General features: G+C 48.9%; 13 protein-coding genes across 22 annotated transcripts; 6 read left to right on the top strand and 7 right to left on the bottom strand.

The window, feature by feature from the left end:
- Nucleotides 1–7,275: 7,275 nt before the first annotated feature.
- Nucleotides 7,276–23,450, top strand: CANX (calnexin). The gene is made up of 15 exons (XM_065734764.1): nt 7,276–7,348; nt 14,121–14,306; nt 14,768–14,841; nt 15,323–15,381; nt 15,744–15,885; nt 17,145–17,226; nt 18,003–18,195; nt 18,650–18,839; nt 19,162–19,275; nt 19,737–19,893; nt 20,233–20,448; nt 20,791–20,910; nt 21,002–21,131; nt 21,280–21,374; nt 21,946–23,450. Exons 2-15 carry the CDS (start codon nt 14,124–14,126, stop codon nt 21,997–21,999), a joined length of 1,809 nt encoding a protein of 602 aa, XP_065590836.1. The 5' UTR covers nt 7,276–7,348; nt 14,121–14,123; the 3' UTR covers nt 22,000–23,450.
- A 1,624-nt stretch (nt 23,451–25,074) lies between these two features.
- MAML1 (mastermind like transcriptional coactivator 1) lies at nt 25,075–43,305 on the top strand. 2 transcript variants are annotated; one of them, XM_065734782.1, is made up of 5 exons: nt 25,075–25,838; nt 34,063–35,469; nt 37,545–37,814; nt 40,095–40,209; nt 42,029–43,305. In XM_065734782.1, the coding sequence occupies exons 1-5, from the start codon at nt 25,470–25,472 to the stop codon at nt 43,009–43,011; spliced, it is 3,144 nt and encodes a 1,047-aa protein (XP_065590854.1). In that variant the 5' UTR covers nt 25,075–25,469; the 3' UTR covers nt 43,012–43,305. The 2 variants fall into 2 exon arrangements, with proteins under 2 accessions (XP_065590854.1, XP_065590853.1); XM_065734781.1 differs by having other exon boundaries at nt 34,060–35,469.
- Nucleotides 43,306–47,692: 4,387 nt separating this feature from the next.
- On the top strand, nt 47,693–51,803 carry LOC136047775 (leukotriene C4 synthase-like). Its single transcript, XM_065735070.1, has 5 exons — nt 47,693–47,855; nt 50,328–50,427; nt 51,287–51,357; nt 51,461–51,542; nt 51,662–51,803. Exons 1-5 carry the CDS (start codon nt 47,786–47,788, stop codon nt 51,801–51,803), a joined length of 465 nt encoding a protein of 154 aa, XP_065591142.1. The 5' UTR covers nt 47,693–47,785.
- A 1,309-nt stretch (nt 51,804–53,112) lies between these two features.
- On the bottom strand, nt 53,113–87,754 carry MGAT4B (alpha-1,3-mannosyl-glycoprotein 4-beta-N-acetylglucosaminyltransferase B). Its single transcript, XM_065734763.1, has 15 exons — nt 87,574–87,754; nt 64,961–65,140; nt 64,136–64,276; nt 63,067–63,200; nt 61,475–61,521; nt 59,500–59,613; nt 59,072–59,147; nt 58,427–58,541; nt 57,556–57,686; nt 55,216–55,323; nt 54,734–54,927; nt 54,279–54,357; nt 53,795–53,882; nt 53,518–53,630; nt 53,113–53,428 (listed from the first exon to the last, which is right to left on the bottom strand). Exons 1-15 carry the CDS (start codon nt 87,668–87,670, stop codon nt 53,405–53,407), a joined length of 1,641 nt encoding a protein of 546 aa, XP_065590835.1. The 5' UTR covers nt 87,671–87,754; the 3' UTR covers nt 53,113–53,404.
- A 3,406-nt stretch (nt 87,755–91,160) lies between these two features.
- On the top strand, nt 91,161–95,380 carry SQSTM1 (sequestosome 1). 3 transcript variants are annotated; one of them, XM_065734762.1, is made up of 8 exons: nt 91,161–91,376; nt 91,485–91,580; nt 92,333–92,562; nt 92,653–92,809; nt 93,246–93,335; nt 93,827–94,071; nt 94,320–94,401; nt 95,155–95,380. In XM_065734762.1, exons 1-8 carry the CDS (start codon nt 91,199–91,201, stop codon nt 95,310–95,312), a joined length of 1,236 nt encoding a protein of 411 aa, XP_065590834.1. In that variant the 5' UTR covers nt 91,161–91,198; the 3' UTR covers nt 95,313–95,380. The 3 variants fall into 3 exon arrangements, with proteins under 3 accessions (XP_065590834.1, XP_065590832.1, XP_065590833.1); XM_065734760.1 differs by having other exon boundaries at nt 94,320–94,527; XM_065734761.1 differs by lacking the exon at nt 93,246–93,335 and having other exon boundaries at nt 94,320–94,527.
- A 535-nt stretch (nt 95,381–95,915) lies between these two features.
- Nucleotides 95,916–99,144, bottom strand: MRNIP (MRN complex interacting protein). Its single transcript, XM_065734756.1, has 7 exons — nt 99,078–99,144; nt 98,890–98,949; nt 98,690–98,787; nt 97,913–97,979; nt 97,481–97,617; nt 97,117–97,204; nt 95,916–96,611 (listed from the first exon to the last, which is right to left on the bottom strand). The coding sequence occupies exons 1-7, from the start codon at nt 99,135–99,137 to the stop codon at nt 96,045–96,047; spliced, it is 1,077 nt and encodes a 358-aa protein (XP_065590828.1). The 5' UTR covers nt 99,138–99,144; the 3' UTR covers nt 95,916–96,044.
- A 258-nt stretch (nt 99,145–99,402) lies between these two features.
- Nucleotides 99,403–118,460, bottom strand: TBC1D9B (TBC1 domain family member 9B). 3 transcript variants are annotated; one of them, XM_065734752.1, is made up of 22 exons: nt 118,298–118,460; nt 116,720–116,830; nt 115,528–115,646; nt 114,251–114,479; nt 113,315–113,573; nt 112,567–112,774; nt 112,235–112,447; nt 111,565–111,726; nt 110,844–110,994; nt 110,252–110,466; nt 109,426–109,543; nt 108,746–109,031; nt 107,913–108,042; nt 106,701–106,799; nt 106,139–106,207; nt 105,122–105,362; nt 104,680–104,745; nt 104,455–104,526; nt 104,010–104,060; nt 103,171–103,218; nt 102,618–102,724; nt 99,403–101,806 (listed from the first exon to the last, which is right to left on the bottom strand). In XM_065734752.1, the coding sequence occupies exons 1-22, from the start codon at nt 118,413–118,415 to the stop codon at nt 101,114–101,116; spliced, it is 3,765 nt and encodes a 1,254-aa protein (XP_065590824.1). In that variant the 5' UTR covers nt 118,416–118,460; the 3' UTR covers nt 99,403–101,113. The 3 variants fall into 3 exon arrangements, with proteins under 3 accessions (XP_065590824.1, XP_065590826.1, XP_065590825.1); XM_065734754.1 differs by lacking the exon at nt 118,298–118,460 and adding an exon at nt 117,045–117,434; XM_065734753.1 differs by lacking the exon at nt 104,010–104,060 and having other exon boundaries at nt 118,298–118,459.
- Nucleotides 118,461–122,892: 4,432 nt separating this feature from the next.
- Nucleotides 122,893–158,137, bottom strand: RNF130 (ring finger protein 130). Of its 2 annotated transcripts, XM_065734750.1 has the most exons (9): nt 157,622–158,135; nt 151,781–151,975; nt 141,450–141,700; nt 138,262–138,333; nt 137,541–137,623; nt 132,813–132,909; nt 131,853–132,057; nt 129,824–129,917; nt 128,568–128,746 (listed from the first exon to the last, which is right to left on the bottom strand). In XM_065734750.1, exons 1-9 carry the CDS (start codon nt 157,983–157,985, stop codon nt 128,731–128,733), a joined length of 1,377 nt encoding a protein of 458 aa, XP_065590822.1. In that variant the 5' UTR covers nt 157,986–158,135; the 3' UTR covers nt 128,568–128,730. The 2 variants fall into 2 exon arrangements, with proteins under 2 accessions (XP_065590823.1, XP_065590822.1); XM_065734751.1 differs by lacking the exons at nt 128,568–128,746; nt 129,824–129,917 and adding an exon at nt 122,893–123,803 and having other exon boundaries at nt 157,622–158,137.
- A 2,074-nt stretch (nt 158,138–160,211) lies between these two features.
- On the bottom strand, nt 160,212–207,144 carry FLT4 (fms related receptor tyrosine kinase 4). Of its 3 annotated transcripts, none has more exons than XM_065734757.1 (30): nt 207,076–207,144; nt 192,273–192,369; nt 186,760–187,034; nt 183,387–183,499; nt 182,361–182,523; nt 181,960–182,099; nt 181,151–181,319; nt 180,954–181,071; nt 180,359–180,510; nt 179,487–179,649; nt 177,916–178,060; nt 176,427–176,535; nt 175,388–175,747; nt 175,027–175,173; nt 174,253–174,384; nt 173,897–174,003; nt 173,494–173,629; nt 172,827–172,931; nt 171,299–171,412; nt 170,993–171,081; nt 170,555–170,702; nt 170,033–170,127; nt 169,468–169,590; nt 169,052–169,163; nt 168,605–168,704; nt 168,072–168,177; nt 167,010–167,149; nt 166,403–166,523; nt 165,559–165,644; nt 160,212–164,194 (listed from the first exon to the last, which is right to left on the bottom strand). In XM_065734757.1, exons 1-30 carry the CDS (start codon nt 207,131–207,133, stop codon nt 163,975–163,977), a joined length of 4,143 nt encoding a protein of 1,380 aa, XP_065590829.1. In that variant the 5' UTR covers nt 207,134–207,144; the 3' UTR covers nt 160,212–163,974. The 3 variants fall into 3 exon arrangements, with proteins under 3 accessions (XP_065590829.1, XP_065590830.1, XP_065590831.1); XM_065734758.1 differs by having other exon boundaries at nt 160,212–164,191; XM_065734759.1 differs by having other exon boundaries at nt 167,010–167,086.
- Nucleotides 207,145–209,877: 2,733 nt separating this feature from the next.
- On the bottom strand, nt 209,878–215,178 carry LOC136047554 (nuclear factor 7, brain-like). The gene is given in 7 exon segments (XM_065734749.1): nt 209,878–210,543; nt 210,662–210,777; nt 211,509–211,528; nt 211,925–212,158; nt 213,696–213,791; nt 214,635–215,072; nt 215,074–215,178. Coding segments are annotated over 7 exon segments (1,554 nt in total). The 3' UTR covers nt 209,878–209,998.
- A 6,052-nt stretch (nt 215,179–221,230) lies between these two features.
- Nucleotides 221,231–226,087, top strand: LOC136047704 (neuropeptide Y receptor type 2-like). The gene is made up of 2 exons (XM_065734999.1): nt 221,231–221,485; nt 224,746–226,087. The coding sequence occupies exon 2, from the start codon at nt 224,781–224,783 to the stop codon at nt 225,942–225,944; it is 1,164 nt and encodes a 387-aa protein (XP_065591071.1). The 5' UTR covers nt 221,231–221,485; nt 224,746–224,780; the 3' UTR covers nt 225,945–226,087.
- Nucleotides 226,088–241,177: 15,090 nt separating this feature from the next.
- On the top strand, nt 241,178–257,092 carry HMGXB3 (HMG-box containing 3). Of its 2 annotated transcripts, none has more exons than XM_065734748.1 (19): nt 241,178–241,323; nt 241,712–241,886; nt 242,294–242,854; nt 243,446–243,544; nt 244,923–245,054; nt 247,373–247,785; nt 248,151–248,326; nt 248,638–248,735; nt 249,243–249,341; nt 249,587–249,736; nt 251,314–251,615; nt 252,682–252,809; nt 253,210–253,341; nt 253,621–253,805; nt 254,412–254,631; nt 254,712–254,845; nt 255,235–255,351; nt 255,744–255,953; nt 256,336–257,092. In XM_065734748.1, the coding sequence occupies exons 1-19, from the start codon at nt 241,178–241,180 to the stop codon at nt 256,810–256,812; spliced, it is 3,954 nt and encodes a 1,317-aa protein (XP_065590820.1). In that variant the 3' UTR covers nt 256,813–257,092. The 2 variants fall into 2 exon arrangements, with proteins under 2 accessions (XP_065590820.1, XP_065590819.1); XM_065734747.1 differs by having other exon boundaries at nt 242,291–242,854.
- Nucleotides 257,093–257,635: 543 nt separating this feature from the next.
- CSF1R (colony stimulating factor 1 receptor) lies at nt 257,636–276,080 on the bottom strand. Its single transcript, XM_065734746.1, has 21 exons — nt 276,011–276,080; nt 271,451–271,690; nt 270,383–270,667; nt 269,762–269,898; nt 268,858–269,017; nt 268,161–268,350; nt 267,165–267,280; nt 266,811–266,931; nt 266,405–266,586; nt 265,819–265,931; nt 264,081–264,207; nt 263,501–263,605; nt 263,112–263,222; nt 262,755–262,917; nt 262,449–262,546; nt 262,186–262,304; nt 261,598–261,720; nt 261,365–261,476; nt 260,979–261,078; nt 260,423–260,528; nt 257,636–260,137 (listed from the first exon to the last, which is right to left on the bottom strand). The coding sequence occupies exons 1-21, from the start codon at nt 276,075–276,077 to the stop codon at nt 260,006–260,008; spliced, it is 2,907 nt and encodes a 968-aa protein (XP_065590818.1). The 5' UTR covers nt 276,078–276,080; the 3' UTR covers nt 257,636–260,005.
- Between the last annotated feature and the right edge of the window lie 3,342 nt (nt 276,081–279,422).

Below are 279,422 nucleotides of genomic sequence, written 5' to 3'. Positions count from 1 at the left end.
TGCACTAGAAAATAAAAAGAAAAGTGGATTATATGAGAAAGGGATTTAAGGGAACTCAATCCCACATTCCTGCAATTGCACAAGAGGAGCAGTGGAGTTTCTCACATTGTGAGAAAGATCTTTCACAAGGCCATGTACCTCTGAAAAAGAATTAACATTAATCCATATGCTTGCTCATCATTTGCTGATACAATCCAATTCCATAAGGATGTTGCCTGGGCAGAAGCAGCCAAACAGGACTTTAATGCTCTGGCATCCTCAAACTGGTAATTGCTTGATGGGGGTGGATGCCAGGCTCTGCAGCACAGGGCTGCACGGAGAGAGACTGGATGACTTGTGGGATGGTCACAGCCCCTCTGAGTGGGGATTCTGTGAGATAAAAGAACGCTATGGGAGTCGATCAGACACTCTTACAGAGTTATCTTTAATTTGAGTGTTGTATGGAAGTGTGATTAGGAAACTACTAGTCTGTAATTGTTAACATCTATCAAAGAAGGAAGTGGCTACTCAAGAATACAGTGCTGACTGTTGTACAGCCCTTAGTGGCAGCCTCTTCATAAACTGTCACTAAAACAAGCAGAAAATTCTAATTTCTAAGAGGTTGGATGTTTACAATAGGTTAACACAGTCAGCTGTTATCTGCAGAATACTTTTTCCTCCAGTGAAAATGAATTCAAATTCCTCCCAAAGTGCTCTAAAGATCACCGTTTCATCTACCAGTGACTTTCTTAGCCCTAAATACAGGGATTATTAACTATATGCATACATGTATATTAGATATTTTTAATTATATATTATTTATATATATCGTGAAAATCAATTTCAGCTATATGTACATTATATATATATATTCAAAACCCTATGAAGACCTCTAAAGCAGGCACTGGTTCAGCAAGCAGTGATAAAATAAGTAAGCCATCAGAAAGAGGCTCCATTTATCACAGGGATTTTGCTGAGCTTGCACCACATCTGCATCTTTACATTCTTAAAGGAGGATCTGCTGGATCTATGTGAGTGGCCCAAGGTAAGAAAGGGAGCTATGGATAGCAGTGACCAATTCAAGCTCGGTGAACAGATGCTTGCCAAGCAGGGGTGCCTCATAGAGCATATATTTAGAATATATGTAAGGGATAAGCTGGAAATGCAAAAACAGTGACGTGCACTGGATTGTTACAGTGCAGTTTCTAGGAAGGCAGGCAGTGCCAGCCCACTCCTCCCAGCATGGGGACCTCTCATCTCACCTGGCCCCTCGTTGGAAAAGCAAACCTCTGTATCTTTGAATCTGTCTGAGAACAGCACCGCTCCCTGAGGCATAGATGATATTTTTAATACAGCCTTAATCAGATACCACTTTTCATTCCTCCTCATTCTTTCATTTCCAATTAGCTGAGTAGCAGCATGCCCTAACAGTTTGATCTATTTCTTTAAGTTATAACGTTCAGCCCATGATTAATTCACCTCTCGGGTGGTAAGATCTAACCCCGAGCTATCTGACTTGATAAGGAGAGCAAAGGCAGTCACGTTTCACTCGTGTAACCCTACCCATTCCTCTCCCTTCCGCTGCAAGCAGACACCTCCTGACCCCAGCCCATCATTTCCCTATCAGCAGCGCACCCGAGGGGGCCACTCCTTCCCCGAGCTCTGTTTGCTCTGACAGCAGTCAGTTCTCTGAGGTCTGTGCCTCCACACCCGCTCAGGTTTCTACATAAAAAAGCTTCTGCGTCCTCCAACCCTGCAGAGAACACCACGCTGTTTGTTTCAGTGCACGCTGCTGCAGTGCTGCTCTTCAGCCTGTGACTCACCCTATTCCCCGACGTGCCTGTAGCTGTGCCGCATTTAGGATTTTTAACACTTTCCCACTGTGCTACCTGCAAGAGCAGGGCACGCTCAGCTCTCCTCACTCGAACCAGAAGAAACTGCTCCACGCTCTCATTTCGCTCACGTGCTCTGCTTTGGAAAACCCTCTGACTTCAGAAACACCAGCGAGCATCCATTCCTCGAGCATCCCATTCATCCCAGCAGCAGCAAGATCCAACCCCCGCAGCAAACCTCGGGGAGGGGCTCCGCTGTTCCCTCGCGCAGAGCGGAGCCTTTTTGTAGGGAAAACGCCGGGAATTCCAGCGATGCTCCCGGAGGTGCGGGGCCCCACCGCAGCCGTAGGGCCGGGCACGGCTCGGGACGCGGAGGGAGAGCTGGATGCATTCCTGCCGCCAGAAGGCGGTGGGGAGCTGCGGATGTCGGCAGCCTGGAGCCTGCTCCCACCCTCGGGAGGGCTGCGGCTCACCGAGAGCACTGCTGTCATTTTCGTCACAGCAAAACACGCATCTCAGCTCCTTTCTGAGTAATAGCTGCATGGGACAGGGAGCTGACACCATGAGAGCGGAGGCTGGGACGGGCCCCTGAGCTCGAGCTGCACCAGCACAGCAGTGTGTCTTCACAGTGCTCTCCTGCCTGTGCCAGGAACCGCAGCTGGGAGAATGGGATGGAGACCATTGTTATTTTGGGGAGGTGCAAAGCCACTGTGCCTCGCTGCTCCGTGGCACGTGGCCAGTGCTGCCAGGAAAGCTTCATACAATAAGCGTGTGAGGTCCTGACTGGCTACTTGCAGCTGCCATGTCCACATGCAGCTGTGTGGTCACTGTCCCTCTGAGCATGTGCTCTGCCCTGCATTGCAGGAGGATGAGCTGCTCCTAGAGAGAGTTTTCCCTTGTTTCTCAGCACCAAGTCCCTCCTGCACGCTGCTGACTTACAGAGCTCTTGGTGTTGGTTTAAAGGGTTCCAAGCTCACCTGTCCACCCGGGCCATGCTTCAGAAGGTGTGACTCCACAGCAGGGACATCTGAACAAGGCATACATCCCACCTCAGCCACTGTGATTCAGAGAAGTACTTCAGCACAAACTCACCTTCATCAGCAATTAAATCAGGCATTAGAGATTCCACGTCACAAGTTGTCCCGAGTTTACCACCATCTGGGTGCTCCTGTAAAAGACAATCTCACCAGATCTACTGAAATCAAACCAAGTGGGCTCTGCAGGATGTTTTTGGCTGGGACAGGTGCCCGCTCCATCCACAGAGCAGGAGGAGGAACCAGCATGGAGGTGGTGTGTGGTAACAGGGAGAAACGGGCTCAGCATGAAACCACACGTGAGATTTAAGTGAAAACAAGAAGTCAAGTGTATAAACAATGCTCAGATACCAGGGGGAGCCACACCTGGGTTTCTGTCTGCTCCAAAAAGGTGGTGGTATTTTTTTGGTCAGACATGGATACAGGCCCACAGAAATGACAGATGTCCTTCTCCTGCAGCTCCAGCAGTGCTGTGAGCAGGAGAGCGGTGGCCCTGCGGAGGTCACCGAGTTAAGTGCTGCTAATTCCCTGTTTGTCAACCTCAGCAAGGCAGGATTAGGACAGGCCAGCAGTGCAAGGTGGCCGTGTGCTGCCTGCATGGCACACCAGGAATGTGCTTGTTGGAGCACTGGGTCTGCCTGGGTTTGAAGGGGCTGTGTGGAGCAGTGTAGGGCTGCATGCAGCTGTGCTGGTCCTTGGTGCCCCATTCCTCATGCAGAGCTGAAGACTAAGAGTTGCCCTGGGTGCTGTCCTGACTGTGGGGCCTGTCTGTGTGGGAGAAGAATGGCTTCCTGCCCCCCACTTACCCAACTAATAAATGCCATTTAACTGTTTTCTTATTCCTTGTGATGGAATTTTGGTTTCCTTTAACTGGGTTCAAATGCTGTCAAAACTGAAGGTGTTTGGAAACTTGAGGTTGAGAATGATAAATATTTTTGTTCTCCAATAAACAAACAGCTTTCTTGGCAAAACAACCACTCCTAAATAAAAGAAGCAAACATCATCTTTGAGCTGACAGCCCATCCTACAGCCAAACCCCAGGAGGTCCAATTCTGCTGCCTGTGCCCAGCCAAGCTCACAGAAAAAGGCCTCCAGTGTGAGGCCCTCAGGGCAAACACAGCCCTGGGGCCACCTTGAAGCAAATCATATCTACTCTCTGAGAGAAGTGGTGGAAAAGGGCACAGCCAGGACTGAACTGTGCCAAGCAGACTGGTGCAGTGCCTACAGGAGCTACCAAGCCTGACCACAACCCAAGTGAACCATCAGGAGTTTGCTACCTACATCCAGACCAAACTTGCACCTGCTGTCTTGCAGAATTCTGAGCTTCTGGGTCCCAGGAGTTTTCCATAATGTTCCCATTGCATGGGCACTTCCTAGCTCCTGCACTTATACTACCAGAGGAATTGTTTATCTTCTTCCACTTCATTCTGTGCCTCCCCATCTCCTCTCATCCATCTGCTAGAGCTCTGTTTCTTGCTCTCTGGTGCATCTTCCTTTCACCACTTCTCCTCCCCTTGTTACAATTAATTCATAACATCTCTTACACTCACATTTATTACCTCTGAAAATGGCAGTCCTTTATTTTTAGCTTCAGACACTTAGACCCTGTAGGATAAATAATCCCCAAGGATGGTTCTCAAAAATAAAATGGAAGATGGTATATTTCAGTAGGTCTATATAGATGGTACACAGATAGCAAGCAAAAGAGGGTAGCTCACCTTTAGGATGATAAAGGCTCACTGTGGACTCCACACAGAAAGGATCTCCAAGAAAAGGTCCTTCCCTGGTGGTGGTCAGCTCTTAAATGGGGTTTGGGAGAGGTGGAGCCAGGCTCCACCCCTTCCAATCACACAGGTAAATTACCTTCACCTGTAGCCCTTGTGGCTGACTCGGTGCTCACCTCAGGTGACCAATCAGTGGTTCAGGCCGTGGTTCAACAGTTCCCATACAGACCCTCTGTTTTGATAAAGTCAGTCTATCTTTCCCTGCCCCTTTCTCAGGAGCGATCTCCAGAGATGTCATTGTAAAGAAATGGTTTCCATCAAAGCATACCAGGGTGCGTGGATATTGCCCCATAGAGATGTGAGCTGGTCTTTCCTCCCGCAGTGCAAAGTTTGAAAGAGCAAAAGTCAGTGTTCTCCTGCTGGTCATCTGCCTTTACTGCCTGTTATCTGCCAGCACAGTCCCACTGATGTCCTGCTGCCCTGGCCTGCCTGATTTTCCACTCACTTCTTATCAGCCTTCCAGGGGAGAAAGAGATCTGAGATCTCCAGCTAATTCCTGAAATGCAAGGAGGGAACTATGGCAGCAGGAATTCTTCAGAGATCAAGGTTAGAGGGAATTAAGAGCAGAAAGTAAAAGCTGAAAGTGCAGCACGTTTCTCTGTGCTAACAGGGCAGAAAAGTTGCCCAAAGCCATGATTTTGCCCATAAACAGAGGATTCTCCTCTTTCCTCTGAGTTCTACCTGTTCTGGATGGGGGACTCCAGGCTTTTCCAGCCTCTCCACACTGCCCACTTTTTGCCTTTTAGAATTTACCTCTAAAATCAGACACAACACAGCATGCTCCGCATGCACTCATTGGTGGAAACTGACAGAGGTTCAAGGCCTGAACAAACATAAATGAAAACCACTGAAAGCCAATGAAAATCTCAGCAATTTCATCTTTGCAGTGTAGTATCTGCCATCCTTCTTTCTTCCACTGCCCTGCCCTGGCACATCATAGCCTGGCCTAAAAATACCACCTGCTTGTCTGCCAGAGCACTTAAACCTCTGTGCATGGTCCTTCTGTTCCCTTCAGTCCTCTTTTTCCTTTTCTCCTCTTTTTCTTCTGGACCATCTGTCTCTCTTGCATGGATTTTGTATGATTTAATCTGAGTTTAAACATCTCAAAAATATCAGAGCAGGGCACACTTTTAGCAGCTTGTTTTTGTTTTTTTTTACTGACTCTTTTTTTTCCCCAGATGACAAAGCAGCACAAGCAGCAACGGGCTTCAGGGCTGCCTGCCTGTGCCATGATTCAGCAGTTGTAAAAGGAAGGAATGCCTTCTTTTTTGGGAGAGGGTGGGGGAGAGTGGGAAGGCATGTGTGACTGGCATGTGTGTGCGCATTGACTTCCCAGAGCTCGTGTGATTGGAGCATAGCGTTCAGCTATCCTGCAAGTTATGCTGGAGGTAATAACCTGTTTCAAAAGAGGGACTTGGAAGGTATTTGGCACAAAACTGCATTTTGCCCAGAGAGAAGAGGGAGCCTGCTAAATTAAACACCTTTGTTACCATTTAGAGTATGTTTCTTATTTAAGACACTTGGTGTCTCACTCACATGCTGCCTGTTGTTTGGGGCTGTTTCCCTGCCTGTCTCTCTGCATCCTGCATTTGGGCTGGGTGTAGCTCAGTCAACAGTGAGGCATAGGAAGCAGCTTGGTGGCTTTGGGGAAAACTGTGGCCATTGGATCCCAAACTTCAGCATAAGCAGGGATTTGCTGATTTATTTCATTTACACTGAGCCTTATTTCTGAGCACTGGGCCCCTGCTTGCATTGTCCGAACACAGTGAAATTTTCTCTGTGAGGATATTTATGCTGCTGACTCACTGTGTCGACTCAAAACAGATTCATATTTGCAAAGAAAACCCCTTTTCCCCCCTCCCCTCCCAGCAATACCAAACGTGGCCAGGCCGTGTACCAGGCCACCCCAAGCACTGCTCACACAGCCCATCCTTCCACCACCACCGCAGGGACCGTTCCTCCTGCATTCCCCCACCCTCCTTTCTCATAGGGCCATATAAACACCGAGTCCTTCATCTGTACAGAAGTACATTGCTTATTTAAGAAACAGAGCGTTGCTTAAAGCTCCCGGCGTTACGCAAGGCCTTGAAGCAGGGCGCAGGTTGGGCGCACGTGCGCATCCTCTGCGCTTCATGTGCTGCGTTTTGTGGTCTTCCTAAAGCCCTCAGCCCGGGACTGAGATACCGGCTACGCTCGTTTTTCCTAACTAGGCCGAAAACCCTTTCCAAGCGGTTAAAGAAACGCGAAGGGGCAACGAAGGTGAATCGGCTGTTTAATACAACGGTGCCCAGGCCGCCGGCAGCGCACTGCCTGAGTCCGCAGCTGTACATGCAGCGCTCGATGACCGTCGGGACGGTTAAGGACGGAGCGGAGCACCCCCCGCAGGGCCGGGCCCTCAGCAACGAGGGGTCCGCTGCGTCCCCGCCCACATCTCCACGGCCTCCCCTCGGCCAGCCAATCGCCACGCACTTCCTGCAACCCCACCAGCCAATAGAAGCGCTCCACGAAGGGCAGCGCCGTTGGGGCGTGTTTAAAGGCGGGCGGGCCCTTGAGCGGCGGCGCTGTCAACCAATCGAAGCGCAGTACTGGCGGAGGGGCGGGCGGGCGGGCGCGCCGTTTGCCAATGGGAGAAGAGAAGAGAGGTGGGCCGGGGGGCGGAGCCGGCGCGCAATAGATAGGCGGGTGACGGAGGCGCTGCGCGCCTGGACACGTGACGGAGGTGAGGGCCGGGGGCGGCGAGCGGGGGCTGCGGCGCTGCTGGGGGCGCGCGGTGAGTGCCCCTTCCCCATCCCACGCACCGCGGGGTTCGGACCGCGCCCGGCGGGCACCGGGCCGTGGGGCACCGCGGGGATCGGCCGCGCGAGGCGGGCGGGGGGCACGGCGGCGAGCCGGGCCTCGGGCGTGGGCCCCGCGGGGGGCGGGGGGGGAGTCCCGGAGGCGTTGAGGAGCGGGTGGTTGTGGCCGAGGGGCGCGGCGCCGTTGGCCGTTCCTCGTAGGCCCGGCGGCTTCTGGTAGGTTCTGCGGCCTGTGCGGGGCCGGCTGGCACTGGGGCGGAGGGAGACGTCGGTGTGAGGCTGCGAGAAGGCTCTGGAACGGGACACAGCGGGGCCCAACAGGTGGGGGTGCGCCTGATGGAGCCTGGGGGGCATAGAGCCGCGGGGCTGGGCTGCTTTCAGCACGGGGCTCGAGGGCCTCAGCCGCGTGCTTTTAAATTTAAGCAGTGAAGTAAAGCGAGCCTCGCCCCGGCGTGCGTGTGTGCTCTGTTCTTAAAGGAAGGGCTTTCACGTGCCGTCCCGCGCTTCAGAACTTTCTAGGCGGTGGAAAGAGAAACGCTGCGGGTGATGTCATTGGGAAGGGAAGCTGCCATGGGGTGGTGGTGGTAGTTAGGGTAGGGCTCCGGGCTTCAGCGGTTGTGGGGTTAATTAACGCTGCAGCGTTTCTGCACGGCGCTGTGTAGTGCTGAGTTTGTTTGGGGTACGTTGGGTGCCTGTGGTCCGGCCTTTGGGAAGGAGGTGTTTGTTGAAATTCAGTGTGTTACTAATGCTTGTCGAGTAAACTTAACCCATGTGTATTACTAGGAGATAATAGAGCTGCAATAGTGTGTGAGATAAGAGTTAAAAATACTGACTAAATGGGAGTTAAAATATATTACTCCCAAAGCACTTCAAGTGCGTGAGAGTGACTATACATCCCTGCTGTTGCTTTGATCGCCTTATGTGGCTTTATCCAGAACAGTTAACTCTTCTTGTGAGTTAAACTTAGTGTTTAAGTCTCAATGTTTCCACTTACTTCAGTATATATATATAATATAGAGAATGCTTCTACGTACTACTTGACGAGCTGCTGTAAGGTGTTAACTGTTTCCTGGTGTGGGCTGCCCTCCTAGGAAGAGAAGCCTAGTGCAAAACAGCAAGAAAGCTTGCAGCTTCTGCTAGATTGCCTTTCATTTGATGTGTTGTAGCACTTCCTCCTAAGTAAATGAATAAATCCTTCACTGAGTGCACCCTGAAACTTGTACTTAGTCCTTGCTTTTATTTCCTTCTCTTGCCTTTCATTTTTCTGCCTCTTGCAGTGAACAAAATGGCAGCCTGTTCTTGCTGAAATCAATTATATAGCTAGGCAAACTTGAATGGATTTCTAGGCATGATCTCAAAGATCTTGGGGCACCTCCAGATCTCTCCCCACCTACCATCATCTCCCTTGCAGGCCATCTGTTTTATGGCCAAGAAGCCTTGCAGTTCTGCCTTTGTCCTCCAAGGACTTCCAGTTCTGCAGGGATCTCTGTGCTGACAAACAGTACATGGTGTTTTCTCCCTTGCTGTTTTTGCAATGTTGTACATTATTTTTAGAAACTGGCGTATTTGGAGTGCTTATTAAAGTTGAGCTTTGCTGTCACCTTTCACACCTAATCTCTTGGTTTGTGTTCCTTTCAGCCCAACCACAGCAGCTTTTCCTGTCGTGTGTAGGGGCTTCAGGTTTGGCTAATTCCTTCTCAAACCTGAAGTAGCAGTGTGTCCTACCCACTGCCTCCTTTTTGAGGGGAAGGAAAAAAATGAACCAACAAAACCACCCACGTACAGTGCTCTGGCCTGTTGAAAGCAAGGCAGGGGAGTATGGGAGTCTGTGTGACTTCAGAAATAAGTACTTAAGGGGAAAATAATTTTGTCTGCTTCATATGAGCTGCTGTGTATCTGAACATAATTTTATTATATCCCTCTCAGAGGAGCAGTGAGATACCGGTTGCTGAAATCACAGTGTTTGGCAGTGAAGCTTGTTGTCCACCTTTGCTGTGGAGTGTAGATCTCCCAAGTCTCCCTAATGAGAGGTCTGTCTGGCAGGTGTGGATGACTGCAGTGTACCTGATACCATGACTCTAAGCTGATTCTGCTGCTAGCAGCTTAATTTCCTTTATCCTTGGCTTCTTGTCCTGCTACAACACCTTTTGCCTTTGCGTACTGGACTGGAGAATTGATGGCTTAAAATGGTGTGCCAGAAGGGTTTTTAGCCATTTAAATTGCCTGTCCTGCTCACTGTCACAGTGTGGTGACACAGCAGTGGAGGCAGGATGTGGAAGGTGAAAGCATCTCGTGGTGTCCGTGAGATGCCTCTGCTCTTCAGTGGTTTGAACTTTAAGTATCTCAGGCTACCATGTAGAGTAGCTGATTCTTACTCAGAAATAATGAAAATGTAGTTTGGAGAGGAGTGAGGGTGAGGCTGCAGCAGATGTCTCTCTTCCTTTTGGTCTTGTGGCAATGTTTGTGTGCTGGGGTGAATGTATTTACTTGTGACTGTACAGTTTTCTTCCGTGGCCCTTGTCTTGCATGAAGGTGTTGTGCTTATTTTTGCAGGTGTGCTACTGCAAATACAGTAGCAGTGTGTGGTTCTGAACATGGCTTTGCTGGTTAATCTTGTTTATATGTGCTCAATTCTCAACTGTTGATTGAGATGCTGCTGCAATAGGAGCTGATAATGCTCTTTCAGTTACGTTTCTGAAGGGTAGTTGTGTTAACTTGTATGGTAATGACACTTCCCTTCAATGCTTAGCTCTGCTGTACCTTGCTTCAAAAGACTTCTTTCATCTGACAGGGTTTTTTTAAGAGTTTCATTAAACTGTATATCTAGTAGCAATTGAGCTGTAGTTACATTTGTGCAATATGCAGTGTTAAGGACTGGCTCGATGAACCACTCAAATAGATGTGTAACCAAGGAGATGATTAAACTGGTTTTGCAGGCTCTGCTTAAACTGTCAGGGAAATAACTCTGAAGAGTATGTTCTGGAAGTATGATAGCAGGGAACTTAGGCATCCTCTGGGGGCCCTCTCCACTGTGTCCTTCCTGCTGCATGTTGTGATCACTGATGTGCTGATCAAGTCTCTGCAGTGTCATGCCATTAATTAAGAAAATTAGTCTGTATGCCCAATAAAATAGGATAAGTCTGTGAAGCTGTATCATTTCTTGATTTCAAGGCCTTGAAATCCAAAGCTGACAGTCACTCGGTCCTGCGTTGTAAGCGTGCTGCTCCTTTGGCAGGAAGCTGATGCTGTCTCTTCACGTCCTGTTCAATTTAGTTTTCACTGCTGTAAAACTTAACTCTGCAGTGCAGCTGTTCCAGGTGTCTGTTTTGAGTGACCCTACAAATTCCAGGAGGAAATACTTCATCCCCTCCAGCAGGAGTTGGTGGGAAGTGCTCAGGTGGCAGCAGGCTTTCTCCTGGAAGCTGCCTGAGGGTGGGCACAGGGTGAGTGATTTGATGGCACTGATGGTCTTGAACTCACTTCCTGGTTAGTGCTCGTGATACTGTACTGCAGCACTTCTCCCCTCTATGCAAACAGTGTGCTGATGTCTGAGATCGTCTGAAGACCTTATTGAGTAAGTTTTAACCTCTGGCTTGGGATGGTGGTGTGCTTTAGGTGACCACATCTGTAGTTGTGAGTGACTCAAAGATGTGCTGGAAATGTCTTTTAAGACTGTCTAGTGTGAAAACCAATTCCTTTTCCATTGCCTGTAGTTCAGGAGTAGCCTGATTTACTGAAGTGTAATCATCTTCGTTGTGACCCCAAGGATTGTGTGAAGTTGAAACTTTCTCCTTTAGCAGTACGTCTATTATGGATGGAGCTTTTTAACATCAAAAATCTGTGCTTTGCTTTGGTTGTTCTCAGGACTGTCTTTATTTTGTACAGTTTAGTGTGGGTGCTGTTGCAGTTTGTGTTGTTGCAGATGAGCAGAGTGAGGAGCTTGGGCTGATGAGTGCCTGTGGTGGGGGGTGTGAATGATCTTGTGCAGAATTGGGAGTATTTTGTACATGGTAGAGAGCTGTTCAGGGCACCTCTTATAGGGGAATGAACTTGTGGGAGCTGCTTTCCAGTCATAATAAAGGAGCAAAGATAGTAAAGTGAATTAGCATCTCTTCAAGGTTTTAGCTTTTTTAATTAGAAGAAAGTTATGGGAAATTGGAGTAGATTGTAGCCTTGAAGTGAGCCTCCAACTCAGCCAGGGTTGGCTGGGAAATGGAGAGCTCTGGGGTGGGTCCCCATGGTTGCATCAGAGCACTGATGAGCAGAGCAGAAGAGCTTCTGCCTGTGCTTCCTGGTGCACTGGTGGACCTGACTGGGTTCATCCTGGATGCTGTGCTTGAACTTCTTGAGCAACCTTGCATGCAATATCAGGTTGTGTAGCCTTGTCACTTAGCCAAGCAAGAAGCGCTTTTACCAAAGTCCTTTGGCTACAGACTATTCCTTCTCAAGCGTTGGGATGGGATTATGAAGTAGGTAATAACTGCATGGAGCATGTACTGCCATGAACCTCTAGGGACTGATCTGTATCTTTAACCAAAACTTCCAGTGCAGGTGGGGAGCTGACCACGAGGACTGCTGTGTGCAGAACAGCTCTCAGCCTTTGCACAGGCTTGGGAGGAGAGGAGGCATGCCAAAAAGGACATCACTGTCTTAGCTTTAACCTCGCTGTATTTTGAAGAAGCATTTTCTCATATTCTGACCAGTGCAATGGTTGTTCCATTTTCATGATAGAATTTGAAAGCAGTTACAGGACATGGAGTTAAGTTCTACCAAGTCTAGAATGCTAAGAATGTGTTGGGTAAGGCAAGGCAGAACCCAGCCTTTCCTTGGAAGGGCATCCCTGTGCCACCGCGTCCAGAGTCGCTTCAGTTGTGCAGGGCACATCCAGAGCTTTAACAATTGCTTCTTCAGTGGATGTTTCAGGCTCTTGGTTTTTTTCCCTCTCTGTACCCATGGGCACGGCCCTGCTCAGAGCACGTTGTCTGTGCAGGAGGATTTCAACTTCTGTTGATTTTGATGTTTACTTGACAGCTTTTGATTTTTGGCTTTGTATTGTGGTTCCTACGTTTGTGGTAAGGTCTGCATCCCTCTGTGTGGTTAGAGTTACCTCGTCTCCATTCTGGCTGTACCCTGTGCATTAAAAAACAAAACAGGCTTTACTTATATGTAGGAGCACTAGAAGTTTTTGTCAGCTGTTGATGCTGTGAGTCGGTTCCTTTCGACCCTGAGCTGTTGTGGTGCAGTTGCCTGAGCTGTGAGGGGGAGGGCTGTGGGCATGGATTGAGACCGTAATCCTCGAGGCCATCACTATTGTTAGGGAGCAGGCTGTGGCTGCATGTTGCTGTAGTGACAAACTGGGTGACCTCAACACGACTCTCTAAAATGCATTTGGGTTGGAGTTGTAAAGCATCCCCTCTGCCATTAGAAGCAAGTTAAAGAATAATCAAAGAGTGGTAGATCTGGTATGCAGTGGAGCTCTGCTATACTGGATAGTGCTGATAAGCTGCTAAGACTGTAAATGCTTTCAGTTGCCTAACATGCTTTGTAAAGTAGGAAAATTGTTTTCTAGTGTGAACTTATGCCCCTACAGGCCTTATTAACTCTACTTGAGCTATATGTGTAAGTCTGTGGGACTGCAGCCTGGGGCAGGAATGTACGGGAAGGAGAGAATGTTTAGTTTCATAATCCCTTTCCAGAAGGAATTAGTCTCAGCTACAACTCTGTGGAGTAACAAAATATTCGGAATGTAATTGAGAGGAGCAGATCTCCTGCTTTCTGTGAGCATTGCACATCTGTCTTGGGAGCAGATAAAATTCTGAGCAGCATGGTAGGAGCCTTGCTTCCTACATCCACCTAAAGGTGCAGTAATTGAATCATTCTTTTTATTTATCATTTCACTTTGAGATCTTTTGAGCCTGAGTTTGTCAAGATCCATTATGTTTTAGCTAGGGTAATACGCTGGGCATCCCGTGAATTAATTGGTGTGAGGTTTTGTTTCTATGAGACTGCTGTATTAATTTTTTCTTTGATTGTCCTGTTAAATTAGAGATGAAATTAGCTGTCCCTTAAACAGTGGGAATTCTTCTGGGTCTGCTTTGGTATCCAGCTGCTCGTAGACATCTGCTGAGTAGTGTCAGTGACTGCTGGCAGTCAGTCTGTAAGGAAGCATGGGGAAGGGACTGATGCAGATGCTGGTGTCCCCATGTATGAAATCAAGAAAATTACTGAACAGGCAGTAGTTGGTTGAAGGAGTTATTTCTATTCAGTTCATAAATATTAGCTACTAGTGTCAGTGTGTTGCCTTTAGAGTTCCTCACAAGCAAGTAGTAGGTTTTTCTGTTCAGACCTTTTAGATATATAAGTTGTGTTGTAGACAAGTACGTCTGTTCACTTCCTCCACTGTGGCAGTGGAGGAACAATGCTGACACTCCAGCACCATCTGCAGAACTTGCCTGCGTGTTTCTCCACTACATTAGCATCTGTTCTTTAAGTTGCATTTCTTTCCCACCTTTTGAGCTGTTTTAACCAGCCAGAAGCAATAAATGGCAGAGCTGAGAAGGTAAGCTTGTACCTGTCTTTCAGTGGCATGACTTGGCACTTCACCTGTTGTCAGAAAAGCTTTTTCTCAACTGAGGAGCAGTGTGTTGCTCTGTGTGTGGTGCTGGCTTAACCTCTTTCCCTTTTTTATTTATTCAGATAATGGAGATGAAATGGATGCTGTGTGTGACCCTGCTAGCTCTTGGGGCTCTTGCTTCCCAGGAGCATGATGTGGGTGAAGATGATGGTGATGATGTCATTGATATTGAGGATGACTTGGATGATGGTGTTGAGGATGTAGAAGACTCAAATCCTGAAAGCAGTGCTCCTCCTCCAGCTCCAAAGGTTTGGCATAGGTGTTATTGAAAATTTAATTGCTGCTTGTTTTGGCTGTTGTCAGTCTGTTCAGAGTTGTTTCAGCAAAGTAAAAACTTAATGCGTAGTGTTGCTATTAAAGATCTCTAGCTGGGAGTAAGGTTTGGAGTTAAGCTTAGCTGCTTCCTTGTTATTCTCATGTGACCTGCATCTTCTTCCTCGAAGACTACAATAAATATTTGAAAATTGAGGTGTAATTTTTAGGAAGTAATGCTAAAGTTTCCAGCTGGGTAAAATCTTCAGTTTTTGTTGCAGAAGAGACCACAGGGGCTCAGCATAAGCAGCAATGATTGTCATTTCTGTATTTATGCTGCCAGAATGTTCTAGGTGCTGTAGTACATAGATGTGGAATGTGAACTATATATGCCTGTATTACTTTAGAGTAGAGATTGTTCTTTGAAAGGTGCATAAATGCCTCTCTTCTTCCATAGGTTACTTACAGAGCTCCGGTGCCAACTGGTGAGGTGTATTTTGTAGAGTCCTTTGATAAAGGAACTCTGGATGGGTGAGTATAATCTGAAGGGATGATTGAACAGATAAAATCAAATTTTCACATGGAAGGGAATTAAACCCTCCCTAGTGCCTATTGATTTCCAGCAACAGGCAGCATGTGGGGAGGATTACAGCAGTGACTACATGATCCTGATTGTTAAAGTGATGAGGTGAACTATTTTTTTACTTAGGTATTACTAATAACAGGGAGAGAAGTCATATTTTATGTAATGCTTTAATCTTTCTCATCTGATTTTGTGTACTTGCTTCAGGTAATGTAAGCATAATAATGAAGTATTAGAAACTTGAATATTTGAGCTTTCACAAAAGTGACTCTTGAGGCAGTGATCCTACATAAGGATGGGCTGGGAAGTGACAAACACTGGGGTAGAACTCAGGGGATCAAGACACTGGGGTTTAGTTATAGGACACCAAAAGCTCTTTTAAGAATTTGTGTGGTGAAAAAGGATGTATTTCTGATCATTGTGTTCTAGATGGATCCTTTCCAAAGCCAAAAAAGATGATACAGATGATGAAATTGCCAAATATGATGGTGAGTCCTACCTATGATCTGACTGATGTTTCTGGTGTCATTTTGTCTTGCATAAAGAAGGTGGTACAAGTCTGTTCTCTTCTTGCTTCCTGAAATTAAGTTCACTGAAGAAAATGGGAGAATGTATACACAGTTAACAATGTAAAGCATGATCCAAATTCAGATAAGATTCAGATGAAGTTTTGAGTTCTTTTGAGTTTTTAACACTTTTGAGTTTTTAAAATTATTTTTAGTGAAGATGTTAAGCCCAGTAACTGGAAGGCACCCTGTAGGAAGTCAGTGCTGACTTTCTTATTAGGACTGGGCTAAGACAAGATTGTTATCAAAGGGGTTTTGATAATGTTTGCTTACTGTCCCTCCAGGTAAATGGGAAGTCCAGGACATGAAGGACACTAAGCTTCCAGGAGACAAAGGGCTTGTATTGGTAACACGAGCTAAACATCATGCAATTTCATCCAAGCTTTCAAAGCCTTTTGTGTTTGATACCAAGCCCCTTATTATACAGTAAGTAAAAGATAATGTAGTGTTCTGTCAAGAGTGACATGATAGCAGGCTGGGGTTTATTCTGTAACTGGGCTTTTGTTGACTGGAGGGAGGGTCTAGATGACACAAGAGACTGCAACCTATTATTATACAATTTGAGTAGGAGTAAATTAGCAATCTGGATTCTTCAGGTGAGATGTTAGGAGCATAATGGGCCCCTATGAAGCCTGAGAAGAAAAGTGGTCTCTGAAAAAGAGAGTTGGTACTAAGTCTCTAGACTTCAGTTTCTTTTACTCACCAGAACAAACAACTCATTTGTATACTGTTAATTGTAGAAGTCCATGTCCACTTGGACAAGACCTTGCCTGTAAGTTTGTCAGTGTATTTACTGAGTGAGCTGTCCCATTTGGAAGGTGGAGTGGGCAGAGTGTTAAGGGTGCACTGTTGGCTCCTTCCTTTGTTTTAGTGCATCGTTTGTGGAAGATTAACAACTTGTATAGATCTGGGTGATGAGGGATGTAGAGGAGTGTGCTTGCATGCATGTTAGACTCGTAAGAAAAGAATCTTTCTGTGACAGTAATTGAATTGTGGGATGTTATCTACTTTATCAGTTTTAAATGGCAAGTGAGCTAGTTTGTGTTTGTACAAGATAATGAATTGGTCACTTTCCTTTGCATTACAGTTTAGTTTTGGCTCAAAATGCATGCTAAAAATAAGTTGAAGTGGTCACTCACTTCAGCTGCTAGCATTGAGAGGGGATCAGGCATGCTTAGCCTATTCCTGACAGACATGCTTTGCCTTTTTCAGACTCCTTGGCATCTCTAAATATACTATTGTGTGCCTACAACCCTGAAGGGAGTTCTCCTAGAATCTAACTGCTCACTTTAGTCATCTTACAAATTGAGTTGTCTGTCTGCCATAGTGGTTATATGGGAAATAATTGGTTCCCCTTAATCTCTGTTGCTTTCTCTTACATACTTGAAAAACCTTTTCTTCCCTCTGCTTCTGGATCATAATCTTCTAGACTAGTACTCAATTATTTTAATCTTTCTGCCAGGTTAAGTCTTCTAAATCCTTGATTCTCTTCTTTTCTCAGGCTCTCTTGAACATCTGCTTAGTCTCTAGAGTGCAGCATGTGTTTTTCATATTCACTCTTGATTTGAAACAAAACCAAAATAGTCTTACTCTGCAATTTTCAAGTATAAATTCAGTCATGTATGATGAAGGTAAATGTTGCTTGTGTTTAACGTGTTCTTCACTTCTGTCCAAAACCAAATAAGGTATGAAGTAAATTTCCAAAATGGAATAGAGTGTGGCGGGGCCTATGTGAAATTGCTTTCAAAAACACCTGAGTTGAACCTGGTGAGTGCTGCTAATGTTGAGTGTTATCCATGAAGCAAAGTTGTTTGTCTTTCCACTTCTTTCTAGAGAAATCATTTTGGTGAAGGCGGTGGGGCCTGATCTACGAAGTACTTAGTGTTCTTCACTTTCCTAATATTTTCAGTTGGGGACGAGAAATACTGAAATTTTCTGGCCTCTTGACTGTATGTAATGTAATTTTAGAAAGAAACCCAGAGGACCACTTGGCTATCTAGCTGGTTTCACGTGGGCACTGAATATCAAGATAGCACTAACCAGAACAAATAGACTTTCAATGATTATATTCAGTTAAGTCTGATATTGAGACAGCATATTCCAGCTTAGGTGTGTAAACTAAATACAACTAAAGTTTACTTTTAGTGGTGCTTATTATTTATGTGAAAGAAAGTCTGGCTAATAGTATCTGACAGTTCTATGTTACTGGCTTTTTAAAGTCATTTTTGTAGTGTAGATATTTGCTTAAAAACACTCACGTACGTATATATGTAGTTGTCACTGTAATGATTTACTTATCTTGCTGATAATGCTCAAACAGCAGTTGTTTTACCTCTGGCAAATAGAGACCAAAGGTGCAATGTGAGTAGGCCAGTCTTAATTCTGGTCTTCTCTCTAGAAGCTTGTAATTGTGATGTAAGTTTTCGTCTGGGAATATCAGTGCCTTTGTATCAAATTTGTGGAAAGCTTCCTAGTGAACTGGGGGTGAGCATTCGCTGAAGTTGTATTTCAAATTACTGACATTGTTTTGCATTTTTTTAAAGGATCAGTTCCATGACAAAACTCCATACACAATCATGTTTGGCCCTGACAAGTGTGGAGAGGACTATAAATTACACTTTATTTTCCGGCACAAAAACCCTAAGACTGGCAGGTACGAGGAGAAGCACGCGAAGCGTCCAGATGCGGACTTGAAGACCTACTTTACTGATAAGAAGACACACCTTTATACTCTGGGTATGTTGACTGCTACCTGCTATTCATGTTAATGACTACTACTGTGTTTTCTAAATCAAAAACTCAGAGTGAGCTGAGGAACAAACAGGTCTTTGTGTCAATATACCGTGAAGCTAAAAACCACTTGAAAGCTGTGAATGCAAAAACTAGTCCTCGTACATAAAGGCTTGCTTCTTTTTTTTGTAAGTTTTGATTCACTTAAAGTCATGAGATCTTGAACTGAACAGATAAAGGAGAACTGTATTTCAGAATAGTTCTGGGTAACTTGATGCAAGTATTTCCATCACTGATTATACTTAGACAACATGGGAAGGGTTCTTAGCAATTCTTAAACAGTAGTTGCTAGGGGGACAGTAGCTGGGGTGGATGAAGTTTGAATTGTACAGCAGGAGTCAGTGATACTTTGAAACGCTGTCTCCTCTCTGCAATGGCCGTTTTTACTTTCTCTTTCCAGTACTGAATCCTGATAATAGCTTTGAAATTCTGGTTGATCAAATGGTTGTCAACAGTGGAAATCTGCTAAATGATATGTCTCCTCCTGTGAATCCGCCCCGAGAGATTGAGGACCCGAATGACCAGAAGCCTGAGGATTGGGATGAGAGACCCAAAATCCCAGATCCAGATGCTGTTAAACCAGATGACTGGTAAGGTGGTGGAAGAGAGGGACGTCTTGGCTGGTAACTTCAGCATATCAAAATGTCCTTCTCAAATGTAATTTGGAGTCTTGAGTCTCCCACTTGTATATATAATAGAATGTACCCTTTCTATATCGGTATTAAAAAAATACTATGTATTAGCTGGAGCTATTGCCTGTGCTACAGTGTATCTGCCTGTAGCTGACTGTGGGTTAAAACCTGGTGTATGTCAGAAGTGAAGCTGGCTGATGAATCAGTGGGATTGCTGAATCTTGCTTTAGGGTTGAGAATTTATTGCTGTATTGTTAATACATTAAATTCCATCTTCAAGGGACGAAGATGCTCCTGCAAAGATAGCAGATGAAAATGCTGTGAAACCAGAGGGCTGGCTGGATGATGAGCCAGAATATGTAGCAGACCCTGATGCTGAGAAGCCTGAAGATTGGTATGTTTTCTACTTTATATGAGTGTGACAGGTGTTCCAGCACTGGTTTTGACAAATACAAGAACTGATTTATTGTTTGCTAAGATAGTTGTCAATTCAGGCATCTTGCTTCGGAAGTGTAAGATGGAATTAGTCTGGGGAATTATGTATGCTGCCACTCATCTGCGCACTGGTCAACTGTTTTGTTCAGATTCCAAGCTGAACGGGACATGGGTGGTCACTTTCCAGTTGTACCATGCTGGAAGGTGTCTGTGCTCAGGAGCTAGCTTTCTGTGAGCTTCCATGCTTTCAAGCTATTTCTGGAAATACTTCTGCAGAATTATCTTTGGACATATTCTATACTTAGTTTCAGTATCTGTATTTTAAAGTAAGAATTAAATTTTCCCAGAAATTCTATATGTTCTAAGCTTTAGTCTATATAAAGACAAGGAGCAGACTTCAAGACTGGGTTTCCCTTTCAGGGATGAGGATATGGATGGTGAATGGGAGGCACCTCAGATTGCAAATCCTAAATGTGAATCAGCTCCTGGCTGTGGTACCTGGCAGCGACCAATGATTGACAATCCGAACTACAAGGGCAAATGGAAACCTCCTATGATTGATAATGTGAACTATCAGGTTGGTTTTGTCATTTTGTGAAGTTCTGGCCCATGCAGCATTTCTTATCCAGAAGTCAGAATGGTTTAAATTCAGCAGATGTCAATAGTAAAAATACTGTCATGGTGTCACTGTTTTTTAAGAGGACAATTTCAAAGTGCTTGCTTTCTTGTCTTTGCTTTTTTGTGGCACTCGTGAAATTTGATTTCCTGAACCTATAAACATTATAATTTAATGTGATGAATTGTTCTTCTTACCTGAAATAGACTGAAAACCGAAAGTGCAAACTGTATGCCAGTAGGGAAGGCTTTGTCATGGTCTGCAAACCACTGACAGGCTTTAATATTTTATCTTTCTTAGGGGATATGGAAACCCAGGAAGATCCCCAACCCAGATTTCTTTGAAGACTTGGAGCCTTTTAAGATGACTCCCTTCAGTGCTGTGGGACTTGAGCTGTGGTCAATGACTTCTGACATCTTTTTTGACAACTTCATCATCTGTACTGAAAGAGCTGTGGCTGATGATTGGGCTAATGATGGATGGGGACTGAAAAAGGCAGCTGATGGTGCTGCAGAGGTGAGAAAGACTTAATTGTGTTTTACTGAAACAGCACAGCTGCTATTCTTATCCAGACTTGATTAATATGTATCTTTAGGTACCAAGACCAGGGATTGATAAACCTAATTAGAACCTTTATTGTAATTATGTGGTAATAGTTGCTATTAATGGTAATGACTGTTCACTATTTTTGAAGCTTCTGCTCTGACACTTGTACTAGGAGCTGTATGCTAGCATACGTGGGCTAGTTTAAGTATGAAATGTCACGTTCACAGTTGCAGAGAGCATATTTGAAAATATGTGATTCAAACTTAACTGCTGTGACTTCCTGGATTTTTAATGGTTCACTGTATCTTACAGCCTGGTGTTGTAGGCCAGATGATGGCAGCTGCTGAAGAGCGTCCTTGGCTTTGGGTAGTGTACATCCTCATCGTGGCTTTCCCGGTGTTCCTTGTTGTCCTTTTCTGCTGCTCTGGGAAGGTATGCATTTCCTCTGATAAAAATTATAGTATTTAAGGAGAGAATTCAGTGTAATGTGCCTTAGCTTCACAACTAGCACTTTTTTTTTTAGAAGCAGCCGAGTGCTGCAGAGTACAAAAAGACTGATGCTCCTCAGCCTGATGTGGTGAGTGATGAGAGAGAGGAAGAAAAAGACAAAGGAGACAAGGAAGAAGAGGAGGAAGCAAATGAGGAGAAGCTAGGTAAGCAAAATAGACAGTGGCAAAACAGATGGAGTTCTCTAACTGAAAGAACAAAAGTGTGGGATTGGCAAACATAGTATCAAGCCAAAGGTGAACTGAAGGTGCAAATCATTAGGACAAGAGAATGAATTAATTTTTTTCCCCTTAGAAGAGAAGCAGAAAAATGATGCTGATATAGGAAGTGCTAGTCAAGAGGAAGAGGAAGAAGAAGAGGAGGAGGAGGACAGGAAACATGCATCAGAGGTAAGAAAACAATTTTAGAGGAAGGTCTTTTTCTATATCAAGAAAAAATTCACAGGCTTGGCAAACCTGGTTCATGTGGTTCTCCTTTCCAGTGTCAGGACTCATAGAATTTAATTCCCCTGCAGAATAGGAATTGCTGTGGCCTACCTCAGCAGATCAGGGAACTTTGCTAAGGGCACTTGCCATAGACCCTGCATTGTGGAAAGAGTTGGATTGTGTGGAATGCATCTTCTTGATTGCAAAAAGCTCATTCAGCTTTGTGTGCAGTCAGGATGTGACCTTTTAAGTGCTCCACACTGACATAATGGCTGACTTAAAAATGGGTGGGGTTTTGCTTGAAGTTAATGGGATTTGTGCAGCTGCAGCAGTGCTCTCAGCAGATAACAAATCCGCTGTGAAAATAAGGATTTGTCTAACCTGCATGGAAAGGAAGGTGTAGTAACAGCAAGAGGTCCTTCTAAAAATCAAATTGTAATGTAGAGTTGCAAAAGTTGTTTGTAGGTTTGTTTTAAATGGCATTTAGGGATTAATTTAGATTTTCTTAATGTTTACACACTTCACTTTCTTACAGGAGGAGGAAACTGTGAATAGATCACCCAGAAACAGAAAGCCAAGGAAAGATTGAAAAAATATATATATAAGAACTTAATCTGTGTGAATTTTTTTTTCCAAAACGTGGTTCTGGGAGAGGACCTTGGACACCTTACATTGAAACTTGGACAAACCTCAAGATTTTCACCATCCACAGGTTCCAGTCACACTATCCAATGTAACGGAGTGTCTAGCAGTAAAATACTTGCAATCCATCTGTTCTAAAGAACATCATTCCTGTAGAAAGAATGCATTTAATATAATGGGCTGTGGATTTTGGAATGTAACATGACTAACCTTTTCACTTTTGGTTTTAAATATTGTTTTGTTTTTATGTAGATTGGTAGAATTTTACCAGTCTTGTACCTTGGCTTAATTTAATATGTTAATTAGTGAAGAATAACAATGAATCTTTAAATGCTAAATGATAAAAAATGCAGTTTTATAACTAGCTCTTTTTTTTAACAAATGCGCAAACTCCTCTGTGGTGTCTTTCTATCCCTTAAAATTTGATAATTATTTGAAGAAAAGTTGTCAGTGTATTTGACAATGCCTCTTCCCTCAAAGGGAAAAAAGAAAAGAAAGGGGGAGAGGGAATCATACGTAGGGGAACCCAGTAGTTAAAGTTTTTGTTCCTGGGGGGGTTGGGGGGGAAGAGGAAGGGGTTAGTTGCTCTATGGAATAGGCACTCTGTGCGCTGCTAAAGCCCAATGAAGTGTTGACAAATGATGTAGGATTTGGAGTGGGTTGTCTTAATGTGGCATTTAATCCTGCAGACCTTACAGTTAATGGATTTTTGTTAGTTCTCCAGCTCTTTGTAAAATGAGCAGGTTTTTGGGGGGCGGAGGGATAATGTTAGACTACCTTCCCTTTTCCCCTCTCTTCAGCCACTGATACTTTCCTTTCTCTGTGACTGTACAGCTTTTTCTGAGTGCAGCTTTGCCTCAATTGCTGGAAGTGCTTCATGTTCAGCTCATTGTCAAACTCCTTATTTGTATGGCTAGGCCTACTCCAGGGTCCAAGCACTGGACAGGACAGTGTCCCATATCCTCACTGTTATCACTGTATGTATCCCTATAGGAATGGGAAAAGTGGTGGGATAGACAAGTTGAACTTGAGTATTTCACAAGGAAAAAAAACCAAGATATCAGTATTTGTAGGTGGGGGAAGAAGCATGGAATATCTTAAGTGGTATGTGAAACTGTTTCAGTCTTTCATCTGCTTTTCATGTAACAAATGCATCCTAAATTATATTGTGAATGTTAGGGAGTTTCAATTCCAGCTGAATAAATTTTTTTAAAGCGTTGAGTCTACCATATTATACTGTTTCAAACACTTGTGGAGTGCTGGTGGTCACTACAAGAGCATACCTCTGAGGGTGAGATCTATGTAACTTCATTACACTGTACCAAATACATTGGGGTTCAGATGTCTATACAGATAAGCTTTTCTTTGTTTAGAGTGAAATTAAATGTCCTGAAATTACTTCTCTTGCACTGAATTTTAAACACTCCAGTGTTGTTTGGTCATAGGTATAGTATGGGGAACAATTCCCAGGGGTTGAGGGGAGGGGTGGTGTTCCAACCCTTGCAAGTCGAACCAATTAACTAAAGGCTTGGGTTTTTTGTTTGTTGGTTTTCTTTTGTACAAATACCTTTTGCTGCCTGTCCTTATGTTGTATCCCTTGTTTGTTGTGTTTGAAATATTAGTGACCACAAATGCATAGCAGGATTTCTTTAATTTTTTTCAGCAGTGTGCAAATAAACTATTGTAAGCAAGATACTGGAAGTAATTTCAGACTTCTGTTGGGAGCATTTGCATGTTTAGAATGCCTTTGCCTGTTGAACACCTGGTAAATACTGCTCCTAACTGCCAAAATAGCTTATACTCTGACATGGGAGATGTCACAGCTTAAGCGTTGCTATTAGCTTGTTCTCAGGACTGTACTTCTATCAAGGAGCAGCTGCTATTTATGACTCAGTCCGTTGAGATGAAGTATATGTAAATGGTTTTGATTCAGCTAATGTTTTGAGCACAACATAATTCTACTAATCCAATGGTTTTTATCTTAATATGCAAATTGCCTTAAACTCCTGAACGATTCATGTGCATACGTGTTCTTTCCTAGCATCACAACGGAACTTGAGATCTGCTGTCAGCTTTTAAGTAATACTAAGGCAAAATGTAAGTCTACCTTTTGTTTTGCTAAATCTCCTGAAGAGGTCTGTCTGCATGCTATGGCTTTTTTTTTTTTAATACCATAGTGTATGCTTAAATAATCACTAAAATAAATTAAGACTTTGAAACAGCTAGAAAATGCAGAAGTTACTTCTTCTCCTGCCTTCTGCCTGGGCTGGCTCTGTTCAATCTCAGCATCACTCTTAAAGCGGGGAAGGAGAAAATAGGTGTGTAAGCTGAACTGGTGTGTGGGCTGGGGCTGAGGGAGGGGTTTGAGATGTGCTTCATCACAGGGGCTGTAGTCCTATAGGAGAACTGAAACGCTAAAATGGTTTTTCTCCTTGAAAGAATGGAGTTGATAAAGATGTGAACGGTAAGTTACTGCTCTGGGTGGGCAGCTGGCAGTGTAGCATAGCAGCAAGCCAGGCTCCATTCAAGTGCAGTCGCATCGTTTGCTTTAAGGTGGGCACTGCTGACATTCCTTGAGCCTAGGTGTGCTGGGGTCCTGTGGGGCTCGAGGTGAGTCCAAGCTACCCCCGGTACCGCAGTGGGGGCCCGTGGGTGCTGATTGCGGTTCACCCCACATCACGTCAGGTGCTTCCTCTGTTAACCTGGATGAAGTTTCATCCCCGCCCGTCCCGAGCCCCCTGAGGGCCGGCGGCGCCCCGCTCCCTGTCAATCACCACATGCTCCATCCCCCGCCGCCCCCATTGGCTGCGGCGCCTTGGCCCCGCCCCTTTCCTCCCCGTGCCTTTTAAACGCGCCGCAGCCCGCCCCCTGCCAGACGCTCTCCACGCCCACGCGTCGGCAGCTTCCCTTCGCGCCTCCGCGCCTCCCCATTGGCTGAGAGCGCTGTCCGTCACGCCTCGTGACGCGCGGCACGCCGTGACGTCGCCCACCACCCAGGAAGCTCCGCCTATTTATTCTCAACTCGGCTCTTGAGGGGAAAAACAATTTCAAGATGGCGGCGGCGCGGATAACAATGGGGACTCGGGGCTTCGGGCCGGCCCGTGCCTGAGAGCGGCGGCCGCGCCGCGCCGGGGAGGGAGCGGAGCGGGCTCCGGCCGGGCCCCGGGAGCGGCGTGCAGAGCTGAGGGGAGAGCGGGGGCGAGCGCCTCGGCACCGGCCTCGGGAGAGAAGGAGGAAGTGGGGAGGGGGGGGAGCGCGGCGGGCGCCGGGCCGGGGGCAGGAGGAGGAACCGGGCCGCGGGGGCCCAGGTAAGGCCGGCGGGCGGGGGAGGAGCGGCGAGGCCTCGAGGAGAGGGCCATGGCGAGGCCCGGCGCGCGGAGCCGCTGAGCGGCGGTCCCCTCCTCGTCCCTCTGGTCCATGGTGCTGCCCCCCTGCCCCATGGCGGAGTTCGTGGTGCCGCGGCACAGCGCGGTGATGGAGCGGCTCCGCCGGCGCATCGAGCTCTGCCGGCGGCACCACAGCGCCTGCGAGTCCCGCTACCAGGCCGTGTCCCCGGAGCGCCTGGAGCTGGAGCGCCAGCAAACCTTCGCTCTGCACCAGCGCTGCCTGCAGGCCAAGGCCAAGCGGGCCGGCAAGCACCGCCAGCCGCCCCCGGCCCCGCCGCCCCCCGCGCCCCCTCCGCCCGCAGCCGCCGTCGCGGGGAGCGCCGAGAGGAGCGGAGCCAACGGCCTGGACGGCGAGGCGGCGAGCGGCGAGCAGCACGGCCGCAGCAGCACGCTGATCGCGGTAAGGTGCTGCCCGTGCCGCGGGTGGGGCTGTCAGCGTGTCACCGGGTCGCTTGATAAGGGCACGCGCATAGCTGAGGGGAACTCTAACAGCGTGGGCTTTACTGTGCTTTGGAAAGAGTTTCAGCCGAAGCGGAGAGGCAGCGCTTGTTTGCCACTCGCTGCAGTGGGTGTGAGCGCTGTGGGAGTCCCACTCCACCCATTACAGACTGGCTGAGCACAGAACGCGAGTATTCCCCTGGCTTCGCCGTCGCTGCTGGCTGTCAGGGCATGTGCGTGCGGCCACGGCTGCTCGTGTATCTGGAGGGGCTGCTGCTTGGCTTGCCCCGACCTCTTTAAACGTAGTGACCCTTTAAGTGTGTCAGCAGTGCAGGTTAGTAGGCTAACACTGCACTGGCTGCCTGTCCTCCAGAACACCCATTGCTAAACGTTGACCTTTGTGAAAATGATACGGTGCTGCTTAGAGTTTCTTTATAGTGGGTTAATCTGATTGATTTTCAAGTTACCGCATCGGTAAATCCTGTTTTTAAGATGGTCTCTAGTAAAAGAGGAGAACGTGGTTCTGTGCTGCCTTGGGCTTCACTTAGTTACAGTTTTTAAAAGAGGATCGTGACAGAGCTCGGTGATGTTTGGGTATGACTGTGCATGACGTGAGATTGTGAAACATGGCACGCAGATGTCAGCTTTCGTGTAGCACTGGGCAGCACGTACCTGGATGTGGGCTTTGCAGCATGAGCTGAAAAATGTTACTCAGCTGAATTGGTGTTCAAGTAGTATGAATCTAGGATGCTGGCTGTTCTGAAGGCTGAAATGCTCGTGTTAGTTTGAGCACTTCAGGTGGTTGTTAAAGAACCTTTGATGTTGAGAGGAAACTTTCAGCCTTCCTGGCAGTGATTCTGTAGCACTTCCCTGGTGCTGCTCTTTGCTGGGCTGATCCTGAGTGTAACCTGGTGTCAGAACACAAATGGCTCAACTTTCTATTTCGTTTTCCAATGATTTGATGGGATTTCTGTTTGTTTCCTGTCTGGGCTGTGAAGCATACTGCGTCTGGGGCTCTATCCATTAATGATGCATATTTGTGCAGCATGCTCAGCAGACCTCTTTAGCATGTCAAATCCTGTTGCTTAAAGTGCCACCATGCTCCTTCATATTGATCCTTGAAAAGAAAGACGCCTTTGATTTGTTGGTGTTGTTTCTTTTAAATTGCTTTGGATGTGGATTTGATCTAATTAGCATCCATTATAATGAGGGCTCTCAGCAGCAGTGTGGTTTTGAAATACAGTGCACATCTGGGGAAGCCCTTCTTGTTCAGGAAGCTGCTGCCAGTGGCCAATTTACACAACAGAAGAGGGTTTTAGTGTATGAATGACTCCTCCTCGTGCTGGCCTGCTGTTTCCTTCCTAGGATACATGACTGCAAGCTTAATTGCAGCTGCTGATTCATCATCTCGTTACTAGGGCATAAAGTTAGTTAACGCTTTGAAACAAAAACAGCCCCCAAAACTAGAAACCAACAAGAAACCTCTGCTGCTGGTTTGGATCTTTTGGCATAAGATGTCTCTCCCTAAGTCAGTGTTTTACCTCTGGCTGTACCTTTGTCTGAGCTGCAGCTCTTACCTGGAATGCGTTGCTCTTACCGAGACCAACTGTGTGCTCTTCCTGGGAAGCACATGGCTACAGTTTAAAGTATTCAGCAGACTTTGGATTAACACCAGAATTGTGCTTTAAAACATCCTGAGCACATTCCTTTCAAAGGAATGCAGTTAGGTCAGTGAAACATACATTACATTGGTGTAAACGGTGTTACAGTGTGGAGTTTTGTAGCTGCTATGAACCTTCTCTTGGAGACCAGTAGCTGCATTCAGAGTTAATGAGGCGTTTATTTTGATCCTTGGGAGAAAAGCGACTTGTGGAAGTGTAAAGGGCACAGGATCTGGCATCCTTGAGCTGCTGGCAGGACCTACAGCTGCTGTGCCACTCGTGTGCCCAGGTGCTGTCCTGGCAGACTCAGAGTAGCCCTGGGTAGAGGGTGAGCACCACCCTGTCACATCCTGTATGACTTGTTCACGTGGCCGAAGTCTGAAGTTATGTTTCCCTTCCATTAGTCTCTTTCTGGTTTTTATGCTTTGGCTGAGCAGAAGCCAGGGCAGTGCCGTCCTTCGTTTTCTTGCTGGGCAGTGCTGTCGTGTGAGCACACACAAACCAAGACCCGATACTGATGCAGAGATTCTTCTGGATGATGTGTGTGCTGAGTAGGCCTGTCTTTGTTTGAGGAACAAGGTGAAAATACTGGCTCTAATCTAAAGGAAAATTCAAACGTTTGAGTTTATGTTGTTTCTTTTGCTTAGGGTGACGTTAAAACTTGTTCAAAGTAGAGGATGCTTAGTGCTTGAGTAACGCTTCTTGTGTTGATCTTCTATTTTTGAGAAACAGAGAAGTTGGGAAAGGAAAGGAGCTGCCATTGAGCGTGTTTTTTCCTCTTTACCAGTTTCTGTTTTGAGATAGTTCACTTAATAGCATTTAAATTCTGCCTACTGGAAAGGTCGCCCTGCATTTCTGACAGCCCGCGATGTGGTGTATCCCTGAGCTGTACAGAGTGCTCCCTCAGCATGGACGAGGAGTGTGCTGGGGTCGGTGTGTTCGGCTCCTTGTGGAGGAGGCTGCATAGTGCTTCTCACTGTTCCCACCTGAGAGTGGGGATTGTGTAGGTGCTTTGCTTTGTCTTGGATGGCTCTGGATGGTGTTTCTGGAACGGGCAGAGATGTGCTCGGCCCTGGGAGTGCTCTGTGTGAAGGGTGAGGAGCAGAGCAGCATTTGCTGGGGAGAGATAGAGGTTTTTTATGGTGAAGACTGCAAAGTGCTGGTTGAAGCACAGCACCAAGTGAAACACTGGAAAAGAAGGCTAAGGAGAATAAGAGAATGTGATTTCTGTGATTGAAAGGAGCTAACGTAGCAAGTTAAAGGGAATAAGATTGCCTGGGTTGTAACGACAAACATGATTGCATTCTCCTGAGGGAGCTCAGGCTGGTACGCTCACAACTCAGGAGACCTCACTTCGGGGTAAGCTGTGGTGAACGGGTGTTAAATTGTGAAATTATGTTTTACCACAAAAATAGCAAATAATTTCCACATTATTTATACATAACTTCAGTGCAGTGTACTCTTGCTGCCATTGTTTGGTTTTGCTGACAAGTCTGATAGCTTGTTGCACAACAACTCCGACAGGTTTTTCTTTGTCTCCTTTTGATTCTGTGTGAGGTATTGTTGCGTGTTTGAAGCACTTCCCCTCGCAGATTGGTTAGATAAGCAGCGATGCTCCGGATCTGGGAGGGACTGATGTGCTGCTGAAGTTCAGGCGAGGTGGGCGATCCGGCCGAAGGCTCAGCAGGGCTTTTTGATTCAGCAGAACAATTCCTGCAGCAGAAGCTGCCCCTTGTGACTAATGCAGGCTGGGCTATTTATAGCATACATATCCACAGCCCTTCTCCACTCCAGCAGGCAGTCACCCAAATACAAAAGACTTCTGGAATTAAAGTAACAGTCAAAATTAAAGTTAGCGCAGCAGTTTTCGTTCTGACAACGCACTGGAAAGCAGGAACACATTCAGTTATCAAATGCTCTCCTTGCATGGAGAGTGCAACTTAGGAAGCTGTGTGTAGATGCTCAGTAAGTAGAGAGTATGTTGCAGGGACAAAATGTTATTTTTTTCTATTCAAAATTCATGTATACTGCAATTCCTGATGTTTGCATTGATCTTCTTCCTTGAGATGGTCGACCTTGTTGGTTCTGTCCTCAGCCAGGTGGGGAAGGAGAATCTGTCCGCACTGCTCCGTGGAGCTGGTGTGTGCTCCAGTGCTGCCACTTCTGCTGGAGGCAAACTGTGTTCCCCTGTAGGTGAGGGTGCTGGCATCTCGCTGGAGGGCATCTTGGAGCTGGAGTTTTATTGCATCTGTGGAGTAACACGGGATTTCTTCTTTGAAAATGGCCAGTATTTTCTCATGCTGTTATTTTATGACAAATCATTGTAGATATAACTTAAGACTGAAACTAAGCTTACTTGAAACAAGATACAAAATGTAAAGCTCTGTTGAATCCTCTAAGAAGAACTTAATATCCGAAACATGTCATTAAGAAGACTAAAAGACACAACATATGAGCTAGGATTTTAAGGTTTTATTTCTCCCATTTTTACTAGACATTCTCAGAGAAAAATAAAACAAAGCACAGTCTTGCTTTCAGTTTCTCTAACTATAAACTTATAAATATTTACCAACTATAAACATTAATTACTCTCTTGGAAGCCCCTTTCTTCCCAGTGCAACAGAAGAGTCCTGAAGCCATGAACTCTGCTGGTGAATTTGCAGGCAGAAAGCTGGAGATAAATGTTAGAGCATTCCCAGTTTCTTCTGTTGGCTTCCTTGTTAGTGTGTGGCCAGCTCCTGCAAAGTCTGCCAACACACCTTTGCTGCAGTACAGCTGAGCATCGTCGTGGTACATCGTACTCGGGTTTTGTGATCAGAGTGTTTGGGATGGACACCCCCTTGTGTGGAGGGATGGTACCTGACTTCTGTCTGTTCACCTGGGTCAGGTGGGGAAGCCATGGTTATGTCCTGACTGCATGCATACTGCTGCCAAGCAGACATACTATGTTGGTTTAAATGCCTCAGATAAATGCTTTTGGGGTAAGTCTTAGACAGAGCGTGATAGACTCGTTGCAAAGAGCTTGCAGGTTCATGTGCTGCTGGGAGGTTGGGCAGGCTGAGAAAATGGGAACACGTTTCTGTTTCTGATCTTGTGACAATGGAAAGAATTGACTCGTGTTCTAAATAAAAGTGATTGATTCTCCTAAGGAAACCTTGAACAGCATACCAGAAAGCAGCTGTGCTTTGCAAAATCATAGTAGACAAAAAAGAAATGCTAAAGGGATTTTCTTAGTGAGTTGCAAGCTACACTTTATTCTTGTCAGCTTGGATTTTTTTTTGCCTTTGGAGTTTTGGCAGAAGAGAACAGGTTTTTCTTGCCTTGAGAACTCTGTTGGGGCAGCTCGATATGCAGATAACTTGCTGTCTAACTTGTATCTCATGTGTGCTATGTGTTGGTTTTTTTCCTCCTGAAAAAAGGTCTAATTATATAGAAATAGTCGAACAAGAAGAGCCAAATTCAGCATTTCTTCTGTTGGGAAACCAAGAGCCGAGGTACTATATGAGAAATGGTATTTCACAAGAGAAGGTTATGTTCTGTGCATGTCAGTTGTGTGAATGTAGTCAGTGTGAGAATTTCAGGTTTTATTGCTTAGGAGGTCAAACATGAGTGAGTGTAAGTTGTGGGGTTATGTTAGTAATGAAGTGGAGAAGTAACTGTTGGCACCTGCATCTCCTGGTAGCACCATCCTTCCTTGGGTGAGGAATGGAGCTGGAACATGGGGGCTGGCTTATTGTGGGTTACCTGGATGATGGCTGCAGCAGCATAACCTCAGTGTAGACTTAATGCCACGATGCCCAAGTGTGTTTTGTGCTTCTTTTCCTCTTAAAAGTGAGCTAAGATTCAAGTGCAGTAGGTAAATTGCTTCTAAATTTCAGGGATTAAATAGACTTGTGAATCAGGCTGTCTTTTCTGGTACAGATAAGAGATAAGCAGATTTTCTTCTTTCCTGTGTCTGCTGGCTGCTGTGTACAGATAGGATATATTTCAATTAACAGTACATTTAAATGAGGTAAAGGCAGACACCTCCAAATTTTACCTCATAAAATCTCTATTTTTATAGTGCTTTTTTTTTTTTATACAAAGGAATATAGTATGAGGTAAAAGAGGGGCTCTGTGAAGAACGAATGCCAGGGAATTAAGACTGGGTATCTGTGTGTTTTGATGACTGTTAAAAGCCATTCCGGTGTGGAAGACCCTGGGTTTTTGTGGGGGAAGATGCCTGTGATGGACACTGAGGGTCTGTGCCTGTATCTGGACTCCATTAAGTTTAGTTTAGAAGCACAAGTGATTTAATCTTCCGTATATTACAAGCGGTGTAGTACAACAGCAAGGACCTAAGCACGAACCAACTTCTGGAGTATTCCTCCCATCAACCTGAGTGAGTTTGGAGCCCACAGAGACCTGGCCCTACCCAAGCCCTAAGCTGCCTTGGGTTGTCTGTGGCAGTTCCGGTTACAGCAGTGGTTCCAATGGGCCTTGGTTCTGTTCTAATACAGAAATCCTCTTCAATCTTGAGAAGAATATGTTTAGTGTATAAAAAAACTAAGTTATTACTTGTACGGTATTTTTCAGGGAGTGTTTTTTCCTTAATGATTTGGAATTTAGCAGGATCCATCCCAATCTGTGATTGACTCATCACATGACCTTGGGCAAGTTACTCATCCACCTTGAGCTTCAGTTTTCCCAGTTGGAGTATTAAGTAAACAACAGGAAACTTGCCGAAAGCCAAGTGTTGGGATTGAGTTGAAGCTTCCTTGCTTTCTCTTGTTTTCTGCTTTTATGAAAAATCAGATCTGCTTTATTCTCTTACGTCAGTAATTGAAAAAGTTGCTCTAGGTCTGCTACTGGAGCTGTAGATGGAATGTTGAGATTTAGAGAATTGAAGTTCCAGTTTCCACCCCAAACGTACCTCCTCTACCAGCTCTGCTGCTCCTCTCTCTGCTGCTGTTTCCATGAGACATCCAAAAGATCATGGTCTCCTGGAAACTGCAGTCCATCCCTCGTGTAAAAATGTGAAGTTGCTGTTACGTATGCAAGTGTGAAGCGGTGTTTGTTTCCAAAGATCAGCTAGCTGTGGACAATTAACAAGAAAGCAGCCACTGTGATCCAGTCCTTCTATCCTTAAATCAAAGGGCGCTGTTGCCCAGGCAAGTGCTGTGAAATTCTTGATAATTTATGCTGGCTCTACACACAACCTTTTTCTTCAGTGCCGAGATCTTGAAGTTTCCCCCGTTTGTTCTTGGGTGAGGCGGTTTTTCCCCAAGGGTGAGTGGACTGCATTATGGAGACTGTGTATTAAAATAAGTGTGCTTGTTTTGAGGTTTGTTTAATGAGTTTCTTTTCTGCCATCTGAGAGGACTATTGTTCAGTGAACCACACTTGAGACGAGCGGCTTTTTGTGGGGATTCTCCTCATGTGTCCTGCTGGGACACACAAAGGCATCTTTTCCAGGTCAGGGGAGTTTTCCCTCTTCAGATGCGCTGCTCTGAGCCGTGCTGCTGCCCTGCAGGTTTGTCTGTCTTGGTGTAGTGATGCCAGTACAGCAGAGCCTATCTGTTTGGCGAGTTTACCTGAGGGGAGGAAAAAATCACTGTCATCTTTGAGGTGTGCGTGTGTTCTGTTTTCTGCTATTTTTGAGGTCGCTGGAAAGAAGTTAAGATTTGAAAGAACGCTGTCAGAAAGAGAAGCTGAACTAAGGGTCCCGCGCTCTGCTTTGTACAACTGAGGTGCTGTTGCTGTACCCTCTACTTGCTTCTAGATGGCACTGCAAGAGAAAGAATGTGCATATTCACTGGCTGTACACTAGCCAGCTGTTGAGCTGGTTTGTGCTTTAAGGGGCCATAGAGCAGAGAGTAGCAGGGGGAAAATACTTCGGGAGAAAAGTGGAAAGGAGTAAACTTAATCTGCATGGTGGAATTGAGCTCCTAATTGCAGTTATGTATGAATGGAGCTGTGGTCATTTGATGACAGACTGGTTGTGCTTAATGCCAAAAACGTGATGGTGTACAAAAATTACATATTTATCCTCCAGTAATTAAAATCACAAGAGAAATGATCCTCTTTTTTTTTTTTTTTTTTTAATTCTTTTAATGCTTTACAAAGCAGTCTTGCTGGAAAATTACAGTGTGTACGTAGACTAAATAAATACAGGTTGTTAGTCTCAATTTGAATCTTAATGTTCTTCAGTGCTATTGCATTTTGAACAGGAAAGATCATAATATGTTCCAATTCAAAGTCATTTCTCGACTTTTTGTTGTCAAAAAGCTGACAGTTTTCATCTTTGATTTAGCACTTGCTTTGGAAGGTTTATCCTATCAAATTTTAGCAAGGAAGTCATCTTATGTGATGACTTGTAAAAAGCAAAGGCCTACCACTTTTTTTTTTCCCCTAAAATATTTTATTCCTGTTTTTATTTATTTATGTTTTTAATCATATTCAGAGCTAGACAGTGTTCTGGTAAGAAATAATCCAACACATGAAACTAAATAACTCAAATATTGCCTTTATTTTTATTTTTAGCAGCTCCATGAGACTGTGAAAAGAAAGCTCGATAGTGCTTCTTCCCCTCAGAATGGAGACCAGCAGAATGGCTTTGGTGATGTATTTTCTGTTTCCAAGAAGCTGCGTCGTGATGATGGTCTTGGTGGAGTGAGTGGTTCTTCCAATGGAATGCCCCCTGTATCTCCACTCCATCATCTTGACAAGAAATCTGGCAGTGGAGATACCTTGCAGCTTAATGGAAAACACCCAATGGGGCTCGATGGCATCAGCAAGAAGTGTCTTCCAGATTCCAGCCTGCAGCTGAATGGAGGTGGTGATGCTGATGATTCATTTCCTCTGAGTTTGAACAAAGAGCTGAAGCAGGAGCCTGTAGATGATCTTCCATGTATGATTGCTGGAGCAGGGGGTTCTATTTCTCAGAACAACTTGATGCCTGATCTTAATCTTAACGAGCAAGAATGGAAGGAGCTTATTGAGGAGCTTAATAGGTCAGTGCCTGATGAAGACATGAAGGATCTCTTTAATGAAGACTTTGAAGAGAAAAAAGATGTGGATTCTTCAAATTCAGCTGCACAGACTCCATTGCCACAAGATATTAACATAAAGACTGAGTTTTCCCCAGCACCCTTTGAACAGGAGCAGATGGGATCTCCGCAGGTTAGATCTACTTCTTCAGGTTCAGCATTTATTGGTGCTGCCTCTGTTCCTGTAAGTGCCGCTTCTTCGGTGGTCGGTAGTTCTCAGGCTATGTTCCAGCCTTCTAATCAGTCAATGACTGAAAACCCTAATCAGTCCATGATGCAGGCATCAAACCACTCTCAGAACGTCCAGAGACCTCTCCCTAATGTGCTGTTACCTGGGAAGGGGGCAGGAAGTGCCAAAGAAATGTCCTCTGCTCATCAACTCCAGCAGATTGCTGCCAAGCAGAAGAGAGACCAGATGTTGCAGAACCAGCAGCAGGCTTCCCAAGTCCACCAAACAAATCAGATGTCTACCTGGCAGTCTGGGCCTTCTCATAGCCCACTGGCTGTTCCATATACCATGGAAAATCCCACCAGCCCTTCAGTTTACCAGCCAGACTTCAACAATCAGAAGCTCATGATGCCTAATATAGGAAATAAAAGCTCCCCGAGAGCTGGAGGCAATTACCATGTGAACATATTGGGTCATCAGCAAAACAACATGAACCAGAACCCTGTGAATAGTCAGGGCTCAATGCTGGACTACGGGAACACCAAACCTCTTTCTCATTACAAAGCAGAATGTGAACAGGGCGTTGCAGTACCTGGTCAGAGTAAGACTCCCATGTTGGCTTACATACAGCAGCGCCAGCAGCAGCCACTGTCCCATGTGAGTGATGACCAGAATGGAATGATCCTGTTGAAACCCAAGTCTGGAAACATTACCTACCGACTGCCACACAGTCAGGTATGTTTTCTGATCTTTGTTACTTCCGTTTAGTAACAGATTTAAGGTTTTGCAAGAGGCTGGTGGACAGGTAAGAATGGAGTATGGCTTGCTTGGTGGTTTTTCAGATCAGTTGCTGCATGTTTTTAAAGAGGAATATGGTAGTACGCAGTGTGCTGAGGCAAGAGTCAAGCACTGTGTTTTCCACTGAGTACAGTTTTTAATATGCAGTTTTAGGTCACGTTGGTAACGTGTGGTTTCCAGCTTAATATACCACATGGGCAACAAATTATGTCACACTTCACAGAAGGTTCTCCTTATAGAGATAAATAGATGCTTTGTAAACTTTTGCCTGAAATAGCTCATAGAACTGCAGTGTTAAATAGTGTTGTAGCAGAAGCTTTGCTTTCTTTACCTTCTCCTTCATCCCTGACTTCTGTAGGAGTTGGCTCACTATAAACAGCTACGCCTTTGGTTGCTGCTTTTTCAAGAGAGATGGGGATGGGGGCTGTGTTCTTGGTTTCAGATCTAAGAATTTGTTACTTGTTATGAGTGAATGGGAATGTATCTTTAACAGGTAATATTTGTCTGCTTGAAGCAGTGTGCTTCAGGCTTTCCTATGAAGGAGAACCCGTTGTGCTGCTTTGCCTTACGAGGTATAATACATTTGTAATATACAGCTAACAATATATAGCTGTTATTACAGATGTGCAGCAGGTAGAAATGTATATAGCAGGTGGAGGAGAACAGACTTGTAGGCACACACTACTGAATCCCAGCAATGCATGCATTGGAGGACTTGCTGACAAAAAAAGGGATTTTTTATAAGGATTAAAACTCCTGCAAAAGCTGTTGGAGCTCCAGCTCTTGTAGCGTGTTCCTTCACTAAAGCAAAACACAAAATACATGGCATAAAGGCCTGATTAGTCTGTGGTGAGGACCACAGTGATGTAAAAATAAAAATGAGATCAATAATACATGCTTCATAAGGCACAAGGAAAATTAATGTCTTTAAAAGCTAGCGGAAGTAACGATCTAATGATATTTTTGGTGGAGGAAGGAGGGAAGGGTGAGGATGATTGTGTGTGTCACATCTATCTCTTGCTGAAAAACTTGAAGGTGACCTTGCATCTTGCTGCCATGCTTTCATTGAAATAACAGAAATCCCAATGAATACTTCTGGAGAATTTCTAGCAAGCTTGCTTACAGAACAACTTAGCACAGCATTACCTATATTTGGCTCATGATTTCTTACAAAACTGCAGCAAGTGAGAAACAACAGCCCAGACCATTAGCTGAATTCTGAATGTGAAAATAAATTTGTTTGCATAATTAGAAATGAGGCTGAACTGTACTTAAAGATGATAACAAATGTCAAATTTCAAATGGATTCTCAAGTACAAAGAGCTCAGTGTCAGGTCTTGATGGATAATCATTCCATATTACTTTTGCTTTTCCTGAGTTCCTATCTCCAGAACAGAAACAGAAAAACAGGCTGAGGAAAAAACGAATACAAGCAGTTAACCACAGTAGTGGTTTTTTTCTGTGTAATATGATGAAGGCCAGATTGCTGACCAAAAGTTAGGAGTCTTCGTTTTGGTCAGTGATGTTTCTTCCCCTTCACCTTTAAACTCTTGATACTGAAAAAAAGTCAGCATTAGGAAGAGAGGCATAAACTTGCAGAACTGAATGTGGACAGGAGAAGCAGAACATAACTGTATGGTGAAATTCCAAAACCAGTTGGGAAGCTGCAGCTAAAGGTAACTGAAGTTGGTGCATTTGAAGTGCTGTTTGTAATGGCACAATTCCTCTGGCTGAGCAGAAGCACGCAAAGCTTCATTCCCCTTTTTGAGCTGGAATTTGGGAAGTACTTTAAGTGAAGCTTTAAGCCTTTGTTCCGGAATGTGCTGGAGCTTCAACTCCTCATTTCTGTGTCTTTACTTATAAAAATCCTGTATCATTTACAAGAGATGATAGAACTTTTGGTCATCATTGTGAAAACACCTTTCTTCATTTCTGTGATTGCTCAAAGTTGCTAAGCTCTGCAGGGCTAAACCTCCTTCTGTAACTCACATTGTTGTTTTTCTGTTCTGCAGGATCAAACAGCATCTCCTAATGTTCCTCGTGTTCCTGTTTCTGTCCCGGGCTCTGGTGTTGGTGCCCAGGCTCCCAATGTCACCATGGCAGGGAACCACAGCAACCAGTCATATCTTAGCAATCAGCAGCAAGCAGCAGTGATGAAGCAGCACCAAATGCTGATGGACCAGCAGAAGCAGAGGGAGCAGCAACAAAAGCACTTGCTCATGGAGCAACAGAAGCAGCAATTCCTAATGGAGCAGAGACAGCAACATCTATTAGCTGAGCAGGTAAAGAGAGGCCAGCAGTCTTTTTTCTTCCTTTTTGCTTACTTGCTTTGGTTTGCTTGAAGGCGTTTGAAATGTTACAGAACTATTAGCACCTTACAAAATAGGGGATGTAAACTTCAGGATGTTTGGGTATAAATTGGTGTTCTGTTTTATATAAAAACAACAACAAAATGTAACATTGGTTGTCGAGATCTCTTTTCTGTTACAAAGCACAGTTGTGAATTAAAGGAATGAAACAGCTAGAATTTAATAGTGTGGAAATACAAGCTGATATCTACAGGAAGAGAAGATATACCAGTGATGATGTAATTATTTGTCTTCCTTCTTTCACAAAGGAAATGAGAGCAAAATAGTAAAAGATCAGGATATCCTTGATGTTTTGGAGAGCTATAAGCAAGGGACTCTGTAAGCTGGTTGTGTTCTGCCTTTCTTCTCTGTGAGTGCCACAACAGTTCATGTTTCAAATTTTAAATCATCTTTCATTTGTTTATTTGGGGAAAATAATTAGACATCTGCATCCAACTTGCATCTTATCCTGCCAAAAGAATTTAACTCTGCTGTCCATCAGACTGTGCAGAAAGCTGCTTTAGTCTCTCTCAGGGAAATGGGCTCCTTGCGTGAACCTTTCTAAGCTTTAAACCTTTTGCAAGTCTTGCAGCTGGGAATTGGTCCAAAGGGCCTCACTCCTGTCAGCTGTGCTTTTCTGCATTTTTGAGTAGTCCATGCTGGCATGTTCTACTCATTGTTACTGTACAAATGGAACAAATCTCTGCACTGGATATGGAGGAAGGGGAAGGGGAATTTTCAAAGGTTTTATATCCAGGGAGAACTTAGTATTCAGATCTTAGTTTTGTCTTTCAGGATAATGGATGAGGGGCAGGGGGGAAGAAAAATATTATCTTTGGGGATAATATGGGGAAAAGGGCTGTTAATTTATAGAAAAAAAAAAAAAAACTGAGCTGCATATGTCCCTGAATTAAAAGGCAAAACAGAAAGTCATAGAAATGCATAATTGGGTAATAGTTTTGGGTAGCCTCCCTCCTCTGACACTGTGAGCTTTCTTTACATTTGATATTCTGAGTCTTTCTTATTCTGTTTTTTTTGCTGAGCCAGCCTTCTGCAGCTCTTGGTTCATTGTACTGCTATGGCATCCTTCCCTGGCTTCTGTGGTCAGCCCCTTTCAGGTCTGACTGGTCCTGCAAGCAGCAGGTCCCTTCTGTGAAACAGCCTGCCCTCTTCATTCCTCTACATGTCTCAACAGCTTCTCAGTTGCAGACATTTCAAAACAATGGTAGTAATGTGTACCTGCCTACTTTCCACACTGCACTCATCTCTTCTTGAAGGGCTTACTGCTTGTGTCTTTGACCCAGGACTCTTGAAAGGGAATTTCTGTCCCTGTCTGTGCCCTGTGCATGTTTTTACATAAGTGAGTAGTTGTGTGTGGTTTCACTTCTTTATGCCCTTAGAATTCCAGCCTGGTTGAAAATAACTGTGGGTGTAGGGCCAGAAATGTTGTCTGAGATGTGTTTCATGGTGTAAAAGCAGCCCTTTGGCTCTTTACATTGTCAGAATCATGTGTTAGTGCATGTACTTACACACCTTCTTCCATTTCCCCATGGCTTTAAATTCCCTTTAAATTTGGATTTGTCATAAAGTACGTTCAGATTGGATACTCTTTTTAAAGAGGCAAGCTGATTTCAAACCACTAGTAGGGCTTGTTACAATAAACAAGTGAATTATTGAGAAAATGGTTTGGAACAGTGGTTGTAAAACTTGCATAGCTCCTGTTGTAACCTTAGTTTTGTAGTTTTCCATGATCTTCTAGGACATCCAATCATTTGGGTCTGTATATGTTACTGTTTTTGCAAACTAGACCTAGAAAACATTTATTTATGTGTTTTTACTTTCCTGTGCAACACTGGTATTTATGACTTGTACTTTTAATTCAGACTGTTTTAATAAATTGATCTAGGGGCAAAGAGTAAAAGTGATACATGGAGTTTTAGATATTCTTGCTTTTTCTCTTTTTATTCTTGTTAGACTATTGCACCTTTAGGATATTGCTGAAAATGTATGAATGTTTCACTGATTAAAAGACTAACACCTGTAACTTCTAGTTATTTAGATGAGAACAAAGGCCTGAAATTTAAGCTTGCAGAAGCCCCTATGATTACCATCTCCATGTAAAAGTATGCAGATAGCTTGATTTTTATCCCAGATAGTCACTCCTGGAGAAGCCTTGATTTGCTTCCTAATTGTCGTGCCTTGGACCTTTCCTAGGAGAAACAGCGACAGCAGCAAGAGCAGCAGCTGCAGCGACACCTGACCCGACCTCCCCCCCAGTACCAGGACCAGCCACAGAACCCCTACCAGCAGCAGGTTGGGCAGTTCACAGGTGAGCAGCATGGGCACTGAAGCAATGCAGAAGTCCCAGGAATAAAACAGGGTGCCTCCAGAGTTCCTGGACTGGAGAGCTTATCATTAATTTATTGCAACATCTTCCTATGTTACGGTGCTTTTAAACTTTTAGAGCTAGACTCTGGTACATTTGAAAAAATAACAGCTTCCTCTGACCTAAATATTTGAAACAGTGCATGCTTCTGATTCTGTAACATTGCTCTAGAAATGGATAAAACTTGGCCTGTAGAACAATGAAGGTATTTCATTTTTATACTCCCATTTTCTTTTACAGATGTTAAATTCTCCTTTAACTTTTGTGTGTGTGATACTGTTCTAATCTTCCTTTTGGCATCCTGAGTGGTTTAGTTTTGTTTCACAGGAGAAGCTTGGTATGTCTCAATTGTACTGACACTGATAAATAAAAGGGGTTTTTTGCCATCAAGTTGGAATGACACCGTGAATGGGGAAGAAGTAGAGAGCATTAAAAGATTGTTTCCCTTACACACAAACCTTCCCCTACCATGGCAATAAGGAGATACTTGCCTTTTTTTATAAACTTGGAATATGCAAAATGTGCTTCTTCTCTTCTTTCTGATTCCTTACTCTCTCTGTTCCCACAGAAGTAAACACCAAATGGAGAAGATGCAAATAGAAATATAATACCCTCATTCTTAGTGTCTGTGTAGAGCTAGGGCTGAGTTTTGTTACTTAACTGAAAAACTTGATCCCAGTGCAGAAAGCTGGTGTTAACAGTGGGCAGTACAGACTTCAGATACTGAAGTGTGATATTTTTCCTCCTGCCATGTTTCTCCAGAAGTAGTGCAGTACCTCTGTTAAAAGTAGAGTATGTGTTGCTATAATGAACGTCAGCATTATTTTTTTCCTTGTTTTGATAACTGCAAGTGCTTTCTGCATCTTAAGTGCTGGTATGCGCACTGCCTCTTCCTGTAAGACCTCCCACTTTGATCTCTGTCACTGGTTAATTAATTGTTAATTCAGTGGAGAACCTTTGTTACTCATCTGTCTTGAATTATCGTTTAAATAAGCGTCCATAGTTTTTTTTGTTTGAAAGTAGAGGAAGTCATGGTGTAGGCAGGTTTCCCTTGGCTGGCTAAGTGTGGGGAGCGAGTGGATGGTATATGCACTATACTTCACAGTGCTGTTCTAATTATTTTCTTGTTTTAAGTAACAGGGATGTTTCTTTGACAGGGAAATGCTTTTTCTTTCCTTTTTGCTCTTTACAGAGGTGAGAAGAAAATACCCATTGCTTATTGAGAACACTCATTTTTGCTAATCATCTTTGTTATCAGGATTGCATATTAATGTAGTGAATACTTCACCGTGGGAATCCAAAAGATGTTTAACTAAACATTTGTGAAAGATACCTAAAAGAAAAGACATTCCTGGAACTATAAAAGCACAGGAGTGTAAATCCTGCAGTTCTTGCTGTGAGGGACTCGGTTCATACACACAGAGTTACTGACAGTGTGTGAATGCAGTAGGTGGTATTTTTTAACAGACTGGAAATCGTGTGTGTGCATACTTCTGATCACAAAGGAGCATCACAGTCCTGCCCCTAAAGCCTCATTTTTTAATGTTGGTGATGCTGAACTCTTAGGAGTGTCTTTTTAGAAAATTGGCATACCAGGTTTGGTGTTGAATGCAGATATGAGTACTGCTGTCTGTGCTGGTTGCTCAGATTGCTTCATACAAATGTAGCTGCCCCTCATTTCTGGCTTGTGGGGTCAACAGGCCCAGATTGGCTCTGGTTGGATTGAGGTAGTTAATGTACAAAATACTTCTTTGTGTTTCAGGATCATCTTCAGCCATGCCTGGGGTCAGTAATTTAGGACAGTCCAGCTCTGGTAGCCCACGGATGTTTCCTCAGACCCAGAACATGATTCAGATGGGACCTGGGCACACTTCTGTCGCACCGCTGCAGTCCGGCTCCAGCCAGCAGGACCGGGGGGTGACTCAGTACCCCAACATGCAGAACATTCAGCGAGGGGGGCTGTACAGCATGCCGTCAGGCATGACACAGATGGTTCCCCAGCACGCAACTCAGAGTGCCAATGGACAGCCCCAGATGCAGAGACAAGGCAGCTTGGGCCAGGGTGCTGCTGTCCCTGCTGCGTACGGGCAGAACACCTTAGCAAACTCAAGTATTTCTCAACAGCACAATAAAGGCGCACTGAATCCGACCTTATCTAAGCCACAGATGGCAAGAGTACCAGCTGCTATGGGGGCTCAAAATCCATCTTGGCAACACCAAGGTATCCCTAACATTAATAACCAGACACAAGGAAGCAGTGGCTTAGGACCATTTTCTGCCAGCTCCTCTTTCCACATGCAGCAGACTCATCTAAAGATGGCCAACCAGCAGTTTGCTCAAGGAATGCCTCAGGTAAGCCTCAGCACCAGCAGGCCCATGGCCTCCATGAATGCTGCCGTGTCGGGGCAGATGCTGTCATCGTCTTTGGGCACGCAGCAGCGGACAAACCCACCTGCACAGCAGCAGGTTCCCTCGCAGCAAGTCTTGCCTGGCATCACCCAGACTGTTCCGGATCTGAACGCTTTCAACCAGAATCCAAATCAACAAATGCCCAACAGAGGTAATATGCACTGTAGTCAGGGGTACCCTGTGAGGACAACCAGTCAAGAGCTGCCTTTTGCCTACAGCAGCCAGTCGGGCAATAACGGACTTCAGAGTGACACAGATCTGATAGACTCTTTGCTGAAAAACAGGACTTCGGAGGAGTGGATGAATGATTTGGATGAGTTGTTGGGAACTCATTAAAACAGGGCTGGGGGTGGGGGGGTTCTACTTTTTTTAATTATTTCATGAAATATAAACAACACTTGGACCAAAAAACCTGTGGCATTGAGGAGACTTGCAGGCATTAGAGGTAAATGGTTGGGAAAGGGACTGGAGCTGCTTCTCAGTGAGTGCTGCCACGTGGTAATGGCACACCAGGCAGGTCTGCAGGAGTAGTGCACGTTGTCCCAGTGTCTCTAGGGAGTTGCACCTTTAAGCAGGTCAAACAAAACTGTGTCCCAGCCAGCCTTTCAGAAATCTCACTTGCAGTGTTCTAAAATGAAAAATTTTAATTATTTAAAAATAGAACTGTTTCACAGAAATAGTGCAGAAAGAAAGCAGAAAGTTTGGGCTTAGTTCTCTGCAGCTATTACTTGCAGTCGTTGTCCGTAGCTCGACGTGCTGTTACAGCACTGTCATCAGATGTCTGACTTCATTTGAGAAGAGGCTGTATGCACCCGAGTACACTTGCAAGATGTGAACTTTTTCCACTGCTCTAGCATGTGCCTGTACTCTGAATAAGCAAGTGATATTTCACAGTAAGTGTTTCTAGATGCTGGTTATAGATGAAAGAAAGTATTAAAACCTGGCCAGTTAGTCAAGGTAGTCTTCTTAATAGATTGTAGTCTTTTAAGCTGCAGTTTGCACTCTGCTGTAGAGAGGCACAGTTCTTGGCTTATACCTTGCTGTGTTTAAAGGGGGAATTTCTTATGGGAGAACTTTTAAACTATAGTAGGTTTAACATGAGTTGTAAAGCCATTTACTTTGCACCTGTTTCTTCATAACTTATTTCCAAAGGTAGTTGTATTTAAATGAAGGCTTTGCTTCGTGACAGCTCATTTAGTTTTCTTTGTTGTAAAAAGTAAAACTAACGTTTTGAGATCAGTTCATCCCCCAAAGCTAGCAGTGACACAATGAGCACAAGACTTTGTCACTTCAGGGTAAAATGAGGAAAAAAGAACTTGGCTGAGAGGTGAAAAGTCCTTATCAGCAGCAATAGCACAAGCAGCCTGGGAGGATGCTTGCATCAGGGTTGCTCCAATACTGAAGTCTCCCCCTTTAAATACTTCTGTTTTTAATACCGGGTTATGAGTTCGGTCATCCTTCTGTAGACAGGTGGGTTTATTCCTGTAATATCCCTTGAAGCAGATACTGGTTCTTTAGCTCAGCCCATTGAGACCTCCCATCCGTGTTGGGACTACTCAGAAAGGACAGAAAACCGCAGTGGCAACGGACAGTGTTCCAAAGTCCTTACTCTTACCAAAAAGATCCCTTACCCACCAACAAGCCACCTTGCCTTAACCTTTACTTTAAAATGAAAATAGAGTGGAAAGCTTTTGTTTTAAATGCACAAATACCTCTTCCCTTTCTAAATCCACTTCTTTTGGAAAACTCCTTTAAACTTTTTAACCAAACCCAGCGTTGTGATGTAAAAGCAGTTTCCTTCCACAGACTGTCTTCTCCAGGAGTTTTCCACGCTGCAGAACGTGTGAGAGGGATTTATTCCAGTGGGTGAGGGGAAGCGAAGGATAACATGGAATTCAAAGAAGGAAGATGTGTTCCTATCTCTGCAGCTCCTTTGTCAGACAATTTGCACTTTTAAAAACTGCTTTTTTTTTTTAACACTAATACGTTAACCCTTTCCAAATACGCATGGAACGTGGTTTGTCCGACACGCTCACCTGGTGTGGATGAATTGTGCTCTGCTGAGCAGGTCTGACGCTGTGTCGCGTTGAACCGTTGGCAAAAGATGTGCAGTGATCAGTGGATCCCACCGTGGAGCAGTGCATAGGACTTCACTGAAGCAGACCTAATCCCTCGTAGAGCTTTTGAAGAGGTAACTGAGATTGTCTTTGGATGGGAAGACGAAGGTGTTAGTTGCTTTGGTTGTTGACACTTATGATACTTGCTAGAATAAGTAGTTGAGATGCAAATAACTGATGCTGACTTTTCTTATACTGGCAGTCTAAGGAAAGAGCTAGTGGGTGGTTTAGTATTAAACCAAAAACTGGTCCAAGGTAAGCGTCGTTAGCGTATATAGATAAACTAGCAATGGCAGGGGAAGAAGTGTTTGCTGTATTTTTGTTTTTAAAAGGTTAACTTTGCACCAGTGTGCCTTCCCTTCCTGCTGGGGGTGTTTGGGACCTCAGAATTTCAGGTGACACCCTTCAGTGTCACTATTTCCACTCCCCCATTCCGCCCCTCCCCCCTTACAAACACTTGAGAGAAATAACAGGGTCGTAGGATTCAGCTTTTCTTCCTTCCCTGTTCACTGTGGTGAAATCTGCGACATTCTCCGGTAGATTTTGCACACAGCCTTTGTTCTGAATAAGTGAAAAAAACAACAAAAATCCATCCGGTTTCAATTTCTTAATCAGAGGAAAAGAGCATCTGCTGTTTGCATTACTGCTACCAAAAAGGCAATCCAGCAGTGTCCCGTGACGTGCAGATGTGCTCTCTCCTCCACTGTTTCTGGAAGCTAAGGTGGATATTGCCCTGTTTGAGCATTGGGTTTGTTCAGGAAGGTATGGAGTTGTGATGGTGGGGCCTTTTCATGGTACTGTTGAACTGAGATGAAGTGTGGCTCTTGGCAGCCTGGCTTGTGGTGCCCGTTGGCTTTCATATGTGAGCGGGATCCGAACACCACTTGTCCTGGTAGGAGGAAACAGCCCTTGCTTCTGTTCTGGGGCCCTGTCCACGTCAGACTGTTACAGCATCACTGTAACAATGCTGGAACAGCTCGGTTGAGATGTCTGTAGGTGCATGGGTAGGGCTGGGCTTCGCCTTCACGCCCTTTAACATGTAGCTGTCTGTATATGCACTTGGGCTTTCCATTTGCTGCAGCTTCAGAGCAATAAAACGTAGCTCCCCTGGACTGCACCCAGCCGGCCGCTCGTGGCTTTATTTATGAACTGCGGTTCTGGTTGGGTGGGAAAGGTGAGAGTGTCACTGTGCAACATCCACTGCCTTCCAAAAACCACGACTCGATTGAAAAGGGTGCTCAAAATTTTGTTATACACATTTCCTTTGTGTAAATAAATGTTTACAATTTTATATTAAAGATTTGAATAAGAGTTAGATCTTCTGACTGTATATTTTTTACTTTTTATAGATTTTAAAACTATAATTCTTTATATATGTGTTTGGGGGGGGTATTGTGGTAAGTTTTATGCTTGTAAATGGAGAACGGTTGAATCTGATGCTAACCTTAATGGATTTTTGTCATTGAAATGTATAAAGAGCCCATTAATCCCCTTATTCTTTTACTACGATAACTGGTGCACACCAAAAAGAAATCCCTCACTTCTGTTTTACCATTACGAAATAAATATTTTGCTAGCGTATCAACCGCGCACGGTGTGGAGTTATGAGTGTGTGTGAGCTGAGCAGCACAGGGCTCAATGTCCTGCACTGCCGTGGTTCCCCTCCCCCAGCACGCAGCTCAGACCTGATGCTCAGGGTCACATCCTTCTGCCGTGCCATACCCGACCCTCCCTGCTCCTGAAGGGCAGCTCCGGCCGGCGCTGCGCTCCCAGCAGCGCGTGCCCCCCCAGCATCCGCGCAGTGGTGTAAGTGGAGGTGTTCATGCTGACCAGCTGTTACTGATGGATGGCTCAGCCGTTCCGGAGCAGCTCTCCCACACACCAACCATGCTGCTTGCAGTCAGGCCGCAGATTCAGTTATTTGTGTATTGTTTCCTGTTTAAGTGCAGCTTTTAACTGATCGCATCTAATCTAGAGTTCCAAACTAATACCTCACGTCTCTCTCCCCGACCACAGATGATGCAGAAGTGATAAGGAAGGCTTGGTGAAGTGTGACAGCTGTGTTTCTTAAGGCCACGTTCCCAGCATCCCCCTGCGTAGTCAGAACTTTAATCAGCTCCTGAAGGACAGCTCTCCACACGTCTGGGTCTCATTATTTGGCCACAAGTGTTGTACGGCCTCGGAGTGGTGTAAGCAAAAGCAGTGCAGTGACGTCTGAGTTTTGGGGTGGGCACCCCATGCGAAGCTGTGGGTCACCAACGGGTTCTGTTAAGTGGAAATAGGACAATGAAGCTTCAGTCTGTGCTTGTGAGCAGCGTGCAGCAGCCCTGCTCCTGCTGTGCTCTGAGGGGATGGGAGCTGTGCGCTCAGTAAGGTAATGGTGAAGCTGTCAGCTCGATGAACTGCTGCAGGGGGGGGTTGAGAAGCTGAGGATTGAAAACAGAAGTGAGAACTTGCAGCTCGGGGTGAGCAGCAGCTCCGTTCACCCCTCGGTGCCGTGCACGAGCTGTGTGCATCTGCACAGGGAGAGATGCAGTAGCTCAGCCCTGTCCTGCAGCTGCTCTCTGTCAGCATTGGGTGAAAACTTTTCTCTCCCATTTTTGCTTTGGAGATCTTGGAAGTGAGAGCACGCTCTTATTTAATTCTCCCGTTGTTCCAGAGCTGGTCCATAACTTCTTGAGCCAATGCATATTTGGTTTTTGTGACGAAGGGACGATGTCACTGAGGGCTGTGGAGCACTGCTGCTCTTTCCATTTCACCCTTCCAATTCTGATGGCACTGTTGTGTTTCTGAGCCCCCTCTTTCCCCTGTGCTGCTGCCCTGTTGGAAGGGCAAGCCTTTGGCTCCTGGTGGTAGTGGCTGCGTTTGAAGGCTGAGCGGTGTGGGGAGTTAATAGAGGAAACACGTGTTAGTGCAGGGGAATAGGGCTGTGCTGTGGGGAGGGAAGGCTGGAGAGCTGCTCTGCTTGCTGTGCTTCACTGGGGCGTTGGTTCATGGAGGGGAACGTGAGGAGCGAGGTGGACCTGCTGGCTGCTGTCACTGTACTGGGAGTCCTGGAGCAAGGTAAATGGCCTTTGTGTCAGCTGCTTTGCTAATTAGCCTAATTGCATCAAACAACACGGAGCTGGCTCCTGTGTTCTGCTCGCTGTGCCTGTGGGATGGAAGTTGCTGCCCTCTGTGACGATGAGCAGCTGCACCGTGGTGGCTGCTCCAGGTTGGAGGCATTATGCTTTGAGATGTCACTGGGCACGGGGCACTGAGAGGTGTGTGAGCCTGAACCTCTGTCCTGGAGGGAAACAAGACTGAAGTTTCACTTCTAACCTTAGAACGCCATCAACGCTAGAATGTTCGAAAGAACAGTGTTTTTTTGGTAGGGTTTCAGGAGGTTGCTTGTGGCTTGGCATGGTTGGAAGCAGCTGAAAAGTGGGCTCATGTGGATGCTGCTGAAAAACCCAAATGCACAGCAGAGGTGTATGGAAGGAGCTGTGTTCAGTCCGTGCCTCGTGCTCAGCCCTCACCCCGCAGTGGGACACAGCACTCTGTCCCATTCTGCAGGACAGGATTTCCTGTGCTCATCCCCACGGAGCTGTCAGCCCCTTGCCCACAGCCCTGGATGTGGCTCTGTGTTGCTTTCAGCCATCAGGTGGTGCAGCTCAGCCCCAGGGTCACCTCAAACCCCAGAGTGCTGCTTGGAGAAGGGGATTCACAACTCCAGGGGTATCAGTCATTTTCCTCAGACAATTTACTGAGAAACTGATGGAAGGGAGTTTTCTCTTATGCGTCTTTGGTTATTAATGTAAGTGGGGATGGAAGGAGTGCTCAGTGTGCAGGGAAGGAAGGACGAACGCTTGCAATGAATCAAGGAAGCATTGCAGAGCCCTTTCCATTGGGAAACCCTCATCAGCTCATCCCCAAACAGCACCTTCACCCCAACGTGTTTGTTTGGGGCGATCCTCCAGCGTTCCATACAGGCTGTGAGCAGAACACCACTGCTGGGGTTGGTTCTTCTTTCTCCTTTTAGTGTGGCTTCACAGGAAACACTCTGTGCAATGTCACTGCCTGCCGGTCCCCACCGAGAGGTTTGCCAGGAGCGTCCAGCCCTGGTGATGCTGGGTGGTTCTGTGGGGAATGGAGGTGGTGCTGATGTTCCTCAGAGGGAATAACGCACGGAGAGGGCTCAGCCCCTATGGGGGCATCCACTCGAGTTCAACCTCGAGGCGTGGAATCAGTAAGGTTGGAAAAGGCTGCTGAGATCATCTCATCTGACCGTCCACCTGCCACCAACACTGCCCATTGAGCCTGTCCCTCAGTGCCACAGCTCCACGCTTCTGGAGCACCCCCAGGGCACGGGAAGCTGATCTGGAGCATCCTGCAGAGCAGACTGAACTCTGAGAACCTCTTTTGGAGGGTGTTCCCTCTGGCCCAGCCAGGCTGCAGGGCACTGCCCGAAACCCGTTTCTGGGGAGGTGTGTAGGATCTGGCATGGGAAGCGTTCAGCCCTCCCCAGAGGGGTAATTGTCTTCATCTCCTCTGCCTCCCCTGTGCCTGGGGCTGTGTGCAGGGCACTAGCACATGCGCATGTCATCTTCAGTTCATTTCTGTTGATGTTTAAGTGGATAACGTTGTGTAATAGGTCACGTAGCACCAGATTATTTACATTTCTAATTCCCTTTCCCTCTACGCCTGTTTTATTGCTTTTCTGCAGGCGTGCGTGGCTCTCTCTCGTCTTTAATCTTGCAACATCTGTCTCCTCTCTCCATCCCACTGCTCTGCTCTTATCCTCTGTCTTAGGACAGTCACAGCGTGGTCCTCGTGGGCTCCTCATCTCTGCCTCTCAGTGCTGTACAGCTGCATGTGGCTCAGCACCTCGCTGACCCCAACCACAGCACTGCCACAGCGACCACAGCCTGGTTCATAGTTCCATGTTCTCCGTTTTCAGCAAAAGCAAAAAAAAATCACTTAAATGTCATCAGCAGTCCCCTGTGGGAGTAATGATCACTCAACAGATGATGGAACGGTCCAAATCCTTCAGCTCTGTGGAGTGACCTATCCAGGCCTGAGCCCCTCAGCCCCTCCTCGAGCTGCTCCAGTGAGAGTGCAGTGTCAGAGATCAATGCCACCATCACAATGCTGTCAGTGTGGGCATCTCTAATTGACCTAATGGCATCGCAGTGCTTGGGTGCTGCTGTGTGGTGTGATGCCATCCTTGTGCAAAGGCCCGCCAGGTGTAGTGGGAGGCATTAACTGCTCTGGTAGGGCTGAGGGCATATAAGTACTCCAGGTGCAGAGGGAAGGCCTAAAGGAGTAGTTCAGTGATGGGGATGCGGCCTTCCCACAGTGCCAGGCTGGCCACGATCCCACACACACTTACTGTGAGTAACCAAATCCATGTTAGATCTGCTGGGAGCGCATTTATTCGTGGCTGTGACGGCCCAGGGACCGCCAACCTCAGTGCTGCTCTCCTCCAACGCTGTGCTTGACTCTGAACCGGGTAATGCTCTGCAGGGCAGTCACCCTCTGTCTGTTCTCTTTCAGCCTATTTTGCACTGCAGGTGATCCGCGCCCGGCGGAAGTACAAGATCTCTCCCCCAGAGACAATGGGTCACCCCGACTTCGAGCGGATCTTCAGGGCTCAGTAAGGTTTGGCTGTTTGCAGTGGGTTGAATGTCTCTATCAGGAAAGAGCTGCAGTCGTTTTCACCTCTTTCTGCTGATCCTGGATTTCTTCTCACACTTTGCATACAGACACAGAGGTGTGAGAGCCAAAGCAGTGAGCAGCCACGTCCCGCGCTCTGACTTCTCGTTCTGAGCACTTTGGCTGCAGCGCTCCTGTCCTTCCATCAGTCCTTCTGCCATCAGCAGACGCAGCCAAATTAATAATTAGCGGCCGCACAGGAGAGGCACTGAGCATTAATGCTTTAGAATCCTCACATTTCATATTAACGTGGCCTCCAAAATGAGAACAGCTGAAGCCGTATTGATAACCCCATGTTTTTATGTCTGTTTTCGCTGTCGAACTGAAGGGCTTTGCTGGCAGAGCCACGAGGGGTTCTTCATCTTTTTTCAAGTCGTGGTACCGTGAGAGCACTGCTGGGCCCACACTGAGTGCTGCTCCTTCTTCCTCTGCTCCCACGCAGTGAGGAGTGCTGGGGCTAAACTGGAAATGCCTCCAGGTCCCTCTGTGGCTTCCAGCGTGCACCGGTGTCCTTCTTGCATCTGGGCCACGCTGCTCCATCGGCAGCCAAAGGGAATGGCTGAGTGGTGGTGCACCGAGAGCGAGGGGGAAGGAGTGCATGTGTGGCTGTGGAAAGCTGGCGGCCTCCCTCGCTCAGACTTTCCAGCTCCCGCTCTGGCTGTGTTCCCTGAGCTTCGGAGACTTCACAGCCAAACTGAATTGCTCAGGGCTCTGTAGTCACTGTCCCGAGCAGCGCAGCCCTGGGCCGTCCCCGTGAGAACCCACCGGCTGTGGCTTTCATTCCTCTGTGCTTCTCACAGGGCGAACTGCTCCGAGTACTTCCCCATCTTCCTCTCGCTCCTCTGGGTTGCCGGGATCTTCTTCCACCAAGGTAAGGGGCAGCATGACGAAACGTGCACCGGGACGGCTGTGCCCGTCTGCATCCTGCTCCTGCAGACCCCGTCTGCTCAGTGCAGGTCCCGCTGTCCCCGCAGGTGCAGCTGCAGGCTGCGGTGTGCTGTACCTCCACGCGCGCTTCCGCTACTTCCAGGGCTACACACGGACCGCACAGGGACGGTGAGTGCCCGAAGCACGGCCCGCAGCAGGACACGGCCCACGGGTCACACGGGGAGCCAGCTCCCCTCCCCACCCACATATGGGATGCTCATCCCCACAGCTGATGGGTTTCCTCACAGGTTGGGGCCGCTGTACACCAGTGCCCGGCTGCTGTGGCTGCTGCTGGGGCTGGCGGTGGCCGGGCTGGTGGCACACTTCCTGCTGTCCCCATCCTGCCCGTGGGTGCTGGCGTGGCTCCTCCAGCTGCTCCGTGCCCCCTGAGCACCCCGCTCAGCTCAGCCCTCTGTGGGACCGGCAGCTTCCCGTCCCCACAGCGCCCACCTCATCCCTGCTGGAGCGTCACGTGGTGCAGATGCAAGAAATAAATGCCTTTTCTCAACAGGTATCATCCCTCATTGCCAGGAGGGATTGGGGACCGAGGGGTGAGCACGTCACAGGTTGATGGGTCCAGTGGGAAAGGCTGCTGTGATCAGAACTTGAATGTGGGTACGAGCTTGTCTGAAACCTCACCAAAACTTACAGGGTCAAAAGCCTTGCCGTACCCAAATGGCAACGCCTGTGCTCGTCCCTGCCTTTATCACACAATCACTGAGGATGGAACAGAGTCCAACCCCAGCCCATCCCACCGTGCCCATAACCACGTCCCTCAGTGCCACATCTCCACAGTTCTGGAACAACCCCAGGGACAGTGACCCCCCCACCTCCCTGGGCAGCCCCAGGTGCTGCTGAGCTCCCCATCCAGCAGAGAGCTCTTGCAAATCCACAACACCATCTCACAACTGCACTTTGTCCGTGTGGGTGCATTCCCTGCTCCCAGCTGAGCAACGAGCAGCTGAGTGCTTCCTTCTTCCCAGGGAGGAACACCAGCCCACCCCAAGTGCCTCTCACAGCTGCGGCAAAGGTTTAAAGTTTGCTTTTATTACAGTGCACATTATTTTATATATTTATATATAGAGATGTACTTGAAAAATCAAATGTATCCAATAATAAAAAATACAGCACGTTAAAGTAGTATAATGCATTCCAGTGTATAGCAGAAGAGACATTGGGATTTACACTAATCCCTACTATTTTTGAACTGGGCTACTTCTGAATATTTTTTTTTTCCCCAAAAAATTCACACCAACCAGTAATAGTTATTTCAAAAGCTGTTTCCTGCACTCCATCTCAAGGCATGAAGACACTGGAGACTTCACCATGAGTTACGGGGCTGCGTTCAATGCTGGCAGGCACAGTGTGGCGTTTCTTTCTTTTTCCCTGCCATACTCAGAGCTCCAACCCCAATTTGGATTTGTCCCTCCTCCACCACGGGAGGATCAGTCCTCGCCCTCACGGGATCCACAGCCGTGGTCAGGCTCAGTGCCTGTCCCACAGCGACGCATACGTTGATCCCTGGCTGTTCCCATCCCAGCCATCCCGCACCCGCACATCAGCCCGCAAAGCATGGGCGGGGTGAAACTGCCCGAACCAAACACAGCCACCATTCCCTTTCCCGGGCTGAAGGTGCTTTTAGTCCCCGTGATTGCTAAAGCTCATCCTGACACCGCAGGGCCCCGCCCGCTGCCCACGGAGCGCCTGGGTCTTGCCTAGGGGAGCAGAGCCGCCCCTCTGCAGGGCAGCTCGGCTTTTGCTTTAGCTCTTCTTCCAGAGGAAGGTCTGTCCCAGCCCCGCAGCACCAGTGCTGGCCTCGAGGCCAAAGTGCTGAGGGCCGTCCGGCGCCCGCAGGTCAGTGTCGCTCCTCCTGAGGCGCCGCCCCGCTGGCATCGCGGTCCCCGCGTCTCGGCCGGCTCAGGGACGAGGAAGAGTGGGGGGAGTGAGAAGGACCCGGGCGTACATGTGTCCATCCTTCATCCGTGCCTGCTTCACTCTGCTTTTTTGATAAAAATCTGGAAGGAGAGGAGGGAAGAAAGCAGCCACGTGTCAGTGCAGTTGTGGAGCACCGCGGGACGCCGGACAACGTAAGGTTGGGGCGCACCTCGCTCAGGATGATCCACACCGGGGAGTCCGTCTGGATGGACAGGCGGATGGCTTCCAGCGGCCCGAAGGACGGGTCCACCTCACCCTCTGCAACGCCCTTGGAGAAGGAGCCTGGTGGGAGAGCACAGGTGAGGAGGGGCTGGCAGAGCAGGGGCAGCGAGGGGACCGTGCACACGGGGCCCAGGCAGCACTCGGTGCCTTTTTTCCAAACAAAGAATGGCTCTGAGCCGTGTGAAGATGAGCACAGGGGACGGATGCAGGGTCTCCTCCCGTACCTATCTGGATGTAGCCGTCGGCCGTCCTGTGGTATCTGACAGCTGTACCCCTTCCCTCCTGCAAGGTTTCCTTGTCTGACTGCAGGCTCTGCAGGACGGAGAGGAGCTCTCAGCTCAGGACTGTCAGTGAGAGTCACCCCGAAGCCCCACGAATAGCAGCAACCCCAGAGCCACCCCCACAGCACCCCTGGGCATTTGCAGATCTCAGCACTCTGTGGCACCTCGTTCCCCTGCCCAGCACAGGGAGCAGCACATCCTGCCCTGGCCCTTCCTTTGCAGCTGCCCCATCCATTTGGGCATCCTCTGTAGGTGGCCCCGTCCCAGCTCCCAGGGTGATCCCACACCAGGGGTGACCCCTTGCTCATGCTGCCAGCACCTCCCAGAGGCACTCAGGGTTACTCCTGACAGCTTTCAGTGGTTTCCCTTTCCCCGTCCTCTTAATCTTCCCACTCCACCTGCGTCTCAGCTTTCCTAAAACACTTACATCAAACGGCAAAACCTCCACAGTGGTATTGAAGAGTTTGTCTTCTGGGTGCTCGATGTTCCCGCTGCGGAAGAAGAACCTGTGACAGAGACCAGAAGCACAGAAAACCACATTGAGCACTGAGACGTGATGACTTCTACCCAAGTGAGCCTTCCAACTTCTCAACCCGAGAGGTGCCTTCCCAGAAAGCAGCTGGTTGGTAAGGATATCTGTGCTAGATGGGCAAACTATGGGTTGTTCCTAAGTGCAGGAAAGCAAAGGGTCCCTGCACACACGGACCCACCCAGAAGGGTCAAATCACATTCCCCCTGGCAGAGCACTGCTCCCTCCTCCCCAGGAGCTATAATGGGGATGGGCAAAGAATTCTGAGAGCCATGAGAACACGAGAGAAGTATCATCTCCTCGTGCTCTGTGCCCACCCGGTATCCCCACCCGTGCAGCCCCTGGGCACTGGCCTTTCAATGCGGAGTGGTTTGAAGAATCTGAATCTGATGAAGTCTCCAGCAGTGGGTGTGAAGGCCCAGAAGAAGTCCTCTCGCAGGTAAGCCTTCTCCAGGGTGAAGTGCTGGTAGGTTTTCAGGCTGGTGCTCACCTCTGCAGGAGGGTTGACGTGCTCCTTCCGCAGGGCATGCTTGCCAAAGTCCTTGTCCTTGATGGAGGCAAAGCAAGAAGGCAGAAAAGGGTCACGAGCTGCTCTCAGCCTCGAGGAACGGGGTTTCCAGCAAGGCAGTGTGAATTAAAAGCTCTTGATTTGCACACTGGAGAATGGAGCACTGCTGCTCCCTGCGTCTCAGCCAGCAGCTTGAACACAGCTTCCAAACGCCACAGAACTCCTCACACCAGCTCTCTGTCAGGTGAGGGGCAGCTTATCAAAGGCCTCAGGCCATTGAATTCATCTGCAGCAGCAGAGGGGTGTCAGAGACCACTCAGTACTCACCTTCAGCTTCTGGATCTTCCCAGCCAAAGAGGAGTGGGTTCCCACATGCTGGAAGAGTGAGGGCTTGAAGCGGATCCTGAGGTTCGCCTTCTGCCGGTCACAGTGTTTCTGAAACAGGAAGATCCCCCACGTCACTGCCCCACGTGCCAGCTTCCAGCACCAACAGAGGAACCCCTGAGGGCACGACTGGACACCACCACCACTGGACACCACCACCCAGGTCTGGTGAGCAGCCAGGGCTCACGGCTCATGGTTACGTTTCTCATTGCTACGCTCATCCTGGATAAAGATGAGCAAATCTCTGAGTGCTGTGAGGTAGGGAAGGCAGAGAATTCAGTTTCTTTTGTCCTTGGCTTATCTGGAAAGCCCTTTCCCTATGACTCAGCTCAGGATCTCTTACTTCTGAAGTGACAGTAAGTTCTGGGATATTTAGAGCCTAAGCTCACGGGCAGCAGTCACAGCCTCTCATCACTGGGCAGTTTTCAGTCTGCTGATGGATTCTGGTGGGTGCTGCCAAAGCTGCTGGCTGCCTCATGCCCATCCCACCACCTAAATGAAGCTGGACATGCAGCTCTGCTGCAGCCAATGCCCTCCATGGGGAGAGAGATGATGGGAAGGGACTACGGGAGAAAGGATAAAAGCCCTGAGAGCACAGAGCAGAGCCATGACGAGGGGCACAGCAGCAGTGGGCCTGGGCTTTCTGTGTTTTTTTTTTCCAATTCTCTGTCTCACCTGCCTGGCACCACTGGGCACAGTGTAAAGGGGGGATGACATCAAGCACTGCCACCGTCCCCGAGCCATGAAATCCAAGGTACGACCCTGTGAGCTGCCAGCAGATAATCCCTTAATCAGCTCACATTACATTAGAAAATTAAAAGCAGCCCCGCTCATTGCCAGTGACAACAAACGCAGCCCCGCAGAGCAACCGTCAGTTCTCATCTCTGGGTGGGCAGAGAAGTGGGAAGGGGAGAGGAGGGGGCTCTGACTTCTCCTGGTTTCTCCTTCTCCCTTTTACTACTTCTGTTAAAGCAGAATTTGCTGACAGCAACACCGACCCAGCGAAGCCAGGACTGGGCTCAGCTGGTGGTAACAAGGCCATCCTTTCACACAGCTCTGCCCCAGGTAAACCTAAAATTAGTTGAAAAAGCAGGCTACATCCAGAGCAGACAAAGCACCCAGCAAAAGCTCAGGTCAAACAAACTTTCAGTCAAAAAGACAAATCCTCACTGCTACCGATTTGGTTCTGCTCAGCAGGGTTTACAAGTGGGAGTCGTGTCTGAAAAGGAGCGGTGCAGAGTTAATCATGCAAACAGTAGGGAAAAGAAGCCAGAAATCCACACGGAAAGTGGGTTAATTTTTAAAAAGGAAACACACTGAAGAGGTTTGTAGGTTCCCCTGGGAAGCCCTCGCAAAGGCTCCACCAGGCAGGAGCTGAGCAGAGCTGACGGGGCTGCGTGGGGGGATCTGTGCTGAACCAAATCTCGGGCTGAAGGCTGAAGGGAGAAGGCATGGGGAGGGGGGCACAGAGAGCAGCACCATTCCCCACTCCATCCCCGCAGCCCAAACCCTGCCCGTGGCTGAGAGCTCATGGGGGCCCAGCAGAGATGCTCTGCCACCCAGCCCTGACCCTCAGGCAGAAATGGAGTATTAGCCCCAGTGTGACTGCTTGCACTGGCACGTGCCATCAGGTCCTTTGCGGCCACCAGGTCCCTCCCAGGCTGCTGGCTCTGAGCATGCAGCTATTCTGGGCCACCGGGACTCAGCTGCTCACTGTCTGTCAGGAGAATGCAAGCAGAGCATGAGTAAATACAGTATGCTCAGGAAGGAGAGTGGGGAGATGGCGGTGAGCTCATCTCACTCGTGCTCACTCCCACTCCTTCTCTGCCCATCCCACTCAGTTTAGTCCGCTGCTGCTGTTGCTACGACTTAAAAACACAGCCCGTGGAAGCAGGGGTTTCTGCTGCTGACTCTGTGAGGCAGGGAGGGGCAGCTGAGGGCAGCCCATGCAGGCTCCTGGTGGGGATGCTACGTGAGCACCAGCTGAGGGGTATTCTGGGGTGTGGTGTGGGGACAGCTGCTGTGCTGCAGGCACGGCCTGCTGCTGCTCAGACAGATGCAGAAAGAATGCTTTTTCTGGCAGATGCAGGAAGGGCTGAACTCCCCCATCCTGCACTGTCCATAAGGAAACCCACAGGAGCAGCAAGGCTCGGTGCAAAGTCAGCTAGAGCCAGAGCCTGCAGAAATGACCCTCTGAAGCCTCTGCAGGTGCAGGTGCAGACCAACCATGTTTCTTCCTGCTCACAGAAGGAACTTTCTCTTCAGTGCAGGTTCTGTACGTACCGCATCCTTCTCAGGGTTGCAGACTTTCACCCAAAGGATGTGATCCAGCAGCCAGTCAATGGGTTTGTCCTTATAGAACATCAGGATGAACTCCACGATCAAGCTCAGATCCAGAGACTTGAACATTTTTCCTACAACACAAAGAAAGGGGAAAGAGAGCAGCTATTGCAGGACATTGTCTAGAATGAGAGCTGGGAAGAAAAAACTTGTGAGACTGAGCTGTGGAGATCAGATGTGTCCCTTTCTGCATGTAAATGGAATAACATGCAGCTCTGTTATATGTACCAGTGCTGTTGGCACCACTAATACAGCTCTGGATTTAATATTCACAGCAGAATTAGAAAGCATTAGTGTCTTACAGGTCACAGCAGTACCAAAAGGTCTAAAACTCTTCCATTCAGCAGACAGAAAGAAGGTTGAAAAACACTCAGCCAGCTGCACGACAGATCGTTTCCTGCCCTGGAAACTGGAAGCTTTAAGCCAGTCATACCAGTATCCAGAATAACAGATCTAGCTGCTACTGCAGCCATGTACTGCTGTTCCCAAAATAGTTCTGTGCTGATGTAAACTTCCTTTTGTACACTGTTAGGCAACACCAGAGCCAATCCAGCCTAAAAGCTACTGGTTGTGTCCAAGCCATCAGGCTGTCTGGTGGGCCTCCAACCAGGTTTGTTTTTATTAAAAGCCAATGTCAGCTGGGACTTGGAGGAACCCTTTTCCCTATGCAAACACAGGGGTCGTTGCAAAAAATAAGGAGGAACAGAGTCCAAGGTTTTGACCATCTCATGGAGACGTGTTGTTGGACAAGAGCTGACCTGCTTACAGGACCCTGCAGGTGTTTGTGCTTGTTGGGACAGGGGTGAGACTTTACCAATAAACCCCAGCTGAGAGAACTCCAGGATCATCCACTCCTCGGAGGGCTGCTGCAAGGCAAAGTTCTTCATTGTGCTGAGATAGTTTGGTTTGGCCACAATATCGTCCTCCAGCTGCAACAGGAAGGGACATTCAGTGCCAATGACACATGCAGGTTCCAGTAAGAGCCTCTCTGCAGAGCAATCATGCTGTTGAGCGGAGGAAAGCTTTGGCACGGACTTAGTTTACACTGGAAGATGCTCCAAGCAGATCCTCACAGGTAAATAAAGCAGGGGCTCCTGCACTGACTGGGAAAGATGCCTCCAATTCTGAAGCATCTTAAAAACCACCTGGCCACCCCCACCCACACTGAGCAGCCACAGCTGCCAAGCCGTGCTTCACACGCAGCAGAACTCTACTCCCATCAGCTGGAGGGCTGGCACTTTGCCATCACTGGAGGAGGTGATGGTTACACGATCAAGCTGTGACACCACGCGCAAGCAGGCTCTGGAAGTACTTGCCCCCTGCAGCCAAACGTGGGCCATTTGCTCCCCTATAGAGTGAGCAGTCTCTGGGGTTGGCACAGCCCAGCCATGCACTGAAGTGAAACACAAAGAAAAATGACAGATTACCATCTCCTCTCCATCCCCAGCACCAAACCTACCTGCACGTAATAAATGCCTTTGGACTGGGCATACATCATTAAAAAGCAGTAGTCGAGGTTCTGCTTGGTTCTCCACCTGCAACAGACAAAGGCAATGACAGCGCCCATCCTGCCCAGCACATTATTGCTCCTTTTGGTCCTTGAGTGATCCACTGAGAGCTGCTGCACAACTGGAGGGCTTTCAGAATGAGCAAACCTGGGTTAAAGCCAGCACCACGCTCTGCTGATGGGAATAGGGCACACAAGGCAGACCCTGCAAGGCTGGCACCAGCTCACAGCCCGACACCGCACCCCTTCAGCTCCTGGATAAAGTGAGTTTTGGGGCCTTGTGTGGGCCTGCAGGAAAGCTTTCTCTCTGCTGGAGTTGGAGGGGGAGATATCACAATTAATTAAGGGTTTGCTTGCTTCTAAGTTCAGCTGATCCTTACCTGACTCTTTCCTTGGGGTCTCCAAAGGATTCCCGCAGGTGGGAGAAATCAGGGTAGAAATGTGGAGAGGGGGAAATCACCTCCAGGAGACCTGAGTGGATTTCCTTTGGGAATCTGAGGGAGAAAGGTGGCAGTAAATAAAGGCATGCCTCCATGCCAGACATACCACTTCACAGACCACTTCAAGCCACAGAATCAAACAGAAAACACAGCCTCTAAGATGAGACCTCCCCTAGTGCATCCCTGTCCTCATCAAAGGGCTCTGGTGGGGACTGGCACCCAGAGGGCACCGTCCCATATTTATGGCACTTAGAAAACGCACAGGTCAGCTTCAGAGAGAAGGTGCTCTCCCACCAGCTGCTCTGAGGATTCAATGGCCCTGCAGACTGGCACAGCAAAGGTAGGCCTTGCTGACACCACTGGCGTTCAGAGATTTTCCAAATGTGTCTGTAATTAAGAGTCGTTTTGCAGAGATTATGTTATGCATTTCTGATGTTACTTAAAGCGCCGTGCTGTGCTGCAGTTAGGACAGCCAGCAGGAGTTCCACCTCGTTTCCTCATGCTGATAACACTGGCATGTATTTTTTCCTGTAATGTGGTTTAGAAGCCTTTAAAGAGTCAAACTCAAACAAGAAAATCTCACTCATCTGAAAAATATGTACCTACAGAAGTGCTGCAAGCAATACCCAGAGATTGCTGAAAGTGCCAGAGATAAGTGGGAAACCCAGTTGTTTTTACACCGCCCTTTTTGAGAACATTTGGTGCAAGGTTGATTTCCTTTGTTTGTGCGGAGCCTGGAGGATGGGAGATGAGGCAGAGGGAAACAGAGCAGCGACAATGCCAAAAACTTCTCACTTAGTTTTCCCTCCCCTATTCCCTCCTGGGACTGCCAAGATTTCCAACTATTTTCAGCAGTGAAACAGAGCTGATCAAACCTGCAACGAGGCAGCGACCGCCTTCACCTCCTGCAACACGAGCTCAGTGCTCCCTGTCCCCACGCCACCTCCATTCCATTTGGAAGAAAAAGAAGTGAACGGGGGTGGGGACAGAAATAAAATCATGAGGCCAATTAAAGTTGCAGGCCATCGGCACAGAGCTCGCTGCAGCAGCGGCCAGCAATCCCATCAGGATGCAGCAGACAATCGGCCCATTATCCCCGCTGCGTGCATCCTGCAGCCAGCAGGCAGGAGGAGGGAGTGCTGCCAGCTCCTGCACAGCAAGATGGAGGGCTCTGTTTCAGCTCTGCTCCCAGGGCCCGGCACACAGCCCTCTGGCTCCGGGCGCTCATCCCAGCCCGTCGTTGGCTCGGGGATACGCTGCCCTGCAGAGCCTCCTTCTTGTGGTTGCTGCCATCCTTTGGAAACGTGCAGGCGCAGGAGCCGGACCACAGGCAGAGCCTCCTTGTTCACCATCTTTTCCTCAACCTCTGAGCTCTGGCTGGCAATGATCCGCCGGCTCCTGCCCTGATAGTGCTAAGGCTCCAGGACGTAAATAGCAGTTAGGGAGAGAAAAATGTAACCATCGCCTAGGACATGGGGAAAACAAATCAAAGGGAGCAGGAGGAAAACCAAACATGGATTTTGTAGGCACGAGCATGTGGATGTGCACACTGCACTGCTCTGCACTCACAGAGCAGGCAGAGGGCCGCCCCAGGTACAGCAACAATTGCCAGGATTACTGTAAATCTAAATAATCCCTCTTCTTGCAATGCCAGAGCACAGAAAGAGCAAAAGCAGAACGGCGTGGCTATGCGTGTTGAACACTGCAAGCACAAAGCAGTCCACTGGAAGCTACAGATGGGATACATTTTGGAACAAGCAGAACTGGAAGCAGAGAAAGCAAAGACAGTGCAGAACTGAAGAACAGCAAACAGAGCAGAAAGCAGCATGAAAGGGGCACAGAACAGCACGTATTCCCCCTTGAAGCCACCCCTGCCCCGAGGCACAGCCCAGGCCCATGCAGTCAAAGTGCTTACAAGTTTTTGATATTTTCTGCCACTCCAGCTGTGTACTGCGTGTCCGTCTGAAAACACAAGTTACGCAGCGTTAGATCACTCAGCCCCAGCCTGTGCTGCCCCGTGCTTCAGAAATCTCCTTGCATACACCCTGAGCACGCTGTCAGCTCCTCCACGTCATCCTCCTTCACCACACATCGCCCCACCTCGCACCCAATGCTCTTCCCCGCTCTGGTGAAGCCCTCTGAGGTGAACCCAAGCCATGACAGCCAGCAGGGCAGACCCTGAGCCCTGTGCCTCCCACTGATGCCAGCACCTGCCCCGTGCCTCTGCACAAAGTGTTAACTGCTGGGCTATCTGCTTCTTGTTTCATACACGCCGGCTTTCATCCAAACAACACTCTCGGCACAGAAGGATCCCCACCCCTCTTGTGAAAAACACGGGCTCACTGACGTGCTTGCAGTTCCATTTCAAGTTCAATTTACACTTTTCTCCCCAGACCAACAGTTTGTTCCCAGAGCTCGCCCCACAACCTGCAGTGGTGGAGGCAAAGGTCAGCGGCACTGCAGGGCTCTATCTGCGAGCGAGATAAGTGCTAAGCAGGGACAGGCACGAGACAAAAAACATCTGACCAAGAAAACACCACCAGGAGCAAAGGGCACGAGACCCAGGAGCAGAAATGTGTTTCCTGGTGCCTGCATTGTTCTGGATGATCACATGCTCTGCAGGACCGGGATGGGGGTGCGGGTGGATGTGTGGATGCAGCACCGGGACCAATGCCTCAGTGCCAGGAGGAGGTGACAGGAGCAATGTGGGGATGTGTCACCAGCAAGGCTGTGCTGGAATGGGGACATGGGAGGGTTTTCTCGAGGGAACAAAGGTCCCATTCCCAAAAAGTGCTCCATCTCTGTTCTGGAATTACCAGCCAGGGGGCCCAAAAGCCAAGTGCTACTCAAAATGTCAAACCGTGGGGAAAGAGGCATCAAAACCAGGCGTTCATCTGTGAGCTGCTCCCGTGCCACTGAGGTTTACCATCCTCAGTGGATTTCTGAAAATTAAGACAAATGCATTTGGGGCTCACAAAAATAATCCCGAGGGGAAAGCCAGGGAGAAAAATAACCATCTAAGCCCAAAGATAAAAGCAGCTCCTGTGGATTAACGTATCAAGGCTTTTTAGCCCCTGGATTCAGCAACTGATTCTGGGCTCCAGACATGAGTACAGAGCAGCATATTAGTCTCAGATGCAAGTAAGTGGGCTCTTGGGTCTGGAGCCATTTTCAAAGAATGTCTGAGAAACAAAGCTGCTGCAGGGAGGGCTGAGAGCCCCTGAGATGCTGCCATGGGGCTGCTCCAGCTCAGTTTGGGAACAATCACTCCAGCTCTCCTCCAGAGGAAGCATGGTATAGACAACCATAAAATCACACATCACACCATCAGCTGCTGACGTGAGACAATGGTGTGCTCACACCCCAGCCTTCCTAGCACTTAATTTTGGGCAGGATGCATCTTATGATCCTGGAAAAGGCTGGGTTCATCTGCTTTGGCCAGAAGCAGACCAGGCCCGTGGTACTGTGTAGCACCACGTGGGACCAACAGGCCAAGCTCCACCTTACCTCAGCGATGAGGACAACGATGACCGAGTCCTCCTTCTCCTGCTGTGTGAGCTCAGAGATGAGGGAGCTGAGGGTGTCCGTAAGGTACGAATGCACCTCCCGCTTTACGCTGGGGATTCCCATCACGACAGACACTGCCCAGGGCCAAGAAGAGATTTTAGAGAGGGGCTACGCTGGGACAAGATGTTCCTCTCAATTCCCATGACCACCCCACCGGGCCAGCAGCAGCCCAGCGTGACTGTGGCAGGGCACCCACTGCAGTCAGTGCTTGCACACTGGCTGGGACTGCTGTCTTCATGCTGCCTGGACTCTGCAGGCAACTGTGGGGATGGTGAGCTGAGGACACAGACTGTGCTGAGCCTCAGCTTTGGAGATTTGGGGCACCAAGGTGGACACAGCCACAAGCAGCCTAGCTGTCCCTAAGGCTGGGCAGGTTCCATCAGCCAGTAAACTTGGCTTTGTGCTGTCTTATGAAAAGTAGAAAGGAATTAGAGACTCTCTTTTTTCTCCCACAAAGACTTAGGGAATACCCCCACCCCCCTCTGCCCATGTTCCTTTCTGGTACATGAATGGCAACTTCAAGAATACCCTTGTTCTCCAAAGCCCTCCCATGGCTGGAAGCACCTTGGTTTAAGAGGTACTTAACTCACTCAGCTGCTTGGCTTTGGGTTGGGATTTGGGAGCAGGGGAGGAAATGTTTAAGAACCCAAGTCCTGCTCTGGATGGGATTTGCGTCTTAACACAGTTTAGAGCCTCCACAAACTGTGCTTTCATCTGACCACCTTGTAGGCAAAGTCTAGAGCGCTCTGGAGATGGAAAGCAGCAAAAACCATCTGAGAGAAGCACTGAGAACACTTCATGAGCACGGACATCCCCATGACACCCTGGCACGCAGATGCTCTGTGGCTTACCCACCCCATGTGCTGCAGCACCAAGGAAGCTCACATGATACAAGCAGCCATTCCTCCAGTCCTGCTCATCTCCACAGCGCAGCCAGGCCCGGAGGAAAGGGCAGGGACAGGCACCAGGTGAGAGGAAGAGCACTAAAGCAGCACTAATTCCCATTTACCTCCAGTGCGCCCCTGTCCCACATGCACGGCTGGCTGCAGACTGTTCTCCTTTGACAGCAAATGTGGCAAATGATGGAAGATGGTGGGAAGGTGCAGCACATTCTTGTTGGTGATATTCCACAGTTTTAACTTGGTTTCGTCTTAAAAAGGAAAAGGGAATCAATATGCAGGGAACGGAATGTAGGAAGAGACTGCAAGGCAAAAAGCCTTTTCAGAGCAGCCTGGCCACCCGAGACTACTGCTGGGTTATAAAAAATGAGGCCAACCTTTAACATGCTACCACAAACCCAATTAAAGTTCAGCAGGAGCCAGGAGGGCCTTGAAGAACTCCCAAAATATTTGGGAAGGAAGGGGGAGAATGAAGATCAAATGAAGGCCAAATCGGATCCTTCCGGAGAGATCCAATTTTCTTCAACTGAGCAACTTAAAAAAAAAATGAACAAAAAAATTGGCAGGGGGTGCTCGGCCAGTCTAACTCCTTCCTCTTCCCTGTCTCCAGATACCCACTTTCCATATGCATTCAGTACAGCCATAGGAAATGGCACGTGTGACTTGCAAGAAAAAGAACTTAGAAGCAAGCAAGTTGGCAAATATCACTGGCAGAGGCAATCACAATGTTCAATGATGCATATGTACCTGCAGTTAAACAGGAGTTGAAGAGTCCCCAGGTCTGTTGCATTAAATAACTATAAAAACCAACAAACACTGCTGAACTCCACCGTTTGCTGGTGCCAGGAGGGAGAAGAGCACCATCCTACCTGCACACACACCTCTACCTCCTCACTAGCAACCTCCAAACCATGTGCTCTGCTCCTGCTATTCACCAGATAGGCTGCTCCAGGTGCGGTTGATGTCCCGCAGGGCCTGCTTCTCCGAGACAGCTCTCTTGATCTCCTCCAGGACCAGGTTCAGCTCCTTGGAGCGCTTCAGGCTCTCCTGCTCAGCCGCGTGCAGTCGGTCCCGGAGAGCCAGGAACTCCCGCTGGTAGATGTCCACAACGTCACCTGTGGGGACAAAGAGAGCACTGTGTTTCCTCTGGAAAACCTCTGGAGGGTTTCAAGGTACAAATGCAACAGCAGTCATCCTTTCCCTACGTCCGTAATCCTGAAACTTGGATTTATGGAGCTGTGGTCTATCACACACTGAGAAGATATGGTGGAGAGAGCTGGTTGATATACAAACCATGGTTGATCCATGCACCAGAAATGTGTTTCTGATTCATGAAACAGTGTTTTATGACATCTGCTTTGTGCTACCATGTCAGGCATGAGAGCTCTGACAGCCCGTGGGAACCTCCAGCTGCAGAACCACAATGTAAAAGCTGCCTCCCTTTCTCTCTTTAACTTGGGCTCTGGGCCATAGAGAACAATGACCAAAGCACACAGCAAAAATACGATGCATGTTAGTCCTTCTTTGCTCTACTCTCAGCTGCTTGCATTAGTTTTAAGAACAGTATCATGCATCTCTGCAGTGTCAGAAGTTGGGGTGTGCCAGCTGGCAACCACAGGAGTGAGCAGCAAGGACCCAGAATCGAGTGAAAAAGAACTGGAAGCACAGGTGTTGGTGACTGGGTAGAACAGCAACAAAACCACGAAACACAGATATTTCCAGTCTCCCTGCTCCTAGCTTGGGTTCCCTTATTGTAGAAAAATATGAGTTTAAGAGCGGAGGCCTTGGGCACGAGGTGCAAGCTGCTCTCCAAGAGAGGACACGACCAGGAACCTTCGATTGCCAGCCCTGATACTACAGCAGATGGCACCCCAGGAAAGACCCCAAAATTCCCTCACAAGAACTGCTCCAAAGGACCATCTATCAGCAGGGTGAGCAGACGCCAAATCTTGGGCTCACAGGGAGGAAACCAGCACTGCACACCCAGCTGTGCCGGGAACACGGCTGCTACAGATGGCCTGGCATGAATAACTGGGGCAAAGGCAGCGGCCCCACAGGGGACCCCTCCAGATGGCACACAGCATCTCCAGGGAGAGGGAGCTGCCAAGGCTCCATCGAGTGGATTTTATGTTGCTAGGACATAGCGGCTGTGTATAGGATGCTTGTCATGGTGGGAATGGCAGGCACAGGCATACCACAAAGTCTTGCCCTCAGCACGGAGAGAACAGATAGCTGCTCCCGTACTCACGGGGTTTCTTTCAGCCCTCCCCATCTTCGTGCCACCCGCAGCCAGCCTCGAGCTCTGGCATCCCTCCCATGGTGTGCATGAGCCACGGTGACGCTGGCAGGTGAGCAACCAGAGTTCTGCAGCTTCTCTGGACAAGGGGAACTATAGGAGGAGCACAGCCCGACACAAGAAACCCACTGCCCAGCCCCATGCTGGTGCTTGCCAAGGCTGCCTCAAGGCAGAGTCCCAAAGGGATCCTAAGGACAAAACCAATTACAGTCATCTTACTGCTCCTAAATGAGGCAGAACAAAGCCTATCACATGGCAGTGGTGGCTGGGATGCTTATATCAATGCAAGTGTTTGGATACGCACTTAAGGAACCATAATAAAAGTAATATATATAAATGAGTAACTTCTCATAGGGTAATAAAGCTTTTTATTTCAAAACAGCATCTTACCAGCATGCCCTTTTTAAACAATAGAACTACTGAGTGCCTCCATCCATAACTAACTATACAACAGCTGTCAGTGGAGTTGGTTAGCTATTAATGTACTTTTCTAGGCCATTTTTTACCCCATTATTAATGTGACTTGTGTGCTCAGTACACATATGCTTTCACATCCAGTCATTCCTATGTTGTTAGTAAGGTTAGATTTTACAGAACTACACCATAACACAGCCAGAACAGCTAACACAACCAAAAGCACTACGCTGGAGCTTCCAAGCTGGGGCTAAACATAAATGAAAACAGCTACACCAAGTGCACTGAGGATTTCTACTTTGGGGTCCACAAGCAAGTAAAAAAGGGTGTTTTGAAGATCAAATATGCCCAGCTCCAAAGCACAGGGTTTCCAAGACAACAACACTTCCAAGTCAACTTCTCTTCAATGTTTTGCCTACAGGAAGCTTCCCCCATGGGGTCTCTTCCCCACAGACAACCCTTACAGACTCACTGCCTGTCCTCAGGCAGCACACCCATACAAGGCTCTGTTGCCTCTGACCTCCAGGGCTCTCTACATTACAGCAAAGCGGATGGGCGATGGAGAGGGAGGAGAGGAAGGCACTCCCATCTGGTCGCTGCTTGGACTGACAGGGGCAACGTGCAAGGCACAAACAGCACCAGTCCTTCCTTTTTCCTGCACGGTACTGCTCCCAGAGACAAAACATTTAAGGGTTTGCAGAAACAACAGAGTAACCCATAGCACGAGGGTCTGCCAAAGGAATTCAAATTCACTCCACAACAAGGGAGACCTTAACCTGACAGTAGCTCTCCTTTGTAAGAACACACCTCTAAGCTCCCACATTGTCCAGGTTAGGGGTTTTCATGCTCGGATCTTTTAATACAAGGAACAAACCTTGCTTCCCCTCCTCACTCGATGCCGGGCTACTCTGCACTACCTGGAGCAGAGCATGGGGCTTTGTGCTTAATGGCTTTTTCCAGAGTGCTGCACATCGTTTGTGTCAGACTGCGAAGGGAAATGTCACTGATTATTCAGGCACTAATGACCTGCCCACTGATGCCAAGAGCTGTACTTTTCATTAGGCTGCGATGGTGATGTGCAGTCAACCATTTGCTGCTTTTCTGGCTAATGGTTGGAAGTGAAATTGTATTTGTTTCCAGTGCTCTTGTCCTATGATGTGTTAGCAGGCTTTCCATTCTTTAATTAAAATTTCATGAAATTTAAAAGCTGATCGATTGTGACCAGTTACAGCGACAGCTTGAGACAAAGCCTGCAGTGGGCACACAGCTTGCACAGATTCCCAGTAACACCATTTTGCACTTAGAATCATCAAATCAGTAAGGCTGGAAAGACCTCTAAGATCATCTACCCCAATTGTCCACCTACCACCAACACTGCCCGCCAACCACATCCTTCAGTGCCACATCTCCACGATTGTTGAACATCTCCAGGAATGGTGACTCCACCACCTCCCTGAGCAGCATGTTACAATGCATTACTACTCCTTTGGCGAATAATTTTTTTCCTAATATCCAACCTGAACCTCCTCTGGAGCAACTCAAAGGCATCACCTCTTGCCCTGTTGCAGGACAGACCTGGCAGACCCAGCTCTTTCAAAGCAGGACTTCCAGTGCTTACCAGTGCTTGCTTGACACTGTGCCAACCCAGTGCCCCACAAACAACACTTTTCACACTGCACCACACTCAGCATTTGCACGCAGTGATCCTCCAAAAGCAGTTTTCAGGCACAGGCTGCCAGGCCATTCACCAACTGGCTGCATGCATGGCAGCACACAGCCCTCTGCGCAGCCGCTGGCAGTGCCTTGCCAATGGCTGCACCCTGGGCTCAATTTTCTCTCTAAGGTTTGGTTTTGATCTAGGGCAGCACTCCCAGAGGTTTGGTTTTGATGCAGGGCCCCCAGCTGATATGCTGTTGCCTTCCCAAAGGCTACTGTCCATCCAAGATGGCGCCCACCTCTTTCCATCCAAGATGGCTCCCGCTGCCACAGAGGAATTCTCTGCTTTGGGGCTCTGTCCATGCTGACGTGATGAGGAGACAAAGCAGCCCCACCTGCAGAGGTGGGGGCTGATTGTCCACCCTGCTTATCCACTTTCAGTTTCACAATCAAAGCAAAAAGCCTAATCTGGGCCTGAAGCAGCAGATGGGCACAAAATGAGGCCAATGCCGTAAAGCCGCCACTTTGCAAACTCTCCGGGTCACTCATTCATGTGCACACAGATACAGTCAGGAGTTCTGTAATCCTGAATGCCGTGCTAGCCTCTGAAATCTTTGCGAGCTGGATTCGCCTCTCACTAGGAAGACCTTTGAGAGACTTTGTTTGAAAACTAGAAACAACTCCCAGCCTCTAATCTGTTTATCTCTGTGAAATCTTGGCTTCGAGAGCACAACGGCTCATTTTGACCCTTCTGCTGCAAGTGCTGCGATCAACATACACGTCAGAGTTTCCAGGCATGGAACAGCCAAAAGAAAGCACAGTCCTGGGCTCACAACACAGAGAGAGAAAGAGCAGAAAGCCAACCTTTCCATGTAAAAACCATCAGGCACAGCGAGCAGCCGGCCTCGGCGGAGTGCCCTCAGCCCTCGATGATGATGGAAGGAGATTTGATGTTTTGATGTTTAATGATTTATATAATGCTGGCACCGCTCCATGCATTACACTCTAGATTGCCCCGAATGAATCGCAATGTTCATGAGGTATTTGCTGAGGGAACGCCACCGGACTGTTAACGTGGATACAAGGAGATGCTGTGCTGTATCACTGAGTTTGCTTCAGCTCCTGGGATGCGGGCGAGGCTGCGGCAGCACACGGGGACCAGCAATAATTCCACAATAAACATTTCATACACTGGAAAGCTAAATTTTGCCATTTGGCTGTGGAAGGAAGAAACCATCAACAGAACCCCGAAGTGACCTCAAAAGCCACAGGGAAGCGACTGCTGGGCTGTGTGGAGCTGCAGGTGACAGCTGTGATAGCCCACAGAGAAGGACGGCAAAAATACTGACTTGGGCAGTGGGGAGGGAAAGAGAGAGTTCAGCATCCCAAATACTCCTGGCTCCATCCTGGAAAGAAGAACGAGCATCCCAGCATCCTCACATTGCAAACACAAGCGCATCATTCAGCAAATCTGACACCTGCAGCACCGCTGTGCACCGAATCACCGGGGCACTGAGTCACAGTGGGCATTTCCAGCAACCGCTTATAAAAATGCACTTCAACTTTCTTCATCCATTTTACATTAGCACAATTGGAATTTGTGGTTAATGCGAAGACACAATGCACCATAGAAAGTCATTAGTACCACTAGAAAGCTCGTTATTATTATTGGGAAAACAGTTGCAGGTGCAGAGGAGGAAGAACTGCTCACATTTCGGATCCTGCTCTGAAAACAAACAGCTCCTTCCACAACTAAGTTTTTTTTTTGCTTTCAAAGTCCTAAGCACTAAGACTTCAGGGATGGGCAGGTTCTCTGCTACAGGAACAGTGACCCACGATCCGGATGGTGAACCCTGAAATCCTGCTACCAAAGAGATGCACACCCCTGGAGGGATGCAGAAGTTCAGCACTAACGAACCACACAGGGATGCACCCATCACCTGTGGGCACCAGCAGCCATCAGACCGCTCTCAGGCACCTGCAGAGCCCTTCTGTCCCTGCTGCACAGCCCTGTGGGTGAGCCACACTGAAAGAGACAAAGAACTGCACAAACAGCACAGGTCCCCTGGGTTTTGTCATGAGGCAAAGCAAGGAAATCTCTGGCAGGAATAAGCCAGCAACAGTTTCTGCAGAAGAAAGCAGCCCCTTGGTTGGTCCGGGATTTTATCAACTTGTCCAAGGGATTTAATGAGACGGATGCATCAGCTGGCAATTTGTTTCGCTGCAAAACAGCTGAGGAAGAGAAGGGAAGAGGCAAATAGTGCTACTGATCAGAAGAGAAAGAACACAGTGTTTAGGTAGTGAATTTTCATCACAGCAGAAGGTTCAAGAGGAGGCCATAAGGTCTGGTATTAAATCTTCTGTCTTGTAGATTTAGTACGGATCTGGAGAAAGAGATGAATTTGCAGAGTAGGGAAATACAGAGATGACAGAGAGATAAGTTCCTCAAAGCCCCAAGCCAACCAAATAACGGGGAGAAAAGGCAACAAAATGGAAAATTAACACCAAAGCTGACAGATGCAAATTAATCAGGGAGGAGAACGGAATCGTGGTATTTTTCATGCAGTTCTTAATTAATGGTATTAACTGAGAGGGAGACCAGAGCTTGGGAGCATCTTGGTGCTGCTCTGCAGGTAGCAGCAACCCAGGGAGAGAAGGGATGGAGGAGGCAAGGAAGATGCTGGTCTGCTCAGAGAACAGGATGGGGAATAACAGCGCAAAGATTATAACATTATTAAAATGATGCTGCCTAATCCCAGAATAGCCTTTACCCTCCTTGGAAAAAGAGTATTATTACAGACTTAAAAGGGGCTTTAGACGGTGGTGATGAAAATGATCAAAGGACTGAAAAAAAAAACCCTGCTCTGCAAGGAAAGAAAAAATATATGAGATTATTCATCTTGCAATTGTCATAATAATAGGGCTCATGATGAAAAGCATATAAAATAGAGTGATATAATGAAAATATATCACACAGACTTTCATTCTCTGTGTCTCAAACTACAGGAAAAAGCAGTCATTCGATTCAAATACTGTTAATTTCGAATTGATAAAAAGGAAATGTTTTGTGGAAAAATAAAAAAAGTATATTGTATCTCCAAACTCACTGCCATGGAAAAACACCAAAGAGGGGGAATTCAAACAAAGTGCCAGACCTGGCAGTGCCCTTCATCATCCCACAGCATGGGGAGATGGCTCCAAACTGCTGCACCTCTCCTCCTATACCACAACTTAATTAGGAACACTGCAGTTTTCTTCTTCAAAGTGAAGCTAATTCATTAGCAATCTAATTATTTACCTGTGTAGCACAAATACAGCTTTCGAAGCATTTTCTCTCAAATGGAAAGCAAGGGCTTTGTTCTCGTTTTTTTTAATACTCTATTTGACTGGGGAATAAAAACATGCTGAAAGTGAACAAAATGAGGCATTACAGAAATCATGGGTCATTAAACCTCCAAATAATTGCGGCTCCGCAGGATTTTTAAGAGGACACATCACACTTGGGCACGGAAGGCAATCCAAAGGGTTCTCAGAATGCCCTTCCCTCTGCATGGCACAGCCAGCACAGAGGATGCCCTGGGACGTGCCCAATGGCAGCACAAAGGATGCTGCTCCCATGCATAGGAGTCCACTTGCAGAAACCCACACAGCCACCTCACATACAGCAGAAGCCCCAGCATGTGGAGGATGGCAAATACTGCATGCAGGAGATACCTGCTTTGCTCCCGCTGCATGCAACCTCCGGGCTGCACTTCTGCCCCTCCTGCCCTGATCTCACTGCAGTGCCAAAGCCACGGAGTGCAATCCCACGAGACAGCCCCAAAGAGTCGATGTGCAAGCACGCAGGGCTGCGTTCCCATAGCTGCTCCTGAGGCCAATCCCTGATGCCATAAGGAAACAGAAAAAACACGAAGCAGAGCAAAGCAAAGCCTCGCAGTCTAACAGGAAACCCCGATTTAATACAACCTAATTGTGTTATTAATGAAACACAGACCTCTCCCCAAACCCACGCAGCCCGCTCGGTGCCGCAGTGCTAATGGCTCCGCTTCCCATGCAAGTCCATCCGACAGGAATGCCTCCGAGAAGGCAAGCTGATCTTTGCAAAGGTCACTGTGTTAATCATCGTGCCCTTTCTCTAGCAGCAGCTGTCGCTAATTGCCTGTGAAGGAGTCGAGATGAAATTCTTGTTAATCCTCCTCCCAACATCACTACAACCCAACATCATCATTCCCTTGAAACAACTGTGTGCAGCTGATGGGCCCGAGAGACACGTCCGAAGAGGGTGGAAAAAGCAGCTCCTCTCTGCAGACTGAAGGCTAATGTGGTGATAAGCAGCAGGAAGCACAGGGACGTTTCCCCAGCTCCTGCTAAGAAGGAGCATCACAGCCATGGCTGTGCACCGCAGCCTCAGAACAGCCGAGATCCTGGAGCACGGGGAGTTTGTTTAATCAATAACATATGAAGCTTCTGGCACAGCCGAGCGTATGAAAGAATTTTACAACAGCAAAATAAAGTACTGCTGCGTTATAAATCAGAGAGCACATACGGAAAAGTTAAAGGGATGTACTAAGTCGCAGAGATATCAAGGAAATCACAGAAGTTCTGGCTGCAGTCCCTGGCTCCATTTGTGCTAAGAGCAGTGAACTTCAATGCAAGTCAGGTTTTACTGCTTTTTTCCAGAAGAGTAACTCATTTGCAATGCGTGCAACCGTATTAGAGTGAAAGGATACTGAGAGAGCTCCCTTTGCTCTGCTCTCTGCCCACGTACGTTGAACCTCTTGTCCACCTATGGACGTGCAAACGGATCAGTTTCCTTCCTGTACCAGCCTGCACACAGCACTGTGCCTGTGGGCAGGAGCGGATTTTAAAGCCTCCCATCCTGATCACGCAATGCTGATCTGCAGTGTATTTTGTTTCAGCGCCCTTCAATAATTTGTGGAATGCTTCAAATAAAACTCATAGAGAGCCTCTTAAAAATTATTCAGCACCAATATATGAAATATTTATCCCCCGGGGTGCAGGCTCATAACATGAGCACATAATGGGGTGCATTTTCCTCTCTCTAGAGGCAAAACAAGGCACTGCCATTAAATAGCATGCTTAGCACAGCTGTAAGCATCGATGCTATCTGAGGGCTCTTGTTTCATCTCATAAGCGAGGATAATTCCTGGGAAGAACAACATACCACTAAGGGAAGAGGAAGACCTGCTGCTCCCTCTCCACATTCAGCAGCCAAGAGAACACGAGGAGGGGTTATCCAGCAATTCTGGGACCCACCCCACAAAGCCACAGCAGCCAGAACAGAGTGCAAAACGCCTTTGGTAACCAACTCCCAGAGCTGCGACCTGCAGAAATTCAGTTCTCCCTTACAACCACGCCAAGACAGGTATGCTTCCTGAAGCCCCAGACTGCAAGACCACAGTATCACAACTATCCCTACAGTGCTGTTCAGCCCCGGCTTTTGTAAGCAGCCACCTCGTGGTCTCTGTGAGCAGAGATGCAGTTTAGGTATCTCATTTCTTTACAACACCTCTATTTAAATGCATCTGTTTTTTCAGCATTTCACACACGGTTACCTTAACTGGTAACTAATTGCTGTGTGGGCTGCTGTGGCTCAGCTTTCCAGACTTTACACCCAGAGGGAAGCTGTGCTGCAGAAAGACTCAGTTTGATATGTTTAGCTGGTGCAAGGATGCCCCATCTCAAGGAGGAAAGCCCCATCCCCTTGCAAGAAACTGTGCCCGAGTCCAGGGGGGTAATTTTCCACAACAAAATCATTGCACCCTATGGCTGCAGTTGGCAAACATGAGCACTGGAAGCTCAGTTCAAGCCCATTTCCTCTTCCCAAAGAGGTTCAGTGTTGCTAAGATGCCTGGAAGGCAATTCTGCACTTGTATCCTTTAGGGACCCCAGGTACATCCCGATGCTGCTGCAGCAATGGTCCCTCAGCTCCGTTTCTGGTGCTGCCAGCTGTCAGCTGAGCATACAGAAATGTTTAACAGATGCTCCATCCTCTGGAGGCATCCATCAGGAACTCACCCCAGGTTCACGACTCCCCCTCATGCCCAGCTTCCCAGATAGGCTTTGTCACCCGGCATTGCTGACTGCAGTGTGCCGCTGTGAAAAAAACAATCTGATTTTCTCAAACCTTGAGACTGGGCAGTGGAGGTCGTGCTGGCGGAGCTGCAGGACCAGCACCAGGGCAGCAGGCAGGTGAGCTCAATCCCTGCAGGGTGAGGAGCAACCTGTGGCCACCGGGAACAACTGAGGCAGGACAGCCTCCCAAAGGATTTCATTCCTTAGCCAGAGAACCTTGGAAAAGCAAAATGTAGGAACTGTAACAGCACGAGGATGTACACAGCTACGGATGGATGGCCACGTCCAAAGCCTGCTCAGAGCAGTGCCATTCTGGCAGCCTCATAAATCACTGTCCCTAAAGGAGTGCCTTGGTTTTCCACAGGGAGCAAGAGAGAGCCTGCAGCTCATTCCCTGGACCTGCCTTCTCCTGTCATGTTCGGGGGTGGCACACAGCAGCCAGCAGGGCACCAGGGTGCTGCGACAGCCTCACACACCTGCAAAGACAAATATATTCTTTAACATCAGACAGAAGGCTGAGGAATGAAGCTATACAAGTGCATCGCTGCACACGAAGGGACATTCATTCTGCTGCTGATGCCTGTAACTTCTCCACTGAGAGCAATGGGCATCGCCGCGAGGACAGGCAGCTCTCCAGTGTGTGCTGACTGATCCCTGAGCCTGTGCTGGGTGCATGGCTGGCAATACAGAGCTCTTCATCCTCCCCAGGCCTCAAATGACACAAAATGACCATGTTTAAGTGACTGATGAACTGTCAGCACAAATTACCTGGATAGCAATGAATTTCCCCCAAAAAGAGCTGCGCAGCAGCTGCTCCCAGATGTATTTCAGTGGGAACACCCCAGGCACGCTGTGCAACCCACACTCAGGCTGCATTTTTTGTTACAGACACCAAAGAGATCCATTAGCATGGGACCAACCCAGCCCAGCTGAGCTTCCTGCTTCCATGCAGCAAGGCTGGGAACTTCAGAGCAGTTTCACAGTCACATCTCCAGCACTACTGAATTTGCCTGCTCCTGGACTGCTCTGAACTTGACAATAGACATCTTTTATTCTTTTTTTTTTCTTTTGAAGGGATGAACAGGAGGCAATAAATAAATTAAAGGGTTCATAAAGCCACACCGTCCTCCCTCTCTCCCTCAATGCTTTTTTAAGCCTCCTGTCCCCTTACAGAAGGGCGTATTTGATAGAGGTATGCTCTCCTATTTAACAAGCAATTAAAAAAGAATGCAACAAGCATTCAGGCAACACAAGCATTTCCTCTGCACACTCACAAGCATTTCCTGACCGAGCAGCCTCACAACATGGAACACATCTAGCAACTGCCTTTTCCCACAATAATGTTTTTCCCACCCGTTGGCTGTTGCTGCTTTCCATTTAAGGTCATAATCCCATTGTGGGATAACCCAGAGCAGCGGATCTTCAGCGATGTAATAATATGGGCAAAGTTCTGAAACAGAAAAGCACCACAACTATCCCTGGGAAGAAATCAGGAATGACAAGAGAGAAAAGCTGAAGTTCCCAAGCACTGTCACTACGGTGTGCCAGGATGGCCAGGCTCCTTTGGTTTCCAATAGGACTGGATGGGTTCATCAGGAGTGAACCTGAGCACACACACCATGCTCTGGACGTGCACGCTGGGGAGCTGCTGGAACCCTCTGCCACGAGGCCCTGGGGGGACTTCATTTGGCTTCACCAGCAATAAAAAGGACTGACATTCAGCTCTGCAGCACTCCCATACAGAGATGCTCCCATATGGTACATGAGCCATACAGTTCGTGCTGCACTTCGGCAACGTAAATCAAAATTCAAGCCATGTTTACAGCACTCTCGTTGTCCCTTAAAGTTTATTTTTCTTTACTGCATGCATTCAGTGCCTGGGGTGAGATGTTGTATCAAGTTCTGTGCTGCCAAATGGGAAGCAGAAAGATGGAAAGATCCTCACTGGGCGTCCCAGACTCATACCTCCATTAACTGCATTAAGAGCTTCAACAAATGTGTGCATTCACGGTGTTACAGGAACGGATTTCAACTGAGATGAGTCCCTGGCAGGCCTACACAAGTGGAAAAGCACATGCACATAAAAACTGGGAGTCCTGCATGAGCTAATGGAGCAAGCAGCAGATAACTGGGCATGCTCTCTGGGCTCAGGGATGGTCTCCTTTATGAGAGACAGTAATGCCTCGTTACGGGAGAAACAAATACAATAAAGATGAATATTCCATCTTCCCCTGGCTGCAGTTTAAGTGTTAAGCCAATACAAATTCTCAGGTTATATTTCACGAAAACAGCACCGCCAAAAAACTGCTGGTGGTGCAGCAAAGCACGTCTCGTTTCGAAGATAAATCCTGCAGCCTTCACGGGCAGATGTTAAAACACATCAGGCTCTATCCAACAGCCCAAAGGAAGGCACAGAGTGAATTTATAACCAAAACGTTCCTTCTTCTGCCACATCAGTTAGCCCAGAGGTTTATGAAAAGATGCTGCACGCCTTCACGTGTGCTGTAGGGCTCCACAGGACCACTGGTTTTTCCTGTGCTTTCTCCCTGTAATCTCCCCTTGCCTTGCATCTCCATTTTGAATTATTTATCATCAGGTATCACATTCATTTGCATACTCTATGAGGTGCAAAATAAATGATTAGTCATTACATATCAGACTCTTCCAAACCATCTGTGCTGGGCTCTGCAGCAGTTTTGTTTTGCTTTCCTCTAATTCTTGGGAGGAAAAAAGTAATCCAAGGGGAGATATGGATTTGCTGGAAGCACACAGCAAAGCAGTCCACAAGCTTGCTGAGAGCAAAGGTTTACTGCTCTGTTAGAGCTGTGCTCCACACTGAACACACAGGCTATCATCTTCAGTGTAATTTAACCAGCGGTACAAATTGCAAGTAGTATTATTTCAAAGACCTTTATTTATTGATTAGAAACAAAGTCCTTATTCTCTTCCTGTTCCCTCCTTGAGTCATGCTGATTGCATACAATGGAGAGCCATCACTTAAAGAGCCAATTAAGTCAGCTTCTGAAAGGTAATTGAATAGCTGAAGTTCTTAGTGCAATATTGTACTGCATTTCTTGATTGCAGTAAAGGAAAACAAAGCAGTCAGAGCAATGAAAATTAGAGAATGAGGCATTAGGTATAGGTGGGAACAGCAACATGGACGGAGCCCATACCAATGAAAGAGACTGTTTTCCTTCCATGGTGGCTTGCTATGGGGGCGAGGAGGAGAAATCAGATGTGGTCTTGTTTGCTGTGCTGGGGGCAGCTGGTGCTCAGTGTCCAACCAAAAGCTCCAATTAACAGAGTTCTTGTATTGGAGGCTTAACGAAGAAAACATCTTCTGCATGGATTTACTGAAGCCTGGTAAGGAGCTCATTCCCTTCTCTGGCAAAGCCACCAGCAGACTCTCTCTTCTGTCCTCCTGGCTACCTCCAAAAATAAGATTTCTGGTCCAAGGATTTTCTATCTCCCATGGAGACTCCCAGACCACTGCCCCATTTGGCTAAAGTGAGACTGGGAGATTAGCAAGAAGGACATAAGCTTTACTCTCTTAGAAAAATTTGGCCAGAAAACAAAGGATAAAGGAACTGTTAGCCTGCTACTACTCCAAAGTTATATAAGGTCTTTGATTTAAATGCAGGAGAAAACACATCACAAACAGAGAGCAGAATCCTCAAGAACCCGAAGACACTGGCTGCACATGGCCAAAGCCCCAACCATTTCCTAGAAGCCACCCAGCCACAGCTCTCTGGCCATGAAGTGTTCACACAGCCACATAAAGGATCTGCAAAGGGCTTTGCTTTCCACCAGCGCTGTTCCATTTGAGGTGGCACCACTGTCACCTCTCAGCACCCACAAATCCAACCTGAATTCAGCACTACCATGTAACACCACCTGAAACACACGGGGCCGCAGCATCTGCCACCACGCATCAGGAACGTGGCACCAGCACACACTGCTGAGTCCTGCTCAAGCCTGGGTGCTGTTACTTTTGTCAACAGCTTCTGTTCAAAAGCGGGCAGCTGTGCCACTGCATCACCCAGATGGACCCGGTCAGTGGGCACGCTGGGGTGGGCTGACAGTTGGATTTGATGATCTCAGCGCTCTTTTCCAACCTTACTGATTCTGTGATTGTATGAAGACCCCTTAACAGCCACAGAATTGAAAAATCTGCGAGGACCTTATCCCAAACAGCTCTCCAAAGGGTCCGTGCTTCCACAGGAGCTCATGGCAACGTGTCGGAGAGAGGAGATGAAAGCAGAGCTGCGTGTAAATACTGCCCCGCGATACCCAGCTTCAGTACAGTCACATCCACTCATCAGTTACTGGAGCACTTCAGGAACACTGCTAATAAAAGACAAACGAGTAAAGGAGAGCTTCAACTAAGAAAGCATTTGCCGTTCTCGGGAGCTGCTTCATGGAAAGCCGTTACTCCCGAGATGTGTCAGGCTGGTTCGTATTCCAACAACACACTCCAGGAACTGCACAGGTACAAGAGGAGCGTACGAATCACAGCTCACACACAACTGCTGCAACGAGCAGGATCTGCGTGCCCATCACTCACCCCTGAGCGGTTACACACACCTTAATTCCGACCTCAAACACAACCGGGACCGTGGCAGACATCCTCTGGAAGGGAGCTAAATCAGTTTGACCGCGACAGCGACGGAGAAAGGGATTTAAGCATCTGCTTTCTGCTTACACTCAAAGCTCAGTACCGGTGAGGCAGAAAGGAGGGAGCAGCAAACAGATGAGCGGGCCCAGCACCTGAATCCCAACTGTCAGCACAACAGTCCCTGTGTCAGGCAGCTTCTAAACAGAACCACGCTGCTTTCACGAGGTTCCTCCAGACGCACACGGATGGAACTGAGAGCAGAACACAGCTCCTGTTATTACACTTCACCAAAAAGAGGGCATGCCCCACTGCCGAAATGCCCTCCGTCCCTTTTGCCACCCAGATTTCTCCTGTTGCTGAGCAGCCAGACAGGGATCGTTACTTCACCAGCTGCAATCAAAACTGCGTAACACGGGATCCAGTTGCAACCGTACACCTACGTGGTTGTCCATCCTGCAGAGCCCTGGGAGGCTTTTAATGAGCTGTCTGCACAGCTCGTCACCGCACCTCGAGTGAAATGGGTTCGGGAGTGACAGCTGTTTAAACAGCACTCACACGGTGGAGTAGCTGAAGGGAGAAAGAAATACTAAAAATAATTGAAACTGCAGCATGGAACGTAGGCAGGGCAGGGGGAGAGAGGACAGCCCAGAGGAAGCTGGCTGTAAGAGATGTGATAAGGACTGCTGGAAGCCAAAACAAACAGGAATACACACCTGCACATCACACACCAGCAAACAGCAGCTCCTGGCCTGCCTGCCAGCCCCTCTGCAGGCACCCACCAACCTGCTCCTCCTGCAGCGAGCAGCTCCAGGTGGAAGTCCAGCATCAGCACAGGGCTGAGGGAGACTCCAGTGACGCCTTTAGCGATGAGTAATGAGATACTGAGGAGCAGTGCACTGAAAGGGCCCGCGGCGGTAGTAAGAACCAGTAAAAATCCCCACTGAGACTTCAGGGCAATCCAAGGGCACGTAGAAGAGCTGGTGTTCTCGGAGATAAGATGGGAATCTCTCCTTACGCTGCCATCAGCTGACTTTTAGAGGTTATATCAGCAGACTCCTTGCAGAATGCCAGTGGGGTGGGGCACAGCCTGTGCCAGGCACAACTGCTCCAGGTCAGCCCATCTCCTACAGCCACAAGGAGCAGGAACCTCGCACCTTCTGGAGGAACAATTCAGCTCATGAACTCACGCTCAAGCAGAACGTCACCACGAGGAGACTACATTTCTTGTTCCTTCGAGCCCTTCTGCCCTTCCAAAAGCCACCAGACCCTAACAGCACTGCCATACTGATGCAAAAAGATGGGAAAGTCTGTGACTGAAGGTCTTATAGCCTGGAACGGTGCCCAGGGCACCAGTAGCTGGTCCAAATGCACCCAAATGTCCTGGCTGCTGATAACAAAGCTGTTTCCTTCTGCCATCCTCTGCTTCATCCGTGGGGCATCCATTAGGTTCAGACACAACGGGAGCAAAGAGCCAGCAACAAGAGCCTCATTAACCGACTGCAGCCGGATTTGTTTTGGAGCACAGCGCGGTCCCTGTGCTGCAAGACAGAGCTCTTGCTGGGGGAAAAAATAGATCCAATTTAAGGATGTCCTGCATACTGTAATATTGTAAGCAGCTCCACAGTTAGATTTAAAACAACAGCATTACCAGCTGAAAAAAGGAAAAGAAAAAACCAAACCGACACCAAACAACAAGAACTCTCCCCAGACCAGAACAATGAAAAAAGAAAAGGGATGAAGAAGGCTTCAAATCTGCCCTGGACAGAATGTGTCACTGCTGCAAGCTGCTGCAGGGAGAGGAAAAAAGGAGAAATGAGATTTGTTAGGATCAGCCAGGTAGATAAAAGACAGCTGAGCACCAAGCAACGATGTCTTTGTTTTGGGATGAGCTGGCTTCTGAAAATGTCTGGTCAGCTTTAGCATTTTGTACACGTGAAATGAGTGTCCACAAGAGTACTCTCCTGAAACGACAGGACTTAATGCAGCCGAGATAATTATCTAGATCCTTCTTTATCCCATTAGTGGTTTTCATTCGCGTCCTGGAACACCATAAGCGGATTGCCCGAGAATTATTTGCCATCCACTGCTTCAATCCCGATCGGAATTATCTTTATACCGCGGTACGAAGAAAAGAGATTACCTCCCTGCCAGGGCTTGCTGCAATGCCCTCTTTTCTGAGGCTCATTTTATCATTTTGCTCTGTGAGGTAATGAAAAGAATCAGAAAACAATAGTCACGGACACCGCTTTCCCTCTTCCACTGTGTGCATGGGGACAAGGCGGAGCCCAGCACGGTCATCCAGCGACACACGACGGGATCCAAACTGCTCCCTGCTTCTCTTTGCATCACGATTCACTAATAAAAGAACGAAGGCCAAGCTGTTAAAAGCAATTAGCCACATCACGGAGTGCAGCAGAACAAAGTGGGATTTGCTGCAACGAGAGGTCCCAGGGGCGGGCGCTAAATGCCACAGCTCCCTGGCAATGCAAGGCAGCAGCACTCAAACAGCCTGCACGATCCTTGCCTCCAGGCCTAACACAACAAGAACTGCCCTCCCAGCCGTGCTGGCTGCCACTAGGGTTGGTGCTGGTAGAGGAACAGCATCTGCTGCCCAGAGCAGCCAGGACGCGCTCAGAGCAGTGAGGAGATCCCTGGATGAGACAAAAGCTGTCCTTCCTCTGGTAGAAACAGAAGGAAGTACGAACGCAGATCCAACAGGAATAAGAATACATGCATTGTTTTGTTGCCTTTTTTTTTTTTAACATGTTTTACAGCTTTGTAATGAGATCTGTAGGAGAGTCACCCTTATAAACACGTTATTAAAAGAGGGAGGAGGGATGCAATAATAGCAGGTGCTGATTACTCAGCTCCCAGCAGAGACTTTCCAATTTCTCACCTTCCCCCAAAGCAAGATGCGCTTTGCAGCACATTTGCTTGCGAGTGCAACACCCCTGCAGAGCACCACAAAGGAGAGGGGCACTGCTGCTGCACCGGGCAGCTGCTCCCCCCCAACCCCATGCCAGAGAAGGGACCGACACAGCACCGTGTTATCTGGCAGCACATAGCAAACAAACCCCAACCATCTTCATATTTGACTAAGGCCTGACCACTCCTCCTGCCAACAGGAGCAGCATGTTTATAGGCTAACCGTGGCTGCCAGGTTTGCCTCTCTGCAAATATCTGCTCCGTTTCAGGAACAAAACCCCAGTAACGATTTTGTTATTTTAAGACAGCAGCTTAGTTTCAAGGCAGTAAATGTTCACACTGCAACCGGAGCCGTGGAGATCCCATCCTCCGAGGCAGAGCACCGCAGTAATGATTAATATTGCAAATGTAATCCAATCCTTTCAAATGATTATTTCCAAAACCAGCAAATAATTACCAAGGCCTTCAGCAATCAATACTTGAGATAAATAGACAATTAAATTGCAAAAAGAAACAGAAGAAAGTAGCTCATGTTTGCCAAAGATGTGCCAAATACACTTTTTCATGGTAACCAAATACTTCCACTAAACAGATATTTTAGTTCGCTGGAGACACGCTTTCAGAAAGTAATAAATTAATCTAATAAAACCGACAGACAGGGTGGAACCAGACGTTAATGAAACACAAACTGATCTATATGGAGCCAGCCCACAATCCATGTCCCAGTTACACTCAAATGCCATTCTGGTCGCTTATCCCCTCCCTCGTCACAGCCTTCCAGCCCAGGGAAGAGCCACATTTCATTCGTCTTCACCAGAACGATGGCACGACGAAGAATTAATTTCAGCCATCAAACCAAGACATTTGTGCCCAGCTTGAATTCGAGTTTCCAGCTCTTCCTTTTTTTTTTCCTAAAATATCTCCCTAACGTCAGCAAATGAACCAACTTTGAAACACGACACTCCATTCTCCTTCGTTCAGGATGGTTGGTAGGAAACTTTTCTTCTCAGAAAGAGCGGTGATGCAGTGGCACAGGGAGGTGGGGGGGTCACTGTCCCTGGAGGTGTTTGAGAACCGTGGAGATGCGGCACTGAGGGACGTGGGCATGGTGGGATGGGGCTGAGGTTGGACTTTGGGATCGCAACCACTCTCAACTAACCACCTGAAGAGGTAAAGTGCTGGGGTGCCTTGAGGCAGAAGCCATGAACCCATGGGACCAGCCAGCCCCTTGTTGTTGAGGAAGCCACAGTGGGTAGGGTAAGCATTTGGGAAAGGTACTTGAATGGTAGGTAAGTCAAATTAGACAAGATTAAGAGAAGGAGAGACACGGAAGAAGTCCATCCTGGTCATTTTCTACAAAATCAAAGTAAGAAGGAAGAGAGGAAATTGAGAGAAATGGAAGACAAAGGGGAAAAGATATCAAAAACAACTCCAAAGGAAGCACAGTGAGACACAACACCAAGAAGGCATTGTTAAAACAGGAAAGATAAGATCAAACAGAAGCGTGAGATCAGAGTCTGAGCATTGGCAGGAGGGAGAGGAGGCCACCACACCGCTTCTGCCAGCATTAACTGAGTAATAAACTCATTGGGCACTTCCACAGGGGAGCTGTCAATATCACGAGAGCCAAACCCTACCCAAGCCCATTCACCCACCAGGCACCCAATGCAGGCAAGTTCTTGCTTATATGGAGATGTGCAATGGGAATGCTGTGTGTCTCCTGCTTCCAGAAAGCTCTCAACGTCACAGGGAGAAAAGAACAAACTATCATCGTGTCCTTCAGGGCAGATCCATGCCATAAGGAACAAGTGGGTCCAAAACCTCCTGGAGGGACAGGTGAGGTGGCAGGCAGTGGCACTGCTACCAGTGCAGTGCTCTTCACTACAGCAAACCCTAAACCACCAGCACCATGGTCATGGATAAAAGCAAATGGACAATGCAGCTCAGTTAAACTCGTAAGGAAAAAAAGAACATGACTCGATGGCAGGACAGAAGCACATGGAAAAGCAGCCAATGCTGTGATGAAAGGAGATGGTTTAGAACAGAAACCTGCCCTTCTTGGGCTGCCTCACTGATGCCAGAGAAGCTTGAGTGAGCTGTTCTATTGCAAACAAAACAAAGGTCATCACTGAACAAAAAGTCTGTACACCTCAATTACAATAAGAAAGGCAGGAAAACACATTTTCCTCAGTCAAAGACAACAATCCTCTCCCCAAGCCAGGAAGCTATTAAGCAGATGCTCAATCAGCAATCCCTGAAAAGCCTCTCCTTCTAGCAGCCCCAACCTTCGAGCCCCAGCTAAAGCCCTGCCTTTATTTTAATAGTTTTCATAATCCCTTAATTTGGCAGCGACTTCTGCCTGCATGCACTGAGCCCTGCTGACCTCACGGGCTTCCACTTGGGAAAAAACAAGAGGCCACCTCAGAACCAGCGTGGGAAAGGCGGTGTCAGATCCTGCAGGTGAGCAGGGATGCTCGTCCCCATGGGCACGGTGCTGACGGCTCAGCGGACGGACTTGGTGCTCTTTTCCAACCTCGGTGACTCGGTGATCCCGAAAGCCGTGCAAAGGTTTTCCGCCATTCCGCCCCAAAACGGATTTCAGCTCTGCCCTTCACCTCAGCTCTTCCCTCCTGCTCATCAGGAGCAGCATTCAGTGGGACTTCTCCATGGCTTTAACCAAAGACAGCTGCTTCTCTGGGTTTCTGCAGGCACGGATGCGGGCACCGTGCCTACTGCAGCGATACCGGGGCTGGTCAGGCACAGTGGCTGTGCCCAATTTATCACTGAAGCAATTTCTTCATAATTTAACAGGCTTCAAAGGCTTCCGGAGATGAGTGGCAGCTTCACTTAAACTAGCAAGCTGTAGATGGGCTTTACCTTACACACTAAGTGAATAATCAATGAACATTCAGGATGTAAGCACAAATCAATTATTTCTTTCAGATGAATCAAAGGGAATCGCAAAGCAGAAATGGTTTTGTTCTGCATGAGAAGTAAACCACAGGACACACTGTATAAATGGGGGTGTGCACCAACCTGCTCTGCTCCTGTCCTTAACTCCATCCCATAAGCGCACACGCAGCGAGAACCTGGTGTGAAAACCCAGCAACCAACTGCCAAGTGATACAAGCACAAATACGGTCGGCTCCGGGCAGTGAAAGATTTATTTTGATAAAGACACATCAGCAGTGCCACTCATTCTCAGGTTGAATTTGGTCAGATCATAAGCAAGATCATCTTGCACACGCTGCCGCACTCCGTGCAGTCACAGCTGCTGGTGAGCACCGCACACACCCAGCAGGGGCTCTCAGAAACACTCCTGCACACCCTTGTTATTTGTCGTGCATTGTAATGACAGATTCCCAACCTCTGCAGCTCCTCTGTCGGGCCCCCACCTGCACCACCCCACCCTCCACACGTTGGTACACGGGTCACATACACCGCTGGAGTCACACACGCAGGGACAGCCCCAGCCCTGCAGAGCACTGCCCCACACCTCCAAAGGGAGCTGCACAACTCTGGGTGCAGGAGCAGGGAACAGGAAGGACAGCACGATGGGAAGCCCTGCAACAGCTGAACCGTCCTCGTTTCGAAGGAGGAAACCCAACAGCTCACTAGCATCTCACTGGAACTTGTTCTCGTCCCTTCTGCTGCTCACCTGAGGGCAGGAAAGCTGCAGGGTGCTGCTCCCAGGGGCTGCCAACCTGCAACACAACACGGTGCTCAGCCCTAAGGTCAAGGAGAGAGCATCGTGCCCAGCAAGGAGGGCACCATCGGCCCTGTGCTGCCTGCAGGGGGTAAGCAAACCCTGAGCAGCTGTGTAAGGGCAGCTCTGGAGCTGGTCAGACCTGTTCCAATGTCTTTCACTTAGCTGTTTTGTCCTCCCTACAAAGAGCAGGTGACAGAGGCAAGCAGGCTCTGCGATGCTTTCTGTGTTTTAGCATCCACACGTTCCTGCAGAGCCACCGGAGCTGTCCCCAGGTGCTGGCAGGGTACCCAGCCTGGGGATGGGAAGACCTGGGATATTACAGATTAATCAGCTGAACTTCAATGAAGTATTTAGACAACAATGAGGACTCGAGCAAGAGTAACCCCTCTTTATCAAACCCAAATCACAGCAAACGCATCGTGTTTCTGCAGCAGGGAATGGCATTCTGTATCAGAGCTGGGCCTGGCTGCTGCAGGGTGGGTGACCCAGAGGGCACAAAATGGTGTGAATGGGGTTTGCCCTTAGAGCAAGGGCTGGGAGGACCCGGCTGAGGGATGGCCCAGGGAAGCCAGCCCAAAAAGGGGGACTCCCATCCGTGAGCAGGATGTTGGAACAGAAAATGCACCAATGGCATACAGAGGCCACCCCGATCCGAGGGGACTGGCAGCACATGAGCAGGATTCAGAACCATCCCGACCCCCTGCACCCCTCTGTAAGAACAAGGAGGGCACAGTTCAGCCAGGACGAGTGTGATGTAATGGGATTCAGTGAGAACAATTAACCAGGTGATGAAGGGAGAGCAGGAAAAGTTCTGGAGGAGCAGGGCTGAAGGGCGGACAGACGGGCTAAAAAGCCATTAAATGCACGTCATCTGTGGCAGAAGTACAGAGAGACAAAAGTACACAGTACGAGCTGCAGTGAGCCCTGCTCTCTGAGCACAGCACTGCCTCAGCCCTGTGCTGGGTGTCAGCTCAGCATGACGGCCCCAGGGGAGCAGCAGAGCCAGCACAGACCGAAGAGCTCCTGCAGCGAGGGAAGGAACTTCCCCGCGTACCCTAAAAATGGAAAAGGAGCAACATTTCTGCTTAGACCGTGTGACGAGCCCGGCGGTAGGGCTGTTAAATGTCCAGCAGTGTCCGGGGAGCTCAGGCATCTCCGTCAGCAGACGTTATTAGGAGTCAATAGGGCAGGGTATGTACACACCAATCCCGTGTAGGGGCAGAGGTGGACTGTATGACCTCTGAGGGCTGACAACGGTCCCGGTACAGCCACGCGGGCCGGAAACCCGCTGCGCTGGCACGCAACCCATGCTACCTGTAACCTGTGAAACCACCGCTGCTCGTCAGCAACCGGTGCCAGAGGGAATCAGGGCTGCGAGCAAGGGCCCTACCAGAAGGACGCGGAGGGGGGCCCGTAGGGGTCACGCCCCATATTTCTCCTGCAGGATGAGCAGAGGCTGCAGCTCCCAGCAGCGGATGGGGCACCGTCCCGAACAGATCACCCAGCACGGGGCCGCCCCAAAGCCCCAGCACGGCAGCGGGGTGCTCGGCTCCCCCCTCCTCCTGGTCCCCCAGCGCCCTGGAGCCACGAGGCCCCCATCTCTCCGTAGGGATTAAAACCCCATAGGATTTAAAGGCTGCGCCCTCGAGCATCGCAACCCACAGCAGCTCCGGGTCAGCCCCAGCCCTCCCCCCCCCACCCCGGCAGCCGCGGGACCCCAGCGGGGCGCGTCAGGATGCTGCCAGCCGGGACACCGCGGACCCCACCGGATCGCCCCGAGATCCCACGGCGCCCTACAACCCCGGGCCCGGTCCCCGACACCGGAGCCGCCCCTTACCTTTGTGCCCGCCGAAGGCTCCGTACCACGAAAGCGAGAGCAAGGCGCAGAGGCAGCCGAGCAGCAGCGTGAGCGCCGTGCCGCTGCGGAGCCTCATCGCCTCCTCCCCGCCGGCGGCGGCCGCATGGCCCGAGCGCGGCGCGGCCTCGGCGGCCCCGGGGGCCCCGGAGAGCGCGGAGCGGAGCGCGGCGCCCGCCCGCCCGCATGCAGGGACCGCGCCGCGCCGGGCCGGGCGGGGCGGGGCGGGGCCGGGCGGGGCGGGGCCGGGATGGGTGCGAGCGGAGAGCGCCCCCGTGCGGCTGAACGCGGCGCTGCAGCGGGGACGGAGCGTGCGCGTGTGCACGTGTGTGTGTGTACATACAGGCGCGTTTGCGCGCGTGCATGTCGTGCGTGTACCTGTGCGCTCGCGGCTTGCATGCGTTAAGGGGTTTATCTCTGTGCTCGGTGGAATGCACACATCCAAGTGTGCCTGCACGGGGCTGTGTGTATGTGTGCGTACCAAAGGGAGTGCCTGGGTACATACACCTGGCTATGTCTCTCTCTGTATGTAGGCGTGTATTGGGTACACACGTGTGTACGCAGTGCTGTGGGTGCACCCTGCACGGAGTCCACCTTCAGCTGCTGGCCAGAAGAAATCAGATGTATCTGTTACTTTGCTCGTGCTGTCTTCTGCTGATGGGCCCAGCTGCATTTCCTCGTGGGCTGCACAGTGAGGCTGGGTTGGAAATGCAGAGCACCGTGGGCTCCCAGAGCTGCAGCACCGCTGTGTTACGAGCAGCTGTGAGCATGGGGTAGCACGGGGCAGCCCTGCTTCCCTTCCCCATTTCGGGCAATAAATTGCTTTTTGAAACCTTGACCTGCACAGTGGGAGCTGCAGTTTGTGGGGGAATCCCTCCAGAGAGCTGCTGTATTGCCCTTATTTTGCCATTTCTTTTCTTTTTTTTTTTTTTTTAGCAAAGTTTGAATTGTGAAACCCTGCAAACACTCAAAGACCCAAACAGAGAATGGACAGAGGCCGGTGACCTCACGACCTTCATCCTGTCAGGGCTGGCAGAGCTGAGCACGCTGCAGGGGCTCGGGCTGCTCACTGTGAGCACACAGACGGCAGCCCACAGCCAAGGCTGATACAGAAATTAGAAGGAGAAATGCCTGTTAGGCTTTGATATAGAACGAGGTGTGTATTGATAGCTGATTTTATCTGGCTCCCTGAAGAGTCCTTCACCCCCAGCTTGACTCTGGCCCAGCTGCTCTGCACCAGCACGCTGCTATTTCATCAGCAACAAAGTGACTTCATCGCCAGGTGCCCATAGGCTGCCGTGTTCAGACATCATTGCTTTAAGGCTCTAATTCGGGGCAAAAGCCACAAAGTGCACTCTGTACGCAGTGCTCACTCCAGGCAATGGATGTAGGTTGGAAAAAGTGCCATGTCACCCTTTGCAAACACGGAGTTCTGATGTACACTCATGGCACAGGTTCTGTGCCTGCCCTCCTCACCTTTTCCTGTCTTCTGCCCTTGAAAAAAAAAAGAAGTGTTGTGTTACACCAATCACAAACGGTGCTGATCCCGTGTAAACACCACGAGGTTCAGAGCTCAGCTTCAGGAAAACCAAGCCTCGAAACTGAGACAGCAAAAAGACAGCTTGGCTTCCCCTTCCACCCGCGCAGTTTTCCGAAGCAACGTTTCTCACTACTGAACCTACCACCAAAAAAAGAGACGTATTTCTGTATTCATCATGTATGCACATAAACGTGTGCACGTGTGTGTACGTGTAAGTATTTGTGACACCCCGGGAGCAGGATGGATGTGAGGCGTCATGACGGTGGACCCCCAGAGCCGCCCCAGGGCTGGGTGGGGGCCCGGCCCCACGCAGCACTCTGCCACGGAGGTGGGAGGGCAGCTCTTCTGCAGGGCTGGAGGGGGAAGCAGTCACGGGGCAGGGTGAGTCACCAGCATCTGACCTCGCACACGCGGAGGATCCCTCTCCAGAAGCCTCTGGAAAGCACCAGCACCTGCTCGCTGCGGCTCTGCACCGGGAGCCAACCCTCCCCTCCCACCCACCTGCAGCCCCTTGGGTCGTGGTGGGGTGGTGATTCGGAGAACGATTCCCTCTGGAGTAGCACCAGCAGCCTCTGCTGTGGTCTGTGAGGATGGGAGCTGCACCCCAGCAGGGCTTTGCTGTGACAACGCAGAGCTGGGGCAGGAGGAGCTCGGTTGGCGATCGGGCCCTCCGAGCAGCCATCTCCGCAAATATTTTTAGACACTTTCCAGCAGAAGGTGGGTGGAGGGAGGAAGCAGAGCTGCAGGGGGGCTGACTGCTCCTTTCTGAGCCCTTCCTCTGCAACTTGGAAATGTGAAACTGGAGCAGTATTTATTCCCATCCCCTTTGCTGTCCTTCTGCGCTGTCCATCTGGGAGCTGCTCAGAAGCTGGAGTTGCCAAGTGGTTTTTTGAGCAAGGGTTGTTCTGACTGAATGTGATGGATTCCTAAAGAACAGCAAGAAAACATTCAGTGCTGCCAAATGAATGCCAAGCCCGGGTCCTCCAGGTCAGTGCAGGCTCAAGTTAACACAAGCTCAAGCCAAATCTCAGGCTGTGGAGCTGTGTGCAGGTGGAGTTTGGTGGGGAGACATCTGCCTGTCTGTCCAACTGTGGGGTTGCAGTGAGTGCTATGGGAATACATGGGACCACAGCAGGGCCCCAGTGCTGGGCTACAGGGAAACACCTTCATCAGGGCTGGGAGAAGGAAATCCCCACCTCGAGGAGGAGGAGGAGGAGGGGATGCTGAGTCACCCCATCCCGTGACTGAGCTGAGCTCACTGCAGCCCGGTTGAGGCCTTGTTTTCTTTGTTTTGAGAAAGTGCATGATGTCACGGCCGCAGAGCCCAGCGTGACTCAGCAGGCAGCGCGGGGATGGGATGCTCTCCATGTTTTCTGGATTAAAGTTCACGTGGAGGAGAGCAAGGATTGCTGGTGTTAATGCCCAGAGCACAGCTCACATTAAGCTTTCACTTGTCACCTCGTGGCGTGGTAATGGCCGTGTCACGGAGAGGAGATTCCTGGAAACGTTTAAGGTGAGAGGGGCCAACCCTCTGCAGCATGAGTGCTGCTTTCCAGAGAAGTGCTGCTATCTCGAAGCTGCCACGTGGGCTGAAGACGGATCCACGTGGCACGCGGAAACCAGCTCTGCGTGGCAGCGGGAACGCTCGCCCCGCTCTTGGTTGCATGCAGGCTCTTGTTCATTGCAGGTGAAAACACACAGCTGGTGGTGGCGACAACGTTAAAAAATAGCGTGTTGCAGCTGAGAACCTGCGCTGTCGAGCGGTGTCACTGTGCTCTCTGTATCTGTTGTAGTTTCCGCGGACATAAATAGGAGGCATTACTTTCGGGGCTGAATAACGCATCTCTATTTACCGCCCTCGGACGGCGCGGGCCGCAGGCGCCGCCAGGCCGGGGGGCGTGGCCTGGAGAGGGGCGTGGCCTATTACAGCCCCTCCCCCGCAGCGCTGCGCTATAAAAGCTCTGTGGCGTAGCGCTTCCGTTGCATAGTGCCGCTCCTGCCCCGTCCGGCGCAGTTCCGCCTGCGCGAGCTCCGCGTCCCGCCGGCAATTCCTGCTGCGCCACAGCCATGGCGGCGCTGACGGTGAAAGCCTACCTGCTGGGCAAGGAGGATGCGACCCGCGAGATCCGCCGCTTCTCTCTGCCGCCGCCCGTCCGCTACCAGGCCGTCCACGACCGCGTCGCCGAGCTCTTCCAGGGGCTGCTGCGGGCCGGGCCGCCGCCCGTCTTCCGTATGCACTATAAGGGTGAGCGGAGCGGGGGGGGCTCTCCCCGCGGGTCGGGGCCTTCGGGACTCTCTAGGGCGGGAGGTGGGTGAGGGCCGAGCGCCTGACGGTGCCCTCCGCTCTGTCCAGATGAAGACGGGGACCTGATCGCGTTCTCCACCGACGAGGAGCTGGACATGGCCATGCCTTATGTGCGCGACGGGGTCTTCCGTGTGTACATCAAAGGTAAGGCCCCGCAGTCCCGTTGGCACCGAGAGCTCCGGCCCGCTGTGCTGCTGGCGGGGCTCCGAGGTTGGGAAAATCCCTGTCCCTCCGGCATCCTCACGCCGCAGCTCAGGGGGGAGGTTAAATGAAGGGTGAGGTGAGGACGGGGCACGAACGCACCCTGCCGGGCTCTCTCCTGGCTCCACAGCCTCGGCCGGCAGTGAGAACTGCTGCGTTCAGGTTGGTTCTGGGATCCCTGCACGGCAGGAGCCATGATGTGCTAAGGAGCCCCAAATCCAGCTTGTTCCTAAGCACATCATTCCTCAGCCCCTTCTGTTCGCTTGGATACCTGCAGAGCTTTCACTGCAGTCCAGGCAGTGACTCACGTAAGCCACCCTCTCGCTTCAGCTCTCATCTGCTGTGTCTCCTGGCACTGCTGAGCTGTCCCCCGATTGTTCCATTCTTGCAGCACTATGCAAGGTGGGACGACATGTCGAACAGGCTGGTGCAGCACTAATCTAAAACAAACAGGTGGAGTGCTAGGGGTAAGGAGTGCTGTTAGAGGAGCAGGCATCCTTGTGACACCCCTCTGCACTGGGTCTGTGTTCTTATGTGCCCCCTGCTTGTGTTTGGCAGCCAGTGTAAAAATAAAACTGACCTAGTAAGCCTATACGGCTGTGACAAGGACTGTTTGTGTTTCCTTCTCCTGTGCCCGATTTCCAGCCTTAAAATAGTACCCTCGTTCTTGATGCAAGGTTCTCTTTCCTTAATAGAGAAAAAGGAGTGCAGGCGTGAACATCGCCCTCAGTGCAGCCAGGATCCTCCCCGTGACATGGTGCACCCCAACGTGATCTGTGATGGCTGCGAGGGGCCGGTGGTGGGTGCTCGCTTCAAGTGCACCGTCTGCCCAGACTATGACCTGTGCAGCACCTGCGAGGGTAAAGGCATCCACAAGGAGCACAACCTGGTGATGTTTCAAAGCCCGCTGCCGAATCTGTTTGAGGTGAGCAAAACCGGTGCAGTGGAAGCAGTGAGTGGGATCTCACCCAGCCGTGAGCTCTGAGTTTCACTCTGTGACCGTTTCCCTTCACAGTGGTTTCCCCGAGGGCGCTGGCTCCGTAAGATGCGGCACGGTGTGCCTCCCTTCCCCTGGATGCACTGCTGGTGGTATCCTGGGCCTGCAGCTCCATGCCACAACTCGGAACAGGCCCAAGCCAGCGCTGCTGCCTCCAGTCCACCTGCTGCTGAAGGTAAGGGGAGGTGCTCTGGTAAAGGGGAGCGGTGGTGGAGGAGCTGGAGAAGTTGGAACTCTGCAGTACAGAGCGGAGTCTGGGTGGGAAAACATAGGGGAGCTAACTAATTTGCGTGAAGTAATTAGTCCCTTTGAGGACACTTTTGAGTATGTCTGGTGGCCACACAGTGTAGGAGGCTACAGAGACTACTTGGAACCAAACCAAGCAGAGCTATTAGGTCAGGCAGGTCAGTGCTCTGCTCTAGATGTGCCTTTCAGCATGGCTGATGAGCCTTAACGAAGCAATGCCGCTGGTTCCCTGTTCCAGCTGTGGTTTTGGTCTCTCTGCTGCCTTTGTGCTGTGCAGGAGTGACACAAAACAAGACCCGGCATTCCTGGGAATATGCTCTTTCCCTGTGGGCTGATATGTGTACTAACACAAATTGTTCTTCTAGAAGCTTCTACTAACAGCCAGCCCCAGGACCCCAACGTCAGCTTCCTAAAGAATGTTGGGGAGAGTGTGGCAGCTTTTCTGAGCCCCCTGGGTAAGTGACTTACCGTGTGTCATCCCCCTCCCTGAGACTGCCAGGAGCAGCAGCCAGCTGTTGTGGCTGATACTGGAACTGCTTTGTGCTGCAAGTCTCAAAGCCTTCAGTTACTGGGTACTAAAATTGCTTAGGTATAGGCCATCCACTCAGTGCCTTTTAGGAGACCTTTGTAAGGAGCTGAGGAAGGATTTAATTACTGGTGACTTGGGGCTGTATGACTTCAAGGCATATTACAGCGATATTTTGCTTAGGGCAGGCATACTTCTGCCATGACCCTCTAAACAGCCAGTCTGTCTAGTGGAAGATGACTACTTGGTGCTTCAGAGCTCACTGAAAGAAAGCTTCACTTGAATTCATACACATTATGTGGGGAAACTGTAGGGTTGCAGTAATGCTACAGCACTTAGTCCAGGGTTGGTGTGTATTTTTTCTTTGGACTGTGCTTTCAAAAATCTAATGTTTCTTCTTGGTCTCATGTGTGTTCCTAGGTATTGATGTTGATATTGATGTGGAACATGGAGGACAGAGAAGCAAAGTGACTCCTGCTTCTCCTAATCAAGAGAATAGCAATGCTGAGTCAAACAGCAGTACTCTAAACCAGAACAGTCAGACCGAACCGTACTGGAATAGCCCAGATTCTGCAACGGTAGTAAGTAATGTGGCAGAGCAGATCCAAGACATGGTGATAGACCCTGTGCCCACACAAATGGAAGATGGCAGCGTCCAGACCCAGGTACAAGAAACTGTATTGACATGTGTGTTTGCTGAGGCTTTACTGAAAAGGAAGTAATTCAGTATGTGTTGTGGGGTTGGTGACTCGGTTGTTAGCAGATAGGTAATATGTGGCACCCTTGCTTTACTGGTTTACAGCAAAAGTGGGGATTTGTGAAGGTAATTCTTCCTATTAAAAGCAGACAGTAAGAGCATGCATCCTACCTGGAAAGCACTGCAGCACCTGGACCTCCTTTCTTTCCATTTCAGGAACACAGTGAGTCAAGCAGTTCATCAGGGAGTGACGAGGACTGGACCCACTTATCTTCCAAAGAAGTGGATCCTTCCACAGGTGAACTGCAGTCTCTGCAAATGCCAGAGACAGATGATCCCAGCTCCCTAGATGTAGCTCAGGAAGCTCCCCAGGCAGGACCTACAGGGCTGAGAGAGGCTGCACTCTACCCACATCTCCCACCAGGTATGAGAATGCATGTAGGTTTCATGTGAGTGAAAGTTGCTGTCAGTTATTGCCAACTTACCCAGTATAAGCAAACCTGCTTAGGAAGTAACCTCCCCTAATGTACAATTGGACTCTTCCTTAACTTTGGCAGCTGTTCTGGCAGCACTTTGCATGCTGTTAGGAACAGGCATGTTTTGTGCATGAATGTGGGCAGTGAGTCTTAAAGACCTTGGACTTAACTAGTGCTAATACACCATTGAGCAAAGGTATCCTCCTAAACAGTGCCCTTGCTGTGTACTCTGACAGCCCTTTAATGCAGGCTGTAGACAATACATCCTGTGACTCAAGACACTTTTCTGGCAAGAGCTAGTTACGAGCGTGCCAGGTCACTTAACTGAAACCACTAGCACTGAGGTTTTCAGCAAGGACAGGCTGATCTAACTCAGCTGTTTCTGTAGCAGGCTGCGTATGCTGTATCTCAAAATGTCTGCCTGATAGGATACAGAGGAGAGTATGTCTTCCAACACTTGTCAGCTATGCTCAAGCTGCTAGGATTAGTGCCAGCCTACCCTGAGATACTGCAGCCTCTGCTGCTTTGCTAATAACATGAAGCATCTTAACTTTAAACCATCATTCTCTCAACAGAAGCAGACCCTCGCTTGATTGAATCCCTGTCCCAGATGCTCTCTATGGGCTTCTCTGATGAGGGTGGATGGCTCACTCGACTCCTGCAGACGAAGAACTGTGACATTGGGGCAGCACTCGATGCCATCCAGTATTCCAAGCAGCCTCCCAGCCTGTAGTCCATGTAACAAAAAGCAGTTTCCTTCTAACTGAAAGAAGGCAGTGTGCTACAGTTAACTAGCAAATACATCTGTTAAAGTTCGTTTCATGTTCCCAAGTGGTTGTAGTATGGAGAAAGAATAAATACTGCCACTTTCTCACTGGTAATAAGTTGGTGGGTGTTTAATTATAACTATTATAATGTTCACAGGAACTCGATTAAAAGATTGGAGAAGGTCCAGACCAAGAGCATGTGATTTCCACATCAAGTGGTGCTGACTGTAAGGGAGACAGCCCAGGACTGTAGTGGTCTGTTGATGGCACATAACTGGGGCTTTGAGCAGACCCTTAGGGCCATTCACTTCTGAAGCCTGCACAGAGTAGCTTTGGAAGAAAGAGCTGCTATGGGCAATGTAAACAAAGAGCTAGAACAAGGGAGAAGAGTTGCAAGTTGCAGTTTCTAATGGGGACTGAATCACAGGACTTAATTGTACTGATCAGATACCCTTAAAGCCTCCCTCCCAGCTGACCTACTTCTTTCTTCTAATATACTTGCTAGACACTGCTGTGCAAACCTAGCACTTGCCCCTTGGAGCAGTCTTTTCCAACAGCACACAGCTCGATAGCATTTAAACAACTTTAATAGCACTCTCAAAACCCATCTCCTTTCAAAACCTTGCTTCACTGCTCAATGTACAAACCAAATACACAACTGACAGACAGAAAAGCAATGGTGAAGAGACCCAAGTCTTTCAGAAATCATCATCAAACTCATCTCCTGTGCAGAAGAGGCGCTGACAGGAAGTGGTGTGAGGTGTGGGCCCCACAAGGGTGGGTGCAGGAGGTCTGCTACTGGTCTTGAAGGCACCAGCTCCAGCCCATAGCACCTGGCTTTGAGGTTCTTTGGCCAATGCATCTGTCTCACCTGAGCAACTGATGCTGGGCAGGATGCTGCCAGGCAGTTTTAAGGCAAGTTGCTCAGTGTTAGCCACGCACTTTTTAAATTCAAAATCTGTACCCAGAGGTAGAGTACTTTGAGCCTGTTCTGAATGCCTAATGTCCATACTTACTGCAATGGTGCTGTGTGGTCCCAACGTTCCACTGCCATCCTGTGGTGACAAGGTGGCCACGACAGCATTTTCACTACAGTTACCAGAACAGGAGAGGTACTTTTCCCACTTGGAGGGTTTGGTACAAGCAGCTGGGGGTTGGTTGTTCTGCTGTGGCACTATAGACTCAAAGATAGTGGGCACTACATTGTCTGCAGAAACAGCATCTCCATCATCTTCATCAGTCACCACTGCTGAACATTTCTTGTGCTGTAACAAGAAAGAGCTTGGTTGTAAATACAGCACATGTACCAAGAAACAGGCAAAGAAGGAGCCCTCCTGTCCTTGACATACACTTTAGTTTTCACTAGAAATCTGAAGCAGAGCTGAGGTTGATGCTGTGGTGGATCTATGAACTCCAGGCTGTGAAGACTCAATTTAACTAGCAGGGCAGATAGATAATCACAGTAACCCTAATAGCTCTATCTTATGCAAGGTGCTACTGCTCACCAACACCAAACCAGAACTGACAACAATCACACTGATGGAGGAATCTGGCTCAACCACTCTTACCTTACACCAGATGGCATTTGCTCATACCTGACTAAAACCCTTCAGAGAGAGAGAAGCTCACAACACAATTTGCATTCAAATGGAAGAGCAGAGGAAGACTGTAACTTCAAAGTTACAATGACATAAAAGCAATCAGGAAAACACTGTTTTGTTTTACTTGTAGGGAGCATCTTCTACAGCTAAAAATACTCGAGGTTCCAACCTTTTTGGCTTGGCAGGCAAGCTGGAAAACGTCATTTTCCTCTGAGCTATCCTGAACATCACTGTAGAGGAAGCTCTTCTGCTTTTTCCTGACCAAAAGAACCATACAAAAAGGCACCTGATTAGCTCCACTGTCATTTTTATCACAAACAAGTCACTATAATTGCTCATAAAAAGCAAACTTCTCGCAATAGTCCAGCCATGCTGTTCACTGCAGCCTGTACTTCGTGCAGCTATCAGAGATAAAATACCTCCCACACTCCTTTCACAAATGGTCACCACTTAAAGGCAGGAATTACAAAAAAAAAAACAACACCAAAGTTCTTTCTGTTGTCATCTGAAATGCCATTTCTGCATCACTGTACCTTCGTTCTTCCACAGCATTCTTCCTCTGGGGACAGAACTGCTGCCTTTCTGTAATTCCCTCCTCTTCTTCCTCTTCTTGATCTTCACTTCTCTTGTCCAGATACTTACTCCAGCGACTGACTTCTGCCCCTCCCCCCTACAACATCAGAGAATTACTGAAAACAGCAAAGTACAAGGTTCTCAATTCTGGCACTGTCACGTCTGTGCTGAATGCCTCCAGCAACAAGTCAGTTTAGGACACGTTCCTCTATCTTCTTCCCAGGTTCAGTATCCCAGTAGCACAGAGTTTCTGTATATACCACACTCTGCCTCTTCCCTGGAGCCTGTATATACACTATCATCTCAACTGTTAATGAAGGGATCACTGGTTTCACTTTGGTTCCCCAGGGTCGGCATGGAGAGGTATTTACTTCAGCTTTGAGGTATCTCACCTGCTGCACAGAACTGTTCTCACGGAGGACTGCTGCATTTCTGTTGTTTCCAGATTCTCCTATGTACCTACAACAGATGTATACGCTGGATTTCCCAGTCCAGTGTGCAAATAAAGTAGTCTGTTTATAATATATTGGAGGTTAGTCTGCTTTCCTCCTACACTAATAGATAAATGAGACTGATCTAAAGCCACTAATCACAAAATGACAGTTTTTATTTGATCATAGTTAGGGATAGAAGAGCATATCTTTTGGGACAACAGCTTAAAACCACTCATTATGCCCTAAGCAAGCAAAGAAACGGAAGTTATTTCATTATGTTTTGGGAACAGCAACTTTTTTTTTTTTTATAAGGTGAACAAACACCAAAGTTTTCCTCCCAAAACTTAACCCTGAAGCACTGCATTGCATAACGAAGTTATCTAACTGCCTCTGACTCATTTCTGAGGATAACCTTGAGTGCAGAGGAAGCTCCACCAGTTCACAATCAGGCAATTAATAAACAGACTCCGGGACGAAATAAACAGGAAAGTCTTACTCAGATTTTCCAGCCCAGGAGGAATCACACACCGATTTTTTTTTGCACTAATGCAGTTCTGCCGATAAAAGGGATTATCCAAACAAATGGAAACGCTGTTCCACGTATTTTAAAGAAGCCCACGTTCAAAGGAGCATGCCAGGAAACGGATACCGAGAGGTGACACGAGTCCTGCGCGTTTGGGCTTTACCACAGGGCAGAACCGCGCCCGGAGCAGCCCACCGCGGTACAGCCCCTACCGAGCCGCGCTGGCAGCGGCCTCCTCCGCCTCACCCTGCAGCAAGTTCAGCTTCTGGACGTGCAGCCTGCAGTCCCGGCCCGAGCCCTGCCCGTAAACCTGCAGAAGTAACGCAAACGCACCCATAGGGAAACGGTGCAGCCTCAGACCAACGGCAAACCGCCTCCCAGCGCGCGCTGCCCGGCCCCGCGGGCCCCTCACCTTCTGCAGGGCCTGCCGCTGCCCGCACACGCAGCAGCTCCACTTCCCGCTCCGCTTGGCCTAGGAGGGGCACAAGGGGGAGGAGGGGCTGTTCAGGCGCGGCCCGCAGCGCGCTCCCGGCCCACGGCCCACGGCCCACGGCCCACGGCCCACGGCCCACGGCCCACGGCCCACGGCCCGCGCTCCACCTGCTGCGCCTGGAAGCGGCGGCACGAGCAGCACCGTAGCACCCAGCACGGCGCCGCCATCACTCTCTCGCCATGGTAATTCGCGCCTTCCGCTCACGTGACTCCACGCCCAGCCAATCCTCGCCTCTCCCCTCCCCTCCTCCTAAGCCCCGCCCCCGCGTAATAATAACGAAATAGAAACGTTAAACGTAACCAATAGTTATTAGTAATAAATAATAATTACAAAATCAAGCATCCTGAGCCCGGCTACGCCAACCTGGCGCTTTCAGCTACCTGCCGTGCCCACAGTAGTTGTGGAACTCCGAGAAATAAAAGGCAGCCAGGGTGGCCTGGTGGTTCTGGTTCGTTTATTGAGTACAATGACAGACAGACAGTGTAAAATCACATGTAGTATTGGTACTTTAAAAAAATTACAATAAATTATTGAATAATTAGTAAAAGCAGTTTTACTAGGCTGCTCTCCAGCTACAGTGCAGAGGAGGCAGAAAAGACAAGAAATATGTACCAGCTGTGAATACATACAGGTAACATTGCAAGGGAACTCAGACGGAGCACATGGAGCAGTGTTAATGGGAACACAGAACTGCTGGGGTCCTTCCCCTCCTCTACATGCCAAATGCCGGCCTGAACCTGCAGCAATCCTTGCCTTCAGTGCGGGATCTGCTCCTGCTGAGCACCAGCACCTCCCCCTCCGCCCTGTGAGGCAGGTGCCTGTGCACTGAGATGAGTTTATCTGCTCCAACAGCATTCATTCCCCTTCCTCGGAGCGGATGCCTGCCACCAGAAGGTTGACTCTCTTCTCTCACCGAGCAGTCACTCGGTGTTCCAGTTATTTCATCTCTTTAACTGGAATGAGATCTGCTCTGCTCAGGTTTCTCATAATGGACTGATGGCAGAGCACCACTGATTCTCCCTCGTTGGGTGTAAATACCTTCTGATGTACAGTAGTTTCTAAAAGCACAACCGTGGCTGGACACTTCATACAGGAGATGTTCAGAAAGGACACACTGAGCAGCTGCAGGTGGCACAGCACTCCCACACATCTTCCTGACCCATACACAAGGGCAGACTGAGCATTCTTAGGGGTCTTACTGAAATTGGACCTATCACTGCTTAGCAAAAACAGAGAATCAGCGAGGAAATAAATGCATTCCGTACCAAGAGGGAAAGTCCAGCAGCACAGTGTGCCACTATGCTGAAATGCTGAGGCTGAGTCACTGTTCAGGAGCACACTCCCTTCTTACAACCATCACAAACCCAATGATTGGCCTAATACTACTGCTGCACTGAAGTCAAGGAGCTCGCTGCTTCTGAGAGAAACTAGAAACAGTGGCTTTCAAAGACCTGCAAAAGCTAGAAAACCAGGCCTGTCTGAAAAATGTCTCCTGAATGATGGAGAAAAAAGTGTTTGCGCTATGAAAACACCTAATCTCATCTGAAAGAAACCTGTAGATCTGAGAAATGTCTGTGTTTAGATCTTAGGGCGCTGGGAGCAGCGGCGAACATCTGCATTGTAGCTGCTGAGTCACAGAACAGCACTGAAGAACTTACAAGACTATTTATAGGTCAAGGTCCTATAGCACTTGAGAACACTGGGTAAGCTCTCAGATCGGCAGCCAGAGATGAACATGGTTTCAAGCCAGGCCGCATCTGCTGTGCAAATTACCCAGGAATCTACAGCAAATAAGGGCAGGCAAGGAGCAGTTACTGTCTGAAATAAAACTTCATTAAAATAAAAGATAGCAGAAGTCAGACATGCATAATTTATGGTGGCAATATCGTATGTCAGGGGCTATTAGGTTCTAATGGCTCTTGAGAATGTAAATCTAATTCTGTCAACCCCAGGAGGAAAAAAAGCACCTACACAGAACAGTCACTGTCTGATGCCCCTTACCAAATGGAATCTACTGCAGTTGTGTAGTTACTGGTCTCTGAATAAACAAAAAACCAACCCTGAACACAAAATACCAAACCATCCTGCCATCTGCCACATCATCTCCCTGTTTTATTCCCCAAAGACAGCAACCCCTTTGAGTTCACCCTGACACAGATGAAAGCTCATAGTCACTGGATGAACTGAACTGCCTCTCTACCTTCTTCTGCTCTTTGATCTTTTGGAGAATGTTGACTTTTTTCTCAAAGTAGTTTACAAGGGCTGTCTCAGTCAGCATGGAAGCCAAGATCTGCTCAAAGGAAATAGACCAGTCAGTATCAATGGTACTGCCATACCTGGCAGCTGAACTACCTCCTTCACAGCCAACTAGGACCGTGTCATCTGCAATGTCTTCACACTGCAGGGAGCCTGTGCTGACCATGGAGTAGGAAGACATGGACATATCATCTTTGGTTTCATCATCCGATAGCAGCTGTAAAGGAGAGCCTTGTCCTTCCCCTGAACCATCTCCTAGGGTTTGGTTCTCCTGCTCAGTTTTTTCAGGCTGAACATCTCTGCAGGTTTTGTCTTCACCGTCAGCTTGGGGATGCTGCTCCACTGCTGAGTTCTGACTCTGTTCAGATGTAGGTGACTCCTCTTCACTCACGGGATCTTGGCTACTGTTTGTTTTGCAGTCCTCAGACTTCCTCGTGGGTCTGTTGGAGAACTTCTTTCCAACCTCCCCGATTCGCAGAAGGAGGCTGGCAACAGTGGCAATAGCATGATACAGCTCTTGCTCTATGGGATCCTCACTGAACATGTTGTAAAGGGTCTTGCATAACTCTATGAATTGTTCCTTTCAAAGACAAAGATCAAAATCATATTTAAAGCTGCAAAAATTGACAGTGGTAAATGAAGCAGCAGGTTCCACCTTGACTGACTCCTACTTTATTTGCCTCCCCACGAAGTGACGACTTATTTTACTGATTCAGAACAATCCCAAATCAGGTAAACTCTGCTCTCTGCTGTAGAAGCTAAATTGAGAGACAACTAGGAACTTGACAGTGACAGTACTTTCACTAACAGGTGGATAGAATGCTAACCATGCACTCCTGAGAAAAACTGAGGTTTTACTTCTGCACTGCTACTCTTCTGTGGCCAGCTTATACGTATTTCCACAGTGGTATAAGGAGCACCCACAAGGGGAATTAAGAGAAAGAAGAGCTCACAGTAGTTGTAGGACTCTCTTTCCTGTAACCAGATTCTTTGCTCTCCACCAATAAGCCTCAGGTTGAGGCAATGCAAAAAAGTGAAACAAAAAAGCCAAGCAGGCTTACATGAGTGATGGCAGATTTCAAACACATACTGCTCTGGAGGGAAAACGAAGACTGCAAGTCTTACAGGAAGAGCTGATCTGAGAGGCATAGAATCAAACATATTTGACTAATGAGAACAAAGCAGTCTGACAACCAGCTGCAAGTCTGCTGAAGAATTTGACACAATCATGTAGAATGAGAAGCTTCTAAAGCTCTCTACACCAGAACAACAGGGCAACCTACTGCACGGGTTGCTCTTGCTCCATTTTGCTACTGCTAACAAAATGGGTGCCACAGTTCTCCAACAAGCTGCTAGTCATCTGAATGGAAACCTTCAGGTTCACTTCTTACCTGGCTCATTTTGGGGAGATCTTTAATAGTTTCTTTCTTGGATTCTTTTTCCTTGGCCCACATTCTTAGGTAGTATCTATAGTCCTGTGGGCTGGTACCTTTCTCCTCTGCAAAATGTGACCAAGCCATAGTGGTTAATGTTTCAGACTTCGTGTGAGCACCATGGCAGCAAAATTCACATTGGAAGTAGGTTTTATTGACAGTTCAGGAAAGCATCTAGCAGGGAGGCTGCATTGTTTGCTGCTGGTTTATCTGATAAAGTTCAGTAGAGCAAAAATTTTAATGCTCCCAAATGCGTTTGATTTCTAATAAATGAATTCTATCAGTCAATAACTCACCAAACATGATTTTCAAATGTTATGACCTTGGTACATTAGAGAGTCAGAGCAGTAAGGCATGAGAGAGAGCTGGTTTGCAGCTCACATCCCTCTTTACCAATGTGGACATTGCTAAAGGGACACTCTGAAAGGTCTTCTTGATACAGCAAAGGAAAATGAAGTTGGTAATTCTAAAAAGACAAGACTGGAATTTGGTCTATTTATGATGAAATTACCTTTTTCTTGACCACTGTCATTTCTCCTTCCTTTCTCTTCTTGGGTTTCTAAAAACAGTAAAATTATAAACATTAATATCTGATTTTCAAGAACACAACACGTGAAGAACATAAGACAACTCATATCCAAATTAAAATGACGGGCGAATATATTTAATGTATCTCACACCCCCACTTCACGTTTGGAGCAGTGAACAGAACAGGACAGAAGCAAGAGGTGCTGGGATAAACAGAGAAAAAAGTCACACTGAGAAAGCAGTGAAGAGCTGCAGCAGGGGGCAGAACTACAAAAGAAATGGTGAAACAAACATGAAATACATTGCTACATTAACGCCACGGCTTAAAGACAAAGAAGTTCACAGCAAGTTCAAAGCAAGATAATGGATAGAAAAAAACAACACTGAGCATATAGGATAAGTGACCATTATCTCTACTGACCATTAGTCAGTGACTGAACAGACATTTTGAGACTGATGTGCAGAGTCTAACTTCATGGATTTCACTTCTGCTTCCCTATACTGTTGCTAAACTAAATAGGAAGTCTTGTCTTAGCTTAGCGTTCAGATGACCACCTAGCACCAAGCAGTGCAATTACTACTTGTATCTTTTTTTTAATCATTATTCTATTTTTGTAAACATTAAGCAAAAATGCAAACTTTGCTTTCCTATTTGACAGTTCCTATTTTCATTAAGGTTGAAACACAATAGTGAAAACATAGTTGAACTGCCATGAGAGAGGAGAAGCAGCGATCTGAGTATTTAAAATAGCATGCTGGTGCTCATAGATAATATCAGCCTTATAACCATGCTCAGTATGTGCACATAATCCATGGACTGACCTTGAGACTCACAGTGCAGGCAGAAATCCAGCTCTGAGACAAAAGGAGATACTGGAGCAGCAGAAAGAGGGGTTGAGGAGACAATATCCCAGATAAAAGAGAAGAAAAGCCACACAGAGACAGGGAAGGAAACAAAAACAAGAAGAGACAATGAGATTTGCATGAAAAACCCAAGTTGAGGTGAGAGACAGGAACTGGTAAAAGCACACTGCTCCTCTTCAACAGCCTATGATTGTGCTTCAGAAGCATGAAATGGGTGCTGAGAAGTTTAAGCTCCAAACTTCTTTCCCATCATGCAATAATGACAGCTGACTCAAACACACTGGCAGCCTTAACATATTGCCCCCATGAGACCATGCCTTGCAAAATCACCTATCACAGCACATAGGTTTGTGTTGGGACTCGTATCTAAACTGAGAGGTAAGGACAGCAAGCGTTGCATTACCTTCTGTTGTAACATCCTCTGTGAAATAACTTGTAGCCTCCAAAGCAGACTCTGTCTCCTCTGGATTCAGAGCTGTGCTTACAGAGAAAGAAATGTTAAGATCTCTGAGGTAATTAATTAACAACAGTATTACTCATTTTACTAGCACAACGTATGAAGCATCTCTTTTCAGCTGTGTGTTAGAGCACACCACACTCATTACTGGCAGCTTATGGAAGCACTCACCAGGAGGCAGATGCAGTTTGTAAAGCACTTTAAGCTTTTCAGTGAGGTCACCATGGTACATCCCACCTGCAAGTAAAAAAAATAAACAAAAACGAACAGATAAGAAAAACAGCATTTAGGATTAAGAATCACTCTAGACACAAGCTCAAAATAAAGTTTCCAAGCAGTGAGGAGCTGCTAAACTGTACAAAGCCCTCTGCAGAAGTCATAAAGAAATTCACAGCAAAGCTTCACCTTACAGGTTTATCACCTACTGTTTCCCAAAATGAGAGACTGCCTAGCAGCAAAAACGTATCTTTAGTTCTGCTTCAAGAACCAAATCCCGTAGGGCTGCCACCCTCCCTTCATAACAGTTCAACCATCAGCATCTCCTTTTAGTTCTTTGCTAGAAAGAAGACAGAAACATTTTTTGTAATATATCATCTCCAGAAATGCCACTTACTCATCCCTGTCACAAACTCCTTGAAGTTAATGAGAGAATCCCTGTTCTCATCCAGAAGCCGGAACAAGCGCGCTGCGAGCACAGGTGTATGAGCACCACAGGACCAAGGGGTCAGTGTGATGAAGAGCTCTTTGAACTGCTCCATGTCTATGCGATACTGCTCCAGGTAGGGCAGGCTCTGATCTCGGCGGGCAGCTGCAGCACGATTATTTCCCCAGTAGCAGCTCATCAGATATTTCGCCTTTGGAGGGAAAGGATGGGTAGGTCAGGTTGTATTAAGCTACCATCCATGAGAGTGGAGTCCTTCACAAAGCTCATAAACAGCACCAAATAAGCAGAGAAGAGACATTTCAAGACACACTCATTATCTTGCCTATGTATTACTTCAGTACAAAGTAGTACAAAATGGAGGAAGAGACACAGATCGCACTAAAAATGAAGAACAAGTGAAAAATACAAAGATTGTTTTTCGTTTGAGTGAAATGAAACAGGTTTTATGCAAGGGGAGCATGCAGATTTTAGAACTAAGCCTCTCTGAGTCTATACCATCATGCAATTGAGCTTGCAAGCAAGTGAGCACAGTGCAACTGAGCTTGAGTGACTTTGGGAAATGCATCCAGGTGAATTTAACAACACTTATACTGACAAACAGAGGCAAAGCACTTAAGTAATTGTGTTACAATCAGAGCAGGTTCATGGTAAACTTGAGAATAAAAACTGAGATACAAGTCAACCTAGATTGATGTTCCAAGTACTACATGTTACTTCTTTCCCTTGACTCTGAGCTCTCTTTCTGAATGAAAATAATTCAAATATTGTGAACGAGCTCTGACCATTTTTACCAAAAACTCTGTTCAATAATAGAGCCAGTCTCATTGGCAGTACAAATAACAGAATCCCATATCTGCCTCTGATAGGTTGTATTAAGAATAAAACAAGCTGTTACTTCCCTTTTGACTTGTTTTCATGTTCATTTTTTGGTGTCAGAACACATTTCTATTCACTCTAGCTTCTTACCTTGAACACTACATACAGCTCTTCTAGTTCTTCAATAGAGAAACCAATGTCACCAGACACAGCACGGACCTAGTTAGGGGGGAAACAGAGTGAGTAATTTGTTTCAAAGCTACCCAAATTAAATACGACTCACTGAAAAATCTGTGAACATAGAAGCTAAGAAAATATTTGCAAGGAGATATGACACAGGAGAGGAGAGAAAACATAACAGCTCCAATACCTCCCATTGCTGTGAATTACAGGCCAGGAAGACAGCTTCTAGTCAAGCAGAAACTGCTGACGTTTGAGCAGTTGGTAAAAAAACCTACTGTTATAACTTCCTTTTTCTGCAGCCCACAGAACACTGTGCTGTCCTTTCCTTTTGTTTTTATCTTCAGATTCAGATGCACAAAAAAACAACAGTGAAAGAAGTGGACTAAATTCTCCACTTATGACATGGGAGATAGTTGCAATAGATGTGGACACTCCTTTTTAGTCATGAAGCTTTCTACAGAAGTCCCAAACATGCTAGCATACTTTCTACATGACATTTTGTAGCAAATTTAATCTGGGAATCACATACCACACTCTTCTTGGCTGTATCCTCCAGAGACTGGATCACCTTCAGCCTTTGTTTAAAACGCATTTGTTCAATGTCATCTGCCTTCAAATTGCTAAATTTCTAGGAGAAAAGAAGCAGACACGGTCAGCAACATCTCCTGAAGAATGAATTACTTCCTGTTCAATCATGTGGTTTTTACAAAGTGTACTGTCCCCTCAAAGAAAAATCCTAGAATACTTCCACCAGCATTGAAAAATTGGAAAAAAACCCCACCTTCTCTCTATTAAACCCTGTCCCCCAAAAGAAGTAATTTAGAATTAATGAGAAATCCAACACCAGAGGTTTCCAAAGAACAGCTGGAAAGGCCTATATCAGGACACAACTGCAGATCCTGCAGCGTGGCACAGAGAAGCAGCTTGCTGTTCTTTCCAGCCCTGTTTTATTGTAGGACCCAAATGAGTTTCTGCTGGAAACAGCAAAGTTAAAAACCTTTTCCACTGACAATGTCAGCCAAGTAAAATGAACTTGGTGACATTCTTTTAAAAAAGAAAGGAAGAACAGAGGTGGAAGATTTGAATAAATAAATAAATAAGATAGCTGTGTGACCATTAAGTGGCTGGAAGGGGACATGACAAAAGAGGAGCTGAAATGGGAAATTAATCCAACTGTATCACAGATATATGAGAATAACTGTCAAAGACAAGGTGGCTTGTCTGTACACTTCCCATCGTTCAGATACAAATTTCTAATGTCTTTGCTCTCAGTCTGAGTAATGAGATGCATGTCCACTAGGGCAAGGTATTTCAACAGCATGGGTACTGCTCTCAGGTCACCTTCCTAAGGGTATCACCTTCTGATTCTGTGATTCCTATCACCAGAGCATGAGCTACAGAACACAATTATCATGTATACAAACTGGGATGTTTTCATGTTGGGGGGTTGGACTTGATGATCTCTTGAGGTCCCTTCCAACCCCTATGATTCTATGATTCTGTCCTGCAGCAACCCCATGACTCTTACTCGTCTCTCCTGATGCTGGAAAAACAATCTGGAATTCAATATAGCTGAACGAGTTAGGCTCTACTTATACCAAACAGGAGGATGAATGGATTGAGCCTGCACTCCCTGAGCACTTCAAACTAATAATACAGTTTAAGTTCTGTCTGCGTAAGCATAAAGTGGGATTATTAGGAGAGAAAAATAAGTTGGGTAAATACTAAGCCAGAACCTGACCTCATAGGATGTTTTGATGAGGTCAAAGATGTCAATTTCAAGTGGTGGGTCATCCCCACTCGTCAATAAGGCATGCAGGTGGGGAATAGGAGGAGAGACACTCTGCCTGTTAACTACATTGTCCAAATACCTGTGGAGAAAAAACAAAACAAGCAACACACAGAGAACAGATGCAAGACTCCTGGATTAACATCAAGGAAGGAAAAGCAGTAATATCCTAAACACATAACTTGCTGCTCCTCTATATTATTAATCTAAACACGTAGAAAAAAATTCCCAGCAAACCTACAACACTGTCCTCAACATCTTCCATGCAAAGGTGATTTTCATTCTACTTTTGGGATATCTGTTCTTTTCAAAGGCAGGCTCCCAGAGGTACTCTGAAGATCTTGCAGAACATAGGTTAGATTCACATTTGAAACAAGAAAATCTTCCATTTACTATAATTGGGAAGTATCTGCTTGAAACAGTTGTACGTTACTAGAAGGCTATTCCTGCCAGGACTTGTTCTTGATCATGGATTAGAATTCTTCTGTGTATTTTGGATAAGTAACCTCATGGAGTTCAAATTCACACTGAGAAACAGGAATGCAGTAAGCCACAAAGCAAACAACTCTGGATTCCTCCATACTTGAGCCAAAAATTTGTTTCAGCTGTTGCAGAAATTAACAACAATCCTCTCTGGTGCTCAAGTTTCATCCTAGATTGGTATCTGTGACCTGCTACGTAACGGAATTCAGGGGAATGACAGAAGAGTCTCTCTCTTATCAGACAGAAAGGAATGATAACTAAAAGGGGTACTATCAGCATTCATTTATAAATAAGAATGGTACCTGCCCAGAATAGTCATTGCTTCACCTTCATCACAGCACTGCAGCAACTTCTCCATGTTGGCATCAAGAATGGCCAATGACACCTGCAAGATAAACTTGATGCCTTCATAGAAAAAGCAGTCAACAATGACGACAGCACTTTCGAAGGGCATGACACTGAGGAAGAGTGTGAGAAACCAAGAAAGGGATATGGTGGAAATCACTCCCAGCTCCTGCATCTTTTCTGACAGCTGTGGAAGATACTCTCGTGTAAGTTCTTCAAAGATGCCTTGGTCCACCAATGCACCTGGGAAAAGAAACAAGAACAATGGCAGGACTCAAATTTGTTGGTCTCATAACTGGTACCATAACTGAGTGAATTAATTACTAAGCAAAACAGCGTTAGTTCACTTTAATTTCAGCTTCTTAAACTAAACTAAAACTAACATGTTTATTACCCTATTCTCAATAAGTATTATATATAGAGATTACTCCTCACTCCATCTTCTTTGTTCAGCATGGTAGCCTACAGTATCTCCTGTGCCTCCATCATATGCATGCAGCTTAAAAGGGAAGAAGCTTGTCCTTCATTATCTTTAAAATGCACCACATTTAACTAATTCTGAAGAAACAAAGTATTCCTGAGATGCTGATGGAACTGTAGGTGAAAATCTGTGCTCCAGCATGAACTTGACACTCACCCACTACTCTTGTGTTGTAGTAATCTGGCAACATTCGCTCACATAAAGCCACCAGGAGCCAGAAGGCCTCTTCCTCATTGCAGTATAACAGCAGCACTGATGTAACAATGTTCATTGCCTATATTCCAGCAGCATTAAATATACAGAGAGAAACATGAAGATGGCCATGAAAACTCTGTCACTACAGAGAAGTTGAACTTAAAAACCGTGATTCCAGCAGAGCAGTCTCATGGGACTGAGAGTCAGATCTATTTCCAGCTTTTACTGGTATCTGAGTCACTAGGTGACCTTGAGCCAACTTATCTTCCTGTTTCAGTTCCTCTGTGAGGCAGCAGATAATATAACTACTCTTTGTCAAGCACTTTTGTTAATCAATGTGATAAATATGATTTTCAAAGTTTTCAGAAAAAGCTTTGATTACAACAGAGTGATACAATAAGAACCTCTATCTCCAGAGCAACACACAAAATGAAATTAATTTCTACCAAGTTGTTTCACAAAACAGCAACTGCCTTCATCTGTGATATACTGCAATATATGAATCACCTATCACTTTTTTCATTTAAGTGCTCATTTCAGAGAAACCAGGAGATGCTTTTCTCAAACTAGGGAAAGCTTGAGCAGGAAAACTGCTAAAAGAATCTGTCACTACACATAACAGAAATGAGCAAAGTCTATATACATAAAAGATCCTTACAACATCACTGCTTACTGGCAAATGGACAGCACGAAGGAAAAGCATGAAATTAAACAAAGAATTGCTGAAAAGCTCTAACACAGTCACAGTCACCACGGAGAGCTAACAAGTCTAAGAATTCCTTCTTACCTGACAGTATCCAATTGTTGGATTCCTGAATGCATAAGCTGTTAAGACTCTCCGGAGAGCAGCAATTCCCAGCTCATTCTGGAAGGCAGGATGTTCTGGCATAGAACGGTGCAGATCTCTCTCAATTTCTTCTGTAGCAAGATTGTATTTTCCCATTGACTTTTCCACAAGATCTGCATAGTAACCAGGATGAGTGACCATTTCATTCCAAGCCCCTGTAATGACAAACAAACACTGCTTCACTTCTTGAGCTTTAAAATACAGACTTTATGCCCACAGCTTCAGAGAAGAAGCATTACATGAACTCAGTAACCACAAACAGATATGGAAGTATAGCAACAAACTCAGTGTTGGAGCCTAGGTCCCAAAACTGAAATCCACACAAAGGCAATGAAAGAGTTACTATACTCATAAAGTCACGTCAGGAATGCAATCACTGCATTTTTGTCCAATAACATCACAAAGTATAATTCATGTGGAGTTAGCCTGTGATTTATTTCTTCCAAAACGAGCTGTGATTTATACCTTTTCCTCTGAGACATGCAAAAGCTTATTTCTGCAAGCTGCCAAAGTATCCTGCACAATTTCCTACCTGAGAAAAGGAGCCACAGTTCTCCACGAAGATTCTCTGGGATTCCTTTCTGTACCAGCTCCCTAGTCTTGGTAGTACGATACATACACATCCCTCTCCCGTATTCAAAGAAATGAATGTTCCAAGACTCTTCCTTCATCTTCTCCTTTGCCTTCACAAGAACAAATATGGCCATTTTAGGAGATCAAAGCGTTTTCATGCTTGCAGGACAGGTGATTTCTGGGTACTCAGACCTACACTTCACAAAATAAATGCACTATGATATTTAAAGGTTTTATTCTTCCTGCTGAGTAAAAAGGCTGCATGCTAATCTATGCTGTTCTGAATCTCCTTGAAGTCTTCACAATGGTAACACAGGCTGTGCAGTGGCAACACATTTACACAAATGCAAGCAGAGCCATGGTTTAAGATGACTGCCCAGGAAGCAGAGAGATCAGTTCTCTGCTGCTCTGATATGAAGGAAAACTCTTCACAGATAGCAACTCCATCCCAGAAGCACAGTAACACAAATTGCTCAGCCTCTACTCATGTATCCCTATACTGATAAGTAAGCTGATGGTCAGGTTACATCTACACAGCACTATCACAGTGACAGTGATACTGCAGTGTTGACAGAAGCCAGGGAGAATATGCACTTACAAAGCCTCAGAGCAAGACAGGAAATCTGCTACCGACTACCAATTACTTACAGTTAACCTCTTTAAGTTAAAATATCATTTACCCCTTTGGGTCCCAAAAGCTCCTCCGAATTTCTTCTGAAAAGTTTGAGCAGTCCCTGGGATGCCGTTGGCACATCATCAGCACAGAAGTTGACCGGTCGACTGTTGAGGGCAGATGTGGGGCTAACTGCAAGAGGGCTGCTGGAACGCAACTCTGGAACTTCCTGGAAAATAAATACACTTACTGTGATAACAAACAAACAAAAAAAGAAACAACACCAAAATGTATTCCTACAGTTGTAAAGTTAGTCATACATAATGTATCTGCCAGACTGGAGGCAGAGCTGGTAGAGAAGAGGGGGCAACCATTCTGGCTTTTCCATGATGTTTCTTTAGCATCCACTGAGAACCATACCAGTATTCCAACCTCTCACTGAATTTCAAGACAACTTATGCTATTAATAGTAATGACCCTATGGGAAAATGATTCAGTATTGCTCAAGACAGTAGGTAAACCTAAGCAGTGATCTCATTATGTAAATTAACCTCCAGAGCAGAACAGCAAAGCAATTGAGAAAATGAACAACAAAGCGTTTGAGCTGAGGCAGGCTCCCTCCTCTGCTCATAGCCCAACAAAGAGAAATGATCTGCTGCTAGGAGCACTGTAACACACTGTAAGAAGCATTACTTTGAAAGATGGCCAAATGCTCCTCCCAGCTACTTCCTTAGTACCTCACATCCAGCATCGCCCAAACTCCACTTCCATTCCCTGTCACTGCTGAGTGGTTTCTTGGATGGTGTTCTCTGCAAGAAGTCAGAGATTCTCTGCACCAAGAAATCTCGGTCCTTCAGATTGGCAAAGAAGAAAGTCATTTTACTTTTCGTGCTGATGGACAGAGGGCTGGGCAAGACACTGGAGCTATCTGCCTTCTCAACTATTGTCACCTAGAAGACAAGGAGAAGGGTCATTTGGATCTAACAGATTCTCCATTATCTGCAAAGTACTACAAAAAGCATCAGAAAGAGAAGAAAAGCCTGTAGTCTTAATTACAGCTAATCCCCACCTCCCTGAGAGGAATGATGAGATGACAGGCCTCCTCTGCCTTGCTGGCAAAGCAGATGTAATTGTTGGAAACAAACATCTGACCAGGAATGTGCATCTTGTTGAACGGTGTCCACAACGTGCAGTCTGTGTGTCCATCCAGGCACTCATCCTTGGGCAGCCGGAAAGTGGCACGGTAGCATTCATTTTTCGCTCGAGCATCAAGGTCTCTGGGGAAAAGTAAAGCATAGTCCTCAGGGCTTTTTTCTCACTTGAAAAAAAAAAACAGCACTCAAACAGAAACATTAGGCATCCATTCTAATCAGATTATTCCAGCCTGTGCTTTACTTCTTACTATTCGCTTCCCTAACTGAGATGCCACCTCTTATCTGACTCCTTTCAGCCTTCAGACATGCCTCACTGACACAGTATGTCCTGCAATATGAGATCAAATACGCAGGAACGGAAATCTGGGAAACTTCCATGTTACACTGGATCCTAAAACTGAAACTGTAAAAAACAGGATTTTCAAGAGTTTCTATTGAAAATTCCTTCTAAGAACTCCTTGTCTGTATCACCATGCATGAGAAAGATACGAGGGCTTGTGTAAGTTAAGTATCAACTTGGGATGGAAAAAAGCACTAGGCAGAAGGCTAATGACTGAAATAAGTGATGCAGCCCCTAGTGGGGGCACCTTGAAGCTATGTAGTAATGCAGATTTATTACTACAATTCCTGTTTCTCTGTCTTCTCCTTGCTGAAAACACACACCTTTTCAGTGCTGAGATGTTCTTCAAAGGCTTCCTGGGCTTTGGGAGAGACTTGTCCTGTAGGAAGCTCTCGTTATCCAGTAGCTGCCGCATAGCAATGTTAGCCAGCTGCTCCATCAACTTGAAGGTCTCATTGATGTTAAGAAACATGGAAAAATAAAGTTCGCTGTCCCTTGTGCTCACTTTAATGCACTCAGGGAACAGCAGTGTAGCATTTTTTTCTAGCTGGGTTACATCCACCCACTGAATCACCAGTGTCACTAGGGGAAAAAAAGTTACAAACAGCCACTATTACAATTTGAGGCAAAAAAAAAGTATCAGAAACAAAGTTCACACAACAAATGTGCTCAAAAAGTTCACACAACAAATGTTCACACAATAAATGTGTTTATGTATTGGTATTTTTCTCCCCTTACACATGGGCAACTCCTTTCTTCATGCTTTTACTGATTTGTCAAAAAATACTTGGAAATAACGTTTGGGAGTGACCAGAAATAACGCAGTTCCAAAAGGACTCTCCTCCATCCAGCAAATGCTTTCAATTACAATTACTAATGCTTTCATTCTATCTTTCGAGCAAGTTAATTTTGGACTCTGGAGTTCAAGCTCTGTAAATACTAGGTGGTGGTTCCAAGCAAAACTCACCAAAGTCAAAACATTGCTTGGCTCTCCAATTCAGTGGAAGTAAAAACCCAGGTGTGCAACCTGAGAATGTAAGGCATGTGTTGAAAAATGACTCAGGCATTCATTTCAAACTTCACTTAGTGCCTGTAAGAGAAAGGACTGATCTACTTGTTGACCTAGAGCTCAAAAGGATCTTCAAAAGAAAAAAATCCTATCAGCTTAAAACAAAACAAAACAAAACCAAGTCACATAAAAGATCAACTATATCAAACAGATCATGGAACACTGCAGAAAAAACAAATTTATAACTCACCCTCTTTACCCAGCAGGAAGGAATAGAAACAGAGGTGATTGACAGTGAGGTACAGCCAGCCCTGCCTGGGTACACGTCCCTTCCAGTAGCTGCAGGAATAGTAATTGACCAACTTCTCCACCTCTGGCATCCCAAACTGCTTCCGCATCTTCAGTTCAGCCTCCTTGAATTTACCTGGATCCTCTTCACTCTGAGGCTGCTGATTCTTGTTCTCTTCAGCTATAATTCCCTAAAGGACATGGGAGGAGAGGCACAGAGATGAGAGATGGAAGGAGATGCCTGCTGACAGATATAATGTACACTAAGAGGTGATGGCAGCCCTCCAGAAGACAGAAAGAAGAAATGTGACACAGCAGTTATCATTTTTCCCATCAAGTTGGAGCAATAGTAAAGACGTGTAGAATGAGCAGATAAGTCTGCTGGGAGCCTATAAGCTGATTTACTCCTGAACACACACAGCTAATGTTCACGTTTAACATCTGAGTTTCCCACAGCTGGTCTGTAACGCCTTGAATGCCCTGCAGGAGAACTGAAGTCTATTTTCACTTGTGTGTGTGCTTCCACAACAGGAAGATCACCTGCCAGAAAGGGCAGAACTCTGCACGTGGTCAGACCCTGACTGGCCAGAAGGAAGAACAGATCTCTCTCACACAGACACACAACCAATAAAGAGAATCTGACAGGAGTACTGGAAGAGCCTCATATTGCTGCTGTCCAATAAAAAAATGGCATGTGTGAACTTCTACTCTGGAAAATGCACAGGCTGGGAATCTGAAGTGCACTATCTGTGCAACAAACAGAGTCACTTGTCTGAATACAAAATCAGTGGAAGTTAGGGAGCTGTTCCTTTATACCCAGACCATCACGGGAGTGCAAGTTCATTGCTTGCAAACTAGAATTCTCTCCCCCACGTTTGCTGACAGGCCAGCCTCGGTTTAACACTCGTGTCAGAGGCACAACTTGCAATGACTGGAATGAGACAGCAGATTTCAGTTAGTTACTATCCTAAGCAGGCTGTACCTCGAGATCTACTGCTGCTAACCTCCCCCCCTCTACCCCTCCGATGTTTGTCTGGTGTTACGGCCGTAAAGTCATTGTGGTAACACCGTATGCATTTTGAGATCATTCCAAATGTGTTCATTTCTGAAGAGGGAGCAGAGAGAAGTGTTGTGATGAAGCTCTTGCTCCTCCCCTTCCAAGAGGAAAAGGAATTCTTAATACCACCTCCCCGTCCTTCATCAGGTTCTGAAGTCTTTCGGGGAAACAACACTCCTTACATGTATCTTGCCCTTGACAAAGGTGGTGATATCTTCTTCATTATCAAAGATGGACAGAGTCTGCAGTAAGTTATTCTCCAGCCATTCCCAGTGCTTCGTGATCTCCTTACGAGATGATCCTAATTGATGGGGTGAAAGGCACAGGGAAAAGCAAAGAAGAAAACATCAGAACGAGCTCCTGTTCTTCTCCAAGTTAACAGCAGGAAACTAACAAGTACCAAACAGAGATCAGATGTGAAACACACCAACTGCCTGCACGTCAAGAATATTTTACACACACCAACATTATCTATCTAATGAAACGTTTCCATTGCCATTGAGGATAACAGGCACACCAAGATGTCATTCCATTCACCAGTGCACAGCAAACAGCTTGTTTTCCCCCCAGAATAAAGCATTCTCATGCTCCAGACAAGAAGTACTACTTTAATTCCTTATATTCTATGAGAAAACTAACAAACTTTCAGAAGAAATTCGAAATTTCAGAACAATTAAACTTCTCACATTTAGAAAGGAGTTGCATTTTGCATGGGCAACTGTCAGCACAGAACACAAAAACAAGAAAAGCAACTCAAGCATGCCAGTTTCAGACCCTACGTTCTTTGCTTTCTTAGCAAAGAAAAACAAAACCTAGGCAGAACTTGTATCAAACATTAGTTGTCATTAACCACGCAGTCCTCAAGTTTCACAGGGGATGATTTAAGGAACTTTGCTGTGAAAATTTGCTTTCATTACATGTTTAAGTCCCTCAAATGTTTCAGAGACTTGCATTTACTAGAAGTTCTCTTCCTCTCTGACAACAGTTATTACTATGCTCTCTTACAGACAGAAAAAAAAAAGCAGAAGAAATAAAAAGCAAGTCAGCTTTTAACTGTTATGGCTCTACCTGACTTTTTAAGAAGCAGCTTAAGCAAAGAAAGTGTCTTTGTCTATTTGCAGTTGGATACCTAACCACAAAACACAACCTCAGTGAATGTGTGGTTTCATAAGCAAAAATAACTCCAGGACCTGAAATCTCAAAGGACTCGCAGGGCTATGAATTTGGCTTCTGTGTACAGGTCAATGGATTAAACAGCAAATATATACATATATATAGCTTCTGTAAGTTTACTTGATGTCTATTCGAGCCATTTGGCATTGTTCTTAAAGCACAAATGACTTTGGATGATACGAAATGGCTGTCAGTACGTACCACATGCCACTGCCCAATACACCTGAGAGTCCTGAGTCTGGTGCAGGATACGGTACGGGGCAACTCTGGCACTGGAATCCAAAACTACGTCTAAAGTTCCCACAAGGAGACCTGGAAAGCAAAGGGACAGAAATTAAAGTAATGTAATAGCAAAGCGAAGAACTGGGTTAAGCAAAAATGCAGCACTGTTACTGCAATAAAAACAAATGAAAAACTCAGTCTTATTATGCAGCCTATGCATTATAATTACATAATAAACAAGAATCAGCACTGACACTTTGTCAAGAAAACAAAGACATAAATCCTGTCACTGCATGGAAATTACCTATGAACCACCTACAGGCAATCCCACTGCTAATGGCTGACATTTAGAGGCAATTAAACTGCCACAACAGCTCACTGTGATCCTCTGCCTTCCTAGGAAAGTTTCATAACAGAAGCAAATGTATTTTTCTCCATGGCGTCCAGAGATATTGGAGAGGCACTTAAAGTGGGATGTCTTCAGATTAACACTGTCTGACATTCCATAGAACAGAGCTTTGTCCCCAGCGTGGACAACACTCCATCCATCTCTTAAGGACTTCCATCACTGTATCCAAACGACTGCAACAAGAATGTGAAGTCTCTGGGATCTCCACGCTTCTGTTGTTTACAGTGACTTTTAAGTGACCAAACTAAATACAAGAGCTCTCAGAGCTGTATCTTTCAGCATCACCTATACATGCAGTACATAAGGTAATGCAGCCAAAACGGACTCCACCAGTCCTGGAGAAGCTGGCACTCCCAGGTTTCCGTGACATTCCTGCACATGCTTCAGTTAAACAAAGAGAACAGGAAGAGAACCCAGATGTGGTTAATTTTAAACTCACATTAAATAAAGGCAGGCACTCTCAGAACAAAATGCTGAGCGCCGTTAGCATCTGTGAGCATTATTTCAACCTCCTGTTTATTAGTTAGCTCGAATATTTAAGATGACACTTGGTGATGCTAGATAATGTCCAACGAGCACCTTCGATGTAAACCATCGCGATTTAACATTTTGTGACATTCGGACCTGGAGGAGGAGCACATCCATCCCCCTGTGCCTGGGGAACATCAGAGAGCACTGCCCCACCCACATCGTTCCGCGGCCGCTTCTTCCTCCCCTCCTCCTGAGGGGATGTGGTCCAAGAGGAGCTCCCCATCCAGCAGGCTCCTGTGCGGCCGTCGGTGGAAGGGTTAAGAACTCGTCCTGCGTACTCCCCGTAGCAGTGGACGTGCCACGCACTGACACACGAAGCCACCTGGAGCGGAAAGCTCCAGCTGCTTCACAACACGCACAGCAGCACCAGGGCCGCCTCCTCCTTGCCTTAAAACCCGGGCAACCCCAGAACCCGTCTCCTGCTGCCTCTCTGGGGGGGGGAGGGGGAGAGGGAATTAAAAGCGCTCCGTGGGCCGACGCGGCTCTTCCCTCCGCAGCGCTGCCAGCGCCGGCACAGAGCCCGCCCCGCCCCGCCGGGGCCGCTCTCAGCGCCCCGTGCCGCTCCGCGCCGGGCCCCGGTCGGCCGCAGCCCCCACCCCATCCCCGCCGCGGCTTACCCGTGAGGCCGCCCCCTTTGCCGTGTCCTCGCCGGCGCTGAAGCAAGAAGAAGGGGTTGGCCCGCTCCGTCACCCACAGCGCGCCGGCCAGCAGCACCTCCTCGGGCCCCAGCCACATGGCGGCGGGACCCGGGGCCGCCACAGCGGCTCCCTTGGCCGCCACCCGGCCCGGCCCGGCCCGGCTCCACTCGGCCGCACAGCGCAGGGCGGCGCCGCGGGGTCACGGCAGCCACAGCGCCCCCTGGCGACCCGGCCCCCTCACGGCAGCGGGGCGGCGCCGCGGCTCTGCTGCGCGGAGGTCGCGAGTTCGAGTCCCTCTCTCGCGTCAAAGCCGTTACGGCTCTCTCCTGAGATGATTTCTCGCTATAATATGAAATAGGTACGGGCTCGGCCAAGCTGCAGAGACCCTGCCGTCATCTTGGTGGCTTGGCTTTGTTCTGAGCAGTGAAGGGAAATGAGGAGAGGACAGGGGCACGAGAGATGGAGAGACATCTCCTTCACTCCTGCGTGGTCCGTGTCGTCGTTTAGGTGGCCAGCACCTTGGGCACATGCACTGCAGTCTCCTATATATCAATGGGCCCCCTTGGACCACAGCTAAATAGCCTGACGCTTCCAGGCACTGATATGGCAAAATAAAACGATGTTTTCTATACAGTCAGAAAAACAGGATTTGGAAAGTGACCTTTCATCAGTGTGCCACAGCACCCTCAGAGCACAGCATTTAAAGACACCAAGCTTGCAAACCACGTACTTTTAAATTGCTTTTTATTGAAATGTAGTACATTAGCAAACCCTAATAGGTATACACTATTAACATATTGGCATATACCACGTAACTACGATACAGTGTTATACTTACATCGAAATAGGTCAGGGAGTTCCAAGTGACCCTCCCAAGGGCCGAGCATCCCCCCGCAGCGACCAGCCCAGCATGCTGCTGTTTTGCACACACACCAGCAGTGTTTGTGATTTCGTTCCCCGTTTGCTGCTGTGCCCCAGTCCCAACAGCAGCCCCGGATTTCTCTGCCCTGTTCCAGTGGATGTGGTGCATAGTCGGAGCCGTGGCCAAAAGCAGGTGCTCCTGGGGAGGGCCTTTGGGACGTGTTTTTGGGCTGCAAAATCTCCCTCCAGTTACACCTCAGCTTTGCAGTGAAAACACTCTAAACAGCTCTAACTTTTAACAAAACCCTACACACTTCTTGCTTTGCAGGAATATGAATGCTTAATTATTAATCTCTGGGGAAGGAACTATTTGAGGGCAACGCTTTATGCCATTGGGCCTCCACACCTGGAGACTGTGGGTGTTATTGTATAAAGAACCAGCAGGCAGCCCTCAGTGCACAGCCCCAGCACCCAGCTCCATGCAGGCAGTGCCAAATGTGCACCTGAGCAGCAGCCCCCACCCCACGCATTCCCTTTGCCCATTTTGGAGGCGAATCCAAGAGCAGGCATCACTTTTTTCTTGATTATTTCCAAGATCTTTCCAAGCAGTTTTCTCCTGATTTTCCCCCAGTGCAGGTAACTGGAGCATCTCTCAGCCCTCCCCTGCAGCCAGGCAGGGAAGGAAAAGGAGCAATGGGATTTTAAATTTAACAACACGTGTGCAAGCTGTCATAGCACAGCATGCACCCTTCTGCATGGCTAAGGCTGGAAAATGAGGCCACACAGATGTGCAGCAAGGGGTGATAAGGAGCTGAGCACTGCCTTGGGGAGATGAGGACCTTGCGGCTGGGAGCAGCACGGCAGTCCCACCTTAGTGCCTTAGTGTGTGTGGTGCCATGCAACTTCCCTTGTTGTGAAAACCAGATGATTATTATTGGAGCAAAAAGATGTGTTCTGAGCAGTTTAGCTAATGCTGTAAGTCAGCTCAGCCCTGCTGCCCCATCCTCCCTGTCCAAACAAAAACAGATGCGCAGAAACCCCATAGGATAGCCCTAATCACATGTACTTAACTATTTGTCTGTCTTTGGCTTATGTAGGATAGCTGGCTATTCCTAAATCACCCTCACATGCCAAGGCAAGCATCCTAGAAGCAATGGGGCAGCGCAAACAGGCACCAACACATGAGCAGGGAGTACTCGTGAGTGGCATTAAGTAAATTTTACCATGCTTCAAATGTAATATTTAATGTTAGTAGTATAGATAAAAAAGCACACTTACAGTCTTTTTTGCCAGTTTTTTTACTGGCAGTTATCCTCTAAGAACACAAGCAAACCTCAACTTTACAAATGTCTTATGGGAACATGCAGAACTTCCAAAAACAGGAGATGTGGAAAAGGGAAAGGGACAGTGCAGTTTGGGTTTAGATTGCTTAGGGAAACATAAAAGGGTTTTTTGTACGTAGAAGTCATAAAATTAATGTCTTCTGATAAAAAACAATTTTTTTTTAACCTTAGAAAACCATTTCCCAAGATACTGGCACTACAGTTCATGGTAGACTGCCATCTACCTTACATCTATGAAGTGACTCCACCATACAAAGCACCACTGCAGTAGAACAAGAACAACGATGCTCACCAAGCTTTTTTTTTTTTTTAAATGTACTGATTAATATTAAAAGGAACATCTCAAACTTACCAGCACAGCTCAGAAAAATCTCCCATGCTGCTGTGCTGCCTCTTTCCCATCCTAAATACAGCGCCAGGCACGGCGCGTCCCAGCACGCACGAAGGGATCGGTTGCTTCAACCAGACTTAACGTTTCCAGTGTTGCAAGAACTTCCAAATCCACAACGTCCATTACACAACCGTCAGCCCCAGCTGCCTCTCAGGGAATCACTCAGGTTGGAAAAGATCATCTATAGTCAACTGAAAGATGAGACCTTCACATCAGCACGTCAGAATCCCGTCAGCACCATTGGGAGGCAATCCTTATCCCCCATTCCTCTGAAAAGGTACTTTAGAAGTAGGGAGATTTCATCAAATATAGATGACGTTATTTATTAATTTGCCATTTGAGGCTCTGTAGTTGCTAACATTCATTTTAATTTCCATTGGCTTTTGAGCTGTCCTCCTCCACTCTGGTGCAAAGCTGTGTGCTTCGTTCAAAACAAACCCAACCCCATGCTGAGGGAAGCCAAGCAAAACAGGAAACAGCACGGGGAACTTCCCAACACAGCCCCAGCACCGGAGCAGTGCCCAGCAGGGCAGCACCCAGGGGTGCCCAGCACAGTGCACCCCGAGTGGCCGGCAGCGCTCCCACAGCTCGCTCCTTGTGCCTTGCTGGTCTTAATGCCAGGGCTGCGACCACCCTGCTGTGGCACAACGCACCTCTTGGGTGCTTCTGCGTAGGGAAAATGCACCATGGTGAAGTCCTCTGTGGCCTTGGGCAGAGCACAGAGTATCGCATCCCACCAAGCCCAGCTAAAGCAGGAGCCACAACACTTCACTCTGTTTAACTGCAAACCCCTGGGCACGGCTTTTTGCAAACCAGCTGCTCAACACTGACAAAAACAAGCCCTAAAACACCCTAGAGCAACGGTGCTTTTGATTCCGGATGTTTCTGTTCGGAAGCACCCTGCCTGCTGCTGCCTGGCAGATGCAATGACGGAGTCAGGGCTGCTCAACCCGCACCCCTGCTCCATGCACACAGCAACAAAGCAATGCCTGCTGCCAACCAGACTGCTCCCCCGGCAATGGGGCTCCACATCCTCGCTGCTTGGGTGGGGAAGGCGGCACTGAAGTTGTGCTCTTGAAAAGCCTGGGGTGTGAGCACCCTTCTAAAGTTGGCTGGATCACAAGGAAAGTGCACGTGGTAAATGGAAACGTGGGCATCATGAGAAAAGCCTCTCTGAACTTCATACCACCCCTCCTCGAATTACCAGGTTAAATGAAGCTGACACACAGCAACAGAAGTCAAAGCACTCTCTGTGAATAGGATGGTTTCCTCATTTTGCAGAGCCATGTTTTCCTTTTTCTCCTAAACCTCTGTGTTAAAGACACAGCTGAACCACACTTCAGGCAAGGATGCACATTAAACAGGCCATTATACAGTAAAAACAAAAAAAAAAAGAGCAGGGGAAGATCCTCTGCTTGTAGCAAAAGCTGACAACGCACGGCAGGGAATGCCTTACCTACCTTTCTTTTTGACTTACAGATTTCTCAGGTTTCCTGTATAGATGAAGCTATGTTTCATACTACAAGGACACAAACGCATTTCTACATCTACAGTAACTGAGACTGCAATGGAGAAAATGTTAACGTTCATCAAACAGCTCCGCACTGTCCAGGAGGAGCTCTATGGATGTCTAAACTCAGCTTTCCATCTCCACGTTACACACTTGGAAGCTTAAAACCAATCTTTATTTCCCCATTGCTTCCAGCACGCTCCGGTAAAAATGGATTTTTCCCGTTCAGTCCCAAAGCAGTCGCTGCTTTCCTTTATTCCTCTGCTTTCTGCATTCACATTATTGATGTCAGTGGGAAAGGGCAAAGCTGAGAGAACCTGTTTGTTGGTTAACTGCTGCAGATCTCTGTGTAAGAAGAGGATAAGAAGCTTACCTCTTTTCTTCTCTGCGTAATGCCAACATGCTGGCTCTTTTAAAAAATCCCAGTGAAAAATTTGGTCGATTATTTTTTTTAAACCCCTCCAAAGAAAAAAAAAAAGTGAGAAAGAAAGTGAATTAGATTCCTGCATATTTCAGAAAGTCTAACGGTTTTAAGGTAGATCAAGTGCTGGTTCTGTGAACGTCCTCTCTGCAGAAAGAGACTCATGTGACTGGAGCACACGGAAGGACCAAAAATGTATTCTGTGTAGGCCACTTTTCTCCTGCTTCAATAGAAATGGAGAAAAAAAAACCCTCAAAAAGCGGAAGCATCAAGTTCCTTGAAATCTGTCTGCAAACACGGGGCCTCTCTGCTGCACGACATCAGATCGGCGTGCTGTCGCCCAGGGGTGAGCAGGTCGTTGGAAACTCAGCGCACTTGGAAGGTCCCTCTTGGAAGGGGATGTCTCACAGTAAGGTTATGGGTTGACCAAGCTATGTGGAGTGCTTTTACCAGTCACTGGCCAGCTCCTTTCACAACTAGTTCCCTTTCTGACGCTGCCCAACAATTTGGACCGTTAAAACCAGCATACGCCTATGGAGGAGACGCAATTGCAGTACAAAACAAACTCTCAGGACCACCACAAAGCCTCTCTGCACCACCGAGGCTGGGTCCACGCAGCTCCCATGCTGTTACTCAGCAACTTCCATCAGACAACCTTGCTTGTGCTCAGAGGTGCCACCCGCAGAAACCGCCACAGCTGTCTTCATCTCCGTGACCTAGAAGGCAGGCTCGTGTTCTGGAAAAAGCAGCTCTTCTTCAGACAAAGGAGATCCATGGAAAGAGTACACAACAATAGGAATGAGAAATGAAAACAACAGAAAGAGGGCCAGGAAGGAATGCGGATTCCTTTCAGGTTTTGTTCTCATCATACATGTCCAAAGCGGGCTCGATGGTGGAAAATTCGCTCTCGTAGACCAGACTTCGAGGGGACAGAGAATTGCGATGAAAGAAGTGGCTGCCTACAAGAGGGAGAACAAAACCTGGTTAGGGACAGGCATAAGAACCAAGCAAAGCATCCTTGTGTGTGCGTTCTGACCACAAACACTGAATGTGTGGACAACACCGACCCCTCCTAACACAAAGCAACAACAGTTGTGGGGGGCAGATGGTAAAGGAGAAAGCATAGCCTGCAAGCTGTGAAAATGCAGGAAAATCACCATCTACTTCAGTACCACCAGGCACTGAGGTGCACCAGGCTCTGATGGCAGGGCCAGGCCTACTGCTGCCTCCTGTCACATCCCTGCTCAGTGACAAAAATTGGCTGCCGAAGGCCTGGATGAGGCCACACGTTGTCTTCTTCCACAGATTAAATATGCTCCATCCACTGTGCCACGCTGAAGGCCTGGCCATGGGGCTGCAAGGTCCCACAAGCCCACCAGGCCTGGCACTGCAGTACACCTCATCTCTGTCCCAATGTCTTCGCAACACATAGCTGATGTTTCAGACCCCTCCCACCCATCTGGAGGTGCTGCAGGGCTTTGCCTCCATCGTGCTTCTTCCAAGCACTGCTTTTCATATGCATGAGCAACCCCTCCATCAGCAGTGCTCCAAGATAACACAGATCAAGTCAGAGCAAGGCTGGGGCAAGCCCGAGGTTCACACTGCGCCTTGCTGTTGCTTTACAGCCTCACAGAGCCAGAAACTTTGCTGGGTGCCCTGTGTCCTGCACTATGCACGGCAGCAATCATCTGGAAAGAGGCACCAATGCATTTGCTTACTAAGAACCATAAAGACCTCTTCTCTTGGCAACAGCAGTGACACTCAAAGCGAGCACACATTGCTGCTGACAGAAGCTTGCTCTTCAAGTCCACGTGTGTTTTGTGAGGAAACAGCCCTGCTGGCGTACACAAGGTTCCCTCTGGAAACATCTATCAGATCAGGCCCTCAGCCAAGGTATGTCATTAGCTGGTTTCTCGATCCCAGCAGGGATCAGCTGGGAGCAAAGCTGTTTAGATTACAATACACCCAGCACCCACATGAGCCAAACTCAAGGCAACTGAAGAGCTTCCAAGTTCATCGAGGAGGCACTCAGCAAACTGGGTACCTCCACCTCCAGGCATCCGTGGAGGAAGGAGCTTAGGGGCTTTCAGTTGGGAGAATTAAGGTGCTTAACTCCTCCCTTCTCTGACAAATTCTGGGTGCAGCCCACGCCATTCTAGAACAAAGAGCTTACAAAAGGTACAAGGGAAGAATCCAGATACCACGGTCCTCAACACAGCTCTTCCTTCTTTCCCACTCACCGCAAAGAGGCTCAGAAAAGACAAAGTCATTCCTCCGCCATTCTCACTGAGAACTGAAAGTTCTCAGAAGTAAATGAATTCATTTTTGATCACACAGTTGACAGAAAAGAAATGAGCAGTTACACTGTGCAAGAGCACACGTGCAGGTGTTTGGAAGAGGAGTACTACGTTGGCACACACTTTGTAGAAACGCTCACTGGGGTATCACCAAAACCCACCTTTTAGATCTGAAACTTGTCCCAAAGCTAAAGGTTTCAATTGGGCTGTGCTTAAATGGAAAAAATAAAGCGTTGTTTGTTTTTGCTTTTTGTTTTTTAAATATTGACTTGGAACGATGACCTCCAGGTGGATCATCCTCTTCAAACAAACAATATCAAACAAACAATAAGCAACCCTACTGCAGAACTACAGCAGATAAAACTGATTTTGATTTGGCTCTGTGTTGCAGGTGAAGACCATCTAATTGGTGATGGCCGAGTTGAAATAAGCTCTGGGTACTGCTTGTTTCAAACCCTTCTCCACCCACTGAAACCTTTCACACTGAACAGCCAATGCTGAAACAAAAGGGGTTCTGAAAGCTCGGCGCTGCTTTTGTTTTCAGTACGCAGAAATCAAACAACGGATAAGGAAGCAGATAGCAGCACTCATTTCCTCTGCACGGGGACACTTCCACTCCAACTGCTCCAAGGGAGAGGTTTCACCAACAGGCAGGCAGGTCATCTGACAACAACTTAAAATTATTCTGAAAAAGAGTCCTCTATGTCCAACACCTCTGAAATTCCTTATTGCAATGGTTTTTTTGCTTCTTGGCAGCAGAACTGTAGCCCACCCACCTCCAGGAGGCTGCACACAGACTCAGGCTGCTTTGCTTTCGTACCACACGCGGGACACATCATTCAGCCTTTCTCTAAATGCATCTCTCCCCATTATTTTTTGTTCCATGTAATCTTTTTGACGTTACTCCTTTCACCAGGATTATGGGCGTGCTAGACCACACCTCTCAACCCTTTAAAGAAAAAGGGAAGTATGTAATCTACCTACCTACCTGTAGATGAAAGACATTCACGAAACAGAACATGTCTCTTTGCTCAGTTTGCTGAATCAGATATACTTTTCTTAATGCTTAAGTCAGATCATGATCAGTTTCCATCATGACCAGCACCATATGGCCAACCAGCAACGAGCAGGGCTGTTCCCATACAATGCTTCCTGACCTCCACAAGGAGGGCAGCATGGGCAAGACACCAGAGCACGCCACAGCTCCCATCAGCCTGCCAAGGCTCAAATTCCAGCTGCGGTTCGGTGCTTTTTTTTGATCAGTATCATCACCCACATTTTTCAGAGGGGGAAGTGGAGTCAGCAGGGCAAAGTGACCCAGCTATGCTCTTCTTGTAACCGAAGACAGAAGGCTCAGTGTGCACTGCCCACAGCCACCACTGCCATCCCTCTTTGCTGCCTGCCTGGAAGAGCCCAGCAGCACAGGCTAGCTCATTTGCTGGCTGGGACATGCCCAGTGTTCAAAAACATGGCATTAGTCTAGTTAGATTTACTGAATAAATGTTCTTTAAGGTCAAGCAGAAACATCCACAGCTCCAAATTCAGCTTCTGAATCTGTTCTCCCATTGTACACTTACAAAGGCAGATTAAGATTTATCCCTTGAGCACGGAGAAAACAAACAGGAGGTCTGCGATCAACTCTGATGAACTGAAAATGAACTCCCTGATGTCCTTCACCACTATCCCTCATTATATAGTTGGATGAACTTTCCAGATAACTGAAGTTTGAAAACAAGCCCACTAGCCTGGAATTCATCCCTGTCCTAAGAGGCTACAGAAGCAGGCATAGCTGAAAGGCCAAGAATTGCAGACAGCACTGCAGATGCATGGGTAGGAAGCATCAGCTGATATTACCTTTCTATCCTGAAATGCTCAGACACTCTCAGGATGGAGAATAAGGGCCACCCAGCCATAAGCTGTGGTGGCTCTGCAGCCCTGGCACAACTTCTCATGCAGAAATACAACCAGAACACTCCATCCCAAACAGTTCAACACGCTCTCGGTTAAGGCCAAACTCACCAATCATACTGCTGGTGTGAAAGAGCTGAAAATACACAGCTCTTATTTCACGGCCTGTACCCTAAACCACGCTCTCCCCTTTTCCCTCCATGCTTTGGCAACAAGCTCAGGTGACAGAACACTGCATTTTCAAGGAGACAGTCTTCAGACACCATATGGCTGAGGCTTCTCCATTCATCTGTGACTACAACAGGGTTTTCCAGGCTTTCAGTACACACTTATTGCACTGCTGTCTTCACGTTTCTTTCCAACTTTCACAAGGACACAATGAGAAATAATTGTATTAAATGTACTGAAGCTATCACATACTTCATTTCCAATTATAAAAGCTGCCTTCTCAGCCGCAACCTGCTGGACAAATAAGAATTAAGCAACTAGTTTAATGTATACTTTGGCTGCATTCCTAAATCCTAAAAGTGCCTATACATAAAAAATAAAATTAAATTCTGTATTTCCCAGTGCATAAAAAAAATTAAATTTTACAGCAAAATTGGTTCTCTGTGTTCATTTAATTAAATTAGAAAGTATTACAAATACTTACACCAGAAAAACAAACAAAACCCACTTTCAGGCTTTAACTGTATCAGCGCTGTTGTCCTCACCCATCTCTTACCTTCCCCCCACCTCATTAACCCCAGCATCTGGCTGAGCAGCAGATGTGCATGCTTTGACTGTTGGGAAATTACTCATACACCGATTGCTTAAGTGAACTTGTGTGAAACAGCCTGAGTGAGGACAGCAGATGAGGGATGCTTTCCTCACCAGTTAAAAGAAGTGGCAAGAAGAGACAAGTCTGCATAGAGTTTCTGTCTTATGGTAAAGACCACTATCAGTGCTTCACACCCTAAACTGATCAGCAGTTAACACCACAGTGGTATGTGAGGGCTTCAAAGACAACAGGGGAGGAAGCATTACTTTTTCACTAAGTATTAGGAAGGAAGAAGTGGTTCAGATTAGCTTCACTTTTAGCAGAAAAAGGGTGGGGCGTAAGTAGCAGACAGAGAAGGTTTATGATTTGGTTGTCAGGAAAATCTATTGCCAACCTTCAGCAGTGACTGAAGACAGAAATGGTACTGCAGTCCTCCAGTGTGGCACGGGAGAGTTTCAGGATAAAAATGTTATTTCATATCAAATTCCAGCTGTAGTGAAGGTAGGTCCATCACACACCTTTTCCCCCTCCTAAGCTGGCATCGAGCGATCGCCGGTTATACCAGTTGGTCAATCCAGTGCTGGGTAAGAATGACACTGTGTGAGATTTCCACTTGTTAACATTTCCCAAAAGGAAAGATGATTACAGATCTGCAGAGATGAAATCATGTAGAAGACAAAACAGAATTTGCAAGAGTCTGTCAAACAGGACTGACGCAATGGCCGTGAAAAATAAAACTCTCAGAATTAAGATTTCATTATTAAAGTTCATTTATTTCTTCACTTTTTTCCTTAATACAAAGCTTTGGCATCAGCAAATTTTATGAAAAATAGGTACTAAATAAACGCTTGTGCTGCACGATCGATAAATGAAGCATAAAAATAGGTGTCTCTCCCCAGGGCAACGATCCGGAAAGCCTCTTCAATACCATTCTGCTCTGCGGGGCACAAAAAAAGGTACAGAATATTTATGTTACAGTTAGCACTGCCAATACTCAAAAAATAAAATCCTGCAAGAGGAAGTTAGTGAGAAATGGCTAATTACACAGGGCTGGAGCACTTAAAGAGACCTACTCCATTTTGCAAAGCTTGCCCTTCCCATAAAGAGCCCATCAAGCAACAGGCAACAAAAGGATTTGTGACAGAAAGTAGAAATGCACCTCCCACAGGTACCACATTTAGTGGATACTACAGACTATAATCCCTATATCAGCAGAACAGATTTATGCTTGCCCACACAGCACTATGGAAGACAACTGAAAAATCACACGACAGTCATTTCTGGTCCAGCTTGTCTGAAGGGAAGCACCAATGAGAAAACTAAGAAACTAAGAAAGAATGAGTGTCCTCAAGCAGTCTGTTGAGTGCAATTCTCAAGCATTTAAAATGAGAAGTCAGAAGACTGGTCAGCTCTATCCACACAAGAAGCAGTTGCAAATCATTGCCTACATCTCTCTTTCTCTCTCCCCCTCTCCTAACAGAAAAAGTAATAAAACCATCTAGATATCTTCTTTTCTCACTTTTGGAAGAGTGCTCACAAAAAATCATTTATTTATTCTCTAAATAAGAAATGACTCAGAAATAGAGGCAGGAACTGTCAGAGGTGATGGATGGCAGCAATTCCTGCTTCTGCTGGGTGAATTCTGAACATGGGGATTTAATGACAGACCCAACGCTTACTCAGACCAGTGATTAGAAAAACAAATCTACACATTCTCATTCCACCCTCCCGCACCTGTACCTTGTGAGATTTCCTTACACCATTCAGCTAACTACACGTTAAGGAGTTCAGATGTTACCTTGGAACCTACTGCTGAAGGCTCACATTTGAGAAAGGCAGAAAAGGCATTTGTCATTTTGAAAGCTGCATATATATATTAATTATATATATAAACTATATCATTATATGTATAATATATATTAATTCCTTGTCCTGTTCTCATGCTATTTCTCCCCAACATCACCCATGACACACACCCACCAGAAACGTATAGAAACAGCCAATGTTTACTTACTCATTAGCATTCAAGCTAGCTGTGGCTTTGATGATCATGTAGCAGAGTGTAAGGGCACTGAGGAGGCCAAAACTGGCAATAATAAACCATTCTTCTGTTGACAAAGGAAAGGGAGGAAATCACTCGTGGGAGAAGGCTTATGTCAAAGCGATGCCAACATTCCCCTCAAACACCAGTGGTGGAAGGCAAGGGGCTTCTAAGCCACGAGTGGCACTCGGAAGCGAAGCAGAAGGAGGTTAGCCACAGAGCTACTGACGGGAGAAGGCTAGCAAAGAAGAAGTGGAGAAAGGTGTGGAAAACAAGCACGGCACAACATCATCTCCTGGCTGAGCCCCAGGATTAGTGATAAAGAACCATTACTTTACAGCGTGAAATACAGGAACGAGGGAAACGTAATGAAATCTCAGTTCACCCCCAGGTCAGGAAGAAGACTGTCATGGTTGGCTGGGGTTTGCTGAGATGTGTCTCTTCACAAAGGTATACCCCATATACTTTCACACTTTACTTGTGTCTTCACCCCCCTCCTTCCTCAACAAATGTCATATTACTTTTAAAATAAGATAAGATCACTTATTCCACAGTAAATCAACTAAAATTTTCCGTGTGATAGACAGAAAGGCAACAGGAAAAATAATTTCAATGTTAGTATGTAAGCACAGACATTAAAAATATAAAGATGACTATTAAAGAATGTTCACTATTCAAAGTTCTCTCTCCTGGAGATCAATTTAGCACACAGTAATACGGTGGAATACAAACACCTTTGCTGAATATGGCTTTTGGTTTCACTCATACGCATCGAAGAATGCATGTGTCATCCACAGAGTCTAAACATCTCAACAGCCTTTCCTAAAGCTTTATTTGATAAACATTCTCAGCATGAGCTCTTGCTGGTATTTCTTATTTTAGCCTGGCACCCCATCTGTCAAGGTAAGCGCTATGGTTGGGAACAGAGAGCAAAAGCACCTTCTGTAAAACCAAGCAGTTGAAATTGCAGTTGAACTACAGAGCTTCCCATCCGTGACAACGAAAAGAGCATACACACAGCCCTGGTGTCTGTTCAGTACAACTGAAAACACACTGAATGAGAAGCTGCACACTGCAGGCCAATGTGATACACTGGTTTGGCAAAGAGTCTAGATTTCATGTTTGGATTATTCCTTCTCCCATCTAGACATTTCTGGTCATGGGCTCTGTGCTTTGTGAGAAGTTATTTTAGCAACATTTACTTTGCTCAAGTGTCTGAAGAGACACTCTGTAATGGACTGCATCAGTTACACTGCTTTCACTAGCAGCAAACAGTGACACTAGCTTCAAATCTAGATTTTAGATGCACATAAGGGAAATACAAGGAGAAAATAAGACTGAATGAATTCTATTTTTGCAGTTCAGACAGAACAACAACTACTCGTGCATCAAATCAGGATTCCACTGCATGCAGAAAAATGACGTAATTCCACAACGTACTTGTTACAGAGCCATTATACAATAAAAACTGCAGGTAAAATCCAGTCAGTGTGTATTTCCCACGCTGTAAACTCTTATCCATAAAAACAAGAACCACAGGAACAGTGTCCCGAGGTCCTAAGACATTTGGGCAATACTCAAATGTTGGAATATCCAATACACGGTTTTTCTTTAATGCAAAAATGTTGTGAGGACTGCAGAAGTAGTAACTGGTGAAAATGTTTACGTGTGTATAAATTACTGGGTGTAAAGTACTTTGGAAATGGTTTTGGCCATCCAGCTTACAGCAGTCACTGAATTCAGGAGGGCTGCTCTGCTGCTGTTTTAGTTCACCCACTGTTCTCTGTGTGCGTTTCTAAATGGATTCTCGATTAATAATGGAAGTGCTGGCACTGCTGCAGGCAGTTTTTCGTTTCGATACGCAGTGCCCAAAAGACACTGAGGTCGCCTCTGTTTCTGCAGGAAGACCTTTTATCACAGCCCTGCAGCACAGGGGAGTGCAAAGCAAGAGCCTCATCCCAGGAAAGCCATAGAACTGAAACGGAAGCCAAAGAAAACTTACTTGTCACAGCAATGTTGATCTCTCCTGACCTCGGAGTGAGCTCCCCATCCTGGGGAAGCTGTGACATCCCGGAGGAGCGCAGGGGCTCCAGGCTCAGGGAGCTGTCGTTGGTGAAGTCGCCGAGTGCCGAGCGCCTGCTGGCAGGCTGGCTTCTGCTGAGCCTCTCCATGTCAAAGGCCACATTATCTGTGCATGGCATGTTTGGCTGAAAGAAAAAAAAACAGCAATCCCACGTTACAGAGTGGAATACTCTGCACGGAATGAACCCGTATACTGAGGAATACACTTTGTTCTGCTGCAGCAGCTCAGCTACCTTTGGATCACATTGTAGAAATGGGAATGAGTGTGCTCCTCTCTTTTGCCTTTACTTCTTTCCTCAAAAAAAAAAAAAAAAAAAAAAACCCACTGCTCCTACCTGACTGTTTTTACTTATATAGGAAAGACAGGAAAAATCCTCTTTAAGTCTATCCCCTTGTGAATCAGTCAACAAAAGCAGTCCTCTGAATTTCTATAAGCCAAGGGCTGGGTAAGGCACAGCCAAGGAAAGGCTGCCAGCCTCAGCCATGGCATTCTGCAGCTCTGGGCATGGCTTCAACATGCCAGCAGATCTACAGGAAACCACAGTAAGAACAAGAGCTTAGAGAGAAAACAAAGGAAGGCTGAAAGAGCTGAGAAAAGGGAAGATTATAGAGAAACGCAGCAGACTTGCAATAGATTAAGAAAAATGTTATAAATAGGAACACAATAGAATATTTTTAATGGTCATCCAGGGAAAGAAACAACCACCCAAAAACTAACTGTATTAGTAGCACAAAAAGCCTGGTAACAAATGACAACACAGCCCCACACCCTTTTGACTAGGAGCAGTGGAACACCCTTCATCCTTTCACCCCTACAATTATTCCTTCTGCTCCAAATCTCAGAGATGGAAGGGAAAAGAGCTTGTCCAGTCCAACTTACCACAATTCCCAGGGCCTTCAAAATGTTCAGTTTACACATTGGACACGTACAGTGCTCACTCAGCCACGGGTCCACACAGGCTTTGTGGAAAACATGCCTAGGAGAACAGACGAGGCACATATATAACTTGCAAACCAGCATACTGTGTCACAAGGACTACTTCAGTGCACTTCTAGATTGTTTCTGTAAGTCAGCAGGACACACTCTAGGATTACCAGCACATTGTAAACTGCAGTAAGAAAAAGAAATAAAAATCTGAAGCTCTTGCCACCAGTTACAATCTCAGTTTCAAGGCAGAACCTGGTCCTGAATCAGGGAGGAGGATCACGGATCCACCAGAAGTCATTTCCATTTAAAAGTCACCACAGACATACTTAGGTTTGATTTTGTAAGTGCTTTATAATTAGCACGTCTAAGTGAAAAGAACAAGGTTTTGAAAGGCTTTTGCCTACCATTAGCATTGCTTGATATCTGTAAGGAAAGCATGTCCATCATATGCTGGTCTCAGGAAGCCAAAACCTTTCAGAAATAGAAATGGCAAAAGGAGCTTCTGTTTGCACAGCAGGAAGCTCCACACTACACAGCACTCTGAATTGGTTCACACCACCTCAGTCACATACATGAATACAGATGTAACTGCACTGGGATGGATATAACCCAACGGAACACAGAAGGACTATGCAGACTGCACCATACCTACACTAAAGAAGTTATATCTTTCATCCTTCTGGCTTTTCAAGGTGCACAGAACGCTTCAGCACTTACTCAAGAATAGAGTATACACTGGTAGACTTTCAGTGTGATTCAGACTTAGAAAATGCTCATGGCCATCCAGGGTAAACAGCTGCCTATGATAAGAACAGGCACTGCAGAACACGTTGGACTGCTCTGCCAAGCAAATTTAGCAATGTATCCTATGGCAGTGCAGCAATCACAAAGAACAGGAGAGGTGCACTGCTTACAGTTCAAAAACTTGCATAAAATTATATTTTATTTTTCCCATTATTAGCTCTTAGCACATTCCTTTTATTACTCACAAAACTTCAACCTGTGTTTAGAAGCCCTGGGTGACAGAAAATGGTTTTAAATCTTCTGAAACACACAATGATGTCATTTCTCCATGTTGGGCACATTGTGGCTTTCAGTTGTTTATGTTTCCTTTTAAAATTCGCAAAGGCTGTTTCTGAGAGCAGGACAAAACTGAGAACAGCAGACATCAGGACTCCACCGAGCACGAGAACAGCTTTAATATACTGTTATCAGCTCATCAGTGCTGCAGAAGCACTCAGATCAAGGGAAGCAGGACGCTGATATGGATGCCAACATGCATCCACTAAATGTTACAAGTTCTCTTCAAGTCATTAGCAGTTTGACAGAGTTCAGTGCACCAGGACAGTTCAACTCTTTTGGCAATGTCTTTGTTCTTTGCTTTTAGCTCCTAAACCTTCAAGGACGTTTATTAATGCGTCTCCAAAAAGAGCAGTGCCCCCAAGGTTATTTATTGATTTAGATCAGCGTGGCTCTGCCTACTGCTTATGCTGTATATCTATTGCTTAAGCAGCTTGCTGATACCATCATCGTGGCTCAGGCTTTGTCTGGCTTTCTCTTACAAGAGTTAAAGCAGTTATGCAGCAACTAAGAAAATAAACACACAAATTATTGTTAAAATTAGTCTGACAAAGCAAGCCCTTGCATTTTCTGCCATTGTAAACCTCCATCTTCATCCCTCTGTCACTTGGTCAATAGCAAGTGACCCAAGACCATAAATATACCCAGCTCCCAGCGAGCTGCCCTCGGTCACAGTGGTGGATGATGCTCCTGTGGGAGCCATGAGTCTGGGAGCAGAGTGTGACACAGCTGCAGCCCCAGAGCTGTACTACCTGGCCAGCAGCAGGGCTGGCAGCACTGCAGAAGCCTCCCATGCGGGCAGGGCACCCACCAAGTGAGCTGCAGGTATTTTTCCACTCTGTCAGCATGCCCAGGAAACACCATAACCCTCTGAGTTCTGCTGTGAAGCCTCACAAATGCTTGGGATCACAAGGGGCACAGGGACAGCCATTGTCACTGGCAGCAGAAACACTGCTGGAAGGACAGCAGTGAGTGTCTCTTTGCTCTGTTTAAGGAACAGATTTTGCAGCAGCACAGAATCAGACACATGTGAATCTGGCTGAGTCACTTCTACCACTCACTGCCCCCTTTTTGCCCAGTGCAGGAAATACTAAGAATCTAGCTTAACACTCATTTATTTTAACATAGTCAACATTCAGCCTTGTCCAACCAGCTTGCTGCTTTTTGCCAGATGTTCTCTACCTTGTTAATTCTTTCTGCACTGCAGTCTTCCTTCCCAAACCATCTCTTGCCCTTTCCAATGCCCTTCTCTGTGCTTTTCTCCAGCTCATCACTTTGTTGTCCCCCTCCCTTATCTCTCATCGCTATCTTTCCTTCACACTGCCTCTTTCCTGATCGCTCTCTACCCGGTGCTCCATCTCCCAGATGCAGTGTGATGCTGAAGTGGAACAATCTGATTAAAGAACACTAGCCAGGAGGATTGACTTCTGCTAGATTCCTTCCAGTGCTTGCATAGACTCACATTATTTTAACTAACATAATGACATCCACAGAAGACAGAGCTGCTTTTCAGGACTGCAAGTCCAGGGAAGAAGGCTGCCTCATCCCCATGCACTAAAAGCTGTAGGCAAGGATGTGATGATCCTTTCAGGTCCCTTCCAATTCAGGATGTTCTGCACCTATAAGCTGCTTGTACTGAGCATATTTCTTTCTGAAGAACAACATGAATGATTGCAAATTCTGCAGCTGAGTTTCTGTCATTCTCATCAGCTGTACATTTGCCCAAACCAGACATCTCTCTGTAGAGATAGCATGACAGACTGTACTTAACTGGAGAGAACAATTCTTGTATCAAAGGGAAACACTGCTTTTCAGCCAACATGTCCGTGATTCCTACTGTCTGATGATAATAGTGTCCTCAAAACACACAGTAAGAAGGACTGCTAACCGCCCATTTGCTTCCTCTTGGTTGAGCCCTTCTCTTCATGAGAAATTTATTTTCTTATCCATCTTTGAGATTCTCCTGTACTGTTTTTTTTTCTAGTTATTATTTTTACACTACCTTTGCGTGTTGTACCAAAAAGGAGAGGTTGAAATGTCAGGAAGTAGAAAGGCCTTAAATCTCTGAAACATGACTTAAGGAGAGGCACCTCAGCACACTGAAAAGCTCTGTACGCAATCTGAAATTCATCTAGCTCATATCTGCAGGCACTGGTTGCCCCTTCACTCATTCTACAAGTATAAAAACACCTTTTAGAAAGTATCCATCTCAATGTTCCATCTAACCAAGACAGGTTTGCGCTTAACTCAAAGCTGAAGTGAAACAGATGAAAAGTGAGATTTCAAAAAGAGAACTAGAAAGTGAACATGAAAGTCACCGTACAGCCTTCAGCAGGAATGCAGTCAGAGCCTTCCCTGACCTTAGATTCCTTTGAAAAACAGAATGGAAAAGGATCTGTGGAAAAGGCTTGATGGGGCACTGCAGAGAGGGAAGCTGTGCATGGGCAGCAGCCAGGCACAACCCCCAGCTGTGAGCAGGGGGCTCTGCCTGCAGCACCATGGCTTGCAGCAGGCGTCTGAAGGAAACGGACTTGTAAAATAAATACAGAAACATCCTGGTCAGAAGGTCTGTGTCATATCTGCTGATGCTAGCAAGAAATCTGCTGCTTGGGTAGTGCTGGGCACTCATCTAGTGAAGCAGCCTTCAGCCCCCATTTTGCCCTGTGCTCAGTGGTAGCAGATGGTTCCCCATCAGCTGGGGGCTCTCCATGGGCAAGGACCCCTCGCTGACTTCTCATCAGCACCAGAGAAGACAGAGGAGTGAGATTTGTGTGCTCTCACTGCAAACCCTTAAGCCTGACAGTACTACCCCCAGTTCCAGAAGAAATGCAGCTTTTTTCAAGAGGCAATTCATCCATTAGCCTCATGGTTCAGAGCTGGTAAACAGTTCCCAGAAGATTCTCCTCTAATTTCCAAATCTTCCTCATAAATGAAGGACTAGGGCGTAACTCACACACACTTTACTTGAGATCACAATATATGACATAACTGTCTGAAAACTCAACAATTAGGGTATATTTTAACGGGCAGAAGGATAAGCACTTACAGCATCTCTCGAAGAGCAAATATCCTATAATTCAAGAACAGAAATGAACTGAAAACCTGTAGACATCAAAAGAAGGGCATAAAAGAAATCGCTAGGTTTTAAGCACCAGTACAGAGTATGCAGCAAGTAGCAGTAGTCTTCAGGCCAAGAATCCATTTCACTGGAGAGACCAAAGACAGATTACACAGTAGCTGATCGATGTCAAATGAGGTATGAAGGTTGGAAAGACTGCATTTGCCCCTTGCACCATTTCAGAAAGCCACAGCAGCACTGCACAGACACTGTACATAATGCTGCTGCACCTTGCTGGTCACACTTGAGTTTGTCTGCCTGCTGTTCAACCCTTAAACCTGACCCAACCCCCAGATACAAACAGTTTCACTGCCAACACCTGAACCACTCATCTTCAGACCCGGTTTCATACAGTCTAAAATAAAATGGCTGTTATTAAGACAGGAAATATCTAACATATACAGTGCATGTTTAACATGAAATGAAGCAAAGGAGCAAGAAGAAAAGAACAGTTTGCAAACAAAGCAACTCTACTAGCTTACTTGCATGGTAAAATGCGAACAACATCATTCTGCTTGTAACTCTCAATGCAGACAGCACAATGATCAAAGTCTGGGTCTGTCTCCTAAAATGAACAGAATGAAAATCCAAGTCAAGAGCTTAGTCTGAGACAAAGGTGAAAGTAATTGTAATCAGTACAAGAACCACGTTGTGTCAGAGAGGATATTACCAAGAAGGTACAGAAATGATGACAGGGTGGTTACATCCCAACACGGCTCAGAGATGAGAAGCATCTCACACGTACAAAACCATTCCCCTTCATTTGGAGCAGGAAACTGATCATTTGAAGCATCAGCTAAGGCCTAAGATATTTACAATATCCAGTTGTATTCTAAATTGCAGGGATTTTCCTAAAGGAATCACCACCTCAGCTCTGAGGTAGAAAGAAAACGGCTTTTTTGTTTTTGTGGATTAGCTTTTTGGGAATGCCGTGTGCCAGCAAGCACACAAAACCACTCAGTCACAGTTGCCAGATGGAGCACAAGAAGTAGTTAAGTGAGAACCCCCCTGAAATGTACAGACTTGCAGCACACAGCAATACTACCAGTTACACAAAACACCGTGCCGTGCGATAAGCAGCCTCCAACAAGGAAGGCAAGGTCGTAATACCAGAGGAGAAGGAAAAAACTGAGAAGTAAACTGCTTCCTCTGACTAAAACAAAACACGATGCCCACATTTATCACGTTGAAATATCATTATACCTTATCACCCTTCTTTACTGTCCTGGTTGTCAATTTACCGACAGCTTTCTTGGCAGCATCTCCAAGGCGACGCTAATGAAGTGACAAAGAAGAGAACACAAATTAGCTCTGATAATCAAGCTTCATTACTGCCCTTTATAATGACTTATTTGGGCTCGATACTGCCTCAGCAATACACACTGACAGTGGGCCAACACTGCAGACAACAGCGTAAACAGCAAAGCCCACAGTTAGTGATTTGTCAGGAAACAAAAAAATCCAACAGCAGAGCACAGGAACGCACTCAGGGTGTGGGCATACAGCTCCACAACACTCACCCAGCACGTGTGATGAAGCTAACCAAACCCAGCCTGCAGTACAGGAGATGAAGCAACGTGCCCCCCAGGGATTTCTGTCATCTTCTTTTCCTAGTGCTTTTTATTCAATGTGCTGGAACATATTCTGTTCTCTTAGGCTTGAATTTTTCCCCTCCCCGAGCACAAGCTGATCTCGTTCTGAGACCAAACACATCCTCAGTGTAACCTAGTTCCTGTGCCCTTACCCGAAACCAGAGCTACCAGACAAAGCAAAAATCTGTGGGTCACGAAATCCGAAAGATTTGATTCAGACTTGAATAAAGCTGAAATGAACGCTGCTTTCAATATTAACCTCACTCTGACTGCAAAGGCCAAGCCATTTTTTGCTGTTTACACAATGACCACTGCTGGGTGCACGTTGCCCCTCTGTGTGCCCACTGCCCAGGCACTGAGCAGCACAATGCTCACACCTCCTCATGTCAGGATCTCAACATCGGGTTTACATTTACTGGAAGAAAGGAAGTTCCCCTATTTCAGCACAGGAGGGGTGAAGGATGAATAGTCTGCTTTTGAGAGAGCTTGATTCTAAGAACACAAAACACGCATAGCAGAACCCCCCGTGCAGCTCAGAACAAGCACACACTTCTTGTGCCCACATACCTCCCATACACTTGAAAAACCAAGTTCTTCAACCACCCTGCTCCAAATCACACGCCTCCTTTCTTTCCATATAAGCTAAGAAGGCTGTTATTATTTGAGAAACACAGAGGCCTCTGAGGGTCACTAGAATTGGGTGTATTGAATTGAGGTCACCAACTGTACTAACATTATCCTGGAATTACATAAGAATTCAATTTTTGTTGTTATCTCCACAGAAAAAAAACAGCTCCTTTATTTTATGCTTTCCTTTTAGGACACCAGTTTGAAAAACACACACATTGTGTGTCAACCACCACACTGTACCATCCAGAACGGAGGTGGGGTGGGGAAACTCTATGCCTCCTCAAAGGAGCATCCTAACTTCCACACGTGAGAAAGCAGTCAATATAAGCAAATCTAAGCTGTGCATCCCAGAACAAGCACGTGAGCTTGAGTACTTAATGACACAACATGACACACCAGAACACCACTGAAGCAATTCTCACTGCACAGCCAAAACGTGACTGCCAAGAAGGCGTGGTGGGGGCTTTACCCACCTAAGTCACTAAGGGTGGCACGTATAATGAGCCATACTGCTTATGTTTGTACTAGGTGAAGTCTTAGAAAATATGCTCCTCCTGAGAAAGGATTCATCTCAGCAAAGCTCTTCCAAAACACATATTCTCATATGGAAGGAAATCTGCTAAACAGCAACTTTCATCTCCATTTAAGAGATCCACCTTTTCCACCTTCTAATTTTAACAAGTGTTTTGAAATGCTAACCTTGGGGATGCCAAGGATTTGCTATTTTGTTAAGTTAGGGCACAGGCACGCAGCCCACGCTTGCTTTAAAACCCACATCCACCTCAGTGGAAAAAGTGCACCAGTATATTCAAAAGGGTTTCATACCTCTGGTGGAAATGCACAAGAGTAACCATGTGAAATACCCATCTCTACAAAACACAGCATGTTTTGGATGTTTTTTAATCATTTCTTTTTTAAACAGGTGCCTCTAGCCATAAGCTATGATCTTGTTTTTCAGTTAAAACAAGTTATTTCCCCACTAACGGCACAGCCTTCTTTCTGAGGGAGCTTTCAAAGCTCTTCAAAAAACAAACCAGGGCTGTCGCCACCTCCTCATTCAAGTTTAATAAGCTCAGCTTTTTAAACCGCATCAAATTTTCATCGAGTTTCTCCTGACCTTTTGTAAAAATCTAAAGAAAGAAGGAAGGTCTCAAAAAAACCCCTCCCCACAGAGCAGCTGCTTTGAAATGTTTGGAAGAAGCCCTGGACCACGCAGGGGACCCAGCAGGCACAGCTCAGCACTGCACAGATGCCCGTTGAGTAACAGTTATACTTCAGTGTTTACCACCCCATGGGACTGCACTAAGTACCAGCCATAGGTTGGTCACTTCAGAATGACATCCTTAGGAAAGTCTAACAGGACCGACAGCATCAGATGCTATTTCTAGAAACTAGAAAGGAAATCCTTTGTTGCAGTTGAGGGTTTGTAAGTCTGCGTTTGTCTTAGGTTTGACAAAGCACTGTCAAGGGCCAATAGTGCTGCCCCACAGTCTGCCCTTAAGGGTCGGTCCTAAATCGGAGGAAGGGGGATGCTGGCTGGAGGTCAGCAGCTTTGTAAAGCTCCCTTAACAGAGATGCACAGAGGCAAAGAGAACACAACAATTTTCGTGCTCCTTAGCAATAAAAGCCAGGGCACACTACTGAGACTGCAGGTCACTGAGTCCACGTTAGAAGTAAATGTTTTACGAAAGCTTAAGCCGTATTTAAATCGATGACTTTGTTTATTCAAGACCTTTGAGTACGGGTGCAATTAACTCAGATCTAAGTTCGTACAATAAAGGTGAAAAAGAAAGAAGATCAGAAAGTCATGCTGGACAGAATATTACTCCATATGTATGACCAGGAGAATCAGACAGTCCTTATCAAGTATCATCTTAAAGTTAAACTTAGTGCAGATCTGTATCTTAGTCTTCTTACTCTAACATTCATTAATTTACAGCTTGGGAACATCATCTGAATTGCCTTGCTTATTACTAAAGCTATCCTTACTAACATAGATGGAATTAATAACATTAGCTCCTTGCTTTGCCACACCACATAATCTCATGCACAATTTAACCTCATCCCCCATTCCCAATGTCTTTTCCAAGAAAGGAAATCTCCACAGAATACTTTATACAGCAATATCACGTCCTGAATTTGGAGAGGAAAAGAAAAACATGCTCTTACCTGATTCCTATCACGTGCACTCGTGTACCTGATCTTCTGGATGAAGTAAAATATTAACCACGCTGAAGAAATTATCATCAAAACAATGAAAGATATTGACACAAAGACTAGGGAGCCCCGACTGAAGTTTTTTAGAGGAACGCGGGAACCCACTGCTATGGCCATCAGGACAGAGATGTTCTTTTCCAAATAATTCAGGATCTCCTTCACTTTTGATTCTGTAATCATCACAGCAACGATGTCTCCAGTTCCTATAAAAAAAAAAAGAGAATAAAAATTAACATCTAAAATAATTAAGATTTTCCATATGCAAAACCATTTGAAAATAATTTCATGTCATGTATGGCATTCTGGGCACTCAGCTCAAGGCTCATCCTTCCACCCAAGTTTTCCACGCAGGGCACTGACATGCCAACTGTTTGCAGCTGCACACATCCTAACAGGTAACGGTGCTCTCCACGTGGTAACCACTGTGTGCAGTCTGAACAGATCTTAAACAGTACCTTTGCTCCAGACTGGGAGCTGTGATTACTTGAATAGGGAACTTAGAGTAAAAACACATTTGGAAGTGGAGTGGTGTCAGTGTACACAGAGCAAAGCTGAGGGAGCTCAGTAAGTTCCCCAATGTGGTTATGAGGATTTCACGCGCACAAAGACTGCCAAGGACCTACAAATCACAATTCCAAAGAAGTAACAAAGCCACAGCTTCTACCCCCACCACTTCCCATAGAGGTGGAAGTAAAGCAAGCAAACCTAGCTAGAAAGTGGAACAGAAATTAAAAACTGAGGCAGAAATGTGAGTGCTGGTTCTATCATCCATCCAAAGACACGCTTAATAAAGTAGCAAAAAGCTCCTAACAACAACAAAAAAAATAATGGCATGCCATTCTTCATCCAGATCTGTACTGAAACCCCTTCTCAAGATCTATTTTCAAGATGCTGGTGAAGCCTGCTCATCTGCTCCCACCATCTGTTTGCTCCAATTCACATTCTCTTAAAGAGGAACAGTCAAACGTGGGTGACTTCAGCACTGTGGTTCTGGCTTTGAAGCAGATCTGAGTCGGAGAACTTGGTTTGACAGCGAACAGAAAACATGAGACCCTATGTTAACAGAGGGGATTTCTTCTAAGCCCTTTAATCAGAATCCTATTTCTAAGAAGTTACTGTACCCAGAATATGAAGTAGAAGACTAAAAAGAACAGAATCTTTGAAACTGAGGGCACAGTAAGGCAGGGTGACAAGTCCAAAGGTGCACATTTCCCAAGAGGGGGCTTTGCTAGAGCTGCATAAGTCATTTAGGTGTTACTTCATTGCTCCTCAGTCCCTGCCCCCAGTTCTCAGAGAGCACTTCCCAACATTTGCCTTAGAGCTGCCAGAACACTCCTGACTTGTCCAGCTGGAAAGGCTCTGCACTTAATGACAGACAGGACAATATCTTTCTTTTTTGCTGTTTTGAGGTGCTGTATGTAGATGCAGCAAGTGCTCCTGCAGCTCAGATGATTCAAGATCAACCCAGAGCCCATAATTCAACCCTGCCCGATGCTCTCCCCAGGCGTCACTTCATTTCCTCTCATCTCCTGATAGCGAAGACTGGTGGAGAGATTGTTTTCCCCAGAGCATATGTTGCACTATGCTCCCCCAGGAGGTATTATTTGGCCCACGGCACGACGTTCCCATCCAAGTATCAGTCAGGAGCTCTCAGTGCAGCATCCTGACGCGACTCACACAGCCACCCGAGGAGCAAAGCTGACTAAGATTTTCTGATACCCGTCCAGTTCTGTCTGAATTAAAAGCTGAAGCCTCCACCTATTCTCTGCTGCCCAGGGAACGTGACAAAGCTGACAACCTGCCACACGTTTTATATAAGGCCTGGTGGACAGGGAACCTCTGGCATCACTGCAAAGCCACTTGCATTCCAAATGACTCAACAGCCAGCAGCCCAAGTGCTACTGCTGCTCCTGACCCTGTGAGAGCCAAGGAGAATGGCACAGAAGGAAAATAAATTGCACCTGCTTAACATCCTGACGCTCAGTGGAAACTGGGACTTGGTTCATCCATATTTCTGTCAGGGGCATCACCCTAAATAATTATAGCAGGAGTTCCCTGCTTGAGAAGAATTGGGGGCAGGAGGAGGCACTGACTTATTTTCAGCACCCTGAAACCTTGCATTTCTGAAACCTAAACAGAAAAGAAAAATATCCTCAGGTGAATACAGAAAGACTAACAGCACTTACAGAAGTTAGAGTACGGTCTTTATATAAATATTCTGAAAAGCAACGCTCTCCTGAGCAAAGAACAGCATCCAGCAAAACAGAGCTGCAACGCTACAGTCAGTGAACTACACACCCAACCAGGGAGAAGCTCAGTCAGTACACCCAAGATAAATGTTGACACCTGTACATATAAATCATCACCCAAGCCCAAACAGCCCTGACTTGGAATTTTACTATGTGCATACTTACTGGGATACCTGCACAACTGTACGTATGGAAAGGAAGCTGCAATAAGTCGTGAAGCCTGTGGAGTATGACATCTGGGCAGGAGATGAGAGAAGGATGTAGGTGAGGAGACACTAGGTACAGTGCAATGGGAACAAAGCAACAGCCAGAAGTCTCCTGTGGAGCTCTACAGAAGTTGCTTTGGTGGCTCACCGTAGCTTCTAGCACATTTAGAAAGTCAGCTGAAAGTTGTCCCAAAGGAAGATCCCCAGTCTCACCACCAGCAAACAGCTGGTCCTGCCAATTTTTCTTTATGTTGATTCTTGACTGCCAGACACTTTTCTGAAGCTCCAAATACAGACAGCTGTGGGAAGGACACCAAGCTGAAGACAGACATGGCTCAAAGAGCAGACCTCAGGCACCTTACACCCAGCTACCACCCCGGGAGCAGACAAAACACAACTGCTGAGCAGCAGATATTTGCTTTTCTCCTGGTTCCCAAGCAGCTGCTTGGTCAGTGCTGTGGGAAAAGGGATGGTGACAACTGCTGAGCTGCTGCCAGCACTGCAGTGCTGCAAAGAACCTCCTTGCAGACAGGGAGAGCAAACTTAAAACCCCAGCTCGAGAGTAGTGTGTACAGGACCGTCTCTAAGAGGCACAAAATGGTTTTGATGGGCTAAAAAAAAAAAAAAAAGTTTGCTGAAAGCTGAGAATTAATCCTCTAGCACCAAAGGTGAGCACTTTTCTGAGGGCTAATGTTTTCAACTGGAGTCCTTGCAACTTCCTTAGCCTTTGACTGCACTTGCTGATGCATGTTGCAGGCAGGGCACAAAGCACAGACCACACTCAGCTCACACTTGCAAAAGAATATTGTTCTCTCTTTAAATAGCAAGCATTTAATTGTAACTGAAGTGTTTCATCACTTTATTCTGAAAAAACACAAACTTAACACACATTTATCTGATGCATTTTGCAGATGGCAGTTATAAAGGCATGCAAAATCCCCAACTTTCTAATAAAAATAAAGAACAGTGCAGACAGTTGCTTGCTGGCTGGATTCAGGGCATGACTCAGACACTAGAAGACAAATCACAATGATGGAGACATCATAATGATCATGTAATCGGGAACTGCCTGTCTCCACAAACCATTAACATTCAGTACCTTTTAAAGCATTTCTGAACATGTGTCAGAAATGAGCACATGCACACCGTTCAGCGTGCAGGGAAGTGATCCATCAGTGCCACATTTCTTGGATGAACTAAGAGAGACCACCACAGCCAGCAGTTACCCATCGGGTCTGGTGGAACACACCTGACCACGTGCCTTCAGGCCTCCAGGAGCCCTTCCAAGCCGTGTTCAGTGATGTTTTACTAAAGACATACTTGCACTAGAATTAAGACTGAGCGTACTTGTGAAGTCCACTGATCTGCATGGAAAACACTTCCACCGTGGTCAAGCTTTTGGCTATTACAAGCAGTGAGTTAATGAACAGTTACAAGATTCCTGTGCAACGACCTTGCAGAGGCAAGCACAAAAACAGGAACTTATAAACAAAGGAAGAATATAACTGCTTCCACCCCCCACCCCCCCCGTAGGAGAGAAGCTCAAGGTAGTTTTTGGTTTGAAGAAGGCTCATTCCTCCTCTGTCCCCAAGGAACAGAATATGACCATCAGAGAATGTTATCTAAAAAGACCCATCTGCAAGGAGGATGACAACTGTGGAAATTAATGCAACTCTGACAACTCGTTGGCCAACAATAATAGAATCTGGGGGCCCAAAAAACATCAAAGAAGAAAACAGGAAACACAGAGAAAGTGCTGTTGTTATTAATGAAGTTTTGAGAGACTGAGTGGGAGTTTTGTGAACACCCCAGAAGACATCTGCACTGAGATGGAAAAAGGAAAGGAGAGAACATTGCTCTGAAGACAGCAAAGGGCACATGGAAAGGGTGGTCAGAAATAAATGAAAAGCAGGAACAAGAAATCCAACTACAAGTCAGAGGAAAAGCAATTAAAGAAAACTAGAAAGTAATGACAAAGGTGACACAGGGTGATTTGCTGATAGCCACAGAAAGGTCTCACCGCTCATTTAAGGATGATACTTCCAAGCTCGGGTTTATATCTGTGTTAGAAAGTCAACCTTACCATAATGAAGGTAACTCTACGTCTGCACTGCTAGAAAAGATGGGCTCTGAGAATGCACATCAGTTCCACTGCACTTCCCAACAATGGGGAACACAAATTCTGCAGATTTTTGATTATTATTATTTTTTTTTTTACATTTTAGCCCGATACAAACCAGAAATTCATTGTAAGAATGAAGTCTCCTACTCCTAAAACAGTCCCTGTAAAAACAGACAGTAAAAAAGAAGAGTCTTGGCACATGGTCAGAGTGATTAAAGCAGGTCTAGCCACACAGGTTTTTATTTTGATCTAATCAAAAAGGAAGCAAGAGCACACCCACACTGGCAGCACCACTGCGATCTCAACGGTAATATGTTGTTTGAGATGCCCCAAATCAAATACTTCTGAAAGCAGAAGCATAGTATTTGTCAGTTCTTAGTTCTGCTCCTCTCAGAGCAGCGTACAACTGAGGCACGTAACCAGAAAACCAGGAAAGGCAAGAGCAGCTTCCCAAGGGTGTCTGTGACAGAGTTAACTTCCAAACATACAGAGCCCAATCAGGTTCTTGTTCTGCTAACATGTAACGCGTTAAATAATGAATCCATAGGTGATAAACAGCAATCTCAGAAGTAGGAAGGAGCCTCCCTATGCTCATCCTCCCGCACTGAATAACAAACCATGCTTCGGTACAACGTTGTTGCCATACTTGGAGATCAGCCCTACAATCTGACACCTCCTGGAGTTTGTCAAGGAGAGCTATGCAGCAGGACCCACTGAGGAAGCTGTTGGGCAGCTGCTGACGCATGATTCCATAACCCAGCTGCCCTGTTCAGACACTCAGTGAGAGGCTTCCTAAGGATAAATCTGCAGAAAAAGCCAAGTGACAGCCACCACCTCTCCAAGAATCAAAACAGCATCAGTGGGTGAAGAAAGGCACTGCACTTGGGCCTCACCACGGATCCTTTTTCAGGAAAAGGGCAGATGTGGCACTGAGGGACACAGCTGGTGGGCACGGTGGGGATGGGCTGACAGTTGGACTGGATGATCTTAGTGGTCTTTTCCAACCTTAAAGGTTCCATGATTCTATCATTCCTCCCTGTCGGTCTCACCCAGAACCTGTTTACATACCTTAAGTCATGTAACACAATTAAAAGAATTATGTCCTACTAAGACCCAAGATGCACCCAGAAGAGACTTTCTGAAGATACTCAATGCTTAATTGAAAACGGACTGTCTTCACATATGCTTCTGGAACAACTGCTGCATTATACCTGGAATTAATACCCAAATGCTGACTGCAGTGTCATATTTTTGACTAATGAAAAAAATATTACTGTAATGTAGACCTTACAGGTCTGCATCAATTTAAGATGCACTTGGGTATTGATATCTAAAAGTCTCTATACTCTTGCAGCCAGCCTCCATTTCTTGGAGAGCATTTTCTATTCCCACTAACGTATGCTGGAACTCAAAAAACCAGAGATACCTAATGAGAGCACACTGTCAGGGGCTGGTGTTCTGTCTACACACAGCCTCAGTTCAGATCCATCAATCTGGACAGCGTTTCCAGACAAGACCAGCAATCCCCTAGGACACGTGGTGACAGAACCATACCCAAGGACACTACGAAGAGTTTTTAGAACTCACAAAGAGCACATTCATAGATTTACGTAACGAATTTGATTTCACAGAATCCACGGACTTCAAGAATTACTCTGCTGCTTGAACACAGTCTTCGGCTAAGAAAAAAAAATGTAATTACTTACAGCCACTAACGGTCCCACGGGCCTTTTTGCAGTCACAGAACTAATTACCCTTTCAGCTGGATAAGGAGAAATGAGCCCAACTCGCATCATTCCAGCTGTGGATGAGCACACAGCACGCAGGAACACAGCAAAGAGGAAGTTCTGCACAGCCCTGAGCGTTGTGCAGGGGTTTCCCTGCCTCGCCTTGAGGAGACATTCGTTTTCCTGTGGTGCAGAGTGCACGTTTCCAACACCTCTCCCCACATCCTGCAAAGTGTCAGACAACTCCATCTACTGCATGACACATTTTCCTGAGACACCTCCAGGAAATGCAGCAGGAAACAGATCAACCGTACCATTGTTGACGTATGCTCCAAAGTTTTCAATTAGCAAATATGAACAATGAACAACATAAAATGATCAAAGATACACAACCACGGAGAGACTATGGAAGATTATTTATCCTTTCTTAGGATCTCCAAATACAATGAGTCATTTTTCCTTGGTTTTTTTTTTTTTTTTTGGCACTAATATTCCAGGGAAAAATTGATAGTAAGAACAAACCTGTAACACAATGAAATTAATTTTGAGCTGTGGATTACGAGTCCAGAAGTGCAATAAAGATTTATCTGATGAGATGTCTGCAACTTTGCACTACAGGCTGTAAAAGATATAGCAATGACAACAAGGCATTCTAGTAGGACTTGTTTAAATAGTGCCAAGAAGTTCCTCCAGCTCTACTTTTGGAACCCAGCAGCTTTAACGTGACGCTTTCTTTTGTGTTTGTTGATCTTTTTCTGTTTAAATCTCATACATAAATTCTGAGTACCACATTTTAATTTTAGAGGGTTCTGCAGCTTGCACTTTTTTTCTACAAATCCAAATAAAAACCTGGATTTTAAACAGAGCTCATGATAAATTTAAAGTATTCTGTTCTTAACAGGGTTGTCTCCATCACATAGAGAAATCAAGAGGAATTAAAAAGCTGTTTTACATGCATTTCCTTCCTATCCCCATCATTGATTATCCAGAAGTCTGCTACTAAATATTTTCTCCACCGCATCAGCTCTTTCTACATTAGACAATATTTGTTCTAACTTCTAATAGAAGTAGCAGGCAAAACCACTCATAAAAACTGCCTTCCTGCCACTGATATCACAGCCCAACACAATCTGTGCTGGGAAAAGGTGTCCTCTATCAGCCAAAGTGAAGGACATCTGCAAGAATAACTCAAGTTGGTTTATTTTACACGAACAGTAACACATACAAAGATACACAGAGAGAAAATGTTGCTATTAGATCAGCAGAAATATATACTGGAAGTTTTACCAATTCCTTTAGGTCAATACCTCCTCTGAACCTCAACTTGAAGGGACAGAGATGTAGCAGACTGCCACATGGGAAAACCAGACTTTGATGCTAGCAATAGAAACAGTTCAATTAATATGGTGATGAAAGACTGATTTAAGAGTGACAGCTGCTATCTGGCCACCAGCAGGAATTCATGCTCTGTTAAGCCATATGTTGAGTATGAACAAGTTTCCACAAGATTAAAATTTTTAAGTGTGTGTTCAAGCATAAAATAACTTGGATAAAATATTAATCCCATCGCTGAGAACTGCTTACTGAGCTGTTTTCATAGGGAATCACCTCCCAGCAGGTTCAAGATGGGCAGCATATGTAAATCTATATAATATTTTCATTATTTTTAGCACAGACTTGGCCAAAGCTGACAATTGGAAATTATGCAAAGATCAAAGCAGGGAAGCAAGCAGCTCACTGGGTGTGCTATCAGCACCTGCTGTTCTCCTCCCTGCTCGACCACGAAGACAGAGTACTCCTAAGGCTCTGCACCTAACAGTATAAGAACTACAGTGCAGAGATACAAAGTGATGTAAGGCCTATTTTTATCTGTTTGTGGGAAGAAAATAGACAGCCATGAACATCATAAGACAGTTGCACAACTACACAGTGAAGAATGCATTTTTTAAGGAGGCCTTGACTGTGTGTCAGTACCCTACACACACCATTAGCCCAAACGTAGAATCATAGAACTGTTAAGGATGCAAAAGCCCTCTAAGATCTCAAAATGCAACCCCAGCCCACTGACTACATCCCTCAGTGCCACATCTCCACGGTTCTCAAACACCTCCAGGGATGGTGACCTCTGCACCTCCCTGGGCATCCTGCACCAGTACAGCAGCACTCTTTCTGAGAAGGAATTGTTCCTAATATCCAACTCGAGACTCATTTAACACACTCATCCTTCAAGCATAGGTTCATGAATCGATATCACTCTTGAACAATGATTAGAGAGTTAATGGAACACTGGATTCCAAACCTCCACTGTGCTGAAGCTAACAACAAAGGAGCAGTCTGCATTTCACAATGGCACGTGCCTGCAGTTCACTGGGTGAACAGGAAGGTCCTGATGGAAGCCCAGCAAGGCACAGATTGCTACACAACCCCCAGACACGATCAGCACACTGCCAAACTAAGAACTGTGGAGCAGCACTCCTCCATCACAGCCTGACAGTGGTGACACTGCCTCACAACTCAATGACAGCTCAGTTCTAGACAGCTGCTTGCAGTCTGTCACATCGTTCGAACGCTTCCAATCCAATATTAATTTTGAGATAATGTCTACAGGCCCAAATCCATGACAGACTCCAGTCCACCATGGACCGAGTACATGCAGATAAAACCAAACATCTGAAAGATGCAAAAATAAAGAAAGCATCATGTCCAGATACTATTTTCTTTTTTTAAAGCTTGTCACGAGTAAATACTTGGAATTAACTCTGCCACGATACAACATTCCAAGCCAGAGAAGTCACAAATTGTTAACAAGAGATTGCAGACCTTCATACAGATACTTCAAAGAGAAAGTAGAGCTGAAGGCTTTGGAAGTAGGGCTTTTACTTGCCAAGTAGCTGTGGAAGGGTCTAGGGAGGATAGATAAGTTAGAAATGGTATGTCAACAGCCTTAGGATCTCCCTAGAAAACTCCTGTGGTGGACAAAATAGGGATGGACAAACCCCACTGAATCAGAAGTCATGAGGCATTTCCCATGGATGAGGTCTGGATGGAGAGATGCAACCACAGCACCTCTTTAAAACAAAGAGCTCTACATATTGTCACACAACTAGAACATCACTCAATTCTAGCTTCCAAGCAATTCCCTGCATTATAGGGAGAAGACTGAAAGCCTCTAGAACACCACAATAAACCACAACATCAGCAATACAGCAGCAAGCACAGAAATACTTGTTCTGAATAAGCTAAGTAGTTCTGAAGTGAGAAAACCTAGGAAAACAAAAAAAAGTCATTATTAGAGCTGTGAAAAATCATTCCCAATCATGGATTTATTGCAAGTATGAAAGACTCACCTGCTACACTAACTCACTGGTAGTGGCACCATTTTTCACACGAATAGACCTTAGAAAAGAAGTAGAAGCTAACAGAAAACCACACAGTGTTCTAGACCAGCAACAGTCTGATTCCAGAGCACTTAACACCGGACAACTGCTCTCTGCTGTACGGTGCTCAAAGCTTAATGATTCAATCAACAAAAATGCATCATAGGAAAGAACAGTCTGAAGTGTTGTACATGAGCACGTAAGCTCAGATTTGGATCTAATGTTTGAAAGCCCACAGCCAGATAGAGCCATGCTACCACAAAAGCTCCCCACTTGTAGGTGCACGGTGGGAATGCCAGGCCTGATGTTATATCATGCCCGCTCTCCATCTCAGCAAGGTTAGAAAAGCTGACTGCTAAGGTCCTGCAGGTATCTCCTTATGCCCTGACACCCATCAGAAGCACACCTCATTGGATAAAGCATGCAGCAAAGCACAATAATCTCTTCCACAATTACTGGCTTACTTCTCCGCACTGCACACATGAAAACAGCCATCATTAGAGGGCAGGCTGCTTCCCACAGCATCCCTGCGCTGCCAGGAGCACTTCAGCAACAGTTCACGTGGCAGAGCAGGCAGTGAAAGAGCCTGTACTTGTGTTTACCTTGATGAGTCATGGTGACGGGTTCCTCGCTGGATATATTGTTGTAGATGACCACGGCGGTGGCATTGTGCGAAGCTGCCCGCAGGATCTTCTCTCGGAAGGTACAGTTTCCTCTCTGCAGCAAAGCAATCCACTGCTTGGTGTTGGGAGGGACTTGGAAACGTGTCCGAGGGTCACAGCCCAGGCGATCTGCAACTGGAGTTGGACACACGTTCAGACCAACAGCAATTTGCTCAAACAGGAAAGAGAGAGGAAAACAGCGCTCAATTAATGGTTATGCACTAGGAAGCTGCTGCCCTCAGGTTAATACAGCCCAGCACTAACTGCACCCTTCAAGTTTAAAAACAGTCTCCTCTATAAAGCTCAGTCTCCCCACTGGAGCTATAACTGTACGCCCAAGAATTAGGCTCGCCAACAGACTCTATTTTTAAGCCCGGTGCAGCGAGAACAATGAATTTCCATTTGAATCAATACCTGCCTGCAGGCTGAGAAACACAGGGATACGGTTCATGAGCTGCGGGCACTTACCCAGCAGCCATTTATCACTCATTCTGGGCAGCATAACTCCTTTTTTCCTTTCTAATGCAGTCACATATCTCTGCAGTGGGAAGGATAACTAAACAAGAAGATTTTGGAGCAGTTATCTGCTGCGTGCGTGCTGCTGCAAGGATGAGAGCAGCAGCCAACGTGAGCTTTTACACTGCATGCTTTGCTGGCAAAGCAGTGCATTCCAACTCATGAAGAAACACGCTCTTGCAAACATGACATGCTCCTGTTGCTAAACAGATATTGGTGCTATGAAGGAGAAGTAACCCACATGGCAAAGGCTGTATCTGAGCCCAATAGCATATAGAGACTTTTTTTTTGGTCTTTTTTTGATGCTGTAATACATCCTGGAGCAGCTGAAGCTCACACAGAGCTACATACAGAAGGCACAAGAGTGCAACTGGTTTTCTAGTAAGTCAGAGCCAACAGCAACTTGTAGTGCACAAGTATTTACCCTTTCAAATGCCACAGGTAAAAGCACCTTCGGATACTGAATGTGGATGGGACAAACAGAGAGGCAAAAAATCAGGCAAACAATTCATGTGGGTCGTAGATCTGAAAACTGCCACAGTTCCCAAGAGCCATTCAGACAAAGTGCCCCATACAATTTTCCTTTCTACAAAGAGAGCTCTTCTGCACCAACTCAGAGCAGATGCTGTAGGCAGGAGACCCCGTACGGGAGGATGAAGAGCAGTGGATGGCAAACAGTTTGCTTCAGTCGTGCTCAAGGCACACCAAGTAACCTAGATAACAGGTTACTCACTAGAATGGAAGAGCATCTTGAAATGGAGGAAGCTGCTGAAAAGCCCTCCATGCAGCTCAGCTCCACGAAGCCCTGCAAAGGCACTTATCAACTCCCAAGTTTGAGCCGTACAAATTTAAACACTGACAGAGAAAGTGGCATGAGACAGCAAACAGCCTCTGTGGGAAAAGTAGCACAGATTTTCCACTACAGTAGAGATGAAAGCCTCTCGTGGCAGCGGGGAGAGCTACAGAATGCTGTTGGACCAACAGGATTAGGAGCTGATTTGTGCTGATACGTGAGCTTCCAGCTGCACAGCAGCGAGCGCAGCATCACTTCTGATGGGGAGAGTCAGTGTGTCCCAACTACACTACTTCAGCCTTATTTAAATAAGGCAACAACACGAAGGAAAACCTGGTTGGGTCCTACCAGCCTGCAGACTGCCAGAGATTTAATGCAAAGTCTCGCTTCTCTTCAGGTCAGCACCCTATTTACCCCACACAAACGTTAAGTAATCCTTCTGCTTTTAACTAAACGAAACACAGGAACAACAGCAGAAAGTTTTTCCTGCTCTGGCCTCTGCTCAGCAGCACCTCCACCCCACAGCCCACACCGCCAGCCCCATAAGGGACAGGTGATCAAAAGCTGTCAGTGAGAACCACGGCAATAGCTCCCCACCACGGCATCGCCTACGCTCCACTGTCCAAAGTGCTGTCAGGCTGTCAAGGACTCAGACTTGCAAATCCGGGATGGTGGCTGTGCCAGAATGAGACTTCAGATTATATCAGCGCTGTTCTGAAAGAAACCACTTGTGTGTAAAAAGGTACGACCAGAAAAATCAGTCAGTTTCACAACAGCAGAAAATATAGGTGTACAGAAAGCTGCCTCCCTATAGGTGTGCTACTGTCCTACCAACCTGAAAAATATGGGACCACCTCTGTCCCTCCTTTCTTCATGTCTATGCACCATGCATACGGTGGCAAAAAAACTGACTTTATGCTGAGGTGTCGACCTGCTGGTCCTCACCTCTTCCAATCACTCACCAGGCCCCTTAGCTTTCCCCAGTAAGAGGGAGGACCATTTTGTGGTGGCAAAAAGTGAAATGAGTAGCTCAGCTTCAGAGCAACAAAGGCTCCATCAGCACCCTGCACGCACCGGGCTAGCTGCAGGCTGCTCCCTGTGCCCCACGCTTCCATTGCACACCCTCTAATCCGAGCAGGGCACTGAGGCTGTGCCTGCGAGCGAGGATTTTGCCTCCTTCCCCCACAAAAAGAGCAGCGCCAGCATCCCACAGCCCACTCACAGTATTGCATTATGCTTTGCTGCCCCCCTCCCTTTTTCAGGTCAGATACCCCGATCGATCGCCTCTCAGCTAACACTCCATTCTCTCAGACCAGCAGAGCCACAGAAATCCTTTCCCTCTCTGACCTTCAGGGCTGCACCACACCCGGTGGAGGGAGCAGCACAAAGGACGGAGCAGCACCGAGCTGCAGCCCTGCTTGCATGGCACACCTGAGCACACCCCCCCATCCCTTTTTGTTCTGCAGAACTGGAGCCCCCAGGGCAGGAATTCAGCTGGGAAACCTACAAAAGCAGCACATCCATCCCTGTTTCAAGGACGGCTTTCTAACCAAGTGTGTATATGACATACGTGATATTAAACAGTATTTTCCTCTGACATATTGGCACTTACACTGTTACCAGTTGGGTGCTCACCCACACTGCACCAAGGAGTGACGTGGGGCAACACCTCACCTCCGAGAGCCTCGCTCCAGAATTGCTCCAGATGCACTTGGCTTTAGTGCCAGGGGGGACACTTTGAATGAGAGCCATCTCGTTTTGGTTAAACAAAAGGAAATCAGGCAAGCATTCAGTGCTGTAATAGTTAAGATTTAATCTCATTAGCTCAATAGTGTACCGCAATTACAGCTATAAACTCAGATAACCACCAGTTTTGTTATCACTCAAGGACCGCAATTAAGCTGGATGCTGAGATGAGTGGCAGAGGATGGATGCACAGTACAACACTGTCCCTCCACAAAGCTGCACCTTTTGATGCATTTCCCTGCTGCACTTTCCATTTTTGAATCCCAGAAAGGAACACCAAATTCTGCCCAAATATCACCCGAAGTTCTGCAGCTCCCTAAGAACTGCCATTTCAATCCTCCTGCAGCTAATCCCCCTTTGCATCACACTTAACAAAACCCCGGAGTGCTGTGCACGAGCTGCACCTCCACTTGTCACCTCGAGCATCTGTTCCCCACCTCCACCTTCCCCCCAGACAGCTTCTTCCTTTCCATTTCATACATGGCTCTAAAAGCACAGGGAAAGCTTTGGTACGTCTTTTAGCCTAACCACGGTGAATTCAATCTAAGAGATTCTGCTAAAGGAACAGGGGACCGAATTTATTGGGCGCTGACATTTAAAGGGTGGGTAATCAAAGGGAGTGATGACTTCAAAAATTGAACATAAAGCAATAGGAACATTCACAAACACGACCTGACCATCACCACCACCCAGCACAGCACCCCGCACCCCAGGCTGTGCATCACACACACAGCTGCTGGCCACGGCCCTAAGCTGGTAAATTCATACCTCTGCTTGCACGCAAAGGACGGGAACCCAGCACACGGAATGGGACACTTCTAACATTCCAGCTGTAACAGCTGGGGGGCAAACACACAAACCCCAAGCAAACCCCAAGCAACGGCCCACAGTGCTGGACACCAGCACCAAGTGACAGCACCTCCAGGCAGCGGCAGCCACTGGGACGCATGAGAGCTGGGCACTGGGCAGAGCACTACTGCCCCAGCAGCAGAGGCTGGCACTAGCTGCTCGTGTTAAGAGCTATTACAACAAATCCATCGCAAACAAGTGCTACAGCAATACAGGGCAGCTGATAAAGAGGCATTACAGCAGTCACAGACAGCAGCGCCGTGCTGTTATCGGAGCCAGATAAAATAAAGCAGAATATCATCACAAGGCCCTTAGGTGTTCGGGAGCATCTTAACTAAAAGCATAACATACTCCCATCTCTTTCCTACTAAGCACAGGGTTTTTAAGCCACGTGAAGAGTCTCAACAGAATTAAAATAAAATGCCTACTGAAAGGCTATCTGTGCAGAACAATTCAGAGCAGCTCTGCAGGAAGACCATCACTGCAGTGTTTGCTCTAAGTGCCTTCTGTTGACACGCGGAAGGAGGACACCTCCCAGCAACCCGGAGCAAAGTTTGGATGACTGCAGCATGCTGAACCCACAGAATTCAGGCCTGCAGCTCCACGATCCCTGCTCTGCTTTCCCTCTCAAATCCTTCACCACGTTACATTCAGCAGCAAGGCAGGAAATGCTCCTTAGGGCACACAGAGCGTTGTGCTCAGCTCTCCTCTCACTGCTTCTGGTGACAATGCTGTCGGGCTCCCTCATTGCTTTCATCACACTTTAGTGAAGATCACGCTGGAAGAGACCAGGAAAAGCTATGGAGGAAAATTAAGAAGTAATTAACACCAGAAGTTTGGTTTTCGACCAGCAAAGCAGCTGCTAAAGGAACCAAAGACAGCCTGCATGAGAAAAGGCAGCAGGGTTAACCCTACCCCCAAACATCCCTTAGGACAACAGTGCCCAGTGCTTCCAGGACAGCTGCCAGCTCACAAAGCACTGCACGTTTAAACAAGCAACACCAGGGAGCAGTGGAAACGAAAGGCTGAGCACATCTGGGAACAGATGGCAAAACCTGGTGAAAGGCAGGATTTAAGATCAAAAGGAAAGCCCTTCAGCAGTCAGCTCGCTCCGAGGGCTGTCTCTCCAGCCTTCCTCACGAGCACGCTATGTTAATACACTCTAATTAACACTTTGTAAAGCGAACGAAGCTCGGTGCAACCAGCAAGCGTGCACTGCCGGATGCTGAACGAGCATCAACATATCGTCCTGACCTTGGTTTGTTAAATCCTCGAGGGGTTTTAATAACACAGCAGGCCCCTTCAGGAAAACACAACAAAACAAAACCTAGCAAAATAACAAAACGTCTTAACATTCACCGCTCGCGCTCCGGGTTTCATTGATTGCGTTGCCTCACGGAACGCATTATTCAGAGGCTGCTGCCCAGAGAGGCTGAGGGCACCGAGATCCATCCGGGCCCCATTTCTGGAGGAGAGCAGTTCGGGTACAGCACCGTCACGGACGGATCTCAAAACAAGGAGCGATTAAAACCGCACCGCTGTGACCGAAGCGCCCGCTCTCATTTCGGACCGAAATCAAGACGACACCCCGAGCCTCGTTTTTTAGGGGAACAATCCGCCACAAAGCAAGCATCAGCCGCGCCTATCGGCGACGCAGCCCGTCCGGAAGCACTGCAGCGCTCAGCACCACGGACCGGGGCACGGCTCCGAGGGGCGGCCGCGGCAATAGCGGCCCCGACGGCGCTCCCGAAGGCACGCGTGCAGCACGGCCTCCAGCGCAGCCCCGTCCCGGAGCACGGGGCTTTTCGCTCCCCCTCGCACACACGTTCCGTCTCCTCCTGTCCCAGCTCCCCCGGATGCCCGCACGCCGCGTTTACCTCCGTTGATGGGCACCGGGGTCACCAGCAGGCCCTTCACCTCCACCTTGGGCGAATCCTGCCCGTAGCGGCCGCGGTCGATCCGGAGCAGCGTGGGGCCGCCCCGCTCGGGGCTCAGCACCGTCACGTTGATGAGGGCCGTGTAGTACGACAGCTGGCTGCCGTTGTCGTCGGCGCCGGCCGCCCACAGCCAGCAGTGCCCCAGCAGCAGCAGCAGCGCGGAGCCTCCGCCGCTCCGCCGCCGCCGAGCCCAGCGCGGGCCCATCTTCGCGTCCCGGCGGCCGCGCGTTATCCCATCTGACAGCCCAGGAAAGGACAGAGACCGCGAACGGGCGGCGAGGGGAGGAGGAGAGCCCGGGCTCATGCCATGGGAGGAGCCAGGGAAGCGGCGGCACGTCCCAGCCGAGCGCGGCCCGCCGGCGGCTGCAGGAGCTCGGGGCGCTCGGAGCCGCTCAGGGCCCCGCGTTCATAGCGCTCGCAGCCCGCACCGGCCGAGGGAGGAGGAGGAGGAGGAGGAGGAGGAGAACGCAGAGGCGGCCCCTTCGCTCCGCACGGCTCCGAGGAGGCGCCGCCGCTCAGCACTCCGGCTCCGCCGCCCCGGCCGAGGGCCGCTGCTCCATGCCCCGCTCGGTACCGAAGCGGCCGCACCGCGCTCCGCTGCCGGCGCCTCGACTGCAGCCCGGCGCGGCCCGCACTGCGCAGGCGCGCTACGCCCCGCCCGGCGCCACGAGGGCGAGAGGCGGGGCTGTGAAATGTCACGCCCACAAGGAGGCGGGGCTAGATGGGGGCGGGGCCTCAGTAGGTGACGTCACTCCGGGCGTGGCTGGGCGCGGGAGGGCATAGGGGTGTGGGGTGGGGTGGGTCCCCGTGTCCCTGGGTCGGGGCCGCCCCACATTGCGTCCGGAGCTGTGTTGGGCTGCTCGATGGGGCCGTAGGGGATGCATGCGGTGCTAGGGACAGGCAGCGCATCCCGCAGCTCCCTAGCGCAGATGCCAGGTCTACAGCGTTGGCCATCTGGAAACACGCAACGTGGTTTAAAAGCACGTGCGAATGGTGCCGAGTGCGTGGGGCTGGGTTCGGGCTGCCCGCCCGGTGCTAAAGGGACAGCTCAGCAGCAGCACGGCTCCTGCGTCAGGATGTGGCTGCCACCGCCTCGTTCGGAGTTACTCATTTTCGGTGTGCTAAAATGGGAGATGTTACTGAGATGTTAATAAATACAAATCCTCTGAGATGCTGTGCAACAGGATGTGAGGCGTGACACTTCAACATCACTCTTACAAAAGGTTTGAGCTTCTTTGTGACCAGGAAAGCAACAACAGAACGCAACAGCCTTCGCAGGTTTTGAAAGGCAAATCATCTGAAAATTATTTATGGCAAAGAAAAAGCAGGCTGCGGGGCTGTGCGTTAGGACACGCTCCGAATTCCTGAACAAATAACCGTGCTGCTGTTCTTCTGAGATACAGTCTCCCTGGTGACTTCCCAGCTGCTCTGAGAAGCGCTGTGCTGTTCCCTTTGGAGGTTCTGTGGCACATCCCCTTGTGCAGCACTTAGCAGCATACGTGTGTAAGATAACACTCTAAAAGCACATTCTGTTTACTTCATTTAGCTGCGAGCAGCAGGTCTGAGCCTGTCCTTGGAGAGCCCTGTGTGGGTGCCAAGGCAGGCAGGACGGCCCGCCAGGCTGCGGCGGAGCTGTGGGATACACTACAGCCTGTGGTGCTGCAGAATCCTCCCAGATCTGCTCAAGAAAAGCTCTGTAGAAATGTCAGTACAATCCAGGAAGTGTTTCTGAAGCAGCAGCCGAACGTTCTGCTTCCACTTCTTTTTAATGTTGATGTTGGCAAATGTTGGGTGAGGAGCCACACATCACAACGGCCCCGCAGCATTGCACCAAACCTTTCCCCCCAGCTAGAGGAGCAACCGGAGTGCTGCCGGCATAGGGGCAGAGGCATGGCATGGGGACACCTCCCTTTCCCCACAGCATTCCTGTGCCAGCCCATGAACACTGGGACCATAGAATCATAGAACCATGGGTTGAAAAGGACCTCAAAGATGATCTACTTTCAGAGTGCAGGGCTGCCAACCACTAGGCCAGGCTGCCCAGAGCCACATCCAACCTTGCCTCGAATGCCTCCAGGGATGGGGCATCCACAACCTCTCTGGGCAATCTGTTCCAGTGCATCACCGCCCTCTGGGTGAAAAATTTCTTCCTAACATCTAAACTAAATCTCCCCTGTCTTAGTTTAAAGCCACACGTCCACCTGCATGGCATCCAGCACTCCCACGGGACTGTGCAGAGCACTTCCCCAGTCCCCGTGTTCCCATGGCTGCTCCAGGAGCTCTCAGCCATGCTGCCATCTTCCCGCCCCACGAGAGGGTCCACAGGGCGAGGTGTGTCCCCAGGGTGCTGAGCAGGACTGGGAGAGATGGTAACCAACGTGTGTCCGGCTTCGTCACGAGGAAAGGCTGAGTTTCATCCTGGATGGAAATGCCACAAAGCCCAGCTGTTTCCTTGAGGATGTGGCACACGCAAGGGGATGCAAAAGTAAAAATAATAAAGCCAAAATGAAGTTAATAGCGTGGGGCTGGCTGGCTGGAGTCAGGCCCAGCAGCACCCGCGGGCAGCGGCCTCCACAAAGCACAGCACGGCGCCAGTTATGACTTTATTCATGTTCACATTTAGATATTACAACAGAACTCTTAATGACAAAGGATAACGAGTACGATAGGAGGAGAGGAAAGAAAGCAGTGTTCTAACTGGTTTGATATATAACCGCCAGCTTCCAGACACGGGACTCAACAGGAGCTATGAGAACTCACATACACTCACCAGTAAGAGAAATTCGCACATGCAACACCCAAACACTCACCCACAACACACACAAACCACACTGCTGTACTCACACACAGCCCATGCTGTAAGCTACTTGCTCGGAGGCCAGCCCACTGAAACATCCAATGCTGCTGCAGTGACGACAGGTACCAGGATAAAATATCGTGCTATAGATGAAGCAGTACTTGATACACAGGTTTTTCTTCAGAGACACATGTGCATTTGCAAGTAGGGGCGAGATGCTTTGTTTTCACGAAGGAGGAATGTCCTCTCAACACCAACACTTTGTAGCGCAGACCCAGAACGGTCATTTTAAACTCAAAGGATGGTAAATAGCTTCAGCTGTGAGTTCCAGTAAAAGGCCCAAACCAAAGCAGTGTGCACCGTGCACTGAGCAGGCACAAACACTGAACCTGGCTTTTAGAAGGTGAAATATTTTCTCGTTGCTGTGGAAGGACAGACAACACCACGGCCTCACCTCAAACCAGAACAAACCCACTTCGTTTTGTGCTCACATTTATCCGAAGGCTGTACAAAGATGCCAGGAATAATGCAAGAGCGTGGGGAAGAGTTTCAGATTTGTACACTCCCATTTCAGTGTTGTTTTAAGAGATCAGAAGTACAATTGTCTCAACAGCTCTTCAGTATCCCACACTGCAGTTGTTGTTCATCACTGGAGTGTCTGAAGAGGATCCAGCGTGTGCTTGTGTTAAGCTGCGTTGTTCATGCAAGGCTGCTGGCACCAATACAACAGGATTTGATTCTTCCCCCCCCATACACACCTCAAGATGGTGTAAAATAGAGAAAATAAACTCCTATGGGGCTGAATGATTTGAATATTTAGAATCAGATGTCACTTCAGCTCTTTCCCCAGCATGAAGCAGGGGATCTTTAACAGCAGCTCTAATGAAGTAGCACTTCTCCACAGTGATGCTCGTGTGCAATTTGCACAGAACCTAAAGCCCTGGTGCAGCTGTCCCAGGGGGCTGGGGGTGCTGACAGGTCCGGAGAGCTGAGCCAGGATGCACGGGAACCTCCATCTCATTTCTGCTGCAGAACCCTGCCAGTGCCTTGCAAGCACTAGTACGTTTTTAACCCTCATCTGCAGCTTCTTTGGAATACTACTTTTCAGATTAATTCACAGACATTTCTTGAGCCTCCTCTCAGCTGGGGCAGTGTTTCTGGGCAGAGAACTATTTATGAAGCACTGGAAACAAGAGAATGGGGGTTTTGTGGTGGCACATCACCCAGAGAGCAGCCTGAATTTAGCTCTGCGGTCTGTCACCTTCCACCCGTGTAAGTCCCCAGCACAGGGCACAGCCTTCCTTCTGCCAAGGGAACCACCGATGAGAAAATACAGGGCAAGATGAGGTCAGGAGAATTTGGCCTGGCCTGCACCCTGCTGGCTGTCCTGCTTCCCTGGCCTGGCTCTCCCGCATCTCCTGCCAGAAGCATTCTTACTGAGTCATAACAATTACTTAAAGATGCTTAAATTCCTGGCAACTTTGGGGGCACCAGTAGAAGTCGGGGAATCAACTGTCACACACAGTTTCAAATTCCATATCCTGAGCCAGCTTGGCTCCAGCTAGTCCAGTTTTGTGCCTCTAATTGCCATGGAAATCACAGCCACGTCCTCCTGCTGACACGGGATGGGAGGGGAACATCAGATGCTCTGCAGACGTTAGGGAATCTGAATGACAGCCATGCGTTTCCCATGAGCTAAATAAATCTCCCCCATTACACTTGTGCAGACAACTATAATTACGATTTGAGAAAGTCATCTGTAACGACTCGTCCTGACACGTCAGGAAACACATAATACCTTCTGTAAGAGAAATACGGTTTTGGAAAGCAGTACATCTGATAGAAAACACGATTTTAAAAGTCCAAACTCTCGCCTCTGTGCAGAGGTGTGGCCTGCGTGCAGAAACTTCCCAGTGCTGAAATGTCCCCATGCAAGGAGCTCTGCCAGCCACTGGCGTGTGGGGGAAGACGACAAGCTGTTCAGACAGCCTCTGCACCCAGACTCCTCTGGTGGTGATGTAACAGCTCTGTGGCTGAGCTCTTGGATTACAAACAGGATGGAAAGAAGCAGGTGGAAAGCAGTGAGGCAGCAGCACAGAAATGATGAGAGGGGCTGTGGAGGTTCCCCAGAGCCTGTGGTATCTTTTAGAAACAAAGGGCCCAAGTGATGAGATGGCTCCTTAGCAAATAAATGTTATTCAGTTGTCCAGAGACAGCTGCACCGTGCCAGCAGCTCTGCAATATAAACTGGAGAAGACTCTATGGGGCAGAGAGTGCCTCCTCTGAGCCAGGGTGGCAGGAAAGGTCATGGTGCAGAGTGGTCCATCCAGGAGAATGAGGGCTTGGGCCCCAGCCAGGTGCTGCCCTGAGTGTGCTCAGTGATGGCAGCACACCAGGGGATGCAGCCCAGGGCACCTCATTGCTGGAGCTTTGTTCCTTCCATTGTTTCCAAAACTCTCACAGCAACTTGAAAATAAACATTTCACTCCCTACCACTTAGATCCTTTTCCTTTCAGCAAACAACACATTTTCACTCTATGTTCAGAGGCCAGCTGAAATTAACACAGCTTTGCTTTAATTCCTTATTTGAACAACAGATGATTTCAGTGCTGCTCTGGGAGAAGGGGAAGGCAAGAGCAGCAGACCTGTGAGCACAAAGCTCCCAGCACAATGAATATAAAGCCCTGCTTCACACAGGGCCTGTAAAGAGAGTTGCTGCTCATCTCACTGGGAAGACTCCAACCATCAGCTGACGCCTTGATGGCTGTGTTGACATGGCTAAAAAATCCCTGTGATAAGGCAGAGTGACAGGTCCCCCTCCAGCAGAGATGAAAGGGGCATGGGTGTTGCTTGCAGAGGAGATGGAGAGGCAGGTGTACGCTGCCACCTACCCACTATGAAGTGTGCACAAACCTTTACAAAGATCCCTTGGGATCTCTCCATACACCTCTTCAGAATGTCCTGCTCTTGCTGCTAATACCACCAGGGATTTCTTGTCTTTGATTCTGCTCTGCAATTCAGCAGCTGACATCATGAGGAGAGGAGGAGGAAGTGATCCAAGGAAAAACAGTCAGGCTGCACACCAGGAAGAAACTTGAGACTAAGACAGATCTATTTATATCTGACCTGAAATGGGCTTTCTGAATGGGAAGCTGATCTGAGCGGAGGCTGGATGCTAGGCAGAAGGTGCTGTAGTGCTGAACACAGGCACACAGTTGCCAGCACAATGAATCTGTTTGAGCCACAGAAATAAAAGAAACCCGAGGGATCAGCAAGGCACTCTGTCCAGTCCCAGCACACAGAAGTTGCAGCTGGAGGTGCTGTGTGGGCCATCGCGCTGCGGTTCCGAGGACATTGGTGTTCCCCATCTGTTCGGGGTGGGTTCGCTGCTGGGGTTGGGTGTAGGTTGGTGGAGAAGCTCTGAGTGACCCTGATGATGTGCCTGCAGGGTGAGAGAGGGGCTGCCTCGGCAGGGTGCCTCCAGGGCCTGGTGCCATTAGTACTGCTCGGAGAAGAAGGAAGTGTGGAGAGTGGGGGGACTGGCCCCCTCTCCAGGTGGGGTGCAGCTGCCGTCCTCAGAGTGTTCTGACAGCTCCCCGTATTCACTGTTGTAAAAAGTCTGGCCTCCAACCTGGGATCCATACGACGGCCGACATCTGCCCCGCAGCTCTGACTGTTCCGCCGACAGCTCTGCAGTTCGGCCGGGCCCTTTACTGCTGTGAGGGAGAGACACAGAAGGTCAGTCTGAGCCCTCCTGGAAACCTCCATCCTGCTCAGAGAAAACCCGTCTGCAGGAAACATCATCTGCTAATGCACGGGACAGTGGTGGGGTCAGGAGTGGATCTACATCTCTGGTTCAAGGCACAATAAATGATCTTGCTCTAAACCTAAGCACAGCCCATATATGCATTGTGACAACTCTGTACGTAACCCAGCCGCAGTTATTTCACCTCTTCTAGATAGCTCTGGAAAGCCCAGGAAAGGGTTGGTACCCCAGTGAGCAGGTAGAGATGAGAGACATCACCTCAATTTCTCCTAGACCTGGCAGGAGTAACAGGAGCTGATACAAACCAACAGCCAGGATGAGGGAAAAAGAAATCAAGGAAGGTGACATGGAAGGGAAGCAGCAATCCCATCTCTGTGCCTGCCAATACCAAGTGACTGGCAAGAAGTCACAAGAGCAAGGGCAGGGACATATTCAGGGAGAGGCTTAAGGGCATTGTTTCCTAGAGGATGGGACATTAGGTAGCCCACAGTGTAGGAGACAACAGGGAAATGCCTCAGGGAAAAGAGGACAAGGACAAGAAGCAGGAGATGGTCTGATGCAACAGAGAGGCCACAGGGATACAGGTAAGGGCAAGGAAAATGACTGGCCCGATCTGATGTTGGAAGGGAGAGAGAGAGAGGAAGAGGTCTGGGACTGCATTAGCCTGCACATGTGCTGACACAGCCCACACAACACACTGTCAAAGATCCCAGACTGCTCTGGCACCAAGCAAAGATGAGCAGGATGTGTTCTCACTCAGAATCTAAGCTTGGTCAAGCACATAACCACCCATAACATCCTCAGCCCTGAGAGTTCCAGGCTTAGCATCAGTATGCAGGATGTCCTAAGGCCTGCACCATGCCTGCCATGCCACATCTGTAGCACGTGGATCAGAGATGAAGGAACCTTGGCAGGGCTGGGGAGAACCCCATGGAGGTGGCAGCCACAAGGCTTCAGTGTGCCCCATGTGCCACTGCACCAGAAAATTTCAATAAGCAATGAAAGCCCTTTTAATACCATAATTCCACTAAACCTTGTTATCTTAGTGGACACCTTTTCCAGCCTTATGTAATAAGTGTTTGTCTGTTGAACGGGCATAGTTTGTATTTTTAAAACCTAAGCAGGCTGCAGGTCTGTTCTTTATGCATTTTGCCTCTCAATAATGAGTGTGCAGGGATTTCTCTGGCTCTGAGCCCACAGTCCTGCTGCCGCTGAGAGCCCCAAGAGGCATACCCTACAGGGAGACAAGAGCTTTCTCCTTGCCTTGCTGTGTTTGGCAGCAGAGAGATCTGAGTGGCTAGACTTAAGGAGTACCTGAATCCACCTTCTTTTCTGTGTCGGTTTTCTATCCTCTCAAATTCCTCAGATGCCAGAACCATCCCACTGTCTGTCTGATTGTCCTGCAAGGAAGAAACAGGAGTTATCAGTAACATCCCTGTCAACTGATCAGACAGGGAAGGGAGGAGGAATCGTTCAGGAGATGAGATCATATCTATCTGTGATGGGAAAAAAAGGGAGTATGGGCATTTTACTTCCAGCAAGAAGCTGGAGCATGCTGGTGATATTTTTAGGTGCCTTTTAAAAACAGCACATTCAAAGGTAGGATTTGTGTGTGCAGTTCAGCATTACTTTGGGGAAAAACAGAGCGCTCTCTGTCCGGAAGGTGCAGTACCACGAAATCTGAGAGGTGAGATTTTCCTCTGAGACTACTAGTAATGATTTAAGTTCTGCCACCATAGGAGATGTAAGGACCAGACCAGTTCACAGAGGCTCCTGCTGCATACTGCGGTGTAGGTCAGCACAGAGGAGCTCCAGGACAAGCACTTTGGACTTATCTAGTCATGGCTGGATTTCAGTATGCTTAACCCAGCTATGTTTACAGATTTGAGAAGGGTGAAAAGCAGACTCAGATTCTCTGAGATCCTTTACAGACCTCACTTGCAGGTCTATCTCACAGTCAGACAAGCTGTGCTATAGAGAAACTTCCATCTGCCAGGTGGGGAAATGCATGTATGTAGGACTGGATGGACTGAACAGAACAGCACAGAGAGGCTGACATTAGAAGAGGTCTTCCTTCCATGACCTTAACAGCAAAGGTGTCAGGAAACAGCTGAACGTTTCTTTGCCCCCTGCCCAGCCCCACTCAGGTGCCACTCACCGGGTGTGCCTTGTACATTGTATGTGTCATGGGAAACTCTTCAAATGTCTTTATCCTGGATGAACACCTGATCTGATTTCCTCCCGTCAAACAACCAGGGAACGAGACGCAGTTGTAATATCTACTGACAGAAGCACATGGTATTCAGTAAAGCCAACAGAGCCAACGTCCTGAATAAACAGGAGCTGAACTCAGCTTCCTGCCCCTGCAACCTCAGTGTGCAGGGAGGTAGGTGAACCAAATGGTGGGTGTGGGGAGGAGGGTGGTGACACCTTAGGCCTCTTCTCCCCTTACTCCTGCAGTGGGGAGCACCCAGACTGGGCGATGGCCATGATGACTTTGGTGGGATGTGATGCTGTGACAGTTTAGCTGGAAGCAGGAGGAATGCCATAGGCTAAGACATCAGGGGCTGCTATTCACCAGTACAGGAAAGTAATTTTGCTTTTATAAGCATGATGCTACAGCCTAAGTGCTTGGATCACACCTGATCATCTGGGACTTTTCCAGCTTCTCGCTACTGGGTTCTCCCCATATCCCTCAGGCTCCCTTATAGCTCATGCCAATAGCTGCTACTGGGCTCCTTCAGCCCTTTTCAGAGGGGATTCACCTTGCTGCTAGGTTGTGGCAACGTATCCTCATGTCAAAGTCCTCTTCATCTGAATTTTGCTGGGCAGAGGAAGGCACCTGGGAGAAACCATCATCTTCTGAGCTGTGAGAGTCATTCAGAGGGATGTAATCCTTCCCTTCCTGGTAGGAAGAACAGTGAGTGGCTTTACAAGGAGGGGAGGTCTTTCCTGCAAAAAAGGGCTCTACACAAACAGAAGCTGTCAGAGCTGGGCAGGAACATTCCTATTAGGTCTCTTGTTTCTCTCAAGCAAAATATTTGACTAGAGATTTCTGTGCCCTCTGAGTTATGAGGCTGCAAGTGCTGCAGTTGCACGGAGGTGTGGGTGAGTAGGAAAACAACTCAGACTGACAATACCTACAGTTCTCTAGCCAACATGGACAGAGCACCGTGCTCTGTGGGAACAAACAACTGGCTTAGTTTTGCCTGTGCTGGGATACGGTGCTGAAAGGTTAACATCAGAGGAATAGGATGGGACAGTACTCATTTTTAAGCATTTGGTAATCTTCTGAAATGGAACATCCAGAAAAAAAATTAAAAGCAGAGCTGCACACTTGTCACAGGTAAAAGAGCTGGCAAGTTGCCACACGGTGGTAATTAGTGAGAGTTTCTGAGAATTATGTATATCTGATTTCTGTAATGGAACAGTTATTTGGTTCGTATGGCCCTGACATTTAGATCAGAAGATAGAGTTTCAGAAGCCCTGGTGAAGCCCTGGTTTTCATTATGCAGCCATGTGGGAGGCAGGAGTGCCAGGGCCTTGAGTCAGCTGAAACATTTCAAATAATCATCTGGAGATTAGGATGGAAATACCAGAATGATGACTGAGAGGACACTTGCTCTGCAAGGATTGGAACTATATTAGGATGCAGTGAGAAGGCTACTGCAGAATTGTTATCTCCAGCACCCCTGAGTGACAGACCTGGAAACACTGTGTTAAGCCTTGGCCTTCACAAAGACTTTACACTGGCTAGAGAGTCAGGGAAGGGCACAGTATGGGAGCTAGCTGTCCAGAACTGAGCAGAGACACAGAGAGGTTTTCACCTGTTGGACATTCTCCTGAAGAAGGTTCCCCAGTATCTCCACCAGGTCCGAGAAAGTTGGTCTCTCCTTGGGATCACCATGCCAGCAGCTCAGCATTATACGGTAACTGACAAGAAGAGGTGATGGTTTTATGTTACAGAAATCCCCTTTTACCTCACTCTGCAGCTTCCACCCACGTGGTTCCTGCTGGAACAGTGTGTATCTGCACTGTGAAGAAAAGCTTGGTATGCAGCACATTGGGCATGGGCCCTGTAGACCTACTAGAAGGGGATTCATGTGTGTTGAATACAACTGCAAGCTCAGACAGAGCCAATTTAGACACCTCAGATACACTCAAGAGTGGGAAAGCACACTACCCATTTACAAAGTGATCCCATTGTGGTTATGCAAGGAGTTTGGTGTTCCTAGATAGCTCTGTCCTGCATATGCACCCATCTGGATTACCCTCCAGGCAGCCACCAGGTCTCTTCACTGGGTGAAAGATCTCTGCAGTTGCCTGCCCTGCCCTGAGATCCACGAGGTTTCTGACTCACATTTCTGCAGTAGCATACTCTGGAGCCCTCATCCTGGTACCGTCTTTGAGCCTCTGGCAGAACTCCTCATTGATCTGGACTCCAGGGTATGGAGATGCCCCTAAAAGAGGTTTGAAGAAGGGTGAGAAAGTGGGAACATGAAGTGTGCCATCAGGAAACAGTCCTTGTCCCGAGACAAGGACTTCCTCCTAAAATGCACAGCCCACATCTTGGATGCTGTCCAAGACAGGTTCTTCTGCCTCAGTAATAAGGAAGCTGCCTCCCACCACCCTGTTCCTTGGTGGATATGGCTTCTGTATTTCTTTTGCCCACACTGAAGTCCTTCCCATCACACCGGAGACATGCTTCAGAGACAAGGGCCTCATGCACAGACTCATCCACCACGATGCTAGGTGGCACAAAAGCCCCTGTCTGCTTCACCACCACATGGTCCTCATTAGCACTCACCCAGTGAGAAGATTTCCCAGAGGAGGACCCCAAAGGACCAGACGTCGCTCTGGGTAGTGTAGACCTTGTCAAAAATGCTCTCTGGAGCCATCCACTTCAGTGGGAGACGGGCCTGCAGGAGGGAGAGGCAAGGCACAACTGTTCATTCACCAACCAGAGACAACAGCCCTGATCCTCTCTCCATGGAAGAGTGGAGGTTTGGTGAGACCAGAGGAGGGATAAAGACAGTGGAAGCATACAAAGACAGAGGAATGCTGATGGGCTGAGAAGCAGAAGGAAGGAGACAAATCTGGAGGTGGTGAAGGACTGCACCTCCACCATTGGACCAATGGTCCCTGTTCCCAGACACACATATGGTTCCACTCCTGCCTTTTTCTATTTTCTTTAGTTTAGTCCATCCCCAAGATGGTACTCACACTGCCTTTCCTGACATAGTCAGGGTCCTTGTAGATGTCTCGGGCCAAGCCAAAGTCACAGATCTTTACCACATTGTTCTCTGACAGCAGGATGTTGCGAGCTGCTAGATCTCTGTGGATGCACTGAAGGCACACGAAGAGGAAGAGGCAAAATCAGAAGGACAGGAACCACCATCATAAAGTGAAGCATATTCCCTTCCCCTATTCTTCCCTTGCCAACCTGAGTTGTAATGGGGAAACTAGGGAGGTGAGGAGGAACTAAAAATGCAAATTTTAAAAGGAGATAAATAAGGAGAAGATGGAATGCAAGACAGCCAAGTTCCCATCTTTGTATGTCTGTGGGCAGCCCAACTGGGTCCAGGGTTTCATAGTAAATCACAAAATGAGCTCACAAAGAGGTATGTGAAACTGGAAACAGCAAGTTGAAGAGACTGGTTATCCATGGGAGCCTGTATATATACATACACACATGCTCTATGGCTCTGTGATTACACCAACAGATCACACCAGGCCTTCTCCTGTCAGGCACAAAAGAAGAATAGAGAATGGGAAAGGGTGTGCTCACCTTTCGGGATGCCAGAAACTCCATGCCACGTGCTACCTGGAAGCTGTAGCAGATCAGATCTTCCATTGTCAAGGGACTTTGCCACAAATCATCCACTGTCCAGGAGTACAAGAACACAGTTAGATATTGAGTTGTCTTGTGTCATCCTTTCCTCTCTCTAGGATTGCAGGATACAAACAGCCCCTGGGTGAGATACAGCTAGATAGTTCTGTAGGGATGGAAGGGACTCTGAAGGCCAGATCAACATTCCTGCCCTAGGTAGGACCCACTGAGAAACCCCTTCAGTTCATCTTTCTTTAAGTAAAAAAAAAAATCTGAAGTAACTTAGTCATTCCTTTAGAGTTTCTAAAGGCCATTAGAAGAGACAACAGATGAATATAATAGCCCTGTTGAGGGAATTGCCACACAACAGTGGAGTGATTAGCTCTGAGGATGAGTCCCAGCTGCCTAATGCTGTACCCTAACCCATCACCCAGTTTAAGCAAGTCTAACATCTTCTTGTCAAGCTAGGTGAGGTATTACCTTCCTGGATTGGCTGTGCTGTCTGGCCCTTGTGCATCAGAAAGCGGTTGAAGATAGCACTGTCACTGGTCCCAGATCGACTCCTTCTGTCTGCTCTCACTGCCTCCACAATGGACTGGACCTGAATACGCAGCCTGGGAGACTTCTCCTGGCAAGAAGATCACAACAAAGACCTCAGCAGACAACACACACTGCAGCCCCTGTACCCACGAGCTGCACACTCTTATCCTGCTCTTAGACTGTAATTCTGGCCTGGAAGCATCTATCTTCCTCTGCAGAAAGAAATTTCTTCCCTGATGTTGCATGTGAACCAGCATCACTGAGTAACATACTGCTACACAGAGGGTGCCTTTTCCTCGCTGCTAGATTATGCTCCTGAATGCATGTCTTCCTCCCCTAGCCATGGGGCTGTTCCTAGGGATAAAGGAGGTTACTTACCCTGTAAGGACTGAATCCTTCTCGCTTGGTCCGCAGGTAATTGGAGAGGTTGCCATACTTGCAGAACTCAACAATAACCATGAGTGGACCTAATGAGAAGAAGCCAAAGGTCAGGGGAAGAGATAAGGATTTGGAACAGTCAGAATTTGCCCTGATTCATGTTATATCAGTCTTGCTGTGGCACCAGGGCTAGGCACACACATCCCCACGTTTCCCCACAGTCACAGATATGTCCAGAAAAAATGGCACAGGGGATGAGCAGTGATCTCTGGGAGGAGGCTCAGCCTGTTTCCCTGTGATATTTACCATTGGGTTTGGTACAGGCACCCAGCAAATTCACCACATTGAGGTGGTTCCCGATGTGAATGAGGATTTTCAGCTCTGACATCAGTGCCTTGTGCTCACTTGCAGTAGCTCCTTCTGGAAACACACAAATCACATCATGATGATGGCTCCTCACAGATTTTTCTCTTCCCCTTGTCACCCCCTCTTAGCACAGTGATAATGTGTGTCTTGCTGGAGACTGCAATCCCCAAGCCTCAGTACATTTTGTTATTGAATATTTACAAATTAAATGGCAGAGCCTTGTCTGGAGCTCCCAAGATCCCTGCTGTAATGCAGGAGCAGGGGTACAAAACAAAAACACAACCTGCATCCAGCACATTTTTCCTTCTGATAGCTGTGCAGGTAAAAAGATCACTTGAGGGTTACATACAGATGCACATGTTTGAATCTCTGCCCTTTTGGCCTCCAAGCAGGGATAACGAGCTGTAAAACTGTTTGAAGGAAAATTAGAAACAAAAAGACATTTAAGTCTTTTGATTGTGACCGAAGAGAGGCCTATCTCAGCTCAAGCACAGGAGGTCTTATAATTCCTTTCCAATAGCAAGTACAGGGTTGTGCTCCTGCCAGCTCTCTACTGCATTTTCTCTCTGAGCATCTAATTCACACCAATTCTTGCTCCTCTGTTTCACCCTCAAGATGCATTCTCTGGTTTTATGTGCATTTTTCATATTTTCCTCGTATACATTTTACTTTATTTGGAGTTTGCAAATCTAGTCGGACAAAGAGAGAAGCATCTTCCTGAGCAGCAGCTGATGTAAGAGTCATGCCTCAAAGGACTGTAAAACAACCTAGTATGACCAGGCTTCCCTCTGCTACTGCTGTGCTGATCACCTGTACACTTGCAGTGTAAGTGCTGCTGAGCCATGCCTCATTCAATTTCTACATACAGGTCACCACAAACTGCCTTGACATTTTCTTGGTTGCTAAATTACAGGATAATGTTCTGGATGCCTGTTCAAAAGCATGGCTATGTTTAAAATCTCACTCTGGACTGACCAGAGCTCAGCGTGCTTCCCTACTCAGCTGAACCTTGCCCATAAACACAGGAATGTTTAGAAGGCAATAAGGAGCAACACTTCCTTTAGTGGCTTAGCAGAATGGGTCTCTGGATTCTTTTTCATCCACTGAGACAGATCTCATTCTTTGCCTTTTCAGGCAGCTAAATTCCCTTGAAAGCTGAATTTCCTAAGTTCCTGCTCTACCACTTGCCTCCCAGTGCAGCTGAGTGAGGCTAAAGCATCCCCGAGGGAAGGCCATGAGGATCATCTGTGTTGAGGCCAAGAAGCCATATATTAAAAGACTGGCACCAGCTCCTCTCCCTTTGCTCAGTGCTGGCTCAGGCAGAAGCACCAGTGCTTGTGGGAGAGAAGGCATTTGCTGAGGCTCTGGAAAATATTTTATGCCAAAGGGCAATCGTTTACAAGGTAGACTTTCCTTGGCATCCCTTGCATTCACATGGACTGCGTATTCTACTTGGCTCTCCACATACCTTTCAGCATTTTGACTGCTACGGTCTCACAGCTGTTACTTTTATTGATCCCAAATGCTGAAGCTTCCACCACCTTCCCAAAGGCACCATGACCCAGGACTTTACCTATGAGCAAAGAGAAAGGCACTGTGAAGGAAGGCAGGTGCAGCATGGAGAATGGGGCAAAAAAGCCTTACAGGAAACCAGAGGAAGAAGAAAGAAAAAGAATCATAGAGGAAAAGGAAGGAGTGCAGTATGTGCCCTTCCCAGGTGGCTGCTTGCTTTGGTGGTGAGAATAACAGAAAGGATGAAGGGAGGAACTGAGACAGAGCTGGCATGGACAAAGTGGAGGAAGGAAATGGCCCTGCTGCAAGGAGGGGCTGTTTGTTGCCCTCAAACAGAACAAATGGGAAAGGTAAATACAACACCTTGCAGAAGAACAGACAGGGGTCAGGTCACTGCTCTGTGCCTCAGAGGCAGCTTGCAGCCCCTATAATCTTCCCAGACAGAGGGAAGAGATTGCAGGTGGGTGTCACAGCATGGGGGTATCCTGGTCCTAAACTCAGGGTATTTCCTGTGAATTGGGCTGTTTTGCCCTCATTGTGTAAGAAATCTGGAGGGTGAGTTCCAAGGGCCAGTGGGAAGCCCTGCATGCATGACACGGTGGCAGGGATGGGGCTCAGCTCACCCAGGCGCAGGCGGTCTCGTGGGAATTCCCACTTGCTGGAATCATAGGGCAGGTACTCGCACTGCTCCTCCAAGGGCACCTCACCAGGGTCCATGATGATGGAGAGGTAGCCGGTCTTGATGTCTGCATGGGCAGGCTGCAGGAATCACCAAACACAGTGGGTGAGAAGATATCTCCTTTGCCTGCCTCGACCTGCTTTCCCCTCGCAAAGGCTTTCCCATGTCCCCATCTTTACTGCAGCCCTTACGTACCCTGTCTTTGGTTGACTGTCAGAGTACTTGGAGCACTACTCAATGACTTACTCTCAGCAGGCTCTGTCACACAGCCCCATACAACAGCAATGGGGCTGCCCCAAGCCCCACCGAGCCCTCTCCCCTACCCCAGAACAGAGACAACCACATACCCTTTTGATGTTACAGAAGATGAGGATAAGGAGGATCCAGAAGAAAACAGCGATGACCCCAGTCCCAATCAGGATGACAATCTCCACATTGGTCTTGTCATCAGAGCCTGTAAGATGGGAGGGAAATTGCAGACTGAGAAAAGGATTGGCTATTTCTTGGGACCTGCTTCGTGATGTGGGGAGACAAAGGAGCTGCGGGTTGACACTCTCCAAACAAAACGTGCTCTGGATTACAGATGCTCTCAGGGCTTTCCCTGACACCCTGCAGCCTGGCATCACAGGGAAGAGGCATGGGACTTCAGACACACTCCTACTCGGATGCTTCCATCCCTAAAGTGTGTTGTGGCTGCTGGTACCTTCTACAGAGACACTAGCCGAGGAGTTCACACAGCCCTTGGCATTGCAGACACTGCACAGGTAGAGTCCAGCATCCTCCTCCCTCACTCTCTGAATGCTCAACCTCTGGTTGAAGTCTGCCAGATCGATTCCTGTAAGGAAAGAAGGGTTATGGTGGTCACTCACAAGGAAAGGGGATTGAACTCATTCAGGAAAAAAAATAAGGCTCCTATTTTTTAGCCTGTTCATTTTAGATGGCAGAATTAAACTGCACCAGTGAGTGGAGGCTCTGCCCTTTGGCTTAAGCCTCCAGAACTACTGTGGAAGGGCCTTCCTCAGGTAGTGCATGGAGGGAACAAAACCCCACAGACAAGGAAACAGTTCCTGGGCAGTCCAGCTGGTGTACCAAGCTCTGCTTGCCTCGAGGACCTGTTCCTTTTCCCTCTGCCATGTGCCTAGATCCTTCCCATATTCCCATATAATGGGATCTGGGTCAGTCCCCACATTAGCAGAGATGCCTGGCACTGAGCTGAATACAAGAAGAAAAAGGATACAGCTCTCCTTGCTGTTCACATGAATGTATATATGCACACAATGTTGGTCCAGTCCCTAGGGCACAGGCTTGTCCAGTGAGAGCACATCAAACCAGGGCAGAACATGATTAAAACCAGAATTGAGGCAATTCAGAGAACGGGCTCCTTTGCCTGGACACAGCAACTCCCAGCACCCAGCAGCACTCAGCTCACTATTCGCCAGACATGATCCATCTTTGATCCATCCCCAGCCCATTGTACCTGACACTTCTTCCACCAGTTTCTCATCTTTGTACCAGCTGATGTCAGGGACGTGGTTGCCATCCACCTTACAGCGCATCTCTATGGAATCGCTGACGTTCACCCAAATGTCTGTCAGGTTCTGCTTGAGGCGGGGGATCTCCAGGGCTGGAGGAGCAGCACAAAACGGATTGATCAAAAGAATATCTGCATTCGTGGGGGACTTTGGGTCTCTAACCCTTGCTGGAGGGTGTCTTGGGACCCAGCTGCCTTTGCCACCTTGAGTTTAGCTTGCATGGCTTCCCCCAGGGATGGACTGGAAAGCTGACTGCAGCAAGAGTACCAGCAGCAAGTCACTCCCACCTGCCCTGCTGACCCTCACCCTGCACAGAGATGTATTTCTTGTGGCAGTGCTTCTCCCGGGTCTTCCTGTTCTGCACCTCACACACGTAGTCTCCCTCCTCGCCCAGGGAGATGCTGGGGATGGTGAGCAGCAAGGTGGCGTCATTGGAGTCAGGCTGAAAGCGGAGCTCGCCCTGCATCTTGGTTGCATAGTGGTGGACATTCTTGCAGTCCAGCACCAGGGGGTTGCCCTCCTCATCGTGGAGCTTGGAGAGGTTCAGACGATACCACTGCAGATTCTCATAAGTGTAGTTGTCCGCATTGCAGCTCAGCTGTAGGTCCTGCCCCTCTATGGGCTCTTCTGAGGGCTGGGATTCGATCTCAAATCCATCTGGAATGGCTTTTGGGAAGGAAATGAACATGTGAATGACTTTTCTTGGCTCAGCTGCCAGATACAATGAAGTTGCCTCCCTGGGCTCAGCTCTCTGTCCACTGTCCTCTGCCAGGGTAAATGAAATCCACACTAGAGCCTGTAACGTGCAAGCTGCAAGCAACTGACAGCTGCAGCTGAGCAGGCACTAATGGCTGTGTTGAAGCCTCAGGGTCAAATTAAGATGGGTCACAAGTGAAACAAGTCTAGGAGGTCTGAATGTGGCTGTTCTCAGTCCACTTTGCTGGGCTCTGGCTTCTCAAAATCTGGCTTTCTCCCGACATCAAAATCCAGCAGGGGCCATGCCCAGGGCTGGGGCCAGAAGGACCCTGCCTGGGAGCAGGGCTGGCAGTGCCACTAGAGGATGCTCTTGGACCAGGCTCGTCCCCAGCCCAGCATGCTGCCTGGGCCAGCAGGACCTGTCACAGCCACACCAGCTTATCTCCACATCTGTCTGCACTATTTGCCGCCAGAACTCCAAGCTCTTGTCACTCAGCAGAAATCTAGGGCAGCCCTGATTTCCTGATGGCTTCCTGGTCACTGTTCAAGGTGCTGTGTGTGAATGATGACACCTGGCAGATCTAGGAGCTGCTTGTTTCAGGCAAAGGGCCCAGGTGGCACTGGTAGAGGGGATGTCCTCAGTACTCACTTGTCACATAGAAGTAGATCAGCCTCTCATCTCGACCCACTTTGTTAGAGGCAATACACTTGTACATGGCTGAGACGTTGGCCTCCTGGATGGCCAGCTTGCTGACTGTCTGGTGGGAGAAAAGAGAAGTAGAAGAAGTTAGGAAGGGTGAGAGAGAAAAGTAGGCTTGGTGCTGCTCTCTGGCAGACAGCCCTGTGCAGTGAGATGCCTGCTCCGTGGGCTCAGATGACCTGCTAGCACTCCTTTTATCCATAAGTGGAAATCAGACTCAAGAAAGCATCCCAGCTTTCACTACTTCATCCTATTATCTTCTCCCTTTAAATTCCAAGTGTATATAGACATGATCCTAAAAGCTTTCTCATCTTTCCTTCCAGCAAGACTTGTCTAAGACTGGGCACGCAGCCTGGCTGCTGCCCTGGGAGCACAGCTCCAGGAGATGCTGCCTCCAAAGGAGCCAGGAAAGGCAGCTGGGGAGCATGGCTGCTCTCCTCCCAGCTCACACTGCACACACATGAGCTGCCAAGGGTGTTCCAAGCACTCCCCTTAGAGGAGATCTGCAGCTTGAAGCATGAGTTTCTTCTCCCTCCCTGTTAAATGGCAAGGTAATTACATGCAAAGATCCATCTAATGAGGCAATGCTTAAAAATGCAAAAAAATTGAGCCCCTACAGGGAAACAACTTTGTCTTTACTGTTCATCCCATACACACTGGGATGCATTTCAGTTCTAAGTGGCAATATATTAGCTCGTGTTAATCAGAAGGAACAGTCCTTCATTCAGTGCATATTCATTACAGCTGAAGTGACCTAATTACCAGTACTTTTGAATGCTGCCTTTCCTGTTTCTTGTGGATATTCAATAGAGCTGAAGTGACCCTACTGGTGGCACTTCAGTGCGCTGCCTTCCTGCTCTCTTGGGGATTTTCCCTCCAATCTGTGTGGATTTCTGTGTTTGACATCATCCTGCACTACACATGCGGTGGCTCATTCCAGCCCTCATGGACAGAATAAAAACCAGACAGAGATGATAAGAAAAGACAGTCAGAAAGGAGGAAAGGGAAAGAAAGCAGATCCCTGCCTTTCCCTTCGGCTGCTTGGGGAGGAGCAGCATCTGCCTCTGCCACCCCCTTGGCAGAGTGACGAACTGCTGGCGGTGCTGGGGAACGGGAAGTGCCTTTGGAGGTGTGTAGGAAAACAGGAAGTGACTTTCGGAAGCGGGGGCCCATTTGTTTGTTCTGCATCCCTCTGCAAACAGCCGGTGCCCAGCACCAGCGGGAACAGGAACCGCAGCGCAGCGCAGACCTTGCAGCTACCAGAAAGAAACAGGCAGTGAGCACTGCCCAGCTGCCTGCAGGTCACACACCAACAAGGGAGAGATGTTCCCTGCAGTGGTACCGGCTCTCCAGTATGACCAGCCCCAGGCCGGTTTTTGCTGGCTGATCCCTGTTTCCCACTCCCTGCTTTAAGAATGGTTTGGGGCTACGGCCTCACCTTGTTCCGTCCCTCCACGAACTCCACCCAGGTGTCAATGCTCTCAATGGGGTTCACTGCGTCCTGCTGTGACACGTCCTTCCAGTCCTTGCACTCGGGCATGCGATCTCGCTGATGGCGCCTTGCTGCCCGGTGCCTGCTATTGCTAAGCCAGCAAGAGCAGAGAGAGATGGAGAGAGGGTCAGTTGGGAAGGAGGCAACAAAACTGGCTTTATGTCTGAGAACTGATGCTCCTAGCTCTGACTGCAAAAATTCCTGGGGCTCTGGATTACATAGTACTCAGGTACTCCAGAAGGGTGGTCTGCAACCACTAGTGAGGCAAACATGATCTACAGATGTGAAAACTGAAGCAGGAAACAAAATGGTGTCCCAGGCAGTATCTTCACCCCCAGGCCTGTGTTTTCATAATTCACTACTAAGGATGGAGAAGAAAGGAGTGAAAACTTTTGGTGTGTGTCTGGGGCAGTTCTTGATATAGCTCTGCTCAACAATGACTGTCCCCTCAGGACTGTGAGTTGGAGATGTCACAGCCTGGCTGGGTGATGACTTGGAGAGCAGAGGGTGCAGCACCAAAGGATGCAACTGCTGTCCCTGATCCCACAAAAGCCAGGAGGGAAACATCCCAAGTAAAGATGCTGCTGGCAATCCCCCAGAGTCACGGTGGCACTTTTCTGGGGCTCATGATGGCAACTGGGGTGAAAAGCCTAAAAACCTGAGATGTTGCAGCTTGCAGGATGCTACTGAAATACAGGTAGAGAAGGGAGGGGGAGAGTCTGCCCAAGATCCAGGGTGGCAGAGGCAGGGGGAAGCTGAACAGCTAGCTCAGGGGTGAGGACACACGCTGGCAGTGCCGGCAGAGCACTTGGCAGGACGAGCACACTGGTGAGCTATGTAAACAACAGGAAGCCAGAAAGAAGCCTCCTGCATCCTCTGGAGCTCTGCTAGGCAGAAACACAGCGGCCTTGGGAGACAGTGCCCATAATTCATGGGCCCCTCTGCTTCCTGACAGGGCCACGGTGCACTTGCATGCAATGGAGAGCATTTTGGTGTCTCAGGCTTGGCAACAGCCTATCCAGGGCTGCAGGACCTGGCTTCCTCCAGGGACCCTGATGTCCTTCACCCTGACTACTCTGCCTATGACTCCCCAGCATCCCTTTTCCTTCTTCCTGCAAATCCACGGCTAAAAAATGCCACTGCAGCCCTGCCTGCTGCTGCCCCCACTTCCTCAGGCACAGGCAGCGGGCACGCACCCTTCCTGCCCATCCATCCTGCCTGCACAAACACCCTCCAGGCAACCTCCCCAGCAGCTGGAGCTTTCCTTGCATTCAGCAGCTCCTCCTCATGTGCCGCAGCTCCGCTCCCCTCCCCGCCAGCACACACTTCCACCATCACCTACCAGATGGGTGGACTTCTGAGCAGGAGTGGAGTGAGCCCCAGCTGCTGTCTCAGGGTCTCACCAAGGGGCACTCAAAACAGAGACAGGATCTGGGACACAGCCATAGTCATAAGGAGCCCTCAGCACCACACTGGTGGAGTGGCAGGATGTGGGCACTGGGAGGGATGGCACTTACAGGCTGCGTCGAGAGAACATCCGACAGGGCATCCATGGCCTCCACTGCCACTGGATCACCTCCGGTGCTGGGATACCATAGACTGTGCAGGTGAGGGCCTGGGGGCTCCTCCGTGAGTAGATGCTCGGGGAAGAGGTTTCCTTCTCATGGATGCGTGGAGGAACTGCAAGTACCAGAATGACACTGTGAGCGGCCCTGGGCTCAGCTGCTGCATCCCTAGGCCTGGCACAGCCCTCCCCAGGTTGTCTATAGAGACTGGGCTCTACAGCACTTTGGCTCCCAGGGCAGCTCCTGGGGAGCTCAGGCCCACAGAGCAGGGCGGGTTATACTTAGGCAGATTCAAGTGATGACATTTCTCTTTCCTCTGCTGGGTATGGCTGTCTGGATGCTGCAGCCCCCAGCACAAGGTTACAGAGTCTGCTGGAGACAAATCCCCAAGCAGCAGTGTCCTTCTACTGCTTCTTGTGCTGGCACCTGATTTCTTCATGACATGGGGCACCCAGAGAACTGCTCCAGCCCCAGGCTCCATGTGTGCTGCAGCTGCTGTGCTCTCAAGTCTCCATCAGTTAAGATCACTCTCAGCAGCATCCTCAGCAGCAGCTGGGAAACAGCCCCTGAGCAGGGGTGTGTTCTGCACAGAGCAGCGGAGCCAGGAACAAAACTTCAGTGTCCCGATCCCACTCCCATGGCATACTGTCCATGTCACAAGCAACTAGCCTTGCTGTAAACAGAGCAGCTCTCAGCATTAGGCTAAAGGAGGTGATGTAGGTACCAACTGCTCTAGGAAAGCACCAGGAGCTTGGTTGCACAGCAGCCCAAAGGTCAGGGCTGTATGCTCAGTGCTCTCCCCCTGGCCACAGCCCCTCCCTTACCATTGACAATTAACTGGAGGCTGATGCGCTTCTCCAGCCCCACCAGCCTGTTCCTCAGAACCAGCGTGTACATCCCAGCATGATGCTCTGCCACATCCTTGATCTGCATTGAAGATTGAGATTGCTTGGGAATTAGCTTCCCATCCTTGTACCTGTGGGGAGGCAGAGAGAAAATGCAGCCACGGGGAGGAAGTGTCTCACCAAACCACGGTCCTCTCTGCAGGGACCCCTGGGCTTTCCCCAGACCTCAGCTACAGGTCTGCACACTGCTGTGAGGATGTGAGTTTAGGGGTGTCATGTCTGTGCTCTGAGCAGGGTTTATATGCAAAGCTCCCAACTAGCTCTGGTGGGAGTGCAGCATGATGCAGTGCATAACCTGACCCTAACCACAGACTTCCCCTCCTCCCCTCCCCTGCTGCTGACCCACGGGGGAACACCGCAGGAACATGGGCAGCCCTTCCACAGGTGGGAGAAGGTGACATCCGGGACAATCTTGGCCACAGAGGGACCTAGCAAGGAGGCTGGCCTGGTTTTCCTCTTTGGATGGGGGATGGAGGAGAGGAGAGGATGGCTTGGGCCAAGAAAGGTGCGTTACCACTGGAAATCTGGTGGGGGGTAAGCCACGACTTTCACCGGCAGCTTCACAGCTTCATCTCCGGCAGTGGCTTCTATCACCGGCCCCTTCCGCCACTCCACGTTGATGAAGGGCTTTTCTGCAAGAGAAGAGGTGAGCGTGAAGGGGAGCACGAGGAGTCGGGCTGCGGTTCCACGAGGGAGCAGAGGGTGTCTTACCATGCACAATGACATCGGTGCTCTCCTCCAGCATCTGCGCGCCGTTGGTGGCTGTGCACGTGTACCCTCCCAGGTCCTGCTGGCTGACGTTGTGCAGGGTCAGGATGCTGGAGAGCTCTGTGTGTGTCTGCAGGGACCGCCGCTCGGACTCTATCACCGCTCGCTGCATCTGGTGGCAGAGAACAGGGCAAGAAAGGCATCAGAGGGATGGAGTTGTGCAGATGGGCTCCTTGCGTCTGCGTTACTTGCTACCTCCTTCCAGGAGGCATCTCCACCACGCTGACTGGGAAGGCGAGGAGCCTTGTGTGATGACTGGCCAAAGCTGGGGTAAGAGTTTAGCACTGGTTTGCTTTGGTCTGCATTGCAGTCACTAAACTGGAGCCCTGTAGGTATGTGAACACCATAATGCTCTCAGAAAACTCCAATGTTTCACTGTTTGTGAGAGCCAGACTACCACAGGGAGGAAATACAGAGGGAAGGAATTCCCTTGCAGGCCCTTGTTAACTTGGGCTGTGAGGGTGGAACAGCTCCTGTCAAATCAAGGACATTTGGTCTGTATTTGTACTGGTGGAAGTGAAGCCAGTGCTTGCCCAGAAGTTCCACAGAGAAATAATGGCTGAGGAAGGAAGATGATTTCTGCCAATAGAAGGAGCCTTCCCTCTGCCCGCCTCCTGCTGCAGGAGAGCAAGGTGGAAAAGCTCTCTGAGATGGCCAGAGCACAGCATGGTTATGATGCTGAAGCAGAGCACTGCCAATGCTGCCAAGAGCAGTGAATGGGCAGGATGGGATGTCTCAGAGAACAGCAGTACCTGTTTGCCAGGGTACGTCCACTGGAAGCGGACACCGGAGTTGAACTCGGCCCACACCGTGCAGTTCAAGACCAGCTTCTCTCCCACTAGCAGCTCCATGGCTTTCCTGGGGTACAGCTGGATGTCATACAGTTCAATCCCTGATGCAGAAGAGGTAAGTAAAAGACATTTCTGACCTACTGATTCTTTGAAGCTGGGGTGTGGGTCTCAGAAAAGCAGATCAAAGCGGAAAAGCTTGGAATCTGCAGCTCTGATTGTGCAGTTACAGGAGGTTTGGGTATGAACCGCTGCTGCTGAGGATACCTCAGCATGGCACACAGATGGAGGAGAGGGCTGTAACAACCTCATGAACTACACCAGAACACTGCACACTGTCCCCTAGTGCTTCCCCAAACCTTCACCTGCTATGTGGATGATGAAGAAATTGGATTTGAAGACCTTCTTGTCAATGACAGTCTCACACTGGACGAACAAGGAGTCTCTGATCAACTGAGTGGGTACCTGCATTCCCTTCTTGTTGTCCCAGAAAATGGCTTTCCTGTCGGGGTGGATGAGGGAATTTTGCTGGAAAAAACAACATTTTCCCAAGTGAAATGAGAGGATAACGACATTCCCACCCTTCATGATGGCTCTCTCTCTTCTGTGGGAAGAAACGATGCAGCATCATGCTATGCTGGCCTCCTGCTCTCTCCCCCCTGTTTGTCATCTAGGAATCGCAGCCCCTGCTATACCCTGAGTGTCCGTATCCTGCACTGCGAGCCTCCCCATCCTCAGAGCAGGCCAGAGACTTCCAGGAATGGAAACTGATAGTGATAGCTAAGGAAACTGATGCTGATGTCCCAAACATCAGCCCCACCGGGATGGGGACTGACCTTGGATAGTGTCCTTCCCGGGCAAGGGAAAGGCCCCTGGCCCCTGGAGTGTCCCTGGAGGGCTTTGTACAATAGTAACACTCATCCTGGAAGGATGTATTTGCATTGTAGAAAAAAAAAAAAGAAAGAAAGAAAAAAAAAAGGCATAAGCAAGCTGATAATAGAGTTGTTTTGAGTAGTATTTAGTGCTCAGCCCCAGAGCTGCAGCCTCCTTCCCCGTGGGGTTGCATACCACCTAGAGAATTTTTAGCTCAAGAGACCAGAGCAAGCAGGGGATGCTATGGGATCAGAGCAAAGTCTTATTTTGTTTCAGAGAGATAGGGAAGAGGTGCAAAGTTGGCAGGAAACCTGCAGGGTTTGCCCAAGGGAACTGACAACACAACCTCAACCAGCAAATAAAACAAGGAAGCCAGTGGCTTGTACTTTCCATGGAAAATGTATCTCATGTATTTTCCTTTCCTGGCAGTGCCTGTACTTGTCCCACTCAGGCAATTACAAATGCACAACAAATGCAACGTGTGTTGGTCTTCAGCATCCCACTGGTGGAGCTCTCACCGAGATGAGCGTGACGTTGAGGTCTGGGATGGACACAAGGCATGGCACCCAAGTGTTCTCCTTCTTGCTGATGAGGAGTGTCTCTGGCTTGTTGATAAACGGCTGCTCAAAATCTGAGGAAGGGATACAAAGAGAAGAACAACTAAACAGAAGCAATAGGAGAAGTGGAAGGAACCAGAAGAATGGGAAGCTTTCTGGCTCTCTTCAACACCTTGTGAGTTTGCTAGAGGGAGCGATGCTGGGCTGATCAGCCCCATCTATGATGTGCCACAGCAGCAGAGACACCTTGAATGCAAAGGGTGAGTGCTGGGCTGGCCAGCTCCTGCAACATTTGGGCAGTGCTGGGAATGACCTTCCCTTTCCTGGTCCCTTGAAGGTCTCTGCCTGGGCTTGACCCTGTGAGAAACCATTGGGTTTCATGCTGGGCTCCACGCCTGCCCAGCTGGTGCCAGTGCTGGAGCAGCAGCAGGCAGAGCAACCTTCCAGGGTGAGGAAGTGAGCTGCAGTGCAATGGTATGCAGATGTCATCCTGCAGCCGGCCTGGGCGGCAGATAAACAGATGAGCTGAGATTTCCAGGACTGCCACTCCACTGCCTCCCAACTGCTGCAAGCACAAATATTGACAGGAAGAGTAAAACTACCCCAAATTAATCAGTGAAATGACTTAGAGAGGCCAGGGGCGGTACGCTGTGCTCTTCCACATGGAGCCCCTGCCATGACAAAGTACTGGCAGGAGGGGCTGTCCTGTCCTGCTCAGCACCTTGTGTGTGTCAAACCTGATGAACCCAATTGGGATCCATTGTGGAGGGGATTCATTGGCAGCATGCAGACACCTACCGTGGTCCCGAGCCATTGTGCTGGGCACCAAACAAATCACAGAATCACAGGTTGGCTTGGGTTGGAAGGGACTCTTTTCCCCCGGTAGACAACCCCCCAAAGCCATCCATCTAAAATGATAAGTCCAAGATATAAGAAGTAATGATCCCCACCTGGGAACCCTGCTACTCCAATCACAGTGGCCACAACCCATTCCAACTCACTGCTGAGCGCATAAGGATATCTCTACATGAAGTGTTTTCTTCTACAGCTTAGGGGAAAGAAACCATGACCAGGAAACATAATGGTGAGCTCTTCTTGAAAAGACGTATGCCTCTATTTCCTTGAGTCCTGGCACAGGATTGCTGCCTTCTGAAATCCCAGGCTTGTTTCAAAGCGTGAACATGTTCCTCATTCCCTTCCCAAGCCCTGGGCACACTTTAGGGAGGAGGCACACAGCTGGCAGAGGTGAGAGACTACCAGGTCCTCTCCAAGCTCAGAGGGCAGCCAAGAATGCACTGATTTACTGGGCAGCCCCAGCTGCCAACGAGTTTGTGATTCATGCATTAACTCCCCTCTCTGATCCCATCCTGTATTTTCTGTAAGGCTGTCTTAATGGGTCAGATGGGAATAATTTAGTATCTTCCTCATTAATATATGCTAAGCCTGATGAGATGGGGGCTGTATGTATCCTATTTCACTCTGATGAGGCATTCTGCATGTTTACAGCACTAACTGTAGATCTAACAAAACACACACCAAACCAGACATGTTAGAAATAAGACGTGTGAAGCTGCAGGTAAAATACAGAAGAACCCATGTTTCCAGCCAAGTACGGATATTTTGTTTCTGGCAATTCCACCAAGCTCTTAACATGACAAACGAGACTGGTGGATAAATCTGTGGCTTGACCATGCTGTCTCCAAACATCCCTGACACTTACATCAGCCCTTCCAAACTCTCCAGGGACAGTTTCACATTGCAGCCCAGTTCAGTGGGAACAGGCAGGGTTTTATCTGGAAGTTTTGCAGTGACCACAATTCTTGTCTTCCTAGGTTTTCCTCGACATGCCCTTCTCCTGCCTAGAAAGTCTGTACAGAAGGATCCAGAGGTTTCCTGGCTGTTTGACAGCCATAAGAGGGCACAGCCTGATTGGAATGAGTATGAACACATGCTGTGTAGCCATGTGCAAAGCAATGCTACGAGGTGTTGTGTCGATTTGTTGCACTGCTGTCTGCAGGCACTGTGAGTCCCCTGCACCCTGACAGCATGGGATTTATTGCCCCTAAGCTCCATCACACGTGCACGCTGCTGCTCCCTGCTAAACAGCAGAACCATTACTGAGCTGTAGATGAGGCCAAAGGTGAAAAGAGGTGAACAAGGGGACAAAGTGGCATTTGCTGGATCTCACAGCCATGCCTGACTATTCCAGGAGGTTCGAAATCCAAAATTTTAAAAAGGTAAATCCATACCCACAGACAAACCAGGCTGTTGCAGAAGCACACTCTGCGTGTAAGCCTGTTAGGCTGTACTTTCAGCTGCATGCATTAGCAGCTCTCTGCCTGATACAATGCTCAAGAGCACTGAATATCCCTGTCCAGCTCACAGACACCTCCTCCCAACATTCCTGAGACCAAGAGAAGCTCTGTCCTGCTCTAGGAAGGGCAACATCACCCACGTGAAGAGGAGGCAATTGCCCAGACAGACCCCGATTCCTGTCCAGCAGCTGCTCAGCTTTTTCTGATTTGCCTCTACATTTTTCTTTGCACAGTTGCAGAGGTAAATTTGGCTTTGCCCTGGGACTTCTGAAAAATGCATTTTGTATGTCATGACCTGCCTGGCTCGTGACAACTGCACCAGCTCTAAGAAATGGGGGCGGAAAGAGAAATAGCTCGGCCAACTGCTTCCAGGGGACAGCACTCATTTATCTCGCTGGATCCTGCTGCAGGGGGTGGGGGGACAGGGAAGCTGAGAATGGGCCCCCGCAGCCCCTTGCTGCACTGAGGTCGCGGCTCCAAGCTTGGCAGGCACCCTTCCTCCTCCAAAACACTCCTCATAATGCTGCCTGCATGGCAGCCCCTGCACAGACTGCATACAGGGCTCCAGGGCCAGCCCAGCCTGGGCACAGGAGGAGGCTGCACACAACGGTTCTGAGCTACTCGTCCTCTCCATTTATCATCTCTTGCCCTGTTCTGCCTCTGGCATCTTTGAGAGTCCCTCCCAGCTGACCAGAAGCTAAATCCTGTGCTTTTTTTAGCATTGGAGCATCTCTGAGGCTCAGCTCTCACTCCTTAAATTCCTGCATTCCAGCCCTGCTGGAGTGATGCCCCCAGGCCGGGACATAATTGAATCCCAGGTGCTGCTGCCATCCCCCAGAAATGGACGGATATTGCTTCCTGCATGAGGAGCAGCCCTCGGTCCTTTCCCCAGCCCTGCAGCCCCCGGGGAGTAAAGGGGGGGTTGAAGGGGGCATGTTGGGGTTTTTAATCTGTCTGATTTTGTGCTGGCGTGCAGGCTGGCCCTGAGCCCCCCACCCACCCCGCCAGCTGCCTCTTACCTCTCACAAAGACATAGGCACTGACCGCAGTGGTGCCCTCGATTTTGGCATCGATGTACTTGTAATAGCAGCGGTAGTAACCCGTGTCATTGGCCTGGCTCTCCGTCAGCACCAGCACTTTGCAGTAGGGCTTCGTGCCAGTCCCCTCGCAGTCCTCTTCCCGGATAGCCCGGCCCCCACTGGGCGCTGCTGAGGCCATGAACTCTGTCTCCTTCTCCTTCCCACTGGGCTCCACCTTGCCTCCAGGCCACGACCACTCCAAAGGATGCTGGCCTCTGGATACGGGCAAAAAATGGAGCATTAGCTTTGGGGCAATTAGAGTGAACATGGTGGGGGATTTAACAGCCCTCTGCTCATCTCCCACGTGCATGCATGGCCCTGCATGTGTCCCAAATAGCCATGGCTCTCAGACTAGGGCAAGGAGGAACAGCTTTCTTCCGCAGAGGGAAACAGGTGCAAGGAGAGGGCAAGCAGCTTCCCTAATCACCCGGCAAGCAGAGGCCGGTCCCATTCCCCAGGTCATCTCCTGGGCATGCCAGGCTGTAAGATATCAGACCCTCCCATGACTTTGTCCTGCTGCTGTTGATGCCAGGACAGGGCATCATACAGTGCCCTGAGGGAAATAATCCGTTTATTCTCTATTCCCCCCTCATTATTAAAAGGGTTCAGAGCTATTAAGAATGCGCACGGACACGATGAGTTCCTCTGGCTCAGCACAGCTGCTGACGGGGACATGCTTGGTGAATGGAGTGGGAAAGAGAAGGAGGGAAGGAAAGCAGATTGGAGAGAAACAAGAGAAAAGCAGGAAGGAGTCAGGGACAGAAAAGAATCCTCCAGCTCGAGCATACACGTGTGTGTTTATATATAGCCAAGGATGCCCAGCATGGGAGGTGTATGCACACATCCACACAGGCACTCTACCACAGCTTGCTCTGACTGCTCTTGTTTACTACTAACAAACCAAGCTTTTATGACATGCTGGAAGTTTCCTTCCGTGAAATCAGAGCCCCTTTCAGAGCACAGCCCAGTCCACACTTGAATGTTTGCCAACGTAGTTGAAAGTCACTGAAAAATGTGCAAAAGAGAGATGGGGAAAAAAAAGAAGACATCACAAGAGACAGCCGTGGGACAAAAATGGCTTTTGGTCAGCACTGTTTGTGCTGTTAGGGGAAACTGGAGTCACCTCTTATGCCATTTGGGAATAGGCACACGGGCACAGGCAGCTCCTCAGCCTGGGGACCGCTGTGGCAGGGCTGGGGCAGATGCTTCTGAGCACAGCCAGTTCACAAGTGGCACCACAGCTGGATCCCGACTGCAAAGGACAGCGTGGCCCTTCCTGCTGCACCCACAGGCCCACTGCACCAAGTGCAGAGCGGTACCTGGCCCCATCCCCAGGCAGAGCTGAGAGCTCCAACCCCCAGCTGAGCAAAGAAGCCCCGAAGCCCTTTGCATTTGCTCAGGCATTTTTGGCACTCGGTGTGGAGCAGGGTAATTGTACAAGTCTCCAGTGTTTCCGCTTTCTGTTTGTTTACCCGCTGGGATTTTCACGCATTATCAGACCCACTTGTTTTATTAACCATCAAGGCCAGCAGTAGCTGAGTGACACGTATTTATATAAACACGGATGGGCCAGTGCAAACAGCCCTGACAACCAGCCTGTGGGCTGAACTAAAACATTCTTTGCATCATTTGCTGCTTGACCAGACCCAGCAGGGACACAGAAGGTAAAGGCATTAATGCGAGTCCAAGTTAGTGTCTCTGGTGCATCAAGAGGATCGGAAGAAGGCAGGAACGAGGCCAGGCTCACCTGGATTTCTCTCTGAGGCTGCCCTGTGCATCTGGGAAAAGGTCCAGGCTGCACTTTGGGACTGCTCTCCCTCCCCACCTATCTGTCATCTTTGAAGATTTGTTCCCAAGTTGTTTTCTTTCAGCTCTGTGATAACGTGTCTCTGGGCAACGGAGCCTGCTGATGCCAGCTGGAAACAGATGCACTGCAGGCTTCTCTGCAGCTGTTTTCCTAAGTCTTTTCAGGACAGATGCTCTTCAAGGGAGTCGTTGCAATTGGCATTGCTTTTCTTCAATCCTCTTTGAAGCTCCCACATGCAGTATGATCGGCAAAGCTGGCTGTGGCTTCGGGCTTAGGTGGGATAAGGCAGATTCCCCCCTCAGCAGCACAAAGGATGCTCACAGCAGTCGCACACCCGTAGGAAGGAGCAGCAGGTGTGGCATGTGCCCAGACAGCACTGCGGAACTGTTGTGGCAGGGCATTGCCTTGTCCTCAGGCTCCTCCATCTCCGCCGCAGTCCTCATTTCCTCTGCAGAAGCCACGAGGGCTCCGGGGTCAAATACTTCCTTTCTGCCACAGTAGGGTTTGTGCATTCACAAACATCTGTGAGTCAGCTCTATGAAGAAGTCACTGGGCAGCAAAGGACACCCTTGCTCTTCCCTCTCTAAACACCACGGCTGAGTGATGCTCCCTCTCCCACCTGTGGGGTGGGATGTGGCTGGCATGGCCAGGACCAGCTCGATCCCTCCACAGGTTTCTGCTGTAGTGCTGCCAGCTCCTGCAGGCTCAGCTCCAACATTCATGAGTTGGAAGGGCACAGGCTCTCCGCTTCTCCCCAGTGCAGGCTCACAAAAGCATGAATGCAGAGATTCACAATGTTTTTTCCTTCCTTCTCGGGATGGGAGCTAATGAAAGACATACTGTCCATCAGCCTCTTCACCCTGCTGTGCCACATGCCTTGATCAAAACATCACTGTGGCTTCCAGCCAGCCCTGGCATGATCTATGTTTGGAGGAATGCTCCTTCACAGGTCCCCTGCTCTGCCTGGAGGAGTGCACTGTGTCAGGCGATGGGGGAAACTGCAGAACCTCAGCACCCACTGACTCCTTGTGGGTGTGCTGTGTCTTTGGGCCTCTGTGAAGCATGCCCAGCTCCAGAGACATCGCTCATCCCATGACCTGGCATGGATCTGGTCACTTCTGGGGCAAGAAGGAGCAGGAGGGGGGTGCTGAGCTGCAAGTGTGGGAGATCCAGGCTGAGCTGTGAGGGAGCCTGAGAGCACAGCTGGCTGTGGGACTCTCACGCTTAGTGGGTGAAGCTGGGAAGGCCTGTGGGGAGCCTCATGCGGGGGGATTTGGGCTCAGTTTTCTGCTGCAGGGCTGCTTTGAACAGGCCTGTGCTCCTGGCTCCAGGGCAGCTTGAAGAGCAGCCAGAGGACACTGTTCTCAAGGGAAGAACCAGGGTCAAACCAAAGCCACCTCCAACATGATGCTCAGCGAAGAATCTTTGGATCCCGGATTTGATTTTGTACTTGTTTCTGCCCTACCCTGCCCCATCACCCTCTCCTTCGCCTGTTCTCTTGGTGGTCTGTGTGTTTTTCCCTTCAGCTCCCATTAACTCAAGCCAGGTCTTCCCAGGGTGGGCCATAGTCCAGAGAAGAGGTTGGAGTAGCAGCTGGGTGTAATTAGAGATCCAGGGACCAGGAAAGATTTACTTTTCATTCGAACAAAGTAATAGTGTCCCAGAGGCAAAACCTTCTCCTCAAAGCATGAGGCAAACACGAGTTTGAGATCTCACAGGGAGAAGGGGAATTTTGGAGCCATGCTGAGACTTGTCACCCGTGCATGGTGTGAAGAACACCGCACAACCCCAGAGAGGCACATCTTGGGCAGCAGGATGCAGAGGCAGGGGACAACAAGGGAGCATATGGGATGAGAGAGCATGGGTTTTAATAGTGCTTGCTGATGGCCCAAATGGCCATTTCAGTCCCACATAGCACCTGGGAGGCAACGGTAGGGATGTTCCTTGTTTATCTCAGCCGTGTCCATGCCATCACACCGTACTGATGCTGCCTAGTGAACCTGAAAGACAAGCCCTGGCACTGCAGCTGGAAGCAGGGAGCTTGCTGCCGCTTGGAGGGCCTCTGCCGTTTGTACAATGCTCCCTGCAAGGGCAGGCCATGCCGAGTCTGCACTGGAAATAAGATTTTTTTCCGCTGTAATTTTCCTTCATACTAATTGACAACTAGCATGTGCACAAGGAAAGGGCAATCTCATCCTTCCCATCCAGGAAAAGAAAGGCTTTCCGCTTCATGGTGCTAAATAGGTATGTTCATGCTTGACCGCAAAAGACACTCTCTTTAACCACACCTCCAACTTCAGAATGTCCTTTTAGCCTTGGGTCAATCTGCAGGCAACAAAGGGCTGTCTCTGCAGGTCCCAATTACTCATCGGCTTCCCTGTCTGAAGCAGCAGCAAGAACACAGGTCTGCTTCTCTGTGTGTGTTACTCACAGCCAATGTGTGGCGGGAGTTGGTGGCCAAACATGTCCAGGGTGACCTGGGAAAGCCTTGCTGGGTGTGCAGAGAGTCAGCACCGCAAGAGCCAGAACCTCCAGAGTCCCTCTCCACCTTCTTCATGGCAGCTTGTGGCTGACCACAGCCCAGTCATGCACTTCCTACAGCCTAGCACACACCACGGCTCCTTAGGACACTCTATGAACAAGCCCACAAACACTTGGCTTCCCAGACCGTGAGGACTCAGCTCAGTATGAGCATCAACAGCTTTTCTTCTATCTCTATTCCCTGGCAATGAACTGATTCACAAAGTAAGAGTAATGCCATCTGTTCCAGAAAAAGTTAAATATGTTTGTGACAAGACGTGAACACAATACAAGCCAAGTGTTTGTAGTAATTGCTTAGTAGTTATAAATAACACTGAGAAATACCCATTTGAGGCCCATGCTGAATTTATACCCCTACTGAGCCCTAGTGCTCAGATCCCAGGCACGGATCTGCTTTCAGCTGCTGGAGGGAAACTCCAGCTCTGCTTTTTTTTTCTCTCTCTGATATGTTTTCTAAGATAAGGAGTAGCACTGAGAACACATACAGCCAAATGCCCCAGGATGGGACAAATCAGTTCAGACACAACACCTTCTCAGAGCCACAGACTCCTCCCTACGAGTTATTCACCCAGCCTGGCTTGGGCTTCTCTTTCTTCACCTTCAAATGTGCAAAGCAGAGAATAAAATCTCAGCTTTCTAGAAAAGCTGGCAGCTGCTCATAACCACCACCAAGTGCAGCCTTGCCTTCTCCCATGACATTTCTCCACGTCCCACAAATAATCTGCCAAACTTGGAAACCAGAACTACAACTCCAGCATCCTGATGAGGTGAGAACAAACATCAGAGACAAGACCAGGAGAGTTAGGAACCCCTAAAGAGCTTACAAGGATCTTACTATCAGATCGTGCCAAGTGTTTCTCTTTCTTCTGCCAGCAAGACTCCAGCAGAGGTTATCACTGTCTCCTTTGAGATGCCTCCAGCTTCTTTTTCAATTAATTGATTAGATTAATTCATACTTGGTTCATGCAGCAGATTTCTAACCAGCCACGCTTATCTGTAGGTATGCTGCAGCTAACATCCCCCTGACAGGCTCTCCTTGCCAGGTCCTCCAGCACCTACCAGCTATGAGTGGCCATGGGCAGAGCCATGCTTGCCTGTACTGTACCTGCAGGTGATGGTCAGCGTGTCCTTGGCGCTGATGACGTGTTCCTCCTCAGTGATGCTAAGAGTAGGGGGGGTCATAGAATAGCTGCTCACCAGATCTGTGAAGAGAAAGGAGATAGGGAGTGATGCAGACACCTGCTAGTGCAGATCCACTGATGAGGGCAGCAGCTGGGAAGCAAACATCTCATAGAAACATACAATCATTAAGGTCAGAAAAGACAACTAACATCACCTAGTCCAACCATCAGTCCATCACCACCATGCCCACGAACCATGTACCTCAGAGTCTCCATCTCTTAGGATTCTGCACTTACAAAAGGAGTTCAGTGCAAGCTCAATGGGACACGAGTGGTTCATTCACAGCTCTTCAGCACCATCTCTAGAGCTGGGGCTTGACACCCCCTGGGTCCAAATGGACAGACTAGAACAGATGAGAGCCAGAGAAAGAATGGAAGATCGGAGATCAGGGTGTTCCTTACCAGGTGATTTAAGCTGAGCTCACCTGCAGTACTGATAAATGATATATGCTAACTAGAGTCTTGCTGATTTTTCTGTACTAGTGTAATCGAGGCTACAAAACTCCACCTGCTCAGGTACCACAAACACAACACTCGGATTTGTGCAAAGGCTGTCAGGGGCCAGCAGGCCCTTCTGCCTTTGGGCACAGACACTCACCCAAAGTGGACTGAACCTTTGGGGGTCACAGCAGCGCCCTTCCCTTAGCACCACGGGGGACAGGAATTCCAGGAGTGAAACTATCCAGGCTCACAGGGGACGCAGATAAACACGTTATCACACACTTCTCCCTGCTTTAGTCTGGGAGAGTCCCACTCCTGTTGGGCTCACATCTCTGCCACGCAGTGCAGGACGCGCACTGTGTGAGCTGCTCACGGACAAACATCCCGAAGTACCGGTTACTCTCAGAGCTGTTTTCCATTAGCACGGTGCTTCTAACTGTCACTGCGTCACGATCTTTATCTTAAAACCCCAGCTTCTGGGGATACGAGATAATTCAGAAGAAAAGCTTTGATGACTCCAAGACGAGTGAGCGAACTAACCAGAAAGAGAGGGGAAAAAACAGAGTTGTGAAATGTGAAAACGTGACTCAGGTAGATGCTAAATGCTAAGGAAGAAAGGAATGCAATAAATATGTTGCTAGCTTGATTTTTATAGACGTGTGAGGTTTGTGCAATTGCAGTCTGCTCAGGTCTGTCTCCTTCCTTCGTACCATTTAAACCCATTTATCAATCACAGAGAAACCTGGCAGAGCAGCAGCAATGCCATGTGAGGCCTCTCCTCCAACAGCACAGCCTGCAGATAAAAGCCTCCAAACAGGAGAGCCACTCACGCTCTGCATTTGGTCCCAGGGCCACCAAATGGCCGCCAGTCCCCTGGCAGCACCAGGCCTCGGAGGAGCAGCAGGGGAAGCCATGGCCACTGCAGGGGCTGCAGAGGGACGTGCCGAGCAGCACTGCCAGGCTGAGCCTGCCGGCCTTGTTCTGCCCAATTGTTCTCCATTTCCTTCCCGCCCGCGCGTGGCTCCGCAGCGGCCATCCCCATGGCTGCCCCCATGGCAACGGCGGGACGCAGGCCACCGCCGCCCGCCATCACCTCCCTCAGCCCGGCCCTCCTCCACCTGTGTGGAGCCCCGCTCGCCATGGCCGGTCCCACAGACACCCCTCGGTGTCAGCACTGAGCCAGCCACCACAGCAGCCATTGCTTGGTGTTCAACCAGTCTGTGGGGTCGGTGTCATGGAGGGCGCTCTGCCTCCACCTCCCCTTCCCCAGTGCAGGGGCCTGGGGATGTCCCACACAAAAATGTGCCCCGTGGGCTGTGAAAATAAACAAGCGCATTTTTTGGACAAATCCCTCCAAAATGTGATGAGGTTTATTAAAAAAGGCAGGGAGGAATCCGACCACTAAGCTGCACTTCCTATGAATGCCGGACACGCTTATCCCCCTGCAAACACCGCTCTCCAGATGGCCGCGGCCTGCAAATCCCCCTCACCAGCGAGCGGGTGACAGACCCAGGCTCGCCGGGGGGCTGGCTGGTTCCCTGAAAGCTCATCCCAAAACCCTGGCACCTCTCAAAGCCCTAAACCTGCAACCAGGGTTGGTGGGACCCTCCCATGGCTGATGCTCGGAGAAGTAACCCCTGCACGCCTTCACGTGCCATGGGGTGACCTGCCGCAACCAGCGCCGGGGGGTGGAGGGGAAGGGATCTGTGCAGGTTGAGGCTGTGGGATTCCTGCAGATGCATCCTGTCTGCGGCACTCCACAAGTACAACAGGAAAAGGAACTACAGCTCCCTCTGAAAGTACCGCAGTGTGGGGTTGGGGATGCTCTTATGGCCACCCAGCCCCCCCCCACTGAGAGCCTCCATGGCCATCCAGTCCCCTCACTGGCCTCTGGCTGATGGCAGCTATGGGGACTCCCTGTGCGGGTGCCCACAGCCACCTGTGGCACCCAGCACAGGCAAGGGATGCATAGAGCTACCCATCTGCAAAAGCATCTTTGAGGCCACCAACTTTCCCCCAAATCACCCTCCATCCCTCAAGCTGGATCCACCCCCTGCTGCCCCATCCCTCCCTATGGGAGGAGGTGCTCTACCAGCGCTGATCTCGGCCATTGCATCTCCTCTGATCGACACACAGATGGTTTGTGTCTCTGGCAAATCCCAGGGAGCGAGGGAGATGTCTCCAGAGCACTGAGAGTCTCCTCTTCTCCCAGAACCTCCCTCCCCACCTCCAGCCCCAGTGATGCTTTATCTCCTCAGCCCGCGGGTGCACACTGAATCGTGCCCTTACGCGGGGAGAGCATTAATGTAATTAAAAAGGCATGCGGCAGCCCCGGCAGGCTTTGTTTTTTCAAGATGGTTTCCAAGCAAGTTGGCAGTGGGATATTAAAATAAACAGAAGGGGGATTGATGGGACGCAGGGAGAGGAATCAGGATCCCACAGCCGCTCACACCTTGTCTAATTTCAGAGAAGTGCACTTCCCAGCAGTTTTTCTAGCCTTGATCTCTCAGTATATGTCTCCAAATGGGGCAAGGCTGAATCTTCTCCTTATCACTGGCAGCTCCATTGTTTTCCCCAGCCCCTTCCACCCCTCTTCCCACAGCCTGAAACCACCGCAGCTCACAGCACAATGCCAGGGCTGCTTCTATGGTCTGCAGCAATGTCCCGCATCCTAGGGCCTGGCTGGGAAGCCATACTCCCCTAGGAAGAGTTATCCACCCTAGAGTGCCCCGCAGAGACTGAGCAGCCTGCAGGAAGCCCTGTGCCGGATCCTGCCTCCGAGCCCCCGCACACCCCACAGCCCCTCTGTGCTTCCCCTTCCCTCCCTCTCTGCTGAGTCGGCCCTGCTGACTGATTAACGGGCGCCTTTCCGGAGAGGAGTTTTGTTCACACTCTGTCCTTCTCTCTGACTTCCTTCCCCGGTGCTGGGCTGGATTGCTCTTGTTGCAGCCACCGTGGGTCCCCAGCTAAACCAACACATCTTGTGCTCCTGCCACCAAAGTCAGTGCCTGATGGTTTTGTGATCAGAGCCGGACAATAGCACGCACGCAGCAAAGCTCCCCTAGACACACTGTCTGTGTGCTTTTGGCCCTAATCCCTCCAGCTCTCCCTTTTTGCTCAATTCCTCTTCCCCTCTCCCCTTTGCTCAAGCAAAGCCACCCTGATCCTGCTACTGCTCCATCTTCACTCTGGGCCTGAAGCTAGCAGACAGCCTGATGTGGCTTCTCTTGCACAGCATCTCCCATTTCCCTCGGGTCTTCCCCCCAGCCCAAACCCCCAGTTGCCCCAAGCTCACACCCACTAGGGAGGCTCTCCCTGCACAAGCAGAGCAAGGCACGCACTTAGCAGCTATGGTGCACAATGACACATCTATGTCAGCAAATACCTGCTCCTGGCAAGTCAATGACAAAATACCAGTACCTTGCTGGCAGCTGGGGAAACAGACTGAACAAATCCCTTTTTGAAGCAGAAGAGTGGCAAACGCTGGCCCTGGGGAAGAGGGGAAAATCTCTTGTCTGGGTTTTCAGGCTGGGGTCATCAGAATTAGCAGCATTTGCCTTCAAAACTCCATGTGGACCATTTCCCCCTTCCCTGCAGAACCTAACCCCAGCACACGCAGATGCAAACCCCCATTCTGCTCCAGGCACCCCTTCCCCACACAACTGTCTGGGGACAGGGGACCCGTGCCCACACGCAGACATACAGACAGCCCATGAGCCAGGGGCAGAACCACACCGCTGTCCTCCTGCAGGGCTGAAGCTCCCACGGGGAGCAGCTCCTGCCCACACCCAAGGCAGGCATCCAGCATGGGCTGGAGCAGCAAAGCACAAACATCATGCACATGAGGAGCAGGGAGCTGGCAGGGCAGCAAGAGGGGAGGATGGATGCACGGCTGGCATCTCTTCCTCTTGTATTGCAGAGAGGTGTTATATCACATACAGATGAGAAATGAACGGCTGTGGGGATGAAGCATTGGGTGCCTTCTCTCCAACCTGACAGTGGGCAGGGAGAGTCCTAAAGCATGGTGAGAATGGACACCAAAACAGGGCAGCCTCTGCCCCAGGATTGTGAGCAGGGTGCTGCTCCCTTGGCCACGGACATTTACATCCATGGACCTCACCTCCTGAAATGCCATCGAACACACAGGGGTGGTGGAGCCGTGCCCCTGCCACTCTGAGGATATTCACAAAGCATGAGGTGCTCCTTTGCTCCAAACGAGGAGCAAAGACATGAAGGGATCCCTGCAGGGATCTCCTTGAAGGGAGGCAGATTAATAAGTACAGGAATTCAATCAGCGCTCGCAGTGTATTGGGTTGATCATCATTAGCGGGTGCCGGAGCCTTCGTGTCCAACACTACAGCACAGCAACCCAACGTCTGCCACGGCCACAGTGCTAGCACCCCAGGGTCTGCTTCGCCCCTCACTGCTCATAGGCTTTAAGTCACTGGTTACTTTTTATTGGCAAGGCACAAAATCCCATAACCCCTGCACTGATGGGGAAGGAGGCAAAGTTGTGCGCCCTCTGGGTTCCTCCAGCTTTCAGACTTGCAAGCTGGCGACCCCATCAGGAGACAGAAACAGAGGAGATCAACGCAGAGCACAGCGTGGAAGCACCAAACCGCCGTGCACTGCTGCTTCAGGCACCCGGCACTGGCACAGCCCCCCACGTGCCAGGAGCGGCCGCCACGCTGTGCCCTGCAGCATCCCCATCACACACACTGTTTATCTGTCTGCCTCTCTCCTCTCCCCCCGCAGGAAGCACTATCTCACCATCGCCCTGCTCGCTCCAGCCCGGTTTCCTGCTCCATCCTGCCAGGTTTACCCTGCTTTTTCCTCTCCCCCCTCCCCCTGCCCCATAGCTCTCAGGCCGTGTTTGCATTTCTGTCTCCTGCCGTCTTTCCTCTCCCTCCCCCCGGCGCTCGCTCCCCACTCCATCCTCCCCGAGAGGCTGCGTCCTGAGCCAAAGTTAGCCTCTGTCAGGTACCCCGCGTCCGGCCCGGGGCAGCGGGTCAGCCGGGGCCACCCTGCAGACCTCCTCCAGGATCTGTGCTGTCAGCAGCCTCCTCGTGCCCCGGGGGAGCGGCTGTTTGCTGCTCTCGCCGGGCCAGGGATGCTCCCGCACATCACAGCCCGTTTCCCCACCAAGCCCGCCCTTCGCTGCTGGCCAGACACCGCTTTGTTTGGTCCCTCGCTCCCTGGATTGCTCCGGGTTTGCTGGCCGCCTGCTCCTGCCTGGAGAATCCTTTTCCTGCTTTTGAGATAGAGGATGCTTCAGCCATCTGTGTGTTTTATTTCCTTCTAGAAACTAACAAGCTGAGGATTGCTTCCTCTCCCTGACATTTCGGAGGGCAGCTCCGGCGCAGCGGGATGCACAGTGCCTGCAGACAGGAACAGCCCCATTCCGTCTGCAGGATTCACTCCCCAAGGGCCAGAAAGCCCCAAACGGGTCGGAACGGACAGCTCCCACCCTGCCACTGCCTCTGCACAGCCCTGCTTAGCACACACAGCCACCCCTCTTCCTGCAGCCCCTATTAACTGCATGGCTAAACCCTCGCAGAACTCAATTAAAACTACCCTCCCACACCCTAAGGACTGTCAAGTTGCTTCTCTTCCTATTTCAATTTACTTCTTTCCAAATCTCACCCTGCTCGTGTTCTCTGCCCCCGCAGGACGTGATTAGTGTGGCACAGGAAGAGTAGAGGGATTGGACAGCTTTAGGAGACTGGTGACAGAACCAGCATTGTGTGCTGCACCTCTTACCTGAAGGGATACGATGGATAGACCATGAGTGCGGGACCAGACTTGGTACCTGGTGGACCACCACGGCCAGCACAAGCTGTGAGACAGACAGCAAGGACCCACTACACGTAGAAGGGGAGACCTGGGAAGTGGTGCTGACAGGACCGAGGTTTCCATGCACACTTGGCTTTGCCACCGTTACCCACATCCCTGCCACCAGCTGACCCCTGAGCTGTGCTCACAGAGAGCTGGAACTGTGCCAGTGGGAGAGCAGAGTTCAGCGAGGTGGCATCCACCTCTCCGTGGGAGATGCATCTAACTGGGAAGTCAGAGGGATCCCCAGGGCCACTACTAAGTGCAGAGAGAAAAGGGCAGTGGCATTTGGGAAGAAAAATCCAAGTTGAATGTTTGCTTTTGCTCAATCTGCGTGGGTTTAATTTCTGTCCTTCGGAGTTTGGCTCTTCCCAAGACTTTTGGCTCATGGATGGGCTGAGCAGCTCAGCGAAGCAATGCCCAGAACGCATCAGAGTGGTTTATCTGGGCACCTGCAAGGCAGGCAGCTGGGCTGGGAGGCACCATGCCAATAGGAGAAGCCCTGCTGGTCCATCTCCCCATCCCTGGGGTTTGCATCCAGATGTTTGCTACTTGGCTGTCAACAGAAATCAGCACAGAGCCCTCCAACCACACAGCTGCCCGGAGCTGGCAGTGCACACTCTGCTCCACAGCACGACCCATCCTTGAGTGCAGGAGAAGCTGATGAACAGGGTGAGTTGGGGAAAAAACAGTTCTAATTATGGTGATTACCATGGCCTTGGAAAACCTGGATTCAATTCTCCATCTGCTCCTGGCTCCCCATAATGCAGCCTCTGTGCACCTCTAGCCCTACCTCTGAGGAGGGCAGAGCAGCAGGAACTGGGCTGCTTTAGCTTGGGAAAAAAATATACTCAAGGAAGAAAGGAGGAATCTTTATGGTTCCTGATGAAAGATAAAATGGAACAAAGAAAATAGGTTCATCCCAGAGTCAGTGCAACATTAAAAAGCTCCATTAGATGAAGACGGGTCCAGAAGGTAGGAACCACAAGCAAAGGGCAGGAGGAACATTAACTTCCTGATCATCAAAGCCAGGTTCTCAAGCAACAAGTATAACCTAAAAATAATCCTAATGAAAAAGCAAAGGGAAGAGTGGTCACGGGCTCGAGAGCACGCTGCTGCCTGGGGAGCCCGAGCGCACGGAGCCCTCCACGTGCAGTCTCTGCGTGCACACCCGCACGTGTGCACAGCGCATCCGCACGGCCCCTTCTGCTGCCGCCACCAGGGTGGGCACGGGGGGAGGCAGGAAGATCACAGGGATCTGCTTCAAAGGAGAGTTCGTCATTGGGAGCAGAGGAAGGAAACCTCAGGTACGAGGTCAGCCACGTGAGTGGGGAGCGCTGCGGGAAGAGCTGAGTGATCATCGCAGACACGAGAGCATCCCTGGCACCCAAAGGCAGGGAGATAAGGAGTCTCAGCCTGAAAAACACTGCAGCACAGTGGGCTTTCTGCCATCCCTGAAAGCAGCTGGAGCTGGCCAAAACCAGAGTCCTCCCTGATGCAGTTAATAAAAATCTGATGACTCTCTGTGGGATCCCCGAGAGGGACAAGATTGGAGAGGAGTGCAGCGATGGTCTACCCGCACGCAGGGCTCTGCTGGGCTGCTCCTCATCCCAATGAGCCAGCAGGTCCTGCCTTCTCCCTGCCAGCCCCACAGGGTGCCTGGGGCACGGAGCGGACACGCTCTGGGTTTCTCTTGGCACACAGCTGCACCCATGAGCCTGGACCCGTTGCAGTGGGAGATGATAATCATCAGCTCCGAGAGCCAAAGTGCACTGGGGCATGTGCGTCACTCAAGATTAGCTGGCTGGTGAACATCTGCACAGCTCTCTCTCCCCACCTCCTCATAACACCCCTCACGCAGATATGAAACTCATCTAACCGCCTTCCAAGAGAGGATGACTTTGAAATGTCACACTGTAGATCACAGCAGGATTCCTACGATGGAACACCCAGCCCAAATGGTAGCATTGGGCTGTGATGCTATTTGAAGGCCAGAAAGCTACACCACCTTATGCTGCACTTAAAAACAGCTTTCAGTGGCATAACCAAGCTCCATAACGACCCGATTACAAAGCTCATACCCAGAGGCTGACAGTTGTTTTCCCATTCAAAGGTGCTTCCCTTCCGCGCAGCCCAGCGGGCAGAGCACGCAAGCAGCCCGATGGGAAGGAAGCGTTGACACATGTGAACGATTTCCACTGGAGGAGCAGAGTACTGACAGGGGGAATGGTGCTAAGGAGACCACACATCACTTCTGCTGCCTGGTCACCAGCCAGTGCCTGCAGCCTCACCATGTGATGGGAAGTTTGGGACCATTTTGCCAAAGCACTGGACCAAGTAATGATGTGGGCAGAGGACCAGAGCCCCTCCACTGTCTCACCACGGGCATCTCTTCTCACTCATACAACTCTCCTAAGTTCACATGGGGCCCTGTTTGTTTATCTTTCTTTCTTTTTTTTTTTTAACCTACTATTGTACTAAGAAGTGTTTTTCTTTTGGAAAAGGTGACTGTGAGGCCAACACCGCACAGAGTCTCCGCTGCCTTTCATCACCCCCGTAACCCCATGGCCAACGCTGTGCCAAAGGCAGCTTTGTGCTCCTGCTGCCATATAAAATGAGACCCTGGCTCTCCCCTCCACCCCATACATCCTTTGAAATGCCACACAGGCCTTGCTAGCGCCCCGACAAAAAGGATCCTCTGTTTTGCACACTGGGGACATCCCATGGGGAATAGAGGATGGACAGCATACGCCCAGATCCCATCCCAACACGGAGTCCGTGGGCCACATATCCCACAGAGCATCACTGGGTGATTCCATTGCAGCACAGCATTACCTCCCCATCATTCCATCCCAGCACAGCGGACCTGTACTGCTCGTCCATCATCTCGGGGGTACCTGTGGCTGTGAGCATCTCTCATTAGGACACCCCACACCACAGCCACTCCCACCACTGAACCGCTGCCATTCACTTCCCGAGGGCCAAGTGCTGCAGCACCACAATGGGATGAGGGCCACGCAGAGGAGATCACACCAGGGACAGCCCATGGTGAAGGGATGGATTTCTGCGGGTGCTCAGTGCTGTCACCTCTGCTGGATGCTGTTTCGTTCTCTGTCATCACTCTGAGCTGGCAGTTCCAAGATACAAACCACAGTTTGTGCCCAACCTTCTGCCTTGGTAGATATCAAGATTTACTGCTGTCCAAGGAAACTATTGACTTTACCCTTACTTTCGCCAGTATTTATTTTTTTAGGTCACCACATCCAACATCCATCTCAGCAGACGGCAGTATTTCAGAGCGAGAGAAAACAAGTGACAGGCCGAGGGCTGAGCCCTGGAGCCAGCCCACAGCACACACACACACATCTGCACGGCCACGCTTCCCCAGCCAACACGGGTCCTATGCACCTCTCCCACACAGGGAAACCACGCTGGGTTCGGGGTGCTCCTTTGCTTCACCCTGCCCATCCCCGGGCAGCTCCACAACAAAAGCCCTTCAACACTTCTTGGAGCTTGGCACGGAGTGTCCCCAAGAGACGCCTTTCTCCCCCGCTGGCTGCAGGCCATGGGGTAGGCAGTATCCTCAGCTTTGCTGTGACTGTGGCCGGGTGAGGTGACGGCCGTGGCAGGAAGGTGCCGTGGGAAGTTAGCTCATGGGATTTAGCTCACACTGCTGCGATGTGAGCGTGCATCACGCGGGGAAGTGACGCCAGGAGCAGCGTGTGTAACTTCAAACAAACAACTTGCGCTGTGCACTCTGCTGCTTTTTCTGCCCTGGAACAGTCAGGGACGATGCCAAGGCCCTGTTATCCCTGTGGGGATCGAGCTGAGCCCTGGTCTGGGGGCAGGGGCTCCTGCTGCCTCCCCCATCCACCAGGCCTGCGTGAATCTGTGGCACTGGTTGTGGATGATGGGGTCAGAGAGGGCAATGCTCAGAGGGCACAGAATTTTAATACTTTTAATATTGCTCAGCTAAAGCAGAATCGGCCAGACACATATCTTAGAGCTCCCAGTGCCCCAGGGAACGCAGCACATCCCGGGTAGCAAAGGAGCAGTGATCCCTTCTTATGAGCAATGTGCACCTCATGCCCATGATGTCAATCTGTGTACCACACAGAGTCGAACCCAGAGTCCAACAGCCACATGGGGGGTAAGGGCTGCTCTGCTTAGGGCTCGCTCTTTAAAAAATACAGTCTCTCTGTACATTCTGCCCTTTTAAAATACATTAATTGCCATGGAAACAATGCTCTTATTGGTATGGGAGCAGCCTGGTGGCCTCCACAGATGCAAGATAAAAATCAATGAATACATTGAAATCCAGGCTGCATTTCGGGACCTTTTGTGGTTTTGGGGCTGGTCACTGTGGGCACACGCATCAGAAGCAAGCAGGATGCCATCTCCTACGGAGAGAAAGCAGAATGCAACATGCAGTGACATCTGTGCTCGGTTGGAGCAGCCCTGCATGGACGGTGGTCCCAGTGCTGATGTCTGTGCTTGACCACAGCTCCTGGTGCTGCTCACGCCCACATTGCCAGCAAGCAGAAAACCTTGCCTGAGCACCAAGCAGCACCCAGGGAAGGGCTGTGGGTGCCTTCCCTGCCCACGGCTGTCCCAGCACAGGGTCAGAACTGCCCTGCTCCCCACTGTGCCGCCCAGCGCAGAGCTCACCGCGCTGTTATCAGGCAGTGACAGTTTCCGCCATCAGATTCCTCCTGTCCGTCAGGAAAGCTAAATAAGGAACATCGTTCAGGCGGCTGCAGGAAGAGGGGAAATGCAGGGACATCCGGCCCAGCTGCCAATTTTTCCTTTCCCATGAACCACCGCTGACCTCCACCAGGGAGAACCTGGACACCGAGCCTGGCACCGGCACCGCGCGGTTTTGCTTCACCTGACCCCGCGCAGGCACCACGTTCACCCAGCTGTGGGCAGAGAACTGCTGTGCATGGGATCTAGATGCACCAAAGGTCTCAAGAGCATCACTCTGCTGCTCGGGTCACTCCCTGCATGCATAGGCAGGTCAAGTCCCACCTTTCCCCTCCGCCTCTGCTCACCACACAGCTCTGTCCATTGGCAACAGAGGATGAGACCAAGAGGGTCTGCAGCCCTTTTCACGCCTCATTTGGGGGTACCCCTGGTTTCTTGCTGCCTTTCCCTCCACAGAAGGCTTCGTTTGGTCACACTGCACCCAGACAGAGGAGAGCGCACTCGGATGTCTCACAGCATTCCCCACAGCCCTGTCCCATCGCCTGAAGCCTTTCCAGGACCCCCTGAGCTGATCCTCCCCATTACACATGACGTCCGTCCCACGGCACCTCCAAGCTTGGCCCGAACGGTGCTCACGCTGGGAGGCGGGGGCAGAACTGCAGCAAGAAAAACAATTAGCACGTGGGAGAAGCTGTAAGGTGAAACACAAGTCACTGCCTCAGACCTGTTTCTGATCCCTCAGCATGGAAAGAACTCCAGGACAGATGTGTGCCTGTAAAACCGAGGGGACTTTCACCGGGAGCCTCCTCGCCCACTTGAGCGCCGGCCATCTCCGTGCTAACAATGAGCACCGCAGATGGGCAATAACACTTTGTGCCGAAAACATCACAACTATTCCGACCAGAGAGAAAAAGCCCCCCTGGGGCCCGGTGAACCCTCCCTTCCAACAACATGAAACAAGAAACAAAGGTCTGGGATAGCCAGAGGCAATAAAACCCTGGAATTAATTTAACTAGTCACTAGATGCCAGGGCAGCTGTGGCAGCATTTCTTTTGCTGATGAAGGTCTCGGGATAAGCTCAGCTCTGGTGCAGAGCATGCTCCTGGGTTCCTTCACAGTACCCTGCTGGGGCAGCATCCCTTTGCCCAGGAGGGGATGTGCAGGAGCTGAGATGACACCATGCTCCTCATGCCCTCACCACAGCCACCCACAGGGAGCCACCACACTGTGATTTTGCCTAGCGGAAAAGCTCTGTGGTGTTGGGTTGTTTCTCATAAGGAAACCACCATAACCACTCCTGGGGCAGTGAGATCTGGCTGGCACAGGGCTCAGCGCTTCTCCCTGTGCCCACAGGACCCCCTGGGCATGGTGCAGCTTTTGAGTGGGATGAGCACAGAGTAAACATGCATCCCCCAAAACCACGGGCCCTAAACCTTGCCCCCATTGCTTTGGACTGTTCGATCCAGCATCCTGAATGCAAAGATGCAGGTGATGCTCACTCTGTGGGTGCACCCTGCAGGGCTCATGCTTCTCCTCAAGCCACTGAGGGCTGAGCACCCACTAAGGGCCCCCACCTCTTTGGCACAGCAGTGCTGCAGGTGCCTCACACAGTGCTGGAGCAGTGTCTGCCTGGCCCCGACCTGGCTGCTGTTCCCGTGGGATCCCGTTCTCCCTTTCCCTCCCCAGGAACTGCCCCGAGAACAGCCTGTTCCCTCCTGGAGCACCTGCCCTTCCCACGCCTGCCCTGGAAAATGCTGCTGGGCTGAGACCCCCCCAGGGACAGGGATCTCACGTGGAGCAGAGGGGCAGCATGGAGGTGGGTGGGTCCCTCCTGGTTGGGGTCATTGTGCTGCTGGGGGTGTGCCCCCCTCAGCCAAATGTCAAACTGAGCTCAGCCGCTGATCTCCCTGTGGCAGTTTAGTTTGCACAGGCAGTGAGCTGTGGGCTGGAATGCCCAAACCAAACCCCAGGGCAGGGAAAGCAGCCCATTCCCCCTAAGGATTTCCTTATGCAAACGCTGAGGTCACGGGTGCCCCCAACCCAGCCCTGCTGTCCCAGTCCTAGCACTGCTTCACCACCAAGCCACTGGGCTGAACCAGAGCGCGGCTTGCTGTGCGCTCTTGGGTTTTTGCATGAAAGGGTGTTGCTGAAACAGCCCATGTTTATTGCTCGCCATAAAACAAGTGCTCCAAATCCCATCTGCGAGTGCAAATGTTGCTGCTGGCAGGGGCTGGCCTCGCACCCGGCCAGGAGGTCCGTGTGCTCTGAGGAGGGCAGCAGCAGTCGCCAGCACCATCGGCTCACGTCCTACACAAGCACGGGCCCTTCCTTCGCACCATGGGGTCACGCTGCAGGAACCAGGCAGGGTGTGAGCAATCCCACTGCTGTGCATGGAGGCTGACCCTGGGATGCTCCATCCTGGGGTCACCATGCAGCTGGGGCACAGCGAAAGCCCACCTCCTCCCACTGAGCAGGGCAACGGGGCGCAGGGACAAGCAGGATGCAGCACTGGGATGGGCCCTCTGCGGTCGCAAACCGAACTATTCCACCATCCCCACACGGAACAATCTCACGCTCACATCCCAGTTTCTGAGGGGAGCAAATGCTGGCACGCAGTTGGGAGCACTGCAAAACTGCTCTCAGGTAAAGCTGGACAGAAGGCAGAGGCAGCAGATAACCTTTAAGGTCCCTTCCAACCCACATGTGAGCGGGGCTATGGTCCCCTGCTTGAGCTCCACATCACCCTTCCGTGCTGCACTCACCAGGCAGCACAGCACAGCTCCAGGGCGGTGCTGAGCCCCACATGAGATCCACACAGAGCCCTCTCTGCACCTCAGGGGGATGGATGGACGTGGCACAGCCACGCACCACTTTGCAGACTGCTAACAAGAACGCCGTGAGCAGCTGCAGCTCTCGCACTGCAGCAAGTCCCTTCGTGGAACTGGAGCATCGTGTCACCGTGGGCACAGCGTGCTGCCCACAGCCCGCTCTGCACCGCCACACCCAGACCCTCAGCCCTGCCGGTAAGCCAACGCTGACAGCGATTCACTGAGCTGAAGGCTACAAAAATTCTGTTTGAGCCCCCAAATTTGTCTCCCTGCCTTCCTCCTGCATTACCAACTTCCCATTGGTCTCGCTTCCATCTGTAGCACTCGGCTCACACCAGCTTCCCGGGGTTCTGCTGCCCCATCTCTGGCGGTGCCCCCCCTCCCCCGGGTCTGCACTCCACAGTCAGAGGGGAACAGCATCCACCTGCCCCACGCCACAGCTGCGGGGCTCAGCTCGCTGCCTTCAGCCTCTCGCCAACTCCCCGTCCTGGGGGGTCCCGGGTGAACCACAGTGACCACCAAGGGCTGGGTGGGCAGCGGGCAGAGCAGTGCAAGGAGCCCCTCTTCCTCCTGCCCTCCTCCCACACGACGCCCGCCGCTCGGAGCGATGCCTCTGCCTACGAACAATAACGGAGCGGATCGCGGGCTGCCCTGCGGCCGCCAAGAAATTCCCACCCTAACACTCCGCGGACGTTTCCCCCCGCGCACACCCGCGGCCCCGCGCGGCCGTCACAGCCGTCGGGGACAGCCGCGGTGCGCCCCGTCGGGGCTGGGGACAGCGGCGGGACGCTGCGGGGCGCGGGGCAGCCCGACGAGCTGTGCCCTCCCCGTATCTCCTCGGGACACCCCCGGAGCGGCCCCGTCCGGGCAGCCGCACCTCCCGCACCGCCGCAGGTGCCCGGGTCGGCCCCGCAGCGCTCACCTGCTTCCGAGACAATGCCGAGCCACAGCCAGAGGGGCAGCGTGCAAACTCTCTTCATCTCCGGGGCTGCGGGCGGCTCGGAGCGGTGCGGAACGCCCCGCGCCCGAGCTGTGCTCCCGGCGCTCCCCAGCTGCGGCGACGCGCGGCGGCGGGCGGGGAGGGAGAACCGGGGCCGCTTCCTTTTCCTCCGCCCGCCCGGGCAGCCCGCCGCCCTCCGCCGAACCCCGCGGGGCGCCGGGCGGGTACGGGGCGGGGCGGGGCGGGGCGGGGCGGGCGGTGGGCTGGGGGGAGTCGGGGAGGGCGGGGGGCTGCACCTGCGATCCGGGCAGCGGCGAGGACTCGTGGCCGCGGGCATTGCCCCGAGCGCGCGTCCCACCCCCCCCCCCGAGCTCCGGTGCATCGCCCCGCTTGTGCCTCCCAGCCCCGGGGATGCGCGCAGCTCTTATCCCCGCGCGTCTGTGCGCTCGCTGGACGCTCACACCTATGCACCGAGGACATAGCAGCGCGCACACACACACAGCTGTTCCTTTAGGGACTACGGACCACCCTCCCGCAGCCCATCCACGCACACCGGCAGCAGCTTTGCTGCTCTCGGCGCGCACACAACGCTAGCAGGCACACTCCTAAACACGTCCGAGAAATCCTACTGCTGGCCGTGCACCCCGTAGCCCACACGCTTCTCTCCTTTCGCTCGCTCTCCCAAAGCCATCTTTCGCACCCCGGGGCACGGCGGGTGGATGGCAGCAGCAGAGGGATGCCGGCAGGGTGCTGGCAGCGGGACGACGCGGCTGTGGTCACGGAGGTGATGCTGGAGCTCCAGGAGCACATTGCAGCCCACGCTCCCACCGAGCGGCGAATGGATAAAGAGACACAGCCCCGCGGGGTTGTTGGTTATGCACGCTTGCAGACACCGAAGAGAGAAAAAGAGCTTGAATGAGAACCATGTGCTCGTGGCTTCTAAAAGGCATGAAAACATCTCGTGTGCTCGGCTGCACTCGCTGCCAAACCTGGGGAAGAAATCACCCCGTCCCTTCCCTGGAGCTGTCAGAGGGAATCCAACCGCAGCCGCGATTTCATCCCAGCGCCCTCGGCCCAGTGAGGGAGAATTTAACCCTGACAGAGCTGGATCATAGAACCACCGCATCGTTACGGTTGGGAATACCTCCAGGTCCAACCCCAACCCATCCCCGCTGACCGTGTCCCTCAGTGCCACACGTCCACGGTTCCCACACACCTCCAAGGACAGCGAACCCCCCCATCCCTGGGCAGCCCGTGCCAGTGCAGCATCGCTCTTTCAGAGAAGGAAGAGCAGAGGGTGCGACCCTCGAAGTGAGCTCCTGGGAATCCTCCTGCTCCCAAAGATGACAGGTTTTGGCTCCCGCACCTCCTCCCCCCCTGCAGTCCCGGCACGACGTGGCCCGTCGCCTAACGGCAGGACACGGGGAGGGCTCACCCCGCCGCGACGGGGAATTTTCCATCACAAACACACGGTGACCGCGCGGCTGGTGGGACCTTTCCATTGTTGTCGCCCTGGGAAACAAAAGGATCCGATTTGAACGGTCCGCCTCCCTCCCGCACGCAGGGAAGGGCACCCGAGGGAGCAAAGCCTTCCCCAAAGCGCGGGGTAAACACTCAGGCCAGAGCTCGAGGCACAACCACACACCAGCGTGGCTCTGAGGACACGCGGGGACAGCACAAGGTAGCCCAGGAGGAAAACAGAACAGAGACGGGCGCTTCCCCACAGCTTACATAGGGCTGCCCCCATCCCCAGCTCCTCATGCCCAAACCCAGGGCCAGGTTGAAAGATGTCACTGCTCTCACACGGTCTGTGGTTTTGCTCCATGGTTTATTAGCAAAATGCATTTTTGAGATAGCATTTAGAGGCAGGCAGCATTCACACCCAGGGCTGAGGCTGCACGTACAGCAGCTCAGAGCAGCAGTCCTCCTGCACGTAGGAGCACCACACACATACCTGGGAGGGCAGGGGCTCTCCCCTCCAGGCAGGACCGGGTAAGGACATCACATCCCAAAGCACAGTTGTGCCAGGGAGCAGCACGCTGTGGTTCCCACATTCAGCACAGCACAGGGAGTGCTATCTCAGAAGCCTGCTCAGGGCAGGCAGTGGGGACAAGCAGGTTTTGCTGCTCACCAGCTCCACTTTTGGCAATAGGAAGGTGTAGGAGGTGGCAGCTACGGCACACTGCAGCAGTGAGCTGCTCACAGCTCGTGCCACCACAGCTACCCACACGAAGCATGGGCAGCAGCAGAGCTGGCTGCCTCCTCCCCACCACACTCATTGCCTGCCAGCTCTTCTGTCACCACACCTCAGGGACAGCTGCCACTCTGCCTGTGGTGTTCAGGGAGGTGACAGATTGCAGCAGCACCTGGGCATCTGTCCTGCACAGGCACAGAAAGCTGAGCCTCACCGAGGAGGAATTCACAGGCTCCAGCCAGCACCTCAGGATGCACTGTGCCTCTGCTGTGACCCTTTAGAGGGACACACACACACAACAACCCCACACATCCCAGGCCCAAATCACAGCAGCCCAATCTGCTGAGCATCCCCGCACTCTGGAAGCCCAAGGATGCTCACGCGCCAAGCTGTGCTGCATCCCATTCCGGCTGAACCCCACAGCCTCCAGCCCAGGAGCAGCACTACAAAGCAGGAGCCTTTCTAACAAGCCTTAACGTCGACCAAAAGCAGCAGAGATGAGCTGCGCCGCTGCCGGCCCTGAGCCGCGCACAGAGCTCCCTCTGCTGCCGGCAGACAGCACCTGCTAACAGCTCTTCCACAGCTCAGCAGCGCGCGAGGAAAGCTTTTGCACGCTTGAAACACGGGAGTGGAGGCAGGAAAGGGCAGGCAGCCCTGGTGCCACACTGAGGGGGATGCCGCAGGGGCACAGCAGCCCGCTCCCTCCTGCACTCACAGGGCCAGGTGGCAGATGCGCATGGGCTCCACGTTGTCCCTGCCATCGCTGAAGCAGGTGCTGAAGAAGGGGCAGTACCTCTCTGCTGAGACCCCGTGGAAGGTGAAGAGATGGGACATGTCCTTCGCATCAAAGAAGGCCACGGTGCCCTCCTGGCAGTCTAGAAAGACCCCCACTTTGCGGGGGGGCTGCTGGGGAAACAGGCGCACCCAGGGGGTGGCAGTGGCCCAGTATTCTGTCTTGTTCCTCAGGCGAAGCGTCCAGTAGCCGTTCTCTGGGCACAGCTTCACCTTTGCTGCCCGGTTCACAGCCTCAGCAGCCACCCCCAAGTCCCACTTGGTTTTGTTGCCCACCCACACCTCCCAGTAGTGCTGGCCGCTGTCAAAGGAGCGCGAGGCCATGACGTTGACACACTGCTGGAAGCGCCGGGGGCTCCTGGGGACGGGCTGGGCTCGCTCCCGCTCTGTCACTGCTGTCAGGTCCCTGGAGAAGACCAGGTTGGGGTGGGCTGACTCAGGGTCAAAGGTGAGCGAGGCTGGAACTGTGGAGAAGCCAAGGACAGCACTTATGGGTTACACATTTCCCCTGCAGAGCACCTCCAGCCCTCTGGCTGCACCCCACTGCCCCAGCACATCCATCCCTTGCACCCGTTTGCTCACCAGGGCAGATGGACCGCAGCATCTGCCTCCAGAAGATGTACTGCAAGGGACCACCATGGCTGTCCCAGTAGTGCTGCAGGTCAAAGGCAGGCGAGGGCTTGACACTCACTGAGGGCCTGAGCAGAGAGAGCAGTGGTCAGTCCTAATGCTGAGCTGCTGGCAAATGCACAAGAACACCACTCAGGAGTGCAGCAGATCATGCACAAATCTGAACACAAGCCTCTGTAACAGAGACTTGCTCCACTGGCACAGAGCTATCACAGCACACAGCTCAGGGGTAGATGTGTGACAGACTGAGTGGACAGAGCCGGAATCAGCAACGCTGCTTGCAGAGCACTGACCCACAGCAGTTAGCACCCAGCACACCCACAGCCACACACAGGCCAGGCTGCATCGCCAGGCAGAGAAGGGATTGGGATGTGCTTCTTTATAGCAGCACTGGTTTAGGAAGCACTACCCTCTCAGCTACTCTCACTGCTCACACAAACCTGCCCCTCAGTTTTGCAGACTCTCGAGCTGTGAGAGGGCACAGAGAAGTCGAAGCACCCATGTGAAGTCTGCAGTGCTGCCCTGCTCCCATATGCAGCACACAAAATTGCTCATGCACTCATCCCAAGCAGCACACCTCCTGCACACTCTCCTCCAGCCAGGCTGTCTCAGCACGACTGTTCCCCATGGAGAGCATCTACGGTGTGCTGGGGACCAGCCCCCACCTGGCACAGCACCAGCTGTCTGCTGAGCAGCTTGTGATGCTTTCACAAGTCAAGATAAGAGCCCTCCCTCGCACAGTCCCAGCCAGAGACAGAGATAAGCAGAGAAATCAGCTTCTTTCATGCCAGACACGTACCTGATATCCAGGCTCTCCACCTGCAGTGAGGACCAAAGAGAATTAGCAGTCATTGTCTGTAATTCATGCAGCTGCACAAATAAACTCCCTGTCCTGACTCCTGCTGTCACGTAGCAGAGGAAAGCAATCCACCAGGGCTCCCCCTAAACCCTGAGGAAAACTGGCTGTGCACTGAGGCTTGGGAGATTTCACAGGAGTGGCAGAAGGAGGGCTCCAAGACCCATTACATCCTAAGGATTGCTGTGTCCCTTGGTAGCTAAAGCCTCCAGACTCAAAGGAATCAGGCAGACAATCCAGAGGGACAGCAGCAAGAGTAACTTCCAGCTACAGCCTGGTGCATCATTTAGGACTCTTCATCCCAGAAGAATGTCTGGAAACAATCCTCTGCCTCCTGCCAGAGCCAGCCAAGCACTTACCTCCAACAATGACACCTCTTCCATATTGCTCAGCGTCTGCTCTATGTGCTCCATGTCTCTCCGCAGCACTGCCATCCCTTCCTCCAGCTGCTGGACATCCCCATGCAGCCGAGCCAGCACCTGCTCCTCCTCCTTGCCCAGCTCTGCCAGCACAGCTCTCTCTTCTTCCTCCAGGATCTGATGCAGGCGAGTGAACTCTGCTCGGATCTTGAAGTTCAGCTCCCCAGATGCTTTCTGAGCAGAAGACAACAGTAATGAGCCTGGCAGTTAAAACACACGGACACGTGAGACAGCTGGGCACATTGCTCACGGAGTCCCACAAATCAGTTTCAGACATACCCTCAACTTTTGGAAAGAAGAATGAGACACGGACAACTTTCGAGGCTGCATACAGCCATAGTGAAAACCCAAGCTCTACTGGCAGTTCTGTTGCCTTAACTAAAAAATCCTTGCATGCAGGTGGAAGCTCAGAGCCCTCCCCCACATCATCAGGAATTTGCTTACGTTTTATACTGGAGATGTTTTGGCTTTCTGGAGCTGCTGACTTCATGGTTCAGGTTGGGATTCACTTCACATCATGCCAGACCGCAAGCAGAGATGCCTGACACTAGTAACTTGCTGCTCTTCTCCAAATAGCTCAGTTTCAGGGGGCCCTTTTTTGTACTGAAAAAAGCTGTGCCAACTAATCTCTGTAGTTAAGGTTGATAAAATTCTGCTACACTCTCCTCAGAGAGCATTTCCCCTCTCTAAGTTGTTTGATTGGCCAGTCAACCTTGTGGTGCTCTCACTACCTTCCTTTACAAGACATAGCCAATGTCTTTTTCTTGCCTCTTGAAGCTTTTAATCTCTAAGAGCAATCTTAGTGCTCATTATCTTCTAGCTGAGTTTGCCAAAATGCACATCCTGTACCATGATACCGATCTCACTCAGTGGATGCCTCTAGCTTTACCAGCCAGCTATGCACCCCAGCCTCTTTTTTGCTTTAGCAGATGTATGTGCTGACACTCCAGATCAGACTTTAATCTGAAGACCTTCCACCATCAGTTTAGTTGTACCTCTGAACTCCTCATTCTTTCCTTAAACTCTCTTTTCTTGGCTTTCAGTACTTCCATGCCACTCAACAAGGAAGCTTAGCCAGCCTGTGGCTGTTCTTGTTTCAGAGATCAATGACAAGCAGGCAGCCCAGCACTACTGAAGCATGGAGAGAAACACTAGAGAAACACTTAGACGCATCACATCCTCTCAGAGCTGCACAGTAAATCTAAATAGTCCTTGTAGCAAGGCCACTGCTCTCTGCAGTACTGCTGGTACTGCTGATCCAGCCCCTTCAGCTTTGCTGCCTGCCCTCCAGACACATAAGAGGTTTCTACAGCTCTCAGGCATTAACTCTTCTCAAAGAACCAGCTGGATGAAGAGGGGCTGCTCAAACAGCAACACAGGGACACACAGCTCCTTTGTGAATGTTAACCCAGGGGCTTATGACAGAGCAGGGGTGCCACCTAACCTCAAACTTTACTCCACAACTCAAGCACAGAACAGATGAAAGAAAAAAAGGCAGTGAGGTTCAGGAAGCTTCCGTGGGCTCCACTCCTTGCTCACTCTGTCTTTACCAGTACTGGGATTACAGACGGTCACCTTCCCTTCTGGAAAGGCATCTCAGCCACTGACCAAATATCTGTGCAACTGCCGTGGCAGCCCAGCAGGGCTCCCTCAGGGAAGCACCCATCACCACCCAGGAGGCCACAGGATGAGTGCTGGCTCAGGCAGTTACCGTCAGCCCGCAGATATCTTCCTGCACCGCACGCTTCTGCTGCACGAATTTCTCCATCTCCTTCTGATGGGTTTGTAAAGCTTCTTCCAGGCGCTTCTGTGGGAACAAGGAAAAGATGATGATACCATTTCACCTTTTTCGCTGCAACTCAGGAGGAAACTGAACTCAAGGCCAGCACCGAAGGGAGGACACAACTGGACTTCCCAAAAAAGCAGCAGGGGAAGAGGACAGACTTCTAAACAGTGTATGTTGTGATTGGACAAGAGGAATTGGTTTCAAACAAAAAAGATGGGTGATTCAGACTGGATATAAGGAGTTTTTTTTTATGATGGGGTGGTGAGGCACTGGCACAGGTTGCCCAGAGAGGTGGTGGGTGCTGCAGCCCTGCACACACCCAAGGTCAGGCTGGAGGGGCTCTGAGCACTGACGGAGCTGCGGGAGCCCCCTTTCATCGCAGGGGAGTTGGACCAGATGACATCTAAAGATCTTTCCCAACTCAAACGATCCTGTAAACAAGCACTCAAGGCAGAGCTTTAGAGCTAGAAGTGCACCTACAGCAAAATAAAATAAAATAAAAAGTAAAATAAAAAATAATAAAATAAAATATTAAAAAATGTGTAAAATGTGTGCCCTATTTTTAAGACTCGGACCTCCAGACCGTGGCCGGGATACCTGTTTGCAATAGGTTTGAAACCGGCCTGCTGGGAACTGACCCACGCAGAGCCCAGCTTCCCATGCTGCTCATCCCCAACCCCACGCAGCCAGGCCCCCGTGCGAGCAGCAGGCGGAACGCCAGCAAAGAAAGCCTGGATTAAAAAAAAACCCAAACCAACCAGAAAGAGGGAACGAAACGCGAGGAGCACGCAGCACCCGGGGCGCGAGGAGGAGCAGCAGGGCGCCCTGCAGCACCCGCCCCCTCCTCCCCTCCTCGGGGCTCACCTGCACCCGCTGGCGGTGCTCCTGGGAGCCGCAGCGCCGCAGTTTCTCCACCAGCCCGGCCAGCAGATGGTGGCTGCGGAACGCGGGCCGGGGGAACTGCCGGCGGCACTGCGGGCACGAGGCGACGCGGGGCCCGCTGGCCCAGTAGCGCTCGATGCAGGCCCTGCAGTAGTGGTGCATGCAGTCCAGCATGACGGGCTGGCTGAACAGCTCGCAGCAGATGGCACACGTCAGCTCCTCCCGCAGGCTGTGCTCCCGCCCGCCCGCTGCCATCGCCGCCGACCGCGGGACGCTCTCCTCCTCCTCCTCCCCCCCCCGCCGCAGGGTCCCGGGATCACACGGCCGGGAGGGGACGGCCGAGCAGCGCTCCGGGACGGCCCGAGCCCCGCACGGCACCGGCACGCTGCCCTTGAACTTTGAGCCCTCGGCCCCGCCCCTCCCGCGGATTGACGTCCGCCTCGACCAATCGCTGTGCGAACGCTCCGCCCGCCCCTCCATTCATTGGTCGGGAGCTGAGGCCGGGAATGGGGTCGGGCTCCGGCATGTGACGCGGTCACGTGTGGGGCGCGGCGTGGGCTGTGCTGTGCTTCTCGCAGCTGCCCCACTGCATTGCGCGGCGGTGCCCTCTGCACACACACACCGCTGCAAGCGCACTGCATTGCACTGCGCGGAGCTGGTGCTGCACTCAGCAGTGGGAATGTGGAAACGAGCACTGGGGAAGCCGTGCCTTTTGCTCAGCGTGCTTCCCCTTCCCTGGTTTCCCTCGGCCCGGTTTTGCAGCTCTGGGAGCTGGCCAGCTCCCCAGGTCCCAGTGCTGGGACCCCACCAGCGTCCGGCTGCCAGTGTGACAGAACCTCACTTACCGTCATCCTTTGGACCCAGCCCACCAGGCAATTGCTCACGGCTCCCATCTGCCGACTGAAAGCACACAGCCAAGAGTCCCCCGATCTCCAGTTCTTGTTCCAGCGCTCCTGGCATCTCCCTCCTGTCAGCACCTCCATCAGCTGGCACCTCTGAGCAGCCCAGCCCTGAACCCCCAGGTTGGGCCCCAACTGCAGTCATGGCAGTGAGCCCCTCTTTGTGGAGCTCAGCCCCGCAGGGACCACTGGCAGCAGCACCATGAAGGATGTGGCCCTATGGATGGAGGGAGGGGGAGGGCTGAGGTTCCCAGTGTATGCATTTCCCCGTTTTGCTTTGTTTTGGCATTGGGCAGATGGTGGCTGTGGGGTGGCCCTAAGAAGTTGGGCTGTCCTCAGCTCGTGGGAAAAGACACAGGGTAGAGAGCAGGCAGTGAGAAGGGAAAAGAGAAAGAAGGAGAGAGGAGGTAAAGCGAGGTAACAGCCACATCCCCATTAATGCATCCCTCCATGCCCTCAGCGATGGGGACATGATTTAAAGGGCTGGAAAAGCAAGCAGGAAATGAAGCAATGCTCAGAGATAACATATCTTTGTATAAATAGCTGGAGGAGGAGGAGGGTGCCCAAGGGGTGGGCCATTATTTGCCAATATTTTTTCTTCCCGGACCCAAATCGTAGAATCATAGAACTGCTGAGTTGGAAGGGCCCTTAAAGACTGTCCATCCAACTCCCCTGCAGCAAACACAGTCACCCACAGCTCCTTCAGGTGCTCAGAGCTTGGTCCAGTCTGACACTGAATGTCTCCATGGATGGGGCATCCACCACCACGTGACTACCCACCACCCAAATGATGCCACTGCTTGCCAAGACCCGGAATTGTGTGTACTGCAGGTGTCCCACTGGACCCAAGCACTGGGTGAACCCACACTGTGGTCCTGGTGAGCACCAGGTGGATGTGCTGAGAGGTGCTGAACAGGCTCAAACCATCCCAGTCATGCTTGGCACTGTGGGAGCGGGGTTCCTCTGAGCTGCTGGACTCTGGGAGAGCTGAGCTCACAGCCCAGTGGTGATGGCATGTGGGAAGGAGGTCCTGCAGCAGGCATGGGAGGATGAGCGCTGCCTCATGATGTTTCCCCCAGGAACACTCAAATAATTCAGTCCTAGGGGCCAGATCCACACGGCTGCTGAGCTCCCCGGCCCAGCCTTGTGCAAACCATCCCAAACCAGGCTGCCAGGCGTGCTGCCACGCTGCGATATGACATTCCCCATGCCTGCATTCCACCCCCACCCTCCAGCTCCCCACACCTAGGCGCCATCCACCAGGAGATTTCTGCAAATATTAACATTTCTGGCTGCTGCTTGTTTGCCTGTTTATTCTGAGCTGTGCATGAAAGCCCTCTGATGTTCTGCACGCAGCGCAAAGCAGCTTTCCCTCCCTGCCATGGGTTGTGCCTGAGCCACCCAGCCAGCCCCCTGCCTGGCCCCCAGGTGATGCTCTGCAATGTTCCCGTGCTGTTTTTGGTGTTTCTGACCTCAGGGATGAGGGGAAGGTCATCCTGAGCTCACCTTGCAAAATTGGCTGGACAGGCTTGGCTGCTCAAGGTGCTCGAGTGCTTTGTGGGTTATCAGCCCTCTGCTGCCCACTCAAAGTTCACCATCTGATGTATGTGCAACGGGAGCAGTGCAGGTTCCTTTTCCAGGGGAATAAGCCAGCGCTCTGCCTTGGGCACCCTGCAGAGCCCTCCCTTCTCTCCCACCCCCAGGGCTGGCCCTGCATATGGTGTCACCCCAGGTGTCACCCCATAATGATGTCACCCCAGGTGTCCCGGGAGGCTGTGTGTCTCTTGTCCAGGGCAGATGTCACCCCGAAAGAGCAATGTTTTTCCCTCGGGTAGCTCAGTGCCACAGGCTGCAGCGGCTGGAAGTGCAAAGCTGGATGCCCCCTGGCACCTTAAGTACCTCTAAAGCCCAAAGGAGAAATACACCTCCTCTCCCCCATCCCCAGGTGGGTTTCCAAACAGATCTGGGGCTCCAGACCTCTCGTGTCTGCCCTGAACTCCTCTGCCGAGGCAGAGGAAACGCTGCTCAGCGCATAATGAATTGCAGGCACGCGCTCCCATGAGCGGCTGTTTGGAAAGTGTCCCACGCTGCTCGTGCCAAGTGTGCTGGCCAGGGAAGCTCAGCGGTATTAGCGTGTCCCGGCTAATTAGGGCTGTGAGCTGTCCTTTTCATCGCCTCCGAGAGCTGAAAGGAGGACAGACGCAGAGCTCTGCCTTTATATGGCTTTGTGCACTACAGCACAGCCTGTGCGTGCTCCGCTCGTGCCCTGGGGACACCGATATTGCTCGGGGGGGTGGGGGGGCTCGGTGACAGCCCCATCCTGCGGTGCCAGACTTGTGAGTCACGTTTCTGGGGAGCACGGAGCCAAGAGGACTCCTGGCCAAACGCCGGGGCTGGACCTGCCCTGCACGCCAGGGTCCCATTCTCACTGCGGCAGGGTTCCCCAAAGGAGCAGGAGAGATGCACGCAAGGTCCAAAGCCTTCAGTCTTGATGCTTAGGGGACTACCACCAGCCCATCCAGCACGCATGTCATGCCACTGCTGGAGTGACGGGCTGCCTGCAAATCTGTGACCTCACTGTGGTCCCGTGGAAGGAGGAGCATCCAGCCTGGGAGGGCAAGGCCCTGGCAGCAGCACTGTGACATGGGGTGACATGGACCACTAGGAAAGAAATCCCATAAATAAGAGGAGTACTTCAGGGCTGTCCCGGCAGGGCTGTTCCTGCTGCTCCCACAGGCACCCCGTCCCCTGGAGCATGTCACCCACTGCTGTCACCTCTGATCCTTGCAGGGAGCCAGGCAGTGATTGCCCAAAGTCCGTGCAGCCTGGGAATCACGCTCCCACCCCCGAACTCCGCCAGATTTCTGGTTTATGTGGACTATGGCTTGTGTACAGTGTATCATATTTTTGCAATCCCGGCTCTGAAGAGCTTATCTGACTGCAATTATCCTCTTCTGCAGAAGCTGTTTTCTAGCTGGCTCGGTACACAAACAACAAGCAACATCCCTCTAATAAATGAGGCGAGCTCTGAGCGCAGTGACTTGCAGAAACAGCAGCTGAAGGCACCGTGGGGCTGCTCAGTACTCCACTTTCCCACTTTTCTGCCTGCACATGGGCTGGGAAGGGGTGGCTGGGCAGACCCTCTGTGTCAGCCCCACGAGTCCTGTCTGCCTGTCCCAGGAGCTGAAGCACTGTCTCAGGGCACAAACCCCGTTAACTGTTTCCATGTGTTCTCCTCTTCCTTCTCCCTGACCCTCGTCCTGGTGACACCTGCAATGTCCCCATCCCGTCCTGCCACAGAGCAGGAATTTCAGCAAAACCTCATCCCCACTGCTGCTCCTCCGCTAATTCCAGAGACATTCAGATGGGGACAAAAAGCAGCTACAAAATGAGAACCTGCTTTTAAATTCAGAAAGGGTGCAGACAGCTTTCTATCCTCCCTCCCACCTCTGAGCAGCTTTGTGGTTCATTTTGTTCCCAAATGCATCGCAGATTCCCAGATCCACTGCATCCGTGAACTCCGGGGCTCAAATGGAAAAGTGGATTTTGTGTAACCACAACACGCTGCTGCTCCCGCGGCTGTTCGGCAAACACCCGCTCGACACCGCAGGAAGGAGCAGTGGAAATATTTGGGTTTCGTGCAGGTGGGATTAAACAGATGCTTGAAAAATGAAAAGCCGCTTCTTTAAGTATGTCAGTGTTGCAGCTCCAGATGAAGCGGGTTGAACTGGAGCATCTGGAAGCCTTGGTAACAGATTTCTCAGCGATTTCTCCCCAGGAGTGATCAGATAATGTGCCTTTCATGACAGCAGCGGAGCTACAGAGTGCAGCTGGCTGCAAGGTGTGCGGTGTGAGGACCTGCCTGCTCGCAGAGACATGGCACATTGTGGGCCGATGAAAAGTGTCCCTCTCCTCTGCCCCATTTCTCAGCTTTTTGACATCATTTCCACTCCCTGGAGCACAACGTTCATTGTCAGATTCTCAAATGAGCCTGCGAGCAGACTCGCTTTTGCCTAATCAAAGCTTGCAGCTGCTGGGAAAGGCTTTGGGGCTGCAGGGATGGTTTAGGCAAACTCAGTGTGCTCAGAAGGACATAAGGCTTCTGGGACACTCGTGTATACAAACCCAGGGGCACGAGGCTGCAGTCCCAGCAGCAATGCTCAGTGTGATGGAGCCCCAGGCCAAGCAGGGGAGCATTGTCTGTGGCTCACTGACTACTCTCCCTGCCACATCCAGGCCCACCAAGCACTGCTGCTGACCAAGTGGTCTGCATGCAGGTTGGAGAGGTGATGCTCGGCCTCACTGTGGGTTTTGGTGCTAACCCCTCTGCTGAGACCATGGGAGAGGACAGGGCTGGGGATTTGCACTAATCTGTGATTTAAGAGCTTGCCTTTGCCTTTGCCTCCAGCAGCCACCACGTGCCAAAAATGACTGGAATTCACCCCTGGTCCTGATGAGGGTTCACAGCTCCAAGCTGAGCAGTTTCTCTGCTGTCCATCAGTGCTTCTCACTTTACTGCATCCCCAGGAAGGGAAGAGCAGAGAGCTGGAGCAAAGGACTCTGGGGAGCAGACCAGAAAATTTTTTTCCACAAGAGAAGGGAGGGGAAAATCTCTCACTCGTGCAGAAATCAGCCGCATGCTGCTGTGGACACTGGAGATGAGGAGAACCCATCCATCAGGAACACAGGGTCCCCTCTGCCTTCCAGAGCAGCTCAGCCAAAACTCGCTGGGGGAGAAGGCACAGAACTCCAGGCAAGGATGGCTCAGGCAGCGCAGCAGTGTTTGCCTGGGAAGATGGGTGAGGAAGAAGAAGGAGGGGACTCGCAGGGACCATGGTCTGAGTCCTTGGTTGAAGAGCTGCTTGCAGAGGGACTCATTTCAGGACTGTTCTCAGTCTCCTTTTTCTGCTGAGCCGCTGCAGCTTTTACTTTTTCCTGCTGCATCATGACTTTCGTGGCACGAGATGGCAGTTGAAATCCCTCCTGGTTTGTGTTCTCATAAAGAAAAGGAGAACAAGTCCCAATGTGTGCACAAAAAGCAAAACTCCCCTGATGACCCTGTGTTGTTACTGGGAGCTGAGGGGGCTGTCCTCCCCCCAGCATCTGGGTTTGTCTTCTTGCACAGGTGAAATGAAAACCCCAACACACTGTCCAAGCTGGAAATCCTGCACTGGAAACAAGCCCAACTTCTTCTCTGCAAAGGAGAAAACTGGCAAGTTAGGGAGCCTTGCTCCTTTTGTATCCCTGTGCTGGCTGCAGGGTGCTTTCCTGGGCTCCTGCAAGCCAGCATTCTGCAGATTTAGATGTGCTGCTGTTCTGGGGCCTCTCTCCCTCCATGTGTGTGGGCACCCTAAAATAAAGTTGTGCTGGAATGCAGGACCTGCAGACCCGCTGCTTGCCCACCCTGGCTGAGACCCCATCCCCAAGCCCTATCCCAGCCCAGCCATATGGGAGCTGTGGGGTGGGGTGGGGTGGATGGATGCTCGCCGGTGGCACAGCCTGATCCCAAAGCTGTCCCTGGAGAGGGAGCTGGATGTGGAGAAAAAGCTCCTGTCTCCTCGATGCAAGAAGCCCCTCAGTGGCTGAGCACTGTATAAACAGCAGCAGCAGGCTCCCTCCCCCTTTCCATATCTGTTTGTTAAACACACGCTCCCTGCCTTTCTCTCATTCAGGAGCTAACACGACATCCAGCTCTGTGAGACGGGGGCTGTCAGTCACCCCGCAGAGGTGGCAGGACACCGAGGCTTCCCCGGGTGATGGAGCACCACGCAGCAGCCCTGAACCCCCTCTGACTTCCTCGCTGTTCCGAAGGCAGTTGCAGAAAAGTGCTTTCCACCCTCTGACCACAGGTTGATTCCTGGAGAGAAGAGAGGACGGGTCCCAGCCCGCGATGAGGCCGTAGCACGAGGCGAGCGGATCCAAACGAGGACACAGGTGGGTCAGGGAGGGGTGAGATCGGGCTGGGTCTTGGCTGTGCTGCGTGGTTCAAGCATCCCAGCATCCCTGGCAGAGATAATCCAGGGATCCTGAGAGCTTGAAGAGAGTGAAAGTGAATCAGAAATACTGTCAGGTGAGTTTTGGACAGTCCCCAAGCAGAAGCACGGAGCCTGGGAAGCGGGATGCTGAGCCGGAGCAGAGCAGGGGGCTGTGGAAACCAGGCAGGTCCAGCTACCCAGTGCTGCTGAGATGCTGAGAAACCCCTCTCTCCTTCACTCAGCTCCTCGTGGCTTGCTGCAAGCCTCTTCCCAGTGCTGCTGCTGGGGCTGCTCACGCTGCTGGCACTCAGCTCACTGCCAGGGATCGCTGCCCTCAGGGACAGAGGAGCACAAGAAAATAGAGGGCTGCAGCAGGGAAATTGATGCTTGCTTGCTTGATGCTCTGCTTGCATGTTGGTTGTGGAAAAAACTGAGTTTCTGGTCCGTCCCAAAGCAGAATAGCAGGTTTGCTCCCTGTTTGTTCTGTTAGTGGGGTTGCTGTCTCTCTCCCCTCCCTTGTCTCATCTACCGCAGACTCCCGAACTTTCTCAAGGCAGCAGAACAACCCCAGGGCAGCAGAACAACCCCAGGGCAGCAGAACAACCCCAGGGCAGCTGGGTTACTTCTGCAGGGCTGTCTCTTCCCTCTGCAGCCCTCACAAGGTGCACGGCCCCATTGCAGTGTCACGCTGCGCTGCCTCAGGACAGCATCGCTCTGCCCTCACAGTCCTGCAGCACTGTGTCCCTCTCTGCCATAATGCTGTAGTGGGACAGTTATCCTTTCACTGGAGATGCAAGGCCCCAGGATGATTTCTACCTGCTCTTTAGCTTCAAGGTATAATTCCAGAGCTGCTGCTTGCCCTCAAACCAGCACATCACACACAGAGGGCGAAGCCCCCACCCCTCCATCACACACATTTGCAACTCTTCCCATCTCTTTTTGGCCACTCTAGTTATCCCGAGAGATGCTGCCTCCTCTCTGGTGGTGTGAGGGAACCTGGGCTGCATTCCCAGCCTGATGTGGACGTGCTGTGTGGCCTCAGACTGGCTGGTTAATCTCTGTATCCCATTGCATTGTGTTTTCTTCCCTTATGTGCTGTGATGAAGCTCAGGCAGAAGGGAGCTTCACCTGCCTGTTGCTGAGATGAGGATGAGATGAGTGCTCCAGAGCAAGCTGCTGGAGATGAGGGGATTTGATGGAGATGAGCTGCTTTGGAGAAAGGACACAGCATGGAACAAATCCATGAGCCAAACCGTGAAACATCCATCAGCCTCAGCCCTCACGCTCCAGTGCTGCTGTAGAAAGAGATCGTGGCTGTCATCCGCCAGGTTGGGAGCAGAAAGCAGGGCATGCCTGAGTGCCTTCACTCCCCCCTTCCCAATCAAGGACGGCCATGACAGGATCATGACTCCTGGCCATCCTCTGTGCCATTTTTGTCCCTACCTCCCTCTCTTCTGTGCCCTTTGTTCCCACGCAGCATGCCTGCTGGCGACCCAGTCCTGCTGCTGGGGAGACAAAAAGGGATTTCTATCAGCCAGCTCTGGTTTAGGTGGTATTTCTGCCTCCTCCTGGCCTTGCTCTGCTGTTTTCTTCTCCCAAAAGCAGTTGGCTCTCAGCTCCAAGGATTTTTACATCTTGCCTGGCAGGCCTGCTGAGCACGGGCAGCAGCATACACATATGCCAGGACTTCCATTACTTACTGGCACAGATCTCAGTCCACTCCAGCAGCATCCCTGCGACCTCCAGGCAGCCCTTGGAGGAGGAACACTTATTATTACCATTTTGCCTCTTAATTAAAATGCCTTAATTGATTTTTAATAGCTCCCCTTCAGAAAAAAAAGAAAAAAAAACACCAAAAAACACAAAGCAAAGCAAATCAAATAATAGCTCCATTAAGGCTGTTTTGTTAGGAAGCGAAGCTGCTCCAGTAACCGTGATGCTCCTGGCTCCTTGCTGATGGGGGCAGCTGGCAGTCTGCAGCAAAAGGAAACAGCCCCAGATGTGGCCATGGGATGTGGCAGTACGCTGGTGGTGAGATGGGGAGGAAGGAAGGAAGGAAGGGAGGGAGTGTGCACTGGTGTCGTGCCAGGACGTGGGCACTGAAGGTAAATGGGCAGGCAAAAAATGGAGGTAACAAGTGGCAGTGATGAAGTGAGGCAAGGCAGTCTGGGAGGTGCACAAACCCAACAGGGAAAGTGCAGCCCCTGGTAGCCCTGTGGCCCCAGGGCCACCCAAGGGTGCAGAAGAAAGCTGGTGTGCAGGCAGGGACAGGCAGCTTCCTTTGTTTAAACCCTGTGTCTTTCCCTCCGTGGTAGTGTTGTCCCCTTCTGAAGCCAGGTCACAGAAGGCACGGTGCTCTGCAAACAGCCCCGTTTGGGCAGGGCAATGACTTTTGCTCCCTTGGTGTAAGTAAGGGAAGGAAAGGGTGTTAGGGGCCACTACACTCCTCTGCACACACGCCAGCAGCACTTCAGAGACACAGGCACTGGGAGTGGAGCTAGTGACAGACCTGGCTTTCCTCCCACTGCGTTTGGACCGCACAGAAGTCCCTCTGTGCCAACACCTGGCAGTTCTGATGGCACCAAACGCCAACCGCAGGTTCCAGGCTGAGCCACTCCTGGCTCACCCGTGGGGTCCCCGCTCCCACAGCCAGATTGTCACAGACACTTGCACATGGCATGGTGGAGGCTCGCTGACACTGGGGCTTTGGCTCTCAGCAGCAGCTCTGCGGGATGCTTGTTCACAGCTCCGGCTGTTTGCCCGTGCACATGCGCTTCCCAGCAGGAGCTCAGCGATGCCAGCCACCGCCTGGAGATGCTCTGGTGGTGGCATCTGTTGTGGGAGCAGCACGGGATGCTCCTGCAGAGACAGGGGGACTGACATTATCACCTGAAGGTGACTGATGCCATCACTGATTTCTTCTGTCAGCCCCAGAAGGTCCCACGTTTTTGCTTTGTTTAAAAACAGTCTCCCTGACTGAGATTTTGCCTTGTACAATTGAAAAACAGAATCCCAGAAACTCACGGAAAGCAGCATGAGCCCTGATTTCCTTGGGGGACTGGCATTCACCTGATCATAAGCTCTAACTAAAGGGGCAAGGGGGAAGGCAGGAGGGTGTCACCATCTGGAATGCCACATGGGACACATCCATTAAGTCTCAGCTCTTGCAGATGCTCTATTGTCTCCCATGCTCTCAATTCTGCTGTATCTGTATTCCAGAATTTCTGCTCCCATCTGAGGGTGCCAGGCCAGGCATGGGACTGCTGGAGGGAGCCAACAGCACCCTCACCATGGAGAAGCTGGCTTTGGATGAGAAGCTGCCACAGGGGTGGCACATCAAGGACTTTGTCACTCCCAGCCTGGATCTCTCTGGGTCCCACAGCGTTATGATGGACAGCACCAAGATCCTGGGGGTGCAGGTGGTTCTGATCGCTGCCTACTCCCTCATCATCCTCCTGGGGTTCATCGGCAACTCCTTGGTCATCTACATCATAGTGAAGTACAAAACCATGAGGACTGTGACCAACCTCTTCATAGCTAACCTGGCCCTGGCAGATCTGATGGTGGACACTCTCTGTCTGCCATTCACCCTGGTGTACACGCTGCTGGACGAGTGGAAGTTTGGAGCTGTTCTTTGCCACCTGGTCCCCTACGCTCAAGCTCTGAGCGTCCACGTGTCCACTCTCACCCTGACTGTGATTGCTCTGGATAGGTATCGGTGTATTGTGTTCCACCTGGACAGCAGGATCTCCAGGAGGCTGAGCTTCACCATCATAGCCATCATGTGGCTGGCAGCAGCCATCCTAGCAGGTCCTCTGGCCATCTTCAGAGAGTTCCGCTACGAGGAAATCCCATCCATCAACCTCAGAATGGCTGTCTGCTCTGAAAAGTGGCCTTCTGGTAACAACAGAGATGCCACTATCTACAGTCTGTCCATGCTCCTCCTGCAGTATGTTTTTCCTCTTGCAGTTATTTGTTACGCTTATACCAGGATCTGGTTCAAGCTGAAAAACCACGTCAGTCCCACATCTCGGAATGAAAACCAGTGCAGGAGGAGGAAGACCACCAAAATGCTGGTGATGGTAGTTGTGGTCTTCGCAGTCTGTTGGCTACCCTTCCACATATTCCAGCTTGCCATTGATCTTGATCTGGTTCTTATCTTCCACGAATACAAACTGCTGTACACCGTGTTCCACGTGGGGGCCATGTGCTCCACCTTTGTCAACCCCCTGCTCTACGGATGGATGAACAAGAACTATCGGAACGGCTTCCTCATGTTCTTCCGCTGCCAGAACAAGCCAGAAAGCATCCACACTGAGGGCTCAGTAAGAGGGAGGTCGTACATCTTCAGAGCCAACACCCTAAATGGGAGCATCAAGCACGCTGCTGGCGACGGACCGCAGCCCACAGAGGTTTAGGGACGGGATGTCCACCTCCAGGACTGAGCCTGACTGAGCGGAGACATTCTTGGTGAATGGCTTTTTTGGGAAACGTGATGTAGCTACTGCAGCTGCAGAGGAATGCCTCTTGTATCTCTCAGTGTAATAAATCTGGTGTATTTCTCTCTGACCACACTAGTGAATTTTTCCTTTCTCCGTGTTTAAGTGATGCAGGCAGAATCACCATGAATCATGGACGGGGCTTCCACGTAGTCAGCTAAATGTGCCCTTTCAGACATTTGGGTCTATCCATCTTTTACCTCCTGACACATGACACATCAACACAGAACCAATACTGTGTGTGTTTGTTTGTCTGCACGGCCCCTACCAAAAGCATTACTTAGCTAATGCCTGCAAGGGGAAGGACACCTGGGAGCACGGCTGGTCAGTGCTAGTGCTCCGTGGGCCGTGGCAGGGGAGCAGGTTTGTTGAAGCCAATTATTCTTGCACAGTGCTGGTGTGAATCTGCATTCACAGCTCATGGGAGAAGCTCCTGTCCCCAGAAGGCCCAGGAGGTGGCAGTGACACTGTTCATCACTGTTTCTTTTACAGATGCCAAAGCGAGGCTTTGGGGACACCTCTGGTGTGACAATTCATAGCACACAAGCTGCCTTTCGTTAGCCAGGGAGCTTGCAAGCTAACGCCCTGGATTTAGCAAAGTGAAACTGAGCTAGGGTACTGGCCAAGGCCTTTCCTCCAACCCCTGGGGTGTAGCTGCTGCTATGCAATATCAGTGAGTGCTGGAATGACCACAGAGGTAAAACTGCCAGTGACACCATTCTCCAAAGTGCTCACAGGGTTTTAAAGCTTTTCTCATAGTGGGGTTGGAGGTAGTACAGGTCTGTACATGGGTGCTTCCGTTTGGAAGTGGCTCACTTGCATGTTTGTAACAGAGGGGATGTCCTCTGTGCATGGATGCAAAGGAAGAAGTACCCTTTCAAACCAAACTTTATGTTCTTCTCCCCGAGGCTCTGTCAGCTGGTAACATATTTTTAGCTCTGCCATCAAAGGAAGCTTGATTGCTGCTGTGATCTCAGCAGCTTGTCATTGGTGCCATCTCCAAAGTCAGCGTTCATCAGATTGGAAAGTAACTCCCAGATGCAGGAGAGGGACTCAGCAGACTTCCTTATTAAAGATAAAAAGAAAAGAAAAACTTTGATTTTAGGTGTTCAGAGGAGCAAGAATCAGTCGTAAGAGCACTGAGTATTCCCTCGTGGGTCAGCTGCAGGGCTGTCACACCGGAGTCCTCGAGAGGTAACTCCCGATGGACATGCACGTGAACTCTGCACTCTGCACCCCTACTGCCCCAGGCTGACCTGCCCCCGGCCTTTGCTCTTCACATTGGCTCCTGGCTGTAACGCTGGGTGAATTTAATCTTTCTGCTATTTCTGTCCTCTGATCTCCTCCTCCGCTTTCCTAAATAGGTACAAGAAAGCAACCCCTGCTTCCTTCCAGGGAGACACCATCCTGACAGGAAGAGGAGGACACTCTCCTCCACAGCACTGGTAAATTCCATCCCGACCTCATGAACCGGTCATATCTCCAACCCAAGGATCTCTCCCTGTGTTTCCATCAAACTCCAAGACACAAGGGAATGTTTATTTTTCAAAAGCAGCTTAAATGAGCGGAAAGAATTCAACTATTACCAATAAACACTCCAGAAAGTGATTTACCATGCCTTGATAGATGTCAGAGTAAAGCAACACACTCAGCAATGCAAGCCTGGGAGCCCATCATGCTGCCAGATGAGATGGATGAGGAGCTAAAGTGCTCCTCCAGGGCCTTGCCAAAGGTTTTGTCCTGTGACACTGCACACAGCACCTCACTGCAGAGCAGGGCAGATAATGACATTATGAATGGCTGTTTAATTTTGAGCCCAGGCTTTTAAACTAAATATGGATAAATAAGTAAATAGATCCCAGCTCTTCTCAAATAAATACCGGCGATGGCATTTATAGAGCAGAGGGAGAAAACTGAGAAGGAGAAACTATTTACTTGAGTGTAACAGTGAAGTTCCATTTGCTTTATTTAATACACTCATGCAGCTTTGCTAATGGATTTCTGCCTATGAGCTTGCTGTTTCTTCCCTGCTATTTGGAAAAGTTACATCCTTCCATATCCAGGCAGGGAAATAGCTCTCAGCTGTGTACATGGCCAGGTGGAAGGCTGCAATGCCCCTCGTGATGGGAAGCAGCCCTGTGCCAGCTGCCAAACAGAAGAGAAGGCAGAGACCAAGGGAGCAAGACTTCTTTGCAAAGGCTGCTAGGGGCAAATAAAATGCTACAGGCCGTCTCGATCGCCTCTGACCATCCCGCACAGTGATTGCTCATCTGCCAGAAGAACACAAGAAGAGCTGGGACATGGCAACATCTTCATTTCAAAGAGCGGTGCGGGTACCTGTTGGTCCTCCTCACAGGCTGCTGGAGGAGCTCTCGGAAGTCCCAGAGCCTCGAAAGGAATTGCAGGCTTGACAAAGCACGCTGATGTCCGCAGAGCAGAGGCTGTGCTTGAAGCTCTCCGAGCACTGGAAATTCTACCTCGGCAAGACATGGTTTGCTCTGACAATTCCTTCCCCTTTGATTACCCAGGTAGCTATGTCTATGACAAGCTCATGCTCACACAGAGAGCAAAGGTTTGGGGCTTTTATTTTCCCTTGTTTTGAGGCAATACATGCAGCAGGCATTTAGATCAATGCAGGGTGAGCGGGGTTCTTTGCTCAGGGCATTGTTGGAATTAAAGACACGACACTCCTGCATGTCCCCGTGCCTCATCCCGCTACCATAAAGGCCAGATCCATCCCCTCGTGGCTCCGTGCCCTGCAGGAACACGTGCCCTCTCCCATTACCCACGGAAGCCCAAGCAAACAATGTCAAATGGCACATGTTTTATCCAACATGTCCCCAGATGTGTTGGCAGAAGCACTGCTCTGAGCCTTTCACAAAGGCCCTGCAGGGTCTGTGTGGAGGAGAAGCTCCTCTAATGTATGCTAATAAAAGATCAGCTGGAATGCCACTCTGCTGGAGGAGGTCACACACAGCTCAGTGTTTCCTTATCATTTTTACAGCGAACTGTGTCTGAAACCAAATTAGCCCTTTGTTTGGGCAGGAGCCATAGAGTTGGCGCTGCCTTCGCGTGCCTTTGTCTCTCAGCTCCATTATTGTGCGATTTCAGCCAGGCTCTGAATGTGCTGGATTTGAAATAAAGCCTCAGGATCGACTAATGTGAAAGTCAGAAATCACTGCAGTAATCCAGAAAAGGAAAGGGCTGTGTTTCCAAATGTGTGATCGGAATTTGGTCCTTTGCGTTTGGAAAAAAGCAAAACAAAACAAAAAAGCTCTGTCTTTCTTTCAGCCTTCCCTTATCTAGCATGAGACTCTTCAAGTGCCAAAAATAATACTGTGCATTACTGCCAGAACATTTATCTCCGTGTTGAGCTCATTTCAGCCAAGGGATTTGTTAAGGAGAGCCTGGGAGGGGAAGAAGGGCAGGTTTGTAAAGTCATCGTTATCTCTGGCCTCAGTGTTGTCTAAGTTAGAAGACAAATCCAGGGAAGACAAAGTCACTCACACACGCCAAGGGAGGTACCAGTTTATCTTCAGACTGCACAACCTCTGTTTAATTTTCTACCCAGACACCACAGCACCCTTAGCTGGAGTGCTATGGGGCTGAAGGAGAAAAGCATTTTTCCAGTGCTAATAGCAATACCTTAGTGTCACTCATGATTTATTGCCAGCAAAGAATGCTTTTTCTGGTCTATGATCTGCTCAGTGTAGTGAGTACAGAGGGAAAGGTTCCTCATGTTGTTCACAGGAGGAGATCTTCATTAGTTCAGTGTGTCAGCAAAGACTGGGAACATTAGAGGAAGAAACCTTTTGCTTAAAACCAGCTCACTGAAGTGCATGGACATGGAGTTGTCCCTGTGTCATTCTGTTGTGTCAGTTGTTCTCCTAATGTGCCACAAACTCTGATACCATTTGCATTGAGGATGTGTTTTTAAGGTGCTTCTCCTTGCTGCTGCACAGGAGGAAGAGGACTAATGGGTCCAAAGGAGATTTCAAGACATTAAGAAGAGGATGTGCCCCTGGATGGAATTTGGAGGTTAATTTATCTTTCCCTATAAGACATGGGGTAGATTATTGGCTCAGCTGGGACCAGGATGAGTAGCATGAAAAGGGACTGAACTCGGCCATGGCACAGGAAGAGAAGGACCTCTATTAAGATAGACAAGAAAGAACAGAAAATCTGGATTCATCACGCCCAGTGTTCTGTCACAGAGCAATGCAGTGGCAGATGTTTAGGGAACACATGCTAGCTTTGCCACTTAGGTGGCTCGTACTCCTAGCAACCACAATGGTTGTATTAGAGATCTTGGAGGGAACTCTCTGTCCGGACCATTTAGCATCCATTTCTAGGCTTTTCATTCACCAATTGATCTTATCCCTCCCTGACCATTCTGACTGTTCCCACAGCCTCTGGTGACCGCCAGTTCCAGAAACTCACTCCCCACTTTGTACAGAAGCACTTTTGTTTGTCTGTTAGGACAAATCCCCTACAAGTTTCAGCAAATGCCATCTTGTTCCAGCACTGGCTGGAACCCTATCCACTGCATTCTTCATGACATCATCCTTCTCTTTGTCCTCAGCTCAGCACATCTCCTCCTAAGGCATCTACTCCATTCCTGATCACATTATTTGCTCTTCTTGTCCAGTCCCACAGGTATCAAAAGGGCTGAATTTTGCTCCTAATTCCTGTGAAGGGGTGGGGTCTATCAGCTTTAAATGAGAACTCTGCTTGGTGCCTGATGTTCCAACTTTACTAGAGATCAGCTGATGGGGGCTTTGAGGTGCGTGTTGGGGAAGAACACCTCTTGAAGGAATGCTAGGCAGCCTCTCCATGGCCACAGCATCACAGCCAATATTTCATTACTTTGGTCACTGAGTCAGTTCAGTGAATCATGAAAGGCATCCCCAGCGCAGGTTATGAAGTCCAGAGGCACACAGGCAGTCAGATCCCTTCCTCTCTTTGAACTCTGACCCAACAGATCTATGCAGGGGCAAGGCTGAGATCTGAGCTATCCAGATCCTAGTCTGGTGCCCAAGTCACAGCTTCATCTACCCACTGTACAAAACAGAAACGTGAGGGATTGAGCATTTCAGGAAAAGAGTGACGAGTTTTTGTTACTTGGCAACTGTCACTCCCACATATTTTGGAAGAATCTGAGAACATCTTGCACCTTCGAGAAATCAGAGGAGGAAGAGAACTGGCAGCAGATCCTCAGAACTTTGAGATGGGAGGATCTCTTGGGGCTCCTGAAAGAAAAAGGCGCTTTATGTCTGCATGCTCCTCAGCTTGTCTCCTCAGCATGACTGTCTGCATCAGTTTCTGGGCTCCTCATGGTGAAATAATCCACTGTTCCTCCAGTTCTGTCTCACAGAGGCATTTCACAGCCATCTGAATGTGCTCTAATCCACCTGCCAGCTGCACACGGCACAGCTGCACCGCTGCCAGCCGAGATGTGAGCACCAGGAACAAAAGCGTTCCAAGGGGAATCAGCAAGAGATCTGTGTGCAAACAGTGGGGAGGAGGCAGGCACACCTGTGGGCTTGGTGGAGGTACAGTGACACCATGCTGGGCAGTGCAGCCAGGGTAAACTCTGACTTGTTTTCTGCAGTGGTGGTTGGCTGACTTCAGAAAGGAATTCAGTTGCAATTATCAAACCAATTAATTGGGGCTTCAGATGCAGATGGCTCTGTAAGTGGACCCCACTAACGCATTTGTGGTCCAGTTTTGTTAGTGGTAACTTTGCCATGTGAAATCCCATTTCTGTTTCCTAGGTTAGGCAAAAGAATCGAGTGGTTTCAAAGTGGAGATCTCAACTCTCCAACACAAGCCTGTACCACCCAATTAAGCAAAGCTAACGTAGCAAAACTGGCATGGCAAGAACTGGCTGGAACTGTCTGCTGCTCGAAGGAGTGCAATCACATGAGATGGCCACAAACACATCCTCCTGAAGCACGGGGCTCGTTGGCCTACACCAAGTCTGCCTGGCACTGCAGGCCTTCATTGTGATTGACCCCAATTGGCTTTGTGCAAACTCAGTGGGAGCTGGGTCAGTAATACCCAGTGGTTTGTTTGGAAGTCCTGGTCTTTGCAATTATGATATTAAAAGGTCATGAGCTACTCTGTGCAGCCCAAGCAGCTAGAGCAGCTGGAAAGAACTCTGAAACACAGCTATTAAAGTACTTCTCGTGATTTCCCAGAGAGCAGGGAAACATTCTGTGGTTGTTTAATCAGGTACATGCTGCAAGAAAAGTGTAAGAAAAGATCACAGGAAATAAATGGAAGGGACCTGAACTCCTCTGCCTGAGCCGTTCTTGATGCCTCTCCTCTCCTGGCGCTCCTGTGCTGTGACACACTCCTTGCACACTCTATTCCAAGCCCTTCCTAATGTCTAACCAATAGATCTCCCTCAGTAAGATCTATTTCTTCTCGTATCTTGATCAAAGAATCATAGAATATGCCAAGCTGGAAAGGACCCACAAGGACTATTGGGTCTGGCTCCTGGCTCCACACAGCACCACCCAAGAGTTTGTCACCTTCTATACAACACCTTTACATATTTAAAGACTATTATCACGCATCTCTTCTACATTCACTAGACTAAACCAACCCATTTTTTTTCCTGTTCTTCCTAACAGCATTCGTTTGCTGTACCTCTCTTTGTTCTTGCTGCTCTCCTCTGGACTTTCTGTGCTCCACAGCGAGCAGTTTTGGCAAACAAAAGGATTGAAGGCAGTAAAAGAGTTCTGCAGAAACGTTCGGTTCTCAGAGCAATCATGTATACTGGAATGCATAATTGGGAACTGCTCCTTTCCAAACACAGTGAGGGCAGGAGCCCAGGGTCTTTGTGTGGCTGACAGCAGAGCTGTTCCCGTGCTCTGACTCATCAATGGCTGTTTCTACATGAGTGAAAGCAGCTGCACTCTGCAGCACTACTCTAAGCCTCTGAGGTGAAAACAACCACGAGGCAAATGTCACCCTACAAGCTGCATCCATCCTGTAGAGTTCTGCCCCTTGTGTCCCCATGCCTGCAGCTCGGGGGATGTCCATAGCATCGCTGTGCGTGTGGCTCCAGGACATGGTGACACAAAGGACTGCAGATGGCCTTTCCCAAGGAATCTGGTGCCTCATAGATGGGCCTCTCTCTGAGTCAACCTCAGAACTGTATCTTGTGCTCCCACATCTTTCTGCAACCCCACTCCTGGCACCTCCTGTTGTCCCTGGCATCCCCTGTTCAGGAGGCCTCTAATTGCTACCTTGCCCCAAAGCTCTTACACTGTACTTCCTTGTACTGTGTCACACTCTATTTCCTCGTATTGTGGACAGAAAGTTAAAACAAAGCAACTGATTCTCTCTACCAGCTTTCTCAAATCCTAGACAAGCTGATCATAAACTGCTGATGCTTGCTTTCCTCTTCTGTGGAACGAGACAATGACAGCAGCTGGAGGCTTGTGAAACATGTCATATCTGCTGGCCAAATAGTGCTACTGCAGGAAAAAGCACTGTAGTTGTACACTTAATAATTAGTTTCCATCAGCTGTGTATTAAGAAGGCAGACCCTCCTCAGGAAGTGCTGTTATATACTCAGAGAAAAGCAGATTTTGGATTCTCACAGGCAAATACTTACTCCAGATTCTCAAAAAAAAAAACCCAAAACAACCAATGATCTGTGCACTCAGGTGTGGGAAGGATATTAATGGCCATGGTGCCTGGAACTTTCCAGCAGCATCTGCTGCTTTCAGTACAGAGCATGGATGTTACTGGAGGATGACCACAGGCTTAGCTCCACTGCTCACGAGCATTTCTGAATGGTTTGGACAAGAATGATTCTAAAGAAATACCATCCCTTTATTATTTTACACTCCAAGGAAGGCAATTAAAAAAGCACATTTTTTAGCCAATTTGTATCGTTTTATGCTGTCTTGTATTCCCTTCCCTGACAACTGCTAAGAGATGCCATTGGAGGAAGGGGTTTCCTCTGCAGAAGCCACTTTGGAAGATGACAAAACCCGGGCTGCAGCACCAGTGAGCAGCCAGGAGACAGAGGCAGGGCAGCCTGGCCACAGAGCAGATTTACAACATCACGTGCACACCTTAGCAATCAGCAAATAAAACTCTGGGACAGCGTGGAGGTGACCTCCAGAGACAGAGCATCTATCACCAGCAGATTAGGAAGGTGGAGAGCAGCCTGCTGTGCGGGCTGTTATGGTCGGGTCATGTTTCACTGACCTGTGGTCCATGTTGCATCCATCAATTACCAGTGGAGACATTTATTTTTCCTTCTTCTTTATTTCTCTTTGTCCCACGGGCACTTCCTGAAATCATGCTCTGTGGGGTGACGGGGTAACTGGATCTCCAGAGAACCATCTTAAAGTCACCCTCCCTCAAAGGACACCCCAAAAAGTGTCAGCTGTTATGTGAGTGCTAGCAGCCCATCCTGTCCTTTTTCCTTAGGTGTTCTTGTCCCCCCTTGGAATTTTTAACCTACTTCTCCACTGTTAAAGACAAACCACAAGTCTGAGCTCTGTCTCACTTCTCATTAACAAGCACTAATGGGCATGGCTCCAGCTGCCATGAGAGCCCTGTCAAATGGCAGAGCTGGAGCAGAACCTCCTCCTTCTCTCCAATGCACTCATTAACGCTTTGTCTCTTCGAGCTCTGTTTCCCAGAGCCCAAGCCACATGTTCCCCCTGGTTTCTTATCGGGCTGCTGCACAGATGAATGGATCCTGCTCTGGGAAGCAGGTTTCTGTTTCTCAGCTTGCATTTTCCCTTTGTTAGTCTTCTTATCACGTCTGGTCGTACACCCCTACTTCTGATATGCTGCACTGTCCCAGGAGAAATAAAAGAATCAACTCCTTCCTCATGTGCACGCTTCTCACTGGGCCAGCTCAAAAAGCAGAATGCCAGTTCTGCAGCAAAATCCCTCCGTGATGCACTCAGATGACTGGTGATTTATATAAGCAAGTAAAATGTGGCTCCTAAACAATATGTAATAATCTTCTGTTGTTCAGTGTTTATAACTCTGTGCCTATCTGATGTTTGCAATCCAGAAGTGCAAGAATATGCACTTTTAATCAATCTGTTTTGATTTGAGATGTTTTATCCCTGTAGAACTGTTGTCAATAGGCTAGCACAACGTGGTATTAATAACTTCTCTGGGATATTTGTAGCTCTTTTGTAACAGCCAGGAGTTGTTGAGCTTTACAGTTAACACCATGCTAGAGAGAGGTTATTCCTTTTATTCCCACGTGCTGGTGCTAATCAGTGTGAGACAGATGCCTTTTGGCATTAACAAACAGGTGCAGCCCCTCCAGTGTGACAAAGCATTGACTTTGGCTGGCACTTGGTAGTGGTATATTTTAGGAAGGGACTGCAGAAGCATGCCAGCACTTGTTCAAACAAGCTTGGGAGTGTGACTTCAGTCCTGGATCCCATCCCACTTTGTAGTCCACAGAGCCACTGTAAGGCACTGGGGCTGAGGGCTGGAGGCAGCTGGCTGTGTCTCTCTGTGTGCGCTGCCCAGGAACTCTTCAGAGAGATGAATGTGCCAACGTACCTCACTGTGAGGTACACTGTGAAAAGAGGCACTGGCACCAAGTTCTGCTTGCCAGGGACTTGCAGCCACTTAGCAATGCTCTGCTGTGCATGGCTCACTGTTCTTTTGATTCTTGAAATCAACAGGCAACTGCTGGATGTGATAAGGGAGGGTTGGAGCTCAAGACAGAGCAGAGAACTGCCAAGAGGAGGGGAGAGAGCAGGCAGATCCCAGGCCGGAGGTGCAGGTGTGAGAGCTTTGGTGTTCTCCTCTTCAGTGGAAATAGTGGAGAGGACATTAACAGTATTGCACTGGGACGTGGCATTATGCTGTTGCAAACACCAGGAGATGCAGCTGTTCCGAATGTCACTGTAGAAAAGTGAACCATCATGGTACTTGATTTCTCTCTCAGTTGCTCTATTTGAAACTAGATTAACATCACAGAGACCAGAATTGCACCTTTAGTACCTGACAGCTGGAGCTGCTTTTTATGTGCAGGAAAACTGCAGCCCTCCACTGGGCTGTGTGGCACATCAGCCCATGCTACAGATCACCACTGTGGCATAAGCTGCTGGGTACTGCTGATGGTAAGTGGGCATGCCATGCCAGGAGAGATGCTGGGGTTCCGCAGCCTTTTCGTGCACATCCACACTGCAATGAGAAGTGTGGCCTTACCTTCTGTCAGCTTTCCCACGTCAGCTTTAATCCAGCAGGGAGAGGGACAGCACTGCTGTGATACAGTGGGGCTTGGCCCTGAGTTTCAGTAGCTATACAGGAACCAGACCTCTCCCTGCACCAAATCATTTACAGCCTTGCGTGTGCCACATAGGTCTTTTATCTGCATTGCTGGCAAAGGTGAGATCTATTCAACCAGAAAATGTGGACTAAGACCACAACTGGAATTTGTGAAAGATTCCCTTTCCTTGCTGGCTGAGCATTCCTAAGACAGAATCTGTGTAGGGCCACCCTGGATTCCTGCTGCTCTGGTGACTGCTGTGGCTGTGGGTAACGATGCTGTATGCTGCAGTTCCACTGGGATAGGAATAGATGTCTGTGTGAATCCAGTTCACTGGTCTTGAGCTGAGAATCACAGAATCATTATAGAATCAGAGAACTATTAGGCTTGGAGAAGATCACCATGATCATCTAGTCCAACCACCAACCCACAGTCCAACTGCTGACCCATGATGTTAATTCATTTGTCAGCTTGGTAGGGATGAGAGTAGGTTTGTCTTTGCCTTATGTCTCAGATATTTTGCTTGTTATTGGTGCCAACAAGACTTTAGGGACAGCCAGTCTGGGTCAGTCTGAAGGTTCCCCCCATTGCAATCTTGCATCCTGTGGGGACAGTGCAAGAGCCCTCCCAATGAGGCTCACTTTTTAAGGCACCTTAAATGCTTAAATGAAAACACAGGAATGCCTCAATCTCTCAGGGATGCAAGCACACTGACAGCTGTAGGACATAGAGAAAGTCTTTAGAAATCTCATTATTGCATGGCTGTTAACCTGGCACCACTTCCTCACCCCGCTCCCTTCCCAAACAGAGATATGATTAGAATCAATACTCTGTGTCAAACGGTGAGCGATTTCAATAGGATCATGAGGTACTGACCTTCAGCTGTTCTTTTTGTCTCTCTGTGTTTCATTTTTCCATCATTAAAATGGGGAATGAGAAGCACTGTTTACCTGCCTCATACACCGTATTTAATTACTGTCGTAGAGTAAATTTCTCTACCGTTGCTGCTGGAGTGTCATACTGGAGCTGCAGCCCCAAATGCCAAGGCTTCAAGTAGCTTTTCATTCGAGGGCCACAAAGACAAAGTCAAGCTTATCACACTTAACAGGCTGGGCACAAAGGACACCCTAATTCCCCAAGGTGATGACGTTGTAAGTGGCAGCTCCTTCCTAACGAATGTATTTACCACTCACTGAAACACATTTCTGTACTTCACAAGCTGTGAAAGGATCTGGGCAAACACACTGCTCCGGGAACAGCGGACAAAAAAACACAACATGGATCAAACTCATTACCGTGTTCAACAAAGAACGGAGGCAGTTACCTTGACTTATGTCAGAAGAGTCTTACATGCTACTTAACCCAATTGTAAAGAAATAAAGCAATACGTTCCATCAGAGAGAGCAGCACAGCACGAATAGTGGAAAATAATAACACTTCCCAGCTGCTAACTGCCAGAAGGACAGAATTCATGTGCCTTCTGGGGGGCGAGCTGTCAGGCCCTGTGCTGGCTCTGTCTCGTCCTCTCATCTATTACCCTGAAGATAACGACTCTGTGCTGTTTGCTGTTACACAAGCACACCCTCAGCTCGGTTTCTCTTCTTCATAAACTCCCTAGACAATATTAGTCTTTTTAACTGTGCCTCTTATTATTTTCATCACCGAACACATAATGCTGTTGTACCTCGTTTTGTAGAAGATTGGGTAGAGATCAAATTTTACTTTAAAATACGAAGGGCACCTCTAAGCCTTGGTAACAATTTTACTGAAATAACTAGAATAGAGAAGGAATGTGAATCATTGTTCCGATTTTATTGTTTAGGAAAATTTAAGTGAATGTCACAGAAATGCTTTATGTAACCTCTTTGAAAGAAATGCATTTCACTTACTGTGAAATATGTGTTAGGTTGGCATTGAATAGATTTGGCTAAAGGTGACTTGGAAACCAAAGAAGAGGAACAGATTCTGCCTTATAAATGCAGAAACCCCAAGCATTATGTGAGGCTACAGCAGCCTCACTGAGAGAATGAGGTTTTTAGGATCCTGGAAGATTCAGTGAGAGGCTGGTACGGTATCTCTCTCAGTTTAACAGTTACTTTGATTTGGGCAATACAAGAAGATACTTTTTCCTACCTAATTTGAATGAAGCCCTACCACTTTTGGTCCCTTATTTTGTTTGATGATTTTGTGCTGGGAGTTACCTGTTTAAAAAGACAAAGGCAAGCACGTTCCAGAGCCAGAAACTTGTGTATATAAATAGCAGCTTTGCAAATGTTAACATTTCTGAGATCCCTGATGTTTGTCCTTCCGAACATACCAGAATTCATCAGAAATATAACAAATCCGCTTTTGCTTTTTCACTGGTGCCATTTCAAAAATAGTAGCATCTTAATTGCAACATTTCTGATGGAACAGGGGCTCCTTTACCTTTATCTGGGCAGCCAGATGCTCCTTCCTTCTTTGCCTCTGTTCCTCCAAGTGCTGCTCTGCCATGTTGTTGCAGTTACCATCAGCACAGAGGCCGAGTGATGTGGTGGGCTGGGAGCTGCAGCAGATGTGTGAAGAGCTCTCATCATCATGCATCTCAGGGAGCTTTAAAATGGCTTAGAAGAGTGAACAAAAACTGCCCCTGGTGAGCAGAGCAGACAACATGCCCACATGGATGTGGATAGAGCTGTTCTTGGTGGTGTTTTGTGCTGTCCACTGTGGAACAGAACTCAGAGTTCAAGGAAGGTTTTTGTCCTCACTGCTGTGCCAGGTGCAAATTGTTTTAGTTTCAGGGGTGGGTGTCATGAGAGCATCTTGGAAAGCAGTGCTGCTTGAGAGCTGACGTGGAGATGATGTCCAATTGCACATAACTCAGTGGGAAAAGGTGCCTCAGCTGCATGATGTGATGCTGGTTGAGCAGAAGATGGGATTGAGCTTTGCAAGGCTTCACAGATGTGAGAGCTGCAGGTGGATAAGAGTAATAATAATGTGCTACAATATCTCATTTGTCTAAGCAGACTCTGAAATCAGTTGTCTCTGAAGTCAACTCAAGATGAAGTACTGGTACCTGCTGTAGTTCAGTGCAGCTGGGTGTCTTTAGAACTCCTTCAAAACAGCCCTTGTACTTTATCAGTGAAACTAATCGGGAGTTTAATCTCCAGTCCTTAATTTCTCAAGGTAATGGTGCACAGGGTGCCCTGGTGGCAGAATGCTGTTTCCCCCTGCAGCAGTGGGCACTCCTTTGGAACTCAGGCTCACAACACATGTGGCTGCACAGCAGCTTCCTCTGTTCCTCACAGTACTATTGCAGCACAGTTACAACAATTCACGTGCTGATAATATCGCTTTTCTGAGATGAAGCTGTGTGTCCATGGAAGAGTCAAAATGCCCAAGTTAGGAAGCAGTTTGAGTTTCTAATTCAACCGACAAGACACACACAGTGAGAAGCTCCTCTATGAAGAGCAAGGCAAGCACGGCTGCTTTCCTTCACGCTTTTTCTCTTATTTATTTATTTTTCCAGTTCATTGGTCCTGTGAAGCCAAGCAGCCTCTTCTTTCAAAAATTTGGCTAGGTAATAACTCCAACAAAGCTCCAGCGGCCGCTTATTGATCTGGATTAAAATACAGAGCTTTGGAAAAGTACCGGTTTGGATTAAGCTGCCCAGTGTTTGACACAGAACAGACAATTTGCCACCAGTTATCACACATAAACACGAGCAGACCACATAAATGGTTGCAGAACATCAGGAAGATAAATAACCAGTTGCAGATTGAATACTGGCTGCCATATCACTACTTTGCGGGCTTTACTAATGACTTACTAGACAAGAGGAGCCCGTATTCTCTGAAATCTAAGGCAGAAGACAGATGTGGTTTACATTTCTCTAAAGTTAGAACTCATGATGTGAAACACAGAAATAGATGTGCACAGAAAAAAAATAAAAAGAAGTGTAATAAAAAAAATGTGTTGGAACAATAGCTGCATGATAGCTGTGGAGCCAGGAGTTGGACTCAGTGATTGTAGGGGGCTCTTCCAACTTGGGATGCTCTATAATATACTGTATGTTCTATACAATAACACTTTTCCAAATGTTGGAAGAGGAGGGTGAGTGCTTACAGCCCTATAAGGCTATTTGTTCCCTGGAGAGTGAAACGCTTATTTCTCAGCGCTCATGAAAAGCAAGAAAACAACTGCGTCGGGTGCACACCGACCTCTCTTCAAATCCGAAGGAGAAACACTGCTAGAGTAACGCCGGGACCCGAAGATCCCACGGGAGGTCGGTGTGGGGGCTGTCCCACGTGACCGCCGCCCGCCAAACCCCAACCCGACAGACACCGACCCCGCCCCCTCTCCCCGCGACCCGGAAGCGGTTCCCGCAGCACTTCCGGTGGCGCCGGGTGGCCGCGGAGCCCCCCGGGCGGCCCGGCATGCGCGGCCTGCCCTCCCCGCCCCCACCCCGGCCCACAGCTCCGCCGCTTCCCGCCCCGCTCCGCTGCACCCCGGCTGGGATGTGACCGCCGCTGCGTCCCGGTGAGTGGCCGCGGAGCCGAGGCCTCGTGCCGCTGGGCCCCGGGGTGGGCTCCGCGCTGCTCGTGTCGCTGCCTGCCCCCCCCTGCTGGCACCTGGGGATGGGGCTCCTCCTGCGGTCAGAGCTGTTCTGGAGGTTCCCGGGGCGCTGCAGTGCGTCGAGCTGCACAGAGCTCTGTCAAAGGCGCGATCTTGTGAAAGTGGACGAGATGCTAACGTGTCATTATCTTAATTAATTAACGTCAACCCCGCCGGTGACGCTGTAATTTTGCAAGGGTGATAATGGGCAGTCTGTGCGCGTAGGAAAGTTCTGTAGCTTGGGGAATGCCTAACACAAAGTGCATGTCAGTTCTGTGTCTTAGCAATGGAGGCTCCGTATGATGGCACTGAAGTAACTGTGGTCATGGAGGAAATAGAGGACACCTACACTTACACATCACCGGTGCCTTCCAAGAAGAAAAAGAAATACGAAAGTCCTGGGGATCATGGAGAAAAAGCCAAAAAGCCCAGGTGAGTTCCTTCTGTCTTCATTTCTTTTTGATCTTGAGTTGGGGACAGTTTTTTTTTTATCAGTTGATACCAGTAAACTTCGCAACACACTTGGAACATGTCAGTGTAGAACATGTGTAAGGAGGCACCCCTGGGCTCCCGCAGGCACGCCTTCATGAGTGCCGCCATTGCTTCTTCTTAAGTCTGAATAATCTGACGTAGAGTCTTGCTCCTTCTTGCAGAGGTTCTCTTCAGAATCTTCATTTGGTTTTAAAAATGCATTTACAAGTAGAAACGAACCTAATGTGCTTATAGTTTGACCTTGAACCAGCAGAAAAACTTATGCTTTTCTTTTCATAAGTAGTCGCTGTAGAATGATGTTAATGTTTCAGTCTCTGTTGCATTTCAGATCTGCCTACCTCCTCTACTATTATGATATTTACCTGAAAGTGCAGCAAGAGCTTCCCCACCTCCCTCAATCTGAAATCAACAAAAAGATCAGTGAGAGCTGGAGGCTGCTCAGCGTGGCTGAAAAAAGCTATTACTTGGAGAAAGCCAAGCTGGAGAAAGAGGGACTGGACCCAGTAAGTCACCTTCTCTGTCATTCTTTGCCACGTGTAGGGAGAGGCCAATGGCTTTATTTGTTTTGGTACTTAAATGCTTACTTCTCACTGTGGAGAATTGTTTAATAGCAGATTGCAGTTTGTATTTCTGTTTTGGACTGCCTGTGTGGAAGCAGTGTGTGAGGCAGTGGGTTTATCTTGCTTTTGCCTTCTCTTCAGTCAAGGTATGCCATCAGTGTGATTGATGGTGAAGTGGATGATAAAACGAGGGCTGGGAAGGACTCTGGGCTGTCACATGGAGAACTCCCTAGCAGAAGACTTGAGGGAGCCATTTGAGTTTTAAGCACTAAAATACTCGAGCAGGACTGAGAACAGAATCCCTTTTTTTCCTCTCATCCATTTGTTTCCTCCTCTGTTTTTGCCAGCAGAACTCCAAGGTGTCCTCTCGAACTACGGTCGTTGCAGACATCCCAGGTTTCCGCAAGATTCTTCCTCGCTCAGATTATATCATTATTCCCAAAACCACTCTCCAAGAGGACAGGAGCAGGCAGTCACTGGAGCTGCACGTGACGCAGGGTCAGGCAGCACCTGAAGGGACAGCTGCTGCCAATACCAACAGTGTCTCCCGTGACACTGTGCAGAATGTCCTTCCTGTGGACTCGAGCCACGTCAGCATTTCTGAGCAGTGCATTGCCATCGAAGGGCTGTCAGAAGAGAATGCTTCCTTCAGTCAGGCAGAGGCCGTGGAAGAAGTGGTGGCATCGGAGGTGCTCTCTCACTGTGCTGGGCCTGTGACAGATAAAGTGGCTGGAGACGTGCTCTTGGACGAGGCTTCTTTGGAAATAGAAGGGCAGCCATTCCAGACAACTCGGGTTGTTATTGAGGAGACTCTAGTCAGTGGCTCTGCAGACATCTCCAACGGGAGCATCGCTGTGGCCCGGCCTCAGGTTTCCGATGGTGTGTCTGTGGTGACTGTGGTGACTGGGAGGGTGAGTTACTCTAGTGATGCTCTGAATCCTGTCAGCTTCTCACCAGGAACGCCTGACCGCTGTTTGTATCATGTTTTACTTGAGTTCTTGGTGCCTGCAGGAGGTCCTGTATTCCTCAGTAGTGTGGCAAGGAGCAGCTTTTCTAACTCAGCGTTTACTGCATCTCTGCCTGAAGGCTCTCTGCTCCGTGCTGCTATCACTCACTTTTTGAGATGTAGAAGACTGATTTTTTTAATAAACTACTTACTTTAACTGTACCTGAGGTGGCTTCCATGGTGGTATTACAGGCTGTTTTCTTGGTTGCAGAGAAAAGGTAGTCTGTTTAATTTGAGGTGATAGGGACCTGTTACAGAAAATGTTATTCTGTGAAGTTCTGGGTCTGCTGATTTCAACAGTTTCAAGGTGTAAAGAAATAATTTACAGAGGAGAGGGTAAGGCAGTTGCACTTGAAATGGTCACTTTTTTTCCCTTGCTTTCTGGTCTCATATTTCCTCCATGTGTACATTCAATTGTAGTGTTTGTGAAAGGGTGGGACACAGACCACCTTGTATCTTGTTTTCTGCATGTAATTTCCCTTTGACTTCATTTTAGGATACTGAAGAGAGCACCTCTTCCACACCTGCTACACAGTTCATTATGTTACCTTTGCCAGCTCATTCTGTTGTGGAGAACCCAACATCAATTAAACTGGTAAGAAACTCAGTCTTATATCTGTACCTTGAAGTACCATACATTTCTGTGGGGTTGCCTTCTGCTAGAGCAGGAGAGGTTTGATCAGAATGCAATTTGAAGTCGTCACATCAGTTCATTTCTTATCACTGGCTTTGTGCCTTGTGCAGGCAGATGGAGGTTTCCAATCTCCCAGAGTGTTTTATAGTTCAGTTGCCTTCATCCTCAAGTTCTCAGGAGCATACAGAGTACATAATGCTATCGTAACCCATCTGGTCAACTGCAGTTTCTGAGAGCAAAAGCCTGCTCTTGTGACAGGAACATGTGAGTTCCCTGGTCATTTGGGTGGCTGTCAGTTTGGCCATGTGATGGGAGAGGAACAGTGACCCAAGGTTTCAAAAACTCATTTAAAAAAGTGTTTGGATTATTGCACAGGGAAGAGCAGTGTTATTTCCATAATTTTGTCCCTCTACCCACCTGTATTTTTGTAGCCACTGGGAAACTCCATGGTGTAGTCAGCACAGCAGCTCCTTGTGTTGTATAAGTTCCTATTTTCTTGCTTCCCTGTGCTTCTAGAAGGTGAAACATTGCAGATACTTGTAGAAGAGCCTAGTATGATGTTTGCCCAAGTGTCTCAGAGAAGGTGGAGATACCTCAGGGATCTGTTCCTGAGAAGCACCTTGCTTAAATGGTCTGTTTCCCTGAATGGCAGCACTTGCATTTCTAGGAAAAAGACCTAGTTACAGACTGACAGCACAACAGCTCCCTCCAGAGTGGCAGTAGGGAATCCTGAAAAATGATGTGCTGACAAACTCCACGCATAGATTTAGTGTTCTTGGCAAAAATGAAAGACCCTGGTTGAGTTGTCTTTGTAAATAGTGCCTAGTGGTGCTCTTGGTATTACAAAAGCTTATAGTGAGCGACAGTAAAGCACCAGGGAGTATTGTAGCACCACATACAGCAGCAGATTACCTTCCTGATGAAAGCTGTCTCCACATCATGAACACTTACTGTCTTCAAACACTGTCAGTCCAATGTGAGTGCATCTTGTCTGACTGTGGCCTGCTGTTTAAATCATTTCTGTACCATTATGACTCCCAAATTCATTGTTGGAAATGCAAGGTTTGCTTCACCTATGGGTTATCTGCTTACCTCTGCTCTGAAAGTTAATCAAAATTCTGCTAACACTGAACACTTCTGTATGGACAGTACGCTTAACACAGCATAATTACGGTGCTGGGTCACTGACAAATGCTGGCTGATCATAACATGAGGAATTCTGAAGAGCAGGCCATTCACTAGATAATGTTTGTAAAGTGCTTCATAGCAAAGAGAGCTATGTGCACAGCTCAGTGTCTTTTGAACTCTGTAGAGAAATTCTTGACAACTCTTGTTTCAGACAACCACCTATACTCGCAGGGGACACGGAAATTGTACCAATCCTCGCTGTTCTTTCACTTATGTCACCAGGCATAAGCCACCAAAATGCCCCAAATGTGGAAACTTCCTTGGAGGGAAATGGATCCCAAAGGTAAATTTGCTTATCCTTCTTTTTGATTTCAGACAAAAACTGCTGTTTTTGTGAACGCCTCTAGTATTTCTAGACCTGTAAATCTAGTACAGGAGGTCAGACATGCCAGAACTGATCCATGCACTTGTGTTCCAATGCTTGTAACTGAAGCAAGCCACCACTACAGAGAGCATAAAGCTAAAGTGAGACTGAACCAGAATCACCTCACTCTGGTGAAAGATACCACTTGTAATGGCATCAATTAGCATAGATGGAGCTAGGCTTGTTGACACTGACTTACCCATTGAGAGACAAATTCTTCTGACTCCCTGTCTGCACTGTAGTTCTGTGACTAGAAGGTATTGTCCTTCCTATATATATACACTGTCCTTCCTATTGCAGCCCTTACTAAGCTCAGAAACTTGACTGAAACGCTTTCCTATGGCTCTACTTTTGAAGTTATTCTACAAATTGAGATCTTGTGCTGATCCTTCAGCCTCGTTACAGCAACAGGAAAAAAAATAAAAACCACATCTGAGATGCAGTAAGTGTGTGATCATTTGTGTGCCAGGTGATAGTTACTCCAGGGGCAGCTGAAATGCTGCTGTGTATCATTGGTTCACAGCTGTGTGATCATTGATGATCCTCTGGTGTTTAGCTGGAAGGTTTCTAGAGGTTGACAGAGTTGTGCTCAGTTATTGAATGGAAAAGTATTTCCCCACATGATATCCAAGTTGCTGGCATCTCTTCTAGCCACACTTTTAAGTACTTGCTCCTTAAACCTTGGCAGTGTAAGCATAATTACACAGCTCTTTCCAGAGGTTCAATACATCATCCTGAATTAAGACCCCTTAGTCCCAAGTTTAAGGATATGCTCAGTGTAAAAACTTGCATGGCTTTCTATGAGTTTGTCCTGATCTTGCTTTGTTTTATAACACAATGAAAAGCACAGCAGTGAAGCAAAGTCCTAGGCTGTAGCAAATGAGGACTTGCTCAAATGCAACAGCTAAGGCCATAGAAATAAAGAAAATAGTCTGCTTACCTTCAGAAGGCCTCAGGTACACACAGATCTCCACCAAGATCCCCTTGTCTCCACTGCCAACCCTTAAATGAGGTCTGGGAAGGGGTGGATCCTGGCTCCAGCCCTTCTGGTCACTCAGGAACATTGTATGCACCTGAGCTCCCCTGGGTTGGCCCTGCCCCCCCACCAGGTGCTCCATCTTCAAGCCATGACTTAGCATTTGTGAAGTCAGCACATCTGTGAAGTTTTTAGGGACTGTTCTTCAGACAGATTACAAACTCTGTAGTGTCTGAGCTGATGGCCGGGCTTCCCATGTGCTAGGAAACAAACAGTGATGACAGTTTATTATCTTTGGTGCTGTAAACATGCTGAAGAGAATAGGTGGCTAACTGCAAAAACATGTTTCTGCCTCAATATGTTATGCCTGTTGTGTTAAATCCTACACTGATTAGAAGTGAGATGAGGGAAGTCTTCCTTCTCTTTTTCAGTTTTATTCTGCTCTTCTGGGAACATGTTTGTGTAAACAGTTCCACTTACAGTGTCATATCTTGGAGAAAAGTATGCATCAGCATTTTTTTCTTAGACTGGTAATAACATCAGTAAAATAGAAACTAAACGTATACACACTTTCCTGTTCCTTAGATAAAAGATTAGGTTAGAAGACTTCTGTTTGTAAAAACCTGACATGTTCTCCTGAGCATGGCCTCTGCAGAAAGCTTGGAATCCATACGTTTATCATGCCAAACACTCTTGACTCTATTTCTCTGATAGCATTTGTGGATTGCCAGCTCAGTGCTCCATCTTCATTGACCCCAGCACATGACTTCTGTAGCTTTAATCTTGAAGATAAAGCTTCACTTAAAATTGAAAATCTTTCCTGTGTAATTCTGTGTTTCCTGACTCCCTCAGATGCATGCTTTTCTGTACTACAGTGCAATTCCAAGCTGCTTGTTCTGTGTCTAGGGACCTTTTAGCTCTCCAGCAGCATGGAAGAACAGGCAGCATAAGAGAGCTGAAGGTAGGAGAGGAGAGCGTGCCAGGTGGATGTGTGGTATCAATGCTAATGGTGATATCTGAGAGAGTTTAAGGATGATTCGTTTTTCAAGTGTCTAAAAATAAAACTAGGGGCTCGACAGAATATTAAGAGGGACTTTCCAATTGTAAAATATATTATTTGTGATTCATTGCTCAGGCACTCCTGATATTACTGTTTTGATCCAGCATTGGATAGGGCACGGACAAACCAGATTGTGTGAAGGGACCCTGCTTACCCACAAAAGCTTAAACCTCTGAAACGTGATCATCTCTTCGTTTCCAGGAAAAGCAACCAAAAAGCAAACCTGAGCCTAATTCAAGCACTTCTCTGAAAACCCCCTCAGCTAAAAGAGGTCAGCAGTCAGCGTTCTCAGAACCAGCAGCTGTTGGTGAGAGTACCTCCAAGTGTGCCCTGGAAAGCTCTGAAGCTGTCAGCCAGCTGCTGAGTGCTGTGCCTGATGGGGGGCAGATGGAGGAGACCGAGTGGGAGGAAGTAATCATCTCCGACGCTCACATTCTTGCAAACAATGTGCTTGCTGAAGATGGAGGGAGTGCTGCTGGAGTGACACTGGGTCAAGGGAGCCAACTGCGAGGAGACTCTTCTGCAGAGCAGGCAGAAAAAGACAGCACAGGGCTGGGGATGCCGCCGTCTTCTGAGGTGCTGAGTCCAAGTGCCTCTGCAAAAAAGCCTGTGGTGTGAGTCAGTTTTCCATACGTTCAGGAGCGTGTGATGTGTGTCGTGTATTGATGGGGCTAATCCAAGAAGTGCAAGGCTGTTGGCAGTGCTTTGTACGAGACCCATTCTGTGTTCCGTCTGCTTTCTGCCAGTTCAGGATTGTTCCTTTGAGATGGTTTCGTCCATCAAAGCTATTTTTTTCTTTTAAGTGACAGTTAAATTGTTGTAGTAGTCTCAGGGCAGGTGTATCTTGAGCGCTATTTTCCTTTCTACTACAACAGCAATCGTGATAGTGCTAATAAAGCACAGCTCAAGAAAGAGACGAAAATTGAGGGTGAGAAGGAAGCCGTGGAATTTTTTTCCAATTGTAGCTCTTGTCTTTTAGAATTGATGCTCCAGCTGCTGCACACAAAGGGCAAGAAGTAAAGAGTAAACCAAGACCGAAGCCCTCCTTGCTGGCTGCAGCAAGGCCCATGCGAGCAATTCTGCCCGCACCAGCCAGCGTGGGGAGAGAAGCCAGCACTGAGCAGGCTAGCAAGAGGCAGGCGTTTGCGAATACTGGTAAAATCCTGGGTCTCTGGTATGCTTTGGGAGTGATTGTCTTTCCTCACCATATTGAAGTGGTCTTTGTCAAATAATAAGACATGTCTGAAGGGAGACAGTGAGCTATCCTAGGTAAAAAAAAAAAAAATTCCCTCTGTTTCTTTCTAACCAGGAGGGCAGGTGTATGGTGCATGAAACACCTGCTTGGATCATTTCCAGTTCAGAGGAAAAAATCTCATGTGGCTGTGGTGTCATTCACCAAAGATGTCAGAGCAAAACAGGGCCCGCTTTCCCATATCTAACCTGCTGTGCTCTTTTCCTTCTTCAAGACAAACATCCTCCTGTGAGAACGTCAGGCTTGAAGCCCAGTACACTGAAGCAATTGGGCCAGTCAGTTCTGCAGCCACCGAGTGCTGAGGAGCGAAAGGTACCTATGGCTTGTTCTTCAAATGCACGTTCTTTTCTTTGGGATCTTTTTCCCCAGGCAAGGGATCTGACCTGACAGATGGGAAATAGAATATGACAGTGTAGCAGCCTCATGATGGTGGAATCTGTGGCTGGTTTTTATGAGGTGGCTTTGAAGTGCTGTGAATTCAGTCTGGCTGAGACTAGGAACTGAGCTGCTGTTGCTATTGGATAATCCTTTGCTTGGTTGCTTTGATAATCTGAAATGTAATACTGACCTTATCCTGAGGGAGTCTGTGAAAGATGATTGAGTAAAGAAGCAAAGCTTGCAAATATGCTCAAATATTTCCGTTTGAATTTTAAAGCCTTGGTATGCAAAACAGTGTTTTGTAATCCACTGATATTAATGAACGTTTTCAGATTTCTTGAAGGCGGGGAGGGGAATAAAAAGGTAATATGTGTTTGCTTACAGGATGTGAGTGTTCTGTTGTAGGTATCTTACAGGTGTTTTTTTCTGCTTTCACTCCAGCTCCACAGTCCTTTGACCAACAGGGCATCACAGGTTAAAGTAGTGGAGGTCAAACCAGACGTCTTCCCTTCCTACAAGTACAGCTGCACTGTAACTTTGGTGAGAATCTTTCAGATGGTCTGAGTTAATGCTGTGGGATTTGTTATCTCTGGGATGAGGCCACACTCTTCAACCCAAAGCTGTTGGCTGCCAGCTATAAGATTATGTACAAAGTGATAGGGCCCATTGCATAACTTTCACACTAGGTGCTGGGGACAAGCATATAATATTCAAGCAAACTGTTCTACAGTCTTGTTAGGATCTAAGAGTCAGGGTCAGCAAATGTGATTTTTATGTCATTCCAGGATTTGGGATTGGCAACGTCACGTGGCAGAGGGAAATGCAAGAACCCATCTTGTAGTTACGTGTATACAAACAGGCACAAGCCACGAATCTGCCCAAAATGTGGCTATAATCTTGCCAAAGACAGAGCTGAGAAAACAGGAAAATCTCTGGTAAGGTTTGATCTTTCGAAGGCATGTTGTGGAGTGGATGAGGAAGTTTGCAAGTTCCCGTGAGAATGCGTTAATTTTTTTCCCCCCATTTGGTAAGTCTGTTTCTAACAGGGTAATGTACTACTGAAACAGTTGTGATGATGGCTTTTCCTGTTCAGCTTCTGCAGCAATGCTGCTTCAGGCTCACACTGAGACTGACAGCACTCCGTTCTACCACTGGATGTCTCTGTAGCTTAAAAATGTTTACAACACATTGGTACGTGCTTGGGAAACCATCCCTGAAGTCACAGTTGTGTCAGCTTAGTGGAAGTTCAGACTTCATCAAAAAACTCCCAAGCGTGGTCTGCTTTGTGAGCAGTTTGTGCCAAATGTACATGTTGTAATAGAGCTTCCTATTTTTAGGGGTCTGTAGTGCAGCTTTACTTCCAGCCTGCATTTATTTCTGGGTGTAGTATTGGTTTCTTTCTGTTCTGGGAAGATGTTGTTCAAGATGCTCTTGTACACAGGTGTAAATAGTGACTTATTGGCTTTGTTTGTTTTTGTGGGTTTGGTTTTTTTTCTGCATTTGAAGTTTCAAAATTTGGCTTTTCTCACAGAGAGTTGTTATGTTAAAAGCCAGCATTTTAGTCTGCATGATGATTTGACTCTTCCACTTCTTATAAAGCCTGTTCTGGAGACTGTAACTTTATGCATTGTTTAAAACCAAACAAAAAAAGCAAAAGAAAACCCCCAAAACCCAACAAACTGAAGTGGCCTGTGTGAAACCCACGCATAAGCAGATGTGTAAGGAACAGCAGCACACTTAGCTCAGCCTGTGTTCTGTGAGGCATGTGGCTTGTCTCTTCCTCATTTATTTTGTGTTTTTTTTTTCTCTTTAACTTTCTGCTTTAGTTGTGCTCAGTGTTTCAGTTGCATGGCTCAGTGTTATCTCTGTGCTTTTGGACCAGTTGTTTATCAGACCAGACAGGAAGACAGGTTGAAGTCAGGCAGAAAGGTTGGTGTGATTAAAGTCGACCAGTCCGTTTGTGTTCTCTGAGTCACCTAGAGTTTGATCCTGTGGCTGTGCTTTTGACTTGGTAGGGGGCATTTGTCTGAGGGAAAGGACTGCAGCAGACTGGGTGGAATTGATCAGTGTGCAGCACTTGGTTCCTGTGTAACACTTCTCTGGCTTCTGTGGCAGTGTGCAGACTGCTGTAGCATGGTATGGAGGAAAATGTGGCTGACAGCTGTGGAGACAGGTGGTGATATTTGACAGGAGTAATGAGGGGTTTGTTTCCCTGTTGATGGTTGGCCTCGCCGTCCCAATCCTGAGTCCCTGCAGTAGGTTTAGTGCTAAGCCTGGGATGAGCTGATGGTACAACAGGAGCTCCCCAAAAGGCCGTGCTGTAGTGAAGTGTTTTGGGTGAAGTAACTTAGGCCTGAAACTACTATCTGTGGTCAGTGGAGTGCAGTGGAGTAGAAGTCAAGTCATCTGGGAACAAAGGTCACTGTGCTGCTGCCACCTTTTGTGACTTCTCTGGGCTTCCTATTTCATCCCTACGCTTGCCTAGTTGAAATGTATTCTGTGTGCTTTCTAGGAGGCCAGTCCAGGTCAGCCTGATGTGCTGAACACCAGTGAGCCCCTAACCCCATCCCAGAGGGAGATCCAGCGTCAATCCACCCTCCAATTGCTGCGCAAAGTAATGCAGATCCCAGAGAACGAATCGGAGCTGGCTGAGGTCTTCACGCTCATCCACGACCTGAACAGCTCTCGGCTCATCCTGTCCAACGTGAGTGAGGAGGCAGTCACCATAGAGCAGACCTCCTGGTCAAACTACTACGAGTCTCCATCTGCACAGTGCCTCCTCTGTAACAGCCCTCTGTTCAAAGGGGGACAGAAGTAAGATTCTCTTTTAGACTTGTGACTCTTTCAACCCTGTGCTGATGTTCTCTGTTACCAGTATGCATGAAATAATGTTTGCTGGAACTCCAGTACTGAAGCTGTTGTAAGTAGCTTCCTGTCTGTGGGAAGGGCTTCTCTGGGTAACTCCAAGCTGTTTCTGTTTCTCTTGTAGTGTTCACTTTGTCTTGGTTGCTATTACAGCAGGGGAGCTTCATCAAAGTGTGACTGCTAAAGTCTAGATGTAAATTTTTCTTTTGGAATGAAGTCTTCATTACTCATCCCCTCTTTGTTTCCCATTCTGATGTTTTGAGGCTGACAGGCAAAACTGTGGGATTATAGATGCGTGTGATGTGATTTCCCTTTTTCTTTCTCTTCTCAGTCTGAGTGTTTGCAGTGTGGATCATTTTGCTTATGATGTTTCCATTCTTTTTATAGCCTAGCATGGGCTTGAGCGAAGCCTTTCTTGGAGCCAGTACCCAAACTGAAACCTGGAAGACTCTCTGCAGCTACCAATGCATAGGCTAGATTGCCTTACCTAGTTCTGTTTAAAAGCCCACAGGATATCTCCTCCCTGCCTGCATTCAACTGCTGCCAGTGGAAGGGAGCTAGCTTTCAATTTAATTCCTATTTTCTTGGGTGGACAGCTGCATTTCTGCCACTAGGGTGCAACTGGCATTTGAGCTCTGCAGTCTGAGCTCCTCCCTTGGATCTCTGCGATAAGGGAATGGGCTTTTCTGAATCTTTCTGGAACAACCTTGGGCAGAACTTGTTCCTAGTGTCTGTTTGCAGCTCTGTGGCAGCATCTCGGGGCAGCTGGGGCTGTATGTTTTCTACATCTCTCCAATCCTATGCACTCAATTCGTGGAGCTGTAAGTGCTGTGTAAAGAATGTGAACAGTGACCTGACTGCCAGGGAAATCTATTTAAAAATTAAAATTTTCTGTCTGTTGTGAATTTATGTGAACTGGTTGAGAATGACACGAGTGGACCGATCTGTTACTGCAGAGCTGGACTGAAAAACTTGTTGGCCTAACTCTGATCTGTCTTTTGCTTGTCTGTTACAGTTCCCTTGCTGGTCCTCAGGAGTGCTGGCTGCTGACAGCTAATAGATTACAGGTGGTTACAGCTCAGGTCAAAGTGTGCTTGAACCTGCAGTGTCTGGCTCTCCACAGCTTCACTGATATTTACACAGGTAGGAAAAGAAGGAATGCAGAAGCTTACAGCATGAGTGCAGACTGACACCACCAGGAGCCTTGGGGCTGTGTCAGTGCATTGTCTGCACATAAAAGCCTCTAATGTGCCCCCACTGTATTGAATGTTATTATTTTTTACTTGAATTACTCTCCTGTTTCTGTAAGCAAACCTGTATTTATGTGAATACATACTCTGGGGATGCCTGGCTTCACTGTTGTAGATCCCCTCTGTCTAAGTGGTAAATGCTGGGAACAGCTCTGTAATCGCTATCCAGCTGTTTCCATTGGTCCTCGGAGCTGTACCTGTATGAGTGTTTGTGTATCAGTAAGAGAGGAGCGTATTTCACTGTGAGGGACATCTGGAACCATACAGGCAATAACTGTCTGTTTTAACTGCAGGCCTTTTCAATGTGGGTAACAAGTTGCTAGTGAGCCTGGATCTCCTGTTTGCAATCCGGAACTACATCAAACTTGGAGAGGATCCCAGGGTGGCTGTTAGCAATATTCTCAACTCTGTTCAGGAGCAAACTGGTGAGTTTTCCCCCTTCTTTTTTTTTTTTTTTTGCCATAACACACTAAATTCTGTGACCTGTTCAAGTCTGTCAAGTTGTAAAAAGGGAAAACCCACCTCTTCTGGTATGGTAGGTTTCTGTTAAATCACTTCCTAAACCCAGCAGTACCTCTGTGACCAGTTCTCCTTAGCATTTCTCTGGAGGACAGGTTTGTTTTTCTCCTGCGTAGGAGAGTTCTACTACCTCTCTGCTGACTTTAGGAAGTGAAAGCTGGAACGGTGGCATGTTCTCCTTTCAGAAAAAAGCCTGAGCCCAGATGAGCAGGTTCAGCTCCAGGAACTGCTGTGCAATGGCTACTGGGCCTTTGAATGCCTCACTGTCCGGGATTACAATGATATGATCTGTGGAATCTGTGGCATAGCCCCCAAGGTGGAAATAGCCCAGAGGAACGTAGAAAATGTCCTGGCACTGAAAAACATAGAGGTAAGCTTTTCAGGCACTTTGCATCCTGTTCATGTTCAAAGCAAATTGTAAAGAGTTTTGCTGAGTCTGGTCTTTGCAATGCACAATAATTACATGAAGTCTTTGTGAGCAGTTTTCTGCTGATGCTTGGCAAGAGGATGTGGCTGGAATGGTGATGTCTGCACTTCCTCTTAGAGCTGTTTGGAGAAAACAAAATCTTTGGTGCCTGGACCACAGCTTTAGTCCAGCAGCCTGACAGTAGGGACCTTGGATGAAATTTGCTGGATTTGGCCTTCTTCCTGTGATACAAAGTAATATATATATTTTTTAACTTTTTTTTCCCCCCAGCAGCAGTTTCCTGGAGCTGCTGTCTTCCCAAATGGAGAAAAGTGCCCTTGTAGCACTATACAGCACATCTGGTTTTATGTCAAATAAATGGTTTTGACTTTCACCCAAGGAAAAGTGATTGTGGGGAGCTCCAGGACAGGAAAGGAGCCTGATGTCATCCTGCTGTACTTGGGATGACCACTCTTCTGGGTAGTCTTTGTGCCCTGAGCGAGTCTGGCCCAAACTACCAGATGAGCTGTGGTTGTTGGTTTAACCAGTTTGTTTTATTGCTCTTTCTAGTTTACTTGGCCAGAATTCTTGGCATCAAGTGAAGTGAATGTGGAAGACTTCTGGTCCACAATGGAGACAGAGGTGATTGAGCAGGTGGCTTTTCCTTCTAGCATCCCCATCACAAAGTTTGATGCTTCTATTGTTGCTCCTTTCTTCCCTCCGTTGATGAGAGGAGCAGTGGTCATCAATACTGAGAAGGACAAGAACGTGGATGCACAGCCAGTGCCAGGTAACGGCTGAGGTGCTCATTAGGAACTTGATGTGAAGATGATTTCCCTTCCTGAGAACGAATGTTTCCTGCTTTTGCAGGTAATGGGAGTGCCTTGGTGAGGCTCCTTCAGGAAGAAACCTTCAGGCTTGAGCTGATAAGCTCTTACAGTGAGGAAGAGCTGCGGAGCTTTTTGACACAGTGCAGCATCCCCTGGGAGGCCTCAGATACAAAGGTAATGGCTTGTTTGCCCATCACCAGTCTGCATGATTGGAGCCATTTGTCACTGCCTTTCCCTAAATTGCACTTGCCAGCTTAGATAATAAACTTCTTATCTGACTACCAGGGGCAGGAGCAGGTGCCTGCAGATTATAGGATTACTTACACATTGTAAAAGAAATCAAACTTTGGGGGCTGGAAAAAAAGAAGCTTGTAATTACCTTGTCACATATTCCACATCATGTAATTGCTTAACATCCTCGTGGTGCTGACTGGAATTAGGAAGTTATTGGACAGTGTGCAAATGAGCATTTGGAAGACCTTGTCTGCAGCCTGCTCCATCTTTGGGACCAGAGTCCAATAGTTTGTCATGTCCAGACTGTCTCTGGTGCCTGTTTTTTCTAGGACCAGCTCTGTTACTCCCTCCTGGCTCTCTATGACTTTGTGCAGAATGGGACAAGCATCAGGCAAACTTCTGCTCACCACACAGGAGGAAAAATCTACAAAGTCTGTCCACATCAGGTAAGGAATGCTGGAGTCATCAGCAGTTAACCCGAGTTACCAGTGTTCCCTTATTAAATAAAATCAGTAGAATGGGTCTCTCTGAGCCTCAGGCATGAAACGTGCTGCCTCAGGGGCCTGGAGGGCGAGCAGTCCTGCAGGAGATCCTCAGGCTGACCAGTGATGGGAAAGCTGTCAGCTGCTGCTGCTGAGGTAAAGTTCTGCACACCATAAAGTATTATGCACGATGATAAAGTGGTGATGTATGAGGAAACAATATCTTCAGAGAAAATTGCTGTCTGGTTACTATATTGTCTGGAATTACCTGCAAAGAAAATAGATTTATTTTTCTTCAGTTTCTATTAAGATTTCAGTTTTATTGCCCTGCTTTGTACTAATCCTTTTCTTTCCAGGTTGTTTGTGGCTCAAAGTACATAGTGAGAGGAGAAAATGCTCGGGATCACGTGGACCTGCTGGTTTCCTCACGTCACTGGCCTCCAGTGTATGTTGTCGACACGGCCTCTTCAGTGGCACTGTGTGCAGACGTGTACTGTCCTGACTTGACTTCCCAGCTGTGGGGCAAAAACCAAGGCTGCTTCTCTGACCCTATGGATCCTCCAGCGGTTAGTTATGTCCACCTGCAAAGATCTACAATGAAACTAATTTATATGTAGTGTATAGATACAGGGGGAGGTGCCCCGTAGCAGTTCAACTCACAAACTTTGGAGCATGTAGCTTGTTTTGAATCACTGCTCTCAAATTACTGCTATTACTTGAGGAGTGGGATAGGAAGAGGGCTCCTGGTGCCCTGGGATTGTCCTTAAGGGCATTATAGAACCAGCCACATTCATGCTAAGGGCATTATAGAACCAGCCACATTCGTGCCATTCAGGAGAAGCATGACTGAGGTTGTAGGTCTGATTGGGCTTCAGGTGAGTGGTAGTTTTATCTTCATCATGGGGAGGTTTGTTCTGGTTCTACCTGGTGTGTGTCTCTCCTTCCCAGTACGTCTCCTGCCCTGAACTGCTGGACCAGCACTACAGTGTAGACATGACTGTGGCTGAGCACTCGGTTCAGCACCCCGTCACCAAGTCAGCAGCACGCCGGATTGTTCACGCCGGATCGGAGCAGAACAGTCCCCACGATCCAACAGCTCAGCACCACTGCATCTCCCTGTGCCACGAGCTGCAGCCTTACAGCACCGCCATCGCTGCCATCGCTGGCAGCAGACCTAGCAGCATCCGCCAAAGGCCCATCACCTTTGAGAACGCCACCCACTATTACCTCTACAACCGCCTTATGGACTTCCTCAGCAGCAGGGAGATCGTGAACCGGCAGATCCAGGAGATCGTCCAGAGCTGCCAGCCTGGGGAGGTGGTGATTCGCGATGCTCTCTACCGGCTCGGAGTGGCACAGATTAAAACAGAAACAGAAGAGGATGAAGAGGAGAAGCAGGAAGATGATAAAGACGTTGCTGAGTAACAAACCGACTTGCTGGTTTCTCTTTCTGGCCGTGGGCTGGGCCAGCTTCTGCGAGGTTTGGGTGGCTGTCCGGCTCGAGAAGGTCTTTTTTACAGGTTGGAGGTGTGGTAGTGGTGGCTTTGAGTGCTGTTAATGACCAAAGAGCTGTGTGCTTCCAGAGTGTCACAAACGCTGCTGTGAGTGGGTCTGCCACGCTCCGTGCTGAAGGCTGCAGCTCCCTCCGAGGTGTGCAGCACACCCACTCTGAGCTGTGTGCAGCGATGCCCTCCCTGCAGTTGGCAGGTGGTGTTCTGGTAGCAGGGGGCATGCACGGTCAAGTTGCTTCATTCTGAATCTTGCTTGCTGACTTCTTTGTGCATATTGGTGGCAGGGCTTGAGGATGTGGGAGCAGGCACAAAAGGCAGATTCTTAGGAATTCTTCCCAAACTGTTCCAGACAGATTAGGTTAGGACACTAAGCTAGCTCCTGCTTGGAAGTCCTGCAGAGCTCTCACGCGTTGGTTTCAGAGAGTCCATGGCTGAAGAGGAGGAGCCATGCAGCTCTAAGGTGTCCTGTCTGAGAGCCTCCCTGGAGGCTGCAATCCTGAGCCCAGGATGGAGTGTACTTAGGCTGCTGAAGTTGCCTGGAATTATTTGCCCCCTCACATGAGCAGTAATAATTTAGAAGCTGAAACACATAGTGAAAAGCATTTGTACGTTAAGAGTGTACCTGTCAGGCCCTGGGGAACCAAGTTCACTAGGGGGCTGTATGAGGTGATAGCTGTGAAAATAGGGAGGACACTCCCATTTCTGTGCTGTCCTCTTGAATGGTTTCTGTTGTTTTCATTAAGGACTTGAGTTTCTGACACTGTGCCCTTAGAACTGAATCACAAAGAGCGGCTCTGGGATCAAGGAGAAGCAGTGCAGGATCACCAGCGTGAGCAGAGTTCTGAGGTCCTCCCCCAGAGCGGGCACTGGAGAGCTGCATCCACAGGAGCAGTCTCAGCACTCTGCTGTGTTCACCTTGCTCGTGTCCCACAGCACTTGTGAGTTAGAGGAGCCTCTTGCTTTCTCAGCTCGTAAAGCACGTCTAAGGAACACCTCAGGCTCTGTAAAGCTGTGTGTTGCTTGCTGTCAAGTCCCTTTGGTTGTTGCTGGCACCAAAGCTGAAGGTTTTTTTTGCTGTGCTGCAGAGGAGAGGGGGTGGTGGTGGACTGTGAAGGGATGTTATTTTGTCTGAGTGAGCAGGAGGAAGATTCAGAGGCTTGTGGTGTGGTTGAAAATTCCCTTCTGTGAAGGGGAACCTATTGAATACCGTACTGTAAAAGTAAATGTATCAAGTCTGAGCACACACAGTAATTATGGCTTGGGGTTTTTCTGTTAAGAACATTAACTTATTATAAGAGATGCTAGTGACTTTTTTCAGTCAGTGATAAAATTTAATAAACTATCTCCAATTCTGGGGGTGAAACCGTGTCTGAGTGGGTTGTGTTTTGCCTCCAAGACCTGAAAGACTGCAGTGGGAAAGGACACAGACACTGTGTGTGTAAACCACGTTTCCAGTGTGCACAGACCATTCTTTCATGTCCAGCAGAGTTCAGATGGAATTAACAAGGGTTGTGGAGCAATGGCAGGTGTATGAGAATGAGATGGCCAGCTCCCCTGGTCAGCTTGCTCTCATGCTGTGATCCCCGCTGCCTCTGCAGCAGGGGACAGTGACTGCTCTTCCTTTTTATTCTGAATTACAGGCAGGCCAGTCCGAGCAAAGCAATTTAAGATCTCAGTTTTAATGTGTTTTTCTTTTTTCCTCTCATTACACAAGACTAAATGGTTCTGAGAACTGATAATGAGAATTGTGTGTGATGAACTGGAGCAGAGCTGCAGGGTATGAGAGGATGGGCCGGTGGATTTGTTACCCATGCTCTGAGCCACTCACCCTGAGAACAGCCCTCGAAGCCCTGGGGAAGACTTGTTTTGTTTAACATTTTATTCTTTATAATGCTGACAGATGGAAATAACATTAGCTTTTTATTTAGTAAGGAGGAATGAATCACTTGGTGTTAGCATAAAAACAGGTTTAATACAATCAGAAATGGCCCAACATTATGGTCTGATGAAGGCCACACAGTAGGTTTGTCATGCTGTAGTTTTCCTAAGCCATGTCAGTGCTTGTGCCTGTAATGCTGATCCTCTACCACCCAAGTCAGGTGAAGCTAAGAAGCTTTATTAGCTACTTCTGATAGCTACACAGGACCACGTGGCTGAAGCATTAGTAACCCTGAACAAAAATGAGATGAGGAAAAAAATTTAAGGGCATTAGGCCCTAGCTTATAGGGGAAAAAAATTATCTCAGCTCTATTATTAAAATACATTCAAGAAAATATATACAAGAGCACGTCTGCAATCAGGAAGAAGGCAGTGAATTGCTACATGTTTAATAATGCAGAAGTTTTGTAAGATGTGTTACGTTGAACACTTCCAGGTCTGTTTAAGCTGCCATTCTTGCCTACAGTGGGACTGTGTTCAGTGCTCGTGTGGAAGAGCACTTCTCACCTTTTTATTTTGCCTGAGATATAACTGCCCCACTCCTGTTCCTGGGGCACGTGCAGGTTCACAGAGCCCTGGGATTGGCTCCTTCTTCACCCACCAATCTCTGCAGAAGCACCAGCTGCAGAGGGGCAGAGTGCATGAGGAAATCTAGAGGTTAATGCATCTTTAATGCTTGGTGGAGACTTCACCTACATCTAACCACTCATTCTGCAGCATCCAGAGTCAGACTGACAAAGGGAAGAGAGCAGGGCCACCGAGGCAGTGGGCTGCTCTGGGTGGTTCCCACTTCAGGACCCATTTCAAGAGGTACTTACAAAGCAAGGTTCATTCGTGTGAGTGACTTTTGGAAATATCCTACTTGGCTGCAACTAGGATTTAAAAAATAACAAAAACCATCTCACAGTCCCCTTCAGGGGTGCAGGGGAGGGGCAGGAGGGATGGGACCTCTGTGCCCTGTAGAGATGGAGATAAGACTTCAGGGCCCCCATGGTGAGTGGTTGGTTTTGAGTCACTCCAGCACTGTTCTTTCAGTGAGGGAGTCAGTAACGTTCCTACTCTCATTCTTCAGAAAGCACAGAGAGGAGAGCCAAAGCTGAAGGCATCCATGCAGAATCATGCACTCTGCAGAGGGAGGACAGCGATCCAACCCAGGGCAATGGCACCAGCTAACAGAACTGATAGTTGTTGCCTTTGAGAAGGGGCTGCCCACTCTCCTCTTGTTCACAGGACTCCTCACAGCAACCAGAGGTATCACAGCCACTGTCTTCCTCAGCTGTGGATGGGAGGTTTGTGTAGTCCTTGAAAGCAGGAAGAAAAAACAAAAAAGGCATGTTTCAGACTGCTCTGTGTTTGCACTTGTGTTGCTGCCCATGAAGGATGCTGCAAAGTAACTGCATTTCTGTGTCCAGCCTGCTTTTGTTACCCTTCACCATCTGGATGCCTCTCTTCACTTCTACAGACGCTGAACTGTTCCCATCAATTAAAGGTGTTGGGGAAAGCACCAGGAAAACTGCCCAGAAGCAATGCTGAAGTAGGGAGAAAGGAGGCCTGAGATGTGCTTTCTCCTCTCCAAAGGTTCTTACCTGTTCCTTGTGCAAATCCAGTTCTTTCTGAATGAAGCAGCAGATCTGGTCAAAAGTAGGTCTCTGTGTGGGCTCCAGGCTCCAGCACGCCTGCATGATGCTGTACCTGCAAATTAGAGAGGGACAGAGTTGTCGTGCTGTACTTCTGCAAAGCTGCTGGGGAGCCTCTGGCTCCTTGCAGCAGCACTGCACAGTAATTCACACTGTTTGTACACACAGTCCTGTGTGTACAGGTCCTCAGACTTGTCTTCTCACATTCCTAGAGTTAAAAGTAGCTGACAGAAAAAGGAAAAAAAACCAACAAAACTGTCATGTTCGGGAATGTAGAGAAAATGTGAGCTCTCCCACCTTCCTGTCTGGAAGCTGGGGGATACTGGGCAGGCTGCCCTGGTTCCTGCTTTCCTACTTGAGCCTGGAGAAGCCCTGAGCCTCATGCCCAACCCGTAGCAGCCCACAGACCTGTGACCGACATCCCTGTGCCAACTTCACCACCCACTCCACATGAAGCAGCTCCAGTTCCCCCTCCACCTGCTGCACGTCTCAATGCACCACTCACATTTCCAAGGGAGCGAAGTCAGGCCTGGCCATCTGGTAGCCCCTCTTCACCATGCTGTAGAACTTGCTGTTCACTGCCATGCCAGGATAGGGGCTTTTACCTGTGACAGGAACACTCGGGTCAGAGGCCTCAGCACCCTGCCCAAGGCGGGGAGGGGGGGTGGTAAGAGGCAGTTTGGAGCCAGTGCCACTCCTCAGAGAGCTCTGAGTTACAGCAAATCTTCCAAGACCCAATTATTTCTAATGATCCCTGAGGAAGCAACGCAGTGTTCTGCAGCTTCAGTATATACTATATTTTTCCAGCCTCCCTCCTTTCTTGGAAGATTTTCTGCAAAGTGTTGGTCAGCCATGGAAAACAAAAGGGCTGCAAGCTTCCCCCTTCCTTACCAAGGGAGAAGATCTCCCAGAGAAGAATGCCGTAAGACCACACATCACTCTGCACTGTATAAATGCAGTCAAAGATGCTTTCTGGGGCCATCCACTTCACGGGCAGGCGGGCCTGGAAGAGGAGAGAGTCCTGCAGCCTGGGACAAGCAGGCAGCCTATGCTGCACCCTGTCCTTCATGCTCTGGCTGCACCTCACCCTTGTACATTCTCCAGTCCCCACTCCAATTACTTACATTGCCTTTTACAACGTAGTTTGAGTCATTCATGATGTCACGGGCCAGGCCGAAGTCACAAATCTTGGCCACCCGACCGTCTGATACGAGCACGTTCCTGGCTGCTAAGTCACGGTGGATGCACTGGGGGGAAGAGAGCATAACAGGGGCTGCTCACAGTGTCCCATGTGAAGCCATAATACAATTGCCCTCTGCCACTGAGACAGCTCAACGGCCACTTTCAGTTCCTTGTCCCTGGGGCTTCAGGAAGCTGCCAGTGCGAGAAAGCTCTGCATCGAGGTTCCTGACCTCATGTAAAAGCTGTGCAGAAAACATCGAGGCAGACTCGCATGATGGGCAGCCCTGGGTGCCCCCGTTAACTTTGTCTTGCTGTGATGGCCTGTCTGAATCCCAAGCTCTGAAGGAAGCACTGGGCACTGAAGCCTAGTGTGTGTGAACCCAGCAGGTGGAGGAGAGAGGCCTGTTTCCAGCAGCACAGTTGGGTTTGACCCTCTGAAAACCTCCCAAGCCTTAAGCAGACAGGATAGCTGGCTGATGCTGGTGGAGAGGTGCTGCCTGCTGGGATGCAGCGGTCCTCTTGGCACTCACGTTCTTTGATGCGAGGAATGCCATGCCCTGTGCCACCTGGCTGGAGAACTGGAGCAGGTCAGAGAGGTTAAGGGGCCGGAGATCCTCCCTGGTTTCATCTTCTTCCTCTGAGCTTTTCCCTGAAATTCAAACAGAAACTTTAGGGCTGCTGTGAAGATGGTAAGTAGTGCAAACCATGTTGTATCCCAGTTTCTAGAGCTAAGCCAGACCGGATGGTCAGTCTGAAGAAATGATGCAAATACAAAAATGGACCTTTAACTCACCCCTGGATTGCGCAGAATCCGATGATGCTGAAGATGATGATGATATGGGCCTCATTTCAACATAAGTTTCCAAACCCTGGCTCGCAAAACCACTGTCACTGAGTCAGAGAGCAACAAAGAGAGGCAGGCTGTCAGCAGCATCTTAGCAGTGCCTTCTGCCCCTCTCCATGCCCACTGAGTGCAGAAACCACATCCATGCCTACTTTTGCACCCTGGTCTTCTTCAAGTTCCCTATCTTTGGCCTTAATCTCTCCCCAGCGTGCCTTTCGTTGCTCAGCCCTGTGGCCAGCAGGGTCCTGCTCTCACCTGCGGATGTATTTTTTCTCCAGGTCAATGTTTTTGTAATCAGCAGTGCTGTCCAAAGAGGTGTCCAGGGCTGAGTCCTGGATAATTATGTATTCAGCCTTCTTCCGCAGGAAATTCAGCAGATCTCCATAGCGACAGTACTCGGTGATGACAAGAATTGGGCCTGGGAGAAAGGCAGGAGTTTGTTAAGAAGGGAGTTTAGAGTGTCCAAAGGAAACCAGTCCCTGGAACTGTCTGGGGTGTGGAAGGAGGAACAGCAAAACCCACCCATCATGTAAGCATGGCTGGAAATAGCCAGCCCACAACCCCAGGCCGTGAGAGAGTTCTGCTGGGGGAAGCAGGTTTATGGGATCCTACCTCCATAGGTACACGCTCCCAGCAGGTTAACAATGTTCTCATGGTGTCCCAAATGACTCATGATCTTCAACTCAGACATGAGAGCCTCCTGCTCATCTGTGTCTGCAGTTGCTGCAAGATGAGGACAATATGGGGGAGTCAGGGAAGGGCAAGAAAGAGATGATGAGGATAACAACGGTATAGTCAGATGAACAAGAGTGGAAGGAGAGAGGAATCTACATCCTCTGCCTGTGCCTCTGGCCATGTGTCCACAAATAATGGCACACCACAAGTCCAACACCTAGCACTTATCACAGGAACATCTGAACACCCAGTCTGGTGAACACACGCTACGTGCAGCCCAATGGAACTTGGGGGATTTCAGCCTCTGCAGGTTGGCCCAGGCTTACATTTCAGCATCTTCACAGCCACTTTGAGGACTGAATCTTCTTTTCCCAGCCCAAAAGCAGTGGCTTCTACCACTTTTCCAAAAGCTCCAGCTCCAAGAGTTTTTCCTGCAGTGGGAAAAAATAAAAGTACTTAAAAGATGCTCTCTAAAAAGATGTTGAGCACTTGTCTGCACACAGCCAGGAGGGGATTCCTGCTGAGCCCAGACAAGATGACAGACTAACTCTTAGTCAGAAGGTGGTGAGCATCTATGGGGAACTCTGCAGTGAGCAAAGATGTTATGAAAGAGGTCAAGACCAAACACGGGCTCACAAGCTGTACACGTTAAGGGATGACCTCAGATGCATGAAGAGGAACACAATCCTCTCAATCTTCTTTGCAGCAATAGAGAGTTGGAGGGAGGTTGCACCCTAGCATTTGGCACTGTGTAGAAGAGGGCAGCAAGGCCTGGTTGAGGCTGTAGCTGCCATGTCTGGATGCAGCTTTGGATGCTGCCTATTTGCTTTGACTTTGTTTTTTGGAGTATTTCAGCTCTGTGGCAAGCTTCGTGTCACAAGGCAAGCAGCAGGGAATGTTTCTTACCAAACTGGAGGTTATTCCTGGGAAACTCCCATTTCTCGTTGTATGGCAGCTGAGTGGGATCAATAAAGATGTAGTTATTCCCTTCACAGGCCTCAATGATCTTCCACCGCACCTGGTACTTAGGTTTCTGTGGGGAAGAGACTCCAGTTAGTCACTGCTGCTTGAGTCCTGAGAGTTACCCTCCCTCAGCAAGTGCTCTGACTCTTGCCCTGCAGGCACAGCGAGAAGACTTGGGTTTAACTCCACTAAATATATTTTGCTTTGAGTGCGAGATGTTCAGTTTGGACAGCCTGGTCCAAACAAAGTCCCTCCCAGTCCTTGGAGGCCCTCTTGCCTCTGTCACTGTAGCTATCACTTGGCACTGGGTGCATGTCCCACCAGAGCGTGGCTAAGCAGTGCCCAGATGGTGCCAGAGAGAGATGTCTCCACTGTGCCTCCTTCCTCAGAACCCTGGGCAGCTGAGCACAGCAGAACAGAGGAGCTGGCTCAACCTAGCTTCCCTTCCAGGGGAAAAAAATGGAGAAACCAAACTAAGAATTTCTTCTCTTTTCCACATATCTCATGGTAGAAGTAACCACATGAGGTCAGAGAGAAGCAGCACCAGCACCTGCTGGCAGAAGCTTTGGCCAGATTGTGCTGAGTGCTGTCATTGCTGTTGTATGGCCTGTGGACCCATCCTGGAGGCACAAACAATGAACAGCTCAGCTTGGGAATACTGTGAGTGGCCTTTGCTCACACAAGGGGATGCATGCCTGAATAGCAACAGTGGTCTCAAGCCCATCAAGGCAGGCACAGCTAAGTGTGGGTGGAGTAACTGTGACCACAGTGAGTCCAGATGGAATATCCCAAGTACTGGGAGGTGTGCTCCAAAGTGCTTCTCCTCACCACTTCCACCAGATAGCTGCAGAGAAGGGCATGCTCTGACTGTGAGCACTGTTACTTTCTGCTCCATAATTCATCTGGCACTTCAACAACCAACCAGCCCTAGCTCAAGAGGCCCACATCTGAGATAATATTATTTACAAACACATTCTCCTTCTTCTGGGCTTGCAAGGCCTTCCTGAGAGCTTCTCTTCAGGGCTGCACTTACACATCCCAAAGGCAGCTTTAGTTTTGCTTGAGAAACTGTGGGTGCTTGTTTGTGAGCAGGCTCTGCTGCATCTTGTGACAGTCAGCACTAGAACTCTGCAAAATCTGCAGCCATGGTGGGCTGTCAAAGGCAAAGTGCCAAATGGAGAACTGAAAACCAGGAGATTTTCACCCACCCATGAAGCAGAAGTGATTGGAGCAGTTTATGAGAAGAAATTCAATGCTGAAGATAAGTCTTGCAGAGAAAATAGGGCAAGTTCTTGTATAAAAATAGTGAGCTAGTCTTCCTGGAGACAAACACCTACTAATATCAACCTGCTTCCTCACAAAGGCAGCTTTTTGTAAAGCAGGATGGAGAAACATTTAGATGCAGATTGCCAACCACTTTTTTTCTAGTTAATTAAGTCTGTATACTTAGTGACCAGAGCAAAACCAGCTGCAGCTGAAGCATATAATGAGCACTTCTGTCTGGCACTAGGCACTGTCTGCACTGATCTCTGGGCTATGAGTCTGAGGGACGGGTAGGGAAAGGTGCTAACACACATCTTGGTTTTGGTGCATGGATTTTGGCTGTGGTTGCCACTGAGGCAGTGTGAGCTCTGAGGCTGGGCAGACCTTGCAGCCCTTGCTGTGCAACAGGGAGGCTGACCTGGTTGTACTTGTAGAGGAGGAAGAGGAGCAGCAGGAGCAGCAAGACTGATGTGCACATGCAGGTGGTGAGAATGGGACTGAAGAGCTGGTTTGGGGGAGCCATGACACTTCCTGGAGGAGAAATAAATGGGGGTAAGTAAATACTCCCTGGATAATGCAATGCAACCCTGCAGTGGTCTTAGAGAGTGGCCAAAAGAGCTGCTGCACTCCTATTACCATACCACCAGGTGCAGAGCAGGAGCTGGTCAGGCTGTGCGCAGACAGACCAAGATCAGCAAGAACAGACCCAGCAAAAGATGCACCTCCTGAGGCTGAACATCAATCAGCTGTCTGTGCTGAGCACTGTAGCTAGGTCTTGCAGATAACAAGGGGCTCATGGCAGAGCTCAGTCTTTGACATCAGGCTCTCCCCAGCCAGCAATTCCCACATGGCTTGTAGGAGTGCCAAAGCCTCCCAACCTCTGTGGTGACACAGGGCCTATGAAATCTATTTCACCTCTTCTGCAGTGGAAAATCCATATAGGCAGACAGACCCCAAAAGCCAAATACTCCCCCACTCCACCAAGCTGCAAGTTGGTATCTTACTGAAGACTGAGTGAAGGATATCATAGGTGCTCCCCTTGTTGTTAACAGCCACGCAGCAGAAGGTGAAATTGGCCCCCAGATCCTGGAACGGGAAGATGCTCTCCACTTCCACCTCTTGGAAGGGCAGCGTGTTCACCACACGGGGACTGGAGTCATTCAGAAGCAGAATATAGTCCTCGTATCTGCAGGGATGCAAAGCAGGACAGAATGAGCGTTTCTCTGCAGTGCTGTTGCTCATAGTGAGTTAATGCTTGCCTCAGGTGAGAGAGGAGACACTGAGAATTAGGCTGAATTGCCTGTAAGCAAGCCCACGTTGTGCTGCTCAGCAAGCGCTAACATTGCGAGTTCAAGCACTCTCTTTGGAGTTAGAGGTGCTTGATGGTGCCCAGTCCTAGGTAGTTCTTACCTGTTAGAGTGAGTGGGGCACTGGTACCACTCAATGTGTGGGGCAGGGAAGCCGATGGCCGTGCAGAGAAGCTTATTGGAGTCATTGGCTGACACCATGACACTGCACACCCTTGGAGAAGCTGTTGGGGAAAGCAGAGGAAGTGCCATGACCAGAGGAAGAGTGCTCTGATTTACCTCCATCTATGGAACAACAGAACTTCAGCAGAGATTTGAGATGGGTTCCAGGAGTAGCATGTCAGTGTCCTGTGGGCACTGGGCTGGAAGTGCCCTGGTCCACTAGCCCTGCACTCTGCCTGCTGGGCAGCAGCCCCTGGGCAAGCTGGGTTTAGGAAGGAGCAGTGCCAAGACTTACATTTCACAGATACACTGAAGGCAACCGATGAGTTGGTCTCACTGTTGCCAGCATAAAATGTGTAGAGACCTCTCTCTCCTCCCTCCAGATGATCCAGGAAGAGCGTGTTGTTATACCTGCACCCACAGGGAGAATAAACACCATGAAGAAAACTGTGCTGAGGGAACTCAGGCACGCACACAGTCTTTGCTCAGCAATATGCAGCTGTTTCCTGTGCCCTGGACTGGGTGAACACTTCCCAGCTTAGTGCTGCTAACCCAGCAGCTTGCTTCTCTGGGGAAGCAGGGAGTGGCTGGTCCTACTGGGCTGCTGGAAGAATCCTTGCTGTATGAGAGCACTGTGCCACTAAGTGCAGTAATACTGAAAGGCTGTGGTGGGTGAATGCTCAGAAAGAAGAGTTTAACATCTAAGTCATTGTGCTGGAAGAGCCAGGAGACTCTGATCCTCCTGCATCTGAGTGAATGAGTTCTCCCAAGAAAACAAAAAGAGAATTGCCCAAGCTCCTCAGTTTGGCTGTGGGCTTTGAAAGAGCATGACTGTGTCCTCCTATATACGAGATCATGTCCTCAAAATGAAGTTTCTGTCTTCTCCTGACATGGGACATACAGCACCTGCTGGTATTATACCCTGCAGACAGTGGAACACAGGACAGGACTGAGGAGCAGCTTGGGAACCTGTTTGTGCTGTCTCTCTCCAGATTCTTCCTGTGGGAGAGTGCCAACTTGAAAAAGACTGCAAAATGTAACAGAGACTTCTACAAAGGTTTTGAAAGGGAAAACTGCCAAATTTGACAGAGGTGGTATCCTCCTTGACCTGATCAGCCCTTCTCACTGTGGTTTGCTAGTAATGCTGGAAATAGAAGTCAGAGAGGCAAAACAGTTCCCCTCTTTAAAATCAGACTTCTCTGTCAGCCTGCAGCATGGGATCTATCTGTCTTACAACAAAAGCAGTTTTGAAAATATGCCATATCCAGCATAGAAGAGGGACAGCACATACCAGTTGTTTTTAGGGACCATTTCGTTACTGAGTTTGTTGCTTCCAGAGTTCTTCAACGAGTCTGTGTGCTCCCAGTGCCAGTGGAGAAGTTTTGGATATGCTTCAATATGGACCTGGAGTTTCAGACTCTCTCCTTCAGCAACTTCTTGGTTCGTGGCTTGCACTGGGGTCAGGACCACATAACCTCTTTCTGTAGGATGAAGGAGAGCATGACCATCAGCAGGCATGTCCACAGAGACCTGAGACAAGCTTACACCAGCTTTGTAAATTGAACATTACTGGAAAGAGCAGCCTCAGCTGTGAGACTGTAGGAGGGAATGAGGCATTACACAGACTGCACGTTGCATGTTGACAAAGAAGTACTTTTAAGGAGCTGTTACTTGCTCATGATGGCTTGGATCAAGCTCTGCATCTGTAAGAGGTTTTATACACTATCCTAACAAATAATAAGGCTAAAACTGTATCTTGTGATCTATACAAGACAAGCCCCTTTAGCTGAACTCCTGGCTTCTCGCCTGGAAATCTCTCAGAACAAGCCCCCTTTCTGAGCTGGAATGCAGTGGCTTTGGGTCATCAGCAAACCTAAGCCTGCGAAGTGCAGGAGTGAAGTTTCCCTGTTTTGAAGCAGAAGCAACAAACACTCAAGGCCAGGCATGCTTCAGTCCACAGCTTCCTGGTCTGCTGGGAAAGTACCCACCTACCACCCGCAGCATTGTGGAGGCATTCCTGAATCCTGCTGAATTGTTAGCCATGCAGGTGTATTTCCCACTGTCTTCCATGGTCACTGCTGGAATGGACAGGGTGTCATTGATGATGTAGTTCTCATTTTTCATGTCAACCTTCCCATTACTCCTGACCTGTCAGGGAGGAAGCATCAATCACTCGTTTGGAAGCTCAGAGGATTCAACTGAATTATATTTATAATAAAAATACTCACTACCCTCTGTTCTGTGCTACTGTGCCCCGTTACTGAAAGTCTCCTGCTTGAGACCAAGAGGCATGTTAAACCCAAGTATTAGAGGCAGATATTCCACTGCAGTTAGGGCCACACCTATTGTGGCTGCTAGCTGTCCTTACATGCTGCAATCCAAACACATATCATATAGATTTCTATTTCAACTCCTTTGGGAACGTGGTGGATATAAGGACTTCTAGCAAATCTTATCTAAGCCTGCAGCAGTTAAGCATCAGCACAACAGAGATTTCAAAATTTTGAGATGCTTTCCCTTTTTTCACCCATATTTTTACTCTGGGAAGCTGTTTGTTCTGACCTTTTGCTGCTTTATAAGCCTTGGCAGAGAAGGGTGAAGAAGTGTCACATTAATGGGTACTATGGCTGCTGCTCAGTGAGCTCAGGTGAAACAGTGTCCTTTTCTGCTCTCTCAAACCAAGATCCTGACAACGGGCAGCTGTTCCTTAACTCTGTATCATCCAAAGGAAGGATTTTTGGATCTGTATGGCTTGTTTGAATAGCTACTTTGGGCAAGCAGTTCAAGGCTTTTCTGAAGAAAAGTCTTAAATGCAGGCCACACTTGGTACCCTATACCTCCTGGCTTCCAGAAAAGTACCATAACCCCTCGAAGCTGCACACTTTAACTTACACTGTTTGTTGCTGTCAACCATTGGATATCATACTTGTAGGAAGGAGCAGTTACTACACAAGTGACATCAAAAGGTTCACCCACAATCCGCACGTGGTCTACAGGTTCCACCATCACCTGTACAGGCTTCTCTGGTCCTACACAAAGACAAACAGGAAAAGATGCATCACCAGTTGGCTCAATGGCACCACGCACTTTGGAGCCTCCCTAGGGCCCGGACACCTTCTCCTTTCCACTCTGTCCATTCTTTTTACCCATGCCCTTCTCCTTCCCTTGAGATTCTCACTCCTTTTTATACACAGGAAGCAGTACAAGTTTGGAAGAGCAGAGCAGCCATCACTGTGGTTTATAGGTCCTCGTGGCATAGTCTCATCCCTAGAAGTCTTTTGGGACATCATAAATGAACTCTGTGGCAGTACCTGTGATAAGCTGCACACTGCAGACACACCCAGAGGAAACAAGTTTTCAAAAGCCAATGGAATTTTACCTCCTTTTAAGTACCTCTAAACGACTGCAGGTTCAGAAAGTCTTTCCAGCTGTTGGCTAAGAACTTTTCCTTAATGATCTATTGTGACCAAATACTGCTGTCCCCCTGTGGTAGTAGCAATCCCAGTCCTTTACCTTCATCCACAATCAGTCTTATTCTTGATGACTTCTCTGTTTTTCCATTTACCAATGTTTGGCACTGGTAATAGCCCTTCTGCTGGTGTTGCACATGATAAAGTGTTATTCCCCTCTCAGCACTGAAAGAATAGTTGGTACCAGGTGAGAGCTTAGAGCCGTCGTGCCTTATCAGGGTCACATTGGATCCATACTCAGGGGCAGTGATGAAGCAGGGGAACTCAGCATTACCACCTTTGGTCACAGAGATCCGGAAGTATGGGATGTACCACACATTATTGGGATCTGTGGAGGAGATGAGGTAAACCAGAGAACAGGATCAGAAAAACAGGCACTGAGCTGAGAGAGATGTTCCAGCAAAGGCAAGTATCCAGCCCTGCTGCCCAGTGGGAGTTCAGTGTTGGGGCAACCTGGCTCAGTGCTTGCCTGACTCAGCCTCCAAAAACTCACATGACAAGCCTGATTCCAGCTAAGGCATTTGAGGAGAGCAGAGCAAGCAACTCACAGCTGTATGTAGGCAAGAGACACTGAGAAGCGCGCTTAGCTCAAATTCGACTTTTCATTACAGTGTTATTTTTGTTTATTAGACCTCCAGCTTCCCTGTCCATGACAGTATCTCTGTACAAAGGAAGGGGTAAACTCAAATGGTGGGGATACCATGGCATACTTGAGCTTTGGCTCACACTGTGAGGACACGATTCCTGTGATTCTTCCTTATTGAGGATACTAGCCATACAGTTCTCTGATCTCCAAATCTCACTGTGTATTACAACACCAAACAGGCTTTCATCACTGCTTTTTAAGGAAGGGAAGCCAAGGTAGATGGAGGAAGAGGTCCAGGCCATTCACAGGTACACATGAGATACAGATGCTCTGTACTGTAGTGCCACAGGTCCCATAGTATGTGGGTTTATGTGGTTGTGGGTGGGCAGCTGCTCCCAGCAGGAGCCTGTCCTGCTCTCCCATCACTAACACAGCCATGGATCTAGAGAGGAGCTGTCTAATGGCTGTGCTCCCTGAAAAGAGGTCATTCTGCCAGCATACATGGAAGGAATGAAGAATGGTTACCTCTCACGTACAGATGCACAGATGCAACACTCTTGTCACTGCTGTTGACGTAAGCACACTTATAGGTGCCTGTGTCTCTGTGAGTGGTCCTAGGAATACTGAGTGTGCTGCTGGTATGGTTGGTGAACTTTTCAGGGTACCATTTAACTTCTGACTCTCCTGAGCAGCGCAGGAGGACTGGATCACCCACATTGACAACCAGAACAGAGATATCAGGGCTGATCACAGGGGATGCTGAGCCTGCAAAGGAAAGAGAAAGAGCAAGGATGAAAAAATGATCAATTTCAGGAAGGTCTGCTGGAGTTCACAGTGTTGAGGATGGGCTTAGGATGCAGGCTTACATCATTCTGCATCCCAGCAAAGCATAGCCTGGTACTCCAAGGAACAATCTTCAGGGTAGGAAAAAAAACAAACCCACATAACTGAAATTCAGAACACTGGGAGAGGAATAGCAATCATCTGGAGCAGATTAGGCCAAATGCTAGCCTAGAAATAGCTCCTGTTGGGTTTTGCCTGTTTTTGTAGTTGTTTTCCTTTTGTGGCAGAGATGGAGCTATAATATGAACATGGTTACCCCATAGCATCAGTTGGTGAAGTTTAGCTCCATGGCTGGGAGCTAAAAGCTCCATAGCATTAATGCTATGATGAGCTGAAACAGGCTTGGAAAGCTGCAGAGCAGGAGCTCAGCACATGCATTTTTTTGGCTGCTTGGCAGTGGATTTTGAAGTACACTTACTTATGACTTACCATGAAATCAAACAATGCATCTTTCCAGCTACCATCAAAACAACATGGACTGAGTCAGCATTATAATTCATATTCGGTGGTGGGAAACTGAGGGTAAGGAAAGCCAACACCTCACGCAGTCCTGCAGCTGCACTCATGCACAATGCACGCCAGGCTGTGCTGACACCAGCATTGCAACCCAGCAGCATTTCTGATACCATCACTGCCGTGAAGATGGCTTCTCCACTGGTCAAACAAAGGGGAACCAGGGTCCCACTCCAGCCACTTGTGGCAAAGGGAAATATATATATATTTTTCCCCGTTTTGCCACATCAGCGAGTTCTTTGAATCACCTCCTATATTTAGGGTGGGGGGAAGTGAGAAATGAATCAGTGCCACAGGGCTGGGGAAGAAGCAGTACTGCCACCCCCACGCCAGCCCTTCAGGGAGGACAGGAAACACATTGCAAATGGCTATCTGTGCTCAGGGGGCTGTTCACCCCCCTCCAGTCCCTTTCCAGGGCTATTCTCCCACTTCTGCTTTCCTTTCCAGTTGCTAACCCATCCTCACATCTTAAAGGGATACACACCAGGGTTCAAATAATAGCAAGTGCAAAGATAGCTGCCCAGTTTATTAGTCTGCTGCTCTTGGTGAAGGAGGGCACTGCAAGCCCTTCATTGTCCCAACTTACAGGAGGAGATCTAGGGAAGGCTTCTTACGAGCACAGCCATTCTCTGGTGCTGTCTTGTACATCCTTCCAGTAACACAACTAGAAATGTACACACCCATGCTTGCAGCTTTCCCTTGGTTAGGAAGACGATGTCCAAATCATTAATATGTGTCCTATTAACTATGCCCAGGGCTTTGGTGCCAGAGCCCATCTACCAGAACTCAAAGAGCATCACTTAAGCCATCTTGTGCTGATGCCTTCCTCCAGGCAAGGAAGGGTCAATTGTATGGGACTCATCCCTGGAGAGCTTTGCTGTTGTGTGACCATGAAGCAGTGGCCCAGGGGAAACCCAAACAAGACCTGAATCAAACTTGCTGGCCCAGCAGGAAGAAACAGAGGGCATGAAAAATTGAATATTTGACTTTTTTTTCTCCCTATATATTTGTGTGTGTGCGTGCAATGCTTTTATTTTTCTATGGAAACAGGAAAAGCCTCATTTATTCCCAAAGTGGAAAAGCAACTTCCCATCATCCTTTACAAAGCCACATTTTCCAGTTACCTAAAGTACAACATTCCTCTCTCTTTGCTAAGCTTTGTTTTCTACCAGGCTTGATACATTCCTCCTGCTTTTACTGTCACTGGACATTCATGTCTCTCCTATTCTCTGCAACCCAGGCTTCAGCACAGTGTGGTGGTAGAGCCAATCTCTGCAACTCAGAGCTGCCTTCAGACTGGCTCAGAGAAATTTCACATTGTAACTGGTCATTGGGTGACCACAGCAGGAGGACAAAAGCAAGAGTTGGGTCATGCAGCATCCTTGCTGTCACTGCACAGTGAAGAAGTCAGCAATGGCACAACCACATCAGTGGAGTGGGGATGGATGCGACAGAGATGCAGGACACTGCCAGGTGAAGGCAACCAGAGCATCTGCTCCTTCGTGTGCGATGGAGAACAAGTCACATCAGTGTGTCCTTTCCCGGAATGGGGAAGCAAGGCTGCTGTGGAAGGCTTGCTCCCTGCTGACCACTGTGCAATCTTGCACGAAGCCCGAGGATGTCTCTGCTGCTCCTCAGCAGCTTCCGCAGCACTGTCGGTAACTGCTGGCCAAAGGTTTTACCACAGGTTGTGTAACCATGACCTCCAGTTACAGCTGCAGGCTCCATCCTTGCCTCTCCTATCCTAGCCAAAACATTACATTACTCAGCTGAGGCACTGGGAAGGATGAGGTAGGCGGAGCAGAGGACCTAGAGGCTCAGGAATCCCACCACGGAGACCAGCTATCAGGACCTTGACCTGCTACTGAGGGTCTCAGGACCAGGGGAGGGACCTATGCTAGGCCAGAGCTCCCCTTGCTCTCCCTTCACTGATGGGAGCAAGGAAGATAGAGCTTCACCTCTGAGGACACCTCTCCTGGGGTCAACCAGAGTATCTGGGCAGGGGGATGCTCAATATGCCCCTCTGCCTGGGGCTTCTTCAGAGGTTTATATTTATCCACAGCAAGAAAGCAAAAGAAACCACAGGAGGATCTCTCTAGATGGCCAAGAAGACAGATATAAACTGCTCAGCTTTCAGATTCTTCCTTTACTTGAAGTAAAACTGGAATTGAAGCCTATGACCTATCCCCAGCAAGTACCCAGATCACAGTGGTTGCACATCTGCCCTGGATTTACTCAGAAGATGCACTTGTGATCCAAAAGGCAGGAGAAGGAAGTCAGGCTCTAGCTTGAAGCTGTTGTTTTGAACAGTCTTTGCATGCTGCAGATGGCCAGCAGCCATTGCATTCCGACAGATGTGTGTCTAACACCCTGCCATGCAGACAGTGCCTGATGAGGGTGTCACAGCTGGTGACCTGCTTTACCCAGTACCTCAAAGAACCTTTGAAGACATCATGCCAGATATTGTGATCTTTCACCAGCATACATCAGAAGTAACCAGTCCCTGTTCTCTAAAAACAAAATAAAAATCAAACGAAAAGCAAAAAACCCACACATAATAAATTAATTGCCTCTATGTCTGGGACGGGAAGATAAAGTCTGAAGCAAGAAACGCTCACATAATTTGGGCCAGTCTCCCCGAACCAGATTTATGACATTACTCTGCAGCCTTCAAAACCCATCTTCCAGAGCAGCAGACCAGGAAAAAGCCTGCACATCATGACTTGATGTGAAACACCATGCAGCATAACAGTTAGAGGGATATGTGGTTCCTGGGCTGAAAATATGAATCTGTTCTAATCCAGAATGTTTTTCCCCTGGGCCACTCCCCACTTTCCCATCTGAGTCTCAACAGTAAAGGAAGCAAGCTCAAGAGGAAAACAAGGGAAGAGCCACAATTTTGTGTGTTTGGTTGCAAACCTCAGAACAGGTTTAGTGACTCTTTCTTGAGGTTGATGGGTTATTGCCTCTTGGCCATCTCCGTAGCCTCAAAAACCAGCTGCATCCACCTTCCCCTTCTGTGGGGATTGTGTTGTCTGTTTCCATAACACCCAGCTCCTCAGCCCTTTTATGTGGGCCAGCACCACCAGAGAACAGCAACCCCAGACATCTTCAACTAGGCGCAGCGTTCAATGGAAGGTGCCAATATAGCTGACGTTCCTGACTCTCCCACCAAGCACCAGCTCTTGTCCAGTTTGGGCAAAGGCTTATTTCAGAGTTCCCTCAGAACGCACTTTCTGCTGAGTCTCATCTTCCTCCTAGCCCATGCCAAGACTCAAAATGAGGCAAATTTCCATTCGTACTCCACTTACATCTTTCCATACAACTTGGCCATACCTGGGCAGTGCCACAGGGAGCCAAGAGTAAGCAGTCAGCACAGCTGGGCTCCACAGTCACAGGCTAGCAGCACACTCTTTCTCTCCCACTGTCCTCCCTCTGGCACAGCAGCGAGCTCTAACAGACCTTGCCACAAAGCAGACACATTCCCTTGCCTGCTCTCTGCCGTACTGATGCTCCTTGAACCTACGTGCAAAGCCACAGCTTTCAGAGGCTGGGAACTTCCCACCCTAATGCAGGCTTTTGGTAGAAGCAGCTGGGAGCCCAAACCCTCTCCCAGCCCAGCTGGGTCCACCACCCCACCTCAGCCACGGAGCACTCACAAGAAGCCCTCATGGCATCCCAAAGCTGCCCCAGAGAGACGTGGCGGCCACAAAGGGCTTTCAGACCTACCACGCCAGGCAGCAGGTGTGGTCAGCAGCAGCAGCAGGAGGCCAGGGCCCATGTCCCCACGTCCCATGATGTCCCCACGCAGGGCAAGGATGCGTCCGTGGGATCCGTGTGAGCAGCAGTGCCTCTTCTCACAGCACCATCCCCAGCGCTCCCTCAGCAGGAGCTTCTCCTTTCTGAGTTGACCACAAGTGAAGAAATTCCTTTTTTGTGTGTGTGTGTCTGTGTGTTTGTTTTTGAAATGGGAGGGGAAGAAAAAAAAAAAAGATTTGCAACATCACCAGTGACGAAGGCGCTTGGCCGAGGTGGGGCCGGGCACTGCAGACCCCAGGACACACACCCACAGGGCCTCCACCTGCTCTAGGCCCACGCTGGCCCAGCACCAAACCAAACCCAGGGCACAGGAGTTGGGGACAACCCTTGCCATAGCCGCCCGTGGGGTCAGCTGCAGTTTGACCTCTTGCCTGGGATGAAGGAGGCACCATTTTACCTCAGGAGGACAAGCATTAACCCAGGCCTGGTGACTCTTGCCAGCTTCGTGCCCATACAGGAATGTAGTGAACACCACAGAAAGGATTCAGGGTGGGGAGAGATCCCAGGTGGGAGAACGCCTTCAAAGATGATGAATTAAACTGTTATAAGGAAAAATGCAAGCCTCAGTGCAGAGATGCCTGTAGCCACATGAGCTCTCCTCAAGCCCCACAGCAACATCACACTGGGACAGCATTGCACGGATTGCGCTCCCCAGCGAGGAGAGCAGTAGGGTCCCACCCTGTAGCCCTTTCTCCACACCTGAGGCCAGGCAGGCCCCTCCTCACCCTTCTCCTAGTACTTCCATACCCAGCCCCAAACTGGTGATGGAGCACCTCTAGCACCAAGAGGCAAACAGAGACCCCCCCCCTTCCCTAGAACCTTCCCTAGAACCTTCCCTCCCTATTCCTGGGAAGGCTTTTTGAAGCTGTTTTCTAATTAATGGCCTGGGAAACAGCTGGAACCAGTAATTAGGCACTTAGTTAACCCTCCCCTGGGCTGCCCACGTGAAATAGCAGGTGAGAGTAGGATTGAAACAAAACAACTAGGGATAGTTAGGGCAGTAGGATGTTTGGCAGGTCAAGTGCTCTGCAGTGCTCTGTTCTAGTGCACTACAAGTTTGCAGCTGTTTGTGGCATTGTTGGGCTGGGAAGTGGCAGCCACCATTTGACAGCACTGAGTAGCACAGCACAGGAAGGTCTTCTTGTCTCCAAAATCAGAGAACAGGCTCAGGAGTCTCTGGTCAGAGAGGTGCCAGGAGGACAAAGCACTGGGGCCAAGAGATGAGAGCATGGCCATGCTGAAAGTGACTAAGAGTCATGGGAGCACGGAGAAAGCTCTGGGTTTTGGCTAGAGGGAAGGCTGGAGAGCATAAGGGAGCCTGAAGAGAAGAAATAGCAGTGCTTGGCCAGGGAAGGTTTCCTCTCAGCAGTTTTTCCTGGCAGGACATGGAGCAAGAGAATGTGAAGTGGAGGCACTTTGCTGTGCTGGGGGGGATCCTGCCCAGAGCTAGGGGTTTGTTGAGCTGCAGGACACATCTGCCTGATTACTCTTTCCTCCTTTTGAGCCAAAGGGGCTTTTAAAAGGATGTTTGTTTCCCTCCTTCTTCTGTTATTTTTTTTTTCCAGGAACAAATGCCAGCTCATAGAGAACTGACTCACCAGTGTGAATAAGTAGTAATCCAGACAGGTTTAATATAGAGAAGGGAAACAACCTCTTATCCTCCCTTCTGCTCTTTGAAGAGGCTTCTTTGGAACCCTGCCAGGCAGAAACTGGGCAGTGGGAGCTGGCTGGGGTCTGCCCCCTCTCTGCTCCCCCACGAGCCTGAGCTGCAGCCTCTCTGCAGACAAGGTGATTTTTTCCCCCTGCTGATTCAGCCTCTGGGGGAAAAATATCCAGTCTGGATGTCAGGGCTGAGCTGTGCCAGGTGACTCAGATCAGATCTGGAGAGAATTGACCTGAGCTGGTCAGGAGTCTGCAATCCTCTCTGGCAAACTGAGCAGGGATGAGAGCCTGGGTCAAGCCGTGCCGGAAAGGGGAACTTTGCTGGGACTTGGTCTCTTGAAGTCCATGCACAAATCACCTGTGCTGTGGTGTCCCCCACCAAGCACTGTTCTGGCTGGCACGTCCTGCATCCCTCCCTGATCTAAGCACAGTGCCAGCGATGGAGAACGGTGAGGCAGTGCTGGTGGCTGCTGCCTGAACCTCAGGGAATGCATATGGGAACTGTTCCCGGTGGCCTTCCCTCTGCTTGCCTCCCACCATTACAGAACAACCCACGGGCTGACTGGAACAGTGGGAGATCTGCCCTTTTTGCAGCCCCTTTTCCTTACCACGTTTCTGGGCTCAGCTGTTGCCTTGCTTCTTTCTGCCTGGCTCCCAGCTTCTCTTTTGCTAAACACTAGGGTCATGCACAACGTATTAACTCGCTTAGCCTTCACCCACAGCATAGTTAAGCTGTATTCCCAACCCCACTGCAGTGGGAGCAAGGGGCAGTGAGCAAAATCAGGCAAACTAAATAAATAAATAAAGAGAAGATGGCACTCTGCAAAAAGAAAAACACCTTTATTTTTAAACTCTTTCTTTAAAAATGTATTTGTAAAAGTTTATGGCATAAAAATAATATCTCATGGCTATAGATGTGACATAGTACAAGTCCTACAAATATATCTGTAAACCTAGTAAAATGTTAACTCTTTGGTACCTTAGTCTGAACTCTGTTGTTTTTTTTTCCCTTGCCTTCAGGATGTTTTCTGGCAGATGGTGTGGAGGTGCAGTGCAGTTCAGAGAGTTGCGGAGTGACAACGTGAATCCCCTTCTTCAGATCTGCCCAGCTTTATGCAGACAGACCTCAGGCGTTCCTGCAGGCAAAACCCAGAGCCCTGTGCCTGTGGGGCTGCCCACCACCCCAGCCCCAAGCCCTGGATGGGAAGAAGGGGAAGAGCCATTTCTCCCTTCTGGCCCACTTCCCCTGGCTGCATGTCTGCACTGCACTTCTGCCTCCCACACTGTGGGGCTCCTCCGCAGTCCCGCAGACAGGTGAACAGAGACAAGTGAGTTACATTAAAGTCCGCTGTGCTCTAGGACTCTTAACACGACACGAACAAACACTAAACGTGACACCCTCACTTTAAAAAAATAATAACACGCTCAAACCGAGAAGGACAAGAGGCTTAGAACCTGTGCACACATCAGTCTGAGAAGCATCTTAAACACAAAAAGAGACTCTGGAGTGTTGCATTAGTTTTTGGGATACACTTAGGTATGTATGAAATAGTGACTGGCAGTAGGATTATGTGTATACTGGTGCTGATAACAATTGACAGCTGCAGAGTAAAATACAATCTACAAATAAAAGATATTGCACTAGAGATGGGCCCAAGCT

The sequence above is a fragment of the Cyrtonyx montezumae genome, unplaced genomic scaffold (genome assembly GCF_038088225.1).
Source record: "Cyrtonyx montezumae isolate F1298 unplaced genomic scaffold, pur_monq_1.0 scaffold_18, whole genome shotgun sequence".
In the NCBI taxonomy this organism is placed as follows: Eukaryota; Metazoa; Chordata; class Aves; order Galliformes; family Odontophoridae; genus Cyrtonyx; species Cyrtonyx montezumae.
The sequence above is the reverse complement of the archived record's forward strand: the minus strand, read 5'-3'. Positions and strand labels throughout refer to the sequence as shown.

Excerpts from the sequence above, each read along its gene's own strand:
- CANX (XM_065734764.1), top strand. The coding sequence starts at position 14,124 with ATGGAGATGAAATGGATGCTGTGTGTGACCCTGCTAGCTCTTGGGGCT. Across the intron at positions 14,307-14,767 it reads CTCCTCCTCCAGCTCCAAAG|GTTACTTACAGAGCTCCGGT; the intron begins GTTTGGCATAGG and ends CTTCTTCCATAG. Across the intron at positions 18,840-19,161 it reads GCTGTTAAACCAGATGACTG|GGACGAAGATGCTCCTGCAA; the intron begins GTAAGGTGGTGG and ends TCCATCTTCAAG.
- MAML1 (XM_065734781.1), top strand. The coding sequence starts at position 25,470 with ATGGTGCTGCCCCCCTGCCCCATGGCGGAGTTCGTGGTGCCGCGGCAC. Across the intron at positions 25,839-34,059 it reads GCAGCAGCACGCTGATCGCG|CAGCTCCATGAGACTGTGAA; the intron begins GTAAGGTGCTGC and ends TTTTATTTTTAG. Across the intron at positions 37,815-40,094 it reads AACATCTATTAGCTGAGCAG|GAGAAACAGCGACAGCAGCA; the intron begins GTAAAGAGAGGC and ends GACCTTTCCTAG.
- LOC136047775 (XM_065735070.1), top strand. The coding sequence starts at position 47,786 with ATGGAGGGGAACGTGAGGAGCGAGGTGGACCTGCTGGCTGCTGTCACT. Across the intron at positions 47,856-50,327 it reads ACTGGGAGTCCTGGAGCAAG|CCTATTTTGCACTGCAGGTG; the intron begins GTAAATGGCCTT and ends GTTCTCTTTCAG. Across the intron at positions 50,428-51,286 it reads GAGCGGATCTTCAGGGCTCA|GGCGAACTGCTCCGAGTACT; the intron begins GTAAGGTTTGGC and ends TGCTTCTCACAG.
- MGAT4B (XM_065734763.1), bottom strand. The coding sequence starts at position 87,670 with ATGAGGCTCCGCAGCGGCACGGCGCTCACGCTGCTGCTCGGCTGCCTC. Across the intron at positions 57,687-58,426 it reads CTCTCAGCTGGGGTTTATTG|GAAAAATGTTCAAGTCTCTG; the intron begins GTAAAGTCTCAC and ends TTTGTGTTGTAG. Across the intron at positions 53,631-53,794 it reads CGACGGCTACATCCAGATAG|GCTCCTTCTCCAAGGGCGTT; the intron begins GTACGGGAGGAG and ends CTCTCCCACCAG.
- SQSTM1 (XM_065734760.1), top strand. The coding sequence starts at position 91,199 with ATGGCGGCGCTGACGGTGAAAGCCTACCTGCTGGGCAAGGAGGATGCG. Across the intron at positions 91,377-91,484 it reads CTTCCGTATGCACTATAAGG|ATGAAGACGGGGACCTGATC; the intron begins GTGAGCGGAGCG and ends CGCTCTGTCCAG. Across the intron at positions 93,336-93,826 it reads AGCTTTTCTGAGCCCCCTGG|GTATTGATGTTGATATTGAT; the intron begins GTAAGTGACTTA and ends GTGTGTTCCTAG.
- MRNIP (XM_065734756.1), bottom strand. The coding sequence starts at position 99,137 with ATGGCGGCGCCGTGCTGGGTGCTACGGTGCTGCTCGTGCCGCCGCTTC. Across the intron at positions 98,950-99,077 it reads GCCGCTTCCAGGCGCAGCAG|GCCAAGCGGAGCGGGAAGTG; the intron begins GTGGAGCGCGGG and ends TGCCCCTCCTAG. Across the intron at positions 98,788-98,889 it reads AGCGGCAGGCCCTGCAGAAG|GTTTACGGGCAGGGCTCGGG; the intron begins GTGAGGGGCCCG and ends TTACTTCTGCAG.
- TBC1D9B (XM_065734752.1), bottom strand. The coding sequence starts at position 118,415 with ATGTGGCTGGGGCCCGAGGAGGTGCTGCTGGCCGGCGCGCTGTGGGTG. Across the intron at positions 112,775-113,314 it reads AACATCTCAGCACTGAAAAG|AGACCTTGATGCTCGAGCGA; the intron begins GTGTGTGTTTTC and ends ACTTTTCCCCAG. Across the intron at positions 106,800-107,912 it reads TCATCAAAACATCCTATGAG|AAATTTAGCAATTTGAAGGC; the intron begins GTCAGGTTCTGG and ends CTTTTCTCCTAG.
- RNF130 (XM_065734751.1), bottom strand. The coding sequence starts at position 157,985 with ATGAGCCCGGGCTCTCCTCCTCCCCTCGCCGCCCGTTCGCGGTCTCTG. Across the intron at positions 151,976-157,621 it reads CCCGGTGCCCATCAACGGAG|TTGCAGATCGCCTGGGCTGT; the intron begins GTAAACGCGGCG and ends GTCCAACTCCAG. Across the intron at positions 123,804-131,852 it reads GATCAACATTGCTGTGACAA|GCAGCCACTTCTTTCATCGC; the intron begins GTAAGTTTTCTT and ends TCCCTCTTGTAG.
- FLT4 (XM_065734757.1), bottom strand. The coding sequence starts at position 207,133 with ATGAAGAGAGTTTGCACGCTGCCCCTCTGGCTGTGGCTCGGCATTGTC. Across the intron at positions 180,511-180,953 it reads CCCCCACCAGATTTCCAGTG|GTACAAGGATGGGAAGCTAA; the intron begins GTAACGCACCTT and ends GCCTCCCCACAG. Across the intron at positions 172,932-173,493 it reads ACGAGACCGCCTGCGCCTGG|GTAAAGTCCTGGGTCATGGT; the intron begins GTGAGCTGAGCC and ends CTTTGCTCATAG.
- LOC136047704 (XM_065734999.1), top strand. The coding sequence starts at position 224,781 with ATGGGACTGCTGGAGGGAGCCAACAGCACCCTCACCATGGAGAAGCTG.
- HMGXB3 (XM_065734747.1), top strand. The coding sequence starts at position 241,178 with ATGGAGGCTCCGTATGATGGCACTGAAGTAACTGTGGTCATGGAGGAA. Across the intron at positions 245,055-247,372 it reads GAGGGAAATGGATCCCAAAG|GAAAAGCAACCAAAAAGCAA; the intron begins GTAAATTTGCTT and ends CTTCGTTTCCAG. Across the intron at positions 248,736-249,242 it reads CGAGTGCTGAGGAGCGAAAG|CTCCACAGTCCTTTGACCAA; the intron begins GTACCTATGGCT and ends CTTTCACTCCAG.
- CSF1R (XM_065734746.1), bottom strand. The coding sequence starts at position 276,077 with ATGGGACGTGGGGACATGGGCCCTGGCCTCCTGCTGCTGCTGCTGACC. Across the intron at positions 270,668-271,450 it reads TGTGCATCTGTACGTGAGAG|ATCCCAATAATGTGTGGTAC; the intron begins GTAACCATTCTT and ends TCTCCTCCACAG. Across the intron at positions 260,529-260,978 it reads GACTTCGCTCCCTTGGAAAT|GTACAGCATCATGCAGGCGT; the intron begins GTGAGTGGTGCA and ends TCTAATTTGCAG.